The following is a 280,101-nucleotide window of genomic DNA, read 5'->3' as shown; positions in this document are numbered from 1 at the left end:
TAGTTAATTAAATTCAATGTCAAATCATGAGGCCGGTCAAATACTCTTCTTATATTAAACTCATTTAATTGTTAGAGTACAAAATCTCCTAGTAAGTCATACTACAGATGCCAAAGCGAGAATAACTCAACGATAATTGGTATATACTTCTAACTAAGAAATTTTGAGTTCGAATCCGCTTCCCAACATGTTGTACTAAAAAAAATAATAATAAAAAATCATACTACAATCTCACATGCTTGCTAATGGGTCGTCGCTTGAGGCTTTCTCTTCTTCGATCTCTATTTATGAATTTTTTTTTAATCTATGGAGATTATTTATTCTACATAATTAATATCTTAATTTTATTACTCTTTTCTTCGTTGCTTTTGTCCCATTATAACCATGACAAAAATAAAATAAGTTATAATTAAGCTAGGAGGCTAAAATTTACAAAACATGTCATTAGAGTGCTATATTTACAAGTCTAAGTTATCAATATTCATGAGATTCATCTTAAAAACGAATTAGCGGTGAGATTGGGTAGCTCAAGTGTATTATAAAACTTTTGTTAAGTCTCATATATTTTCAACGTGGGATCTTTAACATTTTATGACACTATCAATGGCCTTCCACATTAATAAAATAATAATTCGATAATATTTTTTTTTGGTGGAATGACTTAGAGAATTTATTAAGATAAATTTGAGAACCTGAAAAACTTAGGGAAGATTATTTAGTATATATTTAGCTAAGGAGGTAGGAAACTTGGGTAGGTCCCTCGAAAATGGTAACTCAACTTTACTCCATTTTGGAAGAGGCCCAAATGAAGCAAAAGCAGAATAATTAGATGATAAGCAGCATTCTGTTGCAACAAAGAACATGGTAAATGAAGTAAAAAGCTTGAAGATCAGATCATCAAGAGATTACCAGAAGAAGAAGCAGGAGAATCATGGAGGTGGAGAGGCTCCAATTCAAGACATGGGAAAGCCATCTTCATTGCCACCTTCTGTTGCTTCCCAATGGGAGAGCCGCTGTCGAAAACCACTCCAATTCTTGCAGTCTTTTGAAGGCTTTTTTGACACTTAAACAACTCCTGAGCATTACTTGTCTGAGGAGCTCCCAAGCCCACCAGCAGCAGTCCAAGAAAGCAGGAGAGGCCGCAGAAGCTACGGAGAAGAAGCATTTTTTGGCCTTCTTTTCTCAGTGAAATTAAATATTGTAAGTAGTTTTATGAGGATGGTTTGGTTTTATATGATGAAAAGTTTGACTGAATCAATGTGATGGTGGATCCCCATCAGCAAGTTAAGCTATGTAAGTGAATTGCCAAAAAAATTACATGATATAGAGAGAAACTCGTGTGAAATTTTAGCCCTTGACTTGAGAGATTCAAATCCATGACTTGGGAGAGAGAAAGGCGATTGAAAGGAAGTTTAAGTCAAATTCTACGTTTTTAATATTTGGTTAAAGGGATGAAGGAAGCTTCAGAAGATGTTCCTTTGTATTAAAATTTCATGGGTTTTCCAAGTCAACAATTGCAGAGCTTGCTGGATGGAGAAGGACTGTATAGGAAGACGATAAGTTTCCCATTTTTGGTTGGTGATATATGAAAATAGAAATACAAAAATATATATGGCTGTAATTTTTTGTCGATGAAAATATATATGGATCGTGTATTTCATTCAATATTTTCATTATTATTTTTTAATGTGTTTGGTAATGGGTTTTAGAAGTCAGGAATCTTAATGGGTATTTTAATACCAACTATTTGATTGAGAATTCAGATTCTATTTATTGTTTTCGGATTTATTGAACTTCATCTCAGGGATTTAGTGAATATGAATTTAGTAGCATTTTACAGATTTTTATTTAAAAATTATTTTTGAATTCTGTTATAGAAATTCTAGAAACAGCATTGTTATGTTTTTAGTTTTTTCAGATTTTAAATTTGAAACTTTAAAAATAGAATTACGTTATTAGAACCTTGAAACTTTGATAAATATATTATTTAATGTAATAAACTTATTTCATGTTTGTTAAAAATAAAGCAGGTAAAATATAATATATTATAAATTATAAAATAATAATTATATAAAATTTATTTTTAAAAAATATTAATAAATTAATTAATATTATTTTAGATTAAATTAAATATTTAGTTGGTAACTATCCGTAGTTTACAAATATATTACTAAACATAGGTTGAACAATATTTTAAATTGATACTTAATTTTGAAATAGCTACAAAACACATATCTGAAAAGAAAACAAATAATCCAGCCCTATTTTTTTTATTGAATTCTTTGTTTTCAGATTTCTATTTTCTAATTATCAATCAAACACACTCTTACTTTTTAAAAATTATGTTAAATTATTTCATTCTAAATTCAAATGGTGTCTAATTCGTCTCATAGCTTTCAATTTAGTATCTAATAAATTTTTGAAGTTTTTAAGGGTTTGATATCGTCGTATTTGACTTTTTTTTATTAATTCATGAATCTATTTTACATTTTTTTTTATATGCTCGTGATAGTAACCATTTGGTAATAAGTACTAACCATTTCCAGCCGGCGCCTCTCTTTTTCTTTTCCTTTTCTTTCCTTTTCATTTTAAATATTGATAATAAGTTAATAACCATTTGGGACCATTGATTTTAATTGGATAATTATTTTTCCATTTTACAATCACACAGCCTTAAATTTCGGTTGCTAAGTATACCCTTACATGCTCCAAAATGTACAAATCATCCCTCGTCTGTAAATATTATTACAATCAAATCCTCAAATTTTAGTTAAAACATATATTTTACATCATTTCTTTATGTTCTTAAAACAAGATGTTAGCTCAACACATCAATCTGAAAATCAAAAAATTTTCATGGTTAATATTATATTTTTCAACTTTTGTAGAATTAGAAAAAAAATATGTGTTAAATTGTAACAATTATATAGTCCCAGTCGTTACAAATTTAGTTCATGGACTTTTAGAAAATGGCCGATAGATTCATCAATTTTAAAAAGTATTTAATATAGATCCCTCCACTTTTAATTTTGTATCTAATAGATCTTTCGAGTTTTAATTTTGTGTCTAATAGATCCCTGAAATTTAAAAGTGACTAATAGGTCTTTATACTTTCAATCCAATATAGCTTGTTTTAATTAATTTAATATAAACTAATAGTAGAAGAAAAATAGATGAAACGAGTTATAACAAAAATGGAAAAATATCCCCCCAAACACCTTTTAAAAATTCAGATTTCAATAGAAAACAAATTTAAAGAATTAGCTTGTAAAATAAAATAAAAACTCTAATTAACCTCAAGTCTTTGTGCATCGCTTCCTGAGTGGGTCATTCTTTAATAATGCCAAACTTGAACAAGACAGTCAACTCTTATTTTTGTATATATATAGGAAGATTTGTCTGGTCTGAATTGGAAAATAAATTTCTTTTTGAGAGAGATGTTTATGAAAATTAAAAGAAGAAAAAAAGATAAATGCAAGGAAATTCTTGAAGTTATAGATTGTCAAGCTGAATTATTAATGAGTTGTTAATTTATTAGAATAATTAGTTAAATTATTTTGATTTACTAAATCTCTCTTATTAGTAGTCAATCATTTCTCTCGTCCTGTTAAAGAACTCAGAAGCCTATAAATACTTGTATTTGGTGCACTCAATATATCAGTAGAGAAATACACTCTCTTGACTCATCTTACTGATCCTTTATTCTCTGTTTATACGAACATAGGTTACAGGTTATAAATGTTGAGGTTTTCATTTTATGAAAATTAAAAAATAATTTATCAAATAAACATTCTACTATTTTAAATAAGTTTAAGTCTTTTATTAATGTGAACTAATTGATATTTTTTATATTTTATCAAATTTTTAACTATATAGTAGAAATATTGATTTATCTGTTAGGTAAATATGAAATTTATGAACATATAAAAATATGGATGAAAATATCCATGGTAATAGATGGAATAGTCTCATTTGAGCAATCTCCATGTTAGGTGGAGTAGAGTAGAGTTTCTAGTTCTTTATTGATTGACAAGTCAGCATAAGGCCTAAAAAGCCCACCATCGATGAAATTGATCCAATTAAAACCAAATAGATTCTGCAGTGAAAAACCAAAATTTCCCTTTTTAACACCGATACATTTTTAGTTCAATCGGGTGTGGGCGAAAATTAGAACTTTCTATTTTTTATTTTTTTGTTGATATATGTCTTAATCAATAAAATTATGCGCCCTTTTTGACCAACTAAAGCCCACACAAATACGAACCTTTCTTCTTTGCCTTATACAGCAATTATTTTGGTGTAACTTTATAGAGAAGTGAGCTTGTTCACTTACTTGAAGATCAATATTGTCAAACAAAGAGCTGGGAACTCAGTTGCTTTGATTCGCTTTCCTATTTAATTGCTGAAGGAAGATGTACTTGTTACTTGATGTTAGTATATCTTAGATTATTCTTTTAAAAAAATTGTAAATCACATCTCAAATTTTTCACAAGCATCAAATTTCTCTTCTCAAATTTAATGGTCTTGAATCATTCTCAATTATGATGTTAAATCTCTTTGTAAAATATTGAATATAATCACATTAACTAAAATTTTTTAAAAAAATTGTAGTTCTTTTGAGACTTGTTTAGGAATATTTTTGCTTCTCGTTTATGTTTTTTTTTTTGTGTGTTTATTTTTAATAATAAAAGCAAATTTGAATTTGATAATTATTTCTTATTTTTTTGTTTTTTCATTGAAATAAAGAAATAGAAATATATATGTTAACTAACTCGTTCTCTAAATTTTTTAAATAAAAAATAACCGTTTATATGACAGTTTTTTAAAATTAAATATATTTATGTTATATTTAATTTGTTTAAATATCTATTATGCATTTTATAAGTCAAAAATGATAAAATAATGTTTTCATTTATGCTTTGGAAAAAATTGAAAAACTGGGAAAAATAAATAAGAAATTTGATTTTGTTGTTTAAAAGAATTCTATATCATTTTTTAAATGTTTCCTAATAATAAGACAAACAGGCACAATTGTAAAACACTTATGTTTCTAAAATATTAAAACAAAAAATTGTGAACTTTACCAAACAGATATTTAATTACTCTCTAATTACTCTAACCAAGATTAATTACTAACTATTGCTTCGGAAATATGTTAAATGGACATGAAATCTTTCTAAATAGGAATTTAAACCTATCAAATATACATAGCTCAACACAATCAAGGGACAAGTACATACCTTTGTAAATTTATCTAATATCCATATATTTTGAAACAAGGATCAAAACAAAAAGATTAAAAAATTAGGAAAATGTCAACTTTTACCTAAAAACTTGCCAGTTGTATCAATTTTCACCCGAAACTTTCAATTTCATTCCATTGAACTTTAAATTTAGATAAGTGTGTCAGATTTTACCCTCCATTCAATCTTCAATAATTCACCACTAAAACTCTCAAAATGAAAATCAAGTTTTGCATGAAATTAAATTTGATTGAATAACTCCATAAAAACTTCCAAATTTGAACTAGGGAAAAAAAAAAGAAAAAAACAATCGCTATAATTTCATTTTTTACATTTTACTAAGCGTTAAAATTGATATTTTTTAAAAAACTACCTGGGTGAGTACCGAGTAGAAAAGGAACTTTCAGTACTTAATTAATTTAAAGTAGCAATTATTGGCCTCCTCCCTCCTTCACATACCAAACTACGACAGGCCCAGAAGCCAATTAATGTCCGCCACGTTGTTTCATTACCATTTACAACACTGTCGTGTAAGTAACAACTTAATCTATTTATTATAATTTATATTATTTAAGAAAAAAAAAAGAAGAGATAATGAAAAATATATATTTTATTGCATAATTAAAATTTAAAGGGTGGAACGTGGGACCCACTGCCCATTTACAGGTAGAAGTTAGGTCGGAAGATCCTTTATTTTGGATCGTCCCTCCAAACTTTCCTCCTTCCCTTCATCCAATCATTAATTCAACTCTTTTGCCAATCTCAAACCGAAATTCTCACTCTCAAACTTAAGAAGAAATATATTTTTTTTTATAAAACTTTTATTTTATTCCATCTATTTTTAAATTTATTTTACTTGAATCTACAAATTTATTTTGATTATTGAATTTTTAGAAAATAATCATTTTAATCTACCTTATTTTGCCACGAATTCTTACCATAGTTTTAATACATATTTATGTTACATGTATAGTATTTGAAATTAGGTCATCCATTTGTTAAACAACTAAAGGTAGAATGATTATAATGACCAAGTAATTGTTTAGGATTAAAATATAACTCTTAAATATTTAAGAAACAAAAAAATAGAATTGGACTTGAAATATTATCCATGAGAATAAGGTTTAAATCTTAACTTTTCTGAAAATATTATAAGAAAGGTGAATTATAACTTAAGAGATATTAACCATGGAAGACCAACCACGAAAGTGTTAATTTTAAATCATAATATTTTATAAATTCTTTTCACCATCTGTGAATTTATATCTTTCTTCTCATGTATCAATCTATGCGTATTTACTTGTATTTAAGAAAATTTAAATTTTCATTTTTAATAGAAAAATGTAGGCATTCGAAACCTCGGAAATTTAAAGACACCGTGTGTTTGAGCATAAAATTTACTTAAAGGATTGCAAATTTGGATTGCAAAAGACCTGCAAAATAGAGATGAACACTCTAACGTTAAAGTTAGTACTAATTTGAATTATTTCACTCTCAAGTATTTGCACAGATTCACGCGTACTTTAGAATGAATTTACCTTCGATTATTTATAGTTAACAAATTGTTAGGACCATGGTCAACCGTGATGTATGCTCCGGAAAATTAGGCAAGTCAAGCGGTTCGTTAGATCTCACGACCTTTACCTGGTTGGTATGAAAAACATATCATCGATTCTCACTTCTGTCGAAGTATGAGTATTCGGCCTACGTACCAAACACATGTCTATTATTTTTCACCCACATCCCTGTTGAAAAAAAGTAAACAATAAAGACATGTGTGTTCCTAGTAACTCCATAGAGGACAATCCAATTGAAAAATATAATTGATTTAAGACAAACAAACATTGATCAAAATCAGAATTCCAAAATTTGCTAGTTAAATCATAATAAACATGGAATATTCTTTTACAAATTAAATTTATAATCATGTTTGATACACAATCTACAATTTTTTTTTAATCAACCCAGCTTCAGAAATTATTATCTTGGCTTATCAATCTACTTGCAAAAAATTATGTAAATATGATAAATAAATTAAATTAATAAAGTTGAATTCATTTAGTCTGTAGATTGAAATTATGTTATCTAATTATACTTTTGTAAGAAAAAACAACAAATTATATCTTTTCATACGTAAGTCCCAAATGTCAAACATATGCCTTTTTGAACATTTATCTCATGATTTATACAAAGTATAATGTTTTTTTTTTCTTTTGAGAAACATACAAAGTATAATGTTAAGTCAACATCTAAGAAAATATTATTCAATTTATTGAGCTTTTGATGAAATCTTGATTAAAATGTCCATAAAACCCTCTACCTTTTCCTTTTCAATTAAGTCCACATAAAAGCAAGACACTTAGATGATTCCTTTAAAATATGAAATTTTCTAGTGACATCGCAAATTATTAGTATGGTTTTTTAAAAATTCAAATTAATTAAAAATGTATTTTCATTTTATATATTGTCAAATAACTTTGCTTGGTTATATTATAATAAAAAATTATTAATATTTATGTCATTTTTCGTAATCCTAATATAGGCTCAATGTCAATCAAGTCACGATCAACCATAAAAAAATAATGACTTTTCTTCAAATTATTTCATTATATTTTCTCGATAAATTTTTTGTGGAGGGGGATCTGGCATTTTGACGAAATCGTCCCTTAGTGCGTGGCTTTTAACCTTATCAGGATCTGCAGGCGCACAAACGGACAAAGATAATCGGGTACACTATAGACTATTACAAATCAATACATTTAACCAATATTTTTTTCTCTCTTTACCGTGAGATATATTTCTAATTAAGAGGTTGTGAGTTTGATCCTCAATCACATGGGTGGTACTAAAATAATTCATTAAACCTGATACTTTTATATATCCACCACTCAAATTTTTAAAATTTCAATTATATCCATAAATAATTATAGATATTTTATTGTTAACAAGATTAACTAAATGATAATTTGACCGACATAATAAAAAAAAATAGCAGACAATCGGACAAAATAAAGTAACATGGTGTATGAAAAAAGATTTGATATGTAAATTTTAAAAATTGGGCATAATGCACATGCCTTTTTAAATTTTGCCTAATTGACCCTAAACATATTAGGTTCTTATTTAATTATCAATAAGAACCGTAAAGAATAAAAGTCAAAGTTCAAATACGCAACATTAGTACATTTAAATCTAAAACATGAAAAAAAAAAGCCGAATAAAATGATAGTTCTAAAAAAATTATGAGTAGATTAAAGGACTATAAAGAATCAAAAGTCAAAGTTCAACGTATCCAAAAATTTCGATAATCACAATAGATCTTCGAGAACACTCCAAAATAAAACAATGCAAAAGAGAGTTAGTACAAACTTTTGTCAGTACTGTACTGTAAAGAAAATAGTCTATGCTTGAAGAAATTACTGTTGGTACCTTTACTCTAGAGTATTTATAGAATTTCATAAATAATCATTGCTATAAGAAAATCTTGGAATTTGAATTTACAGTTTTCATCTCCTAGTATTTAGGTAACTATTTGCATAGTCGAGGAAAATCACTTTGGCTATCGGATATTCGAATTACTAAGACCGTTGGTGGGCGGATGTTTAGTTCGATATTTTCCAAACTGGTAGTACTTTTGACAAACTTCGATGAGAATAAAATTAAATATTAATCAAGTTAGTTCAGTACAACATAAAAAAAAATGAAAATTCTAAAAAGTTTATGGGCAGAGGCATACATTTTTTGAGAAACCAATTTCATGAGTTTGTCACTCTCTAGTTTTTACTAAAAAAAATATAATTGAATTTAAATTAATATATAAATAATTTTTAGTAAACACTAAAATATATATATATATATATATATATATATATATATATATATTTTGAAACAAACACTAAAATAGTTAAAATTACCAATGACTTACTTTTAAGTTTTAACAACTGAAAAAATAATCTCAAAGGGAGCATAAATAATAAACCTACAATAAAGCTTTAATAAGTAAAATTAAAGAGAGGAGGTTAGAGGGAATTACATAATGGTCCCTGATAGAGTGGTCCGCGCCGTAGGGGATTTATTCGCGAGTGGATCATGTGCATGCGCTTTTATAACTGTACGAACCATTCCGTTTGGCGTTTCCACTATAAAAAAAGAAAAAAGGAAGAAACGTGGACGGTGGATATGGACCCACGTTGAGCATAACGATTGGCTGATTTTCACGTCAAGGCTCATCATCTTAGAGGATAGGTGGCCCACTTTCATTTTATTTTTTTAAAAATGAATATGGAAAGTATTTAAGTAATTTAAACGCAAAGATCGCTCATTGTCTTGAAACCTAAAAATAAAAATAAGAAAAAAAGAGAAAAAAGGAAGATGGGTAGCAACTAGCAAGCAACAGCCGACACTTGGCGCCTCCACAAAGCCCTAACATAGAGAAGAAGAAGGTACGCAGCCAAATTAGCCACCAGAAAAAAAAAAAAAAAAACACAAGCAAACCAAAATAATAATATTAATAATACAACTAAAAAGAGTATAAATTCATTCAACGGGGAAATTTTTGTAAATATATGTAGATTGTTTTCTAATTCTGGTATTTTTGTTTTGGATTTCGTGTTTCCCTTGAATAGTTGAGCTCTTTCTTGTAATTTTTTGTTTGATTTTTGGTGTTTGGATAGCAACTCGATCACTTCTTGTCGTAGTTCATAGCTTGAGTTGTTTACCCCCTTTCAATTAGCTGTATCTGGTGTTTTCTCTGTAATTTTTGTGTTAAATTATGTGTGAATTGGACTTGTAAGCAGAGAGGGCTTTCTGGGTTCTCGAATCTCTGTGTTCCTTCGTTTGCTGGAAATCTGTTTTGAGGAGTTCTACTCATATGAGTTGTTAATTGGGGGAACGGAGTGCTTTGGATGGAATAAACAAGCTCAATTGTTTTGGAATTTGATTGTGTTTGCATGTGAAGTTTTTCCAAGTAGTCTTGTAGTGATTGGAGTCTCAGATTTGGTGCGAAGGTTAAATGATCTTAAATTTTGAGTGATTCTTTGGTGCTTGGATCGATTCTGGTTCTGATCGAGTCAGATTCTGCAGAGCTTGGAAGGAGATGAATTTCAAGGATTTTGGGAGTGACCCATCCGCCGGAAACGGCGGAGGAGGCGGAAGACCTCCGGCGAACTATCCATTAGCGCGACAATCATCGATCTACTCGCTGACCTTCGATGAGTTTCAGAGTATGGGGAGTATAGGCAAGGATTTCGGGTCAATGAACATGGATGAGCTGTTGAAGAACATTTGGAGCGCCGAAGAAATGCAAACCATGGCATCTTCTGCTGCTGCTGCTGCTGCCAAAGAAGGGGCTGGTAGTGTTGGTGGTACTGGTGGGTATTTGCAGCGACAGGGCTCTTTGACGTTGCCTCGGACACTCAGCCAGAAAAAGGTGGATGAGGTATGGAAGGACATAATAAATGAACATGCTGGGGCAAAAGAAAGCAATACTGTTGCTTCTAATTTGCAACAGAGGCAACAAACTCTTGGGGAGGTGACACTTGAAGAGTTTTTATTCAGAGCTGGAGTGGTGAGAGAGGATACTCAAGTGACGGGAAACACCAACAATGGAGTGTTCTTTGGAAATAACACTGGTTTTGGAATTGGTCTTCAGCGCCAGGCTAAAATTCCGGAGAATAACAATCACCTTCCGATTCAGTCGTCAAACTTATCGTTGAATGTCAATGGAGTTAGAGCACATCAGCCGCAGCCAATATTTCCAAAGCAGACTACTGCTGTGACATATGGATCTCAGTTGCCTTTACCCAGTGATGGTCAGCTGGCTAGTCCAGGGATTAGAGGTGGAATTATGGGGATTTCGGATCAAGGATTGACCTCAAATTTGATGCAAGGCTCTGCTCTGCAGAGTGGAAGGATGGGAGTGGTTAGTTTAGCAGCTGGGCCAATACCGGTTGGAACAGGATCGCCAGCAAACCAACTATCATCAGATGGGATTGGAAAGAGCAATGGTGATACCTCGTCCGTGTCTCCCGTGCCTTATTCGCTTAATGGTGGATTGAGGGGGAGGAGAAGTAATGGGACTGTGGACAAGGTTGTCGAGAGGAGGCAACGGAGAATGATAAAAAACAGAGAGTCAGCTGCTAGATCGCGGGCTCGGAAGCAGGTGATCTGTGCAATGTAACTTTGTTAATTGTTCTTAACCATATGACTTGAATTCTTGTTGACTTATTTATAAGTTGCCATGTGCACCTGGAGTTGTGAAAACAGTGTCATTGCAAGCTAAAACAATGTGTGAAACCAACCATTTGATGCATTTGTGTTCCCATTTACTTTATCCATGTCCCCCCATATGCTTCATCCATGTGCTGCTCTATTCTTTATTAGATGCAGTTGTAAACGATATACTATACCATGGAGCAGATTTCACTATTAGCTCTGCCATCTTATTTAACAAATGTAGTTATGACGTTGCAGATAAGACATCTCCCATTCTAACATTTCCAAATTGTTTTCCTTGAAACTGGAGATATTTTATTTGTGGCTGTGTATTACCAATATTGAATTGGAACACATGACCGTATAGTTTTATTTCAACTTATGAACGCTTGCTAGCTAACCACCATAGGGCTACTTTTTAAGTCATAAGCTAAAGTGGCCATCTATCTAAGATATTAATATAATATGTATTCTATTGAGATTAGTTGAGATGTATGGAAGCTGGTCGAATACCCGCAGTCATCAAAAATTGTATTTGCAAGCCTCTAACCTTCAATTGCTAGATTAGTGTCTTGGGCATGCCGTGTTACAAAATTTCACCATGTATGATACTTTGGGCTATGATACAATTTTTTGAACTACATGTCATGCTGAAATTCACAATTAGACATTGATGTTGGCTTTATATTGATGGAGATCCTTTTGTCTCTCCTGCTAGGCTTACACAATGGAATTGGAAGCAGAAGTTGCAAAGCTAAAAGAGGAGAACCAAGAACTCCGGCAAAAACAGGTATGTGGAATGTCCCAACGCCAAAAGAGTGAGCTTTGTTATTAAATTAACGGGCTTCACCAATTCTCAATTATTATTTTGTGTGGTTGCTGCAGGAAGAAATCATGGAAATGCAGAAGAACCGGGTACACTTTCCCCCTTGGTACTTTTATGTAGTAGTAATGGGTGTCTACATGCACGTTAGTATGTTACCATTACAATTAGACTATTTCTTTTGTTCTTGAAGAATGTCAAGAAGAAGATTATGAGGATCGCTATCCATAGTTCTTCTGATTTTGTATCGTAACGATGATCTGTGACATTCATATTGTATTGTATCTTTTCAATTTCTAGGAGTGATTATTCCTTTTAGAGTCCTAACAATTTTCTCATACCTTTTTCTTCCAAAAAATCATTTTCTTCAGTCGTGTGCCAATTTTGCACCTAGCTTGTGTTGATACCAGTGGTATGCCCTTTGTATTTTCATCTAGTTATTTAACTGGTGTAGACTGCAGTGGTTAGTATACTATAGTAAAAATTCCTTTTTATGTAATCATATCTCTATCTTTGACTTCTCAAGATAATTGATGAACATGCTCTTAATACTGCAATTTTCTCCATGTGACAATCTCTGCTTTATATTGATCTTGGAAAAAGCAAATATTTCAAATCCTGGCATTTGATTATAGGCATTGGAACTAATGGATAAGCAGCAAGGAATCAAGAAGCGTTGCTTAAGACGAACGCAGACTGGACCGTGGTGATTCTGGAGGACGTTATGTTATCTGATCTCAGGCCAAAAGAATAATGTCATAGATGGTGGTGTACATATGATTTTTCTCTGTAGGTTGAGAGCTGTAGGTGTTGTGTAGACTACATCTCGTTCCAAGTGGGATCCCCAAGAGTTTGGTAGGCTTTTGAACAAAAGCAGAACATGCGAGGTTCGATACGTTTTCTGGAAATACTACTTCATACAGCTCCTCCAAGCTCCTGCCATCAATAGAGAAATAAGTTTTTTTTGTGGCATTTTCTGATATGGGCCTGCTGTTGCTGTGGTTGTGAGTAATGCCAATCCTGAATGCAGGATTCATATTGTTCAATTCATTAGCAATGTCAATGGCTGCAATTGCCATTTGAGTTTAGTATTCTGTAGAATGTTACAAAACAGGAGAGACTGTAGTTGCATCACCATGTTTTGTTTTTGACTTCTGCTTCAGTTGTAAGTTTTAGATTTTACTGCTCTGTCCAACTCCAGATTACCTTTACCATGGGACCAGACTCCTCTAGGGTAGGGAAACGCTTGCCTACGCACCGATCTGTACAAGCTTTTATTGATTTTTTGATGTTGCTTATTTTTATCAGCTCCAAAATATTAGTAGGACCTACTTATCTATTAAATTCAATAGAAATAGATGAATAAAAATTTTACGTAAAGAAGTCGTAGGCAAGTATCTTTTTTTTTGAAGATATTTGATTTAAAATTGTAGTTGGTTTGAAGATTACGTCAAAGAGATGCTATTTGGCTTTGGGTTTGTAGCTGAAAAGTGAAAAGCATCACAGTGAGCTGAGCTCATACTCACTGTCTCACATTACTTATAGATCACTTTTCGTATTGTTTCCAAATTTGCAGGCAAAATTTATTGAACATCATTTGTCCACAATCACCCCCACGTCCTTAGACATTGAGTAGATTTTAATTGAGATGAACAAAGTTTAAATACTTTATAATTCTTGTCTTTATAAATATGTTTTAATTTTTCTCACAAGTCAAACAACACATGGTTTCAAAATTTTACTTAATAAGTGATGTAATTAACGTTTTTAGAATAAGTGATGTAATTAGCGTTTTTAGAAAACTAACCTTCAAAATTACCTATAAATCAATCATAAATCATACAAAATTCAACTATAATGACACCAATATGTAGTCACAAATCTTTTATTAGAAAAAAGGTTAAATATGCTGAGAGAGCCCCTAAACTTTGAGATAATTCTCAATTGGGTTCTTAGTTTTTAAAAATATTCTCAATCTTACTCTTAATGTATTAAACATTATCAATTAGGTCATTTCATTAAATTTTTGTTAACAAAAAGTTAATATATCATTAAATTACTATTGAATGAACATATTTGGATACATGAACATGCTTCTTGGACGCTACATGACACATATATAAAACTCAACATTGTTCGTTAGAAAATCCAACCTGTCAATTAATAAAATTCATTTCTTCTAAATTAGATCCCCAAGTGGTATGTTTACCGGTCTAAATAGACAATTATAACAATAATTTAATGATATATTGGTTTGTTCAACAAAGTTTGTTGTTAATAAATTTTAACACATTTCTGTAGTTAAGGACCTAATCACATTAAGAATTATAATTAATAATTTTGAAAGATTAAGAACCAAATTGAAAATTGCAAATATTAGAAGATCTAAATTGCACTAAAATTATACAAGTTTAAGGTTTAAAAAAATTGAAAGTTAAAAGTTAAAATTGTTTAACCCACAATTAAAAAAATTTCAATATTTTATTATATTCATATAAATTTGATGAATTGATACATGTTATTAGAAATTAATTATGATAGCTAAATTGATTTTTTTTGTTTATATATATATATATAATGATTAAATCAAGGATTACAATTTTGTTGGGGGTGCCGGTGATAGGGGTGTTTATAATCCCAACCGACAGATCGGTAAATGGTTATAAGGGTTGTGAGGGTGGTGGTACTCACTACTCACTGCTCATCACGCCTACCGACATGTCGGTGAACTGTAACGCCAAAACCAAACTTAACATTTCATCTCTTTTTTCTGTGGTCCTCTCCAAAGAAATTCAGAACATAACCCACCTCTATTCTCACCGACAATACTCTTTTTGTGCTTAAATCTTCAAATTCACTAAATGCTAAAATAATGAATATTTGAAATTAAATAATAATAAAAAAAAAACTTCTCCACAAATGAATGGATAAATATTATATAAAATTCAACCAACAAGCTTACTCAAATCAGATCGTAAAAATATACCTAAACTTAACAATAAAATATCAAACTCCAACTAACGAACGAGCGACCATCATTGAAGTGCATTTAAACAGAATACTAAGAATCAAATTTGAAGTTAGTCACAATTTTATTGACAAATGATGTTATAGTTCATAGGATCAATTGAGAGGAAAAAAAATTACAACTTATGAAATATAACAATTTTTAAAACTACGATGGTTTCTAGTTATAGAGTCTCTTTAAATACTTTCATGTATTAAAATTGTTGAAAAGAATTTGACCTTTCATGTACTTTAATCTATGAAATACTTTGACGCATGACGCAGGTACTATATTCATGATGATTTATTCTTTGATATAGTATCGATAAAATTGATCACTCTCACTCAATTGACAAAATTTATGTTCCAAAGGATCGAAAGAGGTATTTATGAAATAAAATATGATTGTTTTACATGCTCAGCAATCATACAAGTGAGAGTCTCATAAGTTCATGTAATCATGTCACAAGAGTTAAAATGATTTTTTATTTTTTTTGCCATCAGAATTAAGAGTATGGAGATATGTGGAAGATTTTGGTGGAAGCTTGAGTATGAATTTGATGTTGATAAATGTTGATCAGACATTGAGAATAGATATTCCAATTATTATTTGTTTAAAGGGAAAAATGATGCCCCATCACATTTTCAACTTTCAAGGTCAATCTCTTGGCATGCATTTGCTTGATTCTGTGGTCATAATAATTAATGGTTTTGCAGATAATTTTCATTTCTTTTATCTGCCCATCACATGCTCATGCACCACCCACCACCCTTCTTCTTTTCTTCCTTTATTTTCTCCATTTATTTAATAGGTTAGTAAGCTTTTAAAAATATCTAATAAATCCTCAATTTAAATTCATGAAATTATTAAATAAGAAATTGGAGTTTGTATCTAATAAATTCGAAATAAACAATGTCTAATAGAGTAGGGAATGTTAGACATAGAATTCAAAGTTAAGAACCTACTTTAGAGATCTATTAAAAACGAAGTTGAAAATTTAGAATCCTTTTTAATAACGTTCTCGTGTCTGGCAAGAAACATAACTTACGAGTTTTTCAATATACTTTTAACTGGCTAAAAATTGCCTTAAAAAAAAAAAGTCAAAAACACTATACTCTTTCAACCTAAAAAGTTTTAGAAAGGGAAAAAAAATTATATATATATATATATATATATATATATATATATATATATATAAACTTAACTATTCATAAAATAAGGACATCATGGGGACCAAGTTGAATGCAATAATGTGGTAAAACAAAATCTTGAATTTAAAGAAAAAGAAGGAAGAAGGAATCCAAGTTAGCTAAACTACTTGGATGCAGACAAGTGGGACAGAAATGGTGCCAGTGGCAGTAATTCGTTCAAACGGGGAGCCCAACGAACCTCAAAAACTTTTAAAATTAAACCCATGATTTCTTATTACACTTTTCAATTATACAAATCCGAACTTTTCCTCTACTTTACTTGCTCACGAGTTTAAAAAACAAGAAACAACTCTGTTTTTTACAGGCGTTAAGAATTAAGCGTCTAGTCGATGGAAACGGAGGGAATGATATTGCTAGGCTATGTTTTTTTAAGGTAAAAATTTCAAAAATAAATTAGATTCCAAGGAAGGAGCCCATCATCCCAAGAAGTAGAACTTGGACGGATCGTCCTTGTGTTGTGATTGATTCCCTCCACTACCCGCCACTTCTCTCGATATTATTGTTATTTTTTTCTCCTCTCTTTTCTCTCTCTGTGTGGGGATTGTACGACTGTAATGTTTATGTATGAAGGGAAGTAGAGTGAGGAAGGCGCCGGAAATGGGGTTTCAGGAGCAAACGGCGTCGTCCAGACCAGGCTTCAGAGCTCGCGATGCCAGCCCCGACTCTGTTATCTACGCTCTCGAATCGAGTTTCAGCCTCTTCTCCTCTTCCGCCTCCGCCAGTGTCGAGCGCTGCTCTTTTGCATCGGAAGCCCACGACGGCGATTCCCTCATCTCTGAAATCTCCCTAGTAATCTCATTTCCTTCTACGCCTCTCGTCTTTTTCGTGGGGTTTTCGCTTTTTCTGAGTTATACCTAAGATTAGAAACGAATTGGGGGAATTTGGGGAAATGGGGTTGTTTATTTTGAAGTTCGTTTTGGTGGGGTTTTCGTCTTTTCTGAGTAATGCCAGAGACTAGAAACGAATTTGGGGAATTGGGGGAAATGGGGTTGTTTATTTTGAAGTTGATTTTGGTGGGTTTTTCGTTTTTTTCTGTGTAATGTCAAAGATTAGAAACGAATTGGGGAAATTTCTTTGTCTATTACACTGTAATGAAATAAGGGTTTTGGAGGCGACGAATGCGGGTTGTGAAGAAGATTGATTAACATTTAACAATATATGAGATGGAAATAGAGAGGTGGGATTGAGAAATTTGCTGTGTGATTTTGATTGCAGCATTTGGCAGAGCATGATGAGGAAAAACACGAGAGTTGCGGTGGTCCAGATCCAGATCCAAACAAATCTACACTAAGCAACAAACACAGTCGGCTCTATACAAAGGGAGAAAAAGCAAAAGGTACAGCTAGATTTTATGCTGATCTGTGGCAAAAAAAGTAGAGTCTCACTAAGAAACGCCCACAGAACGAGCTTTTACCAATTTCAAAAATTCGATTCTAATTCGCTTTTCTCTTCCCTCTTTCAATATTTGCTAGTTCAAAAAGATGACAGCAATGTTGATTTAGATGATGAGAATAGAACCATCGATTCAGCGAGGAATTCCTTCTCTCTTGCCCTTAAAGGTATTGAAGATCCAATTCCCATCCACTTTTCTCGGTCTTTCTCTGCTTTATTTACTTGAACTGAACTGGGTTCATTTCTACAGAGTGTCAAGATCATAGATCTAGATCTGAAGCTCAATCCAGGAAGCTGGACAGAAGAAGACCTGCTTCATTGGATCTAAACAACGCCACTACAGCTTCCTCACCCCGTTTGGCGTTTGTCAAAAAGAACCCAGTAGCGTCGTCGCGCAAGACTGGGACATTTCCAAGCCCTGGGACGCCGAATTATCGGCACAATAGCTTTGGAATGCAAAAGGGGTGGAGCTCAGAGCGAGTGCCATTGCACAACAACGGCGGGCGAAAACTTGCTAATAACCCTGCATTACTGACTCTCAACAGCGGCAGAACATTGCCATCGAAGTGGGAAGATGCTGAAAGGTGGATCTTTAGTCCCGTATCTGGAGATGGGGTTGTGAGGAATTCAATTCCTCTTCCTCAACGGCGGCCAAAGTCAAAGAGTGGGCCACTTGGCCCTCCTGGTATTGCATACTATTCATTGTATTCCCCTGCTGTTCCTGCCTATGAAGGAGGGACTTTTGGTAATTTCATTACGGCATCACCATTTTCAGCCGGAGTGATATCGACAAATGGTTTGGCGGTTCATTCCGGTGGGCACGAAGGGGGTTTCCATGGACAAACAGAGCCCTCCATGGCACGCTCAGTTAGCGTTCATGGGTGCTCTGAAATGTTGGGTCAATTGTCATCTACAACAGGCTTACAAGAAGGTAAAAGCCACTCTGTTTTCTTCTCTTAAAGATGAATTGTTACAAATATTAAGTAAACCCCATTTATCATGTTATGCTGCATTATATTTACTGTATTTGGAAAATCACTTTTGTCATTGTCAAAATTACTTCGATCATGTTTGAACAATTATAAAATTGATTTTAAAAAAGCTTAAAATCACTTTAAACTGATTTTTTTTAAGGTATCACTTGCATGGCAATTTTGAAAAATCAATTATACTTAAATTTCTTTTTTCAAAATCACTAATTATACCCTCACTTCCAAACACACCCTAACTCAGTGATCCGTATGTTTTTCATGCAATTTTATACCACATCTCGATGCTCGAGTCCTCATTCAACATTAGACTGCTTTGGACTTAATTATTGATGTGAAGATAATATCTTGCTTGGAAACATGGTCTGTACTAGAGCAGTTTACTAAATTTATCCATGCTTCCTAATATTCTGTAGAATCAGGTGAAAATCTAACTACGGTCAAGGATTCAGCAACGGATATTTCTCGTGTTGTTTCAAGAAGGGACATGGCTACACAAATGAGCCCGGAGAGTAGTGCTCGGTCGTCTCCAAAGATGAAGCCATCCATCTCTGCCTCCAGTTCATCTGCTATGCATATGTTGGACCTGGGAGGTGTCACTTCTTCTAAATTGGAGATCAGGGATGTGCAAGTTGATAATCAGGTTACCATGACAAGATGGTCTAAGAAACACAAAGCGCCATTTCCATGGAAAGACTCTTTCGATGACAGGAGGAAGAAAGACGCCAATGTGGTTTCTCGATGTTCATATTTAGACGTTCCTAATATAGGAAAGAGTATTTCAAAGTATGTCTACCTGTCTGTGTCTCATGGGTCTGACTAGTAATAAATCCTACAATTCATTTATGTCAACGATTGATTTGCTGACTTGGTTTTCGTTTCCGTACTCGTTGCAGGGTTAAGCGGGAGGAGGCCAAAATAACTGCGTGGGAGAATCTACAGAAAGCAAAAGCTGATGCAGCTATTCGAAAACTAGAGGTTCTGACCAACTTATATCTCTTTGTTGACGTATAATTATATACTTTTCACAGTTATGACCAATGTAATTAGGCATTCTCTTATGTTCTTTAACGTGTGGGAAATGTTGGATAATATGATAAGAACTTGTGCTTTTTACTCCTACTCATCAAGAGTTATTTGTCAGATGAAGCTGGAGAAGAAGAGAGCGACATCGATGGATAAGATAATGAATAAACTGAAATCTGCTCAGAAGAAAGCCCAAGAAATGAGGAGCTCTGTGATGGAAAACCAGTCCCCCGAAGATACCAGGACATCTTCTATAAAGTCGCTATCTTTCTATCGAACCCGTCATATGGGTTCACTAAGTGGTTGTTTCACCTGCCATGCTTTCTAGTACTCCATTCATTCACCAAATTCCTTGTTATGGTCACTCTACCAGGTGACACTTCTATCTCGGTTAGACTTAAAATCGAAGGTGTCGTAGTAATTTATAGTTACTTTAAGGGGAAGATCTGCAGACTTCAAGACTTCAAGTCACAATCATTCGTCGAAGTTTTCCATTAATGATGATCGAGTCGATCATTGACTTGTTTTGTCAGATGGAGTTGATATCAACTGATAAATGGCATCCCATCCGAGAATGTGGATCAACGTTGTATAGATCAATAGCCCGCTGCTCCTGCTGCTGCTTCCACATGAATGTGGTGCCGATGCAGTTGTCTCGTGGCGTGGTTAGTTATTCTACCGAAGACTTCATAGCAAACTTCATGGGAGCTGAAGTATCAGAAGCTTTGGTAGCCAAGTTTCATGGAGTTTTTCGTGCAGGTTTGTAACTAAAGTGAAGTAACCCTCCTCACTATCGTTGTCCGTTGTCTCATTTTTAACAGGTTTTTGTTTTGTACTAAATTATAGTTGTTAAAGGATTGATGTTGGTATATGCACAAAAGTTTAATTCAAAGCCTGCTTTCTCTCTACATTCTCATCTGTTGAACAATTGACCAATTGATTATTAGTTTGGTTCTCTCCTTCATTCGGATTTCAGCAATATCTAATCTAATCCAGAGAGGGGTGGTTTTAATATTGCTTTGTTTTGATATTTAAATAATTGATTAATTATGATCAACTATTTAGAACTATCGGGTATAACTTATAAGTTAAATCTTACTTTTCGAAACTCAGTCAAATATATAAGTAGGTCAAAATTAATTAAGGATCGTAAATCTAATTTACCTTGTTTTCTTTTTTAAAGAATATGTCATGACTTTTTTAAATATAAGATTGTGCGGGTGAATTTTTAAATTACATGCCTTGGTAAAGAAAACACCTATTATTCTTGAGATCAAAGGTCTAATCTCTTGCTCCAAATTTGTATTGCAACAAGAAATAGATATTCATATATTAGAGAAATTTTAATTAATATAATTATTAGTTTAGAATTTTAATTGATTCAAATTTAGGTAATTTTTTGAGGATATAAATTGACATTTTTACCTCAGAACTTATTATTTGGTCAAATTATCCCTAAAATATGCGAGTATACGTCTAGCTATCTACCGAAACAAAACCGACGGAGATAAGATTAATGCAACACCAATGGAGATAAGATTAATGCAACCTTTGGATGAGCTATTTTCTACTTAAAAAATGGATGTGCCATTTGAAAAGTTCTTTTTTTTTTGGTGTATATTTGAAAAAGTCTTAAATGTAATAGCAATTTTATGAAAATGTTTACCTATAAATATTTCTGAAAATTATAAATATTTCTTACTGGTAGAAAGATCTCTAGAGTTTTCAACTTTGAATTTGTTGAAGACTTCAATTATGCGGCTTGATGAAAGTCTTCGATTATATAATTTGATGAAGTTCTTCAACTTGCATATTTAATAAAGTTGTTCGACTATGCAGGTTGATGGAGTACTCTTGGACGTGTTGCTTGATGAAGTTCTTCTTGTCCCTTTCTCTTGTTCCTTGTAAAATACTCGTGGAAGATTCTGATTGTGCGTTGATACCCCTCAATTCTCTTTGTGTCTATAAATTCGGATTCCTCAAATGAGAGGACATCATTTATTTATAGTCTTAATGGTCTTACGTGGGCTTTTTTCTCGTGGGCTTTTTTCTCATTGGCTTACCTGATTGAAGTCCAATCCTCTTATGAATTGGTTTCTTTAGTCGATGTCAACGTACAATCACGAGGAGGACAAGTAAATTAGATTTCAAAATTAACTTGGAGATGTATATTTGTTATTGGTCCCAATATGATTTTGTCATCTATTTAAAATAATGATATGGCACGTAATTGATCACGTCTATATTAATGGTATTTTATTGTATATATTTTGTCAACTATTTTTTATCATAGTATGAAAATGTAGTTTTATCTTCGATGTTTTATATGAAGATATGTCAGAAATGTCAATAAAAATTTACAAGCAGTGCTGTTAATTGTGATGTTCCACTTGCAGCGCCACGTGGATATTTACGTGACGTGCGAGAAAGAGGTTCGGTGATTTGACGTCGGAGATCGGAAACACCGTACACGTGTTGGGACGGAACCCATCAGGTAAGAGTAGACGACGTCATCATTGTGGACACAATAGTAAAAGCACCTCCCACCACTCCCTGTCAGATTTTCATGTGCACTTCACGTGCATCTTTTCTTCATTTTAATATATTTTATATATAGTGGTTTGGTCCAGGTGTCAGATTATTACCAAGCTAAAATTCATTTTATTGCCAGAATAAAATAAAAAGTAAAATCCAGGCAGATAGCATTGAAAAGGAAAATTAAATTTATATAATATAATATAACCACTGCAAAAAGCAATAGCCAATGAGTATCTACTGAAGAAGGTGGTTGTTGACTGAAATAGTTCATTTTGGTTACTGACAGTATAAAATATACATTAAACCTTTTTTTTTCTTTTTCTTTCGGAAGTTTAAATAGATTAAAAATAAAACTATTTAATAAACAAGTAAATTTTTAAATATTTTGTACCAACAAAAGTATGTCACATCAAAAATTTATGAGTAAGTATTTTCCTAACTTAAACAAGGCTATGATTACAGACATGAAGAATGAGAGGAAAATTAAAATCAGTTTTAACCTTTGAAATTTTGAAAATTCACACATAAAATAATACTTCTATGTAATCTTTATGGCTAATAATCTAAACAATAGTGTGACATATTTAGATACAAATAAAAAATAAAGTGGTGTATGATATATAATCTAGAGAAAAACTTCCTATCTTAATCACATTCTTAACCTATGGAACGTAATTAGACTAACATCATGATATTTTTCCTTATTTTTCTATTTCCAAATGTTTTTCTCCCAAGTCAAAATTAAAAAAAAAATACTTAGGTTTCTTTGTAGTAAGAGCCTTTCCCCCTTTTTAATATCATTCAATATTTGACAATCAAGGAATAAAATATAAAATAAAAAAATTTAAAATATTAAATTGTGAAATATTTAATGGTATTAAAAAAAAGGTTTTTGTAGTAGGGGTGAGATATTTGACCATCAATGATAGAATGTAAAATAAAAAAATTAAATATTAAATTGTCAAATATTTAATGATACTAAGAAAGCAGATTTTTTTTAATACGTGTGGGAAATTCGAATGACATCTTCAAAGTGCTCTTTCCTATCAAAGAATCAAGTATTTATTTACAAGTATAAACATTTGATCTACTTTTTTTTAAGTTTTTCTTTTGTTTTTTGTTTTCTGTTGATGCTATAAGTATTTGGTCTGACCATTAATGAGTACCAAGCATATACTTTTTTTTTCCACTACAGTAAAAAATCTCAAACTCTATTTTAATTTCTATTTTTATTTTTTTTCCCGTAACTACAGCACATATCATCGATCTAAAGATTGAAAGTTCAAATTTCACCCATATATTTTAAATTGAAACCAAAATAAGGAAGAAAAAGTATCCAAATAGTAGCTTGAATACATATAACCTTGTCCATTCAAATACGTTTTTGCAAATATCTTCCCTTTTTTATTTCCTAAATTGGTAACCTATTCATCAATCTTTTTTCAGTGCTGAAACAAACATGAACCAAAACAAAGATTCTCTTTAGAAGTACTTTGGCAGCAGCTTCTGGGTGATGGATGTCTCTATCACAACATCACTCCTACAATTTACTAATTGGAAACACCCATCAATCCGACATGGATCAACACCAAATTCCACACATAAAAAAAAAAAAAAAAAAATTAATCAAGCATCCTCCATGTGCTCATGCCCATAATCTTGAGCAATTTGGTAGTGCTTATTACTAGCATGATTGAAGAGGTAGCTCCCGGCGGCGGTGGGGCGGTTGGCGGCGGAGGCGGCGGCGGCGAATTCGAGGGACTGGACCTGGTTTTTCAAGAACTTGACGTAGTGGATGGCCTCGTCTAACATGGAGGCGGTGTCCATTTTGGTGCCGCCGGGAACTATTCTCTGAAGCATTCTAATTCTCTCGCTTATTCTCTCTCTCCTGTGCCGCGCCGCGACGCTCTGTGGATCTTTTGATATCTTCACGTTCCGCCGCTTCGGCGCCTTCACGGATTCTGGGTCTATGTGGATCGGCTGCATCGCCGCCATTCTGTAGATCATCTCCCTCATCGCCGCCATCGAATTCTGCTTCTGAAATTATATATATTTTCACAATATAAATAAATAATGAACTCAAACACCCTTCCACGTACAAATAGTTATTTTTTCTCAAAAGAAAAAAAAAATCCTTAAAAAATTTAGTGGTAGAGAGCTGAAATAAAATCTAATCTCGTACCATCCAATTCATAGAAAAATATTGTCCTAATTAAAAAAGTGTTTGAAAAGTGTTTGAAGTGAATATTTGCATAGCATTTCAGTATACCTCGACTAGTTAAGTTATATATGAGTGGTATAGAATCTTACTGTGTCGGAATTTCCGGCAGCGGCAATTTGACTCCTCCACCGGCCGGCGGCGGAAAATGGCAGAAAACACGGTGGTCGCCCAGCTGGGTCAGTGGGGTTATTCATTGAAACGGTGGATGGCAGATTAAATGAAGAGAAATTGGGATTTGGGTTTTCCAAGAGCAGTGAAGTAGCGGCATTGGAACTCCCAAAAGCCGAGGGTGAGAGTTCAGTAAATTCTAACAACTCCGGAAATTTTCCCATCTGCTGAATCATGGTCAGAATATCCATCTGCGGATCCCCCGACTTTAAATGGTCAACATCCATGGCAAATTAAATGATAAATCGCTCTCAAAATTAATTAAAGACGAATTAGAAAGATATGCAAGTACAGAAAAAAATAATAAAAAAGAAAACAAAAGAATTATGGGAAGGATGGATGGCGACTGTTAAAAGGCTGGAATTTTATAGAAATTTGCAGACAGAGAGAGAGAAGAAGAAGAAGAAGAAGAAAGAACTATCGGCGGGGAACACACAGCATCAGTTTTGTAATGAAACCTATATTTATAATAGAGAGCTTGAAAATGATATAATATGCAATTATGTGACAGAAGCAATTTGAGACATATGTCGCACATCTAAGGGATTTTTCTCAAGTTAATATTGTTTAATTTTGTGTTTTATTTATATTTGAACTTTACTAATAATTTGAGATATTTAACAATAATATCCAGTTTTGTACCTTGTTGTTTTTAAATTATTGGATGTAGGGGTTGTTGGGATGCATCAGCTTAAATGATTGAGAAAACTTGCTGGAATTATTTGATTTTGCAAACTATTCAAGAAACTCTTACAATCTTCCTCCAACAACTCTTCCAAATTTCCAATGATTCACACTCAAAATGTCAAGTACATAAGACTAAATAAATAAAAATGGAATCTCAAGATAAGGGAAATCTTTATTCTTTTGTTTCTCAATTTGATTCTTAAAAGTTGGACTATTCAATTAGAACATGGAGTAATCTCCTACTTGTTACTTTGAAGGAATTTTTATGTGCATGGCAGGAATTAATATTATCCCTGCATTAATTTAAATCATTTTAGTTAGAAGAAAGATTTAAAATATAATATTTTAGTATATGTATTTTTAGTTTTTGTTAACTATCCATTCTAGTTTATGTGTTTTTGAAATGTTCTTCAAAACGTAGGTGATCAGCAGTTTTTTTTTTCCCTCATTCTCCTCCTGAGTACAAGGTGTGGGGTGGAGGATCGAACTCACAACTTTTTTTATTGTAGATATTTGTCAACTATCGTTGAACTATGCTTGTTTTGACAAACATGTAGATCAACAATTAAGACATCAACTCATTCTTTCAAAGGTCGAAAGTAGTTCAAAAATATCAAATGACAACCTTAACAATAAGTTATATACTCATGTTGGCCTTGAGAAAAGTAGAGGTATTAAAATAATTTTTAAACCTAAAAGAAGCAAAGATATTTATGTATCATTTGCGTAGGGAACCAACGATTTTACGTTCTAAATTTTTTTGTGTTTTCTCTTCTGAAAAAAGACGTTCTAAAAAACTATTAGTATTCTCAGTCTCTCATTAGTAATTTATTATTATTATTGTTGTTGCTGCTAGGAACATTAGAAATGAATTCAACTTAAAATTTCAATTTCGCAAATGAATGTTTTTTTTCCTTTTGTAATATTTCATAAGTCAGTTCTGAATTCTATTTAAGTTGTTGTATATTATATGTGAGTTTATTAATACATCAATCTCGTGAATGCAATTTTTTTGCTTTAAAAAAAGGAAAAAAAAATCCCATGAATGCAATTAATGCTATATTTGGTTACCAATTAAATTTCCATCTCATTAAATTCTTGATGATATAAATAAGAGTTTTTTTTTTTCCTTTTTGAGAAAGATAAATAAAAGCTATTTAATTCACAAAGCATCAATGGAATGAATAGGGAATAATGGGGAATGATTGATGCCAACATGAACTTAGCTTGTAATTGTCACAAGTTCCTAACATTTCGAATCCTCGGACTCCCATCTCATTTTTTGTATAAAAAAATAGAGAATAATTGCTATAGTTAAAAGAATACATAGAAGGTAGTTATCACTAAAAAGAGTGATAACAAATTATCAATAAATAACATAACAATTATTTTCTTCAAATTAATTGAATATTCAATCTCTCTTATCCCAACATTTATTGACCTCTAGATAAATAAATAATTAGAAAGAGCACTACTTATAGCGAACTAAAAAGGAGGTTTTAGTGAGGTCTATATTTAACCTTCAAGTTAGGTTTGTATAACTTTGGTTGAGAAGTCGCACATTAAGAGGGTCGTTGGTATATATTTTAATCTAAACATTTCTTTTTAACTTGGGGAATAAGATATTAGCAATTCAATAACTACTGTGAAATTGTACATGGAATCAAACACAAGACATCCTGTTTTTATACTATGTTAAATCATTAATGAATCCATAAGTTTAAGCGGATGAATTATTACAATTTATTCAATTATTTTTATTGATTTTCTAACCAAAGATATTAAGCAAAACAATAATGTCTGGTTTGACCCTAGCCACCAAAATATCACATTGTGATGATATTCTACCGAGATTTTTTTTTATATATATATTCGTGAGTGTTCGGACTAGCTTACGTGTACCTCGATTACGAGATAAACGATTGACCCTACAACATTCCTCTTTGGACCAATGAACCACTCATTACAATTTCTAGCGAGATCTTTCACCCTGTATCTCACAATCCTCTTCTTTTCAGGCAAATTGAAAAATAATTATGAAATAAGGGTTAAAGACTATAATTTATCCTAAAAACAAATGCATAATCATGTTTTCTCTCTAATAGATGAATTAGGAATTCAAATAAGTTGCAGAAAAAAAAAACAAAAAGGAAACCAAAATCTGAACTTAATGGAATTAAATTGAAGCAAGAAATACACAAAATCATAGCCACGGACAGTATATTTGTAGGAATATGGAAAACGAGTGGGTTTTTGGTGGTGGACGAATCTTTTTCTTCGATGTAGAAGAAATCTTAAGAACCCTAAAACCCCACACCCACATGGAAAGCGTCAGAAATTTCTGCAACTCTGTATTATTTATATTTTAAAGGCTCTCTTTTTTGGCAGTTTAAATCATTAATTTCTTCCCTTCTCCCTCTCCCTCTCCCTTGGAACGCCATTCGAGAAGGATTAGGTTCTGAAAATGGGGTCTCTTCAACAACTCCCTTCACGCGCTGTTCTTCAGCTTCATAATTTTCTTTCTTTCAGTTTCCTCTTCTGCAAGAAAAATAAAAATGAACATCAAAGATAAAAAAAAGTTGTAAATTTTACTGTCAAAGATAGGAAGAACAGAAACAATGGACTATGAAAAAACCTAATCATTTTGGTTCTGGCAGGTCCTGTACTGAATTTGGAGAAAACTATAATGAGATATATATCGATCGTAATGTGGCTTGCTTCATTGATATATAGCTCATGTTTATAACATAGTGTCTAAAATTTAAGCTAATCTAATTCATTTTTTTTTTCTATATTTAATATATATATGGGTGGGAATTTAAACTCAACCAATTTGAGCATTTTTTTAACTTTTCATCTATTTTTTATTTTCATTACTTAAACCTTTTAAATTTTATTTACTTTCAAGAATCCTCTCGCTTCTTACTCACGTTTTTTTAATAAAGAGAGTCATTCTTTTGTATGTTCTTCACCTATCCACTCAATTAAATGTTTTCCTTTAAAAAATTTAAAGAATCTTGCTAGACCTCAAAACAATGGTACAATGCTATTGGTTCTATTATTCACCGAACATTTACAAACATCTCCATATCCAATGCTAACCAGTGGGAATACATCAATATCCCAACCTCATCCTTGTCTTCCAAATCTCATTTTCTTTGTAATTATAACATCTCTACCGTAGTGCTTTCCTTTAACATTTTTTCTAATGCTTCTCACATACTCCGGATGAAATGATATCTCTTTATTAATACATACATCGTATATATATATGTATATTAAAATTTATATTTTGTTCGCTTTATTCCTAAAATCTCCGTTTCAGTCGTTCATTAATTTTTTTTTTTTTTTTTGAAATGATCGTTCATTAAATTTTATGTTTCGAGTACTACTTGCCAGGGAAAATCTCATATAATGATTAAGAGACCTTTTTCTTAGTAGACATTTCGTTTCCTTTTTTTTTTTTTTTTTTGAAACAGTCATTTCGTTTTCTTGGTTCTGGTTTTGTCTTGTAATGCACTTTTTCCCCCTATTACATATCTCTCTAACAATTTTTTTTTCTCTGATATTTTTCCACTAAATTTCTCTCAAAATTTTTTTTCCTTTCTAAAATTTTCATTCCCTATCTACTCTTCTTTTTCGTACGTTCTGACATCACCAAAAATTTATATTTTCCAAAATTTTCGGTCTCTACCTTTCTTTCTTTAATAATTTTACTCTCTAACTTTACTTTTTCTCTTTCTAATTTATTTTTCTATAACAAATATATCTCTAACTCTTGTGTATAAATTTTCTTTTAGAGTCTTTTTCACTATAAATTTTTTATGTTTCCAATTCATTTTTTGTTTATTAAATATATTTCTAATTTTTATGGATCTAAATTTGTTATCTTTGAATTTTCTCTTACTATAATTTTTCTTTCTTTTTTAAATCTGTCTTTCTCTTTAAAAAAAACTCATCAAGATTGTCTTTCTATCAAATGAAACTAATAGAAATAAATATAGATCAAGTTTGAGCATTAAACATAGAATGATAAATGAAAGTTTGAACATTAAGATTGATTGGATTCCATTTCAAAATCAATTAACTATAATAGCAATAGTCTATGTACATTACAAATCTTTTGTTACGTTTCTTATCTTTTAATGTGGAATTCTTAATAGAATGCGATATTTTTTTAACTTTATCAATGAATATTATTCATCAATAACGCGATACTGCAATTAGAATATATTTAATAATTATTGAAAACCACTAAGTGGGTTTTGAGATAAACTTGTAAATTATCATGAAAGCTATTTATTTTAAAATGATACTTTTAATTAAAAGTAACCAAACAAAACACACACGGTTAGATACTATGGAGCACACATGCCCACGTTAATCGTTGATCTTATGACATAACAATATACACTAGACTAAAAGACAATCCATTTATAGTACAATCTAACATAGATATATTTCCAAAGTTGCCCTGTCTCAAACCTTAGCCTTAAAATTTACAGCCCAGCCCGATGCCTAGAACAATATAATATAAGAAATATGTGAATAAAGAGACATTATAACTTTGTTCTCATCAATCCCTGCAATAGAGAGCTTGAAAAACTAAACCAGATTAAAAAAAAAAAAACAACAACAAAATAAAAGTCTGCAACAGAGAGATTTTGGTGTTGGATTCCTTTTTTTCTTTTTTTGGTAACACGTTACATTATCACTTGGCAGAACCTTATCTTTTTCTTCCCCACACCCCACTTGTATTGTTCTTTATTTCCTTATTTTTTTAATATCACTAACAGAGAGAGCACATTTGATTATCAATATACAATGAACTCAGCAAACTTCTTCACATTTTTTAATTTAAAAAAAAAAATCTCTTTCTTTCCCATATCCAAAGTTGCAGGTACCTATTCAGATTAAACAATTGGTTTGTCCACTCTTTTACTAACAAAAACGGCCCCTCCTTCCCTTCCATGCATGATCTTGTTCATCTCATTCACCATCATCATTTTTTCAACGTTTTTATGAGTTTTTTTTTTTTCCACGAAACAGACAGTCAAAGTAAAGAAAACCGCCATTAATACCAGCTTTTTGTGCTTTGGCATATTACCACGATCTTGCGAATGGGGAGGTGATGCTTGAAAATGATAGGATAAACAATCGGCAAAGAAACACTCTCCCAAATTGTGTGTTCTATATGAAGATTTCTATTTTGATTAAATTTTTGTCAGTTATTTTTTTCTTTTAAACAAAAGTTAAGCTAAGAGGCAAGATATGGTGTAAGCTAAGGTTAGCTTAGAGAAGTTAGTGCTATTTAGGAATTGTGTGTTCAATGATATTCATTTATATATCATTAATAGTGTGTGTATATATATATTTTGTCAATACATAGTTGGATTGTGAATGGTTTTATTTAACAACTTTGCAACGCAACACAATTTCAAGTGATTCTTAAAAAAAATAATTTTAAGAACTTTTCTTTTACATAGAGTAAGATATCTATATGATAAAAAATTAAGAGGTATAAAATTTGTGCATTATCGCGGGGATAGATTTCCTCTACATAAATATATAAAATTTTAAAGTATAGTAGTATAAAAAGGGAGCCAATCTAAGCCTAACTCGAGTTAAAGTATTTAATGGGTAAAGCAGCTATGTTTAAACGGTAAGGCAGTGAGTTTGAATTCCTTCGCCCCTAATGTTATGCTAAAAAAAAAAGTTAAAATACTAACGTTGGATAAGAAGATCGTGAGTTTGGATATCCACGCTCAGAATATTGTACTGAAAAATACAAAACGTTGGGCTACAAACGTACATGCAATGCAGGGCCTGCCGTATTTTGGGCTTCCCTTCAAATTTAAAGGCCCAGAAGATTTGAAACTACAAAATGGCTGAATGTATGAAAAGATGAGAAATTATGCCCACGTCCAATTTTAAGGTTTCGTTTTCAGAAAAGCAAAACCCTATATATTTTATTTGGTTTAGCCATTTTAAATTCTTTAAATTTATCCAATAATTTTTTTAAGGATATTTTAATAATAGGCTGAATTTATTTATTTAAATATTGAACTATGAAAGATTAAATTACAAATTTAGTTTTTAAACTTTGATAGTTGTATTTATTTAATCAATCCCAATTGGAATAATGTTGACAAGTTTCTTGAATTATGATTCAATGAGATTTTCTACTGACAAATAAAATAAAGTAACACGTGTAATATAACTTATTCTCAAATCAATCTATCAAATCTCTTTTATAATTTTTACCATACTAAAATTTATGTATAATTCATTGTTCTAAGGTGAAATGAATCTTTTTACTCTTTTGTCCATTATTGAAATACATTCAATTTAAGGTGAATTTGAGATGTTTTTGAGAAAAAGTATATTTGAATTTAACATAATTTATTTTGTAAGCATTTTTTAAATAAATGTAACTTAGGTACTTTTTATCTGGTTTTTTTTTATAATAAAAGAATTATAAAATACCCTTTAAAATCTTAACCAAATATTACTAATTTTTTTTATTAAAAATTTACTGAAAACAGACAAAATAGTCATGAATACAAGTTGCATAGATAGACATTATCAGACATGATGTTAATTTGAAAACGGGATTTAATTATTTAAGTCCAAGAAAAGGTTCTGGAGCATGAACATTGTGATAAAGTGTTTCCAGAAAAGAAAAGAAAAGAAAAGAAAAGAAAAGAAATATAGATAAAGGAAAAAAAAAAAGCTTTTTAGAAAACAGAAAATAAACTTTTGCTTTTAAAAGACTGAATACGCAACGCGATGGGAGTTAAAGGCAGGTGTGTTTGGTTGGGCTGGGCTGAGCTGAGCGACCCACAGCCCAACTTCACACGAGTGGGGCGCACGTATGGATAAGGAGTCACGTGCGACGCTCAGAAGGGGAAGAGAAATAAAATATAGAAGCAGGTGGGATGGAAAAGGGTTGGGATTTATCGTACGAAACGAAATCATTGCACGACAAAGATATTCTGAAACTAACCTTTTCTTTCTCCTCTCTTTTTCTTTTTCTTTTGGTTTTGTTTTTATCTCTTTCTTCAAAAATTTGGATCTTTTTTGACTTTACTTTCACCTCCACTGTCTCCTCTCTCCTCCCAATTTCTCTGCTAATTTCCAAAATTTAATTTAATTTAATTCTCTCCCACCACCATACTTGCACTAACTAGGCTACGACTTGGACGAGCACCATTTCTAAATTAGCTCACTTTTTTTTTCTTTTTCTTTTTACCCTTATCACTTGGCTGTATTTACCAAATATTTCGACAAGTTTTCCTTTCTTGTTTTGGCACCGTTTTGGATGGGGTGACGCGTCAAACAATGAGCCAAATTGCGGATGAGATGAGTTGTTGACCTGCAAACAAAATCTTGTAACGATATAGTGTTTGGCCATATACATTCTAAAGCTTAAATTAATAGTTGGTCCAAACTCATGTCAAGCTGACATTAGTTAAGTTGTTTAGAAATTACGTACTTTTATGAAAGGTGGATTTTACCTGTTATAAAAATAAGTGTTGGGAAATATTATTGGTTCAGTGTCAGTCATTCCGTGGATTACCAAAGTCAAGACTGAACTAGACTTCCACTTTATGGTTCAAGAGGCTTAAACCAATTACTCATCAATCTCGGCGTGTACGAGCTCAATCATGGACACGTGCTCCTCGACGAGAGGACTACATAGCATGCCTTAATCGTCTCCCTAACAATTTTTTTTTTAAATTACTTGTTTTCTATATTGATTAAGGTTTTGTTCCTTCTTCTGAAAGTATAATTTTAATAACCCTTACCATCAATTTGCTCACAGTTTTCTTACTCGAGGAGCTATATATTTATTTGCCATGAATAGACACATGACATGACATCACCTTTCAATGTCTTCCATCTCTTCAAATTCTAGATGTTCAACATATTTAGATAACAATATTTCTTTTACATTAGAAAAATTTGTATTTTAAGAACATTCTCGATAATGGGATGTTTGTTTGTTTGTTTTTCTTTTAAATATTTATGTATTATAATATTTTATTTTAATATTATTCTTGTTATACTGTATTTCCACTCATTTAACTAATGTTAAACTTCTTAATCCAGAAAATACTATTCTAATCCTAATTTAATATATTATTTTCCTCGCTTCACTTATTATTCAATCACTTAATATATTTTACTAAAAACAATCTATTAATTAACTTGGCAATTTGAGCTCAGCTCAATTGGTCAAGACAAGCTATTTTTAATCAAGATCGTGAATTTGAATATATCCCCTCCAACATGATGTATTAAAAATATAATGCATTAATTTCATTCTAATTCATCTTTAAATATAAAATGAAAGGCAAGAAGGAAAAAAATTGACAAGGGAATGTGACAGTCAATGAAGGAAGAATATCCGGAAAGAATAATAATAAAGGAAGAATAATGAGATAAAAAAATGCCCCTCAAGTATAGATGCTAAACATCAATAACTTGAGCAGCAACGAAAAAAGCTCATGGAAAATGATCGTCTAGATTTTTTTTTCTTCTTGAGTTCGATAATATATTTGGCGGTTAACTATTAAAGATTTCGTTGGCCTGTTTCCATAGAACACACCATTTGTTTGTGGATATATATACTTATATACTTTATCCATCATTTTTATGATTATGGTTGCGTGATACGATATTTCTATGATTAGAGTTAAGTGACCAATTTTAGAAAACTAATTGTTCAATTTGTAATTTTTTATAGAGACCATGAATCATCTATTTCTCCATTTTCGGCATCTATTTCTCCATTTTTGTGCTCCTGACCTGAATTGATGATTTTATTTCTAAGTGTATCAATGTCTCTATTTTTAACCGTAGAAATGTGCTTTGGTGTAACGGTGTTTCAGCTCTATCATTTGATTTTTATGGTTAGAAAGAAAAAAAATAACTTTTTTCGAAAGTTCCCAGATCAGTAGCTTATCGGTAAGACAACAATAAAATAGTTGCTTCTTCTTGGTCGTCTAAATCGACCTTGTTTTGTAATTATGATATTTTCACCATTTCTCGATAGGATAATTGTCTATTTTTAAAAAAAAAATATTACGATTTTTTAAAAAAGGATACTCAATTAAAATGTGAATTAAAATGTGACATAATGGACGAAGGGATCAAGTGGAAGGGAAAGAGATGTGATTTATTCATTGAATTTTGGGTAGTTGGTTCCATAGCCAGCCGAGTGAATTATTCTTCTTTGCCCATAGAATTTTCTCGAAATGGCTTTTCTACATGAATCCATGCTATCAAAAGTTACAATCATATTATTGTCAATCACATTAAAGTCCTATGATATTATTGAAATATGATTTTTTTTTTATGTAGATCGGTTTTGTTTTGTCAAAGCATTCCATATTATTATCAAACTCTATATTAAAATAATTATTTGCAATAAAATAACTTAGGTTGCATTTTAGTTGGTGATTTGAAAATAAATGATTCAATTAAAAACATGGTTGAATTCAATATTTTTAGTGTTTTTAAATAGGTATTTGGTAGCATATTTGAATATTGAACTTTAAAAATTGTTCAAATTGTTTAGTAAATACTCGTAAATTAGAGTTAATTAACAACTAACTATTTACTTCAATCTAAAATAATATTAACTAATTTATTAACATATATGTGTTACAAATTTTGTAGTATTACTATATATTATATTTTCCTTGTTTTAATTATAACAAAAATGAAATGAATTTAGGACACCTTTAACGCACTTGGTCGTCTTAAAGTTTTAAATTCAAAATGTCAAGATATTGAAAACATAAGTAAATCTAAACATATATATCAAACATATATATTCACCAAATTCATTTAATTCAGTCAATCTAAAAACAAGAATCCATTCGAATTACATACGAAACAATTAAGAGGAGTATGATATTGTTTGCTCATCTAACAGTCAATGGTTTTCCCTTCTAGGTGGTTCAGTGTTTTGGATGAAGAAAATGAGGGGGGGACTTTGAAATTGGTGAAAGAATGAGGAGTGGTCCCTTTGTTCGGACACTTAAAAAGTAGGAAAAGACACAGATTTCTGGTCCTTAAGGAAGGAAGGAAGGGAAGAAGGAAGAAGAACAAGTTGGTATGTAATATTATAGAAGCAGTGATGTGTACATTTCAGTCCCCAATTTTAGACACTTTCTTTTTACTTGGTTTCCCTTTCGCTTTCATCGAATTGCTCAAATCAAATATTTCTTCTTCCGCCATCGTGTGTCTTTGTTTTTGGTTTTCTTCTTATTCAATCTCATCATCCTGACACCTTAGAAAAAGGGAAGAAACAAAAACAAAAAAAAGGACCCAAGAAAACAAAAAAGTCTAATAATTAATATAATATCTCGAGGAATTATTCATTTTATCATAACCCCTTTCTTTTCCCAAGTAAACTTTCCTATTTTGACAATAATGGCGAGATGATAGCTGTGATTTATTATCTAGTAAATCCCAACTCATGAATATTGATATAATTAGGTGTCAGCGGCATGTGCTCCATGAACAAATATTCTTGAGCTCAGATGACCCATTATTTCTCATGGAAATGCATCTTTTTTTCATCAGATAAGCCAAAGCCAGATAACTATGTGAAATCCTCTCTCCCTCTCTCTATTAATGGAAACTGAAATTTTTTCAGAGATAGTATCAAGAAAATCAGAGGCAAAAAATATATATTTTTTAAAATGCAAAAGATTAAGGGGTTATGTCATACGTGCGTGCGCCATATGTTTATTTAGGCTTAATTATTTCAACCTTATAATTAGATCACAACCAAATAATCCCACCCGCCAAGTAATAATTTGATGGGGCATTAGATCAACAAAGATTGATGTACAGAGATAATCACATACACATTCACAAGTTCGCACACAGATAATACTCCAACACAATTCTAGAACCCGATCCGCTCAAAAAGCCAAAAAAAAAAAAAGGAGGAGAGAAAAAAAAATTGAATCTTAATGAAGAATTGGAAAAAGGGTATGGGAGGAAGGGCTAGCTATTAGAAGGAGGCATAAGATTGAGGCCCAAATTGTCACCTTTTTCCAAGACCAAGCGAGAAGAACTACTCTTGTTGGAAGAGGAAATAGAACCATAAGTAGTATCAGGGTGCAGCCTTTTCTTAGACAACGGAAGCGGCACTCCAAACAGCTTGGTCCTGCATGTGTTGCTGTTGTTGTCAAATGCGTCGAGCTCCGTAATCGCACTCTTCGACGTTGCAGTCGGAGAATCGAGAAAGTGGGCCGTAGCAACAGTGCCAGGAGAAGTGTGCTTGTTAGGGCAGAATCCAAGAAAGTGATTGAGGGGTTTTTGGGAAGAATTATGAGTGGGAGCTGGGTGAGAAAGGAGGAAAGAATTGGTGGTGGGAGGAGGTGAGACAGGCTTGACATGGTTCTGAACAAAATAGATAATATCATTGTAGAGTTTCCTCATGTGGGCAAGCTCGGAAAGGAGCATACAGTTATTCCTCCTCAAGCGGTCGTTGTCTTGGGACAAAGTGGCGACGGAGCCGATGCCGATGCCGATGATGTTGTAGTTGGTGGTGGTGGTGGGGAGCGGCGGCGGGGGGGAGTCGCACGGCCAGTTGGGAAGTTGGTCGTCGGAGTCGGAGGGGGAGATGCTGAGGCGGGGGAAGAAAGTAGTGGGGCCGGTACTGTAGGAGACTTGGGGGTGGGCGGTTTTACGTCTGTGGATCTCGCAGAGTAAATGCTTCTCCCCCTTGCGGAAGAACTCGTTGGCGAACTCCCATCTGTCGGGAACAATCTTGCGGAACCCCTATAAAACAAAATGAAAAAACAAAATGAAAATTTTTGAAGAAGGAGGAATTAGAATGTGAAATTTTAAATAAAGTGTAGGGAACGGATCGGACGTAGGTGTTGAGCTGGCGGACGAAGCTGGAGAAGTTGTTGTGTTTGAAGTAATTGGGGAGGAGGTCGCGGGCGAACTCGGGGGGGCGCCACACGACGAAGGTGGAGAGGTCTTGGCCCCAGGAGACGATGTGGTCGGTGGAGGGGTCGTCCACCAGCTGGTACGTTTTGGAGAGGAACGGCGCCGGGACGGACTTCTGGGAGTCTAGGGACAGCAGGAGGCTGCCGTCGCAATTCTCCACCATTACAGATGACATCGCAATTGCAATCTCTGGGCTGCGTGTGTGTGTGTGTGTGGATGAAAGAGAACAAATTTTTTGAGGGAAGAGATGTGACGTTGTGCAACTCTGCAACAACTGTAATGTGTGGAGATTTTAACTTTTCGTTTTATTCATGAGGGAGGATGTATATAAGTTATAAGTTTCTCTTTTTTTTTTAATCATTTGATTTTTTCTTTCTGCTTTTTGAAATAATCAAGCTTACAAACATTTAGTATATATTCCTTTTTGTTAAAAACATTATCAAAATTGAATCCAAAGTTCAGAGAAGTAAAATGAAACTAGTTTTTAAAAAAAGATTTGATTTCATGATGATCACTACTTTAGGAATTAATTTTTACATATTTCCCGACACCGTAGTAGAATCAGACGGTTGTCCTATCAATTAGTCGAAGGGCATACAAGCTAAAAAAAACAAATAATAATAATTATACATTGATGGTCAATTATTGATATCGGTTCAAATGTAGATGACCATCATGAGATTTGAACTCATTTTCTCTCAATTACCTTAATCTCTTTGGACCAAATGAGCCACCCACTAAAAAATAATTAATTGCGAAGATGTAAAACATGGTAAGTAGAAATATAGTAAAGTTGAAAAAGATAAGAAGAGATTATTAAGTTAGAAAAATAAAATAGTGTCCTCGGTTAGAGAGAGAGAGAAAGAATATGTGTCTGTCCGTATAGGACTGTGGAAATAAGGGCATTTCAAGACAAACCCGTGACTCTCTCTCTCTCTCTATCTGACATTGATCTCCTTCAGGCCTTACCCTCACACCCACTTAAAGTTGGAGGCACAGTAAATAATGGTTGCTTCTTAATTTGTTGCTTCTCTTCCAGAAATCCCATCGCCACCCCCAACCCTTTTTTCTCCTTCTTAAATCTTCAACGTAACACAAAACCAGTTCTTCAATCATCACATTCCAACCCTTTTCTTCCTCTCCAACCAAATGGAAGATGCAACAATTGTTTTTTCTTTTCTTTTCTTTTCTTTCGGTACAGTTTTTGACAGAAAACTGGAATGCAGTGTGTTGATGGAAAGTTTAAATAAAACATGCAATTCAAATTTCAAAATAATATTATTGTATTGTACACTCCATTTGGTACGTCAAATTCAAAAGGAAGTGTATTTAGTTGTTCGAGAAAGAAAAAAGATTAACCACCAAAAGCTTTTTTATCTTTTTACTTAGTTCACTTAGTCAATCCAAAAGTTCTTTCCATTTTTTTTTTCAAAATAAAAAACCCTTTACATTTTCTGCCTATTTATTTGGTTAGAATTGTGATCGAGGGAAGAAAAAGGTGAATCAATGAACTTTGGTGCATATATTTACAATCTCATTGGAAATATTTTTGTTACTTTCTTTTTTCGAAAAATTATTTTTGAAATTTATTTTGAATCAAACTTTCTGCTAAAAGAATAGTGACGGAAAACAATAGAAGCAGAAAGAAAAAGAAAAAAGAAAACAAGAGAAGCAATTCTGAAGAAACAATAAACATGGAAATTAAATCAAACATTATCAAGTAGCTTCTCCAGCCAGTATAACATATAATATTTTTGTCACATTAAAGCTTAATTAATAAATCGAAGAGACCACTTATTTATTTATATTTTTTCTCATTCACATATGTAATAAATTTATTTCATTCAATATATATATATATATATATATTTATTGTGTGTGTGGTACTCTCACACACTTTATACATCTTTATTCTCCTTTACTTTTTAATTAATTATCACCATAATAATAATCCTTTGAAAGATTAAATGTGTCATGCATGTTGATATCTCTCTTTTCTTTAGAGATTACCCAAGTGATTGAATTATTAGTTCCAAAAGTTCTTTTTCCACAGGTTAATAATTCTCAAACATACCAACTTTCCTTTCCCTTTGCAATGCTTCCGATGACTAATTAAGGGTGTTGTTTATGAGTCTCTAATTTTTTATCAAAGACAAAATTAGAGTAAGACAATATAATTGGAAACAGAACTAAGGGACGTGAAGGCCACCCAAAATCCCCAATGCCATAATTGGAGCAAAGATTGCATGGAAAATCTTTCATGTAACTATTAATTGAATGAATTAGTGGATATTATACAAACAGTGGTATCCTTTAAAAAAAAGGTTTAATATTTTGTTATGATGAGTGAGACTATGTAAAGTAAAAGTGGTAGATCATATCATCAACATATATATATAAGCCACTAAAAGTGAATAGAGATAGCTTCAAAAATGATGCCTAATTATTTCAATTAGATACTTAATATGATTATAATTCTGATCATCTTTAGGATTCTATAATTATTGGAAAACGAAAACAAAGCTTTGTAAAACTATATATCTTATATTTTTCCCCATCCCATATTTTCCCGTGTGGGATAGATATTATTACATATATCAAAAAAATTACCCACAACGACTTTCAGCAAATTACTTTTCCAACCATGTATTAATTTAAGAAGCCTTTTATATTTAAATTCTTAGGGTTGTGTCTATCTATTTCTAAGTACTGTAATTTGGATCATAAACTTTTAAGCTTGTTTTTATGTTTTCAAAAATTCTAATGAGTTTCACAACTTTCAATTTATACAATATAAGTACTTTCTGCTAACTTTCTCAGCATAATGCTTATGGGGCCATATTGCCTATAATACTTAAGAATTACGTGGTGGGTTGATTACGGGTAAGTTCAAACATTTGGATGACATAAGCATTAAATCGATAGAGTTAGTGGTAAGATTCTAGTAGACCCAAAATTTAAATTTAAGAATATATTAATGTATATTAGAGACTAAATAGATACCCTAAAGGTTTGAGAATTTATTGATTTTTTTTTATAAATGTATGAGACCCATCAAATAAGGAAGGAGCATAAGATTAATGAGATTATAGGATAGAAATGAGATTGCATCCGAAGTGATTACAAAATTTGAGGTGGATCTACCGATTAATTATTTGTGCAATTTAATAAACACTAGACTGAAAATTTTGATTCTCGTTTTTTTAAAATAAATAAACTCTTCTTTATCTTCATTGGAAATTAAAATAATAATGATAATAATAAAAGTGAGGCCTGAGGGGAGGGGGTGAATTGTCAAAAAGAAAAACCTTTGGAAAACAAATAAAGTGCATTTCAAAGAATTTGAATAAACCTCTCAAATCGATGTTAAAAAACTAACAACCCCAGAAAAATTTCAATTCCCGAGAAGCAATGAGAATGGGAGAAACAATTGTGTGTTTGTTTGAAATTAGAAGTTAGAGAGAGAGAGGTTCTTATAATCTGATTCTGTTGTGTTAGATATTTATTTCTCCTTCTCTCTACACCATTCTTTTTCCTTCCTTCCATTTGATGCCGAGTTTATCAGACCACACTGACGTTTTGGCTGCACCATTTCACACAGACCTGAGCTCAGCTCAGCTGACACATATAATGACGACAAATCCATCTTTTTAAATTTTTCTAATTAACCCCCTTAGCTTCTTCTCTGCTCCCTCTGTTTACCATTCTCGTGATTTTTCGTTTGTCTTCTTTTTCCCCTCTCTTACCTCACAAAATTAACCTCAACATTATCCGTCTGTCTAATAACATTTGATGCAGATTCAAAATATGTCTACTCGTAATAAACATTTGAAATTATAATGTTTGGTTTGGCTGAGGATTTTTGTTTGAATCATATAAGACATAGTTGGAGAGATGGGTCCAATCAAAACTCAAAAGTATTGCAAAATCTAAATATATAAAATAAAACCCTTCATCATCTCAATCAATAAAACTGAGGCACAGATCGTACTGAGCCCACCACCATGACTACCAAAATCTCCCAAACAAACACGCCCTATTTATCTCTCTCTCTCTCTCTCTCTCTCTTGCAACCCAAGAACAAAGAAGATTCTATTCTAATTTGTAAAACGCAGTGAAAGTGAAAGTGAAGGGCCATTCCCCACTCTTCTCCGCATCATCACCACCGCCGCTACCTTTCACAGCAACCAACCAAACCCCATTTAATATTATTCAACCCCAAACAGGAGGGAGGGAGAGAGAGAGAGAGAGAGAGAGAGAGAGAGAGAGAGAGAGAGAGGAGAGAGAGAGAGAGAGAGAGAGAGAGAGGACCATTTCATTCGTCAAATAAAAACAAAACTTAAAAAAAATAATTAAAGATTTAGATAGTGCAAGAACTGAGTCGATAATTGGACGTATTGTGTACGATTATTTGAGTGCATGCATATTGAGTTATTGACACTTTTTTTCTTCTTCTCTCTCTTTCGCTAGTGAAAAAGAATCAAAATTTGTGTGATTTCACAGGACAAAAAATACTACAACGTCCTCTCCTCTGTCTCTTCTTTGCCCTCTTTTTTGTCTGTTTATAACCTCTCTAAAATAGTATAAATATATTATCCTAATTGTGTACCTCAATAAATATGTGTCTTCCTTTTGTTTTCTTTTCTTAAAAAAGTGGTAACTCCCAAATTCCCTTATTATTCTAGGAATAAGTTATAATAATGTCCCTTTTTTTTTAGTTTTAAAATGATATATATGTATATAGAGAGATGGAGTGGACACTTTAATCAAACCATGGGAGAAAGTTGTTTCTTTTAATCAAAGGGTCCAAACGTCACTGATTTTCCTTTTTCTTTTCCTTTTTTTTTCCTTCAAATTACATAATTGAAATTCGTTGGTGGTCTAAAGGGCTTAACAAAGTTTGAACCTTTCTACCATCAATTACTTTTTGTGATGAATGAAAGGAGAGGGTGAGAGGAAAAAAAAAAAAAGAAGAAACATTTTGTGGACAATGTTTGAGAAGGTAAGCTAAGGTGTTGATTTGATTTTAAAATGCAGTAAGATTTGACACCGCAGGATCCCAATATATCTTCAACATGGAGAAATTAGTGTATTTAAAGGAGAGAGAGAGTGGTAAGGGTCACGAGGGGTATATGGATCCCACGAAGAAATGACACTCTACAATTAATTGAAAGAAAACAAGACACCCGTTTGTCAATATTTCACTAGTTTCCATATGTTAAAACAGATTGAGTAATTTATGTAAAAATTGTTAGGTTCAAATTTTCACGGTTTAAATGAAACTAAATGGTCTAGACTATACTAGACACATCGTTTTTGACTTGTTGGGTATGTTCAGCTTGAAATCTCTCATACATATTCAAGGTAAAAACCCCAAAAAATGTTGTAAATCTTTGTTCACAAGCTAAGAGGCAGGGGTTCCTGCCTCTCACTTTTGTTAGATGTTTCTCACATACTTCTTGTTTATGCAAGGATATGCACAACAATGTATTTTAGATTGCAGCTTGAACTCGGCCTCCGGACCGATCTGAATACTTGGGCGGGCCTACACAAAAAGGTGAGCACTCCGACGATCAAGTCAGTATAGGTCGGATTCCCAGTTTAGTTCGAGGTCAGAAATCATCGTACCTGATCGTGGAGTGAGGTCCTCTACTTATGGGTGGTAGTCCCGCTAATCTCGCGACGGTTACACCCGGTAATCTCGGGACCGTCGGTTACACCCGGTAATCTCGGGACCGACGGTTACACCCGATAATCACGCCGCTGACAGTAGCTCACATCGGCCCCTACCGAGCTTCCCGGTAGGTCAGACCTCGGCCAGGTTCACCTCGGCCCTCATACTTAGCATCTGTCAACGCTAGTGGTGGTGATCTCGGCGGTCCAAGCTGGGCATGACTCATGAGTCATCTTGGAGCACTAATAGGGGTCCTCCACGTGTCCAGGGTATTCTCTTCCCCAAACATTGGCCCCCTCTCTGTCTGGTCCGATCTCGACCTGGCAGAGAAGTTCATTCGACTTGCTTTGGACGCATGGCGACTTCCTATTCGTGGGAAAATATAATCGTTGCGGTAGATTTATCGTCGGAATATTCAAATATTCCGACGCTTCAGATCTTAGGGAGGATCCTAGCCGCTCGTTGATTACACGTGTACGGTGGGAAAATTTTTCCGACGAGCTATAAATACCCCAAATCCTTCAGGTCATACCTTACGTTCCCTGAATTCTCGGAGTTCGATCTGAAGGTAGCTCGAACCCTTGGTAGGTTGGTCTCTTCCCTCACTTTCTCTTTCGAACGTAGTTGCCATGTCGTCCTCTTTTAGCAGCAACTTAGGATCCAATGAGGATTTAGCTCGTAGGTTAGAGTCCGAGCTCGAGGAGATAGAAAACTTTAGGTTTTTCGATGACGGGGAGGATAGTGATGCCTCCACCTCGGGTCAGGATTTGGAATACCCTTCTAGGCTACCTGAGCACTACCTCGGATCCCTTCGTAGGGGGTTCGCTATCCCTGAGAACATCCTCCTTAGGATTCCGGAGGAGGGGGAGAGAGCTGACAATCCTCTAGAGGGATGGGTCACTCTCTACTTCAAAATGTTTGAGTACGGCCTCAGACTTCCCCTTCACCCTTTTGTCCAAGAATTTCTCTTCCGGACTGGGTTGGCTCCGGCTCAAGTGGCCCCCAATGGGTGGGGTGTCATTTTCGCTTTGGCCATCCTTTTTTGGCTACGAGCTCGGGATAGTGAAGAGGCCGAGCTGTTAGACGTAGACCAGCTCCTCGCGTGCTTCGAAGAGAAAAGGATAGCTAAGAAGCCTGGTCGGTTCTATATGTGCGCAAGGAAAGGCGCAGGCAGTATAGTTAAGGGGTCGACCTCCATCAAGGGATGGGTGAGGAAGTGGTTCTACGCTTCTGGGGAATGGCTTGCAAAGGACGAGTCAGGTCGTTCCTTCTTTTGACGTTCCCACTAGGTTTGGGAACCTAGGTACGGAGTAGTTCTTACTTCTTGTGATAACTTTCTTTCTTGTTATTCAGGTCTGACTCAAATTTTGTCTTTGTGCAGTTTCAATCCGACCAGTCCCCGAGCTTACGCAAGCCTCCTTCGACACGTTGAAATATTACAAGGAGCGTTTTCCGAGGGGTAGGAAGGTCGGAACCTTGGTGACCGACAAGCTGCTGCTTGAGTCCGGGCTGCTAGATTACAACCCCGCAGTTCGTCCCATTGAATCCTCAAGGCCGAACTCCGAACTTGGTATGCCGAGCTTGCTTCCCTCCTTTTTCCTCTAACCTTGTGTTGACCCCTGTTTTTATTTTGCAGCCATGGTTTGCGAATTTACAAGCAACGTGAAGCGCAAGTCCAAGGGCCGAGCCGATGCTCTTGAGGCCGCCCAGAATTCGAAACCTGCCACTCCTGCTGTGGTAAGGCCAGCCTCGGAAGATCCAGCCCCAGTGATCGAGCTGGAGTCTTCTGGGGGTCCCTCGAGGGAGAAGCGCCCTAGGGATCAGACCGAGGCGGTGGACGTCTCGCCCTTGGGCGAGGAGGTGAGGGAGGAAGTCCCTCTGAAGCGAAGGACGAAGAAGAAGAAGACCACCTCCCCCTTGGAGGTCGGAGCTCGTGGGGTCTTGCCTGCGAGCTTCACAGATCGGGTAGACGATCCTGAGGCTAGGATGGGCGGGACGTCCGATGTGACGGCACGGTTAAGAGTTGAGCCGTCAAGTTCTGGGGTGAGGGACCAGGTGTCCCGCATCTCGGCCGCAAGTTTGGACCGCTGCCTAAGGAGGGCGTCCAAATTTGTAAGTGACCCAGGGTCCGTTCTGCAGAGGACCATCGACTACGCCGCTGAGGTAAGATTGGTGTTTTTGCTCAATTTACCTAACAGGTAGCTCGGTCTAACTTCTTATTTGTACCTTTTCTCAGGCGTTCGTTGCTTCTATTCAATCGGCTCTGGCCGTGAAGGCCGAGCTGGATGGGAGGGAAGTTCTGGCAGCGAGGGAGAAAGAGGAGTTCTCTGCTGCTTTGGAGGCTGCTTCCTCCGCCATGAAGGATGAGCTGCTAAACGCTCACTGAGGTGGAAATTTTGAAGGCCGAGGTGGAGACCAAGGCCGAGCTGCTGAAGAAGGAAGAAGACAGACGCAAGGCCCAGCTCCGAGCTGCCCATGCTATCACCAAGGGCTTGGAGAAGGAGAAGTTTCAACTCCTCAAGGAGAAGGACGACATGCTCCAGGCGCTTGAAGCGAAGAGGAGGAGCTGAAGCATGCGACTGCCGAGCTGGAGACGGGTGAAGGAGCGTCTCAGCAATGGAGCCCTATTGGAGGAATCGTTTAGGCAACATCCTGACTTCGATGGATTTGCCAAAGACTTTTCTGACGCGGGCTTCAAGTTTCTCATGAAGGGCATTGCTTCCGACATGCCTAACCTTCAGATCGATCTCGGTGGTCTGAAGAAGAGATATGCTGAGCAGTGGGCGTCTGGGCCTAGCGGCACCCCTGGCCCCCAAGCGTGGGTGGATAAGTATGTCAGAGATCTGGACTCTGACTACTCCGACCTCGAAGAGGATCAGGTCGACACCACTAAAGAGGGCGCTCCTCAAGCAGGCTCTTAGGCGACCACCCTTCAAGAGGCTTTTCGCTGTCTTTCTTCTCTTCTTTGTTTTTGTTTGTAAGTGTCAGGGCAGAGAGCTGTAAGGTCTATAAGCCTTGGCTCTGCTCTCCATTCAATAAAGAAGCTCCCATTTGTTTTTACTTTGTTGTTGGCAACATCTTTCATTTCTTTGCTTTTTCTTTGAACTGCAGCCAATGTCACCTCGCACCTCTTACTTTTGAGGTCGCGCCTTCAATTAAAATAATTTGAAAGTTTGAATTTGAATCTCTGTCTAGCATTCAATGCATTGCACCAACTCTGGATTTTTTAACATCGAACCCTTAACTTAAAAACGTTAAAAGGCTAAAATCCTAAGTCCGCAGCTGTTCTTCATATCGTACATCGTACCCTCAGGTTCAGAGGCTTGATCATTTTGAACTTTTCACATCGTCCCTTTACCTTGAAGGTTTGAATTTTAAGTTCATCAGTGGTTTTGGCATCGCACCTCGTACCCTTAGGTTTTTGAGGATTGAATTTTAATCGACTGCTGGAATGTGATCGCGTGGGAGTCCGTGGCCTCCATTTAATTTCTGGTCGAACTCGGAATCATGAAATTAAATCATCACATTTATTCCAATCATAATTCTTCGCGTGGGAGTCCGTGGCCCCCATTTAATTTCTGGTCGAACTCGGAATCATGGAATGTGATCGCGTACGTCCCAGATCGGACTATGCCCTTGACCTCAAACGGGCCCTCCCAGGTCGGATCAAGGGCACCCATATGGGTTTGGACCCTCCTTAAGACCAGATGTCCGACCTGAAAGGTCCGAGGTCGAACGCGGGCGTTGTAATGTCTGGCCATTCTGCCCTGATATTCCGCCAGGCGTAGTTGGGCCATTGCTCTTCTTTCTTCCAACAAGTCGAGGTTGAGGAGCAGCTCTTCCTCATTTGCCGTAGGCTTGTAATGCTCTACTCTGTCAGATGGCATGCCGATTTCAACCGGGACTACAGCTTCGGAGCCGAAGGCCAGGGAAAACGGGGTCTCACCCGTCGATTCTCTTTGGGTGGTCCGGTACGACCATAGAACTTCTGGTAGCTCCTCAGCCCACCTGCCTTTCTTGGAGTCCAGTCTAAGTTTGATGCCTTGCTTGATGATCTTGTTGACTGCCTCCAGCTGCCCATTTGCTTGCGGATGTGCGGGGGACGAGCTAAGGTGACTTATGCCAAGCTTGCTGCAAAAGTCTTTGAACTTGGCGTTGTCGAACTGCTTCCCATTGTCTGTCACAATGGCCTGCGGTATACCAAAGCGACATATGATATTTGTCCATACGAAGGACGTGACTCTGGATTCCGTTATGTGGGAGAGCGTCTCGGCCTCGGCCCACTTTGTGAAGTAATCCACAGCAACCACAGCGAACTTGGTCTGGCCCTTGCCCAAAGGGAAAGGACCAATGATATCTACCCCCCACTGCGCGAATGGCCACGGGCCGAGATGGGGGTGAGCAGCTCGGGAGGTTGGTGGATTATGGTTCCGTAGCGTTGGCAATTGTCGCAAGTTCTAACGAACTTCTTGGCGTCCTGGCTGAGGGTCGGCCAATAGTATCCTTGTCGGATCACTTTGGCTGACAGCGACCGGGTGCCTGAGTGATTGCCGCACACTCCTTCGTGGATTTCTCTGAGGACGTACAGGCCCTCTTCAGGGGTTAGGCATCTCAATAGAGGCAGGGAAAAGCCGCGTCGGTACAATGCTCCACCTCGGACCACGAACCGAGCTGCTCGCCTTGCCAACTTTCTGCGCTCCTTGGGGTCTTGTGGTGAGTTGCCTCTAATGAAGTCCGCAATCGGGTCCATCCATGAGGACTCTGGAGCGCCGATCTCCATCAGATCTAGCTCTGAGATCGAGGGATTATCTAAGATCTCGACGGGGACCGACCTGGCCAGGTCGATCTCGTACGCCGATGCTAACTTGGCCAAGGCGTCAGCATTAGAATTTTCTGCTCGGGGAACCCGGCTTACTTCGTAAGTTCGAAACTGGGCGAGGTACGATCTGACCTTGCCCAAATACTTCTCCATTCGGGAGTCTTTGGCTTGGTACTCTTCCTTGATCTGGCCCACAACCAGCTGGGAGTCGCTGAAGACCTTAACACAAGAGGCCCTCAATGCTCTAGCGATTCGCAGGCCGGCAATAAATGCTTCATATTCAGCCTCGTTGTTAGAAGTCCGGAATCCGAACCACAAGGCATACTCAAATCGCTCGCCTCTTGGTCCGATCAAGAGGACCCCGGCCCTGCACCCCTTCTCGTTGGAGGATCCGTCGACATAGATTGTCCACGGTAGGTCGGACTCGCTCAGCTCGGAAGGTGGTGTGAGCTCGGCTATGAAATCTGCCGCTGCTTGTCCTTTCAACGCAGTTCTGGGTTCGAACTGGATGTCGTACTCACTTAGCTCCATTGCCCACTTCATCAGGCGTCCAGAAGCTTCTGGCTTATGGAAGATGTTTTTTAGGGGCAAGTTAGTGAGCACCACCACAGTATGGGCTTGGAAGTATGGTCTAAGCCGTCGGGCCGAGGTGACTAAAGCAAGAGCCAACTTTTCCATTTGAGGGTATCTGGTCTCGGCTTACGTCATAGCCTTGCTTGTGTAGTAGACCGGGTTTTGCCGCGCTTCCTTTTGCCTGATTAGGGCCGAGCTGACGGCACTGTCAGACACTGCTAAGTACAATTGGAGCTTATCCCCCGGCATGGGCTTGGCGAGCAAAGGTGCCGAACAGAGGTAGCTTTTCAACTGCTGAAATGCTTGCTCGCACTCCGCTGTCCATTCAAACGGCCCTTTCCTCTGTAAGACTTTGAAGAAAGGAAGGCACTTATCTGTCGATCTTGAAACAAACCGGTTCAGGGCCGCAATCCTGCCATTGAGGCACTGAAGCTGCTTCAGCGTCTTAGGTGCCTCCATCTCGAGCACGGCTTTAATCTTTTCGGGGTTGGCCTCAATTCCCCGGTTGTTCACCATGAAGCCAAGGAATTTTCCCGAAGAGACTCCAAAGGCACATTTAGCTGGGTTGAGCTTCATTTGATATGTCCTCAGAACCTCGAAGGCTTCGGTCAGATCGGAGAGATGCGACTTAGACTGCTTGCTCTTGACAAGCATGTCGTCCACATACACTTCCATATTCCGGCAGATCTGCTTGGCGAACATTTTGTTCACCATTCTCTCGTAGGTCGCTCCTGCGTTCTTTAACCCGAAGGGCATGACCTTGTAACAGTACAGACCTTGGTCTGTTATGAATGTCGTATGACTTTGATCTGGGACATGCATCTTGATTTGGTTGTACCCAGAGTAGGCGTCCATGAAGGTGAGCAGTTCGTGCCCGGCTGTGGCGTCCACGAGCTGATCAATCCTCGGCAGTGGGAATCAATCTTTCGGGCATGCCTTATTTAAGTTCGTAAAATCTACGCACATTCTCCACTTTCCGTTAGATTTTTTAACTAATACAACATTGGAGAGCCACTCGGGATACGAAATTTCTCTTATGTATTCAGCTATCAAAAGTTTGCTAACTTCCTCAACAATTACATCACTCCGCTCCTTGTTTATAAGTCTTCTTTTTCGCTTTACAGGTCGGAATGACGGATCTATGCTGAGGCGATGCGTCATAATTTTCGGGTCAATGCCAGGCATGTCCTCATGGGACCACGCAAAGACATCCGAGTTGGATCTGAGGAAGTGGATTAGCTCCTCTCTGTCGGTGGCCCCCAGCTTGGTTCCTATGCTTACTTGCTTCTCGGGACTAAGCAGAGGAACAAGCTCGAGCTCCTCAGTGGGTGCGGCAAACTCCCTCCTCGGCAGGTCGGCCTCGAACTCGAGCGTCTCATCCCTACCGGCGAGAGTTTCGAGGGCGCAGACCGATGAGCCTTTGAGTGCGGAGGCATAGCACTCCCTTGAAGCGGTCTGTTCTCCTCGGACCGTGCCCACGCCATTGGGGGTGGAATACTTCAAAACTTGATGAAGTGTCGAGGGAATGACCCGAAATGAGTGGATGATGGGTCTCCCAAAGATGGCGTTATAGGCCGATCTACCGTCAATCACCACGAACTCGGCCATTTGGGTGATCCGAGTTTGGTCCTGCCCAAGCGTGACCGGCAAGTCGATGCAACCCTCTGGGATGACCGATTCTCCAGAGAACCCAACCAGCGGTGTCGGGCTTTTCTTCAATTGCAACCTCGTCCATCCCAGGGCGAGGTAGGTCGGTAAGGACAGGATGTTAGCAGATGCGCCTCCGTCTACCAGCACCCTCCTGACCACCACATGATCAATTAAGGGAGCGATCACAAGTGCATCATTGTGGGGCAGGTGGACCTCCTTCAAGTCTGCACCGTCGAAGGTGATTGAGCAGGTCGGCCTTTGCTCTCTGATGATGCACACCTCGCGCCTGGCTGCACGAGCTAACTCCTTTCTTTTATGTCCGGACTGAGCCCCGCTTGGCCCTCCGAAAATGATATTGATGACCGCAGGTCGGTCAGTGCGCCGGGGCGGCGTCCTCGAACGCTTCCGCTCTTCCTTTTTCTCTGCCGAGCTGGTCCTGGGCTTGCCCACAAATTTCTTGAAGTAGCCATCTTGAATTAGATCCTCAATTTGGCACTTCAACTCCCAGCAGTCCGACGTGTTATGGCCGTGCTCCAAATGGAAGCGGCAATACTTGTCCTTGATGCGCCTCTCCGGGGCTCCCCGAAGCTTCTCAGGACGTTTGAGTAGTTTTTCCATTCCAGACTCCTCGATGTTTGTTAGGATCTCGGAAATTGGAATCGTGGTCGGGGTGAAGCGTTCGTAAGGTCGGCTCCTGGTAGGTCCGTTCTCCGCCCTTCGATACTCAGCTCGGCCGCTGGAGAAGGATTCCTTGTCCTTGGACTTGGGATCTGCCTTTTCTATATCTTTTCCACTTCTGCCCCGGCCGATCTTTCGTTCTGGTCGGTCGGTTTTGGTTCGGAGGAGCTCCTATCCATCGATGACTTTCTTCGCCTTCTGAAGCACCTCGGCGAAGGTGGCCGGGGCCTCCTCTCCAAGCTTCAGCGTGAGGGCTTCGTCGGCTAGACCGGTGAGAAAATAGCACATGGCCGAGTCATCGGAGCAGTGTGCGACCTTCAATTGCTCCTCCTGGAATCTGGTGACATATTCTCGCAGCGTCTCACCCTCCTTCTGTCTGATGGTGGCGAGATGGGTCGCTGTCTTTTGGTCATAATGTCGAGAAGAGAACTGGGCGAGGAACTCCCTTCTCAGCTGAGAGTAGGTCGAGATCGACCTGGCTGGCAGTCTCCGATACCACAATCCCGCGCTGCCAGTAAGCGCGATCTGAAAGGCGCGGCATTTGATTGCGTCTGATGCCGCTTGGAAATCCATGAGGCCTTCAAAGACCTCAACATAATCCTTGGGGTCCTTCGACCCATCATAAGGTTTCACGGTAGGAGCTTTGAACTTCGGAGGGATCGGTGCTTCCAAAACGTCCGAGGTGAAGGGCGATTCTCCCAAGTCGCCATCGTTCAGTGGACCTTCCTTTTGCTCACATTTGGCCTTTAAGGCCTCCACCTGAGCGTCGAGCTGGCCCCTCAGCTGGTCGAACTCCTCCCTTGTAATCACTCTTGCAGGAGTTACTGGGTTGCGAGAGGATTCAGCCTGCTGGTTGGAGCTCATGTGTGAGCGGGATGGTGACTGTCCTTTTCGGAGAGATGAGCCTCTCTTTCTGTTGAGGTGTTCATGGAGGTCTCCTCTCTGGCGAGTGTCCCTCGCTCTCGTTGTCTTCGGGATATTCCTCCTCGACTGGGCCGAGGTGGGAACCCTTTTGCTCGCGTATGCCAACGCGCGTCACTCGATTCTCAGATCGGGACCCTGCGCCTGCAGCTAATATCATTTCGTTATACATTTCCTCCATGGACCGCATTTTCGTGCGCATTGCCTCCATTTCTCTCTGGAGTGCGTCCAAGTTCTCACTTGTCGGGGCCGGGGCTGGACCCCGGGCGCCCTTCTTAGAGGTTCCACCTCGGCCACGGGTGGCCTTGGATGTCCTTGGGGGGTGCGCAGGTGGTAGGACAGGCGCGGTGATTCGTGCCGACCTGCGGAAGGGTTCTGTTTCTAGGCCGTCGTGACCTTGCCCCTCTACCACTGCTGCTCCGACCTCCCTCTGGTGGGCATCGCTGGCAGCTATAGTCCTTCGATCTGCCGTATTGGTCGAGTTTGCTGGTTGAACCATTTTCGCTCGCGTATTGGTTTAAAAGAATTGGGATGACTTAGATTGTCGTTCCCACAGACGGCGCCAAATGTTTATGCAAGGATATGCACAACAATGTATTTCAGATTGCAGCTCGAACTCGGCCTCCGGACCGATCTGAATACTTGGGCGGACCTACACAAAAAGGTGAGCACTCCGACGATCAAGTCAGTATAGGTCGGATTCCCAGTTTAGTTCGAGGTCAGAAATCATCGTACCTGATCGTGGAGTGAGGTCCTCTACTTATGGGTGATAGTCCCGCTAATCTCGCGACGGTTACACTCGGTAATCTCGGGACCGTCGGTTACACCCGGTAATCTCGGGACCGACGGTTACACCCGATAATCACGCCGCTGACAGTAGTTCCCATCGGCCCCTACCGAGCTTCCCGGTAGGTCGGACCTCGGCCAGGTTCACCTCGGCCCTCATACTTAGCATCTGTCAACGCTAGTGGTGGTGATCTCGGCGGTCCGAGATGGGCATGACTCATGAGTCATCTTGGAGCACCAATAGGGGTCCTCCACGTGTCCAGGGTATTCTCTTCCCCAAACACTTCTTTAACAGAAAAGTTTCTTCTTTTCAGAGGAAAAAAGAGCGAGAGATCCCAATCCAAAGTGACTCTTATTCAACGCTGACAAGTAAAACATTGTTAGACACATGCCTCTACTAATGCTCCATTGGTCAAGCCCCCCTTGGGCCTAGATGTAATTAAACACATGTTGCCACCACAAGCACAAGCTTGACTAGTTCAGAATTTTCCAATCATGTGCGATAGTCTTTTTAGCTCATTAAATTGGAGGTAGAATTCTTGTAGCCACATCCAAAAACACTGTATTTATATAGCCTCACATGTAAAAAGTAATCAATCCGTTAAGATAGTCTAAGTATGTCGAAAATGTACAAACCCTAAGATTTTTCTCCCGCTTTCTCACTCTTCTAAATTGTCTCTCTTCTCTTGTCAGTCGTATGATGAAAATTGGACACTTTGAAAAAAAAAAAATCTCTAATAATTTTAATTTTAAGTACAACATGTGGCATGTGAAAGTCAGATATTCAAATTCACAATCCTTTAATCAATAATATATATATATATGCTTTTAACCAATTATGTTTAAGTTGGCCACTCTAATAGTTAGGAATATTCAACTGTGACAATTAGATTTCAACTCCGACGACTGAGCAAAATTATGGTAACCTTTTATTTTTATTTTTAACAAGTTGACTTATATACTTAGATGACGTTAATTAGAATTTAAATTTATAACAATGACCTTTGTTGACCACCGTGTCTTTTTTCTTTTCTTTCAACATTTATTTATTTATTATTATTATTATTATTATTATTATTATTATTTTCTTTTTTTCTTTTTTGCATCCATGATCAATCCATTGTTAATTAAGGGCTTGGAGTGTGATTATACTAGTCGTTATACTAGCCCCATGTCTCAGAGTACCCCGTTTGATGTTTGCGCCATAATCTGGGCCTTCTCGTTCCTAAGAAATGCAAATTCTTTCTTTGGTGCATTGTCAGATCCCTGTTGTCTATTTAAATCCAAATTGATGCATTCTCTGCAAGCAAGACAGGAAATCATTGGATCATTTGCTTCTACATTGTACGGGTATGGGGACAATGTGTATACTTCCAAGTATAGAGGCATAAAGGTCGAATGACCGTCGACTTTGGGTAATAAAAAAAATACTTTCAATATTTTCATGGGGCTCCTTGCTAGAATCGATGTAGTGATTTCAAAATGTATTAATACTCCTCTTTCAAATAGCAGAATGGTGCTCTGGTGCAATTGACATTATCTCTATCCTGTGGCATATATGGCTTGAGAGAAATAATCGCCTCTTCTTGAATATCTCTAGATCAACCTTTCATCTTTGGGAAAATATTAAAATGTCTCCTTCCTATTGGTCATCTAAGTCGACTTATTTTTGTAATTATGACATTGCCACTCTCTCTCTTAATTGGAGTGTTTCCATAGAGTCTCCTAATCTTGTATGTTTTCTCACATACTTTATGAATGACCTAATCTTGTATGTTTTCTCACATACTTTATGAATGAATGGTGTGTTTGTCTTAAAAAAAATAAAAATCAAAAGACTAGCATTATATTTGCCTATCAGCAAGTTTTCATTTTTTTTTATTTTGGTTTTATGATATATATGTTTGAGAAATACTTAAATGAATTTCATTTTTATATTGTTCCATTTTTTTTTCATTTTACAAAATTATTTATTATTATTTTTTAAGTACCTCTTTTTACAAGATTATATAAAATGAGAATTAAAAAATTTGATGAACCATAATAGACACTTTTTAATTAAATTTATTTTTGATACATAATAGTTTAAGTCTCATTAATAACTATTCCTATCAATTTCATAGCCAACTCTTACTTAGTTTAGCTCGTGTCAAAAGACTTAATTGTGAGTTCTAATCTCTGCCTCCATATATTTTGTTGAACTTAAAAAGGAGGAAAAAAAGAACTTCAACTTCATAATTATCATTAATTTTAGTAATCATATCAAAATTTTCTCATAATTTCTTCCAAACTTGATATGGCTATTTTTTAGACATTTTTATAACCAGTTTTTTTACTCTTGTATCCTTGTATTGGTACTAAACTTTAAAATATTTTGTTTTAGTCTTTTAAACTAAATATTTTAAGTCTTTAAACTTTCATAAAATGTTTTCTTTCATAAATTATTTAAGTAAAAATTGAAGTGCTTTCATTTAGTCTCCTCTTATAGTAGGTTTCTTACCTACCTTTTGAATGAATGATATTTTTCTTTAAAAAAAAATAATAAATAAATGTTTGCTTAAACAAATAAATAAATGTTTGCTTAAACAAATATTTGAAGTCACATATTTGTAGTAGGCAAGGTGTGACGTTTCAGTATGGATCTAAATAATTGCTAAAGTTATTAACAAAAGGTAAATTAGAGGACTTAGACAAGAATATTTGAAAGATAGATTATTTTTTTAAGTTTGGACTTTAGAGATCAAACATAATATTTAAATCTTTTACGTATAAGAGGAAAAAAAAAAAGATTTGGTCACTTATTTAATAATTTAATTGATTTTTAATTGCAAGTTGTATACATCATGATCTACGACCATTCAAATTTACATGATCTTTTTTTAAAGAAAATGTTACATTATAAATATAGTATTTTCATGCCCATGCAAAAGTTGATTTTCTCCAACAAAAGACATTAAAAGAAGGAAACAAACTTCCACTTCCACCAAAAGACCTACTCTCTCTTAATTAATCAAAAGAAATTTCCACATAAAAAATTGGACTTTCATGGCCAGTCGTTTCTTATCAACATGTAAAGTTAATTTTAACTCACTTTATAAGAGTATCATCTCAAAAGCAGAGAAAAAAAAAATACAATAAAATGTCTCATGTCTTTCCCCCATTATTTTTATTTTCCCTTTTCCTCATTTTTATTTTCTCTCTTTCTCTCTCCTTTCTTGATCACTAAAGAAGACTCCAATCACAACCCCTACAATAAAAGGGCTTTTTCTTCTTCCTCCCGTGAGCATTAGAACCTATTGTAGGGCATCCCTTGAACATAAAATAAGCTTATACTGCCACTCTTTTTCCTTCCCACTGGATCATGGAACAACAAAATATCTTCATCGACATCGTAGCGTAGATACAGATACGGAGAATACTCTCTTAAACTTGATTCTCTCGTATCAGCTTGATAGAAAAAACCGGTTCAAGAAGTATATGTACAAGCTGAGGAAAAAGAAAAACAAAACATAAGACATAGTACGACATGTTGTGTGGTATAATATTATTTGCGTTAGAAACACAAGTTAACATCAAGGTTAGAATCTGTCCGACAAGTTGATGTGATATTGGGCCTAGGAATTCCACTAATGACATGCTTTTAATTGGTGAAATGACCCTGCCTTGCAAAATCAATGGGGGCCTAGCAAAAATGAAGTGAAAAAATGTTTCTTTTTCATATTTGATTTGAATTTTGTGTTTTTATTTTTTGGGTAGAAAACATGAACACACATGTGCATTGATTACGTTGCTATATGATGAAAGATTTAAGAAGAAAAGGAAGGAAAAGATGTTTTAGAATGTGGATGGAAGAGGGGAACATAAAGGCTGTAAGATCACATGGATATCACATTCCCTTTTTCTTCCCCCTTCCTCTCTTCTCTTCTTTTTATACTGTGACTTAATTACCTGATGAACGTTAAAGGAAAGTGTATATATTTCAAAAGAGAGAGGGTCCCATTATATCCCATCCAAATCCAAATCCCATATTCCCATTCCCATTGGATTTGCCCTAGCCCTTCCCAAAACCCTTCCTCAATCCAAGGGATACCCTAATCTGGGTCCATCCCGTTTCATCCTCATATGCTTAAAGTTTCAATCTTTTCTCTCTTTTTTGTTTCCCCTAAATGATTGTCAATTATGCCTTCTCCATTTTGCAAAATTTTACCGAATGACCCATAACCCTAGCTGGCTATTCATTTGCTCATAGAATCATCTAAGAATCATTTCGTGGATTCGCAATGTGACCCATTCAATCCTAGACCTTTACTTTTTTTTTTCCTTTCTGGTGCGAGAAGAAGGGGTGTGAATCAATGTCTTTGTAATCATATTTTAAATATAGATTTTTTTTTTTTTTGCAACCCACCACCTAATTATCCACTAAGAAAACAAACGCCCTTTTGGCTGCTCAATCACGTCAACAAGAAAAAAAAAAGGCATTTGCATTGTTGAGTCATCTGATGCTGATCGTTCAGCTAAAGCATGGAATTTCTCGGTCCCCTTTATGCCTAGAATTTTCCATCGAGCTTTATTTTTCATCTAATCAGCTTCTATTGCATGAATCTCTTCCCAATCTTACGGGACTTTCCTAAGCTCCTATTTTCTGCTTGAATTTCTGTTCAAAACAAGAGTTCTGAGTGTTATTTCTCTGTTCATTTGGAAACGAAACGAAAAGGAAAGAAAAGATTGATTTAATTGCCATTCAAGTGGTTATGTAAGACCGCACATGTAATGGAAAAAAAACCCCTTCAAAGTTCTGCTAAAAAAAATAAAGTAGATGGGGCTGAAAGAGAGATAATAAGAAGGGACTTGAAATCAGATTTTTCTCTCTCTCTTTTTTTTTTTCCTTTTCTTTTTAGCACCACGTCTACTGTTGCCAAAAGTGGAACCAAAACTTACAATGCTGTGCTTTTTTCTGATGTTGGCTTTAATTAAAGAACACCTCTAAGCTGTTTTCACGATCCACCCAAAAATTCACACATTTCTAATTATTTTCCTACAAATATATATATATATATATATATCAGATTGTTCAAAACTATAATACACAAGTGTCAGAACAAAGATCACACATTTACCTAAAAGAGATGAAAGATGTTATTTTGAGTCACAAATTTATGATTTTAGCGTAGGTATTGGGGGTAGAAAAGGAGAAATGAGTGAAGGAAGAAAGTGGGATTGGAGGGTTGTTTTTGATTTTGAAAGATCAGATGAATGATTCAGAAAATCTATGAGGAAAACAAATAGATACAAAGTGGAAGGAAAGGGGGCAGAGGCCCCACAAAGAGAAAGAATGAAAAAGAAAAGTGAAAGAAAAAAGAAAGGAGAGAAGCAGCTTTATAGGGAATAAGGGAGTGTTGGATCGATGATTGAACTGAAGGAAAGTCCCACTCCTTATTCCTTAATGGAATTTCAGACTGTCCACTACAGATATAGATAAAATATATGCAATATGGTTTTTTCAGATGATTTTTTCTTTCAAAAAAGGCAAAGAGCATGAGTATGACAGGACTTGTATGGGCTTGTGTTTGCGGTGGTGAAAGTGGAATAATTAATGACAGTAATAATTAATAGTTTATAATCATGGAAGAAGCATATTCACTTTCCTCTTTGTCATCACTTTCTAGGGCATGATTAGAAAATAAAGTTCACTAATCTCTCTCTCTCCCTCTCTACCTTCACTTTTCTGCAATTCAAAACCCAATGAGGGAACTTTGGTTCCAAAGTCTGTATTTTTCCTTGTTTGAATAATGAGATAGAGACCTTAGAAATTAGATCCACATTATGTTATTATTATCATTGGTACTAGTAGGTATTATCATTAATGTGTGATTGAGATTTAATTAAGTAGAATGAAGATTCTTATTATTTTATGATAGATTAAACCTAATTAATTCATAATCTTATGATACCTTCTTCTCAGTGCATCATCCATAACTGTAAACTATTTAACTACCAGTAGCCCTTGGGCTGGATCCATTTATGATTTTAGTATAGATGGGCTTTCACTTTCTGACCCTTTGGGCTGGCTGCTGGCTCATGTATTAAAGTGACAGTTAAATACCAAATCAGGTGGTGAATTTGGAGCAAGAAAAGCCCTGGAGGGAAAAGGGAACGAAGTTCAGACTACTAAACCATGTTGACTGAACTGACCAACGCTATAAATTCAAATATATTCAGGTCATAAGTTCAAATTATGATCATTATGTACTTTTGAGTTGTTGAATTCTGAATGTCGTAGAGTAGGTAGTTGTCTCGTCAGATTGCTCGACATCGGAGTAAGTTAACTTAAACACCTATGACTATCAACTGATAATCCTTCCAACAAGCCTTTCTGATGTAAGGATGATATATCAAACTCTAAGCTTCAGTTTCACTAAGCGTAATCTTTATCTCTGTTACACCATGTTATTGTTGAATGTCCATAATCTTTACAACTCAACATCTATTATCTGAAGGTGTCACTTGTTCTTCGTTTGCTCCTTCGCCTAGCTAGCTGCTTGGAGGATTTGTAATTCTATTTAGTTTTTTTTAATGAATTTTCTTTTGAAAAAAAAGAAGATCTATTTAAGACAAATCGAATACAAAAAAATTCAAACAAATACCAGTTCAGAACCTAAGTGTTTTAATATGTAGTTCACATAGACCTACAAAATCAATGAACCTAAAGGACCAACACACGGAGGGGCAAAGGCTTGGTTTACTTTCACAGAGATTCCAACAACGTAACAAAAGCAATATATTCATACTTGGCAACTCACTGAGTTCACGTCATTCTTGTTCTTGTAAATATGATGAAACCAACCATTGCAGCAATTAGTAGTTTTGTTTACCTCACTTTCATGATGCCCTTCTTTGCCATCTCTGCTCTGAGCATATTCATGGACTGAAGATTATACTTGAGGGCTGAGGTTGTCGTATCATTATATTTAGCTCGTTGTTGCCGAGCGCTTGCTTCCGCTGTCGACTGCTAGACTTATGTTTCACAATTCTTCTTGCTAATGGTTTGGACCGCCACTTTTTTCTGGTGTAGTTTCTGAATGGGCTTTTATTCAGAAAATGAAATAGTTTGGAGATGGATGATGGCATGGACCTCTTGTAACACGGTTTGGATCAACTTTAAAGTGGTTGATGAATGGACAAGATGCTTCCTTTTTCAGTAGGCAAAGACGGGAGACACTTTCGAGTTTCATTAAATCAAGTATTCAACATCAGAAAGTAAAATCTCAATGAGAAACAGAGTAATCTCTTCACATTAAAAGATGCATAACTTGAGGTCTCTCCCAAAAACAATCGTCTAGCACCTCTAGATAAAAGGAACAACATATATAACAAGAATCAAAACACTTCTATCGCCGAGATGCAACAAGAAACCGTTTGAGATACTAAAGAGAACCATCGATTCTGAACACATGGTACAATTCTAATCTTTGTTTTGATTCCAAATCAGCTATAAAAACTATGCAACTTTGCAACCCATATGATTGTTCCGTTTTATAAATCACTAATTATCTTTGACTTGCCAGTGACTAACTGGATCCGCACCAGTTTTGCAATAGGTCTCTCTATATAGTCCTGCTGTTATATACCTAAGATCTTCCTCACTTCTAATCCATCAGATAATATGTGTACATTCCAAAATTTACAGGTACTAGGTAAACCAGAACAAAAGTATATTATCAATGCACTCATGAACTGTAACTAAATGTAACAAAAATTGAAGTCAAAAGAAGAGCTCCCAAGAATAGAGTCCCGGGAACTTGAAAAGGAAACAACAAATTTCAATCAATAGGATGAAGAAGCAAATGTGAACGTACTGTGAAAATATCTCCATAATTTGTGCTGGCAGATTGGTAGCGATGGTGAAATTATAACAGCAGGAGGCATAAGTTGAGGGGTGAAAATTGAGAAGAAGGCATGGAAAGCCGTTCCATTTATCTGTCCAAATTTAGATGAAGGGTGGGGTGGATGGAAATGGTGGCTGAGGAAGACGAAGAGCCATTCATTGGAGAAAATAACCTCAATATGAAGTATCCTACTAACCCGGTTTAAGCGGGTTGCTTGTTCCATCTTATAATTTTTTAAATTTGTGTTTATTCTTTTTCTTTTCTAATTCAACCATTTGTTGCGAGGTATGGATCATGGATATAACCTTCAACGTTGAAGAATTCACTTATACGGGCTTAGAGATCAAAATCAAATATAAAACGGAAATCCTCGGTAGTGGCTATGTACCAGATATATAATGAAAAATAGCAAAAGGTTTCGTAATTTTAAAAAATGACTATCGCAACTTCATCACGCGGAACGACCGACGTCATCAGATCTCTTTCGAGATCAAGGTTTAGAGTTATTTATCCATTTTTCTATTTAATAATAAAACAAAATCTAAACAAAACTACTTTTATATTCTTATTAATAAAATCAAAACATTTAAATAAATCCAACCTTTTTAATGAGTTAATTTAAACTTTATGTTAAAACTAATAATAAAGTAAACTTATTTTTTTAATTAAAGTAAAACTTAATAAAGTAAAATACAATAATATAAATTAAATTAAAAAAAAAAGGTCGGACCAAATACGGTGTGCGCGGCCGGGAAGAAAGTCACTCATAGTCCAGGCTTCGAACACATTAATAAGTTAATAAGGAAGAGCCCACACCTACTCAGGATATCTAGTCTCATAGGAGACGAGCATAGCTACTCGGGGTTCCAAACCTTACTCAAATACCAGTTACTTAAGTAAGGTAGCTTGCTCCTTAAAAAAAAGCAGGAACGAGACAACCCCGGGGAACCTCCGACTGCACATGAGTTCCATAGCACTAGCTGCCTAAACTCAACAGCCAAGAACTGCTACCATGGCTCCGTGGAGTTCATAATTGCATAAAAGGAGGAGAAGTAGTGGCTGCGGCGCGTCAAGGCACTTCTTCGACGGTCCCCGTCCGCCCGGCCTGCCGGCCCGCTCTGAAGAATGAATGGGCCGGCGAGCCTCCAGGACAAGGGGGCGGGCACTACTAACCAAGCCAAGCCTAGTTCTCGTCGATAGGCGCTGGTAGCTTGCTTCCAAGCCTTGCCAACTATACAATAATATAAATTAAATTAAAAAAAAAAGGTCGGACCAAATACGGTGTGCTAACACATTTTTTTTCCGAAAATTATGCGGGGTAGATTTTCGAATTTACCCTTCCAACACCAGTCCGTTATTTGTCAATTTTACCCCTCCTATATTACTTTAGTTTGTAATTTATCAATTTTACCCTTTATACATGTGTGAATCACAGATTTTGGTTTAGTATCCCTAAAATCAAGCTAACCTTAATTATGTTTCAAACTAATTAAAAATCAATCATTCTCTCCCTATCCTAGTAAACGCTATTTTGAATCATGTTTCAAACTAATTAAAAATCAAATCTTCTCTCTCTACACCCTACATAAACGAAAATTTTATAAAGGAGATTTAGATAATGTTTCAAGATGATTTAACTCGTCCCAACAACCTTATTTTTTGCCATTCTGTCCCGCTAATCTTCTATTTCATTGCATGGGATCATTTTGCTAATGACAATGAGTAAGGTGATTTTGGACTTACTTGGAGTTATAAAGTGCCAATGAGAGTGAATCTAATGGCGGTGAATGAGAATGAGTCGATGAAGGATAACATCGGGCGTGGATCAGTCATTCCAACCACGACGTAATGCCAATAAATAATAGCGTTGGCCACCATGTAGAAGACAAATAGTATACCAATGATCTCCAATTTTTAGGCTACGTGCAGTCCACTTTTTTTTAAAAAGAAATCTACTTTTGATCCTCTTCATACTGTAATGCAAATTTCAGAGGAGTGGTGTGGGCCTCCCGAATTACATGACCAGTAATTTTGCGCATACAGACCCTGTAGATTAGTTACATGTACAAAAAAAGTGAAAGTGTAAATGGGGCCCTAAAACAAACCCCGTAGGTAGTCCACATACTAAAAGTGTGAATGACTATTTTTGGTTGTCAAAATGCAAATTTCATAGTACATTTTAGCAATCAAAGTGGTGTGAGAAAAGTAGAATTACATGGTCAGTAACTTTGTACATACAGACCTCGTAGATAGTTCCATATACAGAGGAAGTGAAAATGTGAATGTCACCCTAGTCATGCAGACACACATTCGCAAACTCTATAGAGACTGCATGTTCTTCAAAAAATGGAAAAAGCATAAGAAAGTGACAGCCATTGTAAACACTGCACAAGGCCTGGAGAGGAAGGGAGAAGGCTTTAAACTCATTAAGTGGGTCACTTGTATGCTCTCATCCCGTCTTTTGCCGTTCGAGAAAAAAAATCAGGTGTTTCTCTATTTACTCTGTCTATAATGTATTTACCCTTCTCCCTACACCTCCATAGTTTTAAAAACAATATTTGATTTTTCATCATATTTTTTCTACCCGTAAAAAGTTGTTTCAGAGGTATTTGGATAATGTATGGAAAGAGGAGAAGATACATGTCAATTCAAGCCAAACTCAAAGAGACATTTATACCCATTAATGTCTATTCAAGGAGACATATACAATTAACTACGTTTCTTGTTCTTTTTAGAACATTTTCAAAATTGTATTTTTGAATTTGTTCTCAAATCTAAATAAAAAAATTGTTTGTGTACTGTCCCCATATCCATATGATCATTGCTTAGTAGAGTTACGTTTGAACCCAGGATGATATTCTTGGAGGCCTCAAGAGGACTTTACATAATGTCACTACATCCCTTGTTTGGTGTTTTTTTTTTCAATCAAGCTCATGCACAATATCTTCACATATGTTTCTTCGTTTCATTATTTTATTTTATTTTATTATTTCAAAATATAAGTTAGAGTTTTGAAAACTAAAAAAATAATTTTTGTTTTTAAAATTTGAAGTTAAAATGTATTTTCAAGGAGGTAAAAATTATATGCTAAGATATTTTGAGGAAATAAACGTATCTTTTAAAACTAAAAACTAAAAAAGAAATGATTATCAAACCTAAATTATTAATAATCATAATGTAAAATAACATGTGAAATGAGGATACGAATTCATGATTTTTATCAAAATAGATGTCTTAACCAATTGAACTATAATGAGATTGGTTATTAATTATAATTTAAGTGAAAATTATAATTTAAGTTTAAACTTCACTGAGCCATTCATCCTTCTTAATTAATTAAATTAAGGATTTATGTTTGCCAATCTAAGTGCTCTAAGATGTTTAATCTTCCTACCTTATATTTATTTATTGTATTAGAAAAATTAAAACAATTCATTCACGTTGGGATCTCAATCATGAAATCGAATTATACAGTACTAAAAAAAATAGAAAATAGAAGTCAAATTATACACAAAAGTAAATTATGAAGTCAAGGAACATCACATGCATGCTTTGCTGCATGGATTATAAAAAGCACGAAATTATGCTCATGAGACACCAGAAATCATTTTACTAATCTTTGCCATTTTTCATTAAAGAAAAAAAGCCTATTAAATAATTTTTGTTCACAAGTTTGACTAAATTGTCATCAAAAAAACATCCAAAAGACAAACTGACCCCTCCAGGCACAATTATTTTACCAATCAGCCACCGTTAATTATGGGCAAAATCAGACTCTGAAAGATATACGTACCCCTATTATTGCTTAATAATAGTACAATTAATTCCATATATATAATATTATCATCACTCACACCGTAATTAAAAGAATGAGATAATTTTAAACCGAAATAAATAAATATTAAATAGCCCACGTCCGTTCACGTGTGGCTGCCCGGAAACCAACCTGTATTGCACGACTCGGGCAGGCGGGCAGCCAGCCGAAACCCCGTTTCTGTGGCTGGGTCCTCCTCTCCCCCTCCGTTCGGCGTCGCCCCCGTTACGCTGCTGCCTCTTTCAAGCCTGTCGCAGTCCGCCATTCCTAGACCTCAAGAACAAAAAAACAAGTACTGATTTTAATAAATGTTGAAGAGATTCTCGATTCTCTGCCACGTTTCGTTTTCAAACGACTGTGCAATTCTTGAGCGACATCGGGACGTTGAGTTTCTTGGGATCGAAAATTATGGGGCAGTCGATGTGTCTGTAGAATTTCGGCTTCACTAATTGGCCCAGCACGTAGGCTCTGGATCTCACCACGAAACTCAGTTTCAGAGGAACTGGAGTCGCCGGCGTTCCGGTGGAGCTGCTCAGACTTGCGCCGCTCCCGTACAGAGGGATTCTGGTGCCGATTACATTGATAGTGAGAGATCTCTGACTCTTCCGTGATTGGTAGAATTTCTTTACCTGCAAATTCCCAATCGGGCAGAGAATAAGATAAGAAGAGGGCAATTGAGATAAATTTGTGGAGGATTTTGGGAGCTTACGCTTCCTGAAGCAACTGAAATTTCAGAGTATGTTAAATCGACGGGAGTTGATGTGACATGGACGCCGAAGAACGATCCGGTGTTCCGAAATGTGAGTTTCACAGTGGAATTTACAGAGGCCATGTCAGTGGCGACGCCGGTGAAATCGGAACCGGCTTGGATTTTGAATTGCTCGAACGTAATGCTCTGCAATTGAAGGAAATTAAAACCGAAATTGAGCAACAACAATCTAAAAAATCTAGTGGAAAATTAAGAATAGCGAGATGGAACCTTCATTGTGATTTTAGGCTTCATCGGCTTGCTTGCGCCCCAGAGAATCAACGCGAACATAGAGAAGAGAACAAAAAACCCTAAAATGAAAGCGAGAACATAGCAGCGACGAGGGAGAGAGTTGGCACGATCTTCGTCTTCGAGAAGACCTTCCTCTTCGATGACATCGCACTCCTTCCATGGCTTCTGGCCCTTCCGATTCCCAGCGCCGCGAGAGACGTCATTGGGAGAGATCTTCCGGGATCCAGGCTTCAAGGATCCGGAAAATCTGGTGGAGGAGGATTCTCTGGAGTGACGGCCGACGGAGGAGCGGGAGTGGGGAGGGGAATCCATGGGGCTAGTGAGAACAGGAGTGGAGTGGAAGGAGGTGGCGGTCTTCTCCCCATCGTGAGAATCCCTGGAGGGGCTCTGAACGAAGTAAACCGGGCGGCGGCCGGGAGATCTGGTGGGAGAAGACGGCGCCAGACTGGTGACCTCGGAGTCGGTCTTGGCGTGCATTGAAGGCAGTTTCCGATGGAGAACCTTCAGAAGGATTTGATTTGGGGGAATACACTTCAGTTGCAGTGAGTTTAAGGCTTAAGGGAGTGAAAATGGTGACGCCATTAGAGACGGCGACGCGTTTTGTTGAGTTGTGTACTTAAAAAGGGAAAAGGGTAAAAAGGTAATAATATAATATCTGGCGTGAGGATGAAGATGAAGGAGGAGATTTTGAAGCAATGGAATTTACTTACTGACAGCTATGTTACAGTTGGCACCGCCACCACGAATCTAAATTATTGAACACGCTAACACATAAAATAAAAAATAAATAAATACGTATAATGACCGTGGGCTTGGGTTTTCATTCCAATTTCCAACACAACACCAGGTTGGGTCCAGTGTGGTGAAGAGAAGAATAATAGTAGTACAAAACACACAATTTAAATATTATTGTAACAAGTCTATCTAATGTTGTATCATATACACTTTGGTGTGTAAGTTTATGTTAGAGTTTGAAGGGTTCAGAAAGGAAAAACATTAGTTAAGAATAGCAAGTTGGTACCAACAAAAAAGGGTATTATATCGAGAAAACTATTCGATTGTTCACCGCCATTAAATGTTTGACAATTAATTAAGAGATATGCAAAAACATTTATTTTTTTATAAAAATAATGAGTTGTCAAATTTTCAGATGTGGTGAGGAAAAAAGGAGCCGAATATTTTCTTTATATTGAAGTCTCTCCCTCCATAATGACATGAAGATTTGATTTGATTTTTTTTATGCTAATCTACAAATGTCATCCATTAGAGGATATATCACATATCCCACCGACTCCAGCGTGCACTTTGAGACACAAATAAGTCATAGTTCTCGCACCTACCCCTACTCTTATTGAATTTGATAGGACGAGCCTTCCCTCACCATATTTTAAAAACTTTTCCCAACGTTTTTTTGGAAACTGTAAGGAGTGGCATTTTCGTAAGAAAAAGTTCTCCGTATATTTTTTAAGTTTTTTCTAATGTTTTAAAACGTGGAGGAAAACTTTATTTATTGTGGTGCAATTCTACTATTCCAAAAAGAAACCACTAATCAACTCATATGGCCGTGCGCTGGTAACTCACCAAAATTTTCACTCATAACATCTAATTATAACTAATCAAGGAGTGAATACTATTGGCGTTAGGTAGCGTCGGTGGTGAAGAGGCACGGCGGAGCTCAGCATGTGAAACCAAACCATTAACCATGTGCGCTTTTTTTTCTTTTCTCTTTCTCTTTTATTTATAATTAAAGTCAAAAACTTTTATTTTATATTAGTTGGCGGCGAGTGGTTCTGTTTCGTCTGTCCTATAAATTCTTTCTTTTAATATTGGTTTTGGCAGACTGACATCAAGGAGCATGTAAATTAAGGGTATGTTTGCCCGCCCGTTTTCCCATCTCTAAGCACACCAAACGTCATAGTAATACGAATACCACATTTAAACTCTACTCTCAGAACATTTTCTTTTCTGCTCCTAATATAATTGATATATCTAATATTAAATATATGAATGATATTAAATATATTGCTAATAAAATCTTCTTTTGGTTGAACATTTTGATTTAAGTGATATTGTAAATTTTTTATTGATATATAAAGTATATTAGTGATACACTTCATTTTAAGTATACCATGATATAAATGATATATCTATTACGAAATATATCAGTCACACTACATATATTATAGACATACTTCATTTTAGGTATATAATTGATATAACTAATATACATAATATAAAGTATATTAGTTAAACTAAATATATGAATAATATACTTCCTTTGAGCTTAAGATTTTGATTCAAGTAATATTGTAAATTTGAGATTATAATAAATGTCTTTTATTTACTAAGTTATGTTTATATTAGTCTCTCAAGATGATGTTAAAGAAATTCTCAAACACAAAAATAAAAATACTCGAACCTAGCACAAAATTAAGCATATAAAAAATACTCAGAACTTGGTGACACAAAATGCCCATAAATCCAAATAGTTAAAAGCATTCAACACAATTAGAATAATCAATGTCTGTAAAAACAGCTCATATCCAGTTAAGGACATGCAAATATAGCTAGTCAAAAACTTAAATAATAATAATAATAATATATTTAAGGTTAAATTTGACTCATCCACACCTAATTTCATGAGTAAAAGTTAACTGTTTCCTATAGTTTAGGTTAGTCCTTAAACTTTGGTCAATCTTTCTTTCTATAGTACAAAATCTGAAATTATGCCCATGCTGATCAAGTTGGCCTATTGATATTTAATCTTTCACTTGGATTAGGTTTTGAAGGTGCAAACTGCAAACCCAAATAGCTGGGTTTTCTTTCTTCTAGCACAAGAATTTGCCTAATTCAATGCCTTCCCAATTCTTCCATATAACCACTATGCCAATGCTTTCAAGTCTCTTTTGATTTATGTAACAAGAAAGAATAAAAGTGTTGAAATAATTAACCAAACCATTTATTTAGTCATTGACTAGAATTAGCCTTTTGAAGAATTCATGTGCTAACCATGGATTTGATTGTTGACTTGTATTAAGTTTCTTTTTCTTCTTATTGGACAAGAATTTGGCATGATAATTCAGTCCCTTCACTACCCATTTTTGCTTTTTAAAAGACCAATATTTCTCGAGTTTTCTAGATATGGTAATAATCACATGCATGTGAGGCAGATATATGTTAACTCCCATAGGAAAAATACTAAAAACCTATGAAATTTTTATTGGTAAACAATTGTACGTGACCAATAAATATCTAAGTATTATTCTTTTGATGTGATCTGAGCATGAAGTTGAGGTCAGTGACCACTATTGGACTTCGTGCTACATGTCCACCTCCGACCTCCACCCAACTCAGATAACAAAAAACAACATTGGGATCTCTTTGAACTATCCAATGACCTAGCTGTACTTTCACCGTAAAGCTCAGTTTATGATTCTTTCCCTTGAACTCCAATTTATGTGGCTTCACTGTCACTCGAACCCCATTCCCATTCATGGGTGTCAGTTTTGCTTCATATGTTGTTGCCTCCTCCACAACATTCGTCACTGTCCTCTTAAATTCTCGTGAGATCTCCATTTCTGTGTTTGAATCACTAGCATTCACAATAACAATGAAAGAAGGGTAGTTCAAATCCAACGACGGATTTTTGCAGTTGTTCGAAGCCGATCGAGTGATTGTTTGGATTTGATTTTTGTTGTAGTTCAACGCACAAAGAACATTTACGTAATCTTGTATTTCCATGTCATAAATCAACCCTGGATCAACTGCTTTGTTGGGATTAACATGGCCAGAGCCCATCGCCAGAGGAGTCGCGAGTTTGTTCTTCTCACCAAGGTCTTTGATCGGAGTTTGTGTATTGTCAACAACGTCCGCCGTGGTCATCATCGCAGACCGTATCGCGGCAGGGCTCCATCGAGGGTGTGCAGCCTTGAGAAGAGCCGCAACCCCTGCAGCATGTGGGCAGGACATGGAAGTCCCTGACAGTACATTAAACTTGCTATAAATTGGCCTTGAATTCACGTCCGTTGCCGCCACTTTTAGAGGCCATGAAGCTAAAATTGCATCACCAGGCGCCATGATATCAGGCTTCAACACAAATGGGCAGCTCTCTGCTGGCCCCCTTGAGCTGTAACGTGCCACGCTAGGCGCTGGCTTCCTCCCGAAAATCGTCTTGTGGAAACTCACCCTTGCCTTTGGGTTAGAGCTGGTCCTGATGTAATGTTTTATGATATTTCCATTAGATGGGCTGAGGAAAATTGAAGGGAATGAAGTTTGGACCGAGTTATCCCAATCGGAGAGATTGGAGATAAAAACTCCAACGCCAACTTTTGCAGTTTCAACATTATCGACTTGTAAACTCAAGGAGTACGAGTTATACTCATCCTTGTCTTCACACACCACAATCTTATGGCCAACTTTTTTCAGTTTCTTCAAATTGTAACATCCACCCATGAAAACAAGGGGGAGTTTGGACGTAGCCATGCCTGAGTTTAAAGGAAACAGAGAAGATCCCAAAACTGAAACTCCATTGCCAAGTCTTATTGTACCTCCAAAATCACGGTCCATTGTGCCAGCTGCAACGTTCAAAACCCAAGGTGCTCCGTTGTGCACGGTCCCGAGCTGAGGTCCCTTATTTCCAGCTGATGTGGTGACCAAAATACCCCTCTCCACGGCAGCGAATGTCGCTATGGCAACCGGGTCTTCGTACAACAGAGCCCCGTCGAGGCCGAGCGACAAGGATAGCACATCCACGCTATCCAAAATTGCCTGATCGATTGCAGCGATCACATCCGATACGTAATTACCCTCTTCCCAAATGGCCTTGTATATGGCCACCCGAGCTCGTGGAGCCACGCCTCTTGCAGTTCCTCGACCATAGCCGAAAAAAGATGCATCTTTAACGTAGCCACCTGCCGCAGTGGCTGCCGTATGAGTTCCATGGCCATTGGTGTCATTCGTATAGTTCATAGATATTGTCACGTTTGGAAACTTGGCTATCAGTCCTCTGTTGAAGAACCTAGCTCCAATCAGTTTCTTGTTACAATGGGTGCCACTCTCGCACTTTCCTTTCCATCTTGATGGAATTTCAGGCATCCCCTCGTCACTAAAGCTCTCACTTTCAGCCCAAACTCCAGTATCCACAAACCCAATTATAACATCACTGCCGTAATTCGAGAGCAGGACACCCGAATCCGAGCTCAGGCCAAGGAAGTGAGAGGAGTGAGTGGTGTCAACTTGTAGAGATGAATCAGGGACAGAGGAAACATAGCCGGGAGACTTCTGTAAAGCCTTGAGCTCAGATGGGGTGATACTTGCACTGAAACCATTGATGGCATGATTATAAGTATGGATCAGCTTAGAGGGCAACATCCCAAGCCGAGGATTATCAAGAACAGAGGAAAGTGTGGCAGAGTACCATGTATGGTGGGTGGCAAAGGGCTTGGGCATGGCGGCTAAGTCCATATGGACGATGTAATTGTCTGTCTCTGTGGAGGCAGAGGGCAGCAAGAACCAGAAGATGGCAATAAACAAAAACCAAAAGTAGAAACAATTATGAGGTTGTGCTACTGCTGCCATTGATGATCAGTACATGGGTAATTAACCCTCTGCAACTGCAAGATATATATAATCAGTTCTCCTCAATACACCCTTTTTCTTTTTCCCATTGGTCTCTGTTGTTGTTTTCTTGAAGTAGGGCCCAGCCATATTCAACACATCTCTAATTCTGATGAATCATTCAAACTTTAATATGACATATTTTTTATTGCCCACTGTTCAACTATGGGTAAATTCATGTTAGCTGACATGAATAGGATAATTGTTAATTTAATCCATTGGAATTTTGATATTCATGGGTTAGAATTTATAAACAGAGTCTGCATCTGTAGGTGCTAAATCATGTTGTTTATTCTAAAGCTAAAACGAGCTATGTAAACCCAAGTTCTACAAACTCAGGCTTATAAACCCACAATTAGTGTAACTCGTTTTTTTAAACCATCAAAACTCAAATTATACACATCTAAACTTCTCAATTCTAGGGTTCATAAATCCAAGCTAGTTAAACCAGGAGTCAAATATCTCCTCAAGCGATTGTTGATCTTACAAATAATTTTATCAGTACATTATCAATTGCTTTTAACTTAAACGCTTTGTCTTTAATCCCTCCACAATATATTTTTTCACTAATTATATATTTGTACACACTCGCAAACTTCTTTCCACATGCACTTTCTCACCGATCTTTCTATTCTTTCCAACACCAGTTGAACCTATATATTTCTTCATCCATCTCTCTTCAACTGCACTTTCTCTTAACATGTATTTTATCTCACCAATTTCTCTTATTCAATTTAATTTATTTGCAATCTCAATTGTTTCAATTTACTCTAGAAGCACTTCTACTTAAAGAAATGCTTGTAAAAGTCTAGAACCAGAGAAATTACTTGAGAACACTGAGACTAAAAATTATAGTTTTACTATGAATGGCAGGACTTGTGAGTGCTTCTTTAGAAGTATTTTGCTATTATAAATACATAATAAATAAATAAATGTTTGAAAGAAAAAAGTGTAGATTCAAGGAGGAGGAGGAGAAGGCTTTTCTTTTACCACCAGCATTTATTCTCAAATGCGAAATTCATAGGAACAAAGGAAAAAGAAGATTCAAGATAGGGAAAATGGCTATCTGTAACTTGGGAAAAGCACATATTGAGTTATACTTTTATATGTAAGAGAGGAGCTATAAACAGCGACCCAGAAGTCAGGCTTTTTGGGGCTTGAAAACAGAAATGCCAAAAAGTAAGCAAGCAAAAGAGAAATCTAATAACTTTATACAGAGAACAATACCAGAAGAACTTAAAGGGAGTGGTCCAAAGATTCTAAATCCAAACACACAACAGCAGTCCTTTCCTGTACACAAAAGAAAAAGCTTCCCCTTCCCCTACACAGACCAAAGTCCCCACTCCTTTAAATCTACCAGCCACAACAGTAACGCTTGTGAAAATGTGGGACCCCATTTAATTCTAATCACACTCACCAAACTTCTGTAGGGTAGGGACCCCCATTTAATTCTAATCACACCCACCAAACTTCAAGGAAAAAAGTACTCATCTTCACTCTTTGCCATCCTTGATTTATGGCATTTCAGTTAAATCAGCTTTATGAACTAAAGATTTGACCCAAAAGGTATCAACTGTCCTTCCGACTGCAGTAATTACAGTTACAAATAACTAATTTTGGTGATGATAATCGTTAGAAGATGTGGGAGACCGAAAACCCAAAAGATTATACAAAAACATTATACAGATTGTTCGGTACAAGTGCAACAGTGGGGAGGGACTGCCGGGAAACAATTTATGATAAGATTTTTTCCAGCATTTGGAAGAATAGTGTAGCCTGATTGATAATAATGTGAGTTGGGCATACAAGTTCATTCAGAAGCCTCCCCGTCAACTGAGTACGAAAAGAGAAGGTCTACATCACCTTAAAGTGTGAGGTTCACGAGGCTGTTGTTCTTCAAGTTCTTGCTTTCTCCATAGATGTTGGCTTGCTTGGGTTGCTCCACTTTCATATCCACTGCTGTCTCCAGATTCACTCACAAGCCTTTCCATGAGCCTTTCCTTTAGAAGCGATCGTCCCGGTTCCCGTCCCACTCTACGATCCTAAAAATATTTGCAGAAAGACAATGGTGGACGATAAGACTTAGAAACAGGAAAGACCAGGGATATATTTCAAAGCAAATAAAAGACTGTCTTCTAGTTTAAGTAACTCATTTGGTGATTCTTTACAAGTATTTTTCCAAATAAAAACTACTAGAAAATAAATTTATTATTTTGTTAATTGAAAAAATAATTGTTCATAATTCATCTACAATCATTAACTACAAAACTGAAGCAAATAATTCAATCAAACCAAGATAAACACTCTCATGTATCATGTTGGCCGAAGTAATTGAAGAAATGTTGTTTACTCACATCTCGGAAAGGAAACTCGTCAGCTTCAAGCATATGAATTACATGCCCCATTTTCGGCCTCTTCTGAATGTTAGGATCCACGCACCGTAAAGCTACTAACAGAGCACGTTTAAGAGCCCTTGTTGAAGGCTTCTCAGGCAACTTTGGATCCAAAATTCCCTCTGCGTTTCGATTACTAACCATTGTTTTAAGCCACTCAACTAGGTTCACCTGTAAGTTCGACCAACAAATTGACATGAAGAGTTGGGGAAAATAGTTGCCTATATAGGCATAGTTAAGCAATGACAAGAACTCTGGACGTGTGAAAACAAACCTCTCCTGGAGGGCGGCTATAATCTACTGGATTTCTCCCTGAAATTATCTCCATAATGAGAATACCGAAACTATATACATCACTTTTTTCATTTAACATGCCAGTACTAGCATATTCTGGAGCTACATATCTACAACACAACTCAGATGGCAATGCGTCAGTTACTCAACCAGATCATGAATTTAAAACTAGAAATCAAGTGATACATTTCACACTAGAACTTAGACTAACCCGAAAGTTCCCATCACACGGGTTGTCACATAACTCCTCTCTGAGCCGAGAAGCTTTGCTAGGCCGAAGTCAGAGACCTTTGGATTCCATTGCTTGTCGAGCAAAATGTTACTTGACTTGATATCACGGTGAACCACCTTAGGCTCAAGCCCCTCGTGCAGGTAGGTTAACCTACGTTTCTATGAAGTCAAAACCACGCAATAACCTGCAGAACACAACTTGTATCCACAAGCAAAATAGTGGAAGAAGATACAACTTAGGACATACCCCTTTGCTGTTCCAACAATTATATTCATTCGAATGTCCCATGTGAGAGGGCTACAAGGTCCAACTTCTCCATGAAGCCACTGTTCCAAGTTTCCATTATCAATGTACTCGTAAACAAGCATCCTACACAGTAAAACAAGCAGATTTTTTACAGACGATCCCAAATTACCTCAAGAGAGTACCTTTTTCGGTATGTTTTATATAGAACAGTTTCTTAGAACTATTCTTAAAACCAGTTTTTTTAGAACAGTTACTCACAAGTCATATTGAAGATGAAACTCAACAGGGAGTAAATTCAAGGAGAATCAGAATACCTATGAGCTCCTTCAGCACAATAGCCGAGCAAACGCACCAGATTCTTGTGCCGAACACGTCCAATTGCTTCCACTTCAACCTTAAACTCCTTCTCAGCCTGTCCCCTGTAGCAGCATTATGTATCAAATTCAATAGTGGATCCGAGTAAAATAAGACCAGAGCTCGCAGCATAATGACATATATGCAAGAAATTGCAAGGCTTCCGAGTGAGAACGAGAAGAACCTGTTATTGAGCAAATTTTTTACAGCTACAATAGTATTGTCCTCGAGAACACCACGGTAGACAATACCATATCCACCCTCACCAATCACATTTTCATCCGCAAAACCATTAGTAGAATACTCCAGCTCTCTGAGAGTGTACCAATGTCCCCAACCCAAATGCGATACCTCTGGCACAGCCAACGGTGCCTGATCGCCTGACCGAGCTTCTCCGCTGCCGTGGGACGAACCGCCGCCTTTCTCCGGGTACGAAATCCGGTGGTCCTTCCCAATTTCAATGTGAATTCTATGACGCCCACTCACTGGGCTCCCTTCTTCCGTCTGAAGCAGAGTGGCCAAAGGCTCTGCCTCCGGCAACGGCTCAGGATTAGAAGCCAATTGAACTTTTGGGTCAGAATGAGTTGGGTTCCGCGAATGGTCGATTCGTATTTCCTGGATTTCCTTGGAGACATTTGGGATAGTGGGGTTCAGAGAGGGCTTAGATTTAGAGGAACTGTTGCGCCTGGAGGTGAACCATAGCGAAATGAGGAAGAGAACGATGACAATGGCGGCACCAACGCAAATACCCAGAACAACCCACAAGCGCAAACCAAAAATGGAGGTCCGCTTCGAGAGCTGGTCATTCAAGAAGGCATAATTAGACATCTTCCCCCTTCCTTTTCCTCCTCCTCCTCCTCCTTCTCCACTTCTCCCTTCTTCTACAACTGCTTCAGACTGGTTCTTCTCACGGAGACAGCCACGAAAGGAGGAGGACAATTAGTCCCAGAGGCTAAAACAGCGATGCAGCAAGTAAAATTGAAAAACCGAAGACAAAAAAAGAACTGCACATTCCCACTCAATCAGTGGGGTTCACAGAGAGAAAAAAAGCTGGCATGATGGGACTTCTACTTCTAGAATGAAGAACCACCACTAAGCTTTAAGCTTTCTTTATGTGCAATGCTTCTATATCTAACCCATTTTTGACCCATCTTCCCGGCGGTGGCTACCTCATTTTCCACGGTAAGTTACAAACAATTTCTGAATTTGAGGTGGGCTTACGTTTCTATTGATCAAACCATTTTCATTTTCAGATTCTTTCTCTGGAATTATTTTCAATGAAACTGCTTGAATTGTCTTATTTGATCAATTAGAGTTATAAAATATGGTAATGAAATAACCCAATTGTTAAGAACATAATAGCGACAATAACTTTTGTTGTATCTGATTGTTATTTGGTACAATAATGATAGTGTAATTGGTAAAGTCTTCAATTGATTTTAAAATTTCTGTAGCGTGCAACTTAAAGTAATATGTTTGGCATATCTAAAGAGAGTGATCACGGACTTCGTATTCAAATGATAGAAAAAGAGAAATCCAAAAGTTGAGAGCTTAATTAATTGTAGCATCTAGCTTAGACTAATTAATTACTTACTTAAGTACCATTATGTTTTTCTTAGCTAAAGTTGAAATTGTTTTGGTAATGTGTCTATTTTCTATTTCTAATTTTGATAAATGTGATTAACTTTTAAGACATTTTGAGTGTAGATTTGTTCTTATTTGTTTTTTTACGCCTTCCATATTTTTGAATATTAATAAAATTGCTATTTTTTTAGTTGTTACTCATAAAGTTCATATCAATTTTTTTAAAAAAAAAATGATACAGAAAAAAGTAATGTTTTTATGTTTAAAACATTAATTTTCAAGTGAACTTATTATTATTTTTTTTTTTTTTGCTATAAAATTTTAAGGAATAAAAAATAATAGATACTGATCAGATACTTTTTTCCCTTCTTTATCATTTTTTTTCTCAGGAATAGGAGACATCATTCAGAAAGAAAAATAAATAAATAAGACAAAAAAAAAAAGAAATGAAAAAGTTGGGCCTGGGGAATCATCCTGTGGTGCCCTGCCCCTACCACTTTCCCATTTTCAAATTATTTCTTTTCCTTAAAAATAAAGTTCGTGTATTGCTAATTTCTTTTAGTTTGATAAAATTCTTTAAAATATTATATCTATTAATTAATTTTTACATTCAAAGGAATAATTTAGACTTTTATTGGTGAACGTCTATTGATAAAATACATATATACACAACAAATTTTATTTCTAAGCCCAAAGTTGCATATATTGGTATTGTTTTATTTTTACATTTAGACTTTGTATTGTTTCTCATCTTATTATTATGACATATGGGGAAAAAAAACGTATATAAAAAAATCTGAGTCCTGCACAAAATTATCTAAAATTTATGTATTTGCAGGAAAAAAGAATCCCAAAGAAAGTTAGGATGTGTTTATCCCACAAGAAAAGAAACATTTTGAATCAATGAATTAAGAAAATTGAGATCTAATTTCTAAATTTGTCACCAAATACCTATTAAAAAATAAATGTCTGATTTTTATTTCCTATTGAATCAAAGTAAAAATTTAAGGTTGACAAAATTGCAAGATTTTCAACATTAATAGCTGATGATGTCTTAGAAATGTCAAAAGTCTCTATTTATCGATCAAAATATTGATAAAATATTAATGTCAATAAATATTTCTAGAAAATTTATAAAAATAAAAGGTATATAAAAAAGTATTCAAATTAACAAATAAATATTTTATTAGTTAAAAATTTTAATATTAATATTATATCGATGTTATTTTGTTGATATATTTTATATTCCATCGACTTTTTAACAACATTATGAAAATGTCGAACTAATGACATAAAATTATGGGATGGAAATGCCAACAAAAGTTTAATACCTCCATTAGAAACATATTTAATAGAAAATTTCCAATAATTGTATTATGTTAAAAGAAATTAGTCAAACAATGCTGCTATTCATTAAAGAACTCTGCCTTCCTACTTTAAAAAATTAATAAAGAACAGTAATAATAATAATAATGCTACCTCGTAAAGTAATAAATCATAATAAAGAGTGTCAGTCAAGGTTACATAATTAATTACCTCTCCCAAGAAAATAGAATTTGACTACTGTACAGTCAACAGTGTACACTACGCCGCAGTTGCCTGCTTTTAATCTTTCTAGGGCACCAAACTCTCTTTTCCCTTTTTCCGAAGGCCACCAAAATTCATCTTTAATCATTCACCTTCATATGCCCATTGCTCTTTATCTTTCTCATATAAGACATATTCTCTTGGGCCTCCACGCAAGGGGAGAATCTGGCCCTCACCCTCAGCCCAGGCCATGTTTCTTTACTTCAAATCAATCAAACTTTACTCACTAATCAACAAAATCATATGATTTCATGCTTTATTGTTATCTAGAACTAGTAAACACAGCCAGTAATCCAACATCATGAGAATGAGAACAAAGTTAAATGGAATTTTCATATAATATGAAGGATATTTATCTAAAAATATCCTGCCAAAGAGCCAGCATTTCTCTTGTTTCTTTTGTTGACAGCAATACAAGGCAAAATAATGCTCTACTCCACATCACTGTGCAGATGCCAGATATTATCATTGGCAAGGAGTTCGGACCACCATTTTCGCTCTCCCCAAAAATATTTGGCAGCTTCTATCACCTTTCTTTTCGGATAAAGCAGAAGATGTAGATTTGTGCTCATTTCTATGTTGCCTATTTGATACTTGAAGATATGGTTCTTAAAAATATAGAGTCAAAGGTTTAATATCAAGATTATGTTAAACTATTCTAGAATAGATTTTTGGTAAGTGTGGAAGTAGAACTTTATGCAGTTTCTATGTAATGTTTGTAGTTGAAAATCCACAGGGAAGTAAAGGAATTGCTTCATTAGAAAGGCCATACTCTAGTGAGCAGCATCCTGCACAGGACTGCACTAAGATGCGTCTGCTGAGTCCTTCCCTGTCCTGGCACAATCTAATTGCGTTGTTGGTCGAGCATCCTACATATTTGCAAGAAAACAATTGGTGCCATTACCACAAACCCAGAAAAAAGTTAGTTAATGTTGTTGTTATGGTTACCTTGAAATTGGCAGAGAGATCAAATTGTCCATCGTAAGCCTGTATTGCAGGTTCAAACCCGAATGTGGTTTCTGAAGTTGTGGTATTTGGTACAGAAGGGATGGCTATCGACTGATCTGAAATGCTACATTTGTTGGAAAGATTGAATGTAGATTGCAGGGGACACCCTTCATTCCCCGAAGATGACGCGTCTATGCCTTTTCTGGATGTTAGAAATGCATTTCCTACATCAAAGTCCAACCCCATCTGAGGTAGTGGAATTGGCTGCAGCATTCCTGGTAGGCACATTGGTTGCAAACTCAAGCCATTTCTCATTGATAACATCTGCAAAGCCAAATGTCATTCATTACAAGTTTAAATATGTTCATCAAACTACGGTCGTCGGTCGGCTTTGTTGACCCAAAGGGAAAATGGAATATGTTCTTAGTTCCTCTTGACCTAGCATAACAAATACAGTAATATAGCCAGAAATGAGCAATGAAAACAGGTGATATTTAAAAAGTAATGATCATGAGAAGAAATCTCCTAATTCTCATTTCTGAGATTTCACGCCAAATCCATGAATTACATTATATTGAGATGAATACTATCTAACATAAGTCAATTGACGCAAGTTTGAGGACTCTCTTCATACAAATTGCCTACAATATCAGTACAATTTGAGAGTTTTTTCACTGAAGAGAGAAAAATGCCATAATCAGAGAGACCAGGATAATTTCAGTATTATAGTTTCCCACAAAACTAAGGAAAAAGCTTGACTTAGTGAACCATCTTCTCTTGAGAAGTATAATTTTGGCTATGCTGCTTAGGGTTCAAACTCGTATAACAAGAGGGCAAAAAGTAATCCGACACAAAGTGGTGGCGGTGATGGAAGGAGATCTCCTGCCTTTTTAAACCGAAAATGTCCCAACAATTCTCATAACAACTCCTAGACGGACTCATTCAGTCTTTAGAAGTTCTCTGATTTGTTTGCAAGCCTAATTCAACGAGCCTGTCCAGTTTTACTCGACTCATATCATGTGGACGAAAGAACACTGCCTTTACATATATCAGCATACAAGATTCTGGATGGTCCACATTCATGGATTATTTGTGGTCAGTATAAGGGATGGGGCCATATAAAAGAGAGGAGAACCATATCAAATACAAGTGACACCATGATCAAATTCTCAGATCCATAGCACCAAAACAAAATCTGGAAAGAAATAAAGACGCCCACCTGCACTTGAAGTTGAAGCTGCTTCAAATACTCAATTGCTTCGTCCAGCATTGAAGCCTTGTCCGTCTGTCAAAAGCACAAGCTCATTGTAATTCAAAGTATTTAAAAGTGAATCTGTCCCAATCTTGAATTTGACAAACATACCTTGTTCGAATTCGGAATTAGGTTCTGAAGGGCTTTCATTTTCTCATTGATCCTTCTTCGTCGTCTCTGGCCCACCCACCAATAACATTAGCAAATGTTAAGCAATGAAATGGTCGTAATGTTAACTTAAAACACAAGAATATTTAGACATTGGGGACCCAATATGAAGCTGACCTTCTCCGACATATTATGAACCTCAGCGCTTCTACTTCGCTTCGAGGAGCTTCGAGGCAGATCAGTACTGGACGGAACATCCGGCACATCGCCGCCCTTGGAAAGCTCACACAAAATCAAATTAACTTATGGACAAACAAAAGCTTCATTTGGGCAATACAAAACTTATATATCGAAAATTGTAACAAACTACCTCGCTATCGCAACTGAAGTCACCAAGATCATTTTCCGATGAAAGTCCCCTTCTCTTCAACGGCGCATTAGAATCAGAATCGACAGCGCCGGAGGAAGAAAACGCGTTGTCTGAACTTTCCTTGGCGACAATACTGACGAGATCCCCAGGATCCGACAGTTTTCCGCCGCCGCAAGTGGAGTTCACAGCCACATACGAACCATCGGCAAATCTCACATCCCCAACACTACAATCCGAGAAGGCGTGGTTCAAAACACGACTCGACTGAAGCCGATCCTCCGGAAAGTCCAGCATGCAGGACACTCCTGCGGCAGGCTCCGGCCGCCGCGAAAACAGAGACGAAGGGTGCCAAGGAGGTTGAGAATGCAACAACGGCATGAACCGGTTCTTGAAGGAGACGCAAGAAGCAGGAGAGGAAGCAGAAGAAGCGGTGAGAAGGTGTTGATTGATTAAGGAAGAGAAATCTTCCGGGTCATGGGGGAGACCAACATCCGAAGAAGGGGAAGTTCCGTACAGATCCGCCATGATTAAGGAACAAAAGGAAGAAACGATCAAGGGGGAAAACGGAAAAGTGGGAAGAATCAAGCAAGGCCGGAAAGATTACGTTTGGTTTGTTTGTTTGAATTGAATTGAAGTGAGAATTGTGCGCAAAAACGGTTTTGAGTGCAAGGAAATGGATATTTGTTTGTTATTGTTATTGTATTGCTTTGTGTGTACTTTTTCTTGGATTCCGTCTTATCTTTTTCCGTTGTCTGTTTTTGTTGGGTAGAAAGCAGGGAATGGAGATTAAGGTTTTTAATGGAGTTTTTTTGATGTTGCAGACTTCTGGTTCTGGTCTGCCCCCCGAGGTTCAACCTCTCTCTCTGCTTCCTAATCCTAACCCTCCCGCCTTAATCTTTCTGTGTTTCCCTTTTTAATTTTTTCTTCTTTTTATACCCATAAATGGCTTCCTTTTCAAAATTTGGCCCATTATTTCTCTTATTTACAAAGTTTTCCCAAAATAGTCCATTTCTCTTTTACCTAATTTCCCTTTTTGTCCCTTTCTTTCTGGATAATAACGTAATTAATGCGAGCGGTTGCTTTTATTTTGTTCGATCTCTCTTTGCTTGTTAATGACCATCTTGCCCTTCGTATACCTATTCTTCTTTTAGGTTAATTTTTTCAACTTCTAATGTTGGTCCTTCGATTTGAAAAATATTTCAGTTAAATCAACGAAGTTGGAATTATACTCTTTATTTAGTTCATGTTCTTAGTACAATTAATGACATGTTAGCATGTAGTTCAAAAAATGTGAAGGGAGTAAAATTAAACCTTCGTAGACGCTTTAATAATTATGTTTAAGTTGGTGTGATGTGTCGCTCAAGTAAAATTTATTTAATGTATACGTCATTTCATTATTTTGTATTCTAGTTTTTAAAATGTTAATCATTTTATTCAAGATAATATATCAATTCATAATTATATTTTAGAAATTATTTTACCTTCTCACAGTTTCTTTGGTTTTTTTTTTTTCACCCTTGAGATAGAAATTTGAATTCTTTTGCACCTTTCGTAAACAAAAAAAAACTGAAACAGGTTTTTGATTTCTTAAATCACATTTCTCCTCTCAACAATCGGTACACTCTCTCATGTATCGGGTAGACTCTTCTTTTGCAGAAGAATGAAAACAATATTTGAATTTTTTTTCTACTTATGATATTTATGTATTTTGTTTCTTGAAATCAAACTAGTTTACCATAATTTCACATTAATTTTTTTTTTTAAAAAAAGCTCTTTTATCGTAAAAGACTATCTGATTGATTTTCAATATCTCATGCAAAATGATTTTTTATAAAAAAAAAAAAAAAGAAATTTTGTGATTTTAGAATGAACTTGTTCAATGGAAGAAAAGAAACTACAATAGATGATAATAAGGTGATTCAATTGAGCAATAAATTATTAGATGGCCCAAAGAAATGAAAGGTCAATTTCTACAACTTCATCCATATTAGAATATCTTATAAAATTATAATTCAATTATGGCCATAATTTCTTTCTAATTTTTTACATCTCAACTTATTCTCTCAAAGACAAACAAAGGTGGCTCATGCGAACCACGTGTTTGGCCCATGAAGTGAAGCAAGGTTCGAATGTCACTTCTCCGTATCAAAACTCTAAATTATAGATAAAACATGGATTATGAGATCATGACAAAAAGCTCAATATGAGGAGCAATCTGAGTTACACTGACTTCAACTATCTATTATTTTGTTATGTTCTAACTTGATTAACTTATTTGTATCACAATTTTTTAAAATAGTTACATTTCCATACCAAAAAGTAAAGAAAACCCCTTTTTTTTATAATTACCAAAAATTTATGAAGTTAGAAAACTAAAACCAAAATTGTAATCCAACGGATACTTCACGTTCCCAACTGAGTTTCCTAGGGAAAAGATCATTATATCAATACATTTTACATGAAAGGATAATATGATTAGCAAATTGCAGAAAATTGAAAAATGTATTCCATAATTGCATTAAATTAAAAGTGGAAGGGAAATGACAGGATGGATGGCAGAGGCAGAAAGTCAAAGGCGTAATAATGATCTATCATTCACTGTCTTATCCCAACAAAACGTCACCGTTTGCCCTCCACTCCACTCTCCTGCAATCCCAATTTATAACCCAAAACCAACGCCACAACCAAAATCAAACACAATCTTCTCTTCTCTTTGTCAACATCATTTAAATATGAACATAAAACAACCCCACTGTCTATATTTTCCGAGCTAAATATGGAAATATCCGATGCCATGATATATTAAGATTTAAGACCAACAATCTCTAAAGTAATGTCAATGGGAGTAAACATTAATTAGTTTCACCATCATATAACCTTAAAGCTAACAGTTCTTCTTCCTTGCCAATTAGAACCTTGAATTTCATTTCTTCCAAAATAAAATTAAAAGAAAAAACCAAAAAAATGATTGCTTGCATATATTAAAATTTTACTACTTGTAAATGTATGTAGAGAACTTCGATGTGGCTCTTCATTTCTGGGACCAAAGGTGAGAACATTTGCCATCCAACACACCATCCTCCTTCCCTTTGGGGCATCCCCATCCCTCGTTTTGTTGCTTTAGCAACTCCAACCAGGTCTGCATCTCCTACATAACAACCATTCCTTCTCAGGTTGCCAAACCAGTCGTTTTACAGATCGGACACAGATTCTTTTGCATCAGCCACTGCCTAATACAATCCGTGTGGAAGTCGTGCCCGCATTCCAGCGTTCCGATGTCTTCTCCTTCCATGTATTCCTCCTGGAGATTGGGCGCGTTAGAATTAGTCTAAATAGATATACAGGGAACAGCAACACAATGCCAGATTATTCATGAATGAAACAGGTGAAAAACAATCAGGAATCAGTCACTACCTGGCAAACACAGCATGGTTCTTCCTCCACCTGCGATTCAACAGCATTGACATGCTTCTTCTGTTTCAGACGAGCAACAATCGCCTCTTCACTTAGTCCGGTGTTGACATTTCCGATACGTTCTTCCAAAGCCAACAATTCCTGCACTCAACAAACCAAAACATGAACAGAGCAACAAAAAGGTCCAAAAACATGGCTTCTTTTGGTTTGCATCAGCCAGACCTCATACGACATGTTATCAACGTCGAGACGCATATCCCTGTGCCTATCATAAATATCAGCCATCCCAAAAAATAGCGACTGGTCGAGGATCATCACATCCTAAACAAAAGAAATTTTAAAGCAACATTAATATTCATGACCATGGTGGTGATAAAAACATGACTTGAATGTTGGGCTACTAAATTAAACTACCATAGAAGCTTTTGATCTCATTAGTTATGATATAAACAAAATTTTCTCCATGCATACCACTATTTTCCCAATTTTGGTACACAAATCCTCCTCCAGCCCTTCCAGCCCTTGCATATTTAGAGATATATTTGATATTATATTCAAGGTCTTTTGGATACTAGCCATCTTAAAGACTATGTACCAATCAGTGCTACCAGAATCCCATTCACATATACCCACCCCCACCCCCCACAAAATAAGGACAAAATAAATTGCTACAACAAGATTAGGTGCATCGTAATCAAGTCTAAAGCCATGGAGGCATATTTTATAAATACAAAGACCATGTCATACACATCATCAAGGTTATTCATATCAACTAAGTGAACCATTTTGATCTTTCCCAAGTCATCACAACTGCTTTATTTCTAACTGTGAACTGGAAAAGAAAACTGAAGTGCGAACAAAACTAAGTAGCTTTTTGCCATCATCATTGGATGTGTTAAATCTTACACATTCTAACTAATCTAGACAAAAACATGCAGCATAATGACTGGCTGTATCCCAATTCAATCATGTAAATTCGCCAATGCACCCATTGACCATGATACGGCACCAATAAGGATCCTACCTCAACTCGTAAGCTTTCACCCCTGCGTACAAGGCCCAAGACATTGCGTATCTGCTTCAGACAAAATAATAACATGTAAGCTTCTCATTACAAAAGATAAGATCATTAAGAATCAATGAAGGATAGAATATCAACAGTAAGCTAAACGGTCAAAGACAATTATACTCCAATAAACCCTTTTTATAGTACATAACCCAACATACTTAACACTTATGGTGTAAGTTTACTTATAATTGGAGCAAAGGATTACAAGATCGTAGAAAAGAAGATTGCTAGAAGGTAGCTCATGCTAAGTAGGATTTCTGAAAGAATTTGAATAACTTATAGTCCAGCAGACAACGTCCTAGCAGGCACACACCCTACTGCACTTACCTGAAATGCAAACCTGCTACCAAAATGTTTAATACAGCGCAACTTCAGAAATACCAATTCCACTTTATCACTTTATGACGGCTTGCATTAAAAGAGAACTTTCCCAAATATTCAAACAATAGGCCAAATGGTTTTTAAAAATTTCATCATTCTCTTTAATGAGTCAAAACTAAGTTGAGAACAGTACCATCTTGACCACAGATGAAATTATAGATGTGCATGCCTAAGCATGGATATTACAAGGGGAAGTAATACAATTACTCGAATCCAAAAAAAAAAAAAGGCAGACCAATTTGATAAATAGAATACTAGTTTGTGACAAATCAAAGAAATGAGAAACCCACGGCAACTTAGTTTTCTCCACTAGAAATAGAAGTCCAGAATCCTTTTCAAGAAAAGAGGAGATTGATTGACTGAAGAAAGTGGTTTGCATAAAAAAGAATTCATGGACCAAAGACGTTCAAGAGATTGATCAATCAAAATGTACAGCTATGCAGTTGCAGATGAAGACAGGCATTCATATATAACACATATGCATCTAGAGCCATCATTAAGTTACTCCATGAAGGAAAAATTCAACATACCTCAGATACAAGTCTATTATTGTCACTTCCTTCACTAGAAGCACCCAAGGCTCGTAATGAATAGGGAAGACCAAGTCCACTGTCGCCTCTTCTTTCCATCCATAATGTAGACCTCGGTTGCAATAAATGGTGCCCCCGGCGGCCAGATCCAGATGAAAGAACCATATCCTGGGCAGAGGTAGAACCTGATCGTGAATAATTACTTGTTCTGCCTCCAGACTCACTCGTAGCAGAAGAAAATAGCTGCCGACGAACATATTCTGTTAACCTCCTAGGAAACTGCGTTGGAGAATTCTCAGGAGGCATCCAAGGTCCAGATGGGGGATGGACCCCTGAACTTGAACCAACCCTGGATGTAGAAGCAACATTTCCAGGAATGGACAAGTTTGCAGATGTTAAACCTCTACTTGATGGATTTCGAACCAAATTCCTCAGCTCATTTGCTGGAACAAACATAGGATGTTCAGATACATTTCTTCCTATGTTGCTTGTTCTCACCTCCTCACGTTGCACCACCTGTCTCTCACCTGCAGAGCTGGATGAACTACCACTTCTTGAAGTAGAACTCCCATTCCACCTATATGGTTGTAGGCTTCGGGGTAAAGCAGGCACATGTATCATAATTGGCTGACCTTGAGCAGATATATTGTCTACAGCTGGTGCCGGCCTCAAGTCTAGTAGATGCTCAGCAGGTAGAAGTCTTGCTGGCAGCTGGGAAGATGAGACCCCAGGATGCCTAACAGTAGTTCCTGCTGATGCAAAAGACTCTTGTGCATTTGATGAACTTATTCTTATGCGATAATTTCTCTGAGAACTATCATCTGAGCTTTCTGCAACAATCGGCTCAGAGAAGCTGTTCGAAGTCAGTTCACCTGCGCCTCGAACAGGGGCTTGATTCCCTCGCACTGGTGGAGCAGGTATGGTTAATCTACTCCCTGTGTTGTAGCGACCGGAGAAAACAGAAAGAGGTGGTTCAGCACCACTTTCAATATGCTGAGAGTAGTTACTGCTTCCACTTAAAGAGGACTGCGCAACATTTCCTTCAATAGCTTTTCTTTTACATGGTGCACGACGACCATCCAAGGAAGAGCCTGCTCTACCATCATTTGCAGCTGGAAGTCCACTAGTTCCAGAAGGAAGTAAAAGAGGATCAGATGCACTGGAACATAAAATACTCCCTTCTTCCGGACCACTAGATTTGTACATATTAGAACCTTCATTAACTCTGCTACTGTCACCTCCATGACTTGCAAAACTTGCATTTAAGTTGAGATTATGAGGAATAGCATTAGAATTGGAATTTTGTATAATCAGTGGGCTCAGATTCACATGACCCAGTGAAGGATTATTTGATGGTTCACAGAGTCGGTTTTCCGTAACGGGACCATCTGCATCACGAGTCATTGAAGACCATCCAAGCTCAGCTTTCTGCTCATCAGGTATCGCCTCGGTTTGCATATCACAAGAGCTAGGTTCCCCCAAATTCCATCTACTTAAACTTCGTTGCTCATGGCTCACAGAACTCACATATCCAGTATTTATATCAGAAGTAGGTAGTAAATATTCTTGTATCCGGTTTTCTGCCGGATTCCACATGTTATTCCAGTAAACTGGCTGGTTACCAGGATTATTTGATGAAGATCCATGTTCAAAGTTTATGGTTTCTGACAAGGAACCAACACTACTCCTTTGCCCTTGCATTAGAGAAAATGTAAATTTCCCTATCGAAAATGAGCCAAGTCAACAAAGTTTCCCAAACAACAAACCAAGTCACATAAACTTGATTGAATCTGAAAACAAATGGAACAGAGAGCCAATTAGAAGAAGCAGTTTCAAAGCTTCATACAACATTAAAAATTAACTTTTAAGATCTGATAGATAAATAAACTCAAAGATCAAACATAATAGTTTTGCTGGCACGAAAACACTAGATGCTTGCACAAATTACCAAATACAATTTGATAGCAATCATAACAATTTCTAAACGAGTACAGGAATGTGGCCCAAAAATGAATGGACAAAAGGTGCATCTTAAATGACAAATAAATCACAAAGTTAGAGCTTCATTCCCCAAAATGATTGACCTCAACAGCCCAAGTTTTCACTAAGCAATATTCATTTTCTCTGCTCCAGACTCCAGCTTAATGGTCAGGTTAGCCATAGCAATTCAAGCAAATAGCCAAAAACTAAGCAACACTCATTTTGGGACACTTGAAACAATGTAACACTGGAAGTTTGCAACATTGTCTAAATGCTTTTAACCTTCATAGCAATTAACCTTCAATTTATTTCACTTAGTACTTAGCAAGTAATATGAGTATTAGAAAATTTAGAATATTTTAAAACCTACAATGCTCTAATACATGAGTTGACCAATCGGCTAGAAATGAAACTTAATCAGTAAGGGCAAATTCCAAATTGTGAGAAGATAACAAAAACTAGAATATTGGGTCAAAAGTAAAGAAACACTGATTCTGGCAGTTGAAACAATGTAAGACTGGAAGTTTGCAACATTTTCTAAATGCTAAATAGCATCTTACAGGTCAACTGTCCAATACCTGCGAGAAATTGCAGTCTCAATTACGCATGGAAAGTTTTATAACATCATATTAACGAAAGGAAGAAAACGAGAGAATATGGAGAAACCATTCAAAACCAAAATGTTATATTACACACAGTTGCAATATCCCACTTCTCTGACATGCAAGCAATTGCAGAGTAAGATATTCATTTACATGTTTCTATCCCTAGAAGAAGGCTGACAACAATGGCGACATTCCACATTAATATCATGAAATAGTACAAATTTGCATCTTGTCCAGCAACTGTCCCAATGCCAAATGGGCAAATGAACCAAAAATTTCAGAGTTCGAACTCAGCGAAACATCATAAACACATCCCACCCACAAGAGGAGAAACGATAAGGTACAATAGCCACACAACTGAATCCAAGAATCGACAAAATCAGACTCTCGCAAATTAGGCAAACAACTTAACCCCAACTATGATCAAAACAACTGAAAATGAGAGCTTTCTACTTCAAACAACCTAGAAAACAGCACTGTTGAAGGCGGAGAAATCAAGGCCGCTCAACTTATATCCATAATTTTGGCGTGATTACAACCATCGTCGCCGAAGTCGCCGATAGGATTAGTTCAGAATTAAGATTGAAGAAGTCAAAAGGCAAACCCTTTTTCCCCTCGATACAACCTCTAACAAAATCCAAACGAAAAGAAACAAAAAAAAAAAAAAGAAAGAAAGAAAGAAAGAAAACGTAAGAACAATATGATGTTTGAGCAGTAATCAAGTTATCCGCTAATTTTGCCGTCGCATTAAAAACCTTCACCAGGAAAGAAGATGATAACCGAGAAGATCAAACATTTGATTATTGAATCATCGATCATCGAGAACCGATCAACGAAGAAGAGAGAAGACAAGACGATGAGAGAAAACCCAGAAAACTTACCGAACAGATGGAAATTTTTTGAAAAGAAAAGGGGGTCCGATCTACGAAGAACGATCTCGGATGAAAACCCAACAAGTAATCCCTAAATGGAAGTGAAGGAGAAAGCTTTATCTTTGTGAATCGCCCCCTCGATGAAAGTGCGAGCTAACAAAACCCACCGAGTAATGGGTGAGGGAAAGGTGGGGGATGTGAGGTAGACAAAAGACCATGTCCAAGAAATGGAGATTAAAGAGGGCAGTAATCTTTAATTTAAGAATTAACCCAGAAGAAAAGGAGAGAGAGTAACAGTCCACAGACACAAGGGCAGGCCGTTCCCATTTCCAGACAAAGAATTTAATAAATTTCAAAATAAAAATAATAATAATAATAAAAATAAAAGTGTTGTGTCCTGTTGGGCCGCTTACCAAATGGCTCAGGCCTCAGGTTCAGGGGTCTCCATCTTCCAAAAAAATTTCTCTCTCTGCATTAATCTTTTCTCTCTCTATCTCTAAACACGCAAGAAAATTAAACAAAAAAAAAAGAACCAGAAAAGACCCGCCCCCCAATGTCCGCCGTAGACAGCCACAGCCACAGCCACAGCCACAGCCCCACCCAGTTGCCCAATTCCCACTTCTCTCTCTCTTTTCTGTCAATTTCCCCTCACGCCACCGCAGCCCCCTTCCTCCGATCCTCCGCCCTTCTCTCTCTCTCTCTCTCTCTCTCTCTCTCTCTCTCTCTCTACTGTGAATTAGGGTTGTGAAATATGAGCAAAGCAAAGATCATAAACGTGGGCGCAGATCCTTTTTCCCTTTTCCTTTGATGGGTCCCATTCCTAAACTTGAGATTTCGTTTCCTTTCTTTGCCAGGGCTGTTTGTGTGTAATTTTTGACCATCTATTAATGGGGTTTTCTTCACCCATCACGTGGTCAAACAAATGTTAATCACAATCATTCAAAATAATGACCCAACTAATACACACCAATTCTCCTTCTCCTTCTCCTTCTCCTCGTGTAACGTAAAAATTTGGCAAATACAGAATGAATCGTACATGCGTCTGGATGGGATTGTTTTTTTCCCAGTGGGTAAACGTTACGCGTCCAGGCCTCCCTTTTGCTTAAACAAGTGTGAAAGGGTGAGGCTAGTTGAGTATTAGGCCAGATTCTAACCCAACTTCCCTTTTCCATTCATTTGAAAAGGGAAGTTGGGTTAGAATTGTGGGCCTATTTGATTCTTTATGGTTTTGGTTGTATTGCCACTTTCTTTTCTCCTTTTTTTTTTTTAATTTGTTACTGTCTTTGAAATGTGGGTTTGCTTTGCTTTGCTTTGCTTTGCTTTTCCCATATACCCTGTATTTTTTTATGCCATAAAATGAGGCCACACAATATGATAGCAATTTGTCCATATGGGTTTGCTTGTAAAAACCAAATGCTTAACAGCTCCTCAAGGGGGAAATTGCAAGTTTTGTTTTGGCCCTTCTTTTTTAGAATAATAATAATAATAATAATAATCACAAGTACTAATTATGATAACGAGATGACGATTCTCCCACCAACGAGAATATTTAGAAAATTTCAATGCTTTTGACTAATTGGAGAAATATATGGCCAAACCTAAGCGTTTAGCTAATCAACAACCCAGACGCCTCAGCTTATGAAATCTAATCTAGATGCTTAGTTTAAATAATATATCAATTTAAAATATGAGGCCTCAATCATGCACCCACATAGAGAGAGAGAGAGAGAGAGAGTCTGATGGTGGTGTTACAAGTTGACCCTTTCAATAAAGAACCTACTTGTGAACTGAGGTAAAAACAAGTGGTTAGTTGTCAAGTTGGAACAATTAAACCCAATAATAATCTCCTATAATTACCATCTTAAATCCATTTTCCTACTCTTCGCTGAGTGGGTGTGGTGTAGTAATTGCAGATTGAATATATTTACAAAAAGGAAAAATTCAAGTGACCCAAAATAATGGATCTGCCAAACCCAGAGATTGAGGGGATTTTGCAGGCACTTGAGATGAGATGGGTCACTTTTTTTTTTTTCACCATGACTAATGAGAAAGGAAAACGGCTGAAGATATAATTATCAAGCCAAACCAGAGGGGAAGCAAGATTGCCTCTCTCCTAACCCACCATTATAAGTGGGCATCTTTGTCACTTACCATTTTTCTTCTCAAAATGAGTACAAAGAAGATTGAAATTTAATCAAAATGAATGTGTCAAAGAAAGAAAACTGGCGCCAACTTTTGTCAATAATCAAACAGCAGAAAATTGCGTTAATCAATCCCACCTATCAGCCAAGAACTTTAAATAATAATAATTTTAGAAAAAGAAAAAGGTGGGGGGAGGATGAAATTGGTACAACAAATGAAAAGGCGCCTGCTGCAATAATCACTGAAAACTGACATGTCAATCCCTTTCTTCTGCAAATGTTGCAGTAAATATACTTACCAAACCATCTAGGAGTTTTAATCAGTACACTAAGCAAGAAGGGTAAAAATGATGCATAGGTGTACTGGATGGAAAGGTCATTCACCCATAACTGCAAAATAATAATATCACAATGGAGTTTTCTCAACTACCAGCTTAAAAAATGCAACTCACAGCAATAGACAATAAAAGAAAAAGGCCCTTTTCATCATTAAGTTTCATTGAACTTTGCATATACAGTTGGAGATTTTGAAAGTAAACTGTCTAAGAATTGCCCGTGATCTACAAATAGATACTAGAGTGAACCCAAAAATATTTACTAACTTCACCATCAACAGAAAGGATACCACAGCAAGCAAGCAAGCATACCAAGCATCTGATGCAATTTAAAATGTCACTCTTCCACTAGCCTTATAAATAAAACAAATAGACTCATCCTGGTGTTTAAGACAGTAGGTTGAAAAAATAAAATAAGGAACAGGCAGGTATGGTATTAATCTACTGGCAACAAACAAAATCCAATTCATTTAATCTACATTTAAAATTCCTCTTCTATCCACAAAAAGAGGAAAGAAAGAAGAGCGTATTGTAAAAGTTAAAATAGGCAAAAGTTAATATTTACCGGGAAGTACTCCAGCCATTAAATCTTAATATCCAGAGCAAATAAGGCTAAAAATTACTTGGTGAAACTTAAATACTTCTCTCTGTCCCTGCATCATTATATCCGAGCTCAAGATTTTCTGGTCATCAGTAAACTTGTTTGAGCTGTCTTAACAGTTACCAGGAAACTTGATCCATAAGGTGAGTTTGATACCTATCAAGTCCTCGTCCATAAGTAAAGCATTTGCTCGCAGCTTAAGCCTCGCACGTGGGAAGTCACCGGCACTCCAATCATTGTACAAAGAAGAAGATTAATGTTTGGCAGCAAGTGGTAATCAAATAATTAGTATAGAAATACTAAAATCCGAAAGGGAAAATATATGCAATTTCGCAGAGACTTCACAAACAAAGACGCGTGTCTGATAAGTGATAAGATAAACATCAAATAGTTATCTTATTTTAATTGTGTCCACTTTCTTCACAATCCACGTGTTCGAAGGTAAATGCTGTTTCCTAGGTGTCGGTTGGACATTGGCAATTACAGGACAACTTAATATCTACATAATGTAAAGGCAACCAATGAAATTCACAAGGGTCAATACCAAAAACGCATAACAGCATGATATATATATTCGAAAATGTCTTACGCTTCCACGCCAAAATGACAAATCTAGCTGTCTCCAAAACGCAAGGCCAATGAACGTTAAATTTGTCAAGCAGCCCACGTACCCTCATGCGACTAGTCCATCATTCAGAAACGCAATCTAAATCATCAGCTGGGATGTCATGCAGCAGCAGCAGAGAAACACTCCTTAAACTCCCTCCGAAACTTGTCTTCAAAGTCTCAGCGACTCAGAGTGTGAAACTTCAGTTCGGTCCATCCCGAAAGCACCCATGTAGTAAAGAAGCAATTACAAGGAGACGAAAAAGCACCAAAGAGAACTTATCAGACCATATTCAGGGGAAAGTGGTGGTGATAACCAAATCCAACCTATTCAAGGAGAGCCACGGTAGACCTTCTTTTCTCATAATAGAAAGAATACACGAATAACGTGAACGCACAAAAATGATTCACATCTTTCTCTGTCATCTCTGCATCTTCAGTTACTTCCAATTTGTAATCATTTAAACTAGCCATTCTTTGATATAGTGTCCACGTTAATGCTTAGAATTACAGCAGGAACCATTATCAACAAAAACAAAGGCTCAATCTCTGAGCTTGGGAACACCAGAAAGTCATCAAATACACTGGTAAATAATAAAAATGAAGCATGCCGTAGGAATCATACGACACAATGCATCCATAAAGAAAAGAGGAGATGGGGGAACCTCAAAGGGGGAGACGGTTTAGATTCTAGAGGGCAATTTACAGCAGGTATTTGGACATTCAAGTGTCATCTATCTAGATTAAACTCATAGGATAACTAGCCCCTGAACCTCAAAATTTCTGAGTTGACCCTTTGACCACCATGGTGATTGCCACGATGTATAGATATCAGATATCATATCCACACAGATGAGAGGGATTTTACAAGCTATATTCAAATAAACGTATGAAGAAAGAGTTAAACGGAATAAAACTATAATAACAAAATTTTTTGGAGAAAAAAAGAACTAAAATCAAATCTGCAAAATTCAGATGACAATATTTTTGTTTCTTAGAGGAAACACATTTATATTTAAGGGGAGAATAATACTAAAAGAGTGGGAGATAAGACAATCCAAACCTAAGCCAAGGGTTATGAAAAAGATTACCAATGGTCATGAATGGTAGGAAGAGTCATTACTGAAATTTTTATCAAGAGAGCTGCAATTTTAAGCCAGAACAGTAATTAAATGAATAAATCATCCCAATTCCCTGGTTACATGATCACATCTACAAAAAGCCTTCTATTTCTCTCATCCATATAAGCCAGCAGATTGTGTTCCAAGAATTTAACCAGAGGACTTTAGCTTTGCAAACAACAAAAGCCACAGAGAATGAGAGAGTAAATATTTCTTTCTACGAATGAGAATACAATGTAAAAATCTTGGTCGTCATCATAGTTCTACTGAAATATACAACCATATTCAAGAGTTTATGCAAACATGCATGCATGGTGCATGGGAGAGAGACTTTACCAGAAATTTTCTAATGAAGAGAACACTTAAAATACACAGGAAAGTGACACGACCAATCTTCCAGCCAACAGGCTGGAAGTTGCATGATTGCTCCAATTTTCTTTGACAAAAGTCGAATTGTCAATTGCTCTACATCTAAAGGAAAACTAAGGGGAACTGGGGAATATATTTATTATTAGAGGATAGATCAAAGAGATGGCCAGTTTCCTTTCCAAGCAATCTTCCTATTTTTGCTTCGCCAAGGGAATAATCTTTGAAATATACTCAGAACTAGGAGAAATATCAGAAGCTAGCAGATCCAAATAGTGAATAAGAGTTACTTTTTATGTCTATGAAACTCGTTTTGCGAAAAAACTACATTGTTAAGTTTCCCATGGCAACTTGCCGAAATATTTAACCAGTGATACTCACGACTCCAAGACATTGAAACAGAGCAAAGTGCATATAGATAGGGCATACTTAGTCAACAAATCATTTGACCCATAATTTTGATTGCAGCTATGTGCTTTGTGGGCGTCCAACTCCAAAAATATAGGTTTCCAAGCTCATCTTCCACGTCTCGTGTTACCTCTCAGATGTAATTGCTACAAAGAGATTCTTAGAGGAAAGCATTTTTTTCATTAATCTCCGCAAGCTAAGATATATAATAGGCCATAATAAACATCAGCTTCATCATTAAGGAAAAAACAGAATTTCCATTCAACAAGCTTGTTCTTAGTTCAACAAAACAAAAAATCCAGACCTTTATGAACCATTATGATCGAACATTATCTGTGAATTTAAGAAGGGTTTTAAAATAAAAAAAAAAAAATTCAACTATGTTGCCAACTACTACTCCAAGAGATGTCAAAAAAAAAAAAAAAACAAAACTACTCCAGCATGCTTTTATCTTAAAACCATCCAAGTAAGGTTGTAAAACCACATGCTTTTATTATAAAAAGGATATTAAGAAACATTGCACGAGGAAAATGTACCAACTCTGAGAACACTCTTAAATTTATCATCCCCTGTCGACCAAATTATATAGAAGTTTATTCCTAGATATTGTCAAGTAAATCATCTGTAATATGCTCAGATCAGCTCTTGATCTCTCTACTCTCACAATTTTCAGAGCTTTTCAGCCTATCACTCGTTTCCATCAAGTTCTTTATCAATCAAGTCCATTAGTTGCTTTCACAGAATCATATGCATCATCTAAGTAAACAAAACCGAAACACTTTGACCTTCCAATTACCTTCTTTGTAACTACAGCACTGATTTCCGCACATCTCAAGAGAATGATCTGCAGACCACCATCTGCAGTTCCCTCCAATATACTATTTACATACACAATGTTAAACTCTGTCTCATTGAAAATAATATATCCAGCGTCCTAGGAAAGTATCCACGTCCAGATTTGTTAGTTATTGGTCAGCATGCCATTAGCTTATCTATTGCATTTTGAGCAGCAAAATCAGACTCATTAACACGCCAGAAGCATCTATTACATTCTAACAAGATAAAGGAATGCCAAAAGACAGAACGGAGTATGGTGCAACGTTTTCTGATCAGTTGCCTTGTTTGTCCAAATTGTGTACCATAAAGAAAATAATATTGTGCAAACGAAAAAAATTCCTTTTTGAAGGGATGTTCAATAGATTACACTCTAGAGACATGCATATCATCAATCCCACGAGCGTTATCTGGTAAAAATAGCACGTCTAGAAGAGCATGCCACCACAAAAATTACCAGACAAGCTAATATAGAAATTATTTACCCAGAAAACCAAAACTCAACGTATCATATTTACAAATGACGTCTGTATATGTGGGACCTGGATGAATAATATAAATAATGACCATTGAACAGCTCGTCTAGGAAAACGTGTCTGAAGTAAACAGAAAAATGTTTAACTAAGGGGTAATTAGTCCAAATAAGATATCACAAGAAGCGAAGAAAAAGAATTTCCTACCCAATAATTCGCCAACGTCACAGACCTTCTGAAGAAACAACAACATAAATGACACTTCAGGTTTCAGATTTCATGGCATTCCAGAACATCAGATAAACAGAAAAAAGAAAAGATTAATAGTCGATAAAAGGAGAAAGATCTAGAAAAGAAGAACGTACCTGAACAAAAATATTGATAATCCCGTCCTTCCAGGATGTGGAGATACCGACGAGACAGCACAATTGTAATGAAATCGTGTCACTTAGTGGCGATTCAGTCAATCCCCCTTGCGGCTCTATTACGGGGAAACGGAAGGAATAAGGAACTGCTGAATTTGTGAGAAAAAACATACTCTTCGAGTGGTGTGCAGAACAACAGGGAAATTGGTTCTCTCTGATACTTGCCTCCGACATGGCACAGCTAAGTGCCGTCGCCGGAGTACGGTGCTGAATCTGAAATTGAGTCTAAGCTGGAGGATTTTACGTAAACCCTAGACGAAAAAGAATGATAGTCCTTTGAACTGAATTCCTCCTAAATGTTGGAAGTCAAGAAAATGGGTGGCATTGCAGATCAAATAAATGAATTCATAATAATTACTTGTTATTGATCCTACTTCTACAGGGAGCAGGTTCTTTGTTTTAGTTGTGTTTAAATTCATATAAAAATAGCTAATTTAATTTAAGAATATAGTTTTTTAGAACAACGTGTTGATAGGAGAATTTGAACTCACAGTTGTAGAAGCAATACATTGATAGTCGACTATAGTCTTCTTCAAATCACATTAACATAATTTAACGATTAAATATCTTGTCAAGAGGGGAAAGTTTAATCTCTCATTCTCACGATTTATTATAATTAAAATAAATAAATAAACAAAGTATTTTTCTTTTTTAATTACACATCACCTTTTGTTTTATTATATATTTTATAATGATAAGTGATATTTTTTTTCCAGATAATATATCTTATCTTTTAAAGGATAATGGTTCGTTAAAAATTACATTTTATCATTTGCTTTAGATTTTATAAACGTAGAATTTTTTTTTTCTAAACGTAGATACTAAACAAATGAGTATATAATAATAATAATATGTATAAATGTGGGAATGGATAATTAAACTTTCAACTTCTAAAGAAATAAGCAACATGCATCTTTTAGTTAAAATTGATTGCTATACTTCTTAAATTGGTTTCAAATAATTATATATAAAAAGAACGGAAAAATGTATCAAAGGGATATGAAACGAAGATGGATTACAAGTTATGTCTAATATTAATTTCAAATGGTAATGTTTTATGAATTAAAATTTCAATAAACAACTGAACCCAGTAAATATTTGGGTTTGGGTTTCCTTGTGTCCATCAAATTCCCTTCAGAATAGAACTGCATGATATCTGGGTTTGGGCCTTATTTCCACAAAACATTCAATTTTGAGGCATTCATGGGCGGCCCATTTCCATTTCGTAAATAACCTTATCTCTCACACAAAGACTAAATTTTTATTGATTATAAAATTGAAATATATATATATATATATATATATATATTAAGAAAACAAGTGTATTAAAAGAAATTACCAAGTCATACTAAAAAAAAAAAAAAAAAAGAAATTACCAAGTTGTTAACAAGGTTTGTTAATAAAATTGTAAAACCACCAACCACATTATAGTTAACAAATACAAGACATAGAATGGATTAGAGATAAACGTTCCAAAGCTCCCTTATAAAATGTGAAATCAACTCCTCGCACAAAGAATACAATTTTTATGCAACCTAATTAAGTTTTGACTTGACACACCAATTCGAACTAAGTTTTAACTCAAGTTTTAGAGATCATACGATCGAGCACCATATACGGTGTGAGGTTATTCGTGCAAGAAGTCGCCTTTGCACAAGCATTAGCGTCTTGAGTCTTGAATTGATGTGTCACCTCATCTAAAGAAATCTTGTATGAACAACACTATCTAAAACATTCCTAAAAATAATTCTCCAACTTTTATTATTCTTTAATACAACACCATAATTGTGAGTTCGAGGTTCAAAACCTTAATCTTTAGTACATTAACCGATTATTTATTCAATCATACAAATAAAAAAAATGATGTGAATAAATTTGAAAAATGATGAGGAAGTATGGATAAATAGGTCAAGATTTGTTTGTTAGGATGCGAAAATATGATTAGACACGTGGCCCACCAGGATCTAACACGATCTACTTGATTGATCAACTGGCCAAAGTCCTTTTTTTTTCCTTCTTTTTTTGGTTGAAAATTGAAATGCTCTTCTTTTTTTGGCCAAAGTCCAATTTTTAATATTATGCACCAAATAAAGATAAATACCCAATAATCATTTCAGAATCTCATACTTTTCTTTTTCAAAATAATAAAAAGGAAAAAAAAACCCATTAATAATAATAATAATAATTGTATTTTTATTCAATTACGCAAGAAGGATCTTACTTTACCTATTTGTTAATAATGCCTCATGCATGCACAAAAGTCGCTCAATTGTCAAACGTACAGTGGATATAGACAATAATACCCTTCCTTTTTTTCAATAATTAAAATGTTCTTCACTGAAATTTATACAGCTTTTCCATAATTTTTATTTCAATTTAGTCCTTAATTTTTAAGAATTTTAAAGTTTACACTTCAGGTTGATGTATAATTAAAATTGAGCAATGATAAGTTTATAGGGCAGGATAGTTAGATACTAGTAGAAATTTAAATGATGATTAATTTAGGTCATTTATGACCTACAAGTTTTTATTTATATTTAAATTTCTAAAAAATTGGAAGAAATTTAAAATTTTTCTTTCTGAAGTAGTCTAGTTTCTATCTTCTACACTTTGCAAAATAAGTAAATATTATGTCATATAAGCTTATAATCCGCCAGTTTTGCTATATTTATTGGACATACTTTAAAATGTCAAAAATGTATAATTAGGGAGTAAATCGAAATTTTTTTAAAATATTCGAAACTAAATAAAAAAAAATATCCAACATTTGACATCAAAATATATATTTTTGCCTTAAACACATGTTCTAATTATGTATTTTTTAAAATACTTTTAGATATGAAAGCAAAACTTTATGTAACATGAACTAAAGGTTAATCTTAGATTTAATTTTTTTTAAGTTCAATCTTAGACTTAATTTTATATTGTAAATTTTGTTACAATAAACCTTTATAATAACTGTCAAAGCGAGCATAGTTCAGTGGTAATTAGCATATGCCTCCAAGAGACTGTGAGTTCAAATCCCCTTTCCAGTACTAAAGGAAATAAAAAATACCTTTATAATAACTTCGATTACTATTTAATTTTTTCAATTGCAGGTGCCTATAACTACTTGAGGATAGAATTATGTAATCAAATGAGTCTAATGTATAGGAAGGACTTTTTATATGACAGATATTTTCCTGACAATAATAATATTATTATTATTATATAAAGAGAATACATTGAATATTTCAAGGATCAAAATCAAAGACATAACTAAAGTTAGGAAAATGACAAACATACCTTGCGTAAGGCTATATGTGCATCCTAGAAAATCATGTGCACATCGTTTGCAATTGTGGATATCATTTCAACTTCTTACTATTTCTCTAGTATCTAATGTGGACAATTTTAATTTTCTTTTCCACTTTCAATTAGTAGAATGGTTCAGATTTAGTCTTCAAATTTGTTTATTTTCATCTGATTGAATCTTAAAGTTCGATAAATGATGAATTTAATTTATTCTAATGGTTCAGTGTGGTTTTTGTTGTTGTTTTTACCTTTTTTATTTCTTTTCTAAATGCTAATTTTTATGGTCGTGTTTTGTGTTTTTCTTTGAATTTAATTGTTTAGTTCTTATATTTGGCTTTCTTCCTTGCTTGATTTTGAGCGTGAATTTTGGGTTGTGGTTTTTCTTTCCATTTGATTTGGATAAATTATTCAATGAGCCAGCTTTAGTTCATTTTGATCGGTTCATTTTGCTATTTGTATTTTCAACTTTGGTGGCCCATTTTAGTTTTATTTTTAAAAATGTTCATTTTGATCCTCTACTATTAAAATGTGTCATTAATTTTAGTTCCTATTTTTCAAAATTTTCACATAAATTCTACGTATAACAAAAACTCTTTAATATAAAGTCATTGTTATATATATTTCAAGAAATATATTGAGTATAGTATTGTGTTAAATTTATGATAGAAAAAATGATATTAAAAATTAAGAGACTGAAATAGTCAACTTTTAAAAGTATAGGGACAACAAAATGAACATCTTAAAAGTATATCGGGATTAAAATAAATCAAAATTGAAAGTATGAGGACACCAAAATAAAATGAACCAAAGTTGAAAATATATAAGGACATCAAAATGAATTTCTTACATATATTGGGATTAAAATGAACCAAAATTAAAAATATTGTGACACCAAAACGAGTATCTTAAAATTACATGTAAGAAAGTAAACCAAATTCATAAATGACATATCCTCTGCATCTGAGATTAGACGATGACAGAAGAATATAGATGTGAAAAAATTACAATATTTTGTTTTATTAGCTAAATTAAATATCCCCTATCATCGATCATCATTGTGAACAGATTGTCAGTTGTGCTAATGGACAAGGATCGATGAATTTGACAATTATATATCTTTCTGAAGCCCTAGCAAGTTATTTTGCCCTATTAATTTCAATCATCAATCATATTTGAAATTAATGGACACTAGAAACCATGTTAATTTCCTTTCACTTTTTTTCAACTTTTTTTATTTTTTCTGTTTTCAAACTTGGCGTTGGAACTTTCCCTCCAAAACTATTGGCCCCCACTTACCACTTATGTTCTGTCACACTAAACTACATGCATGTCACAATTTACAACAATTGGCCCAAAAATTAAAAAAAAAAATATAGTAATAATAGAGAATTCATGTCCCGAGATGGGTTGATATGCCACTTTATGAAAGTTCTCTTTTTCTTGGTAGGGGTAGATAGATTTAATTTGAATAGATTTAATTTGAATCTCCATCGGTAGATATATGTCTTAATCCGTTGAAATATATTTTGATGGGCATGAAAATCTTTTCTAAATGGTACATTATTATTAATAATTTTTACATTTTAAATTTAATGAGATGTTAGAGAGGAAAAGTGAAGGGTTTGAAATCCGAGAAAAAAAGAGAAAAAGGGGGTTAAGAAAAACAAGAAAGGGATGTAGGCTCGTGGACTTCAGTGTCGATAGGTGTCCACTTTAAACCTAAAAGCTTCGATTTTAACAAGTTCTCATTGTCAAAAAAGAAGAAGAAGAAGAAGAAGAAGAAGAAGACCAATTAGGTAGTCCATTTGCTTTGGGTTCAAAGTTAGGTAGTAGGGATAAAGAAAGAAGAATCGGAAGTGGTAGATGATCAGTACAAAGAGACTACTTTTGTTGGCCTTTCTTTGTTTCTTCTTTATCGAAACACGCAGAAAGAAGAAGAAAAAGAAAGAGCTAGAGAAATAACTAAAAAAAAGCACTTAGAAAAGCAGAGAGATGAAACCAATTAAAGCTGAAATTTTGTTGGGAATTTCCCCCAAAACCCTTGATTGTTCATGATCTGCCTTCTGGGTGCAACGGGAATAACTCCAGAGTCCTATCTCCTTCCTCCTTTTTACACAATATACCACTATCTTCTACCAAACACTCAAACCCCCAGCTCCTGCACTTCCTCTTGTACGGACTATCTTCCTCTTCCTGAAACACCAAACAACAAACAATCAACAGAGAGAATCACCATTGAGCTTTGCGATAATAATAAATATTAATATAGTATCTTTGGAATTACTACATAAGAAGCGTCCAAACATAAATAAATAATTAAATACATTGTACTCTACTTTAGGTTTTTGGTAGTAATTTAATATAGTATGGAAAGTGGAAATTTTTATGTTCCAAACTTGTATATAACATAGAATCAACATAATCCAATATTAATTGACATGTATCTCAAATCAAGAAGTTATGAGTTCGATGTTCGATATATACCTGAGAGTGGAAGGGGATTGGGTTGGAGGGTGTTCGGGGGGTGTGAGTGAGACCGAGACTGTTGCGCTTCTGTTTCTGACGCTCTCTTGCTTTGTGGTTCTGAAACCAATAAAACACATTCTTGCCTTCGATCTTGCCGTAGTTGCCGAGCTGGGCGGTGATGTGCTCGATCTGCTGCGCATTGGGAGTCCTCATTCCTCTCCTATAAAGCGTCTCCAGTATCCCAATCTGTTCTTGCGTGGGATTCCACCTCGTACCCCCGGGGTGCGTCTCCACCTAGTTTTACACCGTTAGACGTACGAAACAAAAGTACTACACGAGGCAGCTGGTAGTACTTAGTAGTAGTAGTAGTACCTGGGGGGAAGAAGATGAAGAAGAATCTTTGTTGTGGTCAGAGGAAGAACCAAGTTTTCTGGGGCCACAATCGGGCCTGATGAAGGTCTTGAGGTCGAAAGTGGTGAGCGTCGTTGTAGTGGTGGCAGCAGTTGTGAGATCTGAGGTGGGCGGTTGTTGAAGCTTGGGTGCGAGGGGGCGTAAGCGCTTGCAGCCAAGCGTGAGGGACGGTTCGTGCGCCTCCCAAAACCCACGTGCAAACTGATGCACCTTCATGCTTAATCCCATGCTCAACACTCACACCAAACACACACCCTCCTCTAATTATATACACACCAACACCAACACCAAACAAGATTATATATTTTTTTTCCCTCCCTTCTTCCCCTAACAAAAAAAAAAGGTGTAATTGGTAAAAGAAAGTGGGAAATGAGGTGGTGCTTGGAAGAAGCAAGACCAAATGATGAGGTGAGGTTGACTTGAGGATATTTTTGCAAAAGAGAGAGGATTTTTGAATGAGCTGCAATGCATGTGGATGTGGGTGTGAGAGTGAGTAGTATGTGGGTTGGGTAGTCAAATCGGGTCGTTTTTTTCTCACTTTCATGATAAGGTGTGTATGCTTTTCGGTGGCCTCTTTCTCTCTCTTAAGCTTTTTACCATAAAGGTGGAAGCAAGCACCAAAAACAAAAATATAATTCCTCCAATCCCAAAACTTCAAAATGGGAATGCCATTGCCAAACTCTTTTTACCCTTTTTTTTTATTATTATTAGATACGGTGGTAGACAGAAGGATAACCAAACAAATCCAACACAATATTATTATTATTAAATTAAAAGGCAATAGAAAACGAAGTGAAAGCCGTCGTCTTTTCTTTGTGTGGTAGGAAAATAAATAAGAAAAAAAAATCACTGAAAACAAACAAACAAAACAAACCCTCAATCTGGATTTCAATATTCCCGAAAAACCACACACTTCTTTGGGAACTGTTGACCCAATTTCCCAAATATACACACAGTCCCTATTATATTAAAAATTTAGAATGTATATATATTATTTTTCTTTCTTCTTTGCACGCTTCTCCGTGCGCCAGCTGCACCGTTTTTAACGGCGTCTTTCTTGATTTTACTTGGTCGGCAACGGTGAATAGTGTTGTAAATGTAATTAATTTTCTTGCTGTAAGGGTAACTATGATTTGATTAGAGTCTAACCAACTTTTGATCAAAAGGGGATCTGCTGACTCACGTGTGGATGAAGGGCCGGATTTTTAAAAGGCAAATAAATCATGTGTACGATACAGGACACGTGTGCTGCTCATTATATATTTGTATTCTACTAATTAATATATTTTTCTTCATTTACCTTCTTTTATAATTGTTTATAAATTGATATGGAAAAACAGCTAACCAATCTAAAGGATTAGATTTGAGAGTAAAGTTTAAATAGACAAAAACAAATAGACCATTTTACTCTTAACCAAAATAAATAACACTAATTAACACACCCCACCTTGGAATTGTTATAATTAAGTTACACCGGTTTGCTTATCAAAATTTTAAGTGTGCATACTTATTATCTAATTAATTAGAAAAAATAATATATGATGTGAAATACTAGCGAGTTGTAGATAATAATTCTTCCAGGGATAGAGAACGGTAACTATCATCAATTCAAAATCAATCATAAAAGATAGAGCGAGTGGATAGATTGAGTAAAGAAATCAACTACCTCCCTATTCAAACTTCAACACTCCACCAAAAAGTTTATCATCGAACCTACTTGAATTTTCAAGCATGTAGCCTTAGATCAAAAATTGCAACAACAAAAAAAAAGGAAAAAAAAAAGTGATCAACATTGAAAAAGTAGAATTACAAAAAGAAAAAAATTAGTCCGTACTGTTCACATAATTAAAAAAACCTAATCTCAAAGCTGATAAGCTTAATATCATGGTTAATATCACAATACCTATTAAGTTTTTAAAATGCTTGTTTCATTATAATGTCTAATACATGAATAATATTAAAATTTCTTTCATTTTAATGCGAAGTCTTAAAAGCTCATTTGGAGTGGTTTCTCATCTCTGATCTTTTTCTTTGCACTTGTGATGATTTTATTTGTTTAATTGATAGATTACGTACATTCAAAGAGGTGAAATTTTATTTTATTTTTCTAATTAAATATGAGCCATAATATATATCCTCATTCACTAATCAAGAGTTTTGAATGTCTATTTATTAATCACATAAAAAATATATAAGGTAGATGATATTAGTTATTTTTCTAAGAACATGTACAAAGACATCTGGGCTAAATCGAGCATAGCTAAATTGATTAAAGCACCTATGTCTCCAACCAAAATATCATGAGTTCGAATTCTTCACTCCCACATATTTGAGGAGAACTAGAATAAATAAAAAATTGACCTATTCAAACTATATATTTATAACCTTAATTCTATTACCATCAAAGAAAATCTCAATTTTACCCTTATTTAAGCATGTTTTGTTACGAGGATGAATAATCATAACAAAAATTAATTGGAATGAAGTCAATTATCGTAATAAAAATGTTATTTTAGCCATGTTGTTTACTACAAAATTTCTTGAATTAAAACATATTGATGTTGTTTATTAAAATTTTCTAAATTTAAAATAGTAATCAAATAAATAACAATTATTAGATACACAATTATTTTTTTTTTATAAAAAAGATAGATGTCTTAATCAATTAAACTAGGTTTGGGTGTTAGAGCTATGTTTAGCTTGTCAACGATTCGTTACTGAATAAAAAATATTAGTTGAATTTGTAAATTAATAAAATATATAAATAAATCACATAGAAAAAAATGGATAAATTCTTGCTAACTAATATATATATATATATTCTGACAGATTCTCGCTATTGTTTTGGGAGTCGTTTTTGATAGGATTAAAATTATTTGTATTATGGTCAGAATTACTTCTAACTTTAGAAAAATCCAAATTATTTAAGTGATTCGATCAATTTGTAGGTGATTTTCAAATAAGGAATTAGTTACTAAAATTACTATTATTTTAAATTTTAAAAATTATTCTATTTCACCTTATTCTCGCCTCAAAAACGTTGAAAAAAGTTAATTCTCTTTCCTAAAACTTTTGTCCTTTCTCTGATTTTAACTCATTTCAGGTGTGGGTTGGGCTTCTAAATTTTGACAAAATTAAAAAGTAGTTGCTATTTTTTGAAAATTCTTCTCCCTATTATTATTATTATTATTATTATTTTGCTACTTTAACTATCACCAGTTATATAAAATAATAAAACCTTCACTTATGTAGTAATGGATATATATAATCTTTTAGCAATGAATGAAATAAAACCATATTTTAATGACACAAAAATTTGCCACTCGAGATATTTTAGAGACTTATTTATTCCAAACGTGATAGACACGAGCTATGCTAATAACATACATATTCCAAGATGAAACCTCCGACTTTAACGAAAATAGAGTGAGCTGCAGTTGCAGTATGAAGGTAGTATAGTGGATGTTGAGATGAGAGGTAAAATGGAATTGAGTAAAATATAGGTATATTTATGTATTGAATTGAATAAAGAAAATGAGGTTGGTTTGGAAGTGTTGATTGGTGGAAGGAAAAGAAAGAATGATTAATTTTCCTCCCGGCGAAAGTGAGTGATATGTTTGCAGGGAAGTTGCGTCATAAATCATAATAATGGAGACAAGTAAGGAAGTAGTAAAGTTGGATGGAGGGCGCACGGTGAGAGGTGAGACTACCAGCTCTTTCTTTCTTTCTTTTACCACTACGAAATCCAATCAATGATTAGTTGTTTAAAGATATTGAGATGAATGCGGGGGAATGAATAACTGTTAATCATCATTTCAATTGTTGAATTTAGTACCATCATCACCCTTGACTCTATTTTCTCCTTCGAATCATTTCTTTCTCAATTTTAAATTTGTTTATCTAACCTCCCTCTTCTTTTTCTCCTCTTTCCCTGTGAAGCGTTACAACACGTTTGAGAGAGTAATTTTAGCATCGACAAAATTGAATTTTGAACGTGTCCGTTAACCCAATAATTCCATGCTGTAGGAATCTTAAATCTTATACTTGATCTTTCAGAAATTTGTTTTTGTTTGGTGTTGAGAAGAAAAGAAAAGTAAAAATGAGGTGTGATTTTGGTGGTGGCAATTGGCATGATATGATTCATAGGGGGTGGGGCCCACACAGTGGAAGAAGCGGTGGGAATCCATCATTAAGGGAGGACACGGCCATCATTTGCACGTGTCTATGCCCCACACATTTCCCACGTAACCCCTCTTCAAATTTAATCATTTCATACTTTTCTTTTTATTCATCAGATATTCAATTTACTCTTTTACTGTAAATACGACTTTTCATTCTTAACAAAAATTATGACATTGAAATTTAACATCATATATATTATATATTAAAGTTAAATTAACGATTTTCTCTGTAGCCTTTCCGCTCAATTATTTTTAATTTGTCAATATTTTTTATTTGATTCATTCTATTAGTTGGATTGTATTAGGATCTGGAGCATACTACAAGTTTGGAAAAAGAGGTGAATTTTGGTGGATAAAAAATAGTGAAAAGAAATTTCGTTAAATTTAATAAGAAAATAAGTCAATTGAAATTAAGCTCAAACTATAACCACTAAATTCAAAAAAAAATTAAAAACAGAAACTATATCAAAACTAAGTCCAATGATGTGAACTAAATTAAAATTTAAAGATATGTTAAATTTCCTGTTATTTTGATTTGAATAGGTTATTAGATGATGTGTCAAGTGAAATAAATAAATGGATTTTATTTTACAAATGGACATCTAATAGAGTTAATTAAGATATAATATTCAATCGTAATGAAACTGTTTGTTAATATCAAACCATTTACTTGAGCTCTGTTTAATTTTAAAAATTAAGCTTGCAAATCCTACTTTAATGTGTGTCTATTTGTTTTCTTATCTATTTTTTAAAATTTAAATCAGATTTTAAAAATAAGAAAAGTAAGTTCTTAAACTTTTGATTTTGATTTTGTTTTACAAATTGTAAGTGTTTAAAAAAAATGAGGAAAGTATATGAAACAAACGGTAATAAATAAAGAAGAATAATGATAAATTAAGATTAAAATTAAAATCACGGTACGATAAGAGACGAGATAAAAAAATGATATGCTCAATCCAAACCTAGCTTAACTTAGGTTATATCTTTGCATATGATTGTATTAAAAAAATTAAAAATGACACATATATTAAGGATGATATTATATATTTATGGAAAAAATAAACTTAAAATTTCTTTACAAATTGTTTTCAAAATGGTCTACTATTTTTCAAATAAAAAGTTAATCAAAGACTTATTTTTTTCTTTAATGAAAATTACGCGCGTTCCATAGATGATCTATTATTATTTATAATAAATAGAGTAATCCCTTCTTCTTTATTTATTAGTACAAGCAATCCTTTCTTAAATGCAATATAAGTGATATTATTGTTTATAAGTTATTCGAACAATATTTTTAAAAATTAAACTTGACAAATAAAAGAAAAGGTTATCGACAAATACTGGTTTGCGTCTTTGAACATATTATCTTCAATTATTGAAAGTTGTTTTAATTGACTAGATTAGTTTTTAAAAGCCTTTGTCTTTTTTTTCTTTTTTTTTTATATATATCTCATGTTTCTAGTTAATCAAAATTCAAAAGACATACATCAAATTACTTTAAGTAAAGGATCGTCAACCTAAGTATAATTCAATTGATTAAGACAGTTATATTCAATTAAAATTAAAATGTCGTAAGCTCGAATTTTCACCCTCACATATTGTCCTAAAAGAATGGTTAAATTTTGAATGTACTATTGACTAATCCTATCAACTTCATTATCAATAGTCTATTTAGTGTATATATATATATTTTTTTTTAGTTCAACAATATGTGGGGATTCAAATCTCTGCCCGGGTATTCCCTCTTTTTTTAAATAAAAAGTTTTATTCAGCAATTTTTTTTCTTTTGTATTTCAAAAAGGTTTTAAAGTCTTTATCATATTTCAAAAATTAAAAGAACAAATACAGTTTTCAAACTTTTTCATAATAAAGTAAACCTGTTTTCAGAGAAATTAAAAACTAATTAGCCACGGGATATATTACTGTTTAATTAATTAAAATAGAAAGTCAACTAAAAGATTGACAAATTTAATATACGATTTTTTCCCATATATTTGATGATTTGTAGTATTTTTAACTTAAAAAAAAAAAGTATCTAGCTAGTAACTTTATCTACTTTTTTTGTTTTTTACAATATGTGGGGGTGGGGTTGAACTCACAACCTCTTAATTAGAGTTATATGTTAATTACCGTTTAATTTTGACTAATTAGATTAATATTTAATTGGTTAATAGGACTAAAATTAATAATGTATCGTTGATTTAGCTTTATAAGGTCCTACTTATGATTTCCATGATTAGAGTTTTTTCCAATGATTATCTTAATTCAAGAGCCCACATTAGATTAAGGGACTAATTCATTGGGCTTATTCTAGAGCCCAATAATCGCACAAACATTGGTGATGTAGGGGTAATTTTCAGTAAATAATTATAACTTTACAATAATTAAATAAACAATTCAAACCCATTTTTTTAACTGTTTGTTTTTCTTTTTAGTAAATATGTTTTCTTCTTATCTGTTTTTTTTTTTAATAATACCATCAAACTAAACCGAGCTGAAATTTTAATTCTAACCAAGATTTTTCTCATATTTTGTCACCTTTCTCAAAACCCAGAAGGTGGACTTAGTTGAATTGAGGCAACTTTGAAATAGGAGTAGAGGAAGAAAAAAAAAAGAAAAGAAAAGTGGTTTGCTTTTCCCAAATTTCCGTACTCTCTAAAGAAGAATAAAAAGCTAAAAGAACCCCAAATAATTTACCATTAGAAAAAGGCAAAAAAAAAAAAAAAAAAAAACTATAATTAAGAAGAAAGCAGAAAAAGAAAAACACCCAAGAATTATACAGCTATATTAGCTTAAACTAAAAATCCTGTAAAAAGAAAAGAGAAAAAGGCAGAGGCAAAGTGCATAAGGAAAGTCAATAAATAGGGTCATATTGACATATTCAATCTTAACCCATCTTTTTATTTTTTATTTTTTGGAAGCCTTTTTAGCAGCTGGGGAAATGGATGGAAAGTGATTGTTGAAATTCATCATAAAAAAAAAAAAAGGTGAAGAAATTTGATTTAAGAATGGGAGAAGTAGTAGTATAGTATAGGAGGGGCATGATTGTTATTTGTTGGTGGTCTTTGAAATATATTCCCACACAGATTTAGGTGGGGCAATGACTTTACATTTCCACAGAAATTTTCTTGGCGCCCTTTAAATTTATTTTTTCCCGAGAAAGTGAGGGAAAGTTGAAAGAAAAGGGTGAGAATTAGGTCTTGTCATGTTAGGGAAAGTGGGTGCATTTTGTGCAGAAAAAAAAGTGGCTTTGGCTTTGGCTTTGGATGGTAAATGGATGCCAGTCCCATTGATGCCATGCCACTGCTAACATTCCTTTTTCTTCCCCTTTCTTTCTTTTCCTTACACACTCAACTTATTCTTTTTGTTTCACAGAAATTATTTTTCATTTCCTTACAACTACAATACAATCTCCCTTGATTGATTTAATTCTCTTTGTTCTGCCCTATCATGTCCTCACCAATAATTCAAACTAATAACACACCCCATCCCCATTCCCTTCTTTCAACAGTTTTCTCATAATTATTGATGCCCATTCTTGCACTCTCCCAAAAAAAAAAAAAAAAATTTACAAAATTGTACAACATTTTAGTAGGAGCAGACCAGAAAAGTTTCAGACCATCATCTGTTTTTCCTCTCCTTGCTAGAGTAATAAGATTAGATTTTAGTGCTCTGAAAATCTCATTTTAGTCTTTTAATATTTCTATTTTATATATCCTTTACAAAGCTACATGGGGTAACCAAATACTTAAGAAGATAAGATATTCGCTAGTATTATATGCATATGGAGAGCATTCTTGAACCCAAATTTCGACTCTAGAGTCTTTAAACTTGACAAAATAACTTATCTAGATATGTTCAAAATGTCTTTGTCTTTTCTAAAATAATTATTTGTTATTTTATCATCTAGTACCAGTCAACTCAATATTTGCTCTATTTAACTTATGTGACTCGAATACATGTCCACATCGACACTCGAACACAAATTCTCAAAACCATGATATTTCATTTGTTAAAAGGCAAAGCTAAACATTTTTTATATTAAAAATATAAATAAGACGAAGAGGTTCCTAATTTTATTTTGGGAGGTGGGGGGTGAAGAATATTGTGTACTGAAATTGGAATACAAAAAGTTGGGGCAAAGTATTATATGGAAATTTCAACGGCGGCCAATCATGAGGGAGATTCTTACAATGTCTGAAATAACATAACAAAGGGCATCGCAATCCCCACGTGTCATTATCTCCTTCATCATTCACTACATCCATAAAATGTTCTCCTTTTCAATTTCACCTTTTGACTTACACTTGTATTTTTTTTGGTGGATAATATATATCTCAATGTTGACATTATCTTTAAAAAGTTAAATATATGTTTTAGTTATTTTCATTTGTTCCATATTTTCAATTCCAACCTGATCTTTTGATTTGGGTACATATCTTAATTAGTTTGGACAGCATCAAATTGACTATTAAATTATTTTCAATTAAATCTTTATAATCACTAAATTTTAAAAGAATGCGGATTAGTAATTTTATGAGTTTGACGATTGTTAGTGTACAACCATTGTAATGTCTAAATTTTCTATAATAATGAACAATATTGAGTAAAAAAAAAGTCAAAGTAAGCTCAAGTGATATAAGATGAGTGAATTTTTAATTTTCTTAAACGAGTACTATGTCTATTTTCTCAAATTAAAACATATAGTATGTTTTACTCAATTAATAAAGTGTACTAAGTTGATATTACATCACCACTTTTTCTATTGATTTAATGTTTAGTGATAACAAAATTTAACTGAAAAGTTACTAATACATCACGTTGAAACTTTTAAAAGATTATAAACAAAATTGAAAAAACACCAAAATATTAAGGACCAAAACATGTCTTTAACCTAAAATATACTCACAATTTCTTTATCTTTTATTCTGGTTTTACTCATCCAAGGTATAGAAGTGACATATAATTATGCTAATCGTATTAAATAAATCGTTGTGGGAGAGAGATTAGAATACCGTTCTAAATTCTTTTTATATAAGTTGGAATCAAGGTTACCATAATTCTCAGAAGTATGATTATTATTCTTTTTTTTTTCAATATAAAAGTTATGACTATCATTCAAAATAATAAAAAATTTTGTTCAAGTGTTCTTTCTGTATCATTGATATTTTAAAAGTTTCAATTTATTTTAACATTTTTAATTATACCCTTTATATTGATCAATCTGCTAATAATAAGTTTACATTTTTAACTATTCTCTTTATATAGACAAGGAGCACAAATTTAAATGACGAATTAGGTCATTAAAAGAAATATTTTTATAGTTTGTTCTCCAAATTTCTAAGAAATTAGCCGGTTTTTTTTTTTTTTAATTTCCAACAACTCACTGAATAGGATGTAAACTTACTATTAGTCAATTTTAATTTTCACCATCAAACTAAAGTAAAATTTTTAAAAACATTAACAAAAATACGCAAACATTTGACACAAATTTAGTCATTATTTTCTTTGCAAATACACAATTTATTTTGAGGAAAAAAAAAAACCACCTATACAAAAGAGAGAGAGAGAGGCTGTTCAGTTTGCTGTTAGCCCAAAAAAAATAGTTGGGCTTCAATTGGCCTCATGGTCCAAAACTTTCGGGCTTCATTAGAAAACGAAAGGCCGATTTATACGAAAAATTACATAAATATACCACTTTTCTTTGGAAACATTTTCATATTTAGCCACCTAAAACAAATTATTATAAACACAGAGAATTTTAGTCTGTGCAATTAAATTAGTGAGAATATTATATATATATATATATATATATTTTTGTAATTTATCATTTTAATATAACTTTCTCATCAAACTTTTACTTTATTTCCTTAGGTTTAGAGATTTTCATTTGTTTCAGTTATCAATTTTTACTTTTTTTTTTTGAGTTCAAATATTTTTATTTACTATCATATTCAAACTTCTTAAATTATTTTTGATCAGTTCAAATAATTTACTTACGCATAATTGCAACTAGAGAGTGCATCTATCATATTTTCATAGAAAATTATACTTCAAACCAAATTCACTGAACTTTCCTTACAAAACATTTCCTAGAGATTTTCACTAGCAATTACATCAAATAAGCACCATAATTTCGTTTCACATATCTATTAAGTTTTAACCTAATTTGTACACATATTCTAGTTGGAACGTACACATATCCAAGGGGCCATCAACCTAAGATAAAAATATAATTTTTTTAAACCAAATTAGTATATTCAAGTATTTTTTAAATATTATTAAAAATAAAACTATTTTTAAAGATATCATAAACCCCAAACTAATTTTAAAAATAATGCTACTTTAAAATTTTAGCTCATTTATCTCATTTATGGAAGTGACGACTTGCACCATCTCAAGAGATTACCTCCATCCATTGACTTACATGTCCTCTCTTCAAGAAATAACATGTGTTAAGCCTTAACTTAATTTGTATGTATCATATGGCGAAACACTTGGAAAAATAATTTAGAAGCGATGATTCAAATTCCGCCACGTATCTAAGATAAAAATATAAATTTTCTTTTAAGTAAGACTAGTATATTTATGGTTTTTAATATTAAAAATTAAATAGTTTTATTTTTAATAATATATATATTTTAAATCTACATCAATTATTAAAACGAATCTGTTTAAACCTTTTATAAAAAGCAATGATTGTTTAAATAATCACAAACTTATTCCTTTAGAGAAAAAAAATCACAAACTTATCCAATTATATAGCTTTGCACGACTGTATTTAACAATAGCAATTTTTTTCTTTTGTCGTATTATCTTCCTTTCGAAATTTGCCTTATTGACCTTGTTTCTAGCAGACAATTATTACTCGTAAAATTAAATCATTAAAACAGAGATAAGAAATTGTACATTCGAAAGCATACCTACAACTACAACTATCCTTTACTTCTTTAATCTTTTAATTAAATATTTTAGTGATTATTATTTACATTCAATGGAAAGAAACACCGCTATTAAATTTTTTTGACTCATAAGAGTTGCTAAATAAAATTATTACATAGCCATGTTGAAATTTGAGAAAATTAAGGGAGAGACGTGGACCAATAAAATAATAATATAAATTAAAAAAAATTCGCCAGCTGGCGAAGTGGTCGGTCGTATTTATTGTCTTTGGAAAACCCCCAAAAAATCCGTCGTTTCGTTATGAGCGTCGTTCCGCTTTAGCTTTTGCCGTTACAAAATTTATTACAAAAAATTAAAATTAAAATTTTAAAAAAATTACCACCGACCTTCTAGAAGAGATGAGAATTTTAGAACTGAGGTGGGGTTTCAATTTCGTAAGCAAAGCATCCACCAATTTAATCCATGACGACGGCGACGGCGACATTACCCTTTGATTTGTGGACTCCACACGGCGGTCCCCCAAGAAACTCATCCTTATCTTCTTCTTATCTTCCTATGTTCGCTTCAATCAACGCCGCATTTCCGCTGCTTTCAAGTTTCATTTTCAAACTTCTTCCTTTTTCTCAAACACCCATTTTCGGGAGAAGAAGTAATGGAAAATTAGTGCAAACCAATCGGAAAAGAAGAAAAAAATGTGTGCAGAAAAAAGTTAAAACAGTACGCGATTCAATCACAAGCTTTACTATCCTTTTAACATGTGTTCTCTGTTACAAATTCGAGGCCTATATCTCACGATATCAGATAGCAAATCAAGAAGAGGGGAACCGTTTTGATTTTGATTTAGTTTGTTTTGTATATGATCCCGATGATCCCCTGTGTTGAGACTTGAGAGAGGAATGTATGGAACAGTGGTGGTGAGTCGTCAATCTTCGTCTGAGGTTTCGGGGTGCGGAAACTGGTTCAAATCGGGCTTGTCGGAAATGGGTTTGGATTGGGAGAGAGAAGTTTGGTGGGCGTCGACTCTGGCGCCGACCTCTATGGCTCTTTTGCGGATTGAAGAAGGGGAGACGTCGGGGAGGTGGTGATCGTCCATGTCGTGGAAGATCAATTCGGGAAAGTTGAGGCGGGCGGAGGGGCCACGGAGGTAGAAGACGGCGGTGTCGTAGGCTCTGGCGGCGGCGACGGGGGTGGTGTAGGAACCCAGCCAAATGCGAGACCTCTTGTTGGGTTCTCTGATTTCGGCCACCCACTTCCCCCACTTCCTCATCCGTATCCCTCTGTACGGCTTCTCCTGCCGCCGCTGCTTCCGCTTCTCGCCCGCCGAACTCGTGCCGCACCACTCTCCTTCCATGCTAACAACAACAACACAGCCCCCTTATTTTCAATACCAATTACCAACAAGCTTCAACTATGTGTATATATATATATATCAGAGAAGAGAATCGGTGAGGCGCAGGGGCAGTGCAGGGCAGCACGTCGTCGGGATGTGAAGGAAGGAAGAGAAGAGACAACTCGAAAGATGGCCGACAAATTCAATCGTCTGTCCAAAAATTTAAAAAGAGGGGAACCCAAATTGCATAATTAGTTTTAGGATTTAGAGTGTATAAGTAATAAGATTAAGAGTTTGGAGGAGGATGAGATTGAGGCCTCCCAAAATAAATGAGAATCCAAAATCCAACATAGCCGGGTGCCGGGTGCCGGGTGTCGGGTGTGACGCATGTGAGGGGAATAGGGAATGGGGATCCGGATTTAATTAGGTAGATGTTTGCGAATTTCTATACCGAGCATAATTCGACTAGTTAATTATATAATTGAGAAATTGAAAAGGGATGGGGGATGGATATTAATAATTTGTTTCCTTTTATTTCGCATAGCATAAAACAAGTGGCCTGGAATAATAATATATAATCTTAGGGGGGGAGAGAGAGAGAGAGGTCGGTGCTCGTTGGTGGATGAGGGAATGGCTTTTCATCCACGCAATGGAAATGGAAATGGGAACCTCATTTATGGTAATTCTTTTCGTTTGGTACTTCAGCTTAGGTATGGATTATTCAGTTTCATAATTTTATACTTCCAATTCCAATTTCCCTTTCTTTTTCTTTGGTCTCTCTTCAGCATTGTACTAAAGAAAATGTAGACATAATACTCACAACAAGAAAACACAATAACAAATTTGGTAACTTAAACAAAGAAAACACATACTTAAATAATATCGATTAAGTTTAATTTTTGAAAAATGGAAAACTAAAAATGAAAACCTTCCTAAATTCAATTTTCAAATTTAAAACTATATATTAATAAGGAAATGATCAGGATTTTTTACATTAAAAAAAAGGTATTATACAGAGGTATGAGTTTTTTTTTCCTTCGATTACATATGTGGGGTGGGATTGAAATTTCGACTCCATGGAAGAGAAGAGAGATTGTTAATAACTGAAGTATTATACCTCGTTACGAGATTAATCTGACCAAAAACTTCATATTAGTGTTGGACCTAAAGTAAAGGTCATGAATTTATGCAACGAGAAACCACTCTTCAATCCCAACTCACCTCCATTATTGAATTTACGTTGTGAATCACAGACGTGCAAACGGGTCAATATATTAGTGAGGTCCACTCTACCACTCCTTTAGATACAAAAATAGAATTCATATGCAGGTAAGCTGATCTAATTGCTGTCTTTAGATTAATACCTCGAATTCATACTAACTCGAGCGTCCGAATATTTCCATTCTTCGGGGTAGGCTTCTCTTACATCCAAACAAACACTGTGTGCGTAGACGATCCAAGATTTGGCTATAAAACAGAATCCTTAACTTCATATTATTAATAAGCTAATCAATTAGATAATTGTAATTTGGTAACCTACTCGAAGGTTTTGATATCCAAAGTTTGGAGGTAGACGTGGACGAGACATACAATTACAAAATACCAAACAGCTGGGGTTGGGGTTGGGGTTGGGGTTGAGAATCGATTAACGAATCTAATTAATGGAATTAAGTAATAAGTGGTTTTGTTGGTGAGACGGCACCTAATTAACTAAACAAAACTGGGATTTTCACAGACGTGTGGTGTCACGGCCATTATTAGTTTGGTGACCATCATTCATCATTTTTCATTATTGCTTCCCACCAAATAATTGGTTTCAACAATCGAGTTTTAGATACTTGCAATTACAGACCATTATTAATAATTCCAATACAACGTTACCATTTTTTTTAATTTTTCTTAGTCTAATTCGGCTGTGCAAACCTACCAGGTGAGAATTGTCGAGGGATTTGTTCCTCGACGAAGCTCGTGTATTTTTATAGTTTTATTTTATTTGATAAGTCAATGTTAACGAAATAACTGAAATTAAGCCGCAAAATAAAATGAACACAAAACAACTCTCAATCATAGCAGTCTTTCAATGTTAAGAGAAAAGAACAGTAATTTTGTGGAGAAAAAAAAAGATTGACCATAATTGTGTATTATTGGATTGAAATGTTTATTGTCTTCTATAATTTAGAAGAACATAATGAAATATTGCATAAGACCATATTATAATATAGATGGTAGAAAGCAAGTGGAAGCGGTAATATTGATGTAGTGTTGGTTGGGTCAGAGAGTTGTGGGGAAAAAGGGGAGGGATTGCATTGTTTTATGAGCTGCAAACCAGACTCATCAATCATTCCATTCCCCACACCTGCTTCAATAAACCACCCTGCCTAACCATATCATATACAGAGTTTGCTGTTTCCAGCTTTGCTACTGGAACTGGAAGGGAAAAAAATGAAAGTGATACTTTTCAGGCAAATTTCTACACACAAAGACCTAAACTCTTGAACTCAATTATAGCTCATATCCGTACAAAGATCAACAATTACAGGGTCCACTGATCATGAACCAACCGGCTACACAGAAGCTAGAAAATTAAGACTTTCAAAATGAATAATAAAACAGTCAGAAAATCTAAAAGGTCCCGGAACTACCAGAGCAATGTTGTAACAGCAGCCTATACCAACAATCCTAAAAAGCAAATATCTTGGGAGTGTAGATGATAAATTATTCTCCCTCCTCAAACCACAAAAGCAATTAAATTGAAAGTACCAATATGGTCACCGATCCTGCTAAACCCCTAAATAGCAAAATAAAATTAAAGGGTACAAGGAAAACTCAATTCTAACCTTGAAACAACTATTAGGTAACAACATCAACATCTACGTCAGCCCCGCATCAAACTATTCAACGTTGTTGGCCATTGTGGACATGCGCTCTTATTTATGATCCTTGAGCACCGCGACTGCAACACTTCTCAATGATTCTGTAGCCTTCAGCAAATCTGATTCAGAATGCCCAGCGGATACCATCAACCTAATTCCTACTGGCAACCGGCATTTATCGAGTGTTGATCTTTTAGAAGTTGGAATAAGTACAGAGTATTCCCTAAGGGCCTGAAAATACACAAATCTTCAGAATATATGATGAAACATGAAGTATTGAAGTCTGATTGTATTAGAGACCACGTTACTTACACGTTCAGCAATATTTTCAAGGAGTTGTAGATCATTTTGTACTGACCCCGTAGATTTCTCTAATATGAGAAAGACAATGGGCGATTCTTGATTGCTTGCTAGTTTAAGGCCTGGTATATCTGATAATCCTGCATTCTCCCATGAATTTTAAATAAATATGCATAATGTCATCCAAATTTTTTAAGAAAAGAAAAGAATGTAATTTAGATAGCATGCAGCGCCTATGCATGTCTTATCACAGTAGCACCTAGACAAGACACTTTGTGAACTGTATAACTTTTCGTTAGAACTAATATTCAAGACAAAGCAATATAGCATCTTAACATTTATTACATCTGGATCAATAATCCCATCTTAAACATCAAAGAAATGCATATGTAATAACTTGGGGGTTCTATGTTAAAAATAGATAAACTAAGCTCTAACACACAATTAGACATGAGATCAGAACAAACCTTGCCATAAAGTAACTATATTCTTTTTCAGCTTTGTTAACAGAATGGGATGTTCCTCTAAAAGATCTATGGCGGTAATGGCAGCACTAGCTAGATACGGGGGCAAAGAAGCAGAAAAAACATAACCCGAACTGCTCAAGCGCTGCACAATTTAATACAACAAAACTTAGCACTTAAAACTATTAGGAAGGTTGCTGCAACCAAACTAAATTAGTTAAAAGATTCTGAGGAGCCAGCAACTGCATTGATCCATGTACATAATAAGGTAAAGTAAAAGAAACGAGACGATGGGAGGAAAGTAAAGTTATTTTTTATATTATCATAAGGTAATACCTGGTGATCAATGACTCTAGCACTTCCAGTGCAGAATCCACCTTCTGTAGCCAATGCATGTCCCATAGCAGCAGTTACTATATCTATCTTATCCACCTGCAACATGGAACCATCATCAAGAATCTAAATCTAATAGTGGACAAACCTAAAATTTTTGTTTATAAACATACAGAAACCCCACAGTGTTCTGTGAGACCTCTTCCAGTACAGCCAAGTACGCCAAAGGAGTTGCTTTCATCCAATAAAACACGAAACCGGTACTCCTCCTTCAATTTGATGATCTCATCCAATGGTGCAATTTGACCAGAATTCTACAGAATTAGAAGTAAAATATCAGAAAGTTTTGGACAAGCAGGTTATTAATAAATGATAAGATTAATTTTTTAGAAAGAAATGAAAGAAAAAGAGAGCTTGAAAAGATCTAAAAACAATCCCATAGTGACAACCCTACTAGCAACCCTAGTTGGTTTAAAAGATTTCATTCAATATTTAAATCTCCTTATTCTCATTTTTACCTTCTAAATTATATGAATAGTTAAACTAAAAGTATGATAAGTGTCTCAGGAAAATTCTTTAAATAATATGAAGATCGTTATCTTCACATTGAAGAACTTTGGTACATTAAACATCATATTGAGCACAACTTGATTTCAGACGTATACTCTAAAGTCCAAACAACAAATATCAAAACTTGATGTGTAAAACAACCTGGTACACTGCTTCAACCACAATATAGCGTCGCAGTTTCTTAGCCCTTTCATTCCCGGCAGTGATTTTCTCAAGAGTATCTCTCAAGGATTTCATATCATTGTGCCTGAAATATACAATTGTGCTTCTGGATAGATGTAGCCCATTTTGTATTCCCCAATGAACACCCTCATCCCTGGCAAAAGAAAAAAGCACTGCTTTACTCTTTAACATAGATTACTCTTTAACGTAGAGTCTCAATCTGCAATCAGTATTTACTCCCACCGTGTAACATAGTAACAGAATAGAAATAACAAAATAATCTGAACCGAATCTAATAAACAGCACATCTGACGACCAAACAATGAAATACAAGCATCCTATGGCATCACAGGACATGGCTCCTAAAGGCAACCTTGTGATATAGTATAGGGATGAACTCATATCAATACCAATAATTTCACTCTTACGAAAATACTATTCAGAAAAGGGGAAAAATGAAAATAAGCTTCCCAGTAGCCTTATTCAATATTCATCCAAATTAATTTAAATAATCCCATTGAACTTGAGCTAGAAAAAAGGAATATATTTTTAAAATGCACTATATTTCAGTTCTCTTAAAACCATAGCAAAATATGAAACATGTCAACTTCTGCCTAAAAAAGTAAAAGAAGAAAACATAGAAAAGGTATTAATGTTAATTTTATCTTAGTTACTAGAAAGTTTCCATCTACTGATGTTTTAAACAGAAACATTTCATAGGATAAAGGTGATAAAAAAACAATCATAATGACAACAAAAGACAAGCTACCAATTTCCTAATAAAAGCAACATATTAAAACATTATAATAAACTTAAAGTTAGCAACTACGTTCTCTAATAAGAATTCAGCAGCTACGGTACTCACGCTACAACGACGTCTCCTCTTTTACAAAAGGCTGGAATTGCACTAAACATAGTAGAAAGTCCATAAGAATACAGAATTGAGTCTGGAGTTCCCAAAAATTTTGCTATTCTGGCTTCACAATCAAGGTGTACATCTGTAACCAATTAAAAAGGAGTCATATAATGCAAACTGCCCCGACAAATAGTTCAAATTCAATACCCAATCTTACCTATTGTCCCATAAAACCCACGAGGACCACACGAACCGACACCATATTTCTCCAATGCATGGGTACATGATTCCTGAGGGAAAATAATTGCTCTTAACTGATTATAAACTGATTCTAAAGTACAAAGAATCTGTGAACATTCTAATTATTAATGGGAAACTGCTCACGTACAAGTAATTTCTCGTGGCCTATCAATCCTAGATAGTTCGCAGATGCAAAGTTCACTACTTCTTTTCCTTTGATAATTGTATGTGGTCCAGAAGCACTGGATAAAATGAAACTTGTGAGTGAAATAAGGGAACAAACTATCGAGAAAATAAAGGTGAACGTGGAATTGGAAAAACACTTATCAGTCATGAGTTAGAAGTTTGTATAAACTAAAGATGAAAGTACATCCAATGAGTAATATGAATAAGAAATAGTAAATTAAGAAATTCCGTAAAATAATTGGCAGTCCAAAAGTGAAAGCCTAATCACCTTTCCAGCACTGGCGGTTTATACTGCATCTCTTTTGTAAGAGACGGAATAAGTGGCTCAGGAACCCATTCATCACATAACTCATCTATTTCCTACAAGGATCAGTCACACTCTTAAGCAAAATCGCGCAAAGAAATGTAGTGTGTTACCAAGTATATATTAACTCACTATAAAACTAGAGCTAGACATAATTACAAAATAGAATGACAAAGCAACAAAGACAGCTAAACCTCATAAAATGAAAAAGCCAAATCAGATCAAGAGAGTAAAATTAAAAGAGATCACTTTTTCTAACATGAAACAACATTTATTGCAAAAAAAATTAAGATTAATGCTTTTAGCAACAAAAAAGCTTCAAGATTACAAGGTTTAAAATGAAAGCAGAAATTACTTCATAATTTCTGAAGCATTACAAAGTTATACACTGGAAGTACATCAGAGTGAATGAAAATAAAAATCTATCTCTTTATTAGCTAAATAGCAAAATACAATAGACCCCGAAAAATAGGGAACTTGAGGTACAGAAAGCACCCTAAGACATTTATTAATCGTTATTACCTTGGCAATGAGAATCCATCAATCATCATTTGGGAGAAAAGCTCATATAATCGTTTAAACTCAATAGTAACAGGCTAAATCCAATTTTATTAAAAGTTTAAATTTATCTTTTTGCATATATTTACTTACATTATATTGAGTAACTATTTACATTTGAAAACTAGAACGATAAAAGAAATGAAAATTAGAACAATTGAAAAACCTTCTTTGTTAAGGGCCGCTTGGGGGGCTTGTAACTCTTCTGAGAAAGCAGAAAAAGTATGACCACCAAAAGAAGAACCTCCACAAATAAATGTCCTTCACGAAAGAGGTAAAAAACGAATAATTCACCTAACAGTTGAAACGTAGAGACGAATATAAACCAAGTTCTTTGTGGAGCTAATAATGATACCTCCAATATGCACACCAAAGATAACTGCTCGAGCAGATGGAGCGTCGAGAATCAAGGTTACCCAGTCTAAGGTAGATTTCACTATACTTGAAAAAACTGATTCCATTATTATCCACACCTGAATCTAAATTGTTACAAGAATTCGAACATCAATTGGATATCTATACTTGCTTCATGTTTTACAGCCTAGAGACCGCAATTCACAGTCCTGCATTTTTACGTGTTAATAACATTAAATAAGTTACATAATAAGTGAACCCTGTTAGAAAAGGACACAAGTACCTCCATTGGAAAGGTTTCCAAAAGAGAACTTAAAGGTAACAGTCGAATGTTTATATGGTCCGAAGAAATGGGCTGAGCAGTGACTATTCTTCATCCATGCAGTCATCATTCAACTTGTCATTTTACTTGTGGGAATTGGGAAATAAGATAACACGAAACTCAAACGCCAAAAGCAATGAAAAAAAAAACTGATTCCTCGCGCATCAAATAACCGACAAGTCTGACTGTGATCGTACTGAATCAATAAATCGCACATCACTAAATTTCAAACTGAATGAGTAACTTGGCTAATCGATCTAAAACCTGAGTGGCCCTAGGGTTACCTAAAACCAGCTCAAATCTTCCACCGCTGTATACACATCATCGAGATGCACAAGGACATTGAAACCGAAATAGATTAAGGAGAAGTGAGAGAATGAAATTACCTTATAATTCTGGAGAAAAGGACAGAATGGGGCGACGGATGACGATGCCGGATTTGGGATTCTCTCTCGGTTTCCCTTTCACTTGTCGAAGCCAAGATTCAGAGAAATAAAACGAGAGAATGGGTCAATACTGGAGAAAGCAAGTAATTAAAAGAAAACGAAAAAAAGAAAAAAAAAATGCTCTTATATTGTTTATTCGTTTATCCCGCACAAATGACATGGCACTATGACAGCGGCCATTGCCCTATCAATATAATCAAGGAAGTTTTTCTTAAATGTCCTTTCATGGGATCAGAGAAAAAATAAATAAATCGTCCTTCCACGTTAACCTTTTGTAATTTCTTAAACTGATATTATAATAATAATAAAAAAAACTAGTTTAGATTTTCATATTTTTATATTTAGAGTTAGCCGTTAATTAAAACCTTCAAATTTTAAATATTTTAATGAAGTTATTATTTGAATATTATAATTTTAATTTTAAAATTATAGTTAAATTTTAAATAATTAAATATGTTTAAGAGAGACTAAATATTAGCATTTCATTTTAAATCGTACCTTCAACTCCTGTTGCAATGAAAGTGGTTAATGAAATAAAGTTTGTGTGAAATTTTAAGTAGTGTCAAAATGAATATAAATAATGATCAGGTGTCTACTTCTTTTATTCTTTTATTAAGGGTGGAAGTTCAAATATTTAAAAGAAAAAAATCTAAATAATCTTTGCAAATCAAAGAAATTAGTAAGTGGCTTCTAGCCTCAATAGTAGAATTCTTTTGTTTTGTTTTTTTTTTTTATCTATTTGCAGCCTCATCTGTCGTTGCCTTTTTTCTTTTATTCCAACTTGGCCACTAAATAGAATGTCGTGGAAGTGAATGTGTTACTTTGACAATCTATCTTCTTAATGAGTATGAAATTTCAAAGAGAAAAATCGCAAAAGTGAATGTGTTACCTAATGTAGTCAATTAGGCAATCTATCTTCTTAATGAGCATGAAATTTCAAAAAGAAAAATCGCAGACACGATACAATACTCCAAAACACAAATATCATATATTATGAATAATTCAAGGCAACATAGACCTGTGATTCCTAAAGTTTGAGAGGGTGTCTATTTGATTGTTGAAGTTTTAAATAAGATATTTTTCTAAAAGTTTGGAAAATAGTTTTAAATAGTCATTGAATTCATTGTTAATTTGAAAAATAATGTGGTGACTGCACCCATGCTTATGTGACATTTTATCTCCTCTATCTTCCCTTCTCATTGTCCCTTTTTAACATACATCCTCATCTTCTGATTGCCATCGTTGTCACACCATCGTCGTTATCCCTCCCCATTGACCATTTTCGATTAAATTTCATCATCAAACGAGCCTCACCACCCTTCATTTTTTTTTTGTTAAGGGACATTCAAAGATATGAAGGACAAATAGTTATTGCACTTCGTTTCAGACATTTGAAATGAATTGATGCTAACAAAAGCAAAGCGTCCCTTTATTTCATGGATTGAAGAATGTCCTTCTGTGATGGCCAAGAGGAGAAGGCAACGATTAAAGTATAGTCACCTCCTTGTCCAATCATCAAAATATAATATAGCAAAATAAATTAACAACTCAATCGCCACATTATGTATTTGGTTAAATAATTGATCCTTCAGAATAATTTTTCAAATTTCAATGATTAAAGTATCTTTTATCAAACTTCAAATATCAAATAGTTACTAAATTAAATGTGTATTGTACCCAAAAAAAAAATTTATAATTACCGATATGAATAAATTTAATAACAAAAACATTCACACATCCTTATATTTGTTGTAGTGAAAATATTTATAACATGTATAATGTGTGAAAATTTTGAATAGTTGTACAGATACATTGGTTATGTGAGCCCATGACCTCGTGGGCTGCACTCTATCCTCCATTGAAGCCCATCCCGCGTTGCATCTCAGCAATCTCAAAGCATAAGCTGCTCCCTCCTTTGGATGTAATTTCTCCTTCCTATATCTACTGTCCTATGTGTCTCGTATGTGATTTATTTCAGTTCAACAAATGTTCAGTTACAGAACCAAATCTTTAAGCTTCATATATAGAATGTGTAGGCGCCATAATCAGAGAGCCGTGCTTTGATCTTATCATGAAGAATTGTGGGATACAATAGACAATAACATCAAATTAATTAAACACTCAATTACAAAATGTCAAAATAAATACAGCATACAACGAGGCCATAACCATAACACAGCAAACAGCCGAGACAAGGGAAAATAAAGACACAAGCCACCGAAGAAAATCAAAGTTACGTACGTTTCCCTGATCCGGTCATTATTATACGTACACTCGAGAGTGAAGTAGTGATCAATGGCGAGGCCTTTGGAGCGCCGCGTAGGAACGGGGCGAAGGGTGAACCATTTCATCGACGGAAGCGACGGCGGCGGAATTAGCCAGCGCCGCTGTGGGGAGCGTACAGGGGACGAAGCTGAAGGTGTTGGGTCGTGGGCAGCTCCTGGGCTTGGCGAAGAACGCTTTGCACTCGGCCGCGGACTTCTGCAGGGGGAAGCCGGAGATGCAGTTTCTCTGCACGTGGAGCCTTCCGGCTCTGACAAGCCTTGTGCAGCGCGTGCCGATTTGGGTGAAAAAGTTGTTGCTTAGAGTTATGTTGAACACGTCCGGGAGGCTGCAGAGTGAGTCCGGGATGGTTCCGTAGAATTGGTTGTTGGCCAAGTTGAGAATTTGTAGGCTCCGTAAGCAGCCGAAAGACTGGGGTATTGGACCCGTCAGAATGTTGGAGTTGGCGTCGAATACGGTGGCTTTGATTAGATACCCAATCTCGAAAGGCAGACAACCGGAGAGCCTGTTTTCTAGAAACAGTACCTCCCTTAGAGTTCTCCATGCTCGGCCGATCGTCGGCGGGATTGGACCTGTTCAAACAACAACATCGCTACAACTTTATACTAGTCTATCAACTTTGTAATGGTCACCACAATTAAATTTTTTACTAGTACGCTGAAAAAAATGAAAAATGAATTTAATATATATGCCAGTGGAACTCGTAATAAATGAGGAGGAAACAAATTCTAACACAGCACTTTTTAATCTAATATCATGCTAAGGAGGAATAAATCACTCTTCAATCTGCTTAAGATGATAGATTAGGAAAATTTAGTTAATGTGTTGGATATCTAACATTTAATGATGAGGATCAATCTCGTAGGAACTTGTATTTACCATTTTTGAATATTTGACAACTTGTTATTTAAAGAAAAAACGTTTTTTTTTTTTGCTTAATTGTCAAATAGTTAATGGAGGTACGACATGATTTATTGAAAATAGTAATGAATATGGATAAGACAAAGATTTTGTCCACTTAGAAGAAGCAAGTATTCTTTAAAAGAAAAAACTTAGCTAGTAGAGTTAAAAGAGCAACTTACCATTAATCCTATTAAATATTTTATAACTATAAAAGATAATTTTAAAAATTAAAAAAAAATACCGGGACTTTTAAGCCAAGTTTTTTACTTTTTCAAAAAAAAAAAATTTTAATTTAAAAGCGTAATTTGAAAATTGAAACTGAAGAGAAGACCTGTAAACTTGTTGCCGGCGAGTGTGATGTAGAGGGCGGGCGTGTTACCAAATGTTGCTTGGGGGATCCTCCCGGAGAAGCCATTGTTGTTAATGAAGAGAACGTCAGTGTCGAGGTTGAACAACCGGTACGGGACGGAACCGTTATAAGTATTGAAACGGAAGTCCACAAACGCCAATTTATTGGCTCCAAGAACGTACCCCGGGAACCCACCCAGAAACTTGTTGTTACTCAAATCCAGCTCGTACAGGAACCGCAACTTATTTATGTTCCGATTGACAACGCCGGTAAAATTATTAGAATTGGCGTGGAAAAGAGCAATGTCCGGCAGGTTGCGGATGAAGCGGTAGAAGTTCAAGAAAGGGCCGCCAAATCTGGCGCCGCTGAAGTCGATGGAGGCGAGGCCGGTGACGTTGAGGTCCGGAACGACGTCGCAGAAGAAGCCTTTGAAGAGGCAGTAGTTTTTGCCGACCCAGGTTTTGGTGTAGCCAAAAGGGTCGTAAGTGATGTTTCTTTTGAGCTCTTGAGTGATGAACAGGATCCTGGCCCGGTTGGCCAGAGGTCCCGGGTTGCTGTTTGGGCGGCGGGGCATCAGCTTGACGCCCGGCGGAATCAGCGACGGTCTTGGCCGGATCCGCCGGATGGTGGGGTTGGGCGGAGGAGGAACCCGCCGGATGGTGGGGTTGGGCGGAGGAGGAAGCCCGGTTTTTTGGGCGAACCCATGCAGGAGAAACGACGACGCTAAAATGAGAAGGATGGTCAAGATTTTGGGACACATATTTGGGAACCAGAGACAGGTGCGGGTGAAACCGGAACCTCAGGGTAACGCCATTTATAATAATAAACATGTTTGTTAATTTTGTAAAAATTCATGACTTTCCTGATGTACCAATTATTATAAAAAAATATTATTTTCGCTACGATGAATCAGAGTAGTATTTGTTCTACTTTATTCAATTATTTTGTGCCAAGTGGCTTTTTATTTCTTTTAAATAATTTCTATGTGGGTTTTAGGTTGAGGCAACTAAAGTTTCGTCGTTGTCTGCTCTTAAATATTTTTATAATAATACTTGCATTTTGAGTGTTACTAGGAATTTTCTTGCCATAACTACTTCTATAAAATTTGAAAACTATTTATCATTTTTAAATAGGAAAAAATCCCACATCTCTTACTTATCAAACATATAATTGATCCACTAAAATTTTAATTATTGATGTCGATATAGAAATGTTTCATGTCTCTATTTTATAAAAATGTCAATGGAAATATTGATAAAATGTTAAGAAATCCTACAGTGATCTTATACCGTTGGTTGATGATATAATAAAAGATATGATTGTGGAGTCTAACCAATTATTAGATAGACTTAAATAGTAAGAAAGATCATAAATATTAAATTAGGGGTTTGTAATCTTCATAATTAAAGGGTTAAAATTATCAATCAAATGGTTAAAAAAACTATTTTAGTCTCTGTATTTTTAGTTTTTGTTCATTTTAGTCCATGTACTTTTAAAATGTTCATTTTTGTTCTTGTACTTTTAAAAAATGATTATTTTAATCCTTATTTGTAAATTTTTAACACAAAATTTACGTATAACAAAAATCTTTTAGAATAAATAATAGTTACATTTAAAAAAATATTGAGTATAAGTGTTATGTTGAAATTGTGATTAAAAAAATAAAATTAAGAGATCAAAATAAATATTTTAAAAATAAAAAAACTAAAATAAATTAAAGTTAAAATGAATATTTTAAAAATACATGAACGAAAATGAATATAGAAGCGAAACCAAACCAGTATTTTATAGTAATTATAATTATAGTGGAATCTACATAAAAAATTTCCAACAAATTCCTTTCTTCTACCAACCATTTTCGAGAATTAGAAAAAAAAAAAAAAAAGGGAGGATTGGTGGGTCAAGATGTGGTTAGACTTTTATTCCCCAAATCCGACCAGCTTTTGCTTTTTAATTTCTTTAGGCTCCATTAACTCGACTTTGTAATTGTAATGGGGGCCGATAGGAAAACAGCAGAGTGCAATATGGCCCATCCGGCGCAGCGCAACCTTGCGAGTGCTCTTTCTTTAACGCTCTCTACTAATGCTTTAAACGTACACACCACATTTTGTTATGCTCACTCTCTCTTTTGTTTCATATAAATTTTTCATCTTTAACCATCTAATCTTAATTTGATCCAATAAATTTATGATTATAGGATCATTAACATTAAAGTTAAAATTATCCTAGTTCAAGAAGATAGCAGGATGTGAGAGGAATTGATGAAGGAAAATATGTTCACATACACATGGAAGATTAATAATAGAAGTACTCGTAAAAAGAAATTAGAGAGATAAAGTCTAAAGAGAATAGTGAGAGTGTGTAGACAAATAAATAAATGAAGAAAATTACATGTCAAATTGTGAATAGTGACACTTTTTTTTTAATCTAGAGAATAAACAACGGATAAGTGTGACAAAAATGTAGAGGATAAATGTCTAGCTAATGTAAAATATTTTGATTAAATACTAATAAATTTTTTATTTAAAAACATTTGTTAGAATCCATATAAATGAATTAAATTTATCCAACTCATCAACTTAAACTTTTAGTTGAGTGGTGGTTTATTCATTGTTAAAATAATATCAGAACAAGAGTCTTTTATTCGTACCCCTACGTTGTTGTTTCCTCCCAAATTTTTGAAAAATACTTCTAAATCACGTTCATACATTGGTGTTTTAAGATTTAAATCAAATGTCTTATTTTAATATTTGAAAATATTTTTTACAATATTAAGTTATTCAATTAGCACCATAATTATTTAGGCATAGTTTCTTATGCATTTTATTTGGTATAATATATATTATTAGTTTATTTAATAAAAAATAATTAATTTACTGTCAAAACGAACATATCTCAATGTAATTGACATATATCTCCAACTAATAAGTAGTAAGTCTGATTTTCACCCCCGTATTTTATTAAAAAAATTAATTTATTAAAATTTTTAACGGTTAGAAATACTTGACATCACACAAAATAACAGTGAGTTAAATAAGTATTTTTCATTCGATGGGAGACATGTCTGACACATAACCAGTCTTTAAAAATGCAGTATTTTCCTTTTTAGATGTTTGAAAATCTAGTATTTAATTATGGGGCAAATAGAAATACAAAATGGCATCCTTTGTATTTTTTTTCCTTTTTTTAGTTTATGATAAAAGCTCATTGTTATCGAATAAAGGCAAGTTTCCGCAAAAGTCCAAAACCCCACTCCCAAGGCCTCCTTCAATTATTGCTCCTCAAATCTAAAAGAGATATTTTTACATTAAAAAAATCCTCTACCGAACTCCTTTCTGTGCTTTATATTTTACCACTAATGTTAATAGTCAAATTTATTTTAAACTTTTAGCAAAATATGACTTTAAATTTAAATAAATGGTAAAATTAATACATTCTCAAATTAATATTGTAATAGTTTTTACAAAATAAATAAAATAGAAAAACTAACCGACAAAATTTTCAAAGTTAAACTACATACAATTTCAAATTCAATCCTGAAAAATACTCCAATCTAATTACAACTTCAATCATTCAAACAAGATAGTGAAATGCTTGAAACTAACTAGATAATATCTAATAAAACGAAAAGAATAAATATATAAAAGTATTATTATCAGCTCACCAAATAACTAATTAAAAGTATTGATTTTAACTCTAATTCAAATTTGTGAATCAATTTTATGAAATGGAAAGTTCAAGATTATGGGGCAAATATAGAGGTAAAAATAAAAATTCCTCTTTTATCTCGTACCGTCGTGATCTCGAAGATGAACCATTGATAGACTATATTTAATATGTTGTATTTTTATTACTTATAATTTTTTAGTACATTTTTATTACTTTATCATTAATATTGTTAAGGATCTCATATTGATAAAAGAAGAGACCTTACATAGATTTATAATAAACATCAGTCGCAGCTTGGAGCACACTCGATTGAACTCACACAGAGAGCAGTCTTGCCCAATGGCGTTACAGGACGTCGACATTGGTCAATGAGGAGATTAGGCGGCAGTTGAAAGAGCTGCTCGAAAAGGGTCATGGTTGGCCCAGTACATCCTCTTGTGCCTTGCCCCTATCTCTAAAGGGTCTTGGTGCCGAAGAAGGCTCTAATTACACCACTTCGCTGGAAGAACGGTTTGGTATAATCGCCAGGATTTCAATCAAGATTCAATCGGTTAGTTTGAATGCATGAAAAAAGACTGTACAAGAGGTCATATACAAGAAAAAAAGAAAAGGTAGACTCAATATCATAGAAATCTAATACATCGGAATCCGCACCGTCTTATTCGTTTGCAAAAATAGGACTTTTCATTGTCAATTGGTTTTGATATAGAACCCATGAATATTAATAGATATAAAAATATTCTAAATTTAAATTAAAAAGGAAAAGAGACGATAATCAAACTTTTAAAAGTATAGAAAAAATTAAAATTTATATATATTGAGAAAATTAAAATTTCTATTAAAGCATAGAAGCTAGGAATATTGTTTAACCGAAAAAAGTCCTCACGCCTGACACATATCTTTAAATATTATTTATTTTATTTTGTCTTTCTTTTGTTCGGTATACTTTTCATTTTATTAGTACTTTTACGTGGTGATATTGTAAAGAAAATAAATAAATAAAAAAGAAAAGAAAATAATCACTTTTATGTGGCTATGTCAAGTTTCTCTTTTGTGAGTAATTTTGATATAGCAAAAATCATTTTATTAGTTGTCAGAATCACTCTCTTTTCATTAATCATGTTTGGTAAATAAAAAATAATAATTTTATCAAAGTTTAAAATCACTTTAAATTGATTTTTAACGTATCAATTAGATAATTATTTTGGAAAATCAATTATACTTAAATATCTTTTTTTCAAAATCACTAGTTTAATATAAGTCTCAACAGGTACTATTCTTCGCAAATTCGAACATAGATAAAGTATCTATTATCTTTATTAAAATTTAAGGTTGAAACATATTTATAATATTTAAAAGAAAAGAAGACTTTTAATTTAATTAAATAAGAAGTTATTTTTTTAACATTACTTGTCAAAGAAAATAGTTGTTTAACGCCAATAATTGTGTGGAAGAGTGAAGAGTCACTTTCCAAATGGATGGTGGGGCTGGATAATTTCACATGGCTATTTGATTCCAAATACGAGCAGCATTTGCTTTTAATTTCCTTTCATTGCTTTGCGTTCCGTTCGCTATGGCTCTACTCTGTGTTTTTCAGCTCAACCAAATGAGTGAAGTGGAAGATTTTTTTTTCTTGAACGGGGGAGAATCTCACCTTCGTACTACTGACCAATCAATACTTAAATATTATTCTTTAAACTTTCAACTATATTGGCTTATCAATAATTTTTTAATGATTTTGAATCCCGACAAATTTTAAATGAATTTCATTGTTTGTTATAACTTGGAATAGAATGATTAAATCTCACATAATTTTGAACCGATGAGATTTGACCATTTAAGATTAAAAGTCTATAATAGTTAGTTTATTTTCCTTTCCAACAAACAACCCAATAGCAAAATTTGATTGTGTTAATTTCAATTATTTTTCATTCTTAACAAGATAGATAATTTAAAATTTTCTCGGATATCAAATTATAGGATTTGAAATCATTTTTTGAACTTTATCGATTTCAAATGGAAGGGTTAGAAAGGTGAATAATATTTTGGCCACTTAAACCATGCTTGTTTCAATTGGGACCCGACTGTAACTAGCCTTAGGTGCGGATTTATAAATAAAGAGAAATTACAAAAATCACCCCTGAACTATAGGGATTGTCGCAATTAAGCCTTTAAATATTACAAAATGCACAAACCAACACGGTTCTTAATGTAGCACACTCCTAATCCACATTTTTTAGTTTAATTTAACCACGTGTAGAAATAAGGTTTTAAATATTTATCATTAATCGAAGATACAGACCTTAATCATTTGAAATATGCTCATATTACTCAAATAAAACATAACTAAAATAATATATAAAATGACCACGTAAAAGGTTAAAGTAAAGTCTATCCATAAATTAATATAAAATGACCACGTAATAAGTTTTCTATTACTTCTTTTACGCTTTCCTACTTTTGGTTACAGACCACAGCAGAGCATATTTGTAGTTTCCATACAACTTTTATTTATAAAGGTGTAATTATAAACAACATGTGCTCTTTGTCATTATTTCTATTTCTATTTCTATTTTATTTATTTACATTTTTTCTTCTTTTGAGAAGAGTCATTCTTTTTATTTGTTTATTAGTAAAATTAATCTTTTCGTAAAAAATGACAGTTAAGACGACCGAAAAGAAAAATCGATCATCTTTTTATATTATTAGTTTATTGTTTAATAAATTTAAATGTATTATTTTAACTAGTAGTTTTTCTTTGTTTTGTTTTGTTTTTATTAATTTTTAGAGTATTTTAAAATATTCGCCATTCTTTTCGAGAAAAAAGAAAATTGAATGATTTTTAATAACTACTATTTTCAGCATTGAAAAACCATAAATAATCAAATTTAGTATGATCAAGGGAAGAGTATATACATTTACAGCTTAGCTAAACTCATTTCGATATAATTGTGCTTAATATATTATCTTTTTAAATACTATTTTAATTAGTGTACTTCTAGTTTTAATTTTTAATTTTTAGAAAGCGACCATTTTGGTCATTGTTTATGAACTTTTAACATAACATTTATATACAATGTAAACTATTTAATATAAAACTTATTGACTACATTAAAAAATTTAATGAATATAGTGTTATGTTGAAATTGTAATGAAAAAAATGAAGAAAATAAATAAATCAAACAAGCCTTTTTTTGTTTGTTAAAAGTAACATTTTTTTGTTTATTAAAAGTAACCTTTTGAAAGTTATGAATTAAAATAGACAAGCGTTGAAAGTACCTGGACCAAAATCAACATTTTAAAAATATGTTTAATTTGTATAGGACAAGGTGAATATGAATTAATCATTTTTATTTATATGGAAGTTTTTTAGATAGTGACAATACAGTAGATTTTTTAGTACAATAAAGATAGAGACAAAATTTCAACTCATAATCTTAAAAAATAGTAGATATCTTGATTGTTGATTATGATTACATTGGCATAATTAAGTAAAACCTTACCCATGAAAATAAAATTAGATATTAAACCATACTATTAAAGTAAACATAGAAATCGATCATGAAAAGGATGTGTCGATTTCATTAACCGTGATCAAAAGTAAAATAGAGATTCATATATCTCTGCTAAATACAATCAAATGAACTTACATAACTACCTCACTTTATGATTTAGGGATTTTTTTTCTTCTAATTGACTCGATTTTAATTTTAATGCTTTCTTTTTAGTCTTTTAACCTTAAAAGAAAAAAAAGAAAAAAGAAAAAACCAGCTCAATTTCATAACAACCCACCGAACTAATCAAAAACTCTCTTAACAACACGGAGTAAGTATACAAAACGGTAGGGTCTAGAGTAAGAGAATATGTATTTAAAAAAAAAAGGAAAAAAGAAAAAAAAAAAGGTAAGAGAATATGTTTTTTTCCCCTTGAGATAAAAGAGGTGAGCTGTCGTCACATTACTTCATTAAATTCAATTTTAAAATACCAATCATATCAAATTAAACTTTCCATACCTAAAAAATTATAATATATTGTTCACAGTTTCTTTAAATGACGTTTTTTTTCTTTTAAATTCAATTGTAGGCTAGGAATCCAATGATTGGAGGGATAATAAAAGTCTTATCGATGAGTTGAGAATCCAACCTATACGATTTTAATTGAATTATAAACTTTTTTGGCTGAATTAGATTCAAATAAATAAATACTCTATAGTTTGAGTTGATTTAAAAGTTCAACCTAAAATAAATTTGAATTTGCCTAGACCAACATATATTTTTGTATTTTAAAATCATTATTTTACTTACTACAAAAAATTGTATTGTATATGAATGTATTTATTTTAATTTTTAATTTTATTTTATTATGCACTTCTTTCAAGTATTATTTACCTAAAATAAGTAAATAAATATTTAAGATATCAACATCTTATTTATTTATTTTCCATTATTTAACAATAATTATTTAGATTGATTAAAATTATCGAGTATAAAAAGTACTTCAACAGAAATCCAACCCAATTCAAGATTACTCCTAATCATATTATCTAAAGCTGATCTATTATCAGATTAACTTAAAAATTGGAAATAAAAAGATTAACATTCGAGTATTGACTAGAAAATTTGAGTTGGAATCACGTAAAATCCGGGATATCTCGGAAGTTACAAATATGGTTGTTACAAATTTCGTAAGAGAGGAAAAAGCTTGGGCCCCGGATGATGTTGTGCAGATGGCCCAGAAATTTTGGACACGAAGCCCATCATCAGATCGACGACATTCCGGCCGTAGCCTAAATTTGGGCTCCGAGAAGAACAGTAGCGGATTGATTCGGTGAGAAAGTCATCGTTAGTGAAGGATCGTGTAGTTAGTTGTTATCGTCTGCCTTCGTTCAGCACTGTGATCTCAAGAACGCGGGCAGAAATGGAGTTTTTTGGAATGGATTTCAGCTGTGTTTACGGATCTCTAAGCCACGGCAAGTTCCCGGAGAAAGACTGTTTGCTACCTCTTATCTCCAAGCTCCTCGGCTATTGCATTATAGCCGCTTCGACCACCGTCAAACTTCCTCAGGCAAGCTCTACTCTTCCCCTCCTTTCGCCGAGTCGATTTGTTCGAATTTATCGAGGGAAATGTGATGGGATCCATTTCTTTGATGCCTACCATCCGTAATCAATGTTCTTCTGGGTTGTGTTCTCGAGTTTCGGCTTGACCTCTATTTTGTGCGAAGCAATTTAAGACTCTTAGAATCTTTGTGAACAAAGTTTATGTTGTATTAAGTGGGAGTTTATCAGAAGTTGCTTTAGGTTGCATCAATATAGTAATAAACGAACATTGGTCACCTTATTAGGCAGTAATTTAAAGCTTTGCAGCCTGTAGCTTAGAATCGCAACACGCTCTGAGTCTAACTTGGTACTAAATTGTTTTCTTGAACTTATGTCAATAACCTTGGAAGATCCCCGCCCTCCCTTTTGACTCAAATTGTTTGTTTGTTAATTTTTGGCTTCCAGTTCAGCGTTTCCGCCTGAATAATTTTTTTACTCGTCTTTAATATGCATTCTGCGATGAGAAAGTGGCCCCTTATTCCATTTCGTTGTGGATATTTAACATCATGTCATCATTGTAAAGCAAGATTTCTTTCTGCAGATATTGAAGATCTTGAAGCATCAGAGTGTCAGAGGACTTAGTGTTATATCCTTTGAGCTAGAAGTCGTAGGTTACACCATTGCTCTGGCATATTGTGTCCACAAAGGACTTCCATTTTCAGCTTATGGGGAACTGGCATTTCTCTTGGTTCAAGGTATATTGGAAACTACTGAAAATTGCTGGCACTGTGACCTTTTTTCTGGGGAATATCATTTATAAAATACATTACTGATAAAAGTTGAAACATAAATTGGTCAAATTGGGAAGAAATAAAGTGGTTTTGATGATTATAATGGTATTATTATTATTCTCAACTTAATTTAAGGTTGTGAATTGAGTGGGTTGCTGGCTGAGATGATGAATTACAGCATACTACTATAAATGTTAGTCTATCAATGTCATCTGACGTCCTATACATAATTGTGATAAGTCTATGGGTGGTGAGTTGATTGATAAAAATATGAATACAGTTGTATTTTACGCAAACACCGGACGCCCTTGGTCTACGAGAAGACAGTAAAAATTTTCTTCGAACCTACACTTCAATTGATACAAGCTACTCCTACTACACCATGTCAAGCAGTGTTATAGCATAGGTCATTCAGGTTAATAGTTCGTATTCTAATTTCTAGTTGTCTTTTGTTAAGGTTGGTTAATAGATATCTTCCTGGCCGCAGACCTATACTTAACTTGCTTTTAGTTATTACCCAAAGGATAACTTTTTTGCTTCTGAATCAAATATTGAATTACTAGCTCTTCCCATTCCCTACACCATTCTGTTACTGTTGGTTCTATGTAATGCAAGTTAAAATATATCACTGAAATAGATCCGTTAGTCTGTATTAAATCAGGTTTTTCATGATAATGGAACAAAATGGAATTGATTGAATTAGATAATCCAACTCTTAGTTTTGATTTTCCCATCGTGCCAGGTTGCATATCCAGAACCATGTTATATACTTGCTTGAATTTTTTTTACTGAAATAAATGGATGTTTTTTGCCATAAATGATTGGCATTTTTTTGTCTCTCTCTTTTTTTTTTTTTGCCACAGCTATAATTTTGGTTGCCGTTATCTACTATTACTCTCAGCCTATTGGTATGACAACGTGGATGAGGGCACTACTGTATCCTATTTGTTTTGGACTAGTTCAGATTGTGCTTGTTTTTAGTCGCATTATTTAAATAATGAGAAACTTGTAACTTGCTGCCTTAACACGGTGGTTATTCAGATATTGTGCTGTAGCACCAACAGTTTTAGCTGGTCAAATCAATCCTGTTCTATTTGAAGCTCTATATGTAAGTCTCATGCTGTTTTATTAAGATCATCACTTAATCTATATTTTAAGCTTTCTTGTAAAATTTTCTTTAGCTTCTTTACCGTCTATCACTAATTTTTCTAATCCTCCTCAAATAAGTTACATAAATGAAGAAAAATTGAAGACTTAAATTTACGTTTACTTAGGTTTTTCTCCTATAAATAGCTCTATACTTAAACTTTACCAATTTGGAAACTACCTTTCAGGCATCTCAACATGCAATTTTTCTCTTCTCGAGGATCCCACAAATATGGAAGAACTTTTCTGTAAGTTTATTTGAAGATCTTATTGTACAATTTCAATTTTTTTTAATTAATATTATATTGGTAAATTATTCTTGCTTTTAAAAAATTGCAACTGTTAAGGATAACGGACCCCATATATCTCCATAATCGTATGAGCCCTCATCTTTTTTGTTTCACTCAAAATGCTTTATATCAATGAAGATAATTGTTCTTACTCATATACTATGGATCTCCTCTTTCCACGTGGGACTTTGTTTACACTCCTAACAATCTTCGAACAAAGTACCACGCGAGTCTTCCCTCATAGTCATTCATCCACCCACTTTTGATTGACAATGAGACTTGCTCGTATCCAAGACCAACTGGATACTTAGATAGAGCACAAACACACATATTACTTTGTGGCATATACCTGGTGTTGATCACTATGCACCCTTAACCTCCCCTCAAACGAAGATGTACCCTTTATATTAGTCTACCTAACTTGATAGAGGCTAGAGCTACCCTTAATCTTTGTATAAATGGCGATAGCCAACTCCATAGATCTTTGCTCGCTCGCCACCATGAGCACTTTTTGTTTGATTTGGTGATTCATCCACAATTTCGTAGGACTATAAGGCTCACCAATTTTTGTTCAGACTCTGAAGATTTCACCAACACAGCTAGGTTTTAGACCTCTATATATCTTCAAAATGATATGATGTTATCCACTTTGGGCATAAACTCTCGTAGTTTTGCTTTTGGTTTCTCTAAAAACTAATGGAGATAATTGGTTTGAGGACAATTATCTCCATTGGTTAATCATCCTTACTTATATACCATGGATCTCCCATTTTCTTTACTAATGTGAGACTTTGTTTGCACGCCTAACGGCCAGGACTCAAAACTCTAGGTCAATGTACTTTTTTTTAAACGCATATTTCAAGAATGTAACTCATATCCATTTTTCATTCTAGGACGAGGAGTGCATTTTCCTTTGTCTCTTATTAGAGCTAGTTGCTTTCATTATAATCTTTTGGATATCCAATGACCTTTCTAATTTATAATCTTGTCTTCTCTACAAAATATTAGTACTCCCAAAGGTGTTGCTTGTAGAAATTGAATGTCAACTCACCTCATGGAATCAATTGATCAAGTAAGTTCTATATGATATTGATTTTTCTCCAAGCTCCTTTACCACATCCCCTTTGATAACAAGGGAATAGAGAGATTAAGAGAAAAAAAAAAAGGTTAAATGATATTGGACGATCCTTACATTTGTCATCATTTGTCCAATTTCAAATGGAAAGACTGGGCCAGTGATTTGAAACTGAACCTCGTAATCACACAACCAGCTATTGTCATTTTAACAAATGTCAGTTCAAGTGAGAGTCTGCCTTTCCCTTGTTTGAGAACTGCTAAGATTTAAGAAACTTATACATCTTCTGGAAATGGCGATAATATAGATTATAACTTTGTTGCCATCTAGTCTTCTTTTTCCTGCCACCTATCTGTGTCTTTACCCTTTTGGTGTTGAAATGCATTGAGGTATTTTACCGGTATTGTTTATAAATAATCTTTTCTTTGGCTTGATACCTTGTCTTAATTGTATTTTATTTTGATATATATTTTTTTATTGAAATTTCTCATTCAAAAAATAATCTTCTCTGCACAGAACAAAAGTACTGGGGAGCTTAGCTTTTTAACATCCTTTATGAACTTTGGAGGTGCTATGGGTAAGATGATTGCATAATGAAATTTAGTCAGTTGCATAAGTTTTCTCGTGAAGATGTTAAAGTTTGTTTCATTTTTCCTTTACAGTGAGGGTTTTCACCAGCATCCAAGAAAAAGCACCAAGAAGTGGTATCCTTGTTATTTGCTCTAAATTTTTTTTGGCAGTAGTTTCAGTGTAGCATTTAATATGGAATCTGGATTCAAGAATCAGTCTTATTGGCTCATACTACTGCAAGCATACGATATATTGTAGGAAGGTTTATAACAATTTTTAGGAATCAGATTTTTAAGACGTAAATTAGTTCTCCAAAAAAATAATTTTGCAAAATGCATGAAATTTTGGGCTTTTCCAGTGTTAAATTTTTAACCTATGACTTCTGATTTTATCAGCAACCTTCATTTTGCTTGTACCCTGTGGTTACATTACTCGAACAATTATGACCTTGATGAGTGAAATTGAATATTGCATTTTTCTGTTTGTAAAGATGCATAAATTAAATCTAATATTGCCTAGGCAAGCATTTTGAAAACTTTAATCTGCAAACATTAATGCATGAATTTGACATTCCTATGGGCTCATGTTTTTTTGTTCTTTTTTTTCTAAATGTAATTGTTGATGTTCTTTTCTTAGTTGTTAATGCATTTTGACAAACCGTGTTCCTTAAATCTTGTAAAAGTACTCTTGGGATCTGCCCTTTCTATTGCAACAAATGGTACCATTTTGAGTCAGATAATTCTATACCAGAAGAAGGATGTAAAGAAAGAGAAGAAAGCAGAGTAGAGGATGAAGACTTGCAGTTGTGGCTTTGCCGTATCAGAGATTAAGCTTGTATATATTTAGTAAAGGTGAACAACAGTCAACTGTCTTGAAAGGAAAGGTTTGGGACTCTCTCCTCTGCCTGTGACATTTTCTCAAGCTTAGTCTTTAGCTTATTACCGGGCATGATCAGATAATCAGTTTTCTGCAAGAATTTGAGAATTCTTTTATTTTGGAATATGATGGCACATTCATTAGGCTTTTGCTGAGATCTCCACCTGCCTGCCTTCCCCCCTGTTTATGGGGTTGTAAAGGGGAAGGAGGTGGAATGTACTTCGCATTAAATTATAGTTCCAATTCAATTACTACAGTTAAAATGATCATTTGCCATCTTGGTAAATTTCTCATCCGTTTATCGTGAATGCCACACACACATTTACAGGAAGATGATAGAAACTAGATCACTGGACTTGGCATTTTGGCCAAGCAACTATATAGAGGATTTTCGTCGTGCAGGTACATTTTAGCCAAAAGTGGCTAGTTTCAAGTTCAAGTTCTTTTGAAACAAAGTTCACCATAAAAAAAAAGTCAAATTACATATCAATAATAGTACGTGAAAGGAAAACTCTTTTCTGTCATCTTCCTTCTTTCCTTTCCTATTATACTGATCTGAAATCTAGATTCAGATATATGATGGAGATCACATTTCTAACGTTCTTTTTCTAGTCAGTAGTTTTACTTTGTTTTCTCTTTGCCACGTTCATAGCCATCATAGCCTTACAAAAGCTGCTTCTATTTCTTCTGCCTTGTTTTGTTTGTTGGCCCCACCTTCCCAGGCGGAGGATTTTAGATTTTCAGCTGCTGCAAATCTTCTGGTTTATTGAAGTAAATGCATATTATTTTCCTTCAAAGAAAGAAGAAAAAAAGGGAAGGGCAGGGTTTGGGGTTGGGGTTGGGCTTGGCATGGAAGTTTAAGGTGGAAGAAAAGGTTGTAATGTGCAGTCTGGTGTGTTTCAGTTTCAGCTCAAGTTCAACTGGGCATCATGAGCATGTACTGATGGGTTGTACGTTTGGTTCTCTTCTGGTTTTGATATGATTAATTGTGTGGAAGGGAAAGCAATTGGTTTTCGACTCATTTCTCATCATCATTCCATCTCAGATTTTTGGTACCACGACCAACTTATGAACAACCGATCATCAATCTCATCAAACCCTTTTTCTTATTAAGAATTTTGGTCCTGTGACAACTTTAAATGGATTTGTTTCTAAAATCATTTGCTTCGTTCTAAGCATGCAGAGAGGAAGATAAGAATATTATTCTTCAATTATGTATTTAACTATGTGAGTTAGTGGTAACCATATTGCAATGTTCACTTCAATATATTTTTTTATACCAAAATGAGAGCGTTCCCGTATATCACATGCCATATGATTAAATTTAATTCAACCAAGAGTTGAAATACTTTTTTTGTTTTTCATAGAAGCGTGTTTGAATGCAGCAGAAACTTTAAACAAGGTGGTATTTGAGAATTATTGTTCCTTTTTTGGGAAGATGGAAGTGCAGAATTTTAGAAAAAACAAATCATATGAGATATAAATGATAATTATGAAACTGTGTTATGTAGAGTTTAGCCAGAAACTGAAAACAATTGACACAGTTTGCTCAGAAAAAAAGGGTTATTGAAAGTATAAAATTCCCAGAGACGAAGCAGAAACACTGACACCTCTTTAAATTGGTGTATCCGCCGCGTGGGGCCGATTCCAGCCCACAGCTGGGATGAAACAACATCCTCCTCCCACCTTCCAGTTTTACCCCTGATCTTCAATTAGTATTGCTCTAATTTTACTTTTATACTATTTTTTTAGTATAATACGGGAAGAAAATCGAACTCACGACCTTTTGATTGGAGATATATGTCAATTACTTTTGAGTTATGTTTATTTTGATGATTTTTGGACGAATTTAGACAATGATGAATGCGTTAAAGGAATGAAGTGGATTTAGTCTTTTTCACTCGTTGACAAATGAACAAGCCCACCCCAAATATATAACATCTGAAACATAACGTGGCCACATAGTCCACCTAATACACAAAGGGTTAAATCGATAGAGTTGACGACATGAATTTATTAGATACAAAATTAAAACTTTAAATTGTCTCTCACAATTCTTTTGAAACATTTTTTTTAGGTATAAAAATTGTATTAAGCTTTGGAAAATATGAAGTAGATAACTTTTAGAAGAAAATGAACTAAAATACATGTCTTGAAAGTATATTGGTTGAGTTAGACAGACAAATAAAAGTAGTTAAAAGTAAAATAAGATTTGAAGTTAAAATAAAATGTAAAGTTTATTGGAGTAAAGAGTTTTGCATTTTGAATAAAAGTTGGCGTGATGGGAATACAAGAAAGAATTGGAGAGACATACTATGCCTGTGGCTGTGGCTGCCATTCTCTGACTTTGACCACAAAAAATGAACAAGGACGACTCATGTCACTTCACAAATGCGAGGGAGATTAATTTTAAAGTTCAAAAAAGTAACCCACCACCACCACACCACCACCAAATAATAAGGAAAGAGAAAAGTAAAAAGAAAATAACTCCTAATTAAATTCCACTATGCAAAAACAGTCCCTTGTGTGTGGGTTTCTTGGACCTATACAATACCAAATTTGCAAACATGACACAATTTTAAGCCAAACCCAAATAAAAAAAAATAAAAAAACGTTTGAAAAGTTGAAAATCTTCATCAACATATATCTCTATCACTACTAGACATATTTACAAATATGTCAAAACTATTTGGTATGTTGATAACTCTTTGTTATATATAATCTAAAACGAAGCAAGAATTGGTATCTTATTCCCTTGCTTTCCTTCGTTGATTTGTCTGCCTTTGCCTTTTTGTCCTCTCAACGCCACCATTATACACACCCTCTTCTTTCTCTCTCACCATCTCGGAGATTGAGCCTACGAAAAAGAGAGAGAAACAAAAAAAGAAAAGAAAGCAACGTCTCAGTTTAATTACTTACAACGCAAGCCCCCACTTTCAAAATCTCCCATTTTCCAATTTAATGCCTCACACTGCATGAACGAGAAAATCAATTCTAAAAAAGCAACCAAAATGTTGTTTCTGATGACGATCAGAAAACCCTGAACCACAAAACAGTCGTCTGTCTGAGTGCTATTGCTTCCTCCGACTTAATGAACACCACTGCGTTGAGAGAAAAATGAAACCAACTTTTGGTACATTAAAGCAACATTCTTGAATTACCCACTGCAAACAGTGAACTCCCACGCTTAGCCTTATAGCCTAGACACCTCTCTGGTAGCTACGATACACAAAACAAAAATAAAAATCCAAACTTTAATTTCTAAGTCCCTCCAAAGCTGCTTAATTAATTCTCCATTGTCAATACCATTACCAGGGCTAGGCTACGGAATAGAAACACAGTTGCTGTCTGCTGTGCTGCAGCCCTACGATAAGATGATCAATTTGTTTTGGTTTTGTTTTTGTGGAGAAGGAGATGTATAATATAATATGAAGTTGTTTTACCAAAAATAGGTGTCTTATTGTTGTAAGTTATAGTCCAAAGGGTTTGGGATTGGGTTTGTTGCTATAAAATTTGGACGCCATCTTCGAGAATCTAAAGGGAAAAGACGACCTCTATGAGCTATACCAGCTGACAAATATAAGAGGTGACTTTTTTCTTTTCTTTTCTTTGAATTTTGTGGATCTTTACTTTTTTGATTTTGTCGAGGTTAGGTGGGTGAGTGCTGTAAATAAAACTAGTGGACCTTCGATTCTCTCCCTCTCTTGTTTTCTTTTGTTCTCAGTCAAAAATAAAATAATATTTAATACCATTTCCGTTTGATTTTAGTCCATCTATTTTTTAAAATGTTTATTTTCAAAGTTTGATATGATTCAGGTAATTTTGAAAATAAGAAATCAAAATTAAAGTTATTATTAATTGAGGTGCTAATTTTTTTTGTTGTTGTTATAAATACAATAATATGTAAAGGTAAGGATTCAAGTTCGACCTTTCGATTGAGAATATGTCGAAATTGAGCCAAGCTCAAATTGACATATGAAATGTTAATTAACGTTTCATTGTTTTTAAAAATGTCGGTACAAAAGTATCATTTGAAGGTAGATAATCCTAACAGTAATGGCTAAACATCCATGTAATCACCTATATTTGGAATGCGTTTACTTTCTAATCAATACAAGTATTAGATATAATTAATCCATTTATTTATTATACCATTGACATTTAATATAATTATATAAGTTTTCTTTAATACATTGATTATATAGTTGTATTCATATTATTGTAAATAATTAATTCACAATCAACTTTTATCTAAATGTAGAATTTGAGGATAATCTAATCATAGCTTAATAGATAAAACATAAATTACCTTATTTTAGATATTAAAAGTGAAGTTCTTGTGACAACCCCATAATTATTAAACTAAAAATTGATACTTGAGTAAGTAAATATATATATAAAGAAAACTCAAAGTCTTAACGACCTACTCAACATATACGTAAAAGTTACCTAAACCATAATGAAGAAGCAAAATTCGTATATATTAGAAGCTCTCGTGAAAGAATAATAAATGATAATACAATGAATAATGCCTAAACAATAATATAAAGAATAAATTTGAATCCCTAGACGTAATTCAATGGATAAAATATACTAAGTGAATCGAGGCATAATTAGGTTAAAATTTAAAACGTAATATAACTTTTTGTTTCAGGAGGTTGAAGTTTGAATTTCAATGATATTGTACTTAAAAAGACAAGAAGGGAAAGAGAGGAACTCGAATTCAGCGAGAAAATGGGTAAAAGAAAAGACTAGCAATAGCATGCATGCGAATGCCAGCTAATTTTTCTTTTTTGTTGAATTTATTTTTTCTTATGAGATTTCTGATTAATAACATTTATTATTAAATAAATTTCTTTTACATATTAAAAAAAAAAAAAGGCGATTTTGTGAAATTGGATTTGGGGAGTGGAGAGGCTGAGAAAGCTGAATTCTTTTGCCTTTTTTGCTTTGTTTTTGGTTCTGTTCATTTTCACATTGTATCGAACCGTGTGTGAGTGCTTCTTCCCGGGCCACTTCCAGTCTCTACAATTAATAATTCCCATATTATTACGCATCATTTAATAATAATATCAAAAATAATAAAATAATAATAATTCCCATATTTTCATGATCAGAGGACTCAGATTTTAGATTCCACGAACACTCAAATACACCTGGCTGTAGAGGATCATCGGGAGTGGACCAATCACACAACGTACATCCGTCACGTGTCATCTAATGCTTGTCCTTGTCCCATCTCCTAAACCTACCAATAAAAGCTCCGCCTTAGAGATAGAGAAAACGACACCGTACAGCCATGGCCGAGGATTGGTCTTCTTCTTCTTCTTCTTCCTCCCCAGTCTCCCCTATTTTCTATTACGCCCTATAATGAACCACAGTCTAAACCTCTTCTTCTCGGAAGAAGATGGTGCCCTATGCCATTGACGCTCTGTATTGCTCCGAGGAGAACTGGGAGGACGACAACGACGGCGAAACCCAAAGCGGTTCCACTAATTTCATCGCCGGACCCAATTCTCCGATTTTGGTACACCACGACCTGTTTTGGGAAAACGATGAGTTCGTTTCTCTGCTCTCCAGGGAGAACCCTAATCGACTGTTCAAACCCCTTCAAACCGACCCTTCTCTCGCCGCCGCCCGACGAGGCGCCGTCGAGTGGATGCTGAAGGTCAATGCCCATTACTCCTTCTCTGCCCTCACCGCCGTTCTCGCCGTTGATTACTTCGACCGGTTTCTGTCGTGTTTCCAGTTTCAGAGAGATAAGCCGTGGATGTCCCAACTCGCTGCCGTTGCTTCCATCTCTCTTGCTGCCAAAGTGGAGGAGACCCAAGTGCCTCTGTTATTGGATCTTCAAGTATGTTTCAAGAAAAAAGTTTAAAAAAATTCCCTAATTGAGATATCATTAACCTAACCTCTGTTGGTTTTTTGTCTTTTGTTTTTGTTTTTTTTTTTTTTTTTTGATTTGTGTAGGTGGAGGACAGTAGATATGTGTTTGAAGCCAAGACAATAAAGAAAATGGAGCTTCTTGTGCTCTCTACGCTTCAATGGCGGATGAATCCTGTAACCCCACTTTCGTTTGTGGATTATATCTCGAGGAGGCTCGGATTCAAAGACCATGTCTGCTGGGAAATTCTTCGGCGGTGTGAACGAACCCTTCTCTCTGTCATTTTAGGTAACAAATCCAGAAAAGAAAAAAGATATCCCCATTTTCCTTTTCACTGATGAGTTTGAAAATACCCAGAAAAGTAACCAAATCCTTATCGTTTATTTGGTGTTTTGACTTGACAGAGTCAGATTTCATGTCCTTTCTTCCTTCTGTAATGGCCACCGCCACAATGCTGCACGTTTTCAAGGCTATGGAGTCCCAGCTTGGCGTCGAATATAATTCCCAGCTGCTAATTAGCATCCTCGGAATCGATAAGGTCCGTCTTTACTCTTCAGTCTTCGCCATTCTCATTTCGACACCAATCGACATGTCGACTAAGTTGTAACCAAAGTTTTGAAAACAGGGGAATGTGGAGGAATGCTGTAAGCTCATCTCAGATACATCCAGAAGAAATTGCAACCAACTTAAGAAGCGTAAATTCGGGTCGGTTCCGGGCAGCCCGAACGGGGTCATGGACGTGTCATTCAGCTCCGATAGCTCCAACGAATCGTGGTCGGTGGCCTCGTCGGTTTCGTCCTCGCCGGAGCCTTTAACGAAGAAAAGCAGAGCAAAGGATCAGTCTCTGGAGTCGGCGAGCCATTCAAATTTCCTCGACATTCCTCGCTAGATCCTCTCGAATTCTCCTTCTTTTTGGTTTTTTTGTTTTTTAATTTCCCCCCGGCAATCCTTGTATGTTGAATAAGGATCTCTATATTATGTTAAATTCTGCAAGTTAAATTGCCTAACCATCTCTGCAGTTTCTGCCCAGTCTTTGCTGCTGGTCAGAATCATTGTCCACTGATTGTAGAGATGGCTGGCATTTTATCCGGATGCGAAGAACATGAATCTATAACAATGAAGAAGAAGAGTACTGCTATTCCATTATCTTGTTTTATTAAACTTCTATTACGTGGGTATGATGAATCTTAGTCTTAGATCTCACAAGATCTAGTTTTTGTTAATGGGGTAGCTGAAAAATGAATCAAATGAAGAAGAATGAGGCATCGTGGGAAGGAAGAGAGTTGCTTTTTGTTCGCATGTGAATAGGGGGAAGATGGAAGAAGATTTTGTCGGCCACTTGGGCATTGAGATTTGGAAGAAATGATTTGTGGGTTTGACCCCAAATCTGAGTATTTTCTCGTTTGAAAAATTGCCTCAATGACTCGGGGACCATTTAAACTTGGGTTGCTTCAATTGCACCTACCATTTGGATAGATTGGTCCCTTGTGTTCTTCTGCTCCCCTGAGAATATTCACTAAATGAAGCCAAGTTAGAATGAAAATGGTTGATTATTGTAACAATTTTGAGAATCTATCTAGAACGAGAAGAGTGATCCATATATTTTATAAACCTTAGATGTTTAAATTTAAGGTGCTGAACGATTATGATTTGAAAATCAAGATATCAAAATTTAAAATGGTGGATGGCGTTGGTGGAGCGACAATTGGAGATGGATTGATATACCTCCAAGAAGGGAAGAATTAATGATGGATAGTGGCATTTATTCACATTTCAGAATTTCCATAACCAACTCCTTTTTTAATTCAATGCTCATCCCAATGTTTTAAATACACATGTTATACATCATCCATCCCTTATTCTTGTGTCCTATATTGGTTGAATTTGAAGGTTCATTTAAACCATTTTAGTTCACGATGTTAAGTTTGTAATTCTTTTATTCGTTTACTTTATCACAAAGATCTTCATCAGTAAATGTTGAAGTTATACATAGTAAGTTAGATGTCAAAACTTAAGATAGTATTTTTAATATAAAATTTATGAACTAAAATAGATCTATTAAAACTCGAGGAAACAAACAAAGTATTTGAAACTTTAAAGACTAAAACGTAATAATATCTAATAACCAAAATAAGAAGTATTATATTAATAAAAAAGAAAAAAAAAATCATTAGTTTAAAAATCCTCTTATCATCAAATTTATCATAATCTTATCTTTTAATACGGTATCAATACTGAATGGCTTAAATTAAAATTCTTTCAATAATGTTATTTTCTCCCTCGTTCATAGAATAGTATACTGATGGAGCCTCATACTAATATCAAAAAACATAAAGTGTTCAAATTTATATTAAAAAAATGCAAAATCACATAAATTCAACCCTTTTTTCCCGACAACAATTTAATTATAATCTCAAAAGCAAATAAATAATATCACCACAATTTATAGATAGGTTCCATAGGGCGAAGATTCATGAATATTTGAACTTTTTACTTTGAATCCTCTCTCTCTAGCTCTAGATTTTAATATTTTTTTAATTATTATTATTATTATTATTTTTTGGGAGTTGATGACAGTACACAAAAAAAACAACCAGAAGAAGGCTTGCATGTGCTTTTGACGCTTTAAATCAAAGGGAATGATGAAGTTGAAGAAGCTTTCACTTTAAACTAACACTGCTCACTCTTTAAAATCTTTTCTAATTTCTCATATTATTATTTTCTATAATTTGTCACCCGCGATCATCGGGACTATATATTATATTAATTTTCTAAATCTTCCCACTCATTATATTTGGTCTGACAACCAAATAATTTCATCCTCATGCATAATATAAAATTTTATTTTCTTATAATGATTTAAACATTTTGAATTTTTCCACTTATGTTTGTCTTATATCAATGGGTGTGCACGAGAAGCTCAATAAATATTAGCATATTTTAGTATATAACATATAATTAAAAAAATTTTGAATTTTTTTGGTCTGTATTTTTAAAAAGATGTGTTTAACGGTATTCATTATTTTCACTATTTGTATTTCTAACCGTTTTTTAGAATGTCAAAAGAAATTTTAATTTCATAATTTTTAATTCACTGACATGTTGAGTATAAATGTATATGTATGTATCCATCTAAATTTTAAATAATTTATATCTATAAAACTTGGCTTTTACTTTGTTATTATTTCTTTTAATTTTGAAAACAGAAACAAAACCACTCCCTATCAAATTGTTTATTTTCAATAAAATTAAAATAAAGAAAAGAATTAACAAATTCATTTACCAAATATTATTTTTATTTCTCTTTCTAGAAGACAAAAGAGAGAGCGAGAGAAACAATAATTGAAAAGGAGAATATTTTAATGGGAATTGAATCGCTTTGAAAATTTTGAAGATTTTTATTTTTATAAAAAAAGTATAGTAATTTGAGGTCAATGCAATAAAAAGAGAACAAAAAAAGTAAGTAAAAGGTGAGAGTGTATGTGACATTAGTGAAACAAAAAAGAGTAGAAAATTGAAAAGAAATGAAGGAAATAAAAAAAAATGGATCCATAAAAGGGGAAAAAGGAGAAAAGAGAGGGGGAAAGTTGGGAGGGGAGAATATAGAAATTAGAAGACAATATGTTATAATTTTGTTAGAGATGTCTTTTTGGTTTTGGTTTAATAATTAGAGTGAGAATTTCAACTCAAAAAGGAAAAAAAAACAAAGGCGAGAAAAAAGAAATGGATGTTTGCTCACCAAAGAGAGCCTACAAAGAAACATATCCATATCGAGAGCTCTTTACTCTTGCACATATTTAATAAAACTCGATCCTAGTTCCATATTTATGATGTAATATTTTAGAAAGCAAGACTCCATTAGACAATCATTTTAGTTTTGAAAATTAAATTTGTAAACACTATTTTCGTTATTTTGTTATCTATTTTTTAGAATTTTTTTAAAAAGAAAAACTATTTTTTGTTTTTGAAATTTAACTTAAAATTCAAATATCTCTAGGCTAAAACATTCAAAAAACATGGTGAGCAAACAAGAAAAGTTTCCAAAAGTAGAAAACTAAAAAAAAAATGGTCATTAAATGGGCCAATGTGTGACAAATTTGTCGTGGAGTTGTATTAGAGCGTACGAATATGAGTATAATTATTATTAAATTATATTGGTTAACTAAGCATAACTCCATTGTTAAGATATTAATAATATTTATTATGAATTAAAAGTAAGAACTCCCACCACCAGAATTGTAATGTTATTTTTAAAAAGAAGAAAATGTACGTTTGATTTTGAGTTATAAGAATCCATCCATTTCGTTTGCTTTGATTTCATGTATGAGTTGTTCCATCATGAGATTTCAAATAAAAGTTTTTAATATTAAAGAGCTTTTAATCATAGTAAAAATTGTTACCAATAAAAGTATAAGATTTTTTTTTTTTTTTTTTTTGAGTTAAATAAAGAGTGCATTCTCCCCTCTAAAAATGATACCCTTGATTAGTTGAATTATGTTTATTAGCAAAAAGTATCTTTATCTTACCCGTAAAAATGAATATTTTTATACATTTATTTTGAAACTAACTCAAAAAAGAGGAAAAAAAAAGTAGGAAAAGAAAAGATACTTGCATCTTCTTTCAATATCTTTAATTTTTTTTTTGTTTAATGCTTTCTTCTATGAAAGTGAAATATGATAAATATGACTTCGAATATTTCATTTTATCAATTCTCTTTATTTATTAATAATCCAATTTTAATATATAATTGAATATATTTCACATAAATTATAGATCAAAAGTTGAAATTTCAGGAAGTTTGAATCTCCATCCTGTATTTAATTAAAAAGAAAAAAAATCATTCTTAATATATATATATTTTTATTTTAATTGAGTATTGATGGGAGCTAATAAGTACAAATGATAACAAATAGCAAAATTTTCAATTGCATAAAACAATATTTGCTTTAATTTTCTAAAAAAAAGCACTTAGAAATTATAAAAAATAACTAAAAATTGTTTAACAAAATATCAGCTTAAATATTAAATTATTCTAATATCACGCGATTAAAATATGCTTGAATTTGTACTAAAACGAAAAATCCTGCTTGAATTTAGGACAAAATAGATAATATCACCTCAGTGTGAGTTTTTTTTCCTTTTTTTTTTTTTTTTTCGAGTACACCTGAGTATGAGTTAAACAATATCCATTATTCTGAAAAAATATTTAGCAATCCGAGGTATTGATAATTTTTGACATGTATGATCAATATTCAATAATATGTTAATAATTATATAGTTACGATAATAGGTTTAGCACAAAGTAAAACCTATACAAGCTGGTTCTTTTTTGAGAATCAATATGATAAGGTTTAATTGTCACCATATAAGAAGTTAATTTACTGTTAAATATATATATATATATATATATAAGAAATTAATTACTCATATTAAAAATTTAAGATATATAATTTATAATTTATAGCTGGCTGTTATTGCTGGAAAAGTGGGCTTCAAATAAATGGGCCTGGCCGACGTGGTGAAATGATGGACAGGAAGCAGCGGAATTTTTCCTTGTAGAAACGGGCAAATTTAAAGACAGCCGCGTGCGCCGTGCGGTGGGGGAGAGACGCACTCAAGTCCATTGCAATAATACTAAAAATATTTGTAAAACTAAAATAATCCAAACTAATTTTATAAATATTTTTAATATTCTATTATATATGTATTTTTAAAATAGCCTAGATATTTATGAATCCCACCAATCAAGTAAGGTCAAAATTATCATCAGGGAATCGAGAATAAAAACACAGAGGGAGAGGGACAAAACTTCGTAGCAGAGAAATTCGAACCACAACCAGTCGAACCCACAGGCCACAGCCGGTTGATTAGAAATATATAGTTTAACAAATTGAACTATGTTCAGGTAAGGTGATGGTGGGGTGAAATTTGAGCGTAAATAAAAACATAGAAGGGGAGGGACAGAACCTCGTAGCGGAGGAATTCGAACCTACAACATTTTTTATTTAATCAGTCAGTTTATAGGTGACGGTGGATGAATTCGAAGCTACAATCTTTTGATCGGAAATATATGATTTACCAAGTCAGCTCATAGGCGACAGTGGGTGAAATTTGAGGTTAGTAGTTGCAGGGGTAAAGTATTAGTATTGGTAGCTTCTCCCGAGGCTGAGAAGTTAGAAAGGGACAATTCAAAAGAATAGGGTCTCAATTGTCCCCATTTCACATTAAATTTGTATTTATGTTATTTGGCACCCTAATGTTTGGCTTTTGTGTAGCCTTTCTATTACCCTTTTCTATTTTGTTTTTGTTTCCATATCATTTTCAGTGCCACATCTCAATCATTCTCCTCCTTATATATATATCTTTATCTTACCCTTCCCATTTTCAAATAATCTAAATGGTAATTCTGCTAAATTCTATTAAGTCAACTCTAACTCTACTTTCCTTTTCTTTCTCTCCCTCTCTTAAATGATGCATTAATTGCTCCAAATAATTTCATCCCTATTGATTACTGTTACTTTATATGACAAAGTTTTGGACCTAGATTAAAGATCAGCAACATCCCTATTTAAATCCTGAATTGATTTTCCCCCCTTCAAAAGGAGAATTGATTGCTTTTGTTCTTTATTAATTTATTGCAAATCTCACATTTACAACAAATAATTTCATCTCACAGTACCAATTGAGAATATGTCAACGACTATATCATACACTTTTTGTTTAGTTGTATTACTTTTAACATATTTATTAAACTCATTCTACGATGATTTAGCTACATCTTTCACTAATATATGCAAGCTTTAAATTTACTAACATGTTCTAAATTCTTGAGGTCGAAGATAAATCATCACACCCTCATACTAAAAAAAAGAATTGCATAAATTTTCGTTCGACTTTTTTCAATTCTCTCTCCAAAATTTGTATCCATTTACTTTGTCTTAATAATTTGTGTTCACCGTATCCAGTAATTTTCTTACGTTCTAAATTTAGGAATATAGAAATGAACGTTATAATTTTTCGGAAGCTCGATTGAATTCTACTTAAATATTAAAATTAGATAAACACCACAATTGAAGTTTCTAATTTATTGATTATAGGTTTTTCACATTTACTTAAACTGTATTCGATGTTCTTAAAATATTGATTGGTTCTTTTAAAAGAAAAGAAGAAAAAACTCTACATCGACCCAGCAATAGTGATATTTCAATTAAAGCCCAATGGGCTGGGATCAGACGGCTCATCAAAATTGCTGACCCAAATCCAAAGAACAGTGGAAACAGACCCAAATGTTTGTTTGACCCACAATTGCGAGCCCAGTAAACCCAAAATATAGTGTGGCGTAACTTTTTTGGACCAAATATTAGAATGAACAACATTACAAAATTCCTATTTAAAAAATGAACCATTCAAATTCAAATTAAGCTCAAACTTGAACTCAAATGAAATGTAAACAGAATTGTGGTGTAGAAATTTCTCCTAAAAATACTATATAAGTCGCAAACAAAAGAATGAATTATACTAATGGCCACTGCCTCCATTATTTTCCCATAACATATATAATATAACATACAAGATACATGCAACCGGAAAAGAAGAAAATTGCATGTTATGTTATATATATAATTCTATATTCCTTTCAGTTGTGGCTTCTGTCCTTCCCCTTACCAAAAATAGCATCCTTGGCAGATCGGAGGGTGTTAGCCACGACGGCGCCTGCACTTCCCAACACGCCTCCGGCGTCACCTTCCTTTTTACTTTTAGTTAGATGAACCACCGTCGTCGTGTTTTCGCTTCTGGGCTGCTCCTGGCCGCTCTGCCCCGCCGGAGAACGCTGATCCACCGTCTCCACGTTCGTCTCCACCGCCCCTCCCTCGTTTATCCTCTCGGACCCCTTCAAACATTATACATGTAAATAGCTCTGATACCATGTAAACTTTTTATATAATCCCATTTCATAATTGAAATAGAAAATTTAATTCAAATGGTATAATTTAAACTACATCTAATACAAATCTAATTATAATTCACAATCAATCAGATCAACATACCTGCGTTTGGTGCATGTTGTAGCAATAGCAATTTTCTGGAAGGAGACTTCCCAAAACCAAAGTTCTCAAAAGCTGCCACTGAGATTTAAGAGAGAGTGATGATATAGCAATTAATTTGGTGCATCTAAAATGACACGTTGTGTATGCCGTGGCAGCTGCCTAGTTCTTCATGAAGGAGTGCTGACACCTGGCCCTCTAGGCCTTCCCATTTCTAGTTATCATATCTTCTAGTTGCATAATTGTTTATGTATATACTTTTTCCCTTTTACTTTAACCTATGCTTATTTTCACAAGAATGATGGGTAAAACTCGGGTATTGATACATTGTGGATGTCGGTGGTTGTCTAATAAGTAATATATAATATAATTTTTTTTTTTGTTTTAGTTTATTTTATATAAATTAATACAAAATATTTTTAATTTTTAATAAATTGTTTTAAAAAATTAATCATACAAAAGATAATTCTTATAAATAAAGAAATATACATATTATTTCAAGCTTCATCTTTTTTTTTTTTTATTTATAAAGAAAAATTAGCCATATTTTTTATGGAATAAATTAATAATCAAAATATATAAGTTGATATTTATCCTATGAAGTGAAGTTATTAGTAATTTATTAGAAGAGTTAATTAATTAGTTGGAAGGTAGTTATTATATTTTATTTTCTTCCCTGATGTATTATTTAAAGTCTTGATGTACAGTTGTTATTGAGTGTGAAACAAGAGAAGAGTACATTTCACATTTCACAGCTAAAAGTAATTTAATACATTTATGAATTTTGGAATAGGTAACTTATATAAATCATTTCTACTCGTGAAGCCTCATCTATCAAAAGTTTGGATCTGTCACAGTAATCACATCAATAGAATTAATGACAAGCCTAAATGGAGGCGCTAGCTGCGACTTGCACAAAAGCAACACAAACATCCCGATATCCAAGAGTAAGTAAGGATTTGCACAAAAGGAACACAAACATCCCAACGTCCAAGAGTAAGTAAGGATTCAAGCTCATAGATCGTGTGTTTAGGGTTTTTGGTTTAGGTTTAAGTTTAGGTTTTAGGTTTGAGTTCGGGTTTGGGTTTAGGGTTGAGTTCGAGGTCGATTATCTTCAGGTTGATCAAAGAGAACTTGGACAATTCTTTGATTCATCTAGTCCCATCTCAGACGTAGGTCCCTTAGATCCATGTGTCATGTTAGAATTTTAACCTCGAATAAAGACTACGAATTTGGTAAATGACGATATATAATAAATTTGTAGAATCTAAGTATATGAATCTGAAAATAAAACTAAAAACTGGATAAGAAAGTTGTTAGGAGAGGAGAGAAGGAAATAGTAGGAGGGAGAATATTAGAGAGGGAGAGGGGAAGAAGAACTAGAGTTAGAAAAATCTAAATTCATGTTATTTAATTTGTGTTTAAATTACGGACGTAAGCGAGTTGACTTGATTTTTTTGCCAATATCGAATCAATCTATATTGATCTTTGTTTTAGTTTTATATTTATCAAATCAAATTAAAATATGTTCCTTTGGTTTCGTTTTTTTTTTTAAAGCGTTGTTTTATAATTATAGTACATTAGATTAAACAATATTTTACTAAAAAATTATAATATACGTTATACTTGTATATTTTAATCAAAATACTAGTTATTTGATTATATTTTATTTATTGAATTGATACTCGGGTGGGCTTTCTTGATATTAAGATGGCAAAACCGTCGGGAATTTCCATAGAGATGAGGGGGTAAGAAAGAAGGGGAAGGATGATTTTATTGAGATAACACATAAAAGAGTTAATACAGATTAGAGATGGAAAAACGATGAGATTAGAGTAGGTGGCCATAATTGGAGAGGTAGGTATCAGCCAACCATTTGCCCAACGCAATCTCAGTCTTGATATTAAAATGACCACGATCTAGGTTAAAGCCTTCTGCGGTGGTAGTGTTCACCAATTTCAAGGCGTCGATGGTCACCACGTTCGGTAGCTCCCGTTGGACTGCATCTTCTGCTGCCCTCACTGCTGGCAAATCATGCGTATCATGCTTCATAAACGTGTCATAGACAGCTATTTTTACTAGAATGATGGGTAAAACTCTAGGCTTGATATCATTGCGGATATCGGTGAAGAACTTCTTTAGATTGTTTTTGTATCTTTCAGCAGTGTCACTACTAGCTGCATCGCTTTCTCCTTGCAACCAGAAAAGAGCACGCACCACTCCACCTTCTCTATCTGATGCTTGAATTCGTTCAATGAAATTCTTGTAAAATGTCGCATTAGGATTGCTAGGATTTTTTACCCATTGTTCGATAAGAGTGCCACCTCTAGCACAAGGGACTAAACCCACAGAGCCGACCTTTGACCCTCCTTTAGCCTGGAGCTGGTGAGCAAATGCGATGGCTGGACCGACCCCGACTGTCTTGCCAATGTCAATGCCTCTATGGACAGGCTCTCGTGCTACCTCCCATTGACGCTCAGGGTTCAATCGAAGAATGGATGGGTCTGGTTGAGACTCGGGTGGGACATACCCATCCCACTCAAGATCGCCCGTTCGATTTTTCTCAACCCCACCTCGACCAGCCATGTTGCTCTGACCAGCGAGGATGAATATGTTTTTAGGAGAAGTAGCCCCTGAAAGGGAGGGGCCAAATAGCATCATACATAACATGATTGATAGTCTCAACAAAGCCATATTGACCCCTTGTGTCTGTGCAAATAGACACCCAAAAGAAAGGGTAAATGGATGGAAACAACTTTTTCTTGTCTTTAAAAATATGTAACCTTTCCTTCGTGTCTATTTGCACAGACACAACTACTCCCCCAAAAACTCTTTTTATCTGTTTTACTTTTTGTTGTTGGATGATCCTTGCCTCTGCCTTTCTTCCTCAGTTATCCTCACTTTTTATACTTAATTTTGTTCTATTTTCAGTACGATAGAGTTTTCACAGTTAAATTCTACCCGGTTAGTATTTGTGGGTTGTGAGTGCTTGCCGGCTAATATTTTGGATCCCACCCAATTTGTCAAATCTATCTATATATAGTACTAAATAAAAAACTTCAGCTAAGACACATTTCAATTTGTATTTTGGTTAAATTATAAGTTGTCTTGATAGGGTTTTTTTCCCCTAATGATTTACTTTCATTTTTAATAGAGTAAAGTCGTTAGTTTTGTTTGTTTAACCTTTATGTCACATGTTGCCTCTATTATTTAATTAAGAATTGGTTCGAAATTAGTTATTATAATTTCCAATTTGTGTCTAATGAGTAAATTATTATGTTACATGTTGCCTCTATTATTTAATTTAGAACTGGTTCGAAATTAGTTATTATAATTTTCAATATGTGTCTAATGAGTAGCACATAAAATTTAAAGTTCAAGAACTTATTGGAAACTTTAAAAGTTTAATTGCAGACTTAATACGTAAAAAAAAAAAAAAGAGAAGAATTTATTAAAATAAAAAATATATAGTAATAAGCAAACACAACTCTAAAAGTTTAAGACCATACTTATAATTTAATTTCCTTTTTCATATCCTTATATTCACGTGAATTTTATTTTTAAAAAATTAAGGATATCATTTGTAAGAAAATATTATCTTAATTAATGGAATATCTATCTATTTTGCGTTTCAATAATATTTTAATATGTAATGTGTTATTCTTCAACATTGGAAAAGTCTTTTAAGTTTTCAGCATATAATCACTTATAATTTTGACAATTTACAAAAATTATATTTTCTAGTTCTTTTTGGTTTTGAAGAATGTGTTAAAATTGTGGTGATATATCTCACAATTAGATTAGATTTACTATTAAAGAGGAAAAAGGAAGTATTTTGATTTTCCTAATTAATTATGGTGACATGCTTACTTCTACATGAAGAGTATAGAGTCCGTAAATGATGATATATTACAAACTTTTAGAATCTAAATATATATGACTTCTGAAAATAAAACTAAAACTTGATAAAAATAATCGGCCAGGGAGAGCGAAACTTAATTTCTATAAAAGAAAATTAAAGACAAAAGCAAGCTTAGTTAATGTGCCATGAGATATATGTTGAGTTGGAAAAGAGCCAGCCATTTATAAGCGGACATGTGGCGGAAGGAGATGATAGTGATTCGATGATGGAGGAAAAATTTCTGGTACTACGAGAATATTATAGTCCTTTCCATTCATGACTTGTTACATCAATATTGTATTAATGATAATGTGAGGACAGTCTACCATATTAAAAAATTATTTATAAAAACAAAATCATCGTGGGAACAAAGCAAATATGATATTATTGTAATCCTGGAAAATTTCTCATTAAGTTCACACTGTATGTCCAAAAAAAAAATTAAGTGTGATTGGCTTAATTGGACCAAGAGTTCAAAGCACAACACGTGAATCTTGAAATTCAAAAAAGAATAGAAGAAAACTTAACTTTCTTTTTTCTTTTCTAAAATTCCATAACCCTCCATCAGTCACACTAGGAATGTGTTGGTCGATTGTGTCGGTAAGACATTTCACAGAAGAAATTCCAGTATTATGTTAGTATCATACATCCTTTATTCACACTATAATTTTATCTTAGAAATAATTTTTTTAATTTTTAATATGATGTTCATGTACAAGCAATGAATGGAAGAGAGTATAGTACTCCCGTAATACCATAAACTTTCCCATTTGTCATACACGTCATCAATTGATATCATTTATTCATTGTAGTCATGTCATTCATACTAGGAGTGACCATTAATCGGTCAGGATTGATTTTGTACCAAAAATGGGTCCCAGTTAACATCGAGTTTAGCTCATATTATTCAATCTAGGAAAATAAAAGTACACGTTAAAAATGTTATGGAAATGAAAAAATTTATTTCATGAATTAGAATGAGGTAGTTTTAATCTTAATAAATAAAAGAAAAAAGGCGCAAGATAATATGTTTGGGAAGATGAAAAATAAAATAGAAATGTCGTAGGCTTAAAATTTTCATTTATAATACAATATATAGAGAGAGATTTAACAAATTAGGTGGGATTCAAGATGATTAAGGCCCACAGAAGACACTAAAAAACCACACATTTTAAATAGAACTTTGAGAGCAAAACAAAATTAAAAATAGAAATAAATTTTTGAGTATAAATGGTGAGGAAGGATCAGCCAACAAACAAAAAGTAAAACAGACGAGAGTTTTCCGAGGGGGACTAGTTGTCCATCAAGCGAAGATTACATATTTTTTTAAGACATGAAAAAGTTTTTCCATCCATTTATATATATTTTTTTTTTCTGTGTCTATTTACATAGATAAGGGTCGATATGGCTTTGTTAAAGACTATTAATCATGTTATGTATAATGTTATTTGATTCCTCTCTCTTAGGAACAAATTCATCTTTGTCTGGTCAGAGCACATGACTGGTCGAAATGGGTTAAAAGAATCCAAGAGAGTTTTTATTAGACTCAAAACAATAATTTAGATTGACAAAAAAAAAAATTACCACTTAAAATGGGATAGATTACCAAACAAATCAATGTTAAAAAAATAAAAAATAAAAAATGTTTAACTTTTTCAAATTTATCACACAATGCTTAATTATGATATCCCAAAATGTATATCATAAAAAGACATTTTGTTTTCTTGAAACTCATATTCTTTTAGTATTATAAGTGGGATAATGTAACTTCTAAACTCTTGATTAGAGATAAGTGATAAGTGTCAATGAATATTGAGCTAGGTTCATGTTAGTTTCTTGAAACTCATCACAATTGTCAAAAAACAGGTCAAATATTAGAATGCATTTAATTGGTGATTTGAAAATAAAAATTTGAAAACAATGGATTAAATAAAAAATAGAGTTGTATTTCATATATTTTAAGTATTTTTATATATGTGTTTGGTAGCAAATTTGAAAACTAAATCTTAAATCTAAAAGATTACTCAAATTGTTTAATAATATATATTTATAAATTAGTTTCAATTTAAAATATTATTAAATTAATGTGTTATAGATTTTGTTGAATTATTATTTTATAATATTTAATTTTCAATATATTATATTTTTATTTTTAATTTTAACAAAAACGAAATGAGTTTATAACATGAAATAGTACCTTTATCAATGTTTTTATATATATTTTTTAATGTAATGATGTATTTTAAGGTTTAAAATTCAAAATCTAATTTCTAAAATTTCTACTATTTGTATGACAAAATCTCAAAACAGTTTTTAATAATAATTCTACCATAAATCAACTGAATAGAGAAGTTGAATTGCATATCAAGCCCTAAGCTAAGTAACTTCTTCATTCCTAAACTAGGTCTGAAGCCCCATCATTTATTTGAAATATAATATTTTATAAACAATTAACTCAATATAGTTAGTGAAATAAAATTAATCCAAACTTTGAAAAGATTGCCCTAAAATATCCAGGGGTATGGAGCCTCTCAATGATGTTATGATAAAATAAAATGTGTAGACTTGAAACGCACCGTTTTATTTGACAGTGGCTCGGCTAGGATTAGTATTACGATCCTTTTTTAAATACATTTCCAAGATCCAATGCTCATTAACATATATCAATTATCATCACAATACCTTATCTTCTGCATAATTTATATTCCAAACACCTTCCTGACATTCTTTAATTATTGGCTTTATTTTTTAAACGTTACCAAATGCAAATGCAAAGGCAAAAAAATAAAATATATATATATATATATATATATATATCAATGTTTCATTTAGAGAAATATTAATTTATTTGGTGGTTTGGTGGCTGCCTATATAAAACAAAGCGCACTACTTGTTTAACAACAATGTCTGTCGTTTTGTCTAGAAGAAGAAACACAACCACTTTCCCTTATTATAAATCACATGAAATTTCACCTCTTTAACCCCTTTTTCTTTTTTATTAAAAATGTCTCTGATTTGATTACCCTTTTGGTAAAATTTCGTTTATGTATAACTTTTTCCAGACAACTATTTTGTTTATAGATTTTATCATTATGGGGTGATCTAACCATCCTTGAAATAAATGAGAAGGTAAAGAAATGCAGGAGAATATACTTAAAATATTAATGTAAGTTTACTATTGTTGGGATTTTTCATGCGTAAATGATAGGTTCACTGCGAGAAATAAAATCACGCATACAAGAGAAGAAAATAGAGACACCAAACCTTATTAGAAAATCATTTGGTTTTAGGGAAAAAGATCCACGGTGAATATAATAGCTAATTAGCTTGCATCACTTTCTTTTCTAGTTGTAACTACATAATGCAACAAAATATATCATTCTTGAATCCTGGCTAACAATCGATACATAAAAATATCATTCAAGATAGAACAAAAAAAAAATATGACTTACTGATAAAAGCGATACAAAGAAATCCTATCGAAAGATAAATTAACTAATTGAGCCACTAGACATCAAAGAAAACTCTTCTTCAGCTACATGGACGGCCACACAAGCTATAGCTATTTCTCCAACTTTTTCCTATTTTCATTTTTAAGTCATTAACTTAATATTTGTTCATCCAGTGGTGGGCTTAATAGAATTTATATGAACCCTCGTTTAAGAGGTAAAATTTCAACAAAACCAAAAGTGGCAAGATTAAGTAATTATTTTATTGAAAAGTTAGTCGAGATAAATGTAAATTACCTAAACTCCCATAAATGTAAAATAGGATATTCAATTCCATATATACAAAGTACATCTATAGCCTCGTTAGATTAAATAAGTAAAGCAGAGTTATTTTAACTTTTTCTTTTCTTGTGGGTGGACCTACAATATTGTATCTCTTTAAATTAATATGTTAGGTGAAAAACAACAAGATCATGTGGACTTATGCATGAAAGTGGGAACATTATTAAACAGAGTCCTAATATTTTGTACCGGTCGTTTCTTAACTACATTATTAAGGAATATTGATAAAGTATAGGCAAATGTTTTGTCAATAAAGTTGTTCAAAATCCTGTTCAACTTCATTCAAAAAATAATTATACCCTCGTAGAATTGTAGATTAATTGTTTTGCTAAATACTGATTAGCAATTATTAATTCAAGTATTTTTTTAACTTTTTGATATTTTATTCTCTTTGCCTAGATTTGCCGTCGTTCCTAAATTCTCACTGCCAGATTCTTTTTATACAAAAGTTAGTGAGATTGAGAAATCGGAATGTTGATGAAATCTTAAAGTTAAATTAAATAATAAATTTGCTTTTTATCTTTTGGTTTAGAAAATGTGCTTCATAATTAAAAGATTACTTTATTTTCAAAAATGTTACTAAAATATTAGCCAAAATAAAAGTGGTAAAGTAGTTTTTTTTTTTTAATTTAAAAAATGGTTGAAATTTGACTAAAATTTTTTGGTACTTTAAAAAGGTTAAAGCTTTAACCCGTTGGTATTATTATTAATTTTTTTATTATATTTTACAATTTGAATTTTTTTTATTATATTTTCTTAAGAACACAAGTGTGATTCCTTTCATAGTACATTGTTTGGGAGAACAGTGTAAGTGTAGCTGTCACATTAATAGTGTAAATTTTACTTTTTTTTGTTTTCTTGCTGAAATTTCAATTTATTTTTATTAATTTTTTTAGCTAACAATATCTAGAGATTGAGTATTTAATATTTCATTTGACTATATATCTCAACAATTAATTGTTAAACTAAACTCAAGTTCGACAATGGTTATTATTGATAGAGATGGATTGGGAGTACACCGAAGTATGCTCTGTATTTATTTCCAAAACGTTAGTTTATATTAATTTAATTCAATGTCATTTTTTTTTGGATATTTTTCCCATTTTTTCCCTAAAGTTTGGGTAAAAATTTCAATTTATGATCTTTTGATATAAGATATATTTTTTAATCCATTGAAATATATTCGAGCTTTCTCACCATTTAATTTGGAGGATGAAAACAGAAGAAATAATAAAAGTTACATGAAATGAGAAATTTTTTAATATTACGATAGTATGAATACTCTTTTCATTTATTTTTTGTCACATCAACATCATATTAAAAATGACACGGAGTTTACTGAGATTAAAAATTATTTATAAAAATAAAATTATAGTATGAATAAAAGTATTATGTAAGGTTTTAAATAGTGATATCAATAGAAATGATGAATTTATCAATTTCATGAAAATATCGATAAAATATCAATAAAATGTCGACATCCAATTTGGATATGTTTGTAAAGATTATGAAAATTCTTTCCAATTCTTTGCAATTTTTTTTTATATTTTGTGAAATTCTATAAAAATACGATTTATTGCCTTATATTGACGTTGAAGCCACAGAAATACGTGGACCGAAAATTAATACCTTTGTACTCTTGTACTCACGTAGTATCAGAAAATAACTCAGGTAAAAGTGGGAAAAGCGGTGGAGGGCATTTTGGCAGTTTCTTAGAGCAAGATGGCAAATTCCACGTGGCGGTTGATAATTGGTTTATGCACAGAGTTTACAGGCTGGACTGACATGATAGCAAAGCAAAGCAAGGGCGTTCTTCCCGCGATTCTGCTAGTGAAGTTTTGTCGTTCTTGGCCAGCTCAGCAACTCATTGCGATTTGTAAATATCTTTAATATTTATAATTAATCATTTCCAAATGCTGTCCAGCCTGTCTTGGTCAAAGTCCTCCGCTCCCATCAAATTTCCCAACCGTACTCTCTTTTATATTATTCTTATCTTCTTTATTTTTTTTAATTTTAAATTAACTTAACAGTTAACACCACGTTCGAATTTAAATTTAACCTCTTTTCCAACGGCTCCCTCACCGCACCGCCCTTCCCATTATCATAAATAAATAATCGTTAAAAGTTAAACCAAACTAACGGATAAATTAGGAGTTTAATTACATAATTTTCACTCCCAATTAAAAGCGTGGACTCGGAGGATGGATGCGGTTACTTTCTTTGGTTTTTACCATTCCGTGAATTTTGCTAATTCCGTAAATAACTGTTGTGTTGTGTCTGTGTAGGTAAGGCAGTTTTATAACGGGTCCCAGCTACGCTCCAAACGCACGCGAAAATTTATCGACACGTGTCTTTGACAGCTGTATCCGAATAACTACCTTCCCTCGAAGCATCCTCTACTGCGCAACCGGCTCAACCGGTCATTCTTTTCTTTTCTCATATAAATAACCTCTCCCCCTTCTTCTTCACTGCTTCTTTAACAAACAGGGTGAGGCTCCGCCTCCACCGCTTCCTTCCTTCGCCTCTTCTTCTTCTTCATCTTTTCTTCTGTGAGAATTTTTGTTCGATGGATTCTGTGAGGAAAGATGCAGAACGGATTAAAGGTCCGTGGAGTCCTGAAGAGGACGAGTCGTTGAGGAGGTTGGTTGAAAGCTACGGGCCGAGGAATTGGTCGTTGATCAGCAAGTCCATTCCTGGTAGATCTGGAAAATCGTGCCGTCTCCGGTGGTGTAATCAGCTTTCTCCTCAGGTGGAGCACCGGCCGTTTACTCCCGAAGAGGACGACGCCATTAGCAGAGCGCACGCCAAGTTCGGGAATAAATGGGCCACGATTGCTCGCCTGTTGAATGGCCGCACCGATAACGCCATTAAGAATCACTGGAACTCCACGCTGAAGCGTAAATGCTCCGCCATGGCTGAAGATTTCAACGACGCCGACACGCATCAGCCTCTGAAGAGATCTGCGAGCGTTGCTACGCCCTCGGTCGCGTCCGGGTTCGCGTTCAACCCGAGTAGTCCATCCGGATCCGATTTGAGCGACTCGTCTCCGTCGCCGCCACACGTGTACAGACCCTTAGCAAGAAGCGGTTCGGTTGTTCCGTCGAATCATCAGTCCGATGATCCTGCTACCTCACTCAGCCTCTCATTGCCAGGAATAGGATCCAGTTCATCATCCGGGTATGGGTCGGATTCAGTCGCGAGCCCGACCCGGACGATGGTTCAAGTTCAGGCACCTCCCGCGTGGTACGAGAAAGAGTTATTTAGCGCCGATTTTTTAGCTGCGATGCAGGAGATGATAAAAATGGAAGTGAGGAAGTACATGTCTGGGATTGAACACAACGGCTGGCGTTTTCAGACCGATGCCATCAGAAACGCCGTGGTTAAGCGTATTGGAATAAGCAAGATCGATTAGCACGGTGGCAGCAACAAAACCAAAACGAGACGAAACAAGAAAACCCCCTTCGAATTTTACAACTCCCTCCGTCTTCCATTTTCAACTACAACAAAATCACAATAATTTTGGCTGTGTACAGAGAAAGACAGCGACCACGAGAAACAGAGACAGGGAGAGAGTCAATGGATGCTGCGCATCTGACTTCCAATTTCAACACAAGCTCGTCGTGAATTAAAAAAAAAAAAGAAAAAGAAAAAGAAAAACGTCTCAAGTTCCTTTAATCTTTGAATTACTATAAATCAAATCAGTTAAAAGGGAAAAAAAAATCTAAAGTTTTAGTAGACCTTGAAACCCAAGTTCTATTCTACCGATTCTCTGTAAATTCCATGAGACCCATAACTCCTTTTTTTTTTCTTCTTGTTAATTTGTTATTTAGGGCCCACGCCAAACGATGAATCTATTTGGTACAGAACCATTTGGCTCTGAAAGCTGTCGCCATTAAAAACCAAGTCAATGTAGAAACTCGAAGGAAATTTTACGTTACCGAGCTGTCAACAGAACCATAATCGTTACTTTCAATATCAAATTAAGTTTCAGTCAAATGTCGCAAAATCCTTCGTCCTTTGACAAAGTCTCCCTTCAGCGCGACCCGAAGCAAAACCCCCCTCAGGCAACAGTAACAGTTGGCATGAAAAAGCCACAGTATTTTAAAATCACAAGCAACTACCCAAACTCAATTGACGGGAGAAAAATCCGTCAGTTGGTTCAAACCAAATCCAAATGATCTTTTACAACAATCTCTAATACAGCGGAAGAAAATAAAGATTACAAAAAAAAAAAAAAAGGAAACAAAACCCAGATAAAATCCAGAACATATTAGATAAATCTGAGATGGAAATGAAATTTCATGTGGGTGTGTTTTTGAATTTCATCTTCTCGTAGTAGCGAATGGAGAGAAGAGAGAGGGAGAGATGAACCTCGTCCCTCCCCCATCGATTACAGGGCGTGGATCCAATAATTGGCGCAAACGGGTAAAGAGAGTGCAAGCGACGGAAGCCACCAAGCGCCAGCACCACGGACCGTAGCTGTTGGTTTCCGCAGCCGAGGTTAGCCCAGTGTCTGGTGCAGATCAGCTCCCACAGCCGCTCGTCCTGCGCCGTCTTGTACCACTGCTTGCTCACGCCCGCCGCCGTCGCCAGCGTCCTCGCATCCACGTGCTTCAGCACCTCGAACAACAGATTGTCGTCTAAATTCGCCAACCCAGCGACTTGGGATGCGTCATCCTCCGACTCTGACCTCCACCACTTCAGCTTCTTCGTATTGCTGCCGGAATCATTGCCGGAAAAAGGCCGCTTCATCGTGGAAAATGCGAATCTAGCACATGGGAATTGGGAAATTTGTTGGTGGGTTTGGTTTGGTAATGGTTCGATTCGAGTACTGAACGAGGAACATTGGACATGAAATTTTTTTGGGGGAGTGGTGAAAGAAATCAAATAGGAATGGGAGAAGTTGGTAAAGTGATGCAAATTGTCTGAAAAAGTTTGGAAGACGACAAATTTGGAATTGAATGCGCTTCCAACCTCTAACGAAAAGACCGTTTCCACCTTTATTTGTCAAAAATTAAAATAAATAAATGAAAGAAATCTCCCCATTTCGTGTGCCTTGCGTGAAGGAACGGCTTAACTTATTCGACAATATACGCCATTTTTTAAATTAATATGTCTGTCGGACAATGCCAATCGTCATCTTCATTCTTTACCTTATATTTGTTCAAGTAATAGTTATAATTACTTCCATTTTTTTCATTTTTTCCCACTAAAGCTTATCAATTTGAATACAAATTTTTTTATTTTAAATGCTAAAGTTCAATGAATTCTAAGAAAAATAGTTGATGACTCATGTACTTTGAAATACGATTAACTTTTAAGTATTAATGTTGAAGTCTACAAAGGAGAGCTACTAAAGTGAGAGAGATGTAAAGGAAGACCTTATATTACACGCTCTTTAACCAGTATATGTGGCTCCAATATATGTTTAGATCAGCATGGTGAGGTCATATCGTTAATAATTAATAGTCAAAATTTTGACACAAAGTAAAGTGATTTTTTTTTTTTTAGTTTAGGAATTAAGTAGATATTTTTAAAATTTAAAAAGACAAGTTTATAAATTAAAATAGCCTTTTAAAAGTTAAAATAATAAACTGAAGCCAAAGTGATGGTAAGCCATAAGTAATATTTGTTTAGAAAATTAAGATAGGGTGTCAAAATGCTACAATATTTTATTTAAAAAATTGTTTCTAAATATTGTTAAAAAACAGAAACAAAATTTTACTTTACGTACTATTACCGAGTAACCCCTTACCAAATATGTTTAACTTTAAAATGGAAAATAAGTTCTTTAAAGTTATACCGAAATGTTACTTTAATAATACAGATTACAAAATAAAGAAATTTTTTATGTACAAAATTCACATTTTTCAACTTGATGATTATGCATCAAATCAACCACTAAAAAAAAGCATCAACCAAAAAGAATTTGTCATATTGATTCAAGACAATATTTTCGAGAAGCACAATTGAGAATGACGCCATCAGGAGCTGACTAACTCGTCTTTTACAAAAAGTTATTTGGAGTTATCCTAAAATACAATCCAATATAATTTTAAATCATTTAACAATCAATTTATCAAAAATAAATTATTTTACAAATTTTCTCCTTACATTATCTAATAAAATAATAGAATAGCTACATCCTATTTCCACCTAAAAGCGCGTATTCCAAATTACGTAGTTGGTCTTAAAAAGTTATCCTAATTTTTTCTTCCAAGTTCCCTTGAGTTAATTTAATTTTTTATACTATTTTTTATTTTTAATAATTTAGCAAAGAATTCAAAATTTTTTTAAATAAAAGTACAAATATACTAAAGAAATTATTAAAAACAAACATAATTTTAAAAAATAAAAGGATTATCAAATAAAAATTATTAAAAACAAATATAATTTTAAAAAATAAAAAGATTATCAAATAAGGATTTAATGTTTAGGTTTCAGCATTTTTGTACATAACTTGGATTTTTGTTGGTTGGTGTTCTATGATTTGTTTTATTACTATTTTTTTAGTACAATAAATTGGAGGTATGAGATCTAAACCTCCGATTTAAAGAAAAAAAAAAGTAAGTGTAACTTATCACTGATATATATTCACCTTGGTTTGTAAGGATTTATTATTATTTTTTAAACGGATTTATTGGTTGCTTTATGGGCAATTTTCATACATATTTTTTAATATGCATTAATTGTAATGTTTATTAAAATTTAATCTAAAAGGATGAAATTAAAAGTTCAAATTGAAGGCTATTAGAAATTCTAAGTCAACTTATTGTTATATTTGTCGAATAAGAATATTTATAAAATTTAGGAGAAATTTCATTCAGCTCTCAACAAACCAATAACAAATGTAAAAAGATTTTTTTTAAGATTAATTAATTTAATAAATCAATCAATTAAAACTATTTTTTTTGTTTTGGTGAAAAAATATAAAGAGCCACTCGAGCAATAGCCAATATTGTGTCATAATGACTGAGGTTCTTGCCAGAAAAATCCTCACATCAATCAACTTTTAGAAAAACACTCTGTTCTAATAAATCCAACCCAACTCAATCTATTATCTTGATTAAAAGAGATAAAATCTGTCAAAGCGAGTATAGTACAACGATAATTGTCAATATAAACATGGCTCACATAGACACTATAATTTTAGGTTCAAGGTTCAACTCTCCGTATGGTTACGTGTTCTATTTCACTCCTCGTTCGACTCTAGCTCTGTGAAAAATTAAACCCCTAAAAACTCAAATTAACAAAGAACAAAATGCTAATTGCATTTTTATCTACCTTTCCTTCTCCCAACTATTTTTACAACATTAGTAAACAAATAATCCTCTTAGATAAATGCACTAGATGTCGTAAAATTAATCCCTGTATTTATTTAGCATGAAAAAATGTATAGATAATTAAACATATAAGATTTTTTTATTTCAAAATATAAGGTGGAGATTCCAACCTCTAACATTTTTGTCGTAGGCATTGTTGTAATAATGTCTTTTACTCGTATATGCACAAGCCCAATATTGGCTACTTTGCTCATAAGTGTGATTTAAGTAAAAAATTTTGTTTTATTATTTAATTAATTAATTTCTTTTAGTACAACACGTATTGGTGGAGTTCTAAGTCATAATCTAGAAATATATACCAATTAATTTTCAAAAGTTACTTTTTACCTTTTGTACTCCTTAATCTTTTGATAGCTAAAAGTCCGCCTAAATTCTATAAATATTTCTTATTCAACACATATAACTTCCTTCTATTTATTTATTTTTTTCTTTTGCAAAAATGTTCAATTTGTACTTCTAGACTTAACAAGTTTCAATTTCATTCTTTACCCGAACTTTTAATAAATATTGCAATTTTTTTAGTCTAATATATGGGGACGAGATTTAAACTCACGATCTTTTGATCGAAAATAATTGCTTACCGAGCTATGTTCAAATTGACAACTAATGTTACAATTAATAGATCTTAAAATTTTTTTGAATATTTCCCATAAATCAACAATAAATAATATAATATGAAAGGTAAACAACACTCAGAATTGTTAATTAGAGCATAGATCAATTGATTAGAGTACATACCTCTAATTAATAGGTTGTAAATTCAAACGTTCATCTTCAACTGTTGTTGCACAGTTGCACTCAAAATGATGTCAAAGAAATGCTCAAACCCAATTGTTAAAGCTTCCTTTGATAACTATTTTGTTTTTGAAAACTATTTTTGTTTTCTCGTAATTTGTTTGGTATATATGTTTTCACTTTTCTTTTAAACAAAAATTAAATTTAGTTAAAAATTGAATTTCTTTAACTAAAATTTTAAAATTAAAACAAGTTTTTTAAAACTTTTTTCCTCCAAAACTCGACTTAAATGTGAAATTATTTTTAAAAACTAGATAACGAAAATATATAAACACGTGTAAAAATATGTACAAGTACTGTTTATAAACCTAATTAACTTTAAAAAATAGAATGGTTATCGAAGTTAAAATACCCAAACTCGGCCACAAAATGAAAGATATATAAAAGACTCAAACTTATAACAACATATCCAAATCCAACTATTTAAAATCATCCAACACAATTAAGAGGACCAATACATGCAAATATACTATCTTTCCACTATAAAAATGTTTATAACTAATCACAAATATTAAAAAAAAACTAATTGTGGATAATAATTGCACAACTTATTAACATGATTCAACGGTAATTGACATATATCTTTTTTCAAAGTAAACAATAAGTTTAGAGAATTGTTGGTGAAAAAAATGGTATGTATCTATGATTTTTTTTTTTTTTTTTTTTTTTTTACAACTTGTGGGGTGGAGAATCGAACAAACAACTTTTTAATTGACATCTATATCAATTATCATTGAACTACACCACATGTATTCATGGACCATTTAAATATTGTTTGTTTGGTTAATTAATCATAGAACAAAGAAATGATATAATTGGGTTGGTGTGGAGTCGGCAGTATTGGCAATGGGCAAGGACAAAGAGTACAAATTATAGGACATGAACTTCTCCATCATCGTCTATATTCATACCATTGCGCACTAAAATTTTAATTTCCTAAATTATCTCTATCTTATCTTATCAATTCAATAATTGATATCGTATTATTTTAATTTCTAGAAATTTGTAAAAGAGAATATACTTAATTTTCTATATTAGTATCTCCCTCGAATCAGAGGAGTGCATGATAGAATGCATTTGGTTGGTAACATGAAAACAAGAGATTCAATAAATAAATAATTGTATTCTTTTTACGTGTTTTCAATTCTGTATTTGATAGCCGATTTGGAAATTGAATCTCAATTTAAAAAATTGTTTCAGGTGTATTTAGTATATCTTTGTGACTAAATATTTGGTTCAATCTAAAATATTATTAATCAATTTATTAACCTATCTACTCTAAATTTTATATATTATTTTTCAATATTATATAATTTATAATATATTAAATTTTACCTATTTTATTTTTAATAAAAATTAAATGATTTGTATAGCATGAAATAGTATATTTATCAAAAAAAAATTTATTCGTTTAATATAATTATACCTCTTAAAATTTTAAACTCAAGATTTGAAAAAAGTTGAAATATAATAATTTTCACTATTTGGATTACAAAATCTAAAAACGGTCCATTTATTAAATTTTTATGATTTTTAAATAGAAAGTTAACAAACGTGACTTGTTGGCGAGGGAATGGAGCCGAAGTTTTGACATAAAAATCGATTTTTTTTTCCCCTTAAAGAATGACGAAGGTAATAAATGAGATGAATCGGAAAATTCTTTAGTTAAAAAAAAAAAGTAATCAGAGATATGAAATTTTCTTTATCTAATCATTAACCTTTTTAATTCATTCCCCTCTTGGCCTCTCCCAAGTACCAAGTTCCAAAAATATATATTTTCTAGCATAAAGAGCAAATTTTATTTATTTATCTAATGAAATTTCTATTTCTCAAAACCTAGTACAAAAATGGGTAACCAAAAGCTGGTTTGGTAATCTTCTTATTTTTTGTTTCTTTTTTTTTTTACTTTGGAAAATATAAGAGTTTTCATTTTAAAAATTGTCTAAAATTTTAGAAATAATAAAATTAAGTATCTTTTTTGTTTCATGTTTTCAAATTTTTCCAAACATAAAAGTATTTTTTTTCTTATAAAATACATAATAAATATTGAAAAAAATAAAATATAGCGTAAAAATTTAAATATTTTATTTTAAAAATTAATTTTCATATAAAACTTATATTTTTTAATGCCAAAATTTTAAACAACAATAAACTAGAAAAAGTTACCATCTTTTTTTTTTAATTAAAAACCCAAAAAATAAAAAACAATCACAAAAGGTAATTCTATTGTTTTGTATTGATACAGAGGAACAAGAATATCATCAAATGAGTCAAATAATAATACTTATTATTATTTTTTTTTGTTGAGTTCAATATGTGTGGGGTGGAAATCTTACAACTTCTTGATCTATTGATATGTCAATCACAAATTGAGTTAGTTTCGCTGCCAAATAACTGGATTGCTTTAATTACAAACGAAATGTAAAACAAAAACGAAAAACGAAAAAATTTATACCAAGACAACTCCAAATTAATCATTCCATTAACACCATATCTTTTTGCAGTGGATCATCAGCTCAAATGGAGTTTAAGCGGCAAAAAAAGAAAGGAAAAAAAAATCCAGCATTTGGCCAGCCTTAGCCAATCATTCGATGCATAAACACAAGCTAAATATTCCAGCACTTGACTTCTCCTTCCATATATTTTCATCACTGACCACTTTATGATATCTCCATGTTATTTCCAGATCTTCAAAAAGTGTAATCAATCCAACTCCTCAAACAAATTAACGGCCTAATTACACGAAACTTCCATAAGATGATGAACCAACCCCACTCCCTAAACTTCAATTTCATCTCCAAAGTCCTTCATAAAATATAATGCAAAATACAAAAAGACACAACCGCGTGCCACCCTGCAGATCAGATATTGATGATACATTTTGAATAAGCTGTAAAAGCGTGTAATCTTTGGTTTTTGGGGCGGTGACCCTGCAAATTAAGGGCTCTGCCTCACCAATTTCTTCCCTTTTTTTTTGTTTTCCTCTTCTAGTGTGAACAACAGGGGTTTGAGTTTCCTCCAAGTCAATGTTCCCACAGCAGTCAAAGAAGTAGGTAAATTTAGATATATAAACTACACCACCGCCCCTGGTGATTTGGTGAAAAGCACTTTTGGTGGTTGTATTGTATGCAATATATAAAAGGCCAACTTCCCAAGTCCCTTTCATTTGCTAACACGCTTTGCTGAGAAAATTGGTGGTCTCAGATTCATATCCAAGGAATATAGGATGATGAAGCGCGGCTGTTTTGGAGTTGTTGCTGTGATCTTGATAATGTTGGGAATGGTGTTTGTTCATGTGGATTGCAGGCTGCTCCGATCGACGGTGGAGGCTCTCCCGACGGCCGGAATTGGACGGGGGAGAGTTATCGCCGTTCGTCGGAAGGTTGGCGGTGGTCGGAACGGCCCCGGGAGCTGGGCATTCAAGCATGCTTCTGGGCCTAGTAGGAGAGGCCCTGGACACTAGCTGAAGAAACTTCTGAATGAATTTGTGAAATTTGGTTTGTACGAGGAAATGAGGATTCTTTTCTTCTTTTTTTTTTTTTTTCACTTTTCAAATGTTTTATAGACTTCACAATTTTGGAGAGATCAGACATTATTTGAAGTTTGAACTCTGCCCATGCAAATAGTACTTGGCTTTGTATTGTATTCTTGAGATCAAAATGTATAAATTTTTACGTTAAAACTGTGAGTTGGCATCCTCAGAGCCATCAAATTACGTATTTCGATCTTTTGTTCTTACTGCTCTCAAGTAATCTGGAAATATGCGGGTCAGAAATACATATTCTGGGATGTCAGTTTACCAGCTTTCAAACTAACAAGATGTACTGGGTTTGTGTTTGCTAAAGCAATTAAAATCCAGTATCCTTCCAAAACAAAGGTCGCAATTATTTAACTAGACTAGTGAGGTAAAAATTCCAACGCTCAAGTTGGTTATCAAAAATGAATTATGCATAATGTCGAGGAGTCGTTGACAATTGGTTTGAGTTAAGTGAAGAGTGATAGGCTTAGAGAAAGTTCGATCGCGCTCCTGAGCCAATTGAGCAGCTACAACTGTCAGTTCCATGCAGGTTCAAAATCAATCTGTCTTTTTTCAAAATACAGTTTTCAAATTATCTCTAAAGTATGAAATCACCAACAACATTGTTCTAGCGAGAGCAAGCTTTAGAGTTTAACCAACACTGTTTTGCATCTCCATTACACAAGCAAATCGAAGGCAAAAGAGAGAAAAAGAATCACCCTTAGAAGAACTTCGTCAGTTTATCAACATCTGATCTAAACTTCTAAAAGTTGCCAATTTTCAGAAACAACTTTGGGCTTCTTAATTAACCCAATATATCTTCTTCTAAGATCAGAATGATTAGGCAATAATCCCATTACAGTTTAAGCGATATTAGAACAAGCCCATCGTTCAAAAGTTGGGTATTTTCTAGAACCCTCTTGCACATCATACAGATTAAAGAGAGAGCTCAAGACAAAACATTCTAACTAGTAACTATCCTATGGATTCCAATTCAAACACACAGATAAACAAACCAACAAGAAGATTGAAGCCATACACATACTAGAATATGCTCATCAGAACAGATATCTCCAAACTTCCACTTTTCATTACATTCAAGAAGAGGCCACAATGGGAAAGAAAGACATTATGGAATTCCAATTCCCAGGCATTTTTGTGGAGAAAACAAACAATAATTATCACATCCTGTGACTGTGAGCGAAATTCTCCAATAAAAGAGCCTCGAAACAGGGTAACAAATAACAATACCCCCAAAGCCAATTGTAAACTGTAATAACATTAAAAGCCAAAAACCCTACAATTCAAATTCAAGATTCAATTTTCAAAAGTTGGGGTTTCCTCACTGGGCGCAACGGGCGGCGTTGGGGCCTCCGACTCCCCATTCTCCGCCGGAGCCACCGGAATGGCTCTACCCTTCACCGTCTCCAGCATACGCCTACTGATCTCCTTGGAGTAGACCTGGAGAATCTCGATGCCGTCGTCCTCGGTGGCGGGAGAGACACCGGCGGCGAGATACGCCTCCTCCTCGATAAGCCTTGCGGCGGCGGCGGCCTCATCCGGCGGGATGGTGCCGTAACGCTTGGAGAGAATGGAAGGGGTGGAAAGCGTTTCAATCAGACGGCTGATGACGGCGTCGCGAGTGCGCTGCGTTGGGGGCCATATGCTGAATTTGGTACCGAAGGGCTTGGGCGATTCAGTGGGTTCTTTAGGCTCTGCTTCCGGCGGCGGAGACGAGGCAGTGATCTGTGGCTCGGACATGTCGGTGGAAGGAGGAAGAGGGGGAAATTGAAAACGAGATCTGAATTAAATATGGAAGAATGGGATCGGTTACAATTGGGGGGTTTATTTGTAGGCAAAGTTAAAATGACGGATCAACTTCCTACTTCTAGAATCAAACAGGATGTGTGGTGACGATCAGAAAATAATGTTTCGACTCCAAATCTTTGTTTTAATTTATTTTCTTTTCTACTTTTTCGTCAGGGATGTGGGATTAAACTTTAATCATAAAATGTTTTAACCCCTAAGCTATATGGCTCTTTAGTTTAAAAGATGATGGGATAACTGAACTTTTAAATATAATAAAAAAATAAATAATTTACGTTCAAATTCAAGAAATTCTAATATATTTTTCTCTTCCACCTAAAAATCTAGGTACCCAAATTAATGAAATTCTCTCTCTCTCCTTGCTTCCATTGTACCCCCAACCACCGCATCACCTACAGAACTCGTCGGAAATCCATCGACGACTGTCGGCGCAAGCAGGTTCAAATAATTTTAAATTATATCATGAGTAAGTAATATCTTTCGGAAAAAAATGGTTTTAAAATTTAATTACTGTTATAATGAAATATTTGTTGCTTCACCAAAGCCATTATTATTATTTTCCTGGTTGGTTACTATTATTGTGATAATGCACAGGAAATTATTCTATTAATGTATGAGACAACTACATGGCCTACTTACGTTTCAAATGTAGCAGCAATTGGGGAAAGTTAATATTTTTGCCCAAAAACCTTACACAATTTAAGCAATGTAGTTGAGAAGGTTAAATTTAAATTTTATTACCTTGAATAGTGAATTTAAATAAAACCATAAAATTAATATCCTCTATTAATTAAGTTTTGAAAATGTATGAATTTGGAGATACATTTTGATGAAACCTAAAAGCAACCCCATACAGCAGTAACAAAGATTATTTACTATAATAAAAAGAATGTATAAATTTAATATATGGGAGGGGCAGAAGAGGAAGATTAGAAAGCAATCGGTTGACGGCAACTAAAATGAAAAAGCACAGAGTTTGCTTCTAAAATGGTAAAAAAAAAATGACAACGACAACTCTCTCGTAGGAAAATGACAGTACAGAAATTTAATTCTCAACCTTAAAGCAACGACAAAAACAATGCCAACTAGCATTAACAAATGTTGCCGCTCCTCTCAACAAAACAAGTCTTTGATTTTAAAATAATTTAATTGTGAAGGGATTCTTCCAATTAACTTTGCTTCAATCTTAAAAATTCACAAACACATACTTCTTGCAAAATATTTTACTCCAATGGATGGACCAAAATCTTAATCCAATCCCGTCAATCTTCCATTATTTATTATTAACTTTTTTAGTACAACAATCTTCAGATATGAGGAATCCAATCTCCAATCTCAAGAGAAGGAGTAAATGTCAATTACTAATTACCGTTGGTTATGATCATGTTGACCGGTCCATTCTCCATTAATACAAATAATCTCATTTTTTTCATTCTTGTATGATATAAGGACCGAAGATTTGAACTCGCAATTTTTTAATAAAGCTTCAATTAGCGACTTTTTAAATGAAGGAAAAAACTTTCATTTATTTTTCTTTTAGTCTATGGTGGGTAGGTTCGTTGTCTGGGTGAGGCAGTAAGATTTTTAAATCAATCAAGCATATAGTTGAAGTAGATATTTTACGTTAAAAAAGACATTAACTTATACCTTTGAAAAAAACAATAAAAAAATAAAAGATTAAAAAAAAAACTTATGGAGAATAACGTTTTTTAATGGGAAAAACAATTTTTATTTAAAACATTAAAAGCAAAATTTGGAAAATAATATGTATTTCAAGATCCAACTATGAGACTTTTTTTTAGTTTTACTAAAATTTTGAACACATTTTTTAAATGAATTACACAATTAAAAAAAATTGATATGAAAATTCATAGGATATTAAGGCCTCATTTGATAACTATCACATTTTTGTTTCTTGTTTCTTATTGTGTAGTAAAGAGAAATAGAACTCTTAATAAAAATATTTGATAACTATTTATTTATCGTTGTTTGTTCTTTCCGTTTTATTGAGAAAAGAAACACAAAAAAAAGATTATAATTTGATAGGTGAAGATGCTAAGTGATAACCATTTTATCTATTCTTCTTTTTCTAAATTTTATATGAAAAATAACTTTTTAAATTAAATATTAAAAAAAATTATGTTTGGTTCATTTTGTTAAAATTTTATTATGCATTTTAAAAGTCAGAAAATGGGAACGGAAAACATAATTTGATTGTTTCCAAAATCTCTACATAACTTTGAAAAACATTAGTGAGAAACAAAAAACATAAAAACTGTTATCAAATATTTGTGTTTCTAAAAAATAAAAAATAAGAAACAAACAACATAAATGTTAACCGGGTAATTATGGACTATCATTCCATCCCATGGTTGTAAAGAAAATAAAAACCCTCCTTAATAACAAATATGTTAACAGACAATCACAACTTTTAAAAACAAAATAATAATAATATTAAATATGACTTCTTTTTTTTTTTACAGCAATACAAAACTAAAGAGAAATACTATTTATGACCATAGTTACAGAATTAAATTGGAGGATTAATTAACTAATTATTAAATGATTTAACAAACTTAAACCAAGCTCGAATAGTTAAGCTATGAACCTTTTCATTTTGTTGCTTCCATATGACTAGCCACACCCACATTGAATCACCGTTCATGTATCAGGAAATGCAAAATGTGCAAGACAATGGTATATTATATTTGATGTGGACTTGTGCAACTAATTTAATAATTAAAAAATCATAGTGTATGGTCTAATATATAAAATTTGCCCATATTCTAAATGCTAGGCTCATAAATATATCTCATTAAACTACATTACAAATACAATATAATAAGCCATAAAAATCATACTACTACATGTGGTGAACACAGCCAAACAAAAATGTTGAAACTTATCAGATAATGTTCCTTGCACTGATTGGACAGGCATGCACCCACCATACAAAATTCAATCCAAACCCTCCAAAAATATATAGAGAGAAAAAAAAAAGTCATATATTCCCATTTCATCTCCAAGATTTTAAACCGTTTAACCAAATCAACGAAATAGAACAACAAAAGAAACAAATATCTCAAATATATTTTTTTTCGGAAGAAAATGCTATGTTTATAATAATTATTATTATAATAATATTTGTTGTTTATATACCATAGAAAGAAAAAAGGAAGAAAAGAAAGTGAAATGAACTCAACGATTGTGGAGTGGATCCGAAGCGTTTGGAACCTTCCTCTTACTGGACATGAAAACATGGAATGACCTCATACTCGTAATCCTACGCTGCTCTTTCTTCACTGCTTCTCTGTCTCTGTTTACAATTACTTCTTGTTCTCCTCCGCTACTCTCGCCGGAAATAATTAGCAGCAGCAGTAGAAAAGCCACCGCCACTGTCGGCACCTTCACGGCGGCGGCCGGGCACTTCTTCAACAGCCGCATCGAGAGAGAGTAGTGGGTTTGTTGGGCAGTGGAAGAAACACGAAGAGAGAATGTGAAATCATAGGCCTTGAAATTTGTGGATTTTTTGCGCTATTGTGGCTCACGAGAGTAATAATGAAATTTTACAATTTCGAAAATTACGTCGACAGGGACACCCACGGGCTACTCTCTTTTCTTTTCTTTTGGTAATGTTGTGGTAAAGACTAAAGACTGTTGTGGGCTTATTTTATATCATTTTTTGCTTGTCAAAACAAACACAAACGCAAAGACAATATCATTTTCAGTGTTCGCCACTTTCCACTCTCTTGATATCAAATTAAGATTTATACATGTTAAAATACTATTTCATTTTTATCCTTTTAATTTTTATCCATTTTCACTCGTGTATTTTTAAAAGGTTTGTTTTTATCTCTATACTAAAGACCAAGAAGGGGTTATTTTTAAAAACTAAAAAATAATTTTAAATTCTTTGAAAATTTTGGCCAAGATTTTGAAGAGTGTATCTAGGAAATGAAAGATTATATGAAGAAATGGATTGTAAACTAGCTTATTGTTAAAGATTGAAAACTAAACATATTATTTAGTCTTTGAGATATACATTATTTTTTATGTCTTAAAAGGTTGGATTTTACCTTTTGAGGTATCAAACATTTTTTATCAAGCCCTTACTCAATAATGCCATCAAATTCGAATAAATGGAACTATGGTTTTGATTTCCAAATATTGCTTAATTTAAGTTAATATTTGTTTTTTAATGTTAAGTAACCCATATCACCCTACTAATTTAAAAAAATTCAATGAACCCTTCTCAAATTATAAATAGAAAATCTACTAAACTCAACTAGCATAAGAAAAGAAATTAAGCTTCGCATGTCCAATTAGAAAAGTGATTTTTTGGAAACATAAAAAATAAACAAGACCATTAATATGAGTTATAAGTTACAACATATGAAGAGCAAAGGACGACCAAGTGGTTCTTCTTGCATTGTTGTTGAATGCATCAAGGAAAAGTAACCAATAAAGAAACCAGATGAGCTTCCATCAAACAAGGGGACACGACCGACCAAGAAGAAGAGGTAACTTTTTGGCAAATTTAACGTTAAATTTTAACTTCTCAAGGAGGACAATATGATTTTCTTAGTTTGAGCCTGAGGAGAGACCTTTTTGAGAGGCTTTTTGTCACAAGTTTGAGGAAGAACATAGCAATAGCATATAGATATCATTGGGTGTTGTGCAATGCTTTTTCAGCTGTCCTTCAAATGGGCAAATCTTGTCGGATGGGTTTGAATTTTTACATTTTCAAGGGGCCTTACAAAATGAAGGACAGATATCCTCCTCTTTCTTTCCTCTCCATTGCTTGAAGCAGACGTTTTTGAGTGGTCAAATCCACGCCTAAACCTAGACCTAAACCCAAACCCCTCTTTCACTCATCTGTTACCATTAGCAATGGTTCTTCCATTGTCCTTTAAACTCCACTGCCACATTATTCCAAAACCGTACCACAATAACAACTAATCCCCCCTTCTGCTTTCTGCCTTCTGTGAAAAAGTGGATTCCTACCCTTCTCTTTCTTTGCAAATTGTCCATTTCTCAACCTCTGCTTTTTTTTCTTGGGATGTTTATGGGTTGTATTAGATTTGGATTCAACACAACTTTTTCCATACTTCACTGTTGTAAATTTGATTGGTTTAAGGGGTTTTAGTTAGATGATAAACAAAATTTAGGCCAATATAACAAAAATTTGGGCCTACTTCCTCATTTGTTATCCAGCAATATAATCGTCCATTACTATATTTGTTACGTTGTTTATCTTTGTTTTTCATAACGGTATCACATTTTTTTATCTTAGGTCTAAGTCTCCATGAGCTTATTTGTGTCCTTTGTTGATCGTTTTTATTTACGTGGGACTATGTCTACATTCTCTAACAAGTTGAATGTTATATCTTTACAATTTTGTCCAACATATATCTTACTGACATCTTTTGAATTTTTGCGGATCTATTAGGGACAAAAGTAAAATATTAAACCTCATATTTGATAGATCTTAAGATTTTTAAAAAAAAAATTTGAATAATTCAAAGATATATTATCCCAAAATTAAAAGCTTAGAAATCTATTAAATCTAAAATTGAAAGTCACGGTTTTAATAGATACTTTTAAAGTTTAGACACCAATAAAAATATTTTTAAATTTCAAACAACCTATTGGATACAAAATTAAAAATACAAGATTATTAAAATTGAAGTTAATTTAATCATTAAGTTTAATGTTTGAAAAAGGTGCAAAAGGCAGGCATGCTTACAAAATAGTTGCTTTATCTTAATCCTAATTAAGAACTGCAATCCCGTCACTTACGTTTCACTTATGACATTAAAAAGATTGTTAAATATTTTAACTCCTTTTGTGGAGCTTCCTAGCTGGGGAGTGGGCTTTTGGTTCTGCCACGTGTCATGGTCGGAATGGGTCATAGTTCCCATTTGAGTCTTCTTATTATTGCTATGGATTCCATACCAGTTAAGTAGTTGAGACATATATTCTTGACCTAATCAAACATAATCTAAACAAATATTAGGCTGTTTTCATATAATATATATTAATTTCAATCATAATGTTCATAAAAAAACGTTTTTTAAATTTTGGTAACAAGATAAAGGAATAATAGGTTGATTGTAAATTTAATTTTAAAAAACAAAATAATTATTAAACGGGTTAATTTCCGGTCATTTTCCACAATAAAAGGTAAAATTGCCCTTAAAAAAAATTCTCTCCCTCCCCTCCTCTCACATCTTGCATTACGAGAATACGAAGAGTCGCATGCTCATATCACTCTTACTCGCAACATTGTCTTACACACAGTTTTCTTATCTATACTCTTCCATGTTTGTGTTAGTAAGGTCTTTTCTTGAATTTTTTCACTTGCAATTCCCAAGTAACACAACACAACAATGTTGTATTGTCTTCCATTTGCACCTCTACTTCTTTTTCTTTTAGAGTACTGTGATATGCTATAAGTAGCGTCTCAATGATATAACCATTTATGCGTCATTGATTCTGTCATGCGTCAATGCTGTAATACTCCAACCAACGTCACGATGTTATTCTCTCAAGTTTTATGTATCTTTATTTTGGCTCCATAATCCCCCAATAGTATTACATCCTACAAATAACATGCAATAACATACACTCCAGTCCAAAATAGTTTACCTAATAAAATAAATAATTAAAATGTAAGAAGGTGTCTACCAACAACCGAGATGAACGAATTAACTACAATATAAGAGAGATTGAGAGAGAAAACAGAGGCAGAGACAGTAGAGATCGAGAGAATTTTAAATTTGAATAGTTTATTGGTTGGATTTGTAAGGTTTATGTAAACAAAGTTCTATATTGGCTAGGGAAGGAAATGATCATGGATATATAGACGAGGACAATTATTTCCACTAGTATAAAGTCTTTTGGGTGAAATAAAAAGCAAAGTCGTGAGAGATATGTCCAAAACAGACAATATTATACCATTGTGGAGATACTCTCGGGGTACCATTATCCTTAATAAGTGATATCAGAGCCATGGTGAAAAATCTAGTTGTGTGGGAGGATTCCTCGGAGGCTAAACAAGAGTGATTGGTAAGCCTAATAGTCATCATGAAACTTGTGGATGGATTTCAAAATCGAATAAAAAGTGCTCAAGGTAGCAAGCAAAGACATGTTTTATGCTCGGGTGACAATCAAGACATGTCCTATCAAGTTAGGGTAGATTGATAAGAAACTTATCACACTCGGGTAGACTAATAGGAAGAGTGAGGTATCTTTGTTCGATGGGAGGAGATTGAAGGTGTGATAGAACGACACCAGGTGTTTCCACAAGGTGGTCCATGTAGCAAGTGCACTATATCTAGACGTTGGATAGAGAGGGGCTCCCATTTTCTGTTGGGAGTAGATGGTTGCATAACTAATCGAGGCAAGATACAAGTGACACTTTGTTCGAGTGGATGATTGTTGGGTTTGTAAGGTTAATGCAAACAAAGTCTTACATTGGTTAGGGAAGGAAATGATCATGTATATATAGATGAGGACAATTATCTTCACTGGTATGAGATCTTTGGTTTGAAACCAAAAGTAAAGCTGGGAGGGCTATGTACAAACCGACAAAATATCATGATGCTAGTCAATTTCAACCGCCCGCCCAATTTGTGTAACAACCAAAAATTTGACTCCACGGCAAAACCTAAAAAGTAATATGTATTTCTAATGATGGCAAGTTAATGGGCCTATTTTGGCCCAATGCTTTGACATGTTTTTTGTTTTGGCTTCATTATCCCAACATCCTCTTCTTCGTACGTTTGTCCATGATTTGGATAGCCAGATACCTGGCTAAGGGATTTTCGCACAAACAGGAAAATTATTTCATCTAATATAGGTCGATAAGGCTGTTGAATCTCATCAATTGCTTGCTTGGATTTAGATCTGAAAAAGATGGAAATTAGAACTTAAAATTGTTTTCCTCGATGGTTAATTGGATGAAGTTTTGCATACATGACATCACCATCAAGCTTCATTCAACTCAGATACAAAGGAATAACGTGTTTGTCAAAACCATCTTTATAGCTAAGACAATCTTTGAGACTCGTACAAACAAAAAGACTTAATTTTTGTTATGAACAGAGGCTTCAAAAGAAATTGTTATGATAATTGAGTTTACCGAAGAATGATTGTTCAAATTTCAAGTTGAAAATCTCATTTTGAGTATTGAATTTGAGATAAAAGAAGAGTTGGGATTCACAAAACAGAGCAAATTTTTGGTTCGAAAATCACCAGAGATTGGAACAACAGTGAAGTTTGTTCTTTTATTAGCAAGAACATAACCAAAACCACTTAGGCATCTTCAATGCACTTTGCTGATCTGATTAAAGAAAGGTAAAAAACAGAGCAAAAAGTTATTGTTTGATAAAAAAAACTCTCTTTTGAGAGAGAACAGAATGACATTTCAATCAGCACCAACACAAAAAGAATTAGCAACAGAAGGCCATGAATGCATTCTTTACTGTTATTCATCTGGATGCAACTTCCAATTTACAGGTAAAAAGGAGTTCAAATTGCCCAACTTGTCAAAATCAAATAGAAACATCTTTCTACTAGTATAAACAATATGGATCCTATTCTTTGGGTCACCAAAATAAGAGCCAAAACCAATTTCCCTTCTTCCCAACAAGTCTGCTGCTATCAATCATCAGAGGGTCAGAATCATGTCTTCATTATAAGCCAGGATCTCTCATATTCTCTTGTCATACTAAATTAGCGAGTAAAATATATCAAATCGATCACCCTTGCACTGATCTAAGCTTCTTCAAAATAGGAAAATGGTATCTCAGGAGGTGAAGGCATCATAGCCACACACTTGAACTGTTCAGAGCAGAAACATAAATCATTAGCAGCAAGAACTTTTAACTACATTATGCTCTATATAACTACAGAGGATAAAGCTTCTTACCCTATGAAGCTTGTATTTTTCTCTCACAGCAATCAGAGATCCTCCTCTTCTGGCCATATACAAGTCATGTAAAAGAATGACACACTGCCTCAGATCAGCTGGCTTGTAGCCCGTGTACTGTTGCAAGTTTTGACTCTGCAATTTACTTGTATATATCAGCAACTTACCTTCCAAGTTCATAGATACATAAAGAAGGGATTGAAACGGGCTTTTACCCAGGGGTGTAACTTCGGCCGGATGATAAATTTAGCAAGATATGCAACTGAAGCAGCTATCAATGAAGGCAAAAACTTGACAAAATTATAGTCCAATAAGCTAAGCTCAGCGAGGTATTGACCCAGAAATTCCAACTGCAAGTTTGGTGTCTGTTCAGAGAAGAGAGCAGGACAGGATTAGTAAAAAGGAAATTCCAAGCTGGTTCAGACCCGGATCAAACCAAAAGGAAATTGGGCTTACTTTGAAATCTTCTTGAGCAATATTAGTAAACCTCCTGTTGAACAAAAGAAAGAAGCAAGCAAAATGAGTCCAATGTATGAAAACCACAATGATGGGATTAACATATTTGTAGATCAGATTTCAGATATATGAGATCGATTACAGTTTAATCAAACTTGCCTTAAGAATGTCTTGACAGTAGGATTCCCCATTTCAAAGTTCAAAGACTTGAGTATATCAGCCTCCATCTTCACAACCTTACAACACCACAAATTCACATCTCAGTACCGATAATCACGCAGCAACAAGAGCCAAATTTATGTTAAAGGTATGAAGGGAAATATTCACCTCTTCCCTTCTATAAGTATTATCTGTTATGTAACAGAAATCTTCCACATGTGGAGGGGTGATCTCTTCATACTTCCTGTTCAATAAAACAAAGTCGAGAATTAACCCATGAGAACTCATAGTCTAGAAACACGAATGACTTCCAATTAGGGAGTGCTTACGAGGCAATAAGCATTGAAGAAACGCCCAACAGCTGAAGCCTTTGCCTACTGAGAATGTTCATAGATAGGAACCTATCGATGTATGAGATGGATAGATACAGAGTATCCGAGCAGAGTTTGTATTCCTCTGCAACCTCAACCATCCAATCTACCAAAACCCCTCTCATATTGGCACTTATGTCCGCCTGAATCTTCTCAATGTAATTTGGAATTGGCCTTCTTTTGGGTTCCGCCTGAAGTGAATCATTAAGTTAGAAACTCCAAAAACAATTTTCAAAATAGATTAGACAATATTGAGACTCAATCTGGGAATCGAATCAGTGATCAATTTAAATACTCAGCAGATGGGTTTGATTTATCAGTGCGAGAGAGGGGTCTTTACCTCCATTTTGCGAAGATAAGCATAGATATCAGAGGAATAAGGCCCCATCATTTCTGGGTCATCCAAGATTTCATCAACGCTCAACTTCGGCTCACTGTCTTCGACAACAACAGTCTTAATCGTCGAAGCAACAGATAGCTTACTTCTCTTCTTGGGCTTGCTGTTACTCTTCTGCGACTTCGCCCTCCTCTTCTGCGCCGCTGATCCAACGACGTTTTGAACGTTGGGAAGCTCTCCCAGAACCACTCGCTTCTTATTGGCGGGCTGATCATCAGCCATGGCGGCAGCCGCAACTCTCTTCTGAGAAGCGCGAGTGACACGGACGCAGTTATCTGTCTCGGCCATTGGGTTGTGATCTCAGCCCTTCGATCTTGCTCTGGTGGGTCGGTAGAAGAAAACGAGAGCGAGAGAGAGATCGGAGGAGAAATTGGTGAGATGGGGAGGGAGGAGTGAGGGGGGGCTTTGTAGTGAGGAATTAGGAAGAAGAAGACCGCCATTTTTTTGGGCAGTGTTTTTCAAAAGCGAAAAACGCAGAAAAACGATTTCGCGCTATCGAGACTGGAGAGAGGGAGGATCGAAATGATTTTGGATTTTGAGTTGAAAAAAGAAGTTTTTAATTTTAATATTTGGGGATTCGTTTTCGTTTCCCGGGTCTTCCCTGTTTCTATGTTTTTGGTCCGAAATTGGACCCGCCATTGTTCCCAAGTTTTTTAAGATTTTGCTAATCTCTCTCTCTCTCCTATCTGGTTTCCCTCTTCGTTTAACGAAGCTCCAATTGGCGCGTGCTCTTCACCCACCCATCTCATTAAAAAAAAAAAAAAAAATCTGGGTCTAAAATCTAAATGAATTCATCAAATATATATTACCCACTTTTCTTTTTATGAAATTTAGTTATGTCTAAATATAAAAAAATAAATTAATTGATTTTGCCCTTTTGTTTATACAAAATTTATTTATAGATTAACGGTAATTTGTCTTTCTTCCAACAATTTAAACTATAATTTTACTCCTTGTGTTTTTCTTTTTCAATTTTTATGTTTTTATTCATTTATTTATCTTCGATGTTTGGTGGTTTGTTAATAATGGAGTTAAATAATAACTATAAATCTTTTTTTTTATGGGTCGTAATTTTGAACTATAATAAAGAAGTATGCTTAACTACTATAAAAAATTACTATATTTATCCCTACATTAAGTCATGCTAGTTTATTTGAGTTGTTTTTAATTAATGTTAAGTTTAAGTTTATATATTTATGAAAGTGTAGGAATAACAAATGAAATTATAAGGATAAAATGTCAAAAACGAGAGATAGACAAAGAAATAATCAATAAAATACATTGTATTTTATATTTTTATTTTATTTGAAATTTTGATCTCACTACTATAAATATATTTAATTTACTTTTACATATAAATTTGAAATTTTAGATTAAAAATCAATACATACTCTAAAAAAATGTAATGAACAAAAAGGAAAATACGATTCATGAAAAAAAAAAAGGTGGATAACTACAAAGTTTTATTATTAATATTATTATTCTAGGATGGGATAGCTAGAAAGTTTGGCTAATATATTAAAATAAAATAGAAATAAAAAAGTCTGGGAGTAGTGTTTTATTCCCGGGCAAATTTGGGTGTTTTATTTCCAGGGGAAATTTAGAAAATGGACACAACCGCCATTAGCCATAATTTTAATTTGGTGAAGTGGCAAAATTTGGGATTGCGAAAAGCGAACGAGGCAACGACCAAATTGGTTTCCCTCTTCATCCAATTTTAGGATGAATTTGACTGTTGACGCGTGCATCACACCGTAAAAAATAACAAGGAAGATTGATTTAACTTGCCTCTCACGTTAGTGGGTCTACTGTTTTACGCAATTCCATATATTTTTATTTTTTTTAACGGCGGCGTTGAAAATATATATAAATTATTATTAAGTTACGTTCGCTTTAACCGTAATTCTATATCTTTTATCAACATATATATTTCCTAGGAACTTAAGGGATGTAGCATTACAATATTTGCATAAATGTTGTTCTTTATAATATATTATGATTATTGATTATTGATGAATTGTGATTCAAATATAATTGATTTTATTTTTTGTATTTGTAATGCTTAATTATTTTATTTGTAGAGTCTAATTGTTAAATGGATTTGGTTCACGCATAAGAACCATTTTGAAGGCGTATGAATATGAATATCATTGTGTTAACATGGAGGTGTATTAACTTTAGATGTACACAAGAGCATTGCCATAATGGAAAAGTTCCTAATAGTACTCTATTTTGGGAGTAGCGAGAAATAATTGTTCAAGAGCGGATAAACATATCACTTTTCCATCACACCTATCTAATGTTGCAACACAAAATTGAAATCTCAGTCTCTGCATACAGACATTCAATAACTTGTTTATAAATCCTCATAAATGTATGACACTTTGATTATGAAGTTTTGACTTTTGACTGCGAGTAATAGCATCGAGCCTTATCAAGCTCGACAAGACACATTTTGTAAGAACATAAAGACATGTATATCTTCTCCCTTATTTCATTATATATATTGTGTCTACTTCATGCTGATTGTGAGACGCATGGTCGCACACTAAAGCAGAATGAGACGTATTGTGGTTCCCGGTATGGGAAAGTAAGTTTATACTTCATTCTTTGGACTCTTACGTTAGTTACAATGTTTTATTGCAAATCGTCGTAGAAAATTTTGAGTTCGATTGATTGCTAGAAATCTATTTGAATGTAGTGAATAATTTTCTCGAACGATATTGACTTACCTTAAATTTTGTGATAGTTCTTATGATTTGTTTCCATTCAAACAATTGCATCTATCTAGCAACTAATTGCTAAAGAAGATTGAAATTGGTATCATTGGATGACATACTTGTCATAGTGATAGTGCGGAGTTTAACTAAAATCCCTTCAACTTAAGGTTTGTTTACCAAACAAAATTTAATGAAGATTCTCCAGGGAAACTTATCATTCAGTTGATTTCTATTCTGCTCTTTTGTTGTTTTGTTACAACATTGTATACCCTTTATAATGAATGTTATCAATCTAATTTACTTGGACATCACACTATTATAATATTATTTACTGTTTCTGACTTTTGAGTTGCTATCCAAAAAGTATATTAGGGGTGAAATTCAAGTATCCCTGAAAGTTACGCTTCTACGTTATTTGATAATTATCCGTATTAGAAAATATGGGTGGTTACACATTTTTTGAGAAGTATGCTAGCTTTCTATCATGTTGAAACTTTCATCAATGTCACGTCAAACTTTACTAAGTATACAAAATTACACCGTTGCTTATATTTCTCTAACGCAATTTCTATTGTTTTATATTTATTAAGTATACTACGCAGCTTCAAACTCCCCTAATTATGTAATGTGAGATTAAAAAAAAAAGAGAGAAACAAATGAGAAATCTATGTGGGTTTCAGCATAGAATGTCTAGCATTTTGAAGTCTTGAAAGAGCATCCTTCATAGTGATGCGTGTATCAGCAGAATCAGCAGCGCAAGAGAGTCCAATATTGATGACTTCTATCAGGCAATTGATCATTTGCTTATTTTCACTAATCTCTTCACCTTCTTCATCAGAAGAATCAACCATTTGCACCATTAAATCTCTTAGATAACTCGTACGAACCCACTTACTTAGATTTACATCTCCTGTAAAACCTTCATGGGTTGGACTCTTCCCAGTAAAAAGCTCCAACAAAGTTATCCCAAAACTGTATACATCTCCACCCATTGTTGCCTTTCCTCCCATGCCGTATTCTGCAACAAAATTTGAATATTACTTCTCAAGTTTTGGAGCAAAAAAGAATTGGAAAAATTGAATGGTAAACCACAAACCTGGAGGAATGTAACCAATGGAACCTTTAAGAACATGAGAAGAAGTAGTAATGGAAGAAGAATAATGGGTGGATAATTCATTTGCCATCAACAACCGGGCCAACCCAAAGTCCCCAACTTTTGCTGTCATATCTGCAGCCAGTAGTATATTACTTGGCTTCAAATCACAGTGAACAATTGGCACTTCAGAGCCATGGTGGAGATACTCCACCACACAACCAACATCAATGGCAATATTCAATCTCTCCATAAAATCCAGCCCTTTCCCATCTGAGTGACGCCTCTGCCCATGAATCCACTCCTCCAAACTTCCATTACTCAAAAACTCATAAACCAGAGCTCGAAAATCCCTGCCTTGGAAATCTATACTTGAGCAGGATGTGACGAGTTTCACAAGATTCCGATGCCTCACGTTTCTCAAGGCCTCACACTCGGCCAAAAAACTCCTGATATACCCTGTTCTTTCGATGTTCAAGACCTTGATTGCAACGCCCCCATCCCCATGTCGTAATTGATTTAGATTCCCCTTATAAACCCACCCAAAACTTCCCTTGCCCACCAGATTTTCATCGCTGAAATTTGCAGTGGCGGTTCGAATCTCATCGTATGAGACCATTTCGTGTTGGGTTTTCATCAGCTGATTAGTTGGGGATGAAGAAGTCTTTGGGTTTTTCTTCCTGGCCAGGTGAAGCCAAGTTCCCAATGTGAAACAGAGTACTAATGTTGTTGAGAAGACGACTGCCAAAGCAATGATTTTGTTTCTCCTTTTGTTATTGGGTTCGCTCTTTACACAAGCGGAAGACAAGCAAAGCTTTGGGTTTCCTTCTAAATAGACTCCTGGAATGGTCTTAAAAGCTCCACCTTCAGAAAGCACTTCCCCTTCGAGGTCGTTGAATGAGAGATTCAAAAATTGAATGGCGGTTCGATTTTGGAGATTCTCAGGGATGGGGCCCGAGAGTTTGTTGGAGGAAAGGTCTAAAGTTTGCAGCCCCATAATTTCACCAAGAGTACTTGGAATTTGACCTGAAAATTCATTCTTCGCCATTTTCAATACCTCCAAGCTCTTGCACCCACTGATGGAAGGAGGGATATTGCCGGAGATCAAATTTTCAGAGAGATCAATTCTTTCAACATTTCCGAGGAACCCAATTTCTTCAGGCAAATTCCCACTAAGCATGTTGTTGGAAAGATTCAAAATCATGCTCAAACTAGGAAAATTCAGAGCCTCTTTGGGTATCCTCCCACTGAGCTTGTTGTTGGACAAGTCCATCGCCAGCAAGTTCGTGAAGTTCCCAAAAGAGACAGGGATGTTCCCAACAAAATTGTTCCCCGACAAATCAATGTGGTTTAACTTTCTAAGATTCCCCAAGGAGCTTGGAATTCTACCAAAGAATCGATTTTTAGCTAACCCCAGAAGTTGTAACTGCTCCAATTGGCCTATTTCAGGTGGGATTTCACCAGATAGCAAGTTTTTGTTCAAATTCAGCAAAGTTAAGCTGCGAAGATTCCCAATTGAAGATGGTATATTCCCATAAATTCGATTCCCTCCCATGTACAATCTCGAAAAGACTTTAGAAAGATTTCCAATGGATTCAGGGATCACGCCTTCTAAATAGTTTTCATCAACAGCAATGAAGGTAAGGCGAGAGCTGTTGGTCAAAGAAGAGATGAAATCAAGCCCATTTGGACCAGAACTAACGATCTTGTTGTGGCCAATGTAATACATTTGGAGATTAGGTAAATTTTCCAAACCTGATGGAATGGTGCCCTCGAAAAGATTGTGGGCGAAGCGAATGATTCGTATTTGGGTCATATTGTGCATCGACTGAGGAATTGTTCCTGAAAATCTATTGAAGCAGAAATTGAAGAACAGGAGATTTGGTAGATTGTCACCAAAGTTTTTCGGGAATGTACCATGGAGACGATTTGCCGCTATTATCAGAGTAACCAGAGAAGACATGTTGTAAATGCTGGGGGGGACAATGCCACTGAAATTATTGATGGAGATCATAAAATCCTTCAAATTTGGAAGACGACCCAATTCAGGAGGAATCGAGCCACTCACAGAATTGGTCCCTAAATTGATGGTTATAAGGGAAGAAAGGTTCCCAAAAGATGGGGGAATTGTACCATATAGATGATTCTGTCCCAAGTTCAAAACTTGGAGCTTCCTCAAGCGGCTGAATTCTTCTGGAATTTGGCTTGTGATTCTGTTCGACGTCAAGTCTAGAATCTCAAGCTCTGCCATACCACTTATGTTGGAGGGGAGGCCACCTCTTATGTAGTTGAAGCTCATATTCAGAACTTTGAGGTTTAAAAGATTGCCGATTTGATCAGGAATTGGACCTGTTAATTGGTTGTTCTGAAGTTGAAGAAATCTGAGGGAAGAAAGATTGCCAATTTGGCTATGTACAGACCCAGCAAGAGCCAAGCCAGAAAGATCAAGCCCAATTACTCTGTGGCCATCTTCGTTGCATCTTATGCCGGTCCAGTTGCAAGGCCATGAATTTGGATCATCCCAAGAAGATAAAGGGTCGTGAAGTTGAAGATTGCTGAATCCTGACTTGAGGGAAATCAAGGCGTTTTTGTCTGCTTCAAGGCTCGAGATGGAGGATCCATTGGTGAGAAATATCGAACCTCTAAAAGCTAGAATGACAAGAAAAATGAACCGAACCAGTGATGGAGGAGAAACAGCTGCCATTTTAATGGAAGAGGAAAGAAGAACTTGCAATTCATCTCTTAATATTATTATAACTTATAACTCTTGCAAATCATCTGTGTTGATTGTGATTTGTACGACTTTTTTGAATGTGTTCGAAAGTCTTCGAATTTGGCGAGCTGAAAATATTGATAATTCAACCCATTTACACATTTATATGTTTGTAGTTGCTGAGAGGTCATTTCAATCGGAAGAGTGTGGCTATAATTTATCCTTTTTCAGTTGGAAAATGGAATTGGCGTTTGGTTATTGTTCTTTTACCTTTGATGAAAGTCAATTTTGTCGTCTAAGAGTGGATGGAATGTTCACTAGAAGTGGGAGAGATTATAGCCCAGCTTTGGACTTTTTTTTTTTTTTAAATGATTTAAATGGAAAATCATGTCAACTTAGTTTTAAGATGAATTATATAATAGTATTTTCAATATACGTTATTTATTTATTTATTTATAATTATTATCTCTTCCATTCTTTCTAAAGAATCTGTGGTTTAAAGGGCATCTTCTTCCCTTTTTTTTTTTTTTTTTACTAATTTCAATGATTGGGGGAGGGATTTTTTGTGGTAAATTTGGGTTAGTTTTCACTGATTGGGGGAGGGATTTCTAAAGAATCTTTCTTTGGTAATTTTGGATTATTTTATTTTTTTAACTAATTCCTTGAGTTTTAAAATGCAATACTTTTGTTGTTAAGAGTAAAAAAGAAAAAGTGATTTGACCAGTGAGTTAAAAATGGTGATTTTTTAGTACGTAAAAAAGAGAAGCAAAAATGTAAAGTTAATGAACTGTGGGTTAATCCATTGATGCTAGGCTTCGATATGCTTGCTCCATTCATGCATGCTAAGCGAGGAAATTTATGTGGGTTGGTAAGGAATGTGTAAATAAAATTACATATCGGCTAAAAAATAAGAAAATCATAGGTTTATACATGAGGTATCTTCATTGCTAAGAAACCAAAATCAAAAGCAAATAAGCGAGGTAAAATTTTTTAATATCCAAGGTCTATAGGAAGTTTGTCGCAAATAATTATAGATCCTTTGCATATAAATTTAAGCTTCTCTTACATAAAAAATAATATTGACAAATATCTTCCTAATTATTAAATGAGCAAGGATTAAGTCGTACAGATTGGTGCTTTCTTAATTATAGTTTTTTCTTCCGTTGTTATTCTCTTCTCCTTTGTGCTTCATTTCTATAGTACTATCATTCTACTACACTCTCAACTCTCAAAATCTTCTTACAGATGTGCTGCTACAACACTCAGAATGATAGAAAACCAACTCTCAAAATCTCCCTGCTCCCTATCCATATTCTCTTGCATTTCAATCCTTATGGATAAGAGTGGCTCTTATCATCTTGAGCTTCAAAAACACATCTTTCATGCAAATACGTTTATCGGGCGAATCCGCAGTGCATGAGAGTGCAACACCAATGACATCAATCAAGCATTCATTCTGCTTAATTGGCCCAATCTCTTGCTCTTCATAGTACAAGTTGAAACGTGATTCCAATAGCGCAACATCTACTATTTCATTCAATTCCTTTGGATAAGCCAATTGAACCCATCTGATCAAATTGAGCTCCCCTGCAAAAAGCTCTTGAGTTGGACACTTCCCTGTAAAAATCTCTAGCAATGTTACGCCAAAACTGTACACATCTCCAGCTGTTGTGGGCTTTCTCCCCTGTCCATACTCTGCAATGGAAAGAGAGCTTGCTTAGTGTCAAAAACCCTTTAAAGATAAATAGTTTTCTCCAATGGAAAAATGAAAGTTTTGTATTCACAAACCTGGAGGAACGTAGCCGATGGAACCCTTTAGGACATGAGTGGAAGTAATGGAATACGATTGGCTATTTTCACTTTCCATCAGCAGACGAGCCAACCCAAAATCCCCAACTTTTGCAGTCATGTCTTCAGACAAGACGATGTTGCTGGGCTTCAGATCACAGTGAACAATTGGAACATCGTACCCGTTATGGAGGTAATCCAACACAGAAGCAACATCAATGGCAATGTTCAATCTCTCAAGTAAATTTAGCCCACTTCCATCTGCGTGAAGTTTATGCTTGTGAATCCACGCATCCAAGCTTCCATTACTCAAGAACTCATAAACCAAAGCTAAAAACTCCCTGTTTTTGAAGTCTATGCTGGAGCAAGATGTGATTAGTTTAACAAGATTTCGATGTCTCACGTTCCTCAGAGCCTCACACTCTGCAAGAAAGCTCCTCACAGAACCAGCCCTTTCGGTGTTGATGACCTTGACTGCAACCGCAATCCCCTGTTCCAAATAGCCTCTGTATACACTCCCACAGCTTCCTTTTCCAATCAAATTTTCTTGGCTGAAATTCCCAGTTGCCAAACAGAGCTCACGGTAGGACACCATTTCTGGCTTCCCCTTGATCAGATCACTGGATGCTGACGTATCCTTTGATTTTCTTCTCATTAGGTACACCGTAGCGCCAAATATAAGAAATATGACCAACGCTGCTGACAAAACAGAGATGACAACAATTTTGACCACCTTCCCTTTTGTCCCACCGGCTACACATGAGAAATGTTGGTCACAAAGCTTGGTGTTGCCTTGCAAATAAATGGTTGTGATATTTTCAAAACCTTTTGGAACAGCTCCCTCGAGATCGTTAAAAGAGAGGTTTAGAGTTTGAAGAGCTCTTAATTGCTGAAGCTCGTCCGGAATTGGGCCTGAAAGATGGTTCGAGGAGAGATCTAGAAGTTGGAGACCTCTAAGATCTTTCAAAGTTACTGGAATTGGACCCGAGAATTCATTTCTGGCCATTATCAATGCCTCTAAGCTCTTGCAACCACTGATAGAAGGAGGAATATTACCAGAGATATGGTTACTGGAGATATCGATAGTGACAACATTTTCTAGAGACCCAATTTCTTTAGGCAGAGACCCACTAAAAAGGTTATTGGATAGATTTAAAATCTTGCTCAAAGCAGGCAACTTGAGAGTCTCAGTTGGTATGCTTCCATTGAGCTTATTTTTGGACAAATCCAAAGTGAGCAGATTCACAAAGTTGCCGAAAGAGGAGGGTATGTTACCAGCCAAATCATTTCCTGATAAATCGATTTGATTCAACATTCGAAGATCACCCAAAGAACTTGGAATCCGACCAGAAAATCGATTCCTTGCCAAACCAAGCATTTGAAGCTTTTCCAACTTGCCAATTTGGGGTGGGATTTCCCCAGAGAACGAGTTGTCGCTCAAATTTAGCAGAGACAAGCCCTGCAGATTAGAAATCGTGGTGGGTATATTCCCATATAGACGATTCTCTCCCATGTACAGCTTAGAAAGATCCTTGGAGAGATTCCCAATGGAATCTGGAATCACACCCTCGAAACTGTTCCCATCAATAGCTAGAAAGGCAAGGCGAGAGCTGTTCGTCAAGGAAGTGATGAAATCGAGACCCCCATTTGCATCTGAACCCACAAACTTGTTGTATCCGATGTTGTACATCGACAGATCGTGAAGTTTCTCCAGACCCGGTGGAACCATCCCTTCAAGAAAGTTGTGTGCGAAGCGTATGACTTGTATTTTGGTGATGTTATGCAGCGACTCAGGAATAGTTCCTGTAAATTTGTTGAAGCAGAAGTTGAACACCAAAAGATTAGGGAGCTTTTCGCCGAGATCCTTGGGAAATGTTCCCCAAAGGTTGTTGGAGGCCAAGGCCAGAGTGACCAAGGAGGACATATTGAATATGCCGGGAGGAACAGGGCCAGAGAGGTTGTTAATGGTGATTATGAGGTCCTTCAAGTTTGGAAGGTCGGCTAATTGGCTGGGAATTGGACCACTGATTGAATTCGTGCCTAAATTTATGGTAACAAGTGAAGAAAGGTTAGCAAAAGATGGTGGGATTGCACCGTAGAGCTGGTTTTGCGCCAAAATCAGAACTTGAAGCTTGGTCAAGCGGGTGAGTTCATCAGGGAGTCTCCCATTGATTCTGTTGGCCATCAAGTCCAGGATCTCGAGATCAGCCATGGCGCTGATGTTGGAGGGTAATTGACCCTCCAAATTGTTGAAACTCATATTCAGAACTCTCAAGCGAGAAAGCTTGCTGATTTGAACTGGGATCGGCCCTGTTAATCGATTGTCCTGGAGTTGAAGTGAACGAAGAAATGAGAGGTTCCCAATGTGAGGGTCGACGGAGCCGGCGAGTTGGAAGCCGGTGAGATTAAGTCCGATCACTCTGCTTCCATGTCTGGTGCAGCTAACGCCGACCCAGTTGCAGGGAGATGAAGTTTGATTGTTCCATGAAGATAAGGCATTGGGGGGCTGAATGTTGTGAAATGCAGACTTGAGCGCAGTCAAAGCTTGCTTGTCGGTGTCAAGATTCAGAGTGGCCGACTCAACAATGGGAAATGAACAGCATTTCAAAACTATGATGGCGGTGAGAATGGCAAATTGGAAGTGGGTGGAGTGAGAAGCCATGTCTCTGAACTGGTGGACTTGGAAATGGAGGAATGGCAGAAGAGAATGAATTTATAGAGCAGCGTATTGGCAAAAGATGATTCAGTGGAAAGGCCATTTGATTTGACGGTCAAAATGCTCAGCATGACAGTTGAATGTAAGATCTTGGAGTGTGTGGATTTTAAGCCTGAGACCAAGTCAATTTTTTCTCAACATGTGGCAGAGGCAGAGCCCGAGTCCAAAGGCCAACCGTTTTATGTGACTAACTAATCAGTTGTCGAAGAGTTTCCAATCTGCTTATGTGTCAAAATAAAACACAACAATAAGATTGTTTGAGTTTCTACACAAATGTTTACGCTGGTCTTATTGAAAACAAATATCTCAAAACCTCTAGAAATATCTTTAACTTATAGCATAAACTAGTTTCTACACATTTGATTAGGTTTCAAACGCCTATGAATAGACTCATTTAAACGAATAAGAAGTGAATGTTGGAGAGCTTTTTTTTTCAAGAGTCTCCATCTTTGTACTTCATAGAAGTTTAATGCTTCGAAAGATGTTTTTTTTGTGCTAATTTTAATTTTAAATTTTTTTTGTATGTAAATGGGTAGGTGTCGTTTAGGCTTTGCTATTTATGGCAATTGATGGCTATGAAGACGAATATTGAAGAAAGATAAGAGTGTTAGAAGTTGGAACACGTTATGTTCAAGACTTCCAAGAGGTGCTTTGAAAAAAAAGTATTATTTATTATTATTCTTGTTGGAGACCTGATTTAGAAATTTATTTACATAAATGTCTAAATTTTTATAATTTTACATTCTGTGAGTAGGATTTTAATTTAATTATGAATTTACCCCTACTTATTGCATTTTCATTTATTATAGTTTTTTTTTGTTTTTTGAAATATAAAATAGTTATTTTCATAAATTAATATCACAACCCTTTAATTAAGGTGGGTCCATATTAATTGCCAATTCAAATCCCTTAATTCACTCCTTCAAACCTTCAAAAAAAGATTGATTTTCTTTATTTACCGATTTTATTAATTAAAAAATATCCAAATCTCATGATCCCCATTTCTTCTGATTTCTGCTAAGAGATATAAATGATACATAAAACAATAGAACCAGAGATGTAATATACGAGTATATAGTTCTGATTTCTGTGGTTCTGTGGTTCTTTTATGTATTGTTCTATTTCTTTCGATTTCTCGATATTTTTCTATTTCCGTGGTTTAAAAAATTAGAGATATAATATATATCCTACGGAAATAGAACCAGAGAACCAGATAAATCAGATACTCGTATATGCGAACTAATTTAGAACCAGAGAGCAAGAGATGAACCTCGATTCGGTCCACAATTGAAACCTAAATATAGCATAAACTATGGTATAATGGGAACTGACGTACTGAAATGCTCATAAACGGAGGTCAGAGATGAAATTAGATGTTACCGGATATGGAGGAACAACGACGATGTTATTGTATGAGATGCGACGGAGGCCGACGTTGAAATGCTCTGCAAACAAAGGAGAAGGAGAAGCGGAGACAGCAACGATGTCAGAGAGATGCTTCAGAGGAGAGGAAGCCCGACAATCGAAGCGGTGAAAGAAAATCGAGGGAGAAAGAAGGAGGTTACGAAATTTTGGGGGTTATAAGATTTTCAGTTTTGGAAAGTTGAATTAGCATCATTTTAGGGATTTAATATATTTTAATAATGATTTACCAATTTCATATTTTACTAATGATTTAATATTTAGATGGATATATTAGTAATCTTTATTATGAGTACCATCTAATTTGAGAGTTATTTTAGACAAAAGTGTAAATTCTATACGCTTCCAATGTAATTAGGACTCCTAAATAGACTAGTACTAATTCCTTATTATTATGTGGAGATCGTTTTTTCCCCATGAAAAACCACTATTTTGTTGTTGTTTTTTTTTTCTATCTCTAAAACACTGAGGTTCAAAATCAGTTTCAATAGTGATAAAGAACCCTTAATGAAATTAGAATTTTTATAAAATAAAATATTAAAATTTAAAATTCAATTTGTATCAACTCAAGGAATTACCAGAACGATACCTTGATGATCAAAATCAACAGTATATAAAAATTGTTCATATACTCAAGATTCGAACTACTCCACAATATAACTTGATCAAGGCTACTTGAATGATCGTAACATTGAAATCTAACACTCATGAATTGCAAATAAATACAAGTTCTAGACTTTTGAAGGAAAATTGCAACTTTCATTCAATCACACAATTCTGAATTTAAAGAGAACATCTAGACTATTTATAATCTCCAAAATAACCCCAAAAGTAATCTAAAAGATCTGAAATGTTGTAACCCCCAATTACATGATGGTCATGACAACCACTAGCTAAAATATAACTTAAAACACTTCAATGAAATGTTTAAAACTAAAAATACAATAAAAAGACATTTGAATCTGATAATTGAAGTATTGATCAACATTCAAAGTTTTTGTAGCCTCCCAATTATAAATGAAGCTTCACTTGAAGTAGTTTTAAGTAGCTTTAAGTGTAGTCTCATTAATCGATGGCCGACTTGCACTAAATGAAGCTTGATATGCACCTAAGTTCATTTAATGCAACTTGAGTTCCTTGAATCCAATTTGGGTTTATTGAATGCAACTTGAGTTAAACTCCACTTCAACTTCTTTAAATGAACTCAGTTCATTTAATGCAGTGCCTCCTTTAAGCTCTACTTGAAAGATGTTGAGTTGAAAAGCTCAAATCCTCTCTTGATCATCTTTAGCCGAGCCCACCAAATGTTGAACATTAGAAAGTAAAATTTGTTGAAGCTTATTGATTATTGATCTCGTTATCGATGCTTGAGGCATGATAATGAAGCTTATTTGTTTATTAGATAATCTTCATTACTGGTAAACAAAATTGAAAATCTTTACCATGGGCTAAACTTTTACCAAAACGAGGCTTGAAGATCCAAAAGAGATGAGGAAGACTTCACTTAAAAGGATCCTTTGATAAGCGCCAAGGTTGCTCGGGTTTACAAAGCTAGAGGTCCTTCTAGGATCCTTGCAAACATTCACAAAAACGACTAACTTACCGAATGATTCCAACCAAGAGTAAGGTTAGAAGATGAATCACTCTTAGATCGGACTTAGAATCTACGATGGTCACTCCTAGATCCTAAGACGACTCACTCCAGAATTAGCTTGATCGAGACTAATCCAATGAATCGGTTTAACATCAAACCTAAAGCAAGATTTGAAAGAAGCAACACCAAAAGTGTTAAGGAACAAAAGTTCTTGAATTTCAATATCTTTTTTTAATCTTTAGTTATCCATAACAAGAGCATTACAAGCCTTTAAATAGGCAAAATGGTCGTTCAACATAAGAACACCAAAAGTTTTTCAAAATACTACTTAATGCAAATTGTAGAAAATAAGACATGCAAATTAAAACTTGATTGCACATCATTCTAGACACTTAAATGCGGATCAGAAAACGTAGTCATGCTTCAAATGGTCTTATCTATGTGCTGTAGGAGGCGCTTCACATTTGGATATGGTTTGACAACTTTTGACTTCACAAACTCCAAAGAGGTGCAATCTGCAAAGGCACCTGTTCACGAATCTGCACACTTTTTTTGTCCTCCGTGCCATCTCTCAAAATAGACAACTTTTCCCGTGCCATCTTTGCTCCATTCTCTTCTTGACTCATTGAAGTAACATTATGAATAAATTCGGGCTCAAAACTCTTTGTTGGTTCTTGTGCATTAACAAGCTTTTGAAGATGCAGTGTGAAAGCCTCTTGAATCTTCCTTGCCTTTCTTGTAATAATTGCTCCTTTGATATATGTAACTGGTCACAAATGGATTCGTATCATCCTTTGATAGTGGAGTCCTCGAATTTCAAAGAAAAAAGTAAGTGTTTTATATTTCTATTACAAAATAGATTTCACAATCTTTTGGTTGAACATATATATTAATTACTGTTGAACTATACTTGATTTGGTCACATCCATAATCGTGTTTTTCCAACACAATTTATCGAATTCATAACCATATTAGATGAAAAACATAACATGCAATAAAAATTGTAGACTAAAAACATTATCCAAACTAAAACCAAAAAGTGTCACTCTCGACTTCCCATCTATACTTCTTAAATCAATCAATAATATTATTTGTTTAAACTATGAACCGACCGCACAGGGATCCTCAGCATCTTCGAGCGTTGCCGTCTTTGCCAATCTATAAGCCACCGTGTTGCTCTTCTTTTGAGGGATTTGATTCAACCAGCTCCGGTAAGTTAGAATGGTTCTGGATTCTCGATTGCCAGTACTTCAAGTACTTCCCATCTTTTCTTTTAGCCATTCTCACGGTAGTACCTTCGCAGTCCTGTGGAATTCGCCTAACCAGGGGATGATGATGATGCAGCGTCGGAGTTTAATTTCAGATGGCCGACGCACGGTGGAGGAAGATTCTAGGTATTCGCCTCATTCCGTTTTTCTAATGCCTGTGCTCATCTCTCTTGATTCCTAATATTGATAATTGCTTCTGCAGTTTCCTCATCGAAAGAGTCTTTTACAATCTGTTGGTTTCATTCCCTTTGATGCTTGAATAGATACTATAGAAACCACATAATTTCCTTTCAAAGAGTCTGGGATTATAACCCTTTTGCTGCCCGTTCCATGGGGAATCCAGTTGTCAGTTGCAATATCCTCCCAAGTTTCCAAAACCGAGTTCCCCATTATCTTTGTGGTGACGAAAAATTCCACCATTCTTTCTGTGGATCTCATAGTTTGAGGCATTTGATCCCCACCAAAATTTTGCACACATCGAATTGAGGTTGGCACACAGGCTGGTAATTTTATAATTACCCTCATATACCAAAAGTTTATACATTATTAGAATTATATATGTTATTCTAAATACACCACTTCTAATACTTATATTCATAGATACAACTCACAGATGTGTTTTTCACAAGTAATGCAAATTAGGATGATAAGTACTTTTATTTTCCTGCACCTCTTTGCTGCGCGATGAAAACAACACATTACCAAGTAACAGATCATGCATCTCTTGTTGATCAATACATGTATCACTTTTCTATGGAGAACAAATAAGGCTGCCTTTGGCATTCTTGAGCTTTGAAACAGCATCTTTCATGTCAATGCGGTTTGTCGGAGAGTTCATAGTGCATAATAGTGCAACTCCAATAACTTTGATCAAACAATCCTTCTGTTTATCTAAACTTATGATGTGTCTTTCATACTCCAAATCCATGCAAAGTTTCGACAACTTGAAATCTATCACTTCCATCACATCTGCTGGGAAACATGACTCCACCCACTTCACCAGATTCTGTTCTCCTGTGAAATATTCGTCTGTTGGACTCTTTCCTGTAAAAAGTTCTAGTAATGTTACTCCAAAACTATACACATCTCCCGCTGTTGTTGGCTTTACTCCAAAACCATACTCTGCATTATCAGAATTCTCTGGATGGTTAGTTATAAAGCCTTAAAAGATGGCTGATTAAGCATGGATTTTTATTCATGACATGACGTGTGATGAACAAACCTGGAGGAAGGTAACCGATGGAACCTTTTAGGACATGTGTGGAACTTAAGGATTGGGTCATTTCACTTTCAATTAGTAAGCGAGCCAATCCGAAGTCTCCTACTTTCGCAGTCATGTCTGCATCTAGAAGAATGTTGCTTGGCTTTAAATCACAGTGAACTATGGGGAGTTCACAATCATGGTGCAAGTAATTTATTGCTGAAGCAACATCGATGGCAATGTTCATTCGCTCGAGGATATTGAGCCCAATTCCACTTTCGTGGCTTCTTCGGCCGTGAATCCAGCCGTCCAAGCTTCCATTGCTCAAAAGTTCAAAAATCAAAGCTCGAAATTCCATGTTTGAGAAATCTATGCTGGAGCATGATGTGATGAGTTTAACAAGATTTCGATGTCTCGCATTCCGCAAAGCTTCACACTCAGCCATAAAGCTCCTTGTAGAACCAGTCCTGTTGATGTCGAGAACCTTGATAGCCACTGGAATTCCTTGCTTTAAGCTGCCCATGTACACCGACCCAAAGCTTCCTTTTCCAATCAAATTTTTCTCGCTGAAATTCTTGGTTGCCAAACGGAGCTCATCATAAGAGACCATTTCGTGTTCTCCCTTGAGCAATTCAATTGATGATGATGCAATCTTTGATTTTTTCGTCTTAAAATAGATCAGCATACCAATGATAAAGCAGAGTGCTAGTGTTGAAAATACAGCTGTGAAGGCGATAACTTTAATTACTTCGGCACGTTTAGATCCACTCTCTGGACATGAAGGATACAGGCAAAGCTTTGGATTTCCTTCTAAATAAATTCTGCTGTTGCTTTCGAACACTCCACCCCTGGGGACTGCTCCCTCCAGGTTATTAAAAGAGAGATTTAAATATTGAAGGCCTGTTATACTTTGAAGCTCTTTAGGAATGAGGCCTGAAAGATAGTTTAATGAGATGTCAAGACGTCGGAGGCCTCTAAGATCTTTTAAAATTCCAGGAATGGGACCCGAGAATTCATTTCTGGCCATTATCAATACCTCTAAGCTTCTGCAACCACTGATTGAAGGAGGAATATTACCAGAGATATGGTTATTAGATATATCAATGGTTACAACATTTTCTAAAGATCCGATTTCTTCAGGAAGAGACCCACTGAAAAGGTTATTAGAGAGATTTAAAACCATGCTTAAACCAGGCAAATTGAGAGTCTCTCTTGGTATACTTCCATTGAGCTTATTGTTGGACAAGTCCAATGAGATTACTTTCGTAAAGTTCCCAAAAGACGTGGGTATGTTACCAGCCAGATCGTTTCCTGAAAAATCAATTTCACTCAACATTCGAAGATCACCCAAGGAACTTGGAATACTACCAGAAAATCGATTCCTGGCCAAACCAAGCTTTTGTAACTTTTCCAAGTTGCCTATTTGAGGTGGGATTTCACCTGATAACGAGTTGTCGCTCAAATTCAGCAGAGACAAGCCACGCAAATTAGCAATTGAGGTAGGTATATTGCCATACATACGATTCCCTCCCATGTTCAATATCGAAAGGTCCTTCGAAAGATTTCCAATTGATGCTGGAATTAGACCTTCCAACTGATTATCATCAATTGCAAGGTAGTTGAGATGCGAGCTGTTTGTCAAAGAAGTTATGAAGCTAAGTCCATTTTCACCCACGCTGACGATTCTATTTGACCCAATATTATACATTGAAAGTTCACGGAGATTTTCCAGACCTGGTGGCACCGTTCCATGAAGAAAATTGTGAGCAAAGCGTATGACTTGAATTTTCGTGATGTTGTGGAATGACCGAGGGATTGTTCCAGTAAATTCATTGAAGCAAAAGTGGAAGACTAAAAGATTGGGGAGACTCTCTCCAATGTTATTTGGAAATGTTCCCCCAAGTCTGTTTGAAGCTAAGGCCATGGTGACTAACGAAGACATGTTGAACACGTTGGGTGGAACTGCACCAGAGAGATCATTGATACGGAGCACAACATGCTTGAGATTTTTAAGGTCACCCACTTGGCTGGGAATCGATCCACTCAGACGGTTGGTCCCTAAGTTCAAGGTAACGAGCGAAGAAATGTTTCCAAAGGTTGCAGGAATTGTACCGAAGAGTTGGTTGTGTGCCAAGTTCAAGACTTGTAGGTTGGTTAAACTGCCCAGCTCTTCAGGAAGCCTGCCTGTGATTTCATTTGACATCAAGTCAAGAATCTCAAGTGCAGCCATTGCGCTGAAGTTGAAGGGAAGTCCCCCTTCTAAATTGTTGGAACTCATGTTTACAACTCTCAGGCGCAAAAGGTTACCGATTTGTCTAGGGATTGGTCCCGTGAATTTGTTGTTCTGAAGTTGAAGAGATTCAAGGAAGGAAAGGTTCCCAACATGAGGATCTATTGAGCCCGTCAGTCCGAAGCCGGAAAGATGAAGTTCAACTACTCTTCTGCTGCCATATCTGCTGCAGCTGACACCAGTCCAGTTGCAGGGTGATGAATGTTCGTTCCACGACGACAGAGAGCTGACGGATGATAAGTTGAGTCGAGACTTGAATGACAGCAACGCCATTTTGTCTGTGTCGATGCTCAGCATGGTCGATCCATCACAAAGAAGTGTGCCGCTCAAGAGAGCTATAACCGACATGAACACAGAGAAGGGAACAATTTGACAAGGAGAAGCCATGTGTATGAGTTTTAGATTTGAGAAATGTAGGCTCTGCTATTAATGTGCATTTGGCGACCCTTTCAGAGAAGTCGAGAATTCAAGAAGAGTTTTAAATGCGTTTTGTTTTAATATCTATGCACTCGCGAGGACTTGTAAGAACATAAGACACGGTTGGTTGAAGAAATGTCAAGTCAAGAGACGATTAGTATTATAGCACTAGGACACCAAATTGGAAATAGATCATTCTTCTACCAAATGAGATCTTTTTCCAGCATTAATAGCAGCAGCGGTTGGAGCTTTTTTTTTCTTTTGTTTAATTGTTTAATTGAACATGTGAGTGTGACGATTCAAATCTCCGATATTTTGGTCGAGAATATATGTCATAACTAGTTGATGATAGATATTCTAAATCTATATTGAATGATTATTGACTACAGATAAATTTTGGATTTGTATCCATTGGGAGTAAGAGGCGGTTGCAAATATGGAAAAAAACATTTAGTAAAATTAACAAAATAGCAACTAAGATTTTTTTTTAAAAAAAAGATGTTCAATTTTAAAATGAAAACTTTTATCCAAATGATATATATCTATACTATATCTGTAATATATCTAACTATTGATATATATACATATATATATATATATATATACACACACACACACACACATATGTGATATACTATTGATATGAGTGTCTAATATATTTATAATGTGTATGTGATATACATATGATACTACTGATATGAGTGTCTGTGCAATATGTATATGATATATAACTAATATATTATTGATATGAGTGTCTGATATACTAATAATATGAGTGTATGATATACTACTGATATGAGTGACATTTTTTACTATATTTAAAAATTTAAAAAATAGGTGACATATTTTAAAATGTATAAAAGATTTTTGCTACCAATTGTAATTTTCTTAGAAACAAACTACATTGAATAACTTTTCCGTATTGGTTTAAGAACTAAATAGTTATAATATGGTCATATTGAAAATAATGATAAAATTAGGAAAATTTGTATTGGATTCCTAATTGGGTTAGAAAAGCTATTTAGTCAAAGTAACTAGTTCATCTCGACAAATATTGATAAATCGTGTCTAGTACATATCGTTTTCTAAAAATATCTATGTTTATTGTTTACTAGATAGAATTTTGGATGAAAATATTCATGTTGATATTTATAACTCAAATTCACAATATTACATAAATTTATTAATAATTTATGTGATATATGTGAAAAATATTGCCGTTAATATTGATAATTCAAATTCAATAATTTATGTGATATCCCCACATCTCTATCTTTTTTTTTTTAAATCCACGCCCGTGTCTTCAATTTTTTGAAACTTAAAGACTAAATATAAACTTATTTTTAAACTTATAGACTAGAAGTGTTTACTTATAAAACTTAAAAAAAAAAGGTTTAATTAAGTCATAAACTATTATTAAAATATACATTAATATAAAAGTAGAGAGTAAAGCAATGAATGTCAATAAATCAACCAAATGTTATTGATTCATTGTAAATAGACATGTTAATACCAAATAAATACATCACCTAACCCTGACTCATGGTGCTTTTTCCTTTTCTTTTTATCTTTCTTTCCTTCTTCCTTCCTCCTTCTTCTAATGAGAAAAATTGAGGTACAAATATTGGTAAAATATCAGTAAAATATCTAAAAACGTCAATAAGATATAGTAGGTATTTCGACCGTCGTCAATGGTCAACAAGAAATATCAACAAATATTGGCAATATATCACCAATTTTCCATAAAAAAGACTCCCCACTTTTATCATCATGGAACCCATGGACGTTCTACAAACATATTAGTCAATATCAGTCACATTTTCATTCTCCAGCTATTCAGACTATTCTATTGATAGATTAAAGGGAAAGAAATAGACATCTAACAGAAACAAATTGAAAGATTTAAAGCCCAATCAACTTGCTCAAATTTTGTTTATATTAATTCAACAGCAATAAATACATCATTTAAAATACCCATATTCAACTTCAACTTACAGATGTGTATTGCACACAAGTAAAATGCAAATAAGATCGACAACTTTTATTTTCCTTGATCTCTTTAGTCTTTGCTGCAGTGAAGAAAAAAATACATACATCCACCAAACTACAACACAACACTTATTTTAGACTTAGGAGAACGAAGAAAATTATCTTTCGCACTTTTAAGCTTTGCAACCGCATCTTTAATGTCTGTGCGACTCGCGGGAGAATTCACAGTGCATGAGAGTGCAACTCCAATCACTTTGATCAAACAATCCTTGTGCATATCTGAACTTATGACTCGACCTTCGTACTCGAAATCCACACAAAGTTCCAGCAACTTAAAATCAATCACTTTCATCACATCTTCTGGGAAACACGACTCCACCCACTTCACCAGGTTCAAGTCTCCAGTGAAAGATTCATCTGTTGGACTCTTCCCTGTAAAAAGCTCCAACAATGTTACTCCAAAACTGTACACATCTCCTGCTGTTGTTGGCTTCACTCCAAAACCATACTCTGCAAATATCAAAGTGAATCCTTCAAAGTTAGTCATTATAAAGCCTTGAAAAATGGCTGATCAAGCATGTTTTTTTTTTCTTTCACTCTTGATGAACAAACCTGGAGGAAGGTAACCGATGGAACCTTTTAGAACATGAGTGGAAGTGATGGAAGATTGAGGGGTGGCACTTTCCATTAGCAACCGAGCCAATCCAAAATCTCCAACTTTTGCAATCATATCAGCATCTAGAAGAATGTTGCTGGGCTTTAAATCACAGTGAACTATGGGGAGGTCACAATCATGGTGTAGATAATTTATTGCAGAAGCAACATCAATGGCAATGTTCGCCCGCTCAAGAATATCAAGCCCAATTCCACTTTCGTGGCTTCTTTGGCCTCGAATCCACTCATCCAAGCTTCCATTGCTCAAAAGCTCGTAAACCAGAGCTCGAAATTCCATGTTTGAGAAGTCTATGCTGGAGCATGATGTGATGAGTTTAACGAGATTTCGATGTCTCACGTTTCTCAAAGCTTCACACTCTGCCATAAAGCTCCTTATAGAACCAGTCCTGTTGATGTCAAGAACCTTAATAGCCACGGCAATTCCTTGCTTCAAAATTCCCTTGTACACCGACCCAAAGCTTCCTTTTCCAATCAAATTCTGCTCGCTGAAATTCTCTGTTGCCAAACGCAGCTCATCATAAGACACCATTTCGTGTTGACCTTTGAGTAAGTCAACCAATGGTGCAGTCTTTGACTTTTTCCTCATGAAATGGATCAACGTACCAAAGATGAAGGACAGTGCCAGAGCTGAAAACACAACCGTGAAGATTATAGCTTTGACTGCTTTGTCTCGTTTGGAGTCACTCTCTGAACATGAGGAAGAATACAAGCATAGCTTTGGATTTCCTAGTAAACTGACATTGGTTTTACTTTCAAAGATTCCACCTTGAGGAACTGCTCCCTCGAGGTCGTTAAACGAGAGATTCAGATACTGAAGGGCTAATAGATCTTGAATGTTATCAGGGATGGGGCCAGAGAGATGATTTGAGGAGAGGTCAATGACTTGGAGGCCTTTAAGTTCTCCTAGAGTACTGGGAATTGGACCTGAGAATTCATTTCTTGCCATGAACAACTTCTCCAAGCTATCCCAACCTTTGATAGATAAAGGAATCTGTCCAGATATGAGATTGTTTGACATATCAATCTGAAAGAGCTTTCCAAGGGACCCAATTTCCTCAGGCAGAGGACCAGTAAGGAAATTGTTGGAAATGTTCAATGTAGTACTCGCAGGGAGATTGAGAGCTTCTTTGGGTATGCTTCCATTGAACTTATTGTTGGATAAATCCATCGAAAGAAGCTTCTGGAAGTTTGAAAAAGAGGTGGGTATGCCACCAATCAGCTCATTTCCTGATAAATCAAGAGTTGTCAGTTTTTGAAGATTCCCCAAGGAGCTTGGAATCGAACCCGAGAGCCGATTTCTGGCCAAAACAAGGCTTTGGAGGTTCTCCAATTGGCCAATCTCTGGTGGGATTTCGCCAGAGAGCGAATTGTAGCTCAAATTCAGCAAAGCCAAGCCATTTAAATTCCCAATTGAGGGAGGAATATTTCCAGAGAGACGATTCTGTCCCATGAACAATATGGAAAGAGACTTGGAAAGATTCCCAATGGATTCCGGAATCTGACCTTCAAAATTGTTGGCATCAATGGCAAGAAAAGAAAGGCGAGAACTGTTTGTCAGTGAATTGATGAAACTAATCCCATCTTCACCTGAAACGAGCTTATTGTACCCAACATTATACATGGTAAGATTGTGGAGATTCTCCAAACCTGGTGGCACGGTCCCTTCAAGAAAGTTATAGGCAAAACGAATGACCTGAATATTAGTGATATTATGCAGCGAAGGAGGAATGGTTCCTGTAAATTCATTGAAACAAAAGTTGAAGACTAAGAGATTGGGGAGTGTTTCCCCAATATCCCTTGGAAATGTTCCCCACAGCTTGTTGGAAGCCAAGGCCAGAGTAACTAAAGAAGACATATTGAATATGGCAGGGGGAACAGTGCCTGTGAGATTGTTAATGGTAATGATAAGATCCTCGAGATTTTGGAGCCGACTCAACTCACTCGGAATCGGACCTGTGAGAGAATTTGTACCAAAATTGATGGTGACAAGAGAGGAGAGGTTGCCAAACGAAGGTGGGATTTCGCCAAAAAGATGATTTTGAGCCAATTTCAAGACTTTGAGGTTGGTTAAGAGACTGAGTTCTTGAGGGAGACGTGCTGTGATCTTATTGGATGTCAGATCAATAGTCTCAAGGGCAGCCATTCCACTGATGTTGGAGGGGAACCCACCTTCAAGGGAGTTGGAGCTCAAGTTGAGGAGTTTGAGGCGAAAAAGATTGGAAATTTGATGGGGGATTGGTCCTGTTAACAGGTTGTTTTGGAGCTGAAGGGAGTGGAGAAATGAGAGGTTGCCAATATTAGGGTCTAAGGATCCTGAAAGTTGCAGGCTTGAAAGATCAAGGGAAACAACTCTAGTGCCATCTTTGTCGCAACTGACACGAGTCCAGTTGCAGGGGGATGAGTTTTGGTCCCAAGAAGACAAGGGATTTGAAGGCTGGAGATTGCTAAATCCAGACTTCATGAAAATCAAGGCCTGTTTATCTGTTTCAATGCTCAAACTGGCTGACCCAACGCTGGAGAATGAGGCTGTGAAAGCTAAAATTGTGACAGATATGGAAAAAACAACAAGTGGGGATGGAGATGGAGCTCCCATGGCTCAAAAGCTCTTAGATCAGTAGTGTTGGATTGTGATTTTGAACAACAGAGGAGAGGAAGCACACTATTTATTACTGAATTCGTAAAGGTTACAAGTAAATATATACTTTATGGTCTTTTTCATTCTTGTCGTTTTTTCTCAACGAATGGAGTGTCCATTAATTGCTCCTAGAAGGGAAATCATAGAGAAAATAGTATAAAAAATTTGAGTTTGAGTGTTGAAATGGTGAGTATTGGTATAGAAAATATGGTGACGGTCAAATATATTCAAGCCATGAAAAAGAAAGTTGCTTGAGATGTCAGTCCAGGGCGATGTCACAAAGAAAGTCAATGGTTTGAAGGTTCATTAACAATTTATTTTATAGAAGATGAAGTTTTGTTCCATTAATAAGATATTAATATATTAAAAAAACAGCGAGTAGTCTCGGGTGAGCTTTATTCCTATCCGATAATCATTGTGCAAGACAATAATTATTTTCTCAATGTTGTTTTGTCTCTTTATGTAGTTGATTCTTGATTTTAGGACAAGTGAACTTTGTTGACGTAGAAAATGAGGTGGAGTTTACTTAATCAACATGATGATCGACACACAGAACTGCACGGGTGGCATGTTGTGTCAAACACACACTGATGCTTAAATTAGTATTTACATCGAAGTATATTGAGCTGAGTAAGGGTCATCTCATACGTACCTGACCCTGAGGGAGATTCTGCTATTTATAGAAAATTTATGTCTTGTGGGTCCTAGATGGTCTTATCGAGTGTGATCCAAAGATTGGAGATTCTGTGGTGTGCTCCACCTTATATGTGGTTGAGGTGAGCTCCACCTCACACATGGTCGATGTGTGATCTTATTTCTTAGGCGGCCTCTTGTGACAAAGGTGTGCTACACACTCGTGTGGCCAAGGTGTGATCTACCTCATTATCATGTGGCTGCGTTCATGGCGACCACAAGGTAGGTATTTATAGACCTATAACATTAGCCTCCACTTCTAAGTTGGATAATAGGTTAAACCAACGAACAGGTTGGACGCAATCTGGCTTTGGAAGCAATCTACATTGTTGTCCTGTGTAGGCTCCCACCTTGACATGGGGGAGTGATGGAACCTTTGCATGTTAAATTGGATCCCACATTGGCTCCAAGGAAAATGTGATCATTGCTCGAACAAGGTGAGCCATGGCCAATTATGTTGGGAAAAAAATATAGATCAATCGATTCTCCTATAAGTTCTTCAAACATGAACTATTTGATTTTATCTTTCCATGGGTTAAAAGCAGATAAATAAGTAACAATAACAAAAGAATAAGAGAAAGCTTAACAGCACAAGGGTTCAACTATAGTTGGGAATCAAGATATTACTATCTTGCTTCTAAGTACCCTAACAATAGCTACCTAAGATTACACAATTGAAAATACTCTCACTCAAACCCAGGGATACAAACTCCTTTTTTTTTTCAACATTGCCCACAACCAAGTCTCTTAAGTAGGACACGGGATACAAAAATACTTGTAGGACTTGGTAGTAGTGTTTGAAAATCATTTTCTTCGTAGGACACAGATTGCTAAAAAATTGAAAACTCTTTATATCTTTGAAATACATAACATTTATCTTTTACACTTTTCAAAAATTCAATGATGGTCAGCATGAGAGGGTGTTCACCGATACGTATCCAAGTATTTTTTTTCCAAATGGTAACACTTATCTCAATTTAAATTAATGAAACAAAAGTTTTCATCACTAGTCAAATTGGAGTTTCCATTTCTGCTTGACACTGGTCAAATTGAAGTTTCAAATAAAGATAGATGCAGGCCTTGCCCAGTCGATTTTTTTTTTTCCTTTCAAATATAACCTTTCAGTCTTTAGCTTTCAAAATGTACTTATTAGGTTTGCAAATTTACTTCAAAGATCAAGTAGGCAAGGTTTTTTTTTTTTTTTTTTTTTTTTTGATAAATTCATGGTTGTTTGTAAGGAAATGTGTTAGCAATAGTACCATTTGGACATTGATAGTTAATACCAACATGATTCCAAATAATATTGATAGTCTGACGGATCAGGTGGGATGTGGCATAAAAGTAAAGTACGGTTGCCACATTGTACACTGCACGTGAACACAATCCTTCTGAAAAATACAATTCTTAATGAAGGGTTAAGGGCACTTGGGCTTGCGCTTGGAGTTTTTCATTTGGGCATAGCAAGGGCACTCGTGCTTATTCCCGTAGGTCCCTGATGGCACGCAGTGGCACTTCTCGCAGCAGATCCCGCAGTATTTGATGCACCGATCCTGGACTCCAGCTTTTGCGCATCTTTCTTTGCATTTCCAGTTGCAGAAACTACCTTCACCTAATTTAACCCAACAAATTAAAGACACACCAAAAAGAATGAGAAAAAGAAAATGGAATGTTAAAAAGTAATTTCGTTCTTAATTACCTGAGGCAGCCATGGAGAGGTCGACGAAGAAGGAGAGTAGGAGCAGGCAAGTCAGAAGATGAAGAAACTTCATTTTCTCGGGAAACAAACAGATATGGGATTTGGGATTTGGGATTTGGGGTATTTATATTTAAAATTTTGAAGTGGTGGGTTTTGGGGTAGGTGAAAATGTTAATAAATTTGATGTTTTCAGGGGGTGGAAATTGGAATTAAATCAAACTCAAAACACACCAGCACATTCCAGACTGTCAAATAACTTAAATCCACACTTACACTAAGATTCCTTCTTCCATTTTAGCTTCTATTGCTAATGTACCTCACAGATGTATCAACTTTTACAGACCTACCAATCATGCTTTGACACCTCTTACTAATTATAGTGTTTGGTAGTGCGGGGCTTACGTGGCTTCTGCTAAATGGACCGTCACCCTTCTCCTTCACTGCTAAGTCCAAGCATCATTCTTGTTTAGTACCAACGTTTCCAGAAGATTCCCCGATTGACCCAGTTGGAAGGCGGGGAAAAGTTTGTTGCACTTGCATGGTAAATTTTTTTAAATATTAATTTTACACAGAAACTAATAAAATATATTTATTAATAGATTTCCGACAATAATATAAAACTTTTAAAACTATGAAATAGACTTTATTGAAAATTTAAGAGAAGTTTAATTTGACTGAAACCACTGGAAGACTGCTTCACAATTAATTTTCATTCTATGCCAGTGTTGAAATCGTCAATGGTTAAAACAAATTCACCACAAAAAAAAAAAAAAAGAAATGGAAAATTCAATTTTCATCCCTACAAAACAAGTGTTTTGTATCAATTTTGAGTAATGGAGAGAGCATAGAAATTTTGAGGAAAGGTGAGTTAAGAAAATAAACAATAAAAAGGAAGATCCTCCAAATATTTTCTCCAATAGTAAAATTTTACAAAGTCTCTAACATGAATATCTGGTCTTAATTTTCATTTTTTTAAACGTCTTATTTTTATTTTAAATTAAATTTATGAAGGATTCATTTTCACGTTAAATATTCTTTTCAAACCATTTTTCATCATATAATGAAAGAAAAGAAAAATTATATATATATATATATATTTTTAGTACAACAATGTGTAGAGTGGAAGTTTAAACACATCATCTTTTGACGGGCGATACATGTTGAGCTACACAGAACACTTCAATCTCCCTCATGTTCCCAACATTTTATTTAAAATTATAGTTGTATTTATTTTAGTATTATTCTTAATACTTTCAATTCACTTGTATGAAAAATATGATAAAAAAAATTTCACAACAGTAAAGATGAGATTAAGGATGGCAAAAAAAAAAACTGGCGGGACTCAATTCCTACCAATACCTGAACCAGTCGGATCAGAAAATCCCCGATTTTTTTAAATGACTATATATGTCGTTATCTTCTTTATTTTCCGGTTTGGAAATGAAATCCCATGCAAAAAGAAGAAGGCCTGGCCAATTAGAAAGCCCAAAAGGAGAGAGGCCCATACCTGGTCCAAAATTTTTGTTATTTTAATATATTTATTTTCTTTTTACTTATTAAGTTTATGAGAACCGTTAAATATTTTACAAAATTAGCAATGCAAGTAAACCATTTTAAAATTAAAGTTGTCTAATTTTTAACCTTAAAACGTGTAAGTTTTCAAATATATCTATTGATTATTTAAAGAATGAAAAATATTTGAATGAGAAACATTTTCCTTTTTTAGTTCAACGATAAAGTGAGATTTAAACATCAAAATAGAAGAACTTCGCAATCTCGTTCCATCCTAATAATTTCTTGAAATTTTCCAAATGCCTGATAAATCTCTTTTATTATTATTTTTATCTAATAGGTTCTTCATTCAAAAAGTATCTAATATATTGTTGACATATTCAAAATTTTTAAAAACCCACCGATTTATTGGACACAAAATTGGAAGGTCCTTTCTAATTAAGACATTATAAATTCGTGAGTTTTATAAAAAATGTCAAATATGACAAGGACTTATTAGACCCCATTTAAAAGATTCATAGACTAAATTTATAATTTTTATTTTTATTATTATTATTTTGGTATAGCCTCCCATTCTCATAAATGTCTTATATTATGCCATCTCATTATCAAAATCGTCACTTTTTTTTTTCTCTTTTTTTTTTTACAGTGTTACATTATAGAGGTTGGGAAGAAATGATGAGTAAAAAGTTTTCTCGTCCCACCGTGTGGCTAGAAAAAGTGCTTCTATCAGAAATTTAACGATGCGATCTTTATTCTTTAATGGCTTTTGTTTTCTTTTTCGCTCAAAAGAAAAGGAAAGCTGTGGGTCTGAATTCTGAAACACCCTCTTCAGATTCATCTCACCAATTAGCAACTCTGAAAATGACAACTTTGGACAGCTGAGTTGGCAATTCCCAATATGCCTTTTTTCTTTCAATTCGTCCTAAATTTAATATATTGGGTCTCTGCCAAAATACAAATTTTCCATCTTTCCTCTCAATTCGATTGATTTTCCATTTTTATTCATTTTATTTCCTAAGTTTCTAGTCCTTTTTACTACACAATATATTATAGCAATGTATAGACATGTTTCATAGGGACAATAATAAGTCTTTCTAGTTGGGAGAACTTAACGGTGAAATAGACAATGTCATATCAATTAAAAATAGTGAGTGCCTGTCATTTTCGAACCATAATAATTCTAACCAATATAGAACTTCCAACTATTCGGTAATTTTTCCATCAAAATGTAAGATTATATTATTACACTTTTCAATTATACCCTTGGTAATAATATTAATCAATATAGGTAAACCTTTTATAAATTCTCCTTGCTAATATGTACTTTCTCTTGTTAATCTGTCTCTCATTTTCACTCCCATTCTTGGGTGGGTTGGGTGTGAATTTTTATTCATGATACTGGAAGTCGAAAGTGTTTTTTTTTTAATATAGAATATTTGTTAACACATAAAAATCACTTTTGAAATAATTAAATTGGTTTAAATTTTTTTTAAATACTTTAAAATTGATTTTCTAAAACATAAATGATCGATTGAAAGTCACTTTAGAATTATACAATTTGGTATTTATAGAATCATTTTTAGACATAGTACCACCCAACAAATTTTGTTTATTAAACTCAATAACTAAACACAAAAGTATTTTAATTAAACACGTTTATACAAAAATTGTTTTAAGTAAAACTATATTTTTTAATGTTGAAATGAGAAGGTACGCCAAACTCAATCTCAAGAGTCACTTTTAATTTCTTTAAATTAACCTTAAATATGATAAGTTGGTGAAATAGGTGCATCCTTAGAACTAAAGTAGAGAGTTACTTCTAAACCAACCAATAAATTATACAAATTAAATAAACAAAAAATATACTCAAAATCAGGTCACAAAGACCAACATAGCTCAAACAGTAATTGACTTGTTCGGGTATGTTGATGCTAGAATTCTGCCTTCTGGGATCTCGCCAAATTCGCACCAATCTTCAAGAACAAAGGGATTGATGAGACCTGCAAAATAGTACAACACTAAGACTGGTGTGGCTTTTGCCACATGGACTCCGATGCCTAAGTTAGTATCGGAGTATTCGGGTTTAAAGAAAATACTATGCATCTGATGGCTTCTGTTACGCCGTAGATGTCTGCCCAACTTCTTCAATCATTGGAGCTTTACCCTTTCGTGGATCACGAAAAAGCGCTGGTTGTTCCACCTCATGTTGCTCGAGTTTTTGTAGAAGCAGGGACATGCTCCGGTTCATTCCCTCTACCTTCTCTTCTAAGGCGGCCATCTTGTCGCCCAGTTGATCCAAACCTTCGATCAGCTTGTCTTTCGATCCGAGAACTGGTCGGTCGGTATCCGTCGGTACGAGTACTGGTCGGTCAATATCTCCTTCGACTGCCTCGGGCGGGGATGTGTCCCCATTAACCTTCCTCCTATGGTGGCACTCTTCATTAGAATGTCGTGGACTCCTTCCCGAGCTCATGTTGACAAGTCTACAATCTCTAATCGTTCCCACAGATGACTCCAATTGTTGATGCTAGAATTCTGCCTCCAGGGATCTCGTCGAATTCGCACCAATCTTCAAGAACAAAGAGATTGATGAGACCTGCAAAACAGTGCAATACTAAGACCGGTGTGACTTTTGCCACACAGGCTCCGATGCCTAAGTTAGTATCGGAGTAGTCGAGTATAAAGACTATGGTTGTTAGGCATACCTCTAGGGTTTGACTTACCCTTGTATTTATAATGATCAACTCCTAATCCCCTAGGGTTTACATTCGTCGAATCCTTATGAACTCAGGAGATCACAGAATGGGCCTCACGCTATACTATTTAGGGCCGAGACCAAGTCGACTCGGATTGGGCTTGCACGGGGGTCGGGAATCACTGGAGAGGTTCTTGGCCACTAGGCCGAGAACCCCTCGACGTCGAGCACTGCTCGGCGCCAAGGTCTGGTCGGCTATGGCTGGCCTGGGTCGCTGGGCCCCGACCCGCTTACCTCTCTCCGCTTATCAGAATGTTACCAAAGGAGCCCCAAGTTTCTTGATTCCATGTTCAGTTTTTTTTCCAAAACATAAATAAAATAATTATTTTGTCATTATTGACCTATAAAATGTTTAATAAATATTTAAAATAAATAAATATGACATAAAAATTTTGGATATTTAATTAAAAAAATCATTTCCATATTAAAAAAATTTTATTTTTGAATTTAAACTTTGGAGACTGATAAACAAGAAATAATTACCAAATATTTTTATATGTTTTAATAAAAAAAATAAAAAAACAAGAAACTTGTCCAACACAGTCCTATTTTATTTATTAAAAATTGATGCAACAAGAAAAACAATGAAGAAAAATAAAAACAATAACAATAAACAGAAATGGTACTAATGTATCCATTAATACTCAAATTCCAACCATCCAAATATTCAAACGAAATTATATAGGTAAAATATATATATATGTATGTATATATATATGTATGTATCTGTATATATATATGTATGTATCTGTATATGTACATACGTATATACATATAAATGTATATACATACATATATATATTCCAAACCTAAAAATAAAAGGTCCAAAATATACCTAAAAAGCATCCAACAGTTGCAACACAACCAAAAAAGTCAAAATTCACAAAAACGTCTCCTCTAAGCATAATTATTCATGGCCAATTACAAATACTAAAATAAATAAATTGAAAGAAAAAAGAAAAGAAAGAAGGATGCTTTCTTCTATGTCAAGTTAGAGGTATATGTCAAGTTGAATTATGCTCACTTTCGCAATTTCGTCATTGGTTTGAGTTTATATTTTAATTTAAAAAAATTAAATTATAAATAACAAATTAAGAATAAGAGGATGAAAAGAATTTTTCTTTTCTTTAAAAAATCTCCCAGAGATGGCACAGGAGCAAAATCCTTGAGCTTTAATACTAAAAATAATAATAATAATAATAAAATTTTAAAGTCTTAAATTCAATAAGTTAATTTCAGTATTTTTTTTAAAAGACAGTTTCAATGTTACTCAGTCTAGATAACAAATCTTTACCATAGAGATCCATTAGTACAAATCACATAGTATTTATTTCGAGATATTATATATATATATATATATATATATATGTATATATATATATATAAAGCCTCCCAAAAAAGAAAATTTAGGAGGTAGGATTGTAGGGGTAGGCTACTGGCTACATAAAAGTGAACAAATTTCCATACCACAGTAAGCAACAGCAATATCTCAACATATTCAATGCGTAAAATTGTCGCTACCTCAATTTTCTTTTTCCTTTTTTATTTTCAAACAGTTTTCAACTCAGATTTGTTCGATTAAATTTAAATAAAAACTGTTTTATATAATTTTCCAATGCTGGGGTCCACAGATCCCCAACCAGAGGAGCCCATTCAGTGCCGTCCCAAGTTCGAATCCCTCCGTTACCCTTGCCCACACAACTATCACTTCCTCAATCCTCATGATAAAATAAATAAATAAATAAAACTCATCCCCAGCCGCAACTTTTTCTTCGCATTAAATTACATATTTCTTGATTTCTGTAACCAGTAGATATTATTTAATAAATTCTTGTATCTAATGAATTTATGAAATTTAAATTTGTATCTAATAGTCCCTAACTTATTTCGCTATTTGCCAAACCGAGCATAGCTCAAATGGTTAAGGCACCTATCTCTGACCACCCCCACAATGTTGTACTCAGAAAAAAAAAAACTTATTTCGTTATTTTAAAATTTTGTGGATCTATTAGACATTAAAATAATATTATCTTTCAATTTTTTTGTTTAATAGATTAGTGAATTTTAAAAAATATCAAATCGGTCAATGGTCTATTAAATGCAAAGTACAAGTTTATGAACTTATTTGACACAAAATTGAAAGTTTAGGAATCTTTTAGACTTTTTTTTAAATGCTTTTTAGACGTTTTTTAATAAAGTTTAGAGATTTAATAAACACAAAAATACAAATTTGAAGATCGGATCAAAGGTTTTTTAAAATTTAAGAATTAATTAGAAAGTTTATCAACTAAATTTGTAACTTAATTTAAGTAATTGAATTAATTTAACTTGTTTTTATTTTTAATGAAGGTAGATTGATAGGGAAGGATAATCAATATTCAGATTGATGACTTAAAAGCAATACGTGAGTTGTGAAACTATTTTAATTTGTTAAAAAATCTAATTCAACAAACAAAATACTAATACTAATACCAAAAGGTTCATTAAAAAAAATAAAAATAAAGTTCTAACGACTCCATTTAAAAGTTTTTAAATTTCATCATATAACATCATAGATTACCAAATATTTTAGGAGTTTTCTTCGTCATTTTAATAACTCTTTCATATATATATATATTTATAATTTGATGAACCAAATCAAACCATTCAGGGTAAATTTATTCTAGACGGGTACTAAAAAATATATAATAAAATAAGACGGAAAGTGAAAAAAAAAAATCAAACAAAACTAGTGGTTTGCACATACCTCTTAGTCTCCTTTCATTCATTTCCACTCAATAATTCCTTTATATCTTCTGCCATCAGATTAAATAATATTTTTAAAAATCTTTAAAATATTATTTTTAGCAAAAGCAAATATTGACATCCAAATAAGCTAATTTAATGTCAGAAAATAAATAAACAAAAATATTTAACATATTGTCATTTTCGTTCATTTCTTCAAGTGTTACCTAGTTTGGTCAGGTTGGATCTTACTAGATTTAATTAGAAGCAAAAAAGATTTATAAAAAGAAGTTATAAACGCTTCCAATACTACGTCGTTTCTTTCAAAGTAAAAGAAGCGAGAGAAGAATTAAGCATTATTACCATTTATTTCTTAAAAAAAATAAAAACTTTTGGCGCATGCTTACCGCGTTGATCATTGAATCGTAGACTTTACAGACCCCCGGTTGCGATTCCTCTGCGACCTCCTCGCCGATTTTTTGACATAATTACAATTATATTATAATTAATTTCCGGTGAACGGCGGCGGTGCTCCCGGGAGAGCGCCGCCGTATTCGAAAAGATAAAATATGGGCGTCATTTCTCTTTCAGTGTGGGTAAAAAAGCATCTTCATCTGGTCTTGTCGTGTCGTAGCAGCCCCATTCCCCAACCAACCAAAATCTTCCCGTCTTTAAAATCCCATATATTTTTCCAAAATTAAATAACGTGCGATGCACGTGACGATGATATATGTATTGATTATAACAAGGAATTAGGGTGGGGAGGGGAAGACGACGGTTACAGTCCCTACAATGGAGATAAATTAAAAAATAAAATAAATAAAATGGCGGTGAAAATAACGGCTTAAGAATCAGATGGGGGAGCCCATCAGTTTCCGCGGCAAATTTAACAAATCTTTATCGAGAAAAAAAAAGAAAAAAGAAAACAATAATTTCTTAAGCTTTTCGATTGAGAGAAAAAGGAAAAAAAAAAAAAGAATTATGTTTATTGTTTCCTTCTTCCAAACGGCATCCTTTTATCTTCTTTTTCGTTTGGTCTCAATCTTTTTTATGCTTATGCTTTTTAGCGTGCTTTGTTCTCACTGTCTGAGCTCTCCCACTGCCTCTTTGTTCATTTTTCCGTTTCGGCGATATTCTTCAGCAATCTTCCAATAACATCGCTTTCTCATCTTCTCTCGCCTCTGGGTCGACGACGAAATGGACAGGAAACAAGGGTTCTTCTCGTCGCTTAAAGAGGAGGTTGTCAGAGGCCTCTCTCCGGGGAGATCAAGGGCCAAGAGCCCAGTTCGGAGTGCATCTCCGGCCACTGCCACCAATTCCCGGCGCCGGAGGAAGGGCCACCACTTGATTGGGAGATCCGGGAGCTTCAGGCCGGCGGAGGCATTGTCGCCGTTGAAGGAAGGCCCCGATGACACGGACGGTGAGGATTCCAAAATGGAAGGGAGGTGGGCCCAGTGGATGAAGGGCCAGCTCTGTAGAGCGCCTTCTGTCTCCTGCTCTGCCTATAAACGCTCCGATCTGCGGCTGCTGCTTGGGGTTTTGGGCGCCCCGCTTGCCCCTGTTCATGTTGCCTCTTCCGACCCTCTGCCTCATCTCTCCATTAAAGACACCCCCATTGTCAGTCTTTTTCTTTCTCTGCTGTTTCTTTTGTTCAATTCTTTCGCAATTTTCGTTTTCTTCGTCTTCCAATTCTTGATTTCATCTACCGGCTTGTGTCGGGGGGAAGAAGAGAACTGAATGGCTTGGTTGAATTTCAATGTTAGTTGAATTCTTTAGAGGACTTATATTGCTGCTGATTTTTCCTAGGAAATGGATTGATTCCATTCAATACGTTCTTCTAATTGCAGAACATTTGGATGAATTAGGGGAAAACTAGTCCAGATTGATCGATTCCATCTTTGTTTGTTATTAGTTTTTTTCTGTCCTGATGATGGTTGTATCGGGATTTTAGTACTGTGAACTATGATGAGAAAATTGAGGAATGTAGAAATGCTTGTTCTTTTTTCCCCCCTTGTTAAATGTTGATTCTTGAAGTTCTTTGTTTATCTCAATGATCAAAACTTTCTGGATATCATGGTTGGATGGATTCTCTTTCAGGAGACTTCATCTGCACATTATATATTACAGCAGTACACTGCTGCTTCTGGAGGGCAAAAGCTTCAAAACTCTATTCAAAATGCCTATGCCATGGGAAAGGTGAGGATGGTAGCTTCTGAGTTTGAAACTGCTAACAGAGTTATCAGGAGCCGTAACTCCTCGAAAGATGCCGAGTCGGGTGGGTTTGTCTTGTGGCAAATGAATCCAGACATGTGGTATGTAGAGCTTGCGCTTGGTGGCAGCAAGGTTCATGCTGGGTGCAATGGGAGGCTTGTTTGGAGGCACACGCCATGGCTTGGTGCACATTGTGCTAAAGGACCCGTTAGACCCTTACGCCGTGCACTTCAGGTGATTGTCTCTGCCTTCAAGTTCACACCGTATTCGATCATTTCGCTTAAGTTGCTCCATTTTTCCAGGGGCTTGATCCTAAAACAACTGCAAGCATGTTTACCAACGCAAGATGCACTGGGGAAAAGAAGATAAACGATGAGGATTGCTTCATCCTCAAGCTCTGTGCAGATCCTGTAACATTGAAGGCCAGGAGTGAAGGGCCAGCTGAGATCATAAGACACGTTTTATTTGGTTATTTCAGTCAGAAAACGGGGCTCCTGGTGCACTTGGAAGACTCTCACTTGACCCGCATACAAAACAATGGAGGTGATGCAGTTTACTGGGAGACCACAATCAATTCATTTCTCGACGATTACCGACCCATTGAGGGGATTATGATTGCGCACTCGGGACGTTCGGTAGTAACCCTCTTCAGATTTGGAGATACTGCTATGAGCCACACCAAGACCAGGATGGAAGAAGCATGGACAATTGAAGAAGTAGCATTCAATGTCCCTGGTTTATCTGTAGACTGCTTCATTCCTCCTGCTGAACTAAGATTTGCCTCAATGAGTGAAACTTGTGAGCTCCCTCAGGGTCAGATCATTGATAATGCTGTTGCAGCACAAGCATATCATACTACTAAAGTCGCTGCTCTCGACAAGTTCAACGACAGTAATGTCATCTGGAATACAGACGCTTAAGGGGATGACGTGAAGAGTGACAGACAGACAGTAGTAAGTTATTGTACTGATAGCAAGCTAGATGCCTAGATCTCCTTGAGATAATTAATAGCACATATAGGAACTGGGACCAATACTCTTTTAAATTTGTAAATAGAGCATTGTCATTCATAAAATTTTCCCCTGTTCCTTGGTAAATTGTCAATAGTCATCCAAAAGACTCCTTTTGAAATTTGGTTCCTATTCTTCAAAGTCAAATCACTTTCCCCTCATAATTAAAGCTTATCTTCCTCACACCAACTGTAATCAAAGAACCGAACTTAGGTCTGGTTCGTGGGTTTGTTAATTTACGGCCTACATAAAACCATGTTATAGAAATTCAAGCTTATATAATCTACCTTCTGTGTTACATATTAATCTTTACACATCCTAAACTTATACGAACTCAAGCTCTTCTTCATAAACTGTCTCGTTAAAACCGTCAACCAAACATCTCCCATTTGATGTCATAATCCATCCAAAGCTCTCATAATTCATCCAAAGTCAGCTTTGGATGCACTTGTTTGCATAATAATTGCCTAGTTCTATTCTCATCAAAACACTGATGAATTTGAATCAGCAGAAGGGACTGTTCATCATGAGATGATGCAATCTGCTGTTGCCATTATTGGGTGGTCTTATCAAGTAGTTTTCCATAAAGTTAAATTACGTATTAGAAGGGCTACAGTTAACAAAAATACTTATTGCATAAAACCCTTTGATTGATCGTTTTCAAGAGCAAATGAGAAGCCATTATTGTGCTTAAACCTTACACTCTGCTGGTACGTACATGTTGAATAATGCAGTCCCATGTTGGCTTCCTTTTTTCCTTTTCCACGCTAGCTTCAATTCTGTCGGATCCATAACTTAATGTGGGATTTGAAACTTAGTACAGGTAAAGGCCAAGATCATGTCTAATGCGGAGGCCCCAATTATTATATTGAGAAGACTAATGCCACCGACTCATAATTAAAACGCCCCCTTGCTTGCTTTATTTGGAATCATTGCATCTTTGGTGTCAGTCACTCACAAAATTAATTCTAAGTGTAGCAAGTTTTTGCTGGATCTAATCAACCCAACTAAAACAGTTTTGGGTTGGGTTGGGTTGGGTGGGGTTGTAAGGCTAATTCAGGTTAGTTTGGATTTGGATAGAGTTAGAATTATTATGAGACTAGTTGGTTGATGAATTTTCTTCTTATTAAGCTGAGTTTACGACTCTAAAATTTTGGTTAAATCAAATTCATTCTATGATCACTTTCACGGTAGCAGTTTTAATAAATTTGAGTTTGAATGGCTTGGAGTTTGTAAAGTCTAGTTTATGTAGCATGTGTTTAGATGTGCAAATTAGGAGATGCTATATAAACTTGTATTAGATGGTTTGTGGGATTATTTTTTGGCATCTAGGCAGTTGCATAAGCTTGAAACTCGAGATCAAGAGAGTGCCAAGATGCAACCTTTACCTTTGTTATGGTGGTTCAAAGTGGAACTCCAAGATCGGAGTGTCTTGATGCTACCTCAAGCGCCTTGACGCTGCCATACCTCAACTATTTGCTTTCACCCTTCGCTTTTGCTTTCACAATGCCCTTTCTATTCCTCTGCACGTTTTTCTTGATTCGTTCTGAAACTGCTGAATTAGTTTTAGTACCGAATGTGGATGTTAAGTTTTTTTTGGTTGTATTCTTGGAGTTTCTTGAAGGATTTTGTTGGGTTTGGTGATGGATATCGTTTCGTGTTTGAATAAGTTTTTGAAACATGTGGAGTGGGGGATTGAACTTACAACCTCTTGGTTGGAGATATATGCCAATTACCACTTAGCTATGCTCACTTTGGCACAGATTAGTGAGTTTAGAAGTTGGTTTTTGGTGTTTGGATGTTTCCCGTGAGTTTTTGTCATTTTGGGGCTTTTTCTGCTGTTTTTAATGGCTTTGAAGGTTCTACAATTCAGTTGGCATGGTGGGGGATTTTATAAAACCAGTGTTGTTGAGGTGTGTAATGAGCCTCTTTTGAACTTGTTGAATAATCTTAGAATTAATCTGGTTGAATATGTTTTAACTTTTAGAGTTTGTCCTTTAAACTTCACAAGTATATATTCAGCGTTGTTGAGGTCATCCCAACTTTACAAGTTTTTGGTTTTCTTTTCCTCAAATCTGAGCAGAATGGAAAAGAGAGTGGCTGATTAAAATCCTAAAATTAAAAAAAAAATATATATATATATATAGATAGTGTACCGAATTTGTTTGGTATAAGAACACTAACCCACTCAATTGATAGAACGCAGGCACTAACGATATATTGCAATATAAAAGGTATAAGAACTACAATAATTACCAAGTAATTTGAGTTACTTGGATCATTCTCTCTTAAGTAGCTTAAACCATACTCACTTTATTTATAACTAAACTCCCTGATCCAATTACTAATATACCCTTAATACTCTAATAATATTCATAACTTATCCTAATAGCAATCCTATCATATAATCGAAACGATTTCAATTTTTTTTATCTTTGCTTGAAAATCAAACAGAACCAAAATTTTTAACCCCGGGTGACTATACAAATCAAATTTGAGTCAAGTGTGTCCCAAAGTAAACACTTCAAAATTTGAAGAGTTGGGGGTGCCCTCAATTTTGGGCCATAAAGTAGGGGATATTCTACCACTTGATAAGGCAAGGCCATGGCTGGAAGTGGATCAAGAACCAAAAGGCCCACCGTCGAGGAGAATATGAAAAGTCGAGCTCTTAAACTAGCTAGGAAAGGACCACAAACAAAATCATACATTTTTATACATTCTTAGTCTGGGTAACCAAAGTTTGAGTCATCATCGGCTGGGATAATCAATGCAAAGCACACGCCACAAATCCAACCATCCAATTACGAACTAAAACTCCTCCTGAATCCCTGACGTGTGTGTCAGCTCCCTCGCACGAGCTACAGACTGAACACACAAAACCCATAACATAACTTAAGCATGTTTAATTCTTTCTTTAATCTAATCTACAAACATTAATATATACATATATATATTACTTCGTACTTGTGTGTTCCATTATTCAAATATATTATCAGGCTTGTGTTTGTGTTGTGTTTCAGCTTTCTGCAAAAGTTTCATATGGGAGGATCTGGTGCGGTATTTGATATCTGAGGTAAAAGTTGGGGAATTAAAGGGGCATGGCTTCTGGCTTTTATTCTGAGTAGTGAATTTGTGGTCCCTCTCCTTCTTTTCTGCAGAGGGATCCAACTGGTCTGCACATTTTGTACTTCAATATCTAATTTATATTTTATGAGATGGATGATGGAGTTAGAAGATGGGAGCTGTTTATACCTAAATCTAAGTACGATGTGGACTATACTCAGTTATATACCAGCAATCTACGTAACAAAAGATCTATACAAAAAGAAAAAATACTCTAACACTCAAATTAGTATGACCTGTCAAATCGAAGAATGAGAGTTGCACACCTGTAACTTGCGTACGAAAATAAATGTCTATTTAGAGAAGAATGGTGGTGGATCCCACATCTCTAATCTACTAAGGCCGTTTCAATATAAGTTGCTAGGTTATTGGTTGCGCGAGTTACTTTTACATTAGTCTTCTTTTAGCGGCCATAAGTAGTAGTCCAAGCTATAGGATTACTCTCTAGTCGAGCTTTATAGCTTGGTCACTGCATATTTCTAAAGTAATTCAAGAAAACGTCATGTGAGATGATATTTTCTCCTTGTTCCGCGCGGTAGGTTGTATTTTGCTCAATATCAAGAATCAATTTTATATATCTTTCACTAGGAATGTTTGAAAACTTTGAAGGAGTAGGGGCAGGCAGGTAGCTGATTAGCTCTAGAGACTTTGGAGCCTAGCTTTGTTTCAGACAATATCATGACAAATTTTACTAGGGAATCTGAAACTTTTGTTTTTACCTGCCAAAATTCTTACCCTAATTCTTCTCAGTTTCTTCTTCTTCTTCTTCTTCTGATAATTCTCTCTCTCTTGCCAGAAGACGACGAGTGAGACTGTGGGGAGGACTGGACCACAAGCTTTCTGACGTGGGAAGCACTTCCAGCTGGTCGTCTCCCCATTTTCATTAATATTGTTACAAAATCAAACCCAAAGTGGCCATTTGTATGAAAAATACCCATACAATTACTTAATATATATATATTATATAAATATCATATCATATCATATTTTTACTGCATTTAGAAACAACCCCACCATTTATATGGAAGTGTTGATTAGTGGGTGAACATGAATACTCCAAAGTTTTTACCTTTATTCTTTCTTCTTGTAGTTCTTCATTTAGATTTTTTCTACAAGAAGTTACGATTGATATGGGAATTCGAGACTCTTAAACAACATGAGTTCAATTATAGAAATCCGAGCTTGCATGCGCCGTTTATCTCCCTCATTCAAAAAATAAATAAAGAAAGAAATAAAAACCTTTCCTTTATCTATAATACTCCATGATCTTAAACATCAAACCCTAGAGCTCCAACCTTTTTCCAAAACCGTAAATTCCCAACAAAAGGAAGAAGGAAGGAAAGCCACGAGATGAGGGATTGCACCAATTCCCCTTGTTTCTTTTGCTTAACAAAAGAGACCCACTTGCCCACAAGAAGAGCTGGAATAAGCAAATGTTTCAATGAGTTACCTTATAGAGATGACCATGACCATGTCCTTGTCCTAAGTGCCCTTTGGCACATAGCCATGGCTCACCCAAATGACAGAGAATACCCTTCTCTTGGTGTCTTTGAATGCATGGGAAATCTTATCCAAAGGGGCCTCAACGACAGCAATTGGCTTCTTAGGGACCAAAACATCTACATCCCATATTATGCAGCTCATGTCATTGGCTCTTACACCATCAACAAGCCTGAGTTTGCTCAAAAAGCTGTGGAATCAGGAGTGATCCCCCCATTAATGGAGCTTCTGAGAGGAAAAATGAGCTGGGTCGAGCGGAGAGTCGCCGTCCGAGCACTCGGCCATCTCGCTAGCTACGACTCTACTTTTGAAGCCCTTGCTGAATATCAAGAGGAAATTGTCAAATCAGCCATGGAGATTTCTTGCTCTTGCCTTGATTTAGTGTACAACAACTTTGTAGCATCAAAGGAAGAAGATAGAGAGAAATACCATAGAGATTTGCTCACAAGAGGAGTTGGAGGGAGAGAGATTGAGGATAGGAAGGCAGAGGAATGGGCTAGCCAACTCCAATGTTGGAGCCTCCATTTGGTGAAATGTTTTGCTTCCAAAGGGAGGTGTTTGGACATCATTTGCAAAAAAAATCCAATCTTTTTAAGAGATTTGTGTGGAATGTGGGGTGGATTGTCAAATTACACCTCAAGTGGTGGAGTAGGACTAGTAAAAATCTTGACCCACAACAAATTTTCAAGGAAGTACATTGCTGAATCCAGAGAAATAATTGACACCCTTTGCAACTTGTCAAGATCTTCAGATGACTGGCAATACATTGGCATTGATTGTCTCTTACTCCTCCTCAAAGACCCACAAACCAGGTACAACGTTATTCAAATTGCTGCCTTTTGTCTCATAGATTTGGTCGAAATCAGAACACTTGGAGATAGGTCAAATCTGGGAGAGGCCATCACACATGCCCTCCTCCTAGATTACAACCAAATCAAAACCAATTTCAAGAACCATCAAAATCTCCAAAAGATTCTAAGAGAAACATGGGATCTAAAAGTGGAGAGGAAGAGGAAAGAGAAGCTGTTATCTGAGGAGAAGCTTGAAGGGAAAAGGGTGATGGTGAATCTCATAAAACAAGCAGCAAATGAACTGTTTAGATTGGGAGAAATAGAGGCAGCTCTAAGAAAATACAAAGAAGGGCTAGATTTATGTCCATTGAGGCTCAGAAAAGAGAGAATGGTGCTCCATAGCAACAAAGCTCAATGCCATTTGCTGCTGAGGGATCCAGATTCTGCCATTAGTGACTCAACTCGAGCTTTGTGTTACTCAAATCCAACAAATTCTCACAGTAAAAGCTTGTGGAGAAGATCTCAGGCTTATGAGATGAAAGGGTTGGCGAAGGAGAGCTTGATGGACTGTATAATGTTTGTAAATGGTGGGATGAAAATGGCTGAAGATCATAAAAGAATCAAGATCCCATATCATGCTGCTAGAATGATTAGCAAGCAGATGGACGGCACGTGGCTTTTTGCATCCGCTAGATTAAAGAAATTGGCTTCAGTTAAAGTGGAGAAAGCTGAAGATTCTTCTAACAACAGCCATGAGAGGCATGGAATGTTGATGAGGACAATGACTGTATAAACAATTCATATCTGGTACGTAAACAAAGTTGGTTTTATATATTCATATGGCTAGTTTCTCATTATTCAGAAATTTAAACATATACATAAATCAACATCATTTTTTATGCTTTGTTTCAAAATATTGAATTACATGACCAATATTATATGAAGTGATGATCCGTGGGAAAAGTTTAAAATCTAGAATTTGAAATCATTTCTAACCGATTCTAGACATTAATAATATGTTATTATTTCTTTTAAACTCAATTATGAATTCGAGCCCAAATCTGTTATTGTGTGGTTGCTTTGGTTGTGAATTGCAGGTTCTTTAGCCGCCAATATGGAAAAACCTTTATACGTGAAAAGGGAAAGAGGGTGAGAAAGCTGGAAAATTCGAAGAGGCCAATTATAAAGCCATGAAAGTTTTTGATGTTATTACTGATTTCATAATGTAAGGATTAAGACAAAACTTCCAATAGTTATTAAGCAAAACCAACCACTTCATATGGGTTGGGAGTAATATTTTTTGAATTTCAAATTAAACACAATTTGGGCGCAAATTAACAACATGCATTTGCAAAAGTCAGCACTCAAAATATAAAATTCGACATGCATGTCTACATATAATTGGTGGACCAAGAAGTGTTTTTGTGTCCATAGATTGAAGCTAAAGTTAAAAATAATCTAATTATTAAGTTTGAAGTTGTGACCTAAAATAGTATCCCTTGCTGAAATAATGGACTTTTTAGTTGTCGTGACAATATATATTAATTTTATTAACCAACCCTAAATTGTTATAATTTTTTGAAATATGATGTTGAAGAAACCCATCACCACATGTTCTATGTGATATGAGTGGGGAAAAGTTAATGCTTTTTTGCCAAATTAAGATAAAATAACTTAAATGGGCAGCGATACCTGATCAAGTTTTAGCTAAATTTTGAACACCGTCAAACACAATAAAGTTTGTTTTTGTATTTAGAGGTAAGGTAATTTACGAAATGTTCATAATTAGATTTTGAGTAAATATACAACGTAATATAATATATAGATACCGGGTGAGACCAAAGTAAAGAAGAAAATAAATTTTATAAATAGTGTGTATAATATATTCTTCATCTACGCATTCTCCTAAGATTTTAGAAAATTTTATTTTCTAAAATTAAAAGGGAAAAAATGAACGAGCGTAGAGAGAACTCCATGTGTTTTTTTAGGAAGTATCACACTTATTTTTATTGTAGTTTTAATAATTTTAAATATATTTTTAAAATATTTAATACTTTTAAGTGTTTTGATCTTGGTTTTCATTTGTCCTTATTGTTACCGTCTTATTTTCACATTTGATATTAAAATCAATATATAATTTAAAATAAGGTGAGAATTGAGATGTCGCACAAAATTTTAAATACATGCAATACCAAAGTCTAATCAGTAACAACTACCCCAATGAGTTTAAAGATGAAACAAAATAGTTAAATTTCAATGCATAAATTTATGAACTTTTATACAGTGTTAAGTACATTCTTGAATTTTGAATTTCGTATTTCGTATTTATAAATCTGTCTTATTAGATATTTTCAAAATTATAAAATCAAAAACAAAATTGTTATCAAACAAAATTAGAATTATATTCAAATATATATATAGATAGTTATCAGTCAAAAGTTTCAGAAAATTTATGAATTTATGTATGTTGACTTTGACACAATTTTGAAAATTTTAGAACTAAATTTATAATTATAAAATATTTAAAAGTGCAATGCAAATAACAAGATGAGAATTAGAAAGCAACCAGTTCGAAGAATGGGTCGAAGAAACTTTCTGTTCTATGGCTAATCTTTTAGATAACACTTCATTTAGCCTTTTTAACTTTTTAGAATCCTTAATTTCAGCTTCTATTGTTAACAAATTCCCCTTAGATACTATCACAAATTCCCCTTATATACTATTGTTAACCAGAATTCTTTAAGCTAATATTTTATTAACATATTTAAAATAGTAATTCACAGTCAACTAGAGCATAGTTTAAATTTAGGCATATGTACCCAATCATGAGGTTGTGAGTTCATTGACTCATAGAAAATGTTAAGGATAAAGGTATCTCAAATATCCCGAATATCTCCACAGTGGTATGATGTTATCCACTTTGGACATAATACTCAAAGCTTACTCTTTCTACCCTCCCTACCAACCCAACAAAAAAAAATGGTTAAAAAAGTCCCAAGTAATTTTTTTTCCAAAAAGCACCTAATGGGAGATGGTGGGGGCATGGTGGTTTATGGATTTTTGGACTGTGAAGAAGAGTAAAGGACATAGGTTTTTGGGATTTTACTTGAAACCACAAGATGAAAGGCTTTAAGATCATGCCTTCAATATAAATTCAATGTTCAATAATATAGTCTTCGAAGTTCGAATTTGAAGCCCTATTTCTCTTTGCTGCACTTTACTTGACTTTTAAGATGATAACATACATCTTATCTACTAAACTATGCTGCAAATAAGTGTAATACTGTATGAAAGTTACAAAGAGATAAAAAAGAAAATAAAAGATCAAAATGGATGATTACATGGACTAAAATAAAATTTAAAACTATTTAATATTATAAAAGTAAAGTTGGTGGCACCCGGAAAAAAAGAAATATAGATTTGAAACAGGACCAAAGACACGGAATAAAGGGGGAAAAGATTCAATGGTTAGCCCCTAGCCCTTTTCCTTTGTCTCTCGTACAGACCTTTTTAACTCTTGATCAGCTAAATAACACTTTGGTAAATAACAACAGTGACTAAAGCATATTTCAACTATGGATACATACATCTTAGAAAGTGTTTAATGTACAAAGCTGCTGTGCGGCAAACAAAGATATCTCAACAATGGCGAGATCATCGTCCACCGTCGTCCACTTCTTACTGCCATAATACTACAACAAATTGGTCGACAATAATGGCTCCTCATAGCAAACGAAGTGCAACCAAAACTGAAAAACATGAAAGAACAGACATAAGTCTCTCTCTAAAGCAATGTCTGAATGTGATGAATGAAAAAAACAACAGAATCAGACCACTACCCATGCTACACAACAATGGCTACATGTGACTACATCTAAGATAGGATACACAGTCTCAATTAAGGAGCTTCACAATGGAAAAAGAATGAATTACATATATGAATTCAATGGTGGAAGGCTGGGAGCGATCAGCAGGTAAGGAAATAAAGCTGCTGCCAACTCAAATTCCACTATTTAAGCATAAAATGCACAAGAAAACTTGGAACTTCCGAACGGTGAGATGAACAAACCCCATATGACCTACCACTAATCTTTACCTGTGTTACTCCGTAAGTGGCTGTGGAGGTCCCTTCTAGCGGAAGATTACAACGAGGGATTTCAACTGGGAAGAAATTGATCTAGAACATGGATCACATTTGTCGTCAAATGGTCTGAAGTTTTAGGGTCAAATGTATGTTGGGTTTTGGTTTTGGCAACATTGCCAATAGGAACACAACTTTACTCCTTAAATCGGCTGTGGAAGTTCTCTCGGGGGTACAATTTCTTATGGGATCCATTTGGTTGTGTAGGTCAGTTTTGAAACCAAAACCAACCTGATGGCAAAAAATACTATTTAACCAAGAAAATGAAAAAAGCCGAAGCAATGATGGTTCTTCAGTTAACCATGATCCAGAATAGAAGGTTTTTAAACCACACATGACAAACAAAAAAGTGCGAGCTAACAAAAACCACCCTGCCAAAAATGTTGTAGCAGAAAGTATAAAGGGAGGATGCATTACCAACTAATGATGATAATTGTTTGGCTCTGGGGGAAATTTAAGAACTGATGGTGTGGATTCTCTTTGGCAATGGCAATTGCAATTGAGCAACACCAAGCACGAACAAAATCAAGCTTACTACCTGATCGTGTAGATTCTCTATTGCAATTGCAAGTGAGACCTGGTGTCTTTTCTTTTTTCTTTTTTTCTTTTTTTTATTAATTTCTTTAGATCTTATAATGATCTACTCGCTGAAGGTTGAAAAAACTAATAATAAAAGGGGCAGTGATTCCATTGTTTGGTCAGTGTAACAGTTTCAAAACCAGTAAGATCGACACCTGATATTTCAGTCAAGAATTCAGTAAAACTGAAACCGACCAGACTTGTATTAAACCAACTGCCTGACATCAATTTTGGTGATTTCATCTTCCACCCAGCACCCCTACTGGCATTCATGGCAGAGATGATAGAGACTGGTTCTCCAAAATAAACAAAGAGTAGTTTCAAGAGCCGATGGAGTAGACTTACACGCTTGCTGATCTTTTGAAGAAAAGCTTTGTCCTTAAGGTTGGGAAGGGCAACCGAGCTAAATTCTCGATAGATGCTGGGCTAGTCTATTAGGATTACTGGTAAGGATATGTTGGGTATATTAGCAGTGATATATTTTTAATTACTTAAGATTGAGAAGTTTGTTTGCTAAAGTTGGGTGGTTATAAATAGAGTGAAGAAGTCTGGGGTCGGGATTTTTTATGAAAAAAGTTCAAGCCTCTCAGAGTGTTGGGGGCACTTATAATTTCTTTTACCGATTTTAGCACGAATTAGATTATCTAACAAACTTCTCCAGTAAATACAAATATGTCACTGCTAATATTCCCAACAAATCCCTGTTTCCTAATTTGAGAGCACTGAAGGGCCAAATGCTCAATTAGCCCCAGGAAATGTTATCAGAGGGCGAGGATAACCAAAAAACCTGTTTTCACTTCACATGCCTAAAATATCTGTCTATGAAGGTAAGGTAATAAATAAGAGGGTTAATGTGAAATAGAACAATATAAGGAGTGCGGATCAATTCTTACTCTCAAGTTTCTCTCGACACAGAAGTTAGACATTTTGTAAGAAGTTGTTCGGCAGGGAGACAAAATACGATATTATTATTCATTTAAGTTATAAAAGCTGTGTTTTATGAAATGCTTCTCATCCAATAAAATAAAAGCAACTCACACACTAAGGTTATTTATTTAGATGGAGGGCAAAAAGATCTAAAACAACAAATTAAGCAATGTCATACATCTTATGAACTCCAAAAGACTAATATGAAAAGGATGAACCACGGGAAACAAGTCAAAAAGTTAGAAACGTAAAGCTATGAACACGTTCATATTTACATTTTCTATATCTGAAGTATAGCACCTGAGCAGTTCAACACAAAGAAACTCAAAGATACAACTTAAGTAAACAGCATTTTTCTCAGAATATAAAAAATGTAAATCAAATCACACCTCACAGCTATTGCTTCTTGAGACACAAATACAAGATTAAAAAATATGCCAAGAAGAACAGAGTCTGACAGTTCAAAAAAAAGCTTACCGATCAATAGAATGAGAATCGTTGAAAAAGTCACTTGAACAGGCCTACTATACTGCATTTGATATAGAGACCTCTGAAACTGTCTCTGAATAGATCCATACCAGCCATAGAGTTGCTTATCATAAAAATCATCACAGCTATCTAAGCAACTCTTATTTCTTACATATCCAGCAATTATACCCTACATGGAAAAGAACAGAAACTATAATCAAGTGACTAGACCAAGATATCGAGCTCATAATTACAGAAACAAAAACTGATTTGACATATAAACTAACAATTGATAGGATGCATACCCTGGTTGATTGAGGGGATTGCAACAATGTCGAATTAGTTTCTTGATGCCTATCTACTACTTTCGACTTCCTAAAGCCATTCTTTGGCCACTTGAGTTTTGGTGCAGACTCGACAGTACTTAAAAGCCCAGAAAAACTTGGGATCTTTCGTACAGGTTGGGATTGTCCATTTAAAGAACCTTGTTGGAAATCAACCCCGGAAATTGCAATCTTCCAGGAACCAATGTCAGGACTAGCGCTAGCTGTCCTCCGGTGTCCATGGGACTTCTCCTCCCGATAGTCACCCCGGTCAGCTGATTGTAGAGAGTTACTCGAACAAGCTGGTGCTGATTCCTCATCCATTGCTTGTGAGTTTCCATTGTCACTAACAACATTGTTAACAACAGTTTTATCTTCTCCTGTTGAAGGTCCTGAAAGAAACAATGCGAGTTCGTTGCTTTCACCTTCATCCAGCCGCATCCAAGGCAGTGAAGATTTTCCCTTTGATTCAGAAACTTCTTGTAACGAATTTTCAGTTTTTGAAACCTGATCCTCAATTGCTACAATAAATTCCCGGTGCCTATCTCTCGCATCTTCATTTGTGTTATTAATATAACTTGATTTCACAGCTCGTTCGAACTCCTCTAACTGCATTGGCAACACAAGTAATAGCTATTTCAGCAAAAGTACGAAGCTGGTTAATTGAATAGAAACTAACACACAGAGATGATTATTGGGGGTATGACATTTATGAAAAGAAGAGGAAAGGAGCCTCAACCCAAGCTAGGGAAGTTGCACAAAAAAAAAAAAAATGTTGCAGTTAGCCAAGCGTATGGAACGTAGAGAGGATTCTTCTGGAGAGGGAAGGAATTGAGGGGTAAGATCACCTGCCATTTGGTGGTGCCAAGAGCAGTGCGTAAATCCCTACCGAGCTCATCACAGTTCCAAATGCTTGATTCATCTTTGGATGCATGTACCCACGTTCTATAAGTCGATTCCATCCTGAGATACATAAACGACAAAGATGGGGGCCATGAGTATCCGATTAATTGAAAACATATCACAACGAGAAAGAGGATGGAAGGCGGGGGAAAACCCCCGTTACATTAACTTTCCGGGCAAAATCTAAATCTGAGGACAAATACCATCAATCGAAGAAACAAATTCCAGAAGGAACCCTTTTGGTCGAATAATTTGTGGGCACTTTGAAAACTGAAAAGAAATTTACCTATCGGCAGATTCTTGAACTTCCTCGGCGGCTGAGAAAAAGGGATCCTTTTCCCACCGATCAAAACTCGAAGCCATATTTCTTCGCAGAAAAAAAAAATTCGTCCCAACAAATCAAAAATAAAAAAGAAAGAAAATTAGAAGATTATGGTATCCACGGAAGAGGAAAACCCCAGGCCAATCCGGCAGGCAGTAGGACACCAGAAACAGATTCGATTGGAATAATGCAGAAGAATCATGGAAGCGTGGGCGGTAGAGGAGGAGGAGAGGAAAGCGATTGGTATATTCGAGGAGGAGCAGTAGCGCGTGGAATTAGAAAGGTGAAGAAGGCGGGCGTCGTTTTGGCCTCATGATTCTCAACGAAACGAAGCCGATGTTGTTTTGTTAATTGTTATGAAACTTGAAACACCCGCGAAGGTGGATCCGACATCCGATCGTGGTAACTTCCTCAGGCCGACGCCGTTTTCCCATTTGGTTTCAATTTCAACTTTCAATTCTAAAACCTCATTAAATTAGTTATATGTCTTATGGTTATGATTATTTGGTTCAGGGGTTAATTAGAGTAACACACTCTTAATGTATTAAAAAAGGCAGTTTGTTACATGGGTTTATTTATCTTGGGCTAATTTGAGTAACGTATTTTTTTAAATTAAATTTTTTTTTAACAAATTCAAACTTATTATCTATCTAAATATAGTTGGATGAGAAGACCATTTTTTTTAATTAAATGTTCGATCTGTCATGTAGATATTTGTTATGCTAAAAACAATACTCAAACATTTAAGGGTGTGTTTGGTAGTGATTTTAGCATGGCCAAAATTACTTTTGTCATTGTCAAAATCATTTCTAGTTTCGTAAATTAGAAAATTGATTTTATGAAAGCTTAAAATCACTTTAAATTGGTTTTAAAAGTATCACTTTGGACCGTGATTTTGAAAAATCAATTATACTTAAATCTCTTTTTTTTTTCAAAATCAATCCTACCATCACTCTCAAATACACCATAAAATTTACTTAAAAAAAAGTTCTCACTAAAATGTTACAAAATAGAAAATTCTTCTAGACAATTTATTGTAAATTAAGATTTTTTTTTTTTTACCATAAGTGGGGGTGGGGTTTCTAATTCTTTGTTCGCATATAAGTGCCTAAACTAGTTGAGTTATGTTTGGCTATAGTAAATTTAGAATCGAGAGAAATTTCAATCCTTATTTTAAAAATATCACAACTATTCTTTTTTTTTTTAATGTATCATTAAGTTTGAACTAAATATGTATTTTATGCGATATGGATTTTTTTAGTTCAATAATTACAGGACAGAAGATCAAACTATCAACTTTTGATATGACAACAGGTTTCTTACCCACTCTAACTATAATTTGGAAGGACAACAAATTAAAAGTCAAATTTAAACCATGTTTTGAAAAAAAAAAGTGACATTAAATTTATTCAATTTCTCTTTATGTTAAATTTTATTTTGATGCTATTTAAGTAGATGGTGTAGGATTATTATTACTATTGTTATTTGCAAAAAAAGTAAGATTATAATTATATCAGTAGTGGTTATTAGAAAGAAAGAAACAAATCGGTTGCAAAGCAAGGGATGGGGCGTGTGGCAGTGGTTCAATCTCAATGCAATCGATCCAAATTTTGATGAACATGTTCCATCTTCTCCAATGGCGACTTCGTAACCCGTTTTTACAGACCACAAATTCTCCAATCGATAATTTAACCATCAACCATTCATAAATACTTATGGTCGATTTCAAATATATACCTAACAAATGTTGATAATCAAATATGAACTTGATTGAACAAAATTTTAAGTTTTTCAGACACCGGGATTTCAGTTCAAATGTTTTTTCAGAATTGATGATGTAGATGTTCTCAATTATCTCCTCTAATTGTGAAGTTCACGATTGCAAATATAATGACAAGTATTTTATGGGCACGAGTGAGTTCTAACAGATTTTTTACTTGGTTGTTTGTTAAAATTAATGGTCAGCATGATGAAAGTTATTAATATTATTATTTTTTACTTCGGGACACAAAGAGGATTCAAACCTAGATCTTGAATGTTAACACTCAAAGCTTCTTGCCACTGCACCTACACCGAGAGTGCTTGCATGCTAAAAATTAAACATAGAAGTAAAAGTTGTAACAAGTTTAGGTTTGACTGAATATTTAAGAAGTTTTATAAAATTCTTTTAAATTGGTATGTTACCATTGGCAATATAATGCATTCCACACACCTGCAAAAAACTGAGTAAGGTATGACTTAGTTAAGGTATAATCGATAGGAGAATTTGAGTGTCATTGGGAAGAAATGACCAATTCAATAGATCAAGATAGACTGACTAAAATGATCTGAAATATAACAGTTTGGAGAGGAAGGTTTGCACGAGGGAACAAATAAATTTTGAATCTGACCTTGATATGAAGATCAAGTTAGAATACCGTACCTGATAGCATGTAAACATATTTTAACTTATGTCATACGTCACATTAAAATATTAAAAATTTGTTAATATATGGAGTGAATCGGTTTTTTCATGGTATAATTATTACTAATATGGCATCATATTAACATTACCATTTTCAATTTATTTAAAATGTAATAAAATATTTGTTTTTATAATCTTTTAAATAATATCCATTGAAATCATATTTTATAATATTTTCATCAACGTTCATATTAGAAGCTTTGGTAAAAAATTGGAATGTAATATTTTATATATTCGAAAAAGAAAATACAGAAGCACTCATGTTAGATGGGCCTATAAAAGCCTGTTTAGTTTAGAGTTTAGTGGCCAAGTGAAGCCCAGACTTGACCTTTTCTAAAACGGGCCTAGAGCAATTGACAGCATTTTGACAGAGCCACTCCCAAAGGCTCCGAGTGCGAGATTCTCCGTCATATCTCCGTTGGCGCGCCGGGATCTCACTGTGCGTGTGTGTGCGGGTTTCGAAGTGCAAAGCAGGCGGCCATGGACGAGTGCCAGCAGCTGTGCCTGGCGGCGCGGACCGGCGACGCCCACAATCTCAGAGCTCTAATAGATTCCGGAGCCGATGTCTCTCTGTTCGACGCCGAGGGCCTTACACCTCTTATGCACGCCGCCAAGCATGGCCACGCCGAGGTCGTTAAGGCTCTTCTGGAAACTGGTGCGCCCTGGAACGCGCTCTCTCCTTCCAATCTCTCTGCTGGGGACTTTGCTCTGGACGCTGGTCACCAGGACGTCTTCCAGATTCTTCTTAATGCCGGTACAGCTCCCTGCTGATTCTAAACTACAGTAACTTATGCTCAGTATAACATCTCGGTAGATTGAACCTTTCAAATTTAGTTAACGCAGAGATTTGTGGTTAATTCTGGTGTAAACGTAACTTGTTAGTTAGGGAAATTCGAGATTTTTCTATTTGGTAACTTTTAAACTGTCTATTTTACTTCTTAAACCTTCTGGTTTATTCCATTTTAATTTATAATCTTGAAAAAAACAATCCATTTAACCCTTGCCTACCGTTTTTTTTTTTTTAACAGATGGATAATAACATGTTAAAGTGGTCATGTATTAGAGCCACATGGGTTGTTGTTGAGGCAATTATGGCTAATGCAAAGAAGCCAAAAATGGTAGCAAGAATCAAAGTAGCTATTTTTTTTTTTAAAAGTCCGACGTTCTGAAAGTTCAGAATTCAAAATTGAATGAATTTAAAAGTTTTTCATATATGTTTTGCACAAAGTAATTCTGACAAGAGCTGTATATCTTGTCTTGGATCTTGGACATCTAATACCTTTGAAATTTTGATTTATATCAGACTCCATTCCCTTATAGTTTTACTTTTAATGTGAAAGGGATTCAAGCCGAGTTGGTTCTTGGGACTATTGCTAGGAAAGCAAGCCAGAATGGTGTCTGTAATGGGGATTACTTGGATGATAGAGTTAGTTTTAGTGAAGATAAGGTGATGGATTCCGAAAGCAAAGCGGTCATGATGGCTTGGGAAAAACCATTGATGGAAGCTCATGCTAAGGCTGTTTGCATGGGTGGTGGTCACATACTGAACATCGGATTTGGAATGGGCCTAGTGGATACAGCCATTCAACAATATTCCCCCACTTCACATACAATAGTTGAGGCTCACCCAGAGGTTTATAAACGTATGATTGAAACTGGATGGGCTGATAAGAACAATGTGAAAATTATATTTGGTCGTTGGCAAGATGTCCTACCTCAACTTGAATCTTATGATGGTGAGTCAGTACTGAAATATTTTTTATCCATCCTCATATGAATATTCCATATCTGTCTTTGGTATCTAAATAGTGTAAACAAGTTTGAGTTTAAATTTCGTGAGTTTATTCTACTCAGTATAATTGTACGAGTACATTTAGCTTCATATATTTTGCTTATAGTTCAAGAAATTTCAAATAGGCTTCCACTGATATCCTTGCTATTTAGATTTTAATACGATTTGGTATGAGCTTATTCCAATTTCATTATGCATGAGGCCTATCCTTTATATACATTTTAACATAAAGGATTTTAAATTTCCTTTTCATTAGATGTTTGGTCATTTTGAAAAACGTTTATTTGGTTTCAGATCCTTTTCAAACCTTTTGCTATAAGACATTGCAGCGTCATCAGAAATATGCTATTAATTTCTTCAACTTCTTGTAGGATTGAAAATTTCATCACTTCCTTACATATTGTCTTTCAAATGTAAATATCATAAACTAAAACGTATTTTCAATTTAAAAATCATTGAAGTGTATGAAAATATTCCAACATAATAAAAAAATTTGTATATTTCAACTATGTGTAGTGTTTTGTTTGTGCCTTGTGCCTGTTTAGAGGGACTAGATTTTTTCATTTTTATTTTTGTAAGAGAGACATTTTTGGTTAATTGTAATTAGTTACTTTTTTGTAAGTTCCAAAGTATTGATCACTTCAAGTAGTCATTTGAAGCATTGTAATAATTTATCTTAAGAATATCTCGGTGTGCTTTCTCATTTTGCATGGTTATTGTAAGTTGGTGCGTTACCTTCTGATGTTCAGGTATTTTCTTTGACACATATGGAGAATACTATGAAGACCTGAGAGGGTTCCATCAGCATCTTCCAAAACTGTTAAAGCCTGGAGGAATCTACTCATTCTTCAATGGTCTTTGTGGAGGTAATGCTTTTTTCCATGTTGTTTATTGTAATATAGTTTCTCTTGAACTAGAAAATCTGGGCTGCTCCACCCAATTTATTCCCTTACCCGTCAAGGATTGTTTGGAGGAAGAAGTCTGGAAAGGGGTACAGCACAAATATTGGCAACTTGACACATATTACCTCCCTGTTTCTCAGTCTATACAAGACTCTGAATGAACTATTCTTACCATTTTCTTTCGTTTGTTGTACCCTGGAGAATTTGAAGGAATCATGTTCTATATTCCTTCTTGGGCTGAATATAAATTTTGAACTAATTTGCTCCAAGACTAGGTCTGACGATGACACTATGTTGATTATCTTTCGTCTTTTGAATCACAATGAAACGCATTCTTTCAATTTCTGGAACTATTCTGATTAAGATTGTAACGGCTGAAGTAAAATATCCTATTTTTTTGCTGGTAAGTTGTGCCAAAATCCTAATTAACGTGTCAAAGTGAGCATAGTTTAGCGTTAATTGTCAAATACCTCCAACCATAAGGTTGTGAGTTCGAATTCCCCTCCCAACATGTTGTACTCAAGAGAAAAAAAAAATCTCAATTAACCATTTTGGACTTAATTTCCCCGAAGAAGCCCACCCTATTCATGTGGATAGCGATTAAATAACTTTACTCTCTGTCAGTTAATTAATAAGTGGCACAATGTATTCAATGATTCACTTAAATAAGCAGCTATGGTACTTAATTCTACGAGGTAGCAAATGTTTTTGAATATCATAACTGCTCGAAGTGACACTTGGACATTTATTTTGAAGAATCTTGATCATGAATAATAATTTTGGAAAAGCATCAACCTAATTAATTGTTGGTTGAAGAAATTTGTAGCAGTTGGCTGTAAATTATATGCTACAGCACTTTTCAACATTGCAGATGAAGCCTGAATTCGTCTATTTTGATTTCGATATATTGTCTTCAAGAAGAGGCATAAAGTAATAGGACATAACCAAATTTTTGGTCACAAATAAGGATTGTGCGTGGATTTACAATGGGAATACTTGATTGATGTTATAAACATAAAACAAAGCCAAATCCACTTGAATTCTGTACAATTCTTTTTTTTTTCCATCCTTGTTCTTTCTTTCCTTCTTTTTTTTTCCTTTCCCATGAATATGATATGGTTATACTTAAAAGGTGCACTTGGCAAGAACAGGCAATACAGGTTAAACTAAAAGGAGACAGTTTTCACTTCCAATTCCATGGAAATGCCATTCTTTTTGCAGACATTCTTCTGGGTTTAAGTCCAGGTGAAAGCTATGGGGCTTCCCACAATGTGTTTCCCATCTGACCATTCCAGTCGGGCAAAGCTTTCTGTTCCCGACGGCATTGGTGAAGCAATGAAAGTCACTGTGTAACTCTTCTGCTCATTTTCTTCCGCAAAACTCAGAGATTCCGGCTCAACCACAATCTTCACCGACGGACTTTTCGACGTCTCGGAGACCTTATACGTCGATGAAGCAGCCTTGTTGGTCAGAGTTCTTGTGTATTTTACGGTGGTCGGTGCGGCGTCTCCGCCTCCTCTGACGGAAGGGGTTTCCAACGGAACTGCAAAAGATGGGTAGTTAAGATCCTCCAATTTGTAGTTCTTGCTCGCGCTGCAGGTGAAGTCTTTCTTGGCGATTACTTTAATTTGAAGTGAGGTGTAGTTTAGGGCGCAGAGGAACACGAAGTAGTCGTCGGTGGTGGTGTCGTAAACCAGGCCGGGATCGAGGGCAGCCCCTGGATTCACATGTCCGGCGCCGATATCGAACGGCGTCGACGGTAATCCGCTGGATATGTCTTGAATTGCTTCGCCATTTTTGTACGTTGAGTAGGCTGTGGTCATTAAGGCAGATCTAATGGCGGCCGGGCTCCAATCTGGGTGAGCGGCTTTCACAAGAGCGGCCAATCCACTGATGTGCGGGCAGGACATTGATGTGCCGGAGATGATGTTGAATGCCACGCGCCGCTTATCGCCGTCTAAACCAGTTGGTCCGGCGGCGCCGGTCCATCCGGCCAGGATGTTTACTCCCGGTGCTATCAGATCGGGTTTTAGTATATGCGGAGTGAGGAGATTAGGGCCTCGAGAACTGAATGCGGCCACCACCGGCGATGGCTGAACCCCCAACCTTGTGGTGCCGGTGCTGAATTTTGCTGTTGGGTTCGCGTCGGAGGAGATGTAGCTCTTTATCGCGTCGCCGGTTTTCTGGCCAACGGCCGCCGCCGGCAAGAGATGGGCATCGGCTAATTCTTCTTCCCCGTAAGTTTCAGTGTTGGCCAGAATCATCCCTGCACCGCCGGCCTCTTTCACCACCACCCCTTTCTGTACTCTAGAGTTGCCTCCTCTGTCGCATACGACTATTTTTCCGGCCACCTTCGCCGGATTCAGAGTACCGGTCAGGCAACTGCTACCACTGGTAGAATTACTCGCATGGGCTGCATACACAATTGGTACTAAAGAGTCCGGCAAGGGCTTTCCACTGTAGAGTGACTCACCTGTGAACTTCTTCCCATTTCCAAGGGTAATATAAGCCGGGAAGTCTCTGTCCAAAGTTCCCGCCCCGACCGTGGTTATCCATGGCGCGACGTTCGACAAGCTACCCGATGATGGTCCGCCATTCCCGGCAGAACATGACACAAAAACTCCCTGAGCCGCAGCAGAGAAGGCTCCAATGGCAACATTGTCTCTGTAGTAATCAGGGGAGGATCCACCAAGGGACAAGGACAGAACATTGACACCATCTTCAACAGCCTTGTCTATTGCAGCTAAAATGTCTGAGCCGAAACACCCTCCAAGCCAACATACCTTATATGTTGCAACCCGAGCCTGGGCCGCCATTCCTCTCGCAGTCCCGGAAGCGTAACCGAAGAGGTTGGCTCCAGTCACAGCGGATCCAGCAGCAGTAGTTGAAGTGTGAGTTCCATGGCCATCATCATCCTTCGGTGACTTCGACTCCTGGGATTCGTCAATCGGGCCGAATGCCGATTCGTAGCCCTTTGCAAAGTATCTGGCTCCAATCAATTTCCTGTTGCAACTAGACGAGCTGAAGTTCTTACCCACTTCACACTCACCTTTCCAGCTTGTGGGCACTGGTCCAAGCCCTGCATCGTTGAAGCTCTCAAGTTCAGGCCATACACCGGTGTCGAGAATTCCGATGATTACTTCGCCCACCTTCACCGATGCCGGGAAGAAAGAGTCGCTCTTCCCGAGTCCAAGAAACTCAGGCGTCCGAGTCGTATGGAGCTCGTATTTCGCCTCAGGTATGACAGCAAGAATTCCTTCTCGCTTTTCCATTAACTCAGCCTCCTCCACAGTCAATCTTGTGGAGAAGCCATGAATCACTGTGCTGTAGGAATAAAGCATTTGGGCTGAATCAGAAACTGACTTCAAAGAAGAATCGTACCACTGGAAATGATCATCAAATGCTTGTGGCATGTTGGTTCTGTCCATGTGAATTATGTAAGTCTTCTTCTTCAACTTCTGATTCGTCTTTTCTGCTCCTACATATGAGTAGGAATAGAAAACAATCAAAAACAGAAGAAATAATCGTGAAACTCTGCAAGTTTGCATCTTCATCTTCTTCATTCTCTGTGGAATCGAAGGAGAGCAATTATGCTTCTCTTGTTTGTTTTTCTTGAGGAGGAGAGCCTTGTGCTAAATAGTTTCTAGCTGAGCTCTAATTGGTGGGTCCATTCCAATCATGGCCACCTCCGTGTGGAAAAAAAAAACATCAATAATTCTAAGGTTTTTGAAATTTGCGTATATTTTCTCTTTTTCTTAACGTGTCGTAATGCCTACAATAACAGTGATTCTTTTACAAATCACTCCTTTAACAATTCTAAAGATGGATTAAATATTATCATGGCTTTTATATTTTCAACTTTAGTTCGTTTACGGTCTATTTTGGTCTCTATTCTTTCAACTTTGGTTCATTTTGGCTCTTATTTACAAAATTTTTATATCCAATGGAAACTTTTAATCTAATAAACCTTTCAAAAATAGTATTAAAAATAAAAATTTCCCTACCCCCTATTAGGATAAAATAATTCAAATGGGTTTGAATTTACGAAGCTATAAAGGCGATTATTAATGCATTCTATTGCTGGAAGTATGTTGTAAGTCGGCTATTAAAAGAATAATTGAATGTATATTGATGAAGCCAAATACAAATGGGACCATAAAAATAGGTAATATTAAAGTAGGTGTGAACTCTCTTATATGTGTGTTTAGTCAAATTTGTTAGAGCCCTCTACTTTTAGGGCAACAGAAGTCCACTTTGGGCAGAGTGATTGTTGGCCACTGAAATATTTCGCCAATTCTCAGATCTTTAATCTTTAATCTTTAATCTTTAATCTTTAATCAATTGTGGTGGGTGGGACACTCATTTTGCCATTATCTAATAAAGGTCTCTTCTTTCCAATTCCCAAGTTTTCCAACAATTCAGACTCCATCTTTTTCTACAAAATTCCATTTTCCTTGATTTTTTTTCTCTTTTTTTTTTGTGAAATTATATTTTTCCCAAAATCAATAAATAATTCATTTTGGGGTTAGCTCGAAAACTGTTGTTTAGAGTGACATTTGGGTGACTTCCTCGTACTTTTAGAATGTAATTTCACAAATTTTGAAAAGTACTTTCTCTTAAAGAACAAACAGATTCATTGATAATGGGATTTGAAACTATGTTTACTATAAGTATTTTGAAAAAAAAAACTAATGATATATTTGGGCAGCTTTTAGCTGTGTCAAGAATATTTAAGACTATGTAGCATGAAAGTGCATATATATTTCCTTTTTGTTAAAAGTACTTTCGGTGGTTCAAAATAAAATTTTAATTTGGCATGACTGTAAAAGAATAATTTAAAGTAATTAAGCTTAATTAAAGGCACATTTATATGTGAAGGTGGGGTTCGATCATGTACCTTTTGGTCGGAAATACATGTCTTAATCATTTGAGTTAAGTTATCTCTAATCCGTTCATATGTTATTTTCAAATTTGGCCAACCTGACACATTCAAAGCATAGTCTTAGTCCATGAAAGTCCAAATCAAAGAAATGAAAAAAAGAAACAGAAGGGATAAGACAAAAATAAGTGGAGTTGATGACTATGCCAAAATGAAAGGAAAATCAAACTTTAAATCTGACCTAAAAGTCCAGAATTAAGCACAGCCAAGAACAAGATGGTGGAGGGAAGCTGGATTAAGTAGTAGAATTAAGGATATGGTTAGAAATAATTTCCAATTTGATCAATGATTAATACCGTCCTCTTCCTCAGGAGTTTGATTGAGGCATTTCAACAAGCAGCTTATGTTCAATCCCACTAAATTTATGATATAATGGGCGGAGGGCTACTTTCAGTGGGAGGCCACCACTCATCACCATCCCCATCGCCATCGCCATTTGATAAAGCTTCTTGATCTCTTCCTCTCAATTCACAGCAATTTGGACCGAGGACCCATCTCTGAAAAAGATAGCTTATAGCTCATATGATCATACAATGGAATACCATTTTTAAAATATGTTGATTGATGGCGATCGATGGCTACAAGTCTGTGTATCTAGTCACAAAACTCTTCCCCTATATATCCATTAGTTAGCCTAAGATTCTTTTCAAATTACACCTACATGCTTGTGATTATTCTATTTGTCATCTCGGGTTTGCATGACTTGGGTCTAAAACTGCGTCGAAGAATGAGTTTCATGATCTTTTGGTTTCTTGATTTCCATCTTAATGTAGCTTCCTCTTAATATCGTTGATGCAGCGTTAAAAATTATTGGATGCAAATTTGAATTTGTAGTTCTCCTCTCGAACATGTGAAGGTATAAAACTATTGCTATCTTCTGCGGCAACCTCCAATAATTTCTCATGACTTTGTGATTAGTTACAAGTTACTCAACTTTATGAGGTAGATTTATATAGTCTAATTTTCTACTTTCAACTATTATTTTAGTGACCGTTCATACCAAAGATAGATTTGATTCTCTTACCCACGTTACAACCCCAATTGATTGATACCGTATACATGTCCGCTGTACAATGATCGAAGGGAGACCTGAGTTAGAAGATCACTTTAAGGTTCAAAGCATAGATTATGGGGTCGAACCAAAGTCTGAGTAACCGAACATTAAGTATGCTAATTGATAACTATCAAACGATGCCACTAACCACACTTGTGGATTCTGTGTCGGACTTTGGTGGTCGAATGATCTCCAAGCGATTGTAACTGAAAGTCTCCTATAAATACCATAACTAACGTTATTCTCGGACACATGCGAATCTAATAACAAATTCAAACTAAAATTCATCGAATTGAGATTAACTTGAGTTTTAGAGTGTTCCATCTTCTTTTCTAGTAGAATTTCAACAAAAGACTTCTCGCAGGTCCTTTTTCAAGCCCATCTCGAATACGACATTATTCGTGATTAGAATTGAGCTGAAACAGCAATCATAATTTAAAATCATGTCCAGTGATTTAGAAAAATAATGTTACGAGGGGTTGTCTTTTCAAGGGGGAAATAAATATCCATATTAAGGATACGACTGTCATTATCCGACCTACAATTACATTACGTAATCAAAGTTAGAGTTTGTGATAAAGTTTATATAAAAACGTTACTGTTATGACAAGTGGTCTTTTTTTAAAAAAATATATTATTATTATTATTATTATTAGGCAAGTGGGTATGCTAGAAGGATAGCTGTGGAACTTTACTCAACATTTTGTAGCTGGGAAGAGAGATTAAGAAATTCAAAAGAGGTCATGTTCTGAAGGGACAAAATTACCGGTTAATTAATAATTATTCCTCTTTTTACATTTTAATTACATATAAGCTTATATAGTTTCAAGACTTGACCTCGAATTTACTTATTTATAATGAATATATTACATAAATTATTTTGTTAACTTCTTTTAGTAAGTATCTTGTCAATTTTTTCTTTTTCAATATTAATATTTTGTTGATTAGATATTAATGACAAAAATTCAAGATAAACTAAATTTTAAAGTTTAGGCTGTGCTTGTAAATACAAAAGTATTGCAAGTATTTTTTTAAAAATTTTAAATTCGAAATTATCGTAAGAATTCTTTACGAAGCAAGACCAAGTGGTTTTGTTTTCTACTTTATATTATTAAAAATTACGTTTGTTTCTACACAATTTCTTTAATATATTTATCACATTTCTTAAAACACATATTTTAGTTCTCAATTAAATTTAAAAAAAAAATAGAAAAATGTTCTTAAAAACTAAAAGCTTTTAAATTTTGAGTTAAATTCTAAAACATTTAAAAGAAAAATAGAATGCTTATCTAACATATTTTTTAAAATATAAAATTAAACTTTTTAAAAAGAATAAAAAAATAAATAGATATTATGACAAAACATAAATAACTTCACTAACCTAAAGTATAATTCTTGTTAGGACATATATCTCCTTAATTAAAATATCCTAATTTTGAATTCTCACCCTCACCTTATTATATTTAAAAAAAAGTGATTTCATTTCTTTAAGCATTATAATTGAGAAAAAAAATCATGATGTATCGTGAAATTTGATCATGAAACACAAAGATAAAAATAAAGCATATATATTTATTTATTTATTTAGGATTGGTGACGGCATAATAAATATAAATGAAAATCCAAGTGGGAAATTAGCTGGAAGGGGCCCACTTTGCTTTGGGTGATTACGAGTTGCTACTTTATTGGACAGAATATCCAAAGCTTTCAATTCCACACCGGAATCAACACACACAAATTAAAAGCATTTTGGATTTTCCCTGTTTTCTATATATATATTTTTTTAATGTTTTTATTGGTATCAAACCCAAAAAGAAAAAGGCAAATTACTTGGAGGTGCACTTAATATTAGTTAATTAATGACGAAGAAAAAGTAATAGTAGAAGTTTGATACTTTTGTCTTATATTATTAGTGATCATAATTGGTAAAATTTGAGAAATACATTCAAAGTTTTTACATATATGCTCATAATTAATAATTTAATTTTTAAAAAAAACATGGATTCTAATGATATTCAAATCACTTCTCTTCCTAATGTTTTCTTTTCTTATTTTGTGATCTGACTTGATTAATTATTGCAACAAAATTATATTCAAGAACACTAAAAAGTTTTTTTTTTTTACTAATCTAAGGAGGTTCCAAATTTTCTTATGATTTCTATCTTCCATATAAACTTTCTTTTATAGCATTTATATTGAAATTGAAAAAGTGTTATCTTTCAAAATTTTATAACGTGGGAGGCATCAAACAACACTGTCACGTGGAGTACAGAGAGTGGATAGACCACCAAGTCTGTCTTAGATGCTCATTCCCCTGTCCCTACATGAACAACCTACAACATTTAGCCAAGTTTTAGGGAGGAAGATATAGAAAATCAACTTATCTAGATGTGCTCGATAGGTAAACCTTTGGCTCAAAATGTCCAGCTGCCAGTCGAATTTCTTGTCGAATATCCAAATCTATAAATAGGAGGTCTCGCTCTGAAATCTCATCACATTCTAGCTCGATCTCAATCCTATGATCGAAGTCTAAATTGACTCGAGCGTCAGAGTGTGTATTTCCTTGTGCATGTCCTTTCTTGCCAAACGATCCATCCAGTTCGCCTAATCAACCTATTTTAATTAGATCGACCTGACTGATATTTATTGTACAAATATATAGAGTTAAAAAAGCACTCCTCTTAATTTGTTAAAATACTAGAGAGAAATGTTTCATTTAAAATTACCCGTTCATAACCATTTCATGTATGCACTAAAGACTAAAGGGACACTCAAAACTAAGGATGAATATTTGTTCTCAGTCTTGATTTCAAAGGAATATTTAACTCACTAATCAAATTTGTATAACTCAAAGTTAAAAAATCAGAACCATATTTTATATTTGAATTTGTCATTCTTAAGCTAAAAAATATGTTTTTGTTTGTAAAAAAATAGTATGAAATCAAGGAGAAATGTATTAATTATCAATATCTTAATTTCATCTCTCTTAATTTTTTTTATTGTGGGATTCTTAACATACATACGTTCGCTTAAACTTATTGAGTTCTGATAAGAAATCAATATCATGATTCCATTTCAAGTTCAATTGTCAATAAGAGCCGTAACATATATATTATAAATATTGATTAGTTTCTTATCATGAAATTCTTTAAAATTAACTTAGACTTTAATGTAAAATTGCTTTCACGAGAAAAAACAAAACCCGTATACATGCGTAGGTCTCTTGGGTCATTATCTATTTCGAAAAATAAAGGAACATGTGACCATTCTTTTGATATAGAGAGAATTACAAAATTCATATATTATATTTATAACTATATATATTTTTAATTTATAAATATAAAAAATGTAAAATTAATCCAAACTATACATTTTTTTTAAAAAACGCCGTAATTAAAAACTCACATGATTTTTTGGATTAAATTATAATTTAGTCTTTAAATTTTTATATTATTTTATTTTGATCTCCCAAACTTTAATTTATTTAATCCTTACTATCATTCTCTCATTGCAATATTAAATTTTTTTTTTTAATTCGCTTGTGACATAGTTTCAACACTTATTCACACAAACATATCTACTCATCAGGAAAAATGAAAGATGTGTTATGATGGTTCTTTACTAAATAATATTAAAAAGAATTATGACAATACTAAAATGCCTTTTGAACGAAATTTAAAAATTAAAACGTTAAAATATGTTATGTAAATATCTTTTAGTAAATAATATAAAGAAAATGTATCTGTTTCAAAAAAACAATAAAAAATAAAGAAAGAAAATTTGTGAGTTATGAAAATAATTAAAAAATTTTATAAACAAAATTTAAAAATTAAAATATTAAGAGATGAAAATAAAATAAATATAAAATTCAAATATCGAGGAAAGAAAGCCATAATTGCGGTCATCATGGGTTCATCAAGACCTAAAATAATTATTAATTTCTGAAATTGAAAGCAAATGAAAAAGTAACTTTTGCAAATTAAATATCAATAACCTCCTTTTTAAAACTAAGAGTTAATTAACAAAACATTTGGAAGCTAAAATTTAATTTATTATTGTTGGTTTACTTTTTGTTTGGTTTCATTTCCTTCAGAACATCTATTTCTCCTTTTTTTTTAGTTTATATATATATATAATATATATATATATATATTTTGGTGGGGATTCGAGCGCATGACTTTCTGGTCAGAATACCTTAACCACTTGAACTATGTTCGGTTTGACTTTTTATATATATATATATATATATATATATATATATATATATATATATAATTTACATTACAATATCCTCTCCTGTTATTTATATTCATTTTAGTCTCTTTGAGAAATTGTATATTCACCCAACCCTAATTTCTCTAGGCACTCAACCATCACTCATCAGCTCTCTCTCTCTCTTACATTTTTATCTTTCTTATTTTATTAAATTATTGATAATCATAACCTTTTTTTAAGTTTTACAATTCAAATAGAAGGGGGCTTCAGAAAAAAAAACAATTCAAGTAGAAGGGATGAAAATTTGAATCTATAATTTTAGTTAACCTATTAATCTGAATATATTGTCTTAAATTTTTAATATTTGTTTCCAAGTGATTTTATTGTGTTTTAAATTTGATAGAGATCGTAACTACTTTTGAAAATAAAACATTTTACATAAATGAAAAGAATCTGTACAATAATTGGAATACTAACAATTAATAGTAATCATAATTCTAGGATTCAATAGGATTAAAATTGAAATAGATAAAAGAATAGTCCTGAAAAATGTAAATAATAATAAAATAAAATAAAAAAGAGAGACAAGAAAATTTGTCTCCATCTCATAAATTTCTGTCTTCCAATTAATTGGAAGGACGAGACAAATGAACAAAGTTCCGTTTCAGACTTTTAGATTCCTCATAAAAGACTGTGAGTGTGGTCCAACAGTTTCTATAAATTTTTCATAATTATTATATTTTTATTTTAATTAATATATTACATTATTTAATCAATAAAGTAGTGTAAAATGAACTCGGGAAATTTGAAATTTTACCCCTCCCATGATTCACTTTGTATTTATGACCCCATTTTGAAAAAACCTAATCTATGACCTCACTCCTCCTTATTTATTAATAATTTCATAATTTTTAAATGTAAAATTACCGTAGTGCCCTCACGTTTCAAAATCATCTCCCTCCACAAATCTCTTTAAAAATCTTTATTCCCCCACAAATTTCTCACAATAATTAATTCCGACCTTAAAAAATCTAACTTTTTAAAAAAATATCTAACTCAAACGGTAAATTAAAAGTTTAATATGAAAAAAATAAAAAAAAAACGTACATAATTGCATAATTTGGGCAAATTTAATTACAAAAAAGTCAAGATTACAAAAAATTTGGGACAATATTGGATTAAATGCTCAAGATTTAATTGATACCAGGGCCAAGAGAAGAGGAGAGAAAAAGAGTGAAAATGCAAAATCCTATCCCGGTCCGGGATCCCAAATTCCAGATTTTTTTTTTTTTTGCGTTATCTCCCTCTTAATTGCAGTTTCTTTTAGCCCTTATTGTCAATTAAATCTCAGGCATTTAATGCAATTTTGATACGACATTTATGAAACCTTAATTTTTTTTGTAATTAATTCCGAACAAATCTTATGCATTTATTCTTGGATCATGCAAATCTTTTTTCACCGTAATTTACTTATTGGAGAATTTAATCTTCAGATTTTTTTGTGTGGATTCGTTTGTTAAGTAATAAATTAATCTATATTAGATTCAAAATTAAAAAAAAATGCTAAGAGTTGGGAGAAGAGATTGGTGGATAAATTTACTTAAAATAAACAAGGATATTTTGGTAATTTTACAAAGACAAAAAGTAGAAAGGATCACAAATTAGAACAGTAAGGGTCACAAATTAGTTTTTTTTTTAAAATGGGTCAAAAATCCAGATGAGCTATATAATGGGGCTAGAAACCCCAATCTCCCAAGGAACTCTGGGGCTAAAAAAAAAGCTCATTTGTTAATAAAAATGAATTATATTTTATATTCAACAACGATGTATATGGTGAAATGTATCAGACGGGTGGGAGGTTCAAATTCTCATATCCTTAATTTGTTGTCCTAAAAAAAGGTAATAATTTGATTACTTGATTCCTTGTGTGATTTTTGACCCGAAGAGATGTTTATCTAATTATTAGTGATGTATTATTATTGATTAAAGCCAAATTACCGCCTAGGTTAAGAATTTCATACTACGTGAGAGATACTCTAAAATAGTAAAGAAAGTCACAATCACACTTGAAATTGACAAAATAATAAACAAATCTAAGATAAGGATATGATTTTTAGATTTTTTTAGTTCGGTAGCATGTGGGTGGAGATTCAAACCTCCAATCTTTTAATCGAGATTATGTGTTAACAATTAAGCTATACCCGGATATAGTTTTTAAATTCTACAACAATTTTTAAAACATCAAGAATATGAATTGCAAAATAAACAAATTTCACAAGTAGGGTTTGTAATTATCCCTCTATACATGAATAGTTGCCACATCAAATCTCGTCATAACTATGTATTTGAAATAATTTGTCCTCTTTACTTTCGGAAAAAAAAAACAAAGAGATAAAGTATTCCCCAATAATTTAATAACATGTAAAGAAAAAAATGTTGCATGATTTTAATTATTGACCAAGGATGAGACTCATGGTCTTGTTTTGTGTCATAATGAAAGTGACAACAAAGTTTAAAGGGCTTAAAAGGTTGCTCAAATGTCACAGTCCCAAATGAAATAATTCAATAACAGTTGTATAAAATGGATCGGCTCATAGTTTTCCTTGGCTTAATGCCATTAATTTCCCTTTTGAATTGACTAATTACAACCAATTCTAAGCTTAATGCCCTTAACTTAGAGCCCAACCTCCTCAATTATTGAGTGATTTGCTTCTCTATAATTGGTATATAAGAATAGAACCTATCGAGTTGTTAATTAATCAATATACCAACCACCTTCAAACAGTGACACTAAAAATACGACTAGTACATTAAACGAGATATTTTGTTTATTTAGCAATAGTTCAATGGACTAAAAAGCGTCCACTTAAGTATAACCCAATTGTTCAAGTATTAAAGATATCATTTAAAAATTATGGGTTCGAATCTCTGTATCCTTATTTAAAAATCAATATAATAGAAAAGAATATGGCTTAAAGTTTATTGTACTGTCACAAAAAATTATTATTATTATTATTATTATTATTATTATTATTAATAATGGTTCTTAGAACTATTTGATGTTTGATAGTTTTTATCTTTGTAGAGTCATGTGGGTCTAATTAATTTTTTTTAGAAAAAGTACAACTTTATTAAAGATAAATTTAACAATGGGCTGATTGATAATGAGACTTTCCACTTTATGGACATTTTTTCCTTGCAAGAGACAAATTCTTAGGTTAAAGAAATCAATTTTTATTTATGTTGTCCGAAGACTGTTTCCTAGGCCAAAAAGGGGGGGAAATACATTAAGATTTAAGGGATATTTGAGTTTGTCACTTTGTCTAAATTTGTAGCCTGTAGTTGAATTGAGAAAATAAATGAGTTTTAGACGTTAGAATTTATGTAACTTTACTTTAATTTGCTAATTTGAGAATTGTAAAATTCAATTGGTAGATTGAGAGACAAGTATTATTACACAACATAATTTACTATTTTAACTTGTACAATTAATAAATTTATGTTGTAAAATTAACGAAATTATATACCAAATATAGCAAACTTCAAAGTCGTCTTCTCACTTTTGTCCAAAAAAGAAAGTTTTCTCCTCTTTTCCCTTTCCGCAGGCACAGACTTCAAAGCATTTTCTTTCCTAATTTCCGAAGGCACACACTTTAAAGCCTTATTTAACTATTATATTCATCATGAGATTAAAATCCATCCTCCAGGCATTAAGCCTAGCAACTTATCAAGCAATTTTGTTTGCATTTTCATTTAAATGATGAAGTCGCAAAGAGAAAACTATGGCTCCTGGTGAAACATTTTTTCAATATCATTGAATAGCATGGTCTGTAACTTAAGTAGAAGAGCCATGTTATAAGTAGCATTATTACACAGTTGAGCACTTTTGTATGTCATCCAAGTGAATGTGTATAATGTTGTAAAATTTCGTAAGGGAAAAAAAAGGACCCCATAAAAGATGAACAAAAACTAAACCAAAGATTACTAGGACCTATATGAACTACTATTACTTGGCAAAGGTATGAACAACAGTTTCTCCCTAGATAAAAATAAGAATGATTCCTCATTTGAAGCAGAGAAAAATAGAGAGTAGGAGAGAAGAGAACAGCGAGGGTAGCAACCAAAGTTGTAATTTCCATAGTAAAACTAAAATCTCATAAAAACGAGGGAAAATATACAGTGGAGTAGTAGGCGAATGACAATATTACAGAACAATGAAGTGGCAAACAACTGTATGAGCTAACCACCTAGGTGGGTGGGAAAAGAGAACCTAGGCTTACAAAAACTAACGCCACAATGAGCAACTGCTGTTAAATTTTTTACTTTTACAAAGGGGGGTTATTGAGTTCGCAGCCTGCTGTTCTCAGCAGTTCTCACCTGGAAGAAGTACGGGTGAGCCTGCAAAGAATGTTCAGAAATTAGGAAATCTATGTCGCAACTGAACAAAAACTTGGCATGCATAGAATGCCATCATAGAAAGAGAATTTCAATTTCAGAGCAATTGACTCATGAGTTAAGTTTGGTGATTAGAACTAAGTATATGTTTCACGCATGAGGTTGCTTACTACAGACTTCTGGCTTCATAATCCCAACCAAATTTCATAAATCCAAGAAACTCATCTTTCCTATTCTTGAACAATTTCCTTTAACATCTTTATTTCCTTAATATCAGAAAGTTAACCAGAAGGACAAAGATGCACCGATAACCAAACAGCAAAGAGAATGATGAAGAAAACTATAATGGGAAAAGATGATAAATGAGAACACGGTTAAACTTAAATAGAAGAGAAGTTGATAGATACCATTGCTTCTCTTGCAGTGAGCCTATCTTGATGGTCGTATCGAAGAAGCTTATCCAGAAAATCAATGGCCTATGTCGAGTGAAGACAACCACAAATGAAATGTCACAAAAATGTAAATATAAATATGAAACTTAGAGCAGTAGTCCATTGACTCAAAAACACATCTGACCTCAGGGGATACAAGATGTTGATTATCAGCATTGATAAACCTTGACCATGGTTTACGACTATGCCTGCAATATGAATCATGGGAAGGCAAGTTTCATACATGATACAACCAATGATGAAAGGTGAATGAACAAAATCGGGGATGAGGACATGCATTTTTACATTTACTCAATTTCTGCACCTATGAAGAGCTAGGGATTTTTTCCCCATATTATGCTATTTTAGATTTATGAAGTCATAAGAAGATGTCGAACAGTGACATATAATTGAAGAGCCAGTTTAAAAATGGCAGCAATTATAGTAGGTTTCCATACTAATTTTTATAATTAAAGAAACAGCAATTAGCCGATCATTTCCAATAATTGATAAATCGCATTCAATAACACAAGTAAAACAATTACTCATGCTGCATTAATTTAATTATCACATTAAACTTTGCTATTCGTCATAACCATTTGGTTTTGAGAGCAAGTTATATGTAGAGTTGCTTTGAAGCTGGGAACCAGTCCATGAGAGAGAGAGAGAGAGAGAGAGAGAGAGAGAGACCTCCCAACAAGTGCTTCAAGTTGTGGATCAAGAACAAGTTGATATTTGTTCAGATACGCATTCAATTCATCTGTCCCCAAAACCTGAGTAAGATTCATTTTTCATTATAAATAAAATCACTGCGGCAGAGTCGCCGAAGACAGTTAAAGTATCCACCCAACGTTGAGAAAGGGACGGACAAGTACCTTAGCAATTTTGACAAGCTGGTCATGATTGTCATGACCATAAAAGAATGGTTCTTTGCGGAAAATCTGCAGGAAAAAGAAAAAAGCCTTGAGCAAGCTCATTGTGGTATAAGCTATTTGGTCACACCATTTGCATGACCATGAAAAAAGGAGGAAACTTTAGTAAGGCCCTGTAGTCCCAATCCCTCACCATTCCGGCAAACATACAACCCAGGCTCCACATATCCAAAGAATAGTCATAGTCTTGTAAATCTACAAGAAGTTCTGGCCCTTTGAAATACCTGAAAATATCATCAGCTAAATCCATCAAGTTAACTTTCAGATGTATTTACTGGTACAGGATTCTTCCTACTTTAAAATCTCAAGCTGGTTCTCATATTGATAGGAAAGCTATCAGAATGTTAGAAATATTATTAGGACTTTAGGATATTAAGAAGGGTATATGAGCCATTAGCCAAAAAATTGGTTATAATTAGAGAGAATGAGAGAAAATGAAGGTAAGCAATTAGTGAGTTTAGGGTTGGGTGAGAATAGTCAACAGAGGAAGTCCCAAGTATCCCTTATCTTTTTATTTAGGTTCTATCAAAAACAGAACCATAACACCTACAACATCTAAAGTCATAGTGCCAGAAAACAAGGGTTATACAGTAGCTACCAGCCATGCGACCACTATACTGTGCAACTCTATAACTAGAGATTAATAATTATATAATCAGCTTTATTTGGTGGATGATCTTTTGCTTTGCGGGACATTGTAGGCAGAAACTATAGATGCACCAAATAAACAGTTGAATAAATAAAACGAAGAATACACTTACCTAGATGCCACTCGGACATTGTACTCTTTTCCAGGATGGTAAAATTCGGCAAGACCCCAATCAATCAGACGAAGTTTCCGTAGCTCATGGTCAATCATAACATTGTGAGGCTTTACATCTCTATGCATTATGCCCTGTGAATGGCAGTAATCCAACGCCTGCACTTACAGAATGCCCCAAATCAGAAGCAATATAAGGGCATTTAAACGCCACACAAACTTACAACCTTCACAGCCAAGACATGAATTATTTTAAACACAAATGAAAAATTTACAACAAAATGCAAAACTGAGGTTTATCTGTCGAAGTAACAAACCCATTATGAGCACTTTTCAGGTCAACACACTTTATTTGTTCACTTTTTATTATCATTAAACAAGTTCATTTGCAGATGTGGTCGTGTCACCAGCAAAATTATACTTGAAAATTTAGTGAAAAATAAAAGCAAGAAATAGAGAGAGTGAGAGAAAAGAACATGAACATGAACAAGTATTATACTCAACGGTCCAGGCAGTATCATGGTTAGGAATCGAAATCTAAACTACAATGCATCATAATCATTATATGATAAGTTCGTAAGCATAATAAGTTCGTGAAGGATTGGCTAAGTGAATATCATTTATCATTATACACTTTTATAGAAAGGAAGCGGCTTTTTTATTTCTCGATTAACATCAAGCTCATATATTCTTTGGATGAAAGAAAAAAGAAAGTAGATTTTGACAAGCATATCAAGAAGTGATGAGACATTAGAAAAGACCTTCAAAAGCTCATATATATAGTAGCGTATGTCATAATCAGTCAGTGTAGGGTACAAAATTTTGAAATCTGTACTGTTCACATATTCAAAGATTAAGCTAGGAGTTTTTGAGTGCTGATCTCTGACAATGTCCAGCAATTTCACAATATTTGGACCCCCGCAAAGATTCTGCAATATTTTAATCTCCCTCTTTATCTGTATTAACACAAAATAACCGGATTAGAGAAAGTGACATAAAATTAAAGGAAAACTGGTTTACAGCGGTACTGATGTAAGAATTAGTTATTTGAAATATGAGTTCATGTCATTCATGTATGCCACATACGAACAACGCAGAATTTAATTGTTATCTATGCATAGACTGATGCATATTCATGAACAAATATAACATAGATGTGTAAATTTATAAGTGGAGAAGCTACACCACAGACAACCCTCAACAAGAAAGAGAGCCTGAGACACCTAAGCATACAAATTCTTTTGGTATCATTCTCATGCAGATGAATTTGAATAATACTATGTGGTTCCTCAATTTAACTTCTTCAGGATGTTTAACACCTCCAACACGTACTGGTTTAAAAGCAAACTAGCAGGAAGATGATAAATTATGAAGAATTGAACAAATATGATACAAAAATAACATTTTATGCATCAAGCATACATAAAGTGTGTCCAGAGACATTATATACATTTTTTTTAATAACTGGGAGTCGGAGCTTTGCTCCCTCATACCTAGAGGCAACCGCGCCAACTTAGACATCAAGGGTTAGTTATTAAGCTCATCGGAAGGTTCAAACTTGAGACTTCTAAACCAATATGACCGAGAGACCCCAAGCCCTGTGTCAATCGGGCTGCCCCTTTGGGGCATGTCTAGAGACATTATAAAGTAGAGACAAATGATCGTGCTCACCTTCTTCTTCTTGACAGGTTTAAGAATCTTGATGATGCATTTTTCATTGTTGGTGATATTTATACCTTCAAATACCTCACTATACTTTCCTCTTCCAACTTTCCGGACAACCTCATAATCATCTTGACCACTGTTTTAAAGAATTAAATTAAAAAGGAGAATATGAATGAAAAATTTTTAGCAGCAATGCCTCATAAAGAAAACAGATGAAGCAATATATCAAAAGATAAGTTATAAAAGGAAAATGATCGAGCAATTTAAGATCATCTCTTCCATATTCATTATCAGTATGTATAATCATCATTCATCATTATAAAGAAAACCTGCTATGAACTAGAACTAGATCTCTCTCTTCCCTATCCGTGAGTTAGCAGAAATTACATGAAGCAGTTGGACTTCAGCTATTTCATAAAAAGTTACAGATGGCAGCCATCATGCCAGATTTCCGTAGATTGACATCACATCGTCACGTGACTTCACGTCTTCCACATTTCATGAACACACCAAAAATTCCAAAAAGCAAGACATTGAAAATGTCACATTACACAATGGCCAAGAGGATGGAAGCTCCAATACCTGAACTGTAGAATACATATATACATACAAAGGTCCCTCCTTCAGCTAAAGTCCACTCCATAGTCCATGATATAAGGTCATAGCAGATCAAATTGGAGAATTGCTTCCAGAAAATACAATTTTTTTTTTTTAACATTCCTCCTCTTCTGCTTTCTACTAGCTAGAGTAGCTTTTATAATCTCCACGACCCAAGGTCGGGGTGGATCGCTAACCTTCCTTCTTTTTTTTATATTCTTTCTGCTTCCTAAACATCCCCGTTCCTTTCTTGAAAATGACAAAACAAATCCAGCTACATTCTCCAATCTAACTTTGAAAATGAAAAAAACAAATCCAACTACATTCTCCAATCTAACTTACAATACACTCGCAGCTAACCATCCTCATGACCCAAAACAGCATCAGTGATGCAGCGATCCGTACGACATTTCCAGAAAATAGAGAAAAATAGGGAAGCAACTAAAAATCAAACGATCCCAACTAGCAAATCGAACCCTAGATCAAATACACAGAGGGAAAACAGAACAGAGCAACACAACAAGGATTGTATAAGAGGAAGTAAGAGAAGAATAATTGAGGCGGCTCACCCCCATTGCACGGCAAGAGATTCGTAATCCCAGTAATCTCTGGGGCGGTGAACATTAACGTCGGCGTAAACTCGAGACCTGGACATGGCCGGAACAGTGGGAGGGCTCCGGAGGTTGATCGGCAAGTAATCGAGGAACGGTGGCCGGGATCAATAAATCTGAGGAAGACTGCGAACCAGCCGCCCCCTCCCCAAACTAGGCAATAAACAAAAACCGATTAAACAAATGCATGACTTTCATTCTTCCTTTTTGGCCCTTCTTTCCCCACATTAAAACTTTGTATAAAAGTAAACACTTTTTCTTTTCCCTTTTTCTTTATTTTTATTTATATGTGTCCATTTAATTATTTTGGTTTAATTTGGTATATACACACACGAGTTTTTTTTAGGTTAAGTAGTTTTTCTTACGTAAATTCAAATTCATGATTGACTAAAATAGGTGTCTCAGTTCAACTATACTTTTAGATTTTAATTCAAATAGTTAAGTGTTACGTAATACGGTATAAATCTGAATCTCTCATTTATTAGTATTTTTTATGAAAATTCAAACTAACCAATTAGGTTATGTTCTTAGTTTTTTTTTTATGGATTTATATTATTTTATAACAACTTAATCTTTGCATAATAAAAAAAATGATGATCGAGTAATTAGTATTAAAATTTTATTGTAATACGTACAAATAAATATATAATTAAATAATATTTTAATTTTAAGTCTTCAATTTTTAATATTATTTCATTTTAGTTCTTAGATTTTCGAACTATCGTGTTAGTCCTTGAATTTGTAGGTTTGTTCTATTTTTTATTTGTGAACTTTCAAAATGTCTATTTCTTTTTTTTTTTTTGAATGGAGGACTATTTTACTTCTTACTTTTATTATGGTTTTAACAAATTAAGGATATAACTTCACATATGCATTACACCAATATATATTCAATTTATGCAGAAGATTCAAAGAATAATAATAATAATAATAATAATGCAGAAGCAACTTTTTTTTTTGTTAAGGAGAGCAGAAGCAACCATTTAATAAATAGATATTGGATGGTAAAACAATATATGAATGATTATAATACATTTCAGTCGCTTTTCAAAATTCAAGAACGAAATAAAATGTTTAAAGATAAAAATAGACTTATAACCGATATTTTATATTTTGGAGGGTAAAGATTCACATATTTGTCCACACTTCAGCATTTTGTGTCTATATATATATATATATATTGTTAATAAAAATTAATTTCAAAGACCTAGTTACTATTGGTTTTTTAATATACAACTTTTATTGTTAAAACTATTGATACGTAACAACTATTAAATAATCGAAGTCTATCAAAACATCATAGGTATTTAAATATTTCAAATAGTGATATGGTTCATTTTATTGACCAACCTTTATACATATAGCAACAAGCTACTGTTTATCATTCGTGATCGCTAATTTTAATTAATAAATTTTTTTGGAGGATGGGGATTTAATTAATGAATTGATTGTGGGAAAATTTGGTTGAATAAGCAGGCGCTAGGATCCTTTTTGTTTTTTAAGCGTCCTTTTGAAAACATAAGTTTTCTAGTCATTTGATTATGTGAAATTACGTATTTACCTTTCTTCCACTTCTCCTTCTCTTTCATCAATTTCTTAATTCTTCCCTATCATATTTTACTATATCTCTTTCCATCAGTTTCTTTTTTCTAATTACTATTATTCCTTTTTTTTTTCTCACCACAAAAAGCAATTTACCCTAAAAAAACCTTAAATTTTTTAATTTTTTTTAAACCAACAGCTTCCATGATTCGCAACAGATGCATCAAAGCTGACAAGAGAGGTTGAAGAATGGGAAAAATAAATAATAATGAAAGAGAGAAAAAAATGAAAAATGAGATAAGAGAGGAAAAGTGAGATAAGGGTAAATACATAATTTCACATTACCAAATAACTAGAAAACTTAGATTTTCAAAAAGGCGTTTAAAAAACGAAAATACCCTATTCAACCAAATTTTCCTTGATTGTGATTGACATGGATTTTTTCCCTCATAAAGATGATTCACATTAATAATCAATTAATTGAGACCGAACAACTGTAAACTAAAAATCAATATGAGCTTAGCTTGATAGTAATTGACATTCTGTCTCTGAGTTTATAAATTCAAATCACCCCCCAGATTGTTATACTAAAAAACAAAAACCAACAAACTATTTATTAATTGTATTTATTGATCTTTGTTGTTTAATTTTAAGGAAATAAATAGTACGACACGAAAATATATCTTACAGAAAAGATATTTGAAGTTGGAATAGTACTTGATATGTTTTTTGTTATTTTTAAGCAAATACTTGATGTGTTATATAACTTTAAACAAGTGTAATTGGTTTTAAGGAAGATTTAAAAACCAACTAGAGATTGTTGTTTTAAATACATGTGTGCCGTTTTTAATCATGTTTACTTAAAAGAACAATTAAAATTTATTTTTGCCTTTATTATGTACTGATCTAATAAAATGAGATTCATTATGCATAATAATTTTAATTATCACTATTTACTAAAATTAACAAGGTAAAAGTAACGATCTTAATTTGTATGAATTAAGTTAAAATTGAGAATCATTCTCATTGATTCGCTCCTTTAGATGAGACTGACATTCTTTTATTTGAGTGATCCAACTATTTTATTTATTTTTTCATTTTTTCATAGATCCCACAACCAAACCTCTTTTTTTTTTACCGAGATCCCACAATTAAACTTAGCTCATATTACAAACATTATTAAAATTTATCCACTACAATTCCAGAAAATAGACTTAGAAGCACCATTTCATAAATTACATTTTACCATAATTTCAGACAACATCGATGATGCTTCATCTGAAGTTATGGGCCTCAAAATAGAAAGGGAAAGGGCAATTGGGCTAGCCTCAAACTAGATCCGTTGTGGGCTGCGAGCCCAATAAATTATTTCGGCCCAGGCCCCTTTTCAAGTAAACCTCGTGAGTTTCAGACCAACATCCATGGCCGAAGTAGGCCTGCCCCGCGAATATACCGCTTTCGCTTCCAATTCACAGGCGTGAATATCTCGTTGTTGGCTTACGAGAGTTCGTTTTCGCTCTCTGGAGTTTGAGCCGAAGCTCCTGATTTCACCCAGCAAGAAGAAGGAATCGCAAGAGCTCGTGTAATTCGATGAATAGCTTGTATCGACGTTGTGGCTGGCTTCTGCGGCCGGCCGACCCGCGGTTCATCGTTGCCCATATCAATATAAACACCAACGCTTCTGTATCTTCTAAGATTCAATGGAGGGCGTATTTCAGTTTCAGCCCTTCTTCAACGTGTTTCAGAATAAGAGGAAACAAAATCTCTTGCCCATCTAACTCGCCATCTACTTCCCATCCATTCTCTTCCTCGTCTTCTTTGTCGAAACCACGAACTGGATTCGTCGGATGGTACTTGAGGAAACTCGACACCCATCCATTCATCACTAAGAGTATCACTTCTTCGCTCATCTATGCGGCTGCTGACTTAACCTCTCAGGTAGATGATGGTTTTCATGTTTGTTTGCAATTCATTTCCGCCTTCTTTCGAAATTATTCTCATCTCATCCATCGAAGAGTTCGTTAATTGCATGCCATGAATTAACGAGATCGAGCATCCGTAAATAATATGAGGAGATGCTGCCTCTCGCCTGGATGATAAAGAGTATGTTATTATGTAAAGTCCCTCTGAATAGTAGTGAAGAATTGAGATAGTAGAGTGCTGCAATTTGTTCTCTAATGGCTCATTGTTTGAAATGGACTGGGAATAAAGTGCATAGACCTATTCTCTGCACCTTCGGAGGCATTATTTGTTTATTAATTGTATAGATGCATCTTAAAGTGTGAGTTTAAACGTAGGAGCCAAACTTGAGCAAAAATGAGCTCGGCAATGGTGTTCGGTCGTTACTTTCTTTGTGCTTGAAATCTTGAGTGGCTTCATTTTATTGATGCATATAACACTTTCGAGCAGCTTAAGTTGTATACAAGCCTCAATTTTTTTTGTTGGTTGTACTTTGACACATTATTTCTACAAAATGTCATTTAAACAGTTTATGGTTAGCTTTATGATATGCATACTTTAGATTTTACCGAAATGGGCGGATTTCATTGTCTCTCATGGCCTCATGTGTGCAGCTCATTCATTTTGGTGATGATTTTTCATTTGTGTTGAAAATTTAGGATCTGTAACTTTGCTTTGTGGTTGCTGCAGATGTAAATTATGTACAAATAAAAATTTATTTAAAAAAATGTCAGAATGTAAACTTGCCCCTCTGAAAGGATGGCATAAGAATCTATACGTCTCATTTGGGCCATTTTTGTATTTTCTTAATCTCTTGTTCTTTGTATTTTTCATGGCCACTGAGAAAATTGGTTTACCGTTCAACTTTCATCAGTTTTCTATTACATCCATCATTGAGGTAGCAATACCCTTTAGAATTTACCTTTAATATACCCTCTTGTTCTGGTTAATTTAGTCTCCTGATTGCTTGATTTACACAAAATTTGTCAGATGATTACATTGCCATCTCCTGGTTCTTTTGACTTGATAAGGACAACACGAATGGCTGCATACGGTTTGTTGATATTGGGCCCTTCCCAGCATTTGTGGTTTAATGTTATGTCTACGATCTCACCAAAGCGAGATATGTTGTCAACTTTCAAGAAGATTTTTCTGGGGCAGGCTGTGTATGGACCTACTATTACCTCTATTTTCTTCTCCTATAATGCATCTTTGCAAGGTAATCAAAAAATGGAAGTTGTAGAACCTTAGATAATCTTTCATGTCTTGCCATAGTTGGCGGGGTTTGATGACCTACTATTACCTCTATTTTCTTCTCCTATAAATATAATGCATCTTTGCAAGGTAATCAAAAAGTGGAAGTTGTAGAACCTTAGATAATCTTTCATGTCTTGCCATAGCTGGCGGGGTTTGATGACCACCAACCCTTGCTTCGTTAACTTCATTGCAAGATTATTTGATGGAGCGTTCTATAAGATTTTTGGATCCCTTTTTGTGCACTTCTTTGAAGCGTGGATTAAGATAGGTTTTTAACTCTCTGCTAATTCCGGGCCTCGGGTCTTTAGTGCTGAAATTAGTGTGCTCCTTGTTGATTTTAGTTGGTAGTGCTGAAGACCCTCTGGCTGTAGGCTCAGCTCAAGCATTCGTTACCTTTTTTTTGCTGTGGTTGGAGGTCTTCTAAGACTTGCACCTGGTTTTATCAAGCTCATGATGATGGAGTTCTATAATTTTATGGACCCCTTTGGAGAATTATGGGATGAGTGGATTGGCTCGACTCGGTTTCATTCCATTGTCGTAGAAGCTAGTTTGTGTGCTAGTTTTCAGTTTTTCTTGGATCAATAGGTCTCTTTAGCATCAGATTGAATCATTGAACCAATAGGTCCAACGTTGAGCAGACTATTCGTTGAAGAAAAACTGAAAACTAGCAGTTCAACCAACTTCTAGGAAAATGGAACTGGTAAAACCAATCAAAATGAATTGCCGAACTAATTTTTAGTCTTGAATGTTATGAAAGCAATCTGACCGACCTGTGTGTTGCTTAAACCGACTGAAACCAAACATGTTTGGTCTCTTATTTTAGTTTCTTCAAATGCTTGCACCCCTTATGGGGAACGTTTATGAAACATGGATTAAGTGAGTTCTAATTATCTGCTAGTTCTGGGTCTTTTATGCTGAAAATCCATAGCCTCCTATAGTTGCAGTCGGTATATAGAATAATGGCTTATACAAACAAGTATCTGTTACCTTCCTTAAAGCCGACCTCAATTCTCTCAAAGTACTTTCAGTGGCTGGTTTATGACTTGTTTCTTATGACCCATATGGTTCTCATTATCCATCAACGGTATTATTTATAATGTTATATTCTAATATGGTGCACCTTAGTTGGTCTTGAGATACAATTCTGAATCCATTATTTCCAAATTCAGGTGAAAGTGGCAGTGAGATTGCTGCTAGATTGAAGCGCGATTTGCTTCCAACATTGATGAATGGACTCTTGTTCTGGCCAGTCTGCGATTTTCTCACCTACAAATTCGTTCCCGTTCATCTACAGGTATGTTCTCATCACATACAAACGTAAGAGGAGAATCCCATATCAGATATGGGACCCCACAATCTTCTTAATCTTAGTTTGATATCACTCATTTTGCAACTACACTGCTAAAACTCTTATTCAATTTTGGGACATTGATTTTGCAGCCATTGACAAACAGTTCGTTTGCATATATATGGACCATTTATCTGACATACATGGCAAGCTTAAAAGGAGTTGACATCAATTGAAGCAGTAGCAGATTTGATGAGGAGGGCTGCCTGTTGTTTTCAGAAATCGATTCTTTTATTCGTCTGTCTTATTTGGCCACAAACCTTGTGAAGCAGTAAATTTGAGAGGGGCTTCCATAATTTCCGGGTAAGCAAAGCACATCCAACTCCTCTTCTCGGCTGGCTTTATTTAAATTAGTCCGAAATGTCTTAGATATTGGTCAGTTTGGCTGGATTAAGAGACATTTTGAGTATGACTCAAATGTTTAATTTATAAATTTGTCTATAATCCAAATGATTAGTAGATGATTCAATCTGATTATGCTACTATAAATGTGACTACTTTTCTGCACCTGTAATTACTTCTCGTTGCCTTTTAAATGTAAGTTTTGAATGGCTTTTACTGTTCACATACAGCACTAAATTGGGGTATGCCGTCGCTGCCTCACAAAAGAGAGGCCCTTCAATTCAAGGACTTCTCTCAACCCGCGTGTCGGCCTGCAATGCATTTGCTCTTCGTTTCCTTTATGTAATTTTAATGGCGATGTCAGACTCATACTGAACAAGCAATGAATTTATATGCTTTTTGGTATGTGAATTTTATATCCCAAGTTTTAGTCTCAAAATTTCAATTATGCCTTTTACATTCTGATTAGGCAACACCATTAATTGGGATAGGTTTACTACATGCCGAGATGTGATGCTTTACGGTAACCTATTTTTATTTAAAGTTCAGCAGAGGAAACATTTATAAAGTAAAGGCTAAATTACAACAAAACAAAAAAATATCTCTGAACTTTATCAATATCCTAATCCCTTCAAAAAATTTTAATACTACCCTTTACGAAAATTTGATGTTGTAGAATTTGGAATTATGTGGCGATTGTGAAAGCTTGCGTGGATTGAAAAGAGAAGAAATGGATTGATTGGAAAGAGAAGAGATGGAGAAAAGCTATCGATTTTTAAAAGGGGGGATCAGGGCAAAATTGGATAAACACTTGGAGTTAAATATTAACGGTTGTTTGCTTAAATGAAATTTTTAAAACATTTATGAAAGATTAAGGATAATATTGAATTTTTTTTAAAGGATAGGGTTATTTTTTAAATAAATGACAAAGTTTAGGGATTTTTATTTATTTAGCCTAACTGAAACCTTCACAAAATGTAATAAAAAAATAGAGAATTTGGGAAATTATTGTAGTAATTTGGTTAAATTATAAGTTTGAGGTTTGAACTTTTAATTCATGTCTATAATATTTTTAATTGGCTCTTACATTTTTAATTTTGTATTTAATTATTATGTACAGGATTGATATTGGTATGCCAACTCAGAATATAACTTGCATGTTCAAATCCTATGAAATATAAAATATGATACTTGTGTAACAATAGTTGAAATCTTAGAATCAGAAGAAGAAAAAAGAAAACCAAAAAAAAAAAAAAAAAACCTATTGTTTTGCCCTAAATATTGTGGAAAATCCACGTCCTCCCACACTTCCAAGTTCCAACGATCACTAGACTCAGTCTCTCTTTTTTTTTTTTTCTTAATAAAAAAACCATATATACTCGCTCCTCTCTATTTCAAAACCCATCCGTGGGACCACCAATTCTTTCTCCAAATCCCATTGCCCAAACACGTTGCATTCAATCTGCGCGAGTACTATTACTACTTGTACACGCGCGAGTAGCTATTGAACCTTCCCCCTCCTTTTTCAAATTTTTATGTTTTATAATAATGCCTCCAAGTCCACTCAAAAAATAGAAGAAAGAGAAACCGTGACGTCAATGACCGTTGCGTTTCTCCCAAATCTTCTTGCCTAACCCCTCTCCCTCCCTCCATCCTCCTCTCCGGCGAAACTCCAACGGTCATTTTCTACGAAACTCAAACTCGCCTCTTCCAGAGCAAACATTTCAGTCATCCGTTCAGATTTCCTCTGTAATTTGTTGAGATTACTCTCAATTGTTCGTAGAAGTGGATGATTTTTGGTTCGGATTCATGTTGGGTTGATCTGCGGAACCATTCTCGAAAAATTAGGGTTTCTGGACGGGGGTTGGTTATTTTGAACGACAATAATGGTTGCTGCAGTATCCACGACGTTGAATCCTAAAAGTGTGGCTCAGACTCAGAGAGTGCCGCACTCTCAAAACCCTACGAGGCCGCCTCTATTACCCTCTGATCCCGACAATGGTGTCGCTGCTCGACGGCCTAAATCCCGGGAGGTTACTTCTCGCTACATGTCGTCTTCCACTTCCTCTTCTTCTGCATCGGTTCTGAGACGATGCGCCTCCCCTTCAGTTTCTGGAACGTCTACTTCGGCGACTGTTCTGACTCCGATGCCGTCCTCGTTTAAGCGGTCCGAATCCGTTGAGAGGACGCATAGAGGGACTCCGCATCCTAATTCTTTGGATTTCAGATTTGGACATGGTAATGGTAGGGGTGAGATGTCGGCGGCTCAGAAGCTGTTGTTCAATTCGACACGGAGCCTATCGGTTTCTTTCCAGGGCGAGTCGTTTCCTTTTCAGGTTAGTAAGGCAAAGCCAGCGCCGACTCCTGGTGTGCGGAAGGGTACGCCTGAGCAGAGAAAAACCAACACACCAACGAGAGGAAGTGGCGGCGGAGGAGATCAGACTGAGAATATGAAGCCAGTAGATCAGCAGCGGTGGCACGATAGTCACCGGCAGGCGAATTGTATGAGCAGGAGTTTGGATTGTATGGATGAGCGGAAGAAGGTCGCTGGTGGATCTGGGAACGTAGTTAGAGCGCTGCAGAGTTCTTTTGTCGAAGACAGGTCTTCATTTGATGGGAGACTTAGTTCTGATTCTGTTAATGTAGAATTGAAGAAGGCGGCAGAGCCTCATGCTGAAGGAACTTCAGCTAATTGTTTAGACGTACAGTCCGACCCTCTTGCTTCTGATTCTGAGAGTGTGTCTTCTGTTAGTAGTTCAGTGACGCAGGAGGGTGGTGCCGGAAAAGGACAGCGTGGACCTCGAGCCGTTGTGGTACCGTCGAGAGTTTGGCAAGAGACTAACAACCGGTTGCGACGGCAGCCGGAGCCGGGTTCTCCATTATCTAAGAACGTTGGTGCAAAAACAACAGTACCTTCGAAGGTAAATATTCCCAAGAAGCATTCAATTGATAGTCCTGCATCATCTCCCCGCCAGGTTGGGAATAACATGGAACAGTCATCTCCTGTTCGAGTTCCAATCGGTCCTGCATCGCCAAGTAAGCTTTTAGCATCATCCATATCATCACCTTCAAAAGGAAGCCCATCTCGTGTGAGATGCTCACTGTCAAATGCATTCAGTAATAACTGGAGCAGCACACCATCTACTTTTAATTTCGCCAACGATGTTCGAAAGGGAAAAATGGGGGATAGCCGGATGGTTGATGCACATTCATTGAAGATGTTGTACAATAGGCTTTTGCAGTGGCGTTTTGTGAATGCTAGAGCAGATATCACATCTTCTGTCCAGAATTTGAATGCAGAGGTATGATTCCTGGAAGTGGCCACTTCTCTGCTTTTCTCTTTTGAAAAGAGTTGTTGATCCTTTCCTTCTGAGTCCTAATTTTGATCATCCATTTGTCTGATTCGTACTATAACTTGTGGAGCCTAATTGTATTTCCTTGACTTAACTTGTGGAGCCTATAATCATCTTGTTTTGATCACCATAAACTAGCAGATTGGTATTTTTCAACCTCCAATTTATGTTTATTGTAGAAGAGAGAAGATGATCTGGTTTTGTTGTGATAACTTAGGTTTGTTTTTTGTTAGTTGGTCTTTTATTCCTCTCACGATCATAAATATTTCCCGGTTCCCACGGTATTGGCAATGTCCTCAAGTCTATCCTTCTTTCTCATTTGTTCTCCTTCTACGTTCTTTTTAACTCATCAATTATGTAACGATGGTATTTACACTTCGAGGTGTACTAGTTTACTTATATTGTTTAATTGTTCCTTATGGCAGAGAAATCTCTATAATGCTTGGAATAGTATTTCAAAATTGCGTGAATCTGTTGTAGCCAAAAGACACGAGTTACAATTACTACAGCACAAACTTAAGCTGGCTTCTATCCTCAAGTCTCAAGTAAGATATGCAAATGAATTTTTCTATCTTGTTCTTTATCCTGTTATTTTACTTGAAAATTATCAAGCGATGAGTTCTTCTGAATTCCTAGTTTGCATATTTATCTGTATGAAAATTATTTAGGTTCATACGCTCTCTCTTATTATCACAGTAAATAAAATTATGCATGAATCTGCATTAAATTGTTTGTTGACGAGGATCTTTGCTTAGACTTTAACAATTTTTGTGTTTGACAAATGTAGATGATATATTTGGACGAGTTGGATCTTCTGGATCAAGACTTCTCCAGCTCTTTGTCAGGTGTAACAGAAGCTTTAGAAGCTAGAACTCTCCGCTTACCAGTTGATGATGGGGCGAAGGTGGGCGTCGTGTGTACGGATTTGTATCATCCAACTTTTTCTTCATTGTCTATTTATTTTTTTATTCACCTTTTGGTCTCAGGCGGAAGTCCAGGATGTCAAGGATGCAATTTGTTCAGCAGTTGATGTGATGCAAGCAATGGCACCATCCTTAAACTTATGGCTATCAAAGGTTGCAATCCCACGCTCAGCTGTTTTGTTGTTTGTCCAATTGTCACTTCCTGTACTTCTAGTAGTTGGATTTTCTTTTGGTATCGTCCTTTATAATTAGTTTTGCACATTTATTAAAATCAACAAGAGCAAGCAGCAGACGGGTGCCTTTAAGTTTTCTTCTGTTCAACCACACCTGTGGATAATGCCTTGGAAATAAATTCACAGCGTAAACAACATATGATTAAAAAGCATCTGTTCTTGATGATGATAGGTTGGAGAGGTGAATTCCGTGGTATCAAAACTTGCAGATGTTAATGCACATGAGCGTGCATTGCTTGAACAGTGCAATGATCTCTTGTCTACAGTAGCATCCATGCAGGTATTATTTTGTCTCCTCTCTCTCTCTGTCTCTCCTGTGTTGGTTCTGTCTCACTCATGAAAAAAACATCTTTGCCAGGTTAAAGAATCCAGCCTGAGAACTCACATATTGCAACTAGAGCGAATACCAGCTTAACAGGACAGGACAGAGAACAGGTATCTGCTGACTGTCCATTATTAGACCTAAGATCTTGCAAGAGAATTGATCCCACCCATTCTTTTTACTTGAATTCATGAAACAAGAAGCAATAAAAGGATTATTGATAGTGTCGGTCATAGGAGCTGGAAACTGGAAGTGTTTCATAAATGGTAGGAAATTGTGGTGCTCAAGTCTAGAGAGTGGATCAAAATTAGATAATATTCATGTACCTTCTTCTAGAGGGGGCCAGGAAAACATTTCTTGTAAATGTCAAAATGAACGTGGTTCTTATTCATTGCTTTCTTTCCCTGCCTTATGTGCCCTTCAACTCTTGATTTTTGTGAAAGTAGCGCTTGTGTGATGATAGAAGATGAGTATAAAAGCTCCTTTTGACTGGTTTGACGTGTCATTTCCATTTGTTTGCCACGTTATGTGAAAAAACAGAACACGTATTGGTTTTGCATTTTGAGTTCATACCATCGAGTCATGTTGTTTGACTTTGACACTTTTATTAGTGACCTGACTGGAAGAAGATTATAAAGTTTCAAATTTATATAATTTTAGCTAAATATGTTTTTGTCCAGTTTTTTTATCAACCATTTTCATGGTAATGTTAGAATCGACTGACAGTTTACTTACCTGACATAATACTACTTGTTGAGTTGGTACGAATTTGAGCCACCTGAAAAAGGAGGAAGTCTCTAATTATTCCACCAAATTTCTATGAAATTGCTAGAAATTTTAACTTTTCTTCTCCAAGGTAGCTCAATTTCTCTTTTACATTTCTGTAACTATCTATCTAAATATCATGTCATGCAATTTTATTATTATCAACTAATTTTAACATTGATTAGCGTAAAACGTAAGAAATTAAATTGGAACTTTTTGAATAGGATTAGAACATATAACCTATCATTTATGTTTGCAATATTTGATCAGTGATTGGGTTAAGTTGAAAATTGGTGTGTGTGGGTGCAAGAGTGAGAGGTAATTTTGCTACCTCACCCACCACCTTTTCATTGCTCTGATAAAGTATTGGAAGTTTTACACAACCAAACCCACTCCTAAATTCTTCCAAGGGTGATTTGATTGCACAAACCACTCTTATTAAGTTTGGTAATTTATCAAATTAAAAAATTGTCCAATTGAGTTGTAAATTTTTCCTGTCATTCAACGAATCATTTGATGCCCCTGTTTCGTGCTTAGCCCCACCCACTTGCCAGGGATTGTGCCGGTCGTGATGGCAAACTCTCTTCCAACTTGCATAATTCAACAACTGCAAGTAGTGCAGAAATTAAGAAAAACTCCGAATTCAAAACATGGGTCTGGGAAAAAAGAATCAATTGAATTTATAACTGATACAAAGTTCCAATCTTGAACCTTCTTTCTACATTCCAAGAATCCGCTAAACTAGTTTCATCATATAATTCAACTAATTTCGAGTTTTGATTCTAACCCTTCTCTCCCCAATTCGGGAAAGGCTCCTAATTCAGCGAGATCTCCGGCTCCGGCAGCCAAAACAAACGCGGCTTCTTCGTCGGCAGAGGGCTCTCCACCTCCTCGTCGCCGGGGAAGAAGAGCTTGGGCGACAGAGCCGGCGAGGCCGGGATGTTCAGGTCAAAGTTGCGGTGGTTATGGCTGAGGAGGGTGTGGGTCGATCCCACTCCTTCCGAGTAAGTCGTTAAAGTTACGCCGCTACTGCTGTGGTGGTGATTCGCCCCCCCGCCGCCGCCGGCACCGCCTTCGTAGTGGCGGCGCTTGTGGCCGCCCAAGGCCTGCCCGGTGGGGAACGACTTCTGGCAGATATTACAGACGTGAGCCCTTCCAACGGAGGTAGACGTGGTGGTGCTCGACGTGGCGCCGGAGACCGACGGGGACTGATCGTCGGCAGCCGCCAGTTTCCGGTGGCTGGTCTTGTGGCCGCCCAGAGCCTGGTAGGAGGAGAAGACCTTGTCGCAAAGGGGGCACTTGTAGCCGAGTCTGGCGGTGGACACGGCGGCGGGCGGCTCTGGCAGGGACCGGGGACCGCCGCGGGCGAGCATGACGAGGCAGAGAGCAAGGTACTCATCTTCGGATGGAGAGCCGTCGACGGAGGAGGGCCTTGAGGAGCGCTTGCGCTTGACCCAGGGCTTAAGCGGCGGCTGCTGCAAAGTGATGTCGTCAAAATGGAAGGGATGAGGGGAGGCCATGGTGGGAGAATTGAGAGCTTGGAGCGCCATTGATGGATTTCCAGAAGGCTTGAAAATTGTGGGAATGAGAGAGAGAGAGGGAGAAGGGGTGGGGTTTTATAGAGAGAGAAAAGAGAGAGTGAAGGAAGTTGCGTGAGGAGTGACGAGAAGATGGACGGCAAAAGGACAGAGTGCGGGCACGTTTTACTTTTGGGTCACTCGGCGGCGGCTGAGGACCGGCCCCGCCCCGACACCATATTCGGTCAAACTATTAGGACGTGGCTGCGCTGACTTTTTCAACCGCCTTAGGCCTCACCACAACTAAAAAATGACTTTGGCTTTTATTTTTATTATTTGATATCAATTTGGTGACAGAGAGTTCAAAAGAAACGAATTAATATATTTTGCTATATAAATTTTCTCATGATCCAATGAGCAACTAATGGTCATCTAATAATCAACTAACGATGGTTTGATTTTATATGTACCAAATAATTTACCTAACTCAAATCTTAAAAATAAAAAATACTTTTTTTTAAAGAGAGACTATTTATTTTTATATATACTGTCATTTTACTATTTAGGCGAAAAAATGGGCGAAAATTTATTATCGAAAGGTAAATTATATTTAACTTCAAAATTATCATTAATCAAATTGAATAAAAGGTGATTCAAGCTAAACACAATTTAATTGATTAAAACATATATTCCAACCTAAAGGTTGTGCTATGAATTCTCATCCCCACATATTGTTGTATTAAAAATAATTTGAATAAAAGACAAACATAATATTAGTTATTTTATTTATATTTTTTATTTTTACAAAGTTGAGGTTAAGTTGGGACATGCTTGCTGTTTGACTAGACACTATTTTGTTGGTTATGTAATGTATTGGACATTTTTTTTAGGTTAAGACTTTGAGCTAAGTTTGTACACTTTTTCCAACTATTTGATTTTGTGGTCAATTTTGAATATTCATGTGTTTGAGTTTAAAGGGGTTGGATACATTTTATGTCATTTAAACTTTGCTTTCAATTTTTCATAATTATATTTATTACTAACAATTTTATTTATTTTGAGTTATACTTACCAAATAATTTATAGCCTCTACCTATATATGTAGCACTAAGAAACTTATATCTTATATTTTTTTCTGACCTAACCAGGAAAAGAGGACAAGGAAAAACAAGAGTAACTTATATCTTATATTTTTTCTGGCCTAACTAAGAAAAGCGGACAAGGAAAAACAAGAGTGAAACGAATGAGACTTCTTTCAAGTTTAGGGTACTTGGCAAGACTTCTTAATTGAGCAGTTAGGAGGCAATTAGATCACATTTTTCATTTCGCTTAGCTACGTATCGTTGTCGCTCATAGTCCATGAAAGACAGTCCTTTTATTGGTTGACGAGGTCATGCTTAATGTTTTTGACCAATCATCGCTTCATTCCTCTAGTATATAGGTCCATCACAAATTCAAGCAAACAAAGACAACTAATCCATGAGGGTTGGTTTATCAAAAAAAAAAAAACCCACGAGGGTTGAAGTACAATTACAAATAAATAAATAAAAGTAGAAAAATAAGCTTTGAAAAGTATGCTATTTTGTTTTTTAACTAATTAAATTAAGGTTCTAAAATTTGGTTCAAAAAGTAATTAAACAAATAACTAAATAAAATGGTGGTAGACAAAATCAATTTTAAAAACAAAAAACTGAAAAAAAAAACGTTACCAAACAACATTTTATCAATTATGATTAAACAAAATTTTCATTTGTTTATTAGCAAGTTAAAGGAGGAGGATTAGTTTCCAATCAAGTGGTCGTGAATTCGATCACCTTCCCAAAGAGGATTGGTTTTGCTAATGATATAAGTTTGAAATTCGACTGTAAATAATTTAAATTTGAAATTCAACTACGAAGACGTTAAAAAAATTATGTCAGTTTCATAAATTTAAACATTAAATAGGTAAAATTGGAAAGAAAAATTACAACTAACATTAAAATAAATTCTTTTTATTTTTAGTACAACAGAAAAACGTCCTACCTTTAGATGCAGTTTACTACTAAATTATAGTTGGCAAAACATAAAAATAAAAATCATTAAAATCAAGTAATTAAAAAAAAAACCAAAGTATAATCCCTAGCTACTTAGTAGCTACTTATCTTCTACCTACCACTAAAATTTAATAACTATTTATCTCTTAAAAAAAAGACCTTAAATTAGTCTATCAAATAATTGATATATATTTCTTATAAAAAAAATTATGATTTTAAATCTTCTAATATTAATTTCAATTTTATAAAAATATCATATTACATGTGATTGATAAAAATATTGACACGTGGATAAAAAGTTTAATATCCAAAACTAAGAGTTGGGATCCGAGAGTTGGAAGTCAAAGTTTGAGATTGAATTTTCTTGGTGAATGACAAAACGCGGCCGTTTTTAATGCTCAACTTGGTTCGGTTCGGTTCAGTTACCGAATTAATCCTCATTAAAGTTTGAGCCGCCATGGGAGTTTGGTTTCACTCTTTGGTCACCTCAAAATATAACTCCCAAACCCAGTTCCCACAGTACCTATTTCAATCATATTAAATTTTCGTCAACCTCCCCATTTTTCTATATATACTTTTATATACAAATCATAATTTTTCAAAACTTATTTCAAGTGGTAAGTTTTTTTCTTCTGATTTCTATGATTTTTCTAAAAATATCATCATCGACATCTATTGATATTTCTATCGACATATTTATAAATTTGAGATAATAAATTTTTTGTCGACATCCTTGAATTTATTAATCTCACGTTGATCTAAACATAGCTCGAATAGTCACTACATCATTATTAACTTGTGAGTTGAGTCCATATTAAATAAATTTTAAAAAAATTAGTATAGACTATCGAGGATCACTTTCTATTCAACTTTCACTTATAGAGCTTTCAATTCTCATATTTTGCTGACAATCCTTACATTTTTAACAACTAAGAGGGTGAATTTCATAAAAATAAATATTTTTTCTTTCTAATTTTTAAAAAACTAATAACCGGACCAATTTTTATTGATACTCAATAAAAAATAAATACCGACTCATAAGCACGTTCCATGTAAATATTGTTCTTGTTTTGTTGGATTCAAACAACAACCAAAAATCTAAACGTACATTTAATAAAATAAAATAAAAAATCTAAACGAAAAAACAAGTACATATTCCACCATGCTTTAATGTGGTGGTTGAGTTTGTTTGGGTGAGCCACCCAAGGTGGTTAAATGTTAATTAATTAATAGTTGAAATATACTTTGACTTTAATAATATTTTATTTTTAACAATTTAATATTCATTCTTTAAAAAATATAACAATTAAATCATAAATTAACTTCACAAAAGATCTGATTGTAAAGAACCGTAGGAATGAAATCGGTTTAAATCAATATTTTAAGGGTCCAATCGCACATACATTTATATGGCCTAAATTACAATGAAATTTTAAAAGTAAGGAAGAACCCCAATTAACCATAGCTCTCTAATAAATTTTGAATTAATATACGGTTTAAAGAATATTCAATTGAAACTAATAATAACTTAAAAATTTTTATTTACTCAGATGTAACTTTGATTTAGAAAAATTTTGGTTACCCCGATAATTAGTTTAAGTATAATATAAAGAGTCTATTATATAAGGACAAAAATATCGTGTCTGATTATTGTAAAATAAAATGAATGATATTATTTAGATTATTCATATGCAAATGGGTCTATGTAATTCATGTAAAGTGCAACTTCCAATTTTTAATTAAATATTTTTTGACGAAGTAATTTTGAAGTTAAAGACTACAAGTTAATTAATTGATTTTTTTAGATGAAAACAATGCTTTGTAGAACAAATTTAGTTTCAAGAATTAAAATTAAATAAATTATAGATTAGACAAATAATCTAAATAATGGATAAGATAATTTGTTTCTTTTTGAATAAAAAGCATGGTCGTTCGTTGATGAAGCTGCATGGGATCATTGGGCCTTCAGCCCAAAGATAAGCCTTGAATACTCCTAAGACTTCAATCTTTTCAGGCCCACTAAATCTAGAGCATATGGCACGAGCTACGGGCCCAAACGGAAGCCCATCTAGAGCTAAAGCATCAAGTGGCCTACCATACAATGGGGTAGTTGCAAAATATGACATAATTCAAATAAATTATTATAATAAAAAATTGAAAATACAGCAGAATAAGAAAGTTAGAAAATAGTGACAACTATTTATTTTTGTTGTGGGAAGTAGATTCAAATATTTAACCCTTCCTTTGATATTTAATATCTTAATTAGTTGAACTATAATTAGGTTAACAAAATAGTAATAACTATTAATCAATATATAGTGAATAAGTGACAATTATTAATGAATATTTAAGATAATTAATAATACAATTAATAAATATTTAAGTTACTCGTCAATATATGTTAATCTGTAGTTTCTGTATTTTCCTACCATTTAAAAAATGCATGGAAACAAATTTGGAAAAAGAGGTAAGATGCGACATATTCTAAAATGAAATGTCAACTTAGAACTATCCATGAAAAAGAGAATTATACCCCAAAATGCGTCTGCCTTTTGCTTCTTAAACACCACAATATTGCTCTTGATTTTACAAATATTTTGACATAGTCCTCACAATTTTGCTTTTGGTTCCACCCAAAAGGCCTCATGCGCTAATGGAGATAATTGTCATCTCTTATATACCCATGGTCATTCTCTTCCTTAACCAATGTGAGACTTTGTTTGTACTCTCCTTATAAACCTAACAATCATCCCCTCGAACAAAGTACCACCGAGCTTCCCCTTAAGTAGCCACTCATCCGTCTACTTTTAGACCTGAACAAGAGCTTGCTCTTATCCAAGGCTTCCACCAGACCTTGATAAAGCACACACACGGATTACATCATGACTACACCTTTTAAGACCAAAAACTTCTTTATTCGACATCTGAGGATTCATCGATACAGCTAGGTTTAGACCATGACTCTGATACTACTTGTTGAGGACAACGGTACTCTCATATAATGTGGGTCAATGCTCTTTCCCTACGAACCCAACCATGGTTAGTTTTAGTCTTACAAATACTTTATTTTTCTTAACATTTCGGATAAAAAATAATAATAAATAATAGCAAAATCCAAGGGCAAGTCGTTTGAATTTAAGCTAGAAAATATCCACATTAATGTAAAAAATAAAAATCATCTATTAGAGTCTCCAAGTTTAACTACGTGAGCAGAACTTTTTAAAGTCACACAAATAGTAATTATTGTTGTTGTCCAAAATATATGAGGTCTCTTCATTTATCTTTTAAGGCCAAAATCGTACAATAGATTGCAAAGGTAAGAAAAATATAAAATTTTGAAGTTGAAATTATTTTGGTAAGAAAAACATAAAATTTTGAAGAAATTATTTTGTTTGGAAGAATAATAATTAGGTATTGACGGTCAGTATCTGTCTTCTAAATAATCCTCACTAAAAGTTTAATAATTCTTTTAGTCAACACAGAATCATTATTAATTGATCAATATCTAAATAATTTATCTTTTAAAATTGAGGACAAAAAAAAGATATATTCCATGAATTATAACAAAATGGAGAATTGGAATTTGGTGCAAAATTAAAGCTAGTTTGCATAAACATTGAATCCACCCATTTGGGTTCATGTACCATATCTATGAAGATGTGATCAACTTCCTTAGATCTTGATCATTGCCCATTGAATATTTTAGTGGAAAATCATTAATTTTCTACTTTTAGATATGAAAATTAAGCTAATGAAATAAAATGATAAGATCATGACCGTCCAAATTGGGATCAGTGTTATCTTGGAAAGATAGATGCATCATTTTTCAACATTTTAGTCAAACCAAAGTCAAATTGTGGAGCATTAATCAATTTGACTGCCATTTTCTTTTTCTGTAGATAAAATAACCTATAATTAGGAAGTATTGGAATGCCAAAGTAAAGCACAAATATTTGAGTTCCATCGACATCACTTTTTTTTTTCTTTTTGGTACTCTCACTTACTCTTGAATATTTACTAATATTTGATTTTAAAGAAAATACATTTATAAAAATAAAATTTTACTAAAATAATAGATAATTATTGCACATGTTTGATTCAAGCTCACCATAAAAAAAGAGTAACAAAAATTTAACGTGATAAAAT

At 34.6% G+C, this 280,101-nt stretch overlaps 34 protein-coding genes, 2 long non-coding RNA genes and 1 pseudogene across 49 annotated transcripts in view; 11 read left to right on the top strand and 26 right to left on the bottom strand.

Moving 5' to 3' along the window:
* The window catches only part of LOC111013944 (glutamate receptor 2.5-like), a 4,349-nt gene extending 3,089 nt beyond the window's left edge, over positions 1–1,260 (bottom strand). Inside the window, exon 1 of the mRNA XM_022288499.2 lies at positions 910–1,260. Within this exon, the coding sequence (XP_022144191.1) occupies positions 910–1,165 (256 nt within the window). The 5' untranslated portion in view covers positions 1,166–1,260. The remainder of the gene's footprint in view (positions 1–909) is intronic.
* Positions 1,261–9,533: 8,273 nt separating this feature from the next.
* On the top strand, positions 9,534–13,581 carry ABF2 (abscisic acid responsive elements-binding factor 2). 3 transcript variants are annotated; one of them, XM_088127669.1, is made up of 5 exons: positions 9,534–9,685; positions 10,326–11,403; positions 12,175–12,246; positions 12,342–12,371; positions 12,915–13,581. In XM_088127669.1, exons 2-5 carry the CDS (start codon positions 10,339–10,341, stop codon positions 12,987–12,989), a joined length of 1,242 nt encoding a protein of 413 aa, XP_087983795.1. In that variant the 5' UTR covers positions 9,534–9,685; positions 10,326–10,338; the 3' UTR covers positions 12,990–13,581. The 3 variants fall into 3 exon arrangements, with proteins under 3 accessions (XP_087983795.1, XP_087983794.1, XP_022144238.1); XM_088127668.1 differs by having other exon boundaries at positions 9,546–9,685; positions 10,040–11,403; XM_022288546.2 differs by lacking the exons at positions 9,534–9,685; positions 12,342–12,371 and having other exon boundaries at positions 9,711–11,403.
* A 3,144-nt stretch (positions 13,582–16,725) lies between these two features.
* Positions 16,726–20,812, top strand: LOC111013997 (uncharacterized). Of its 3 annotated transcripts, XM_022288582.2 has the most exons (8): positions 16,732–17,286; positions 17,713–17,833; positions 17,970–18,056; positions 18,140–18,820; positions 19,295–19,664; positions 19,775–19,856; positions 20,023–20,277; positions 20,438–20,812. In XM_022288582.2, exons 1-7 carry the CDS (start codon positions 17,062–17,064, stop codon positions 20,230–20,232), a joined length of 1,776 nt encoding a protein of 591 aa, XP_022144274.1. In that variant the 5' UTR covers positions 16,732–17,061; the 3' UTR covers positions 20,233–20,277; positions 20,438–20,812. The 3 variants fall into 3 exon arrangements, with proteins under 3 accessions (XP_022144275.1, XP_022144274.1, XP_022144273.1); XM_022288583.2 differs by having other exon boundaries at positions 16,726–17,286; positions 19,301–19,664; positions 20,023–20,812; XM_022288581.2 differs by having other exon boundaries at positions 16,734–17,286; positions 20,023–20,812.
* Positions 20,813–23,842: 3,030 nt separating this feature from the next.
* LOC148209410 (uncharacterized) lies at positions 23,843–25,250 on the bottom strand. Its single transcript, XM_088128079.1, has 2 exons — positions 24,753–25,250; positions 23,843–24,479 (listed from the first exon to the last, which is right to left on the bottom strand). Exons 1-2 carry the CDS (start codon positions 25,056–25,058, stop codon positions 24,069–24,071), a joined length of 717 nt encoding a protein of 238 aa, XP_087984205.1. The 5' UTR covers positions 25,059–25,250; the 3' UTR covers positions 23,843–24,068.
* An 11,093-nt stretch (positions 25,251–36,343) lies between these two features.
* On the bottom strand, positions 36,344–37,822 carry LOC111013920 (heat stress transcription factor B-4). Its single transcript, XM_022288469.2, has 2 exons — positions 37,418–37,822; positions 36,344–37,323 (listed from the first exon to the last, which is right to left on the bottom strand). Exons 1-2 carry the CDS (start codon positions 37,670–37,672, stop codon positions 36,544–36,546), a joined length of 1,035 nt encoding a protein of 344 aa, XP_022144161.1. The 5' UTR covers positions 37,673–37,822; the 3' UTR covers positions 36,344–36,543.
* Positions 37,823–64,256: 26,434 nt separating this feature from the next.
* Positions 64,257–65,957, bottom strand: LOC111005194 (uncharacterized). Its single transcript, XM_022276619.2, has 3 exons — positions 65,278–65,957; positions 65,008–65,193; positions 64,257–64,927 (listed from the first exon to the last, which is right to left on the bottom strand). The coding sequence occupies exons 1-3, from the start codon at positions 65,773–65,775 to the stop codon at positions 64,646–64,648; spliced, it is 966 nt and encodes a 321-aa protein (XP_022132311.1). The 5' UTR covers positions 65,776–65,957; the 3' UTR covers positions 64,257–64,645.
* A 2,488-nt stretch (positions 65,958–68,445) lies between these two features.
* Positions 68,446–72,418, bottom strand: LOC111004540 (subtilisin-like protease SBT3). Its single transcript, XM_022275577.2, has one exon. The coding sequence runs from the start codon at positions 70,873–70,875 to the stop codon at positions 68,551–68,553; it is 2,325 nt and encodes a 774-aa protein (XP_022131269.1). The 5' UTR covers positions 70,876–72,418; the 3' UTR covers positions 68,446–68,550.
* A 142-nt stretch (positions 72,419–72,560) lies between these two features.
* On the bottom strand, positions 72,561–75,571 carry LOC111004541 (putative serine/threonine-protein kinase At1g01540). The gene is made up of 7 exons (XM_022275578.2): positions 74,618–75,571; positions 74,394–74,498; positions 74,080–74,202; positions 73,813–73,983; positions 73,582–73,711; positions 73,269–73,478; positions 72,561–72,956 (listed from the first exon to the last, which is right to left on the bottom strand). Exons 1-7 carry the CDS (start codon positions 75,259–75,261, stop codon positions 72,774–72,776), a joined length of 1,566 nt encoding a protein of 521 aa, XP_022131270.1. The 5' UTR covers positions 75,262–75,571; the 3' UTR covers positions 72,561–72,773.
* Positions 75,572–77,912: 2,341 nt separating this feature from the next.
* LOC111004542 (uncharacterized) lies at positions 77,913–81,186 on the bottom strand. Its single transcript, XM_022275579.2, has 6 exons — positions 80,283–81,186; positions 80,090–80,185; positions 79,916–79,981; positions 79,772–79,837; positions 78,553–78,876; positions 77,913–78,473 (listed from the first exon to the last, which is right to left on the bottom strand). The coding sequence occupies exons 1-6, from the start codon at positions 80,805–80,807 to the stop codon at positions 78,408–78,410; spliced, it is 1,143 nt and encodes a 380-aa protein (XP_022131271.1). The 5' UTR covers positions 80,808–81,186; the 3' UTR covers positions 77,913–78,407.
* A 1,871-nt stretch (positions 81,187–83,057) lies between these two features.
* LOC111004655 (putative E3 ubiquitin-protein ligase RHG1A) lies at positions 83,058–89,775 on the bottom strand. Of its 3 annotated transcripts, none has more exons than XM_022275757.2 (6): positions 89,547–89,775; positions 85,677–87,466; positions 84,721–84,774; positions 83,919–84,017; positions 83,697–83,837; positions 83,058–83,583 (listed from the first exon to the last, which is right to left on the bottom strand). In XM_022275757.2, exons 2-6 carry the CDS (start codon positions 87,375–87,377, stop codon positions 83,452–83,454), a joined length of 2,127 nt encoding a protein of 708 aa, XP_022131449.1. In that variant the 5' UTR covers positions 87,378–87,466; positions 89,547–89,775; the 3' UTR covers positions 83,058–83,451. The 3 variants fall into 3 exon arrangements, with proteins under 3 accessions (XP_022131449.1, XP_022131450.1, XP_087983263.1); XM_022275758.2 differs by lacking the exon at positions 89,547–89,775 and adding an exon at positions 89,143–89,449; XM_088127137.1 differs by lacking the exon at positions 89,547–89,775 and adding an exon at positions 89,143–89,449 and having other exon boundaries at positions 84,721–84,771.
* Positions 89,776–92,023: 2,248 nt separating this feature from the next.
* LOC148209409 (uncharacterized) lies at positions 92,024–96,963 on the bottom strand. The gene is made up of 2 exons (XR_015792640.1): positions 92,367–96,963; positions 92,024–92,292 (listed from the first exon to the last, which is right to left on the bottom strand). It is a non-coding gene; the product is annotated as an uncharacterized LOC148209409 (long non-coding RNA).
* A 4,552-nt stretch (positions 96,964–101,515) lies between these two features.
* Positions 101,516–102,985, bottom strand: WOX4 (WUSCHEL related homeobox 4). Its single transcript, XM_022275761.2, has 3 exons — positions 102,576–102,985; positions 102,222–102,497; positions 101,516–101,930 (listed from the first exon to the last, which is right to left on the bottom strand). Exons 1-3 carry the CDS (start codon positions 102,840–102,842, stop codon positions 101,787–101,789), a joined length of 687 nt encoding a protein of 228 aa, XP_022131453.1. The 5' UTR covers positions 102,843–102,985; the 3' UTR covers positions 101,516–101,786.
* An 11,422-nt stretch (positions 102,986–114,407) lies between these two features.
* On the bottom strand, positions 114,408–115,763 carry LOC111004668 (ethylene-responsive transcription factor RAP2-1). The gene has a single exon (XM_022275776.2). The coding sequence runs from the start codon at positions 115,047–115,049 to the stop codon at positions 114,621–114,623; it is 429 nt and encodes a 142-aa protein (XP_022131468.1). The 5' UTR covers positions 115,050–115,763; the 3' UTR covers positions 114,408–114,620.
* Positions 115,764–117,495: 1,732 nt separating this feature from the next.
* LCB1 (long-chain base1) lies at positions 117,496–123,096 on the bottom strand. Of its 4 annotated transcripts, none has more exons than XM_022276034.2 (13): positions 122,937–123,096; positions 122,230–122,437; positions 122,041–122,135; positions 121,281–121,372; positions 120,975–121,068; positions 120,804–120,876; positions 120,596–120,728; positions 119,710–119,884; positions 119,172–119,312; positions 119,002–119,097; positions 118,669–118,810; positions 118,214–118,341; positions 117,496–118,132 (listed from the first exon to the last, which is right to left on the bottom strand). In XM_022276034.2, the coding sequence occupies exons 2-13, from the start codon at positions 122,333–122,335 to the stop codon at positions 117,956–117,958; spliced, it is 1,452 nt and encodes a 483-aa protein (XP_022131726.1). In that variant the 5' UTR covers positions 122,336–122,437; positions 122,937–123,096; the 3' UTR covers positions 117,496–117,955. The 4 variants fall into 4 exon arrangements, with proteins under 4 accessions (XP_022131726.1, XP_022131727.1, XP_022131728.1 ...); XM_022276035.2 differs by having other exon boundaries at positions 122,230–122,353; positions 122,937–123,095; XM_022276036.2 differs by having other exon boundaries at positions 122,230–122,310; positions 122,937–123,091.
* A 1,987-nt stretch (positions 123,097–125,083) lies between these two features.
* Positions 125,084–127,335, bottom strand: LOC111004613 (uncharacterized protein At4g06744). Its single transcript, XM_022275680.2, has 2 exons — positions 126,514–127,335; positions 125,084–125,851 (listed from the first exon to the last, which is right to left on the bottom strand). Exons 1-2 carry the CDS (start codon positions 127,289–127,291, stop codon positions 125,289–125,291), a joined length of 1,341 nt encoding a protein of 446 aa, XP_022131372.1. The 5' UTR covers positions 127,292–127,335; the 3' UTR covers positions 125,084–125,288.
* Positions 127,336–135,017: 7,682 nt separating this feature from the next.
* LOC111004997 (Mannose-P-dolichol utilization defect 1 protein) lies at positions 135,018–140,253 on the top strand. The gene is made up of 8 exons (XM_022276334.2): positions 135,018–135,264; positions 135,838–135,991; positions 136,891–136,963; positions 137,069–137,135; positions 137,362–137,421; positions 139,055–139,115; positions 139,201–139,242; positions 139,791–140,253. The coding sequence occupies exons 1-8, from the start codon at positions 135,118–135,120 to the stop codon at positions 139,892–139,894; spliced, it is 708 nt and encodes a 235-aa protein (XP_022132026.1). The 5' UTR covers positions 135,018–135,117; the 3' UTR covers positions 139,895–140,253.
* Positions 140,254–145,261: 5,008 nt separating this feature from the next.
* Positions 145,262–147,014, top strand: LOC111004640 (cyclin-D3-2). Its single transcript, XM_088128177.1, has 4 exons — positions 145,262–145,838; positions 145,955–146,156; positions 146,273–146,406; positions 146,494–147,014. Exons 1-4 carry the CDS (start codon positions 145,392–145,394, stop codon positions 146,755–146,757), a joined length of 1,047 nt encoding a protein of 348 aa, XP_087984303.1. The 5' UTR covers positions 145,262–145,391; the 3' UTR covers positions 146,758–147,014.
* Positions 147,015–155,662: 8,648 nt separating this feature from the next.
* On the bottom strand, positions 155,663–156,790 carry LOC111004778 (putative carbohydrate esterase At4g34215). Its single transcript, XM_022275959.2, has one exon. The coding sequence runs from the start codon at positions 156,605–156,607 to the stop codon at positions 155,744–155,746; it is 864 nt and encodes a 287-aa protein (XP_022131651.1). The 5' UTR covers positions 156,608–156,790; the 3' UTR covers positions 155,663–155,743.
* Positions 156,791–164,069: 7,279 nt separating this feature from the next.
* On the top strand, positions 164,070–165,350 carry LOC111005174 (transcription factor MYB44). The gene has a single exon (XM_022276587.2). The coding sequence runs from the start codon at positions 164,172–164,174 to the stop codon at positions 165,015–165,017; it is 846 nt and encodes a 281-aa protein (XP_022132279.1). The 5' UTR covers positions 164,070–164,171; the 3' UTR covers positions 165,018–165,350.
* Positions 165,351–165,904: 554 nt separating this feature from the next.
* Positions 165,905–166,357, bottom strand: LOC148209408 (F-box protein GID2 pseudogene; annotated as a pseudogene).
* A 7,971-nt stretch (positions 166,358–174,328) lies between these two features.
* On the bottom strand, positions 174,329–175,144 carry LOC111004941 (MFP1 attachment factor 1). The gene has a single exon (XM_022276230.2). The coding sequence runs from the start codon at positions 175,019–175,021 to the stop codon at positions 174,578–174,580; it is 444 nt and encodes a 147-aa protein (XP_022131922.1). The 5' UTR covers positions 175,022–175,144; the 3' UTR covers positions 174,329–174,577.
* Positions 175,145–183,540: 8,396 nt separating this feature from the next.
* On the bottom strand, positions 183,541–185,879 carry LOC111004537 (putative cyclin-A3-1). The gene is made up of 8 exons (XM_022275574.2): positions 185,346–185,879; positions 184,964–185,196; positions 184,803–184,878; positions 184,635–184,711; positions 184,476–184,509; positions 184,235–184,384; positions 184,020–184,154; positions 183,541–183,931 (listed from the first exon to the last, which is right to left on the bottom strand). The coding sequence occupies exons 1-8, from the start codon at positions 185,688–185,690 to the stop codon at positions 183,866–183,868; spliced, it is 1,116 nt and encodes a 371-aa protein (XP_022131266.1). The 5' UTR covers positions 185,691–185,879; the 3' UTR covers positions 183,541–183,865.
* Positions 185,880–188,754: 2,875 nt separating this feature from the next.
* LOC111004549 (uncharacterized) lies at positions 188,755–192,221 on the bottom strand. Its single transcript, XM_022275589.2, has 2 exons — positions 189,219–192,221; positions 188,755–189,140 (listed from the first exon to the last, which is right to left on the bottom strand). The coding sequence occupies exons 1-2, from the start codon at positions 191,917–191,919 to the stop codon at positions 188,788–188,790; spliced, it is 3,054 nt and encodes a 1,017-aa protein (XP_022131281.1). The 5' UTR covers positions 191,920–192,221; the 3' UTR covers positions 188,755–188,787.
* A 596-nt stretch (positions 192,222–192,817) lies between these two features.
* LOC111004630 (uncharacterized) lies at positions 192,818–196,753 on the bottom strand. The gene is made up of 2 exons (XM_022275714.2): positions 193,717–196,753; positions 192,818–193,623 (listed from the first exon to the last, which is right to left on the bottom strand). The coding sequence occupies exons 1-2, from the start codon at positions 196,376–196,378 to the stop codon at positions 193,253–193,255; spliced, it is 3,033 nt and encodes a 1,010-aa protein (XP_022131406.1). The 5' UTR covers positions 196,379–196,753; the 3' UTR covers positions 192,818–193,252.
* A 3,592-nt stretch (positions 196,754–200,345) lies between these two features.
* On the top strand, positions 200,346–201,060 carry LOC148209407 (uncharacterized). The gene is made up of 3 exons (XR_015792858.1): positions 200,346–200,659; positions 200,752–200,842; positions 200,919–201,060. It is a non-coding gene; the product is annotated as an uncharacterized LOC148209407 (long non-coding RNA).
* A 184-nt stretch (positions 201,061–201,244) lies between these two features.
* Positions 201,245–204,675, bottom strand: LOC111005175 (uncharacterized). Its single transcript, XM_022276589.2, has 2 exons — positions 201,939–204,675; positions 201,245–201,838 (listed from the first exon to the last, which is right to left on the bottom strand). Exons 1-2 carry the CDS (start codon positions 204,592–204,594, stop codon positions 201,468–201,470), a joined length of 3,027 nt encoding a protein of 1,008 aa, XP_022132281.1. The 5' UTR covers positions 204,595–204,675; the 3' UTR covers positions 201,245–201,467.
* A 1,867-nt stretch (positions 204,676–206,542) lies between these two features.
* Positions 206,543–210,146, bottom strand: LOC111004667 (uncharacterized). Its single transcript, XM_022275775.2, has 2 exons — positions 207,226–210,146; positions 206,543–207,123 (listed from the first exon to the last, which is right to left on the bottom strand). Exons 1-2 carry the CDS (start codon positions 209,879–209,881, stop codon positions 206,729–206,731), a joined length of 3,051 nt encoding a protein of 1,016 aa, XP_022131467.1. The 5' UTR covers positions 209,882–210,146; the 3' UTR covers positions 206,543–206,728.
* Positions 210,147–211,892: 1,746 nt separating this feature from the next.
* Positions 211,893–212,471, bottom strand: LOC111005017 (peamaclein). Its single transcript, XM_022276361.2, has 2 exons — positions 212,313–212,471; positions 211,893–212,225 (listed from the first exon to the last, which is right to left on the bottom strand). The coding sequence occupies exons 1-2, from the start codon at positions 212,383–212,385 to the stop codon at positions 212,032–212,034; spliced, it is 267 nt and encodes an 88-aa protein (XP_022132053.1). The 5' UTR covers positions 212,386–212,471; the 3' UTR covers positions 211,893–212,031.
* A 7,835-nt stretch (positions 212,472–220,306) lies between these two features.
* On the top strand, positions 220,307–222,648 carry LOC111004545 (uncharacterized). Its single transcript, XM_022275583.2, has 3 exons — positions 220,307–220,923; positions 221,404–221,751; positions 221,820–222,648. The coding sequence occupies exons 1-3, from the start codon at positions 220,504–220,506 to the stop codon at positions 222,435–222,437; spliced, it is 1,386 nt and encodes a 461-aa protein (XP_022131275.1). The 5' UTR covers positions 220,307–220,503; the 3' UTR covers positions 222,438–222,648.
* A 3,402-nt stretch (positions 222,649–226,050) lies between these two features.
* On the top strand, positions 226,051–229,284 carry LOC111004666 (uncharacterized). 2 transcript variants are annotated; one of them, XM_088127167.1, is made up of 3 exons: positions 226,051–226,185; positions 226,447–228,748; positions 229,039–229,284. In XM_088127167.1, the coding sequence occupies exon 2, from the start codon at positions 227,001–227,003 to the stop codon at positions 228,732–228,734; it is 1,734 nt and encodes a 577-aa protein (XP_087983293.1). In that variant the 5' UTR covers positions 226,051–226,185; positions 226,447–227,000; the 3' UTR covers positions 228,735–228,748; positions 229,039–229,284. The 2 variants fall into 2 exon arrangements, with proteins under 2 accessions (XP_087983293.1, XP_022131466.1); XM_022275774.2 differs by lacking the exon at positions 226,051–226,185 and having other exon boundaries at positions 226,241–228,748.
* A 2,004-nt stretch (positions 229,285–231,288) lies between these two features.
* LOC111005100 (Syntaxin/t-SNARE family protein) lies at positions 231,289–236,045 on the bottom strand. Of its 2 annotated transcripts, none has more exons than XM_022276486.2 (5): positions 235,569–236,045; positions 235,228–235,342; positions 234,362–234,988; positions 234,066–234,246; positions 231,289–231,690 (listed from the first exon to the last, which is right to left on the bottom strand). In XM_022276486.2, exons 1-5 carry the CDS (start codon positions 235,643–235,645, stop codon positions 231,665–231,667), a joined length of 1,026 nt encoding a protein of 341 aa, XP_022132178.1. In that variant the 5' UTR covers positions 235,646–236,045; the 3' UTR covers positions 231,289–231,664. The 2 variants fall into 2 exon arrangements, with proteins under 2 accessions (XP_022132178.1, XP_087984387.1); XM_088128261.1 differs by having other exon boundaries at positions 234,362–234,984; positions 235,569–235,585.
* Positions 236,046–238,405: 2,360 nt separating this feature from the next.
* Positions 238,406–241,103, top strand: LOC111004738 (ankyrin repeat family protein). 2 transcript variants are annotated; one of them, XM_088127442.1, is made up of 3 exons: positions 238,406–238,822; positions 239,409–239,804; positions 240,646–241,103. In XM_088127442.1, exons 1-3 carry the CDS (start codon positions 238,549–238,551, stop codon positions 240,921–240,923), a joined length of 948 nt encoding a protein of 315 aa, XP_087983568.1. In that variant the 5' UTR covers positions 238,406–238,548; the 3' UTR covers positions 240,924–241,103. The 2 variants fall into 2 exon arrangements, with proteins under 2 accessions (XP_087983568.1, XP_022131597.1); XM_022275905.2 differs by having other exon boundaries at positions 238,411–238,822; positions 240,610–241,103.
* Positions 241,104–241,738: 635 nt separating this feature from the next.
* LOC111004737 (subtilisin-like protease SBT1.7) lies at positions 241,739–244,353 on the bottom strand. The gene has a single exon (XM_022275904.2). It carries the CDS (start codon positions 244,323–244,325, stop codon positions 241,998–242,000), a length of 2,328 nt encoding a protein of 775 aa, XP_022131596.1. The 5' UTR covers positions 244,326–244,353; the 3' UTR covers positions 241,739–241,997.
* A 10,731-nt stretch (positions 244,354–255,084) lies between these two features.
* On the bottom strand, positions 255,085–260,588 carry LOC111005000 (casein kinase II subunit alpha-2). Its single transcript, XM_022276336.2, has 10 exons — positions 260,320–260,588; positions 259,160–259,289; positions 258,250–258,444; positions 257,490–257,647; positions 256,862–256,952; positions 256,672–256,737; positions 256,487–256,569; positions 255,942–256,005; positions 255,773–255,841; positions 255,085–255,368 (listed from the first exon to the last, which is right to left on the bottom strand). The coding sequence occupies exons 1-10, from the start codon at positions 260,403–260,405 to the stop codon at positions 255,309–255,311; spliced, it is 1,002 nt and encodes a 333-aa protein (XP_022132028.1). The 5' UTR covers positions 260,406–260,588; the 3' UTR covers positions 255,085–255,308.
* Positions 260,589–263,362: 2,774 nt separating this feature from the next.
* Positions 263,363–267,214, top strand: LOC111005169 (protein SYM1). 2 transcript variants are annotated; one of them, XR_002600720.2, is made up of 5 exons: positions 263,363–263,841; positions 264,853–265,081; positions 266,289–266,413; positions 266,560–266,770; positions 267,040–267,214. XR_002600720.2 is itself a non-coding variant. In XM_022276582.2 (4 exons), exons 1-4 carry the CDS (start codon positions 263,494–263,496, stop codon positions 266,641–266,643), a joined length of 786 nt encoding a protein of 261 aa, XP_022132274.2. In that variant the 5' UTR covers positions 263,363–263,493; the 3' UTR covers positions 266,644–266,974. The 2 variants fall into 2 exon arrangements, 1 of the variants encoding a protein (XP_022132274.2); XM_022276582.2 differs by lacking the exon at positions 267,040–267,214 and having other exon boundaries at positions 266,560–266,974.
* Positions 267,215–268,369: 1,155 nt separating this feature from the next.
* On the top strand, positions 268,370–272,039 carry LOC111004604 (QWRF motif-containing protein 2). The gene is made up of 6 exons (XM_022275667.2): positions 268,370–270,111; positions 270,588–270,707; positions 270,950–271,066; positions 271,149–271,238; positions 271,491–271,598; positions 271,677–272,039. The coding sequence occupies exons 1-6, from the start codon at positions 268,696–268,698 to the stop codon at positions 271,731–271,733; spliced, it is 1,908 nt and encodes a 635-aa protein (XP_022131359.2). The 5' UTR covers positions 268,370–268,695; the 3' UTR covers positions 271,734–272,039.
* A 1,023-nt stretch (positions 272,040–273,062) lies between these two features.
* Positions 273,063–274,010, bottom strand: LOC148209406 (zinc finger protein ZAT10-like). Its single transcript, XM_088128009.1, has one exon. It carries the CDS (start codon positions 273,953–273,955, stop codon positions 273,221–273,223), a length of 735 nt encoding a protein of 244 aa, XP_087984135.1. The 5' UTR covers positions 273,956–274,010; the 3' UTR covers positions 273,063–273,220.
* Positions 274,011–280,101: the final 6,091 nt, after the last annotated feature.

Source organism: Momordica charantia (assembly GCF_013281855.1).
Source record: "Momordica charantia cultivar OHB3-1 chromosome 8 unlocalized genomic scaffold, Mcharantia_2.0 BLBB01000008.1, whole genome shotgun sequence".
In the NCBI taxonomy this organism is placed as follows: Eukaryota; Viridiplantae; Streptophyta; class Magnoliopsida; order Cucurbitales; family Cucurbitaceae; genus Momordica; species Momordica charantia.
This window is presented reverse-complemented; position numbering and strand designations above follow the sequence as displayed.

What these genes read in the sequence shown, in the direction of transcription:
- ABF2 (XM_088127669.1), top strand. Translation starts at nt 10,339, where the DNA reads ATGAATTTCAAGGATTTTGGGAGTGACCCATCCGCCGGAAACGGCGGA. An exon ending in GATCGCGGGCTCGGAAGCAG is followed by an intron (nt 11,404 to 12,174) that starts GTGATCTGTGCA and finishes CTCTCCTGCTAG; the next exon opens with GCTTACACAATGGAATTGGA. An exon ending in TGGAAATGCAGAAGAACCGG is followed by an intron (nt 12,372 to 12,914) that starts GTACACTTTCCC and finishes ATTTGATTATAG; the next exon opens with GCATTGGAACTAATGGATAA.
- LOC111013997 (XM_022288582.2), top strand. Translation starts at nt 17,062, where the DNA reads ATGAAGGGAAGTAGAGTGAGGAAGGCGCCGGAAATGGGGTTTCAGGAG. An exon ending in TCATCTCTGAAATCTCCCTA is followed by an intron (nt 17,287 to 17,712) that starts GTAATCTCATTT and finishes TTTTGATTGCAG; the next exon opens with CATTTGGCAGAGCATGATGA. An exon ending in CTTCTCTCTTGCCCTTAAAG is followed by an intron (nt 18,057 to 18,139) that starts GTATTGAAGATC and finishes TCATTTCTACAG; the next exon opens with AGTGTCAAGATCATAGATCT.
- LOC148209410 (XM_088128079.1), bottom strand. Translation starts at nt 25,058, where the DNA reads ATGGATGTTGACCATTTAAAGTCGGGGGATCCGCAGATGGATATTCTG. An exon ending in CTGCCGGAAATTCCGACACA is followed by an intron (nt 24,480 to 24,752) that starts GTAAGATTCTAT and finishes ATATAATTTCAG; the next exon opens with AAGCAGAATTCGATGGCGGC.
- LOC111013920 (XM_022288469.2), bottom strand. Translation starts at nt 37,672, where the DNA reads ATGTCATCTGTAATGGTGGAGAATTGCGACGGCAGCCTCCTGCTGTCC. An exon ending in TCCGCCAGCTCAACACCTAC is followed by an intron (nt 37,324 to 37,417) that starts GTCCGATCCGTT and finishes TTTGTTTTATAG; the next exon opens with GGGTTCCGCAAGATTGTTCC.
- LOC111005194 (XM_022276619.2), bottom strand. Translation starts at nt 65,775, where the DNA reads ATGCACGCCAAGACCGACTCCGAGGTCACCAGTCTGGCGCCGTCTTCT. An exon ending in AGCCTAAAATCACAATGAAG is followed by an intron (nt 65,194 to 65,277) that starts GTTCCATCTCGC and finishes CTTCAATTGCAG; the next exon opens with AGCATTACGTTCGAGCAATT. An exon ending in TTTCAGTTGCTTCAGGAAGC is followed by an intron (nt 64,928 to 65,007) that starts GTAAGCTCCCAA and finishes GGGAATTTGCAG; the next exon opens with GTAAAGAAATTCTACCAATC.
- LOC111004540 (XM_022275577.2), bottom strand. Translation starts at nt 70,875, where the DNA reads ATGGCAGCAGTAGCACAACCTCATAATTGTTTCTACTTTTGGTTTTTG.
- LOC111004541 (XM_022275578.2), bottom strand. Translation starts at nt 75,261, where the DNA reads ATGTCTAATTATGCCTTCTTGAATGACCAGCTCTCGAAGCGGACCTCC. An exon ending in TGTGCTGAAGGAGCTCATAG is followed by an intron (nt 74,203 to 74,393) that starts GTATTCTGATTC and finishes TTTACTGTGTAG; the next exon opens with GATGCTTGTTTACGAGTACA. An exon ending in ATAGCCGCCCTCCAGGAGAG is followed by an intron (nt 73,479 to 73,581) that starts GTTTGTTTTCAC and finishes TCGAACTTACAG; the next exon opens with GTGAACCTAGTTGAGTGGCT.
- LOC111004542 (XM_022275579.2), bottom strand. Translation starts at nt 80,807, where the DNA reads ATGGCGGATCTGTACGGAACTTCCCCTTCTTCGGATGTTGGTCTCCCC. An exon ending in TAATTCCGAATTCGAACAAG is followed by an intron (nt 79,838 to 79,915) that starts GTATGTTTGTCA and finishes TGCTTTTGACAG; the next exon opens with ACGGACAAGGCTTCAATGCT. An exon ending in ATCTCTCTGCCAATTTCAAG is followed by an intron (nt 78,474 to 78,552) that starts GTAACCATAACA and finishes GCAAATATGTAG; the next exon opens with GATGCTCGACCAACAACGCA.
- LOC111004655 (XM_022275757.2), bottom strand. Translation starts at nt 87,377, where the DNA reads ATGCAAGGGCAAAGGAGTAGTGTTGGTTCCTTGTCAGAAACCATAAAC. An exon ending in ATAATAGACTTGTATCTGAG is followed by an intron (nt 84,775 to 85,676) that starts GTATGTTGAATT and finishes TTTTGTCTGAAG; the next exon opens with CAGATACGCAATGTCTTGGG. An exon ending in GTGAAAGCTTACGAGTTGAG is followed by an intron (nt 84,018 to 84,720) that starts GTAGGATCCTTA and finishes TCTTTTGTTTAG; the next exon opens with GATGTGATGATCCTCGACCA.
- WOX4 (XM_022275761.2), bottom strand. Translation starts at nt 102,842, where the DNA reads ATGGGATTAAGCATGAAGGTGCATCAGTTTGCACGTGGGTTTTGGGAG. An exon ending in CTTCATCTTCTTCCCCCCAG is followed by an intron (nt 102,498 to 102,575) that starts GTACTACTACTA and finishes GTGTAAAACTAG; the next exon opens with GTGGAGACGCACCCCGGGGG. An exon ending in CAATCCCCTTCCACTCTCAG is followed by an intron (nt 101,931 to 102,221) that starts GTATATATCGAA and finishes TTGGTGTTTCAG; the next exon opens with GAAGAGGAAGATAGTCCGTA.
- LOC111004668 (XM_022275776.2), bottom strand. Translation starts at nt 115,049, where the DNA reads ATGGAAGGAGAGTGGTGCGGCACGAGTTCGGCGGGCGAGAAGCGGAAG.
- LCB1 (XM_022276034.2), bottom strand. Translation starts at nt 122,335, where the DNA reads ATGGAATCAGTTTTTTCAAGTATAGTGAAATCTACCTTAGACTGGGTA. An exon ending in AGAGGAGACGTCGTTGTAGC is followed by an intron (nt 119,885 to 120,595) that starts GTGAGTACCGTA and finishes TTCTTTTGCCAG; the next exon opens with GGATGAGGGTGTTCATTGGG. An exon ending in TATAGTTACTTTATGGCAAG is followed by an intron (nt 118,342 to 118,668) that starts GTTTGTTCTGAT and finishes GGGAGAATGCAG; the next exon opens with GATTATCAGATATACCAGGC.
- LOC111004613 (XM_022275680.2), bottom strand. Translation starts at nt 127,291, where the DNA reads ATGTGTCCCAAAATCTTGACCATCCTTCTCATTTTAGCGTCGTCGTTT. An exon ending in CGCCGGCAACAAGTTTACAG is followed by an intron (nt 125,852 to 126,513) that starts GTCTTCTCTTCA and finishes TTGTTTGAACAG; the next exon opens with GTCCAATCCCGCCGACGATC.
- LOC111004997 (XM_022276334.2), top strand. Translation starts at nt 135,118, where the DNA reads ATGGAGTTTTTTGGAATGGATTTCAGCTGTGTTTACGGATCTCTAAGC. An exon ending in ACGTGGATGAGGGCACTACT is followed by an intron (nt 136,964 to 137,068) that starts GTATCCTATTTG and finishes GTGGTTATTCAG; the next exon opens with ATATTGTGCTGTAGCACCAA. An exon ending in AAATATGGAAGAACTTTTCT is followed by an intron (nt 137,422 to 139,054) that starts GTAAGTTTATTT and finishes TTCTCTGCACAG; the next exon opens with AACAAAAGTACTGGGGAGCT.
- LOC111004640 (XM_088128177.1), top strand. Translation starts at nt 145,392, where the DNA reads ATGGTGCCCTATGCCATTGACGCTCTGTATTGCTCCGAGGAGAACTGG. An exon ending in CTCTGTTATTGGATCTTCAA is followed by an intron (nt 145,839 to 145,954) that starts GTATGTTTCAAG and finishes TGATTTGTGTAG; the next exon opens with GTGGAGGACAGTAGATATGT. An exon ending in CCTTCTCTCTGTCATTTTAG is followed by an intron (nt 146,157 to 146,272) that starts GTAACAAATCCA and finishes TTGACTTGACAG; the next exon opens with AGTCAGATTTCATGTCCTTT.
- LOC111004778 (XM_022275959.2), bottom strand. Translation starts at nt 156,607, where the DNA reads ATGGCTTTGTTGAGACTATCAATCATGTTATGTATGATGCTATTTGGC.
- LOC111005174 (XM_022276587.2), top strand. Translation starts at nt 164,172, where the DNA reads ATGGATTCTGTGAGGAAAGATGCAGAACGGATTAAAGGTCCGTGGAGT.
- LOC111004941 (XM_022276230.2), bottom strand. Translation starts at nt 175,021, where the DNA reads ATGTCCGAGCCACAGATCACTGCCTCGTCTCCGCCGCCGGAAGCAGAG.
- LOC111004537 (XM_022275574.2), bottom strand. Translation starts at nt 185,690, where the DNA reads ATGGCCGAGACAGATAACTGCGTCCGTGTCACTCGCGCTTCTCAGAAG. An exon ending in ACTGTCAAGACATTCTTAAG is followed by an intron (nt 184,510 to 184,634) that starts GCAAGTTTGATT and finishes TTTGTTCAACAG; the next exon opens with GAGGTTTACTAATATTGCTC. An exon ending in GGCCGAAGTTACACCCCTGG is followed by an intron (nt 184,155 to 184,234) that starts GTAAAAGCCCGT and finishes AGTAAATTGCAG; the next exon opens with AGTCAAAACTTGCAACAGTA.
- LOC111004549 (XM_022275589.2), bottom strand. Translation starts at nt 191,919, where the DNA reads ATGGCAGCTGTTTCTCCTCCATCACTGGTTCGGTTCATTTTTCTTGTC. An exon ending in CATTGGTTACATTCCTCCAG is followed by an intron (nt 189,141 to 189,218) that starts GTTTGTGGTTTA and finishes ATTTTGTTGCAG; the next exon opens with AATACGGCATGGGAGGAAAG.
- LOC111004630 (XM_022275714.2), bottom strand. Translation starts at nt 196,378, where the DNA reads ATGGCTTCTCACTCCACCCACTTCCAATTTGCCATTCTCACCGCCATC. An exon ending in CATCGGCTACGTTCCTCCAG is followed by an intron (nt 193,624 to 193,716) that starts GTTTGTGAATAC and finishes TTTCCATTGCAG; the next exon opens with AGTATGGACAGGGGAGAAAG.
- LOC111005175 (XM_022276589.2), bottom strand. Translation starts at nt 204,594, where the DNA reads ATGGCTTCTCCTTGTCAAATTGTTCCCTTCTCTGTGTTCATGTCGGTT. An exon ending in CATCGGTTACCTTCCTCCAG is followed by an intron (nt 201,839 to 201,938) that starts GTTTGTTCATCA and finishes CTGATAATGCAG; the next exon opens with AGTATGGTTTTGGAGTAAAG.
- LOC111004667 (XM_022275775.2), bottom strand. Translation starts at nt 209,881, where the DNA reads ATGGGAGCTCCATCTCCATCCCCACTTGTTGTTTTTTCCATATCTGTC. An exon ending in CATCGGTTACCTTCCTCCAG is followed by an intron (nt 207,124 to 207,225) that starts GTTTGTTCATCA and finishes TGATATTTGCAG; the next exon opens with AGTATGGTTTTGGAGTGAAG.
- LOC111005017 (XM_022276361.2), bottom strand. Translation starts at nt 212,385, where the DNA reads ATGAAGTTTCTTCATCTTCTGACTTGCCTGCTCCTACTCTCCTTCTTC. An exon ending in CCTCTCCATGGCTGCCTCAG is followed by an intron (nt 212,226 to 212,312) that starts GTAATTAAGAAC and finishes GGGTTAAATTAG; the next exon opens with GTGAAGGTAGTTTCTGCAAC.
- LOC111004545 (XM_022275583.2), top strand. Translation starts at nt 220,504, where the DNA reads ATGGACAGGAAACAAGGGTTCTTCTCGTCGCTTAAAGAGGAGGTTGTC. An exon ending in CCATTAAAGACACCCCCATT is followed by an intron (nt 220,924 to 221,403) that starts GTCAGTCTTTTT and finishes ATTCTCTTTCAG; the next exon opens with GAGACTTCATCTGCACATTA. An exon ending in CCTTACGCCGTGCACTTCAG is followed by an intron (nt 221,752 to 221,819) that starts GTGATTGTCTCT and finishes CCATTTTTCCAG; the next exon opens with GGGCTTGATCCTAAAACAAC.
- LOC111004666 (XM_088127167.1), top strand. Translation starts at nt 227,001, where the DNA reads ATGAGGGATTGCACCAATTCCCCTTGTTTCTTTTGCTTAACAAAAGAG.
- LOC111005100 (XM_022276486.2), bottom strand. Translation starts at nt 235,645, where the DNA reads ATGGCTTCGAGTTTTGATCGGTGGGAAAAGGATCCCTTTTTCTCAGCC. An exon ending in GTTCAAGAATCTGCCGATAG is followed by an intron (nt 235,343 to 235,568) that starts GTAAATTTCTTT and finishes TATGTATCTCAG; the next exon opens with GATGGAATCGACTTATAGAA. An exon ending in AATCCCCTCAATCAACCAGG is followed by an intron (nt 234,247 to 234,361) that starts GTATGCATCCTA and finishes TTTTCCATGTAG; the next exon opens with GGTATAATTGCTGGATATGT.
- LOC111004738 (XM_022275905.2), top strand. Translation starts at nt 238,549, where the DNA reads ATGGACGAGTGCCAGCAGCTGTGCCTGGCGGCGCGGACCGGCGACGCC. An exon ending in CCAGATTCTTCTTAATGCCG is followed by an intron (nt 238,823 to 239,408) that starts GTACAGCTCCCT and finishes TTAATGTGAAAG; the next exon opens with GGATTCAAGCCGAGTTGGTT. An exon ending in TCAACTTGAATCTTATGATG is followed by an intron (nt 239,805 to 240,609) that starts GTGAGTCAGTAC and finishes TCTGATGTTCAG; the next exon opens with GTATTTTCTTTGACACATAT.
- LOC111004737 (XM_022275904.2), bottom strand. Translation starts at nt 244,325, where the DNA reads ATGAAGAAGATGAAGATGCAAACTTGCAGAGTTTCACGATTATTTCTT.
- LOC111005000 (XM_022276336.2), bottom strand. Translation starts at nt 260,405, where the DNA reads ATGTCCAGGTCTCGAGTTTACGCCGACGTTAATGTTCACCGCCCCAGA. An exon ending in TCTCTTGCCGTGCAATGGGG is followed by an intron (nt 259,290 to 260,319) that starts GTGAGCCGCCTC and finishes TCTTTAAAACAG; the next exon opens with TGGTCAAGATGATTATGAGG. An exon ending in CTTGAAGCACTTGTTGGGAG is followed by an intron (nt 256,006 to 256,486) that starts GTCTCTCTCTCT and finishes TTCATATTGCAG; the next exon opens with GCATAGTCGTAAACCATGGT.
- LOC111005169 (XM_022276582.2), top strand. Translation starts at nt 263,494, where the DNA reads ATGAATAGCTTGTATCGACGTTGTGGCTGGCTTCTGCGGCCGGCCGAC. An exon ending in CTGCTGACTTAACCTCTCAG is followed by an intron (nt 263,842 to 264,852) that starts GTAGATGATGGT and finishes AAAATTTGTCAG; the next exon opens with ATGATTACATTGCCATCTCC. An exon ending in CTATAATGCATCTTTGCAAG is followed by an intron (nt 265,082 to 266,288) that starts GTAATCAAAAAA and finishes TTCCAAATTCAG; the next exon opens with GTGAAAGTGGCAGTGAGATT.
- LOC111004604 (XM_022275667.2), top strand. Translation starts at nt 268,696, where the DNA reads ATGGTTGCTGCAGTATCCACGACGTTGAATCCTAAAAGTGTGGCTCAG. An exon ending in TCCAGAATTTGAATGCAGAG is followed by an intron (nt 270,112 to 270,587) that starts GTATGATTCCTG and finishes TCCTTATGGCAG; the next exon opens with AGAAATCTCTATAATGCTTG. An exon ending in CTTCTATCCTCAAGTCTCAA is followed by an intron (nt 270,708 to 270,949) that starts GTAAGATATGCA and finishes TGACAAATGTAG; the next exon opens with ATGATATATTTGGACGAGTT.
- LOC148209406 (XM_088128009.1), bottom strand. Translation starts at nt 273,955, where the DNA reads ATGGCGCTCCAAGCTCTCAATTCTCCCACCATGGCCTCCCCTCATCCC.